Consider the following 250,055-nt stretch of genomic DNA (forward strand, 5'->3'; position numbering starts at 1 on the left):
GCCAACTTACAGTCTCCCAGAGTCCAACCTGAACAAGCGCCAGCATAAAAGAGCTGTGAAGCCAGTGTGAAGCATGCCATGCCTCATGAATCTCCCTCCAGTTACATTGTAATAAGGAGCTCCTCGATTACGATAGAAAGGCACTTACCATTGTGATGCTGCTCACGCAGTACTGGCGCTCCAGTTGACCTCAGTGTCGTTGCTGGATGTCGCATTTGGACAGGGTGGATTTGATCACGACGCCCTCCACGGCCAAATAGCCACCACTATTCACTGTCTGGACTCAGACACGCAGAATGGAGACTTGGGTGAGGTGAAGGTCTGCTGGTGCATGAGGAGCTGCACCCCAGCACGAGTCAGTGCCTTCAAGCGAGGAGGAGGAGACGTGGGTGAAGTAGCAGACCCCACGGCTGTGAATGCTGAGTCTTTGAGTATATTCAAGGCTGAGATCGATAGATTTTTGGACTCTAGGGGAATCAAGGGATATGGAGATCAGGCGGGAAAGTGGAGTTGAGGTCGATGATCAGCCATGATCTCATTGAATGGCGGAGCAGGCTCGAGGGGCCGAATGGCCTACTCCTCCTCCTATTTCTTATGTTCTTAGGAGGGGGCAGGGAGCACCGGTCAGGAAATCGTGGGCCCACTGCTCCCGACAATTAAATTGATGGAACATCAGGCACTGCAGACGCGCGATCTCCCGCCCAGCCGCCCCTTGCGATACCGTCCCGCACTCCACGGTGCGCTGCTCTCACTAGTGCTTTCGGTTACTTCCACTCTCCGACACCACAAATGAGTCTGGTTATTCAGCAGTTTGATTTTTATTGATCAGTAAACTAGAAGCAACATGGAGTACTAAACAAAATCAGAATGTGAAGAAGCAGACCGGAGTTATACTCACAGTTAAAACATCTGTAGGAATCTTGGTGCCAAGAAAATGGGTATTTTTCCAGCCCGCGTCCTACGGTGGAACCAGGCCATTGTCAGACATGCCAGATGCCCAGTGCAGTTTTCAGTTCCCACCTATACTAGATCTGAAACATTACCCTGTCTTTTCTCTTTACAAACGCGCTGCCTGAAAGGGTGGTGAAGCAGATTCAGTAGCAACTTTCAAAAAGGAATTGGATAAATACTTGAAAAGGAAAAATATGCAGGGCTATGGGAAAAGAGCAGGGGTAGTGGGGCTAATTGGACAGCACTTTCAAAGAGCCGGCACAGACAGGATGGGCCGAATGGCCTTCTTCTGTGCTGTGTGATTCGATGAAATGCTGAAGTTCCTTGCTGTGCATTTTCTGATTTACAATTTTATTTCTCAATTTGTCGATGCAGTGACAGAGACGGAGGCTTAGCCTGCTATTGGTGTACACGTTGAGGTAATGCATAATGTACAGGTCCTCTGTGCTTCGTGGAAACTCTTCCCGAACTTTCTGACTCACTCGGGTAGAAATTACCATTGGTGACACGAGGCGCCGAACGCCTACTGTGATTTGCACGACATTCCCGATGAGTTAAAGCCGCCCTTAAAACGAAGGACCCACGAAAGCTGTATGAACGTGTGAAGGATCTGACCCTAACATCGCCAGCACCAACCTGTAGCCTATTTTCTTGGCTCATCTCGAATTCCCTGCAGAATTCCACCTGACATAACAAAGCCTCTGGATAACACCAAGTCATCGTGTCAAGGGCTTTCAGGTATTTCTGAGACATGTGATGAGAAGCTACACAGAGGAAAATAGCAAATCGAGGTCTGATACTGAGACTTCCTTCACACAAAGAGCGGTCGATTCACGGAACAGACTCCAGGATGGAGCAATGTAGCCTAAAACACTCCAATCATTTATATTAAAAACAAATTGGCTTCTGCAATGGAGAGGGTGGGGGTGGCGGGGGGGGACTTTGGGTTTATCGGGATGGGTGAATTAAGATGGGCCGAACGGCCTCCCTCATCTGTAATTATCTTGTGAGCTGCTGGCCAGGCCAAGATTGGGTAATTAATTCAGCACAGATTGGCAGTCGAGCCTGGCCCCCTTCTAGTCTGTATCGGGTAATGCAACACCTTCTAATGCATTTGTGCTCACTGGGTCAATTACAGTCACGCAAAGTTTAATAATGCAGCACAATAAAGATTTCCTTCATTAAGATCCTGAAACATTTTCTGAGTCAACTGGCAGTCAAGTGTAAAAAAAAATACTCAAGTTATCTTGGCAAAACTATTTCTGCCCTGATTAACCAAGAGGTTTGTTAGGCCTGGGCATTTATATATTTTTTTCAATTCCACGGGCTTGTTGAGTGTTCTACTTCAATGCCGGGAGTTTTTAGTTTCCTGGGCCTCATAGGAATGACCTTCAGAGGCTGGAAGTGGCCATTTTACTTTCGGTGCACTACTTTGTGAAGCAAGGCAAAGGGGACATTAGAGAGACGAGAACCTCACAGTGGGAAAGGCCCAGCACCAATACAGGTGATTTTCTCCCCATCAAACTTGAAGGCATTGACTCTTGCTCGGGGATGACTCCGCGGATCTCGGCTGCCCCCTGCTCCCTCATCCACGTGATCGTCCTTCATGTGGTGAACCCTGACCTTTGGCGATAGTGTGAAACGGGCCAGATCGCATCAGCCGCCCGTTATACCTCTCCCGATTTTCTTTTCTGCCGAAGGGGATGGACAATCGGGAGAGGCAGCCAATCCGCTATCACTTAAAATGACCTCTACAGCTTGATTCCAGGGATGAGGGATTTCAGTTACGTGGATAGACTGGAGAAGCTGGGGTTGTTCTCCTTGGAGCAGAGAAGGTTGAGAAGAGATTTGATAGAGGTGTTCAAAATCATGAGGGGTCCAGACAGAGTAGATCGAGAGAACCAGAGGACACAGATTCAAGGTGATTGGCAAAAGAGCCAAAGGCGACATGAGGAAAAACTTTTTTACGCAGCGAGTGGTTCGGATCTGGAATGCACTGCCTGAGAGGGTGGTGGAGGCTGACTCAATCGTGGCTTTCAAAAGGGAGTTGGATAAGCACCTGAAGGAATAGAAATGTGCAGGGTTACGGGGAAAGGGCGGGGGAGTGGGATGAGTCGAAGTGCTCTTGCAGAGAGCTGGCACGGGCTCGACGGGCCGAATGGCCTCCTTCAGTGCTGTAACCATGCTATGATTCTATGATTCTGTTGTGGGCTATCGGTGCAGGAAAGGCAGCACAGATGATGCTGATCTGGTCCTCACCTGAGCTCCACACAAGAGATCAGAAGCTGGAGTCTGGGTTTTCTTTATCCTCTCTACCATCGGAGCCGCTGCCCCAACTGATAGAGGCTAACCCTGCGCCAATCCTGGAATCAATCCTGGGCCTCTGTGCTGCAACAAGTAACACCGCTACCCACGAGGCCATTGGGAGGGGTGGGGGGGAGCCCGTTCAGTAGGGTTGCCAACTCTGATTGGACGTATTCCTGGAGGTTTTATCACATGACTTCCCTCCTCCAACTGCCCGGCCCAGTCAAACAGCCCTTTACCCCCTCATCTCCAATATTTTTATAATAACAAGAATATTCAAAGAAAATTGAAAAAAAAAATCACAATTATAGGGGCCGAGGATTTTTTTCTCTCCCAGGTTTGCTCACGGCAGTGTCCCGGAGATTAATCTTCAATTCCCGGAGACTCCAGGGCCAATCCTGGAGGGTTGGCGACCCCTACCATTCAGTCATTCATGTAGACACTGAATTTTTTTATCTTCTTCTTGAACAAAATAATATTTTGCCACCATTATTCTATCAAAATACCTATCAGGAGAGAGTGAACCGGCTGGGGACTCTTTTCTCTAGAAAAGAGAAAACTGAGGGGTGACCTGATAGAGGTCTTTAAGATTATAAAAAGGTTTGAGAGGTTGGACGTAGAGAAGATGCTTCCACTTGCAGACGAGACCAGAGCTAGAGGCCATAAATATAAGATAGTCACTAATAAATCCAATAGGAAATTCAGGAGAAACATCTTTACTCAGAGAAGGTGAGAATGTGGAACTCGCTACCACAGGGAGTGGTTGAGACGAATAGCTTTGAAGCAATTAAGGGGAAGCTGGATAAACACATGAGGGAGAAAGGAATAGAAGGTTATATTGATGGGGTGAGATGAAGAAGGGTGAGAGGTGGCTCGTGTGGAGCATAAACACCGGCACAGACCTGTTGGGCCGAATGGCCTGTTTCTGTGCTGTCAATACTTTGTATTCCTCCTTCATAAGATCCCAATTATTTCCTCAGCTACCGAAAGTAAAAATGCCGTCCTCTGCAGTTGTCCACCTGGGAGAGGCCGAGTTACTTGGCTGGTGTTCACTAGGGATGTGGTACCAGCAGCACTACACAGCATGCAATTGCATTTCATAATTGTCTTTAAGACATTTCAAGAAATAAAAGAGTTTTTTAAAAGACAAGAGTAAATCGAACTAGGTAAGGAAAACTGCCAAGCCTTAACTTAGGCCCAGATCAGGGCTGCACGTCTTGGAGGCTCCCTGTTGCCCTGGTAACAGACGCCCCAGTCCAATGAACACTCAGCGTTTGCTCGATATAACCCCATGTGAGGAACAGGGCAGAACATCCAATAATATAGAAAATAACTGGTGCAATTGATGACAGACTCATTTTTTAATCTCTCTTTGCGGGTACGTTTCTTGATGCAGGTCTCGTTCCGTGAGTATCTTTCAGAATGAAGATGGGCACCGTGACCTTCAACACAAACCTGCTGGATGTGAAGATAATGGAAGTTAGACAGAGTTCAACCAGTGATTTGTGTTCCAGTTTCCTCCCCTCCTATCTTCAAAGCGTGGACTCATGCTGGGGTATAACTGCCCTCTAGTACCTCACCCTAATGTGTGACCACAGTGGGAGTTGGCAGGCTACTTAACCATAAAGGCATCATGGTTGGGCTTGATCCTGGCAACAGATCCCAGCCTGATCCTGCTCTTGCCCAAAATCCTTACATTGCACGCACATGCACACACCCACATACACACACATACACACACTTATACTTACACACACTCACATACACACACATATACCTGCACACACTCACATACACACACATATACCTACACACCCACATACACACACATATACCTACACACACCCACATATACCTGCACACACCCACATAAGCCCACTTATACCTGCGCACACCCACATGCACAGACACATATACCTGCACACACCCACATACACACACATATACCTACACACACCCACATACACAGACACATATACCTGCACACACCCACACACTTTCCACCAGGAGTTGCTTTAGCCCAGTAGAGACCAGCTGACTCAACACAGACTGGGGATGGAATTTGGGCCCTTCTGGTACCACCCTCTCCCCCACCCCCTCACCAGCTCCTTTTCTGAGAGCATTGTCTCCTTGCTTGGGAACAGTTCCACAGGTGCCAGTTACCCTCCAATTCCTGCTCACATGGCCTTGCTTCCTGTGAGCCTAGACAGTGAGCATTGCCAGGCCACGGGTGGGGGAGCGGTAGTGGTTTTTGTAAATTAAACACATGGGGCAGCCGCCGTAATACATGGGCTCCAGTACCACTCACCCCCCGATCTGGCTGACTGCGCCCCCTACTCTTATTGAATATATAAATACCAGTTGGGGAGTTGGAGGTGCTGTCAGTCAGATAGGGGGTTGAGAAGACTACCCCCCAAGTGTACGAGTATCACACTTTTTCATTTCACTCACCAGTCATACCCTTGGCCCTTAATTAGTGCAAAATCAGGGTCTGGTCATGTCCAAAATATTTATATATTGAATATATAAATACAAATTGGGATCTCACCCTGCCCCTAGCGGGCGTGGGCCCAAGCTACAAACCACAGCCTAATTTGATGTTAATTAAGGGACAAGCGTATGACTGGTGGGTGAAATGGAAAAGTGTGGCTCTGGCACACTTGGTGCTGCTCTTCTGAAATTTGGGGACGGAGGTAAATTTGTCGGGTGCTTGACTCTGCATCGAACCAGCACAGCACCTGGCCTGGCAATGCTTTCAGTGCTGACTCTTGGTGCCTGAGATGGGAACGTGATCCATCTCCCAGCGCTAACAGCCCTCACCGCGATGAGCACAACATTCACTGATCACAAAGGCACGAAAGTCACTCCACAAACTGCACGCACCACTTTCAAAAATGTCCATGGTCGGCGCTTCTAGCTGAAGTGGAGTTTTTGAAGCCTCGATGAATCCGAGCAGGGCAGATATTTCAGCCTCCAAGTGGCTGACCGTTTGTTCTAGATTCTGAGGTAAGCCAGAGAGGGAGAAAAAAAAGCAAAATCAATCATAACTCATCTAGTAAAAGAAAGAACTTGCATTTCACGACCTCTGGACGTCCCAAAGAATTTTACAGCCAATGAAATACTTTTGAAATGTAGTCACTGTTGTAATGTAGGAAATGCAGCAGCCAATTGGCACACAGCAAATTCCTACACATAGCAATGAGATAATGACCAGATAATAAAAATAGAAATGGCAGGCATAGATAGGGCCCATATGGGTTCCCATAGCAACACCTTTTATTTGAAGGAAGTGAGTGGAGTCAAAGGAGAAGTGGGATACATGAAAAATTCTTCATTCCAGTCCGACTTAGGTCCCCTCCTTCACCTCTTTCTCCAGTATATTGATGACTATCGGTGCTGTTTCCTGCTCTCGCCTTGAACTGGAAAATTTCATTTTCTCTGCTTCCAATTTCCACCCTCCCCCCCCCCACCTCGCCTTCACATGGTCCATCTCAGCTCTTCCCTTCCCTTCCTCAACTTCTCTATCTCCATTTCTGGGGCTAGGCTATCGACCAATAAGCCCACTGACTCCCACAGCTACCGTGATTACACTTCCTCCCACTCTGCCTCCTGTAAGGACTTTATTCCATTCTCCCAGTGTGATGAAATATGCCATTCATCAGGCACTGTATTCCCTGTGTTTAGTTTAGTTTCAGTTTCATTTCCTTACCTGTATTGTATTGTGTGTAGGGCTCCACCCATACCTGGCCCCTACTTAAGCAAGCCCCAGCGTGTCTCACAGCAGTACAGCAGATCTCTGGATGAGAGACACTTCTCCAATGTGTATTACTTTCTGAGTTAATAAAAGCCTTGCTTTGCTCCGTTAACGTCGAGTCTCGGATTCATTGAGGCACATCACCCAGTTTCTCCGTCTCCGCCGCGTCTGTTCTGACGATGTCACCTTCCATACCAGTGCTTCCGATATGTCTTCCTTTTTCCTCAACCGAGGATTCCCCATCACCCGTGGTTGACAGCCCTCGACTGTATCTGTCCCATTTCCTGCACTTCTGGTCTCACCCCTTCCCCTCCATCTCAGAACCACAATAGGTTTCCTCTTGTCCTCTTCAATCACCCCCAACACCCCCTCCTAACGGCACCTTCCCGTGCAAGCACAGGAGATGCAACGCCTGCCCTTTTACTTCCTCCCTTCCCACCATCCAGGACTCCAAACACTCCTTCCAGGTGAAACAGCGATTTACTTGTACTTCTTTCAATTTAGTATATTGTATTCGCTGCTCACGGTGCGGTCTCCTCTACACTGGGGAGACTAAACGCAGATTGGGTGACCGCTTTGCGGAATGCTTCCATTCAGTCCGCAAGTGAGACCCCGAGCTTCCGGTCGCTTGCCATTTTAATTCTCCGCCCCACTCCAACTCTGACCTCTCTGTTTTCGGCCTCCTACGCTGTTCTAATGAAGCTCAGCGTAAGCTCGAGGAACAACACCTCATCTTTCGATTAGGCACTTTACAACCTTCCAGACTCAACATTTAGTTCAACAATTTCAGATCATAATCACTGCCCCCATTTTGTCAGACAGCAGCTGTTGGTAATGGCCCAGAAATTCAGGTTGGGGGCTTCCCGCGGGTGTAAGCCCCCGACCTGCACTTACCTTGCGCGCCGGCCGTTGAGCTGTGGGCCCGCGTGGAATTCCGATCCGGGGCCTGGTCCAGCTGCCGGCGCGCAGTGCTCGTGAATCCCAGGGGCGCAGTTAGTTCGATGCATCCCCTGGGATCACGTGGGCCATGGGGAGCCAATCGGAGCAGGGAATGCTCCATTCATAAGATTGACAGGAAGAGCTGTCAAAACTTATAAATACTATGGCCCCAAAATAGCACTAAATCTTCAAATAATTTTTTTTTTTAATCTCATTTTTTAAATAAACTATGAATTACATTAAATAGCTATTTTAAACAATAATTTAAATTTTTGAAAAAAATTATTTTATTTTCTAACAGGGCTAAAAATAAACTTACCTTGCTTTAAAGTATTTAAAAATAAATAACCTGTGGAAAAAATGTTTTAATTTTAATTAATTCACCACTTACCTTGTAAAAAGCAGGCCTTACGACTGCTTTTTAAATGTCTAACTTCTGCAGCCTTACCCTCCCGGGAAAACCTGTAAAAAAAAACTAAGTTTGATGCACACGCGCAGCCCCTCCCGCGCACGCGTTCGACCTCTGAACCCCTGCTTTCAGGGGAACGGAAGTGCCGGTTTCCCACGCATGCGCAGTGCATGCAGGAAACCGGCACTTCCATTGGGTCTACGGGTGAGTACCCCGTGCGGACTCACCCGTGGAGACCCGAAGTTCTGGGCCATTGGTTCTGCTATTGTCATTTACACCTCCTCTAGACCCATCTTTTTTGTCCCATTAACATCTCCTTTTGTCTCACACCATCATCCATTTTGTGATTCAGTCTCTCCTGCCTTCCACCCTATCACAGACCTTCCCTTTTGTTCTTTCCTCCTCTCCCTGCCTCTGTACTTGCTTAAAGCCTGTTGCGTCTGTAACTTTTACCAGTTCTGATGAAAGATCATCGAACTGAAACGTTAACTCGCTTTCTCTCTCCACAGATGCCACCTGACCTGCTGAGTATTTTCAGCATTTTCTGTTTTTATTTCAGACGTCCAGCATCCGCAGTATTTTGCTTTTCTGTTTTTAGATCATCTGTTTTTAGTGATGCTAGTTGAGGAAATATTGGCCAGGACACCGGAGAGAACTCCCCTGCTCTTCTTTGAGTGCCATGGGATCTTTTACATTCACCTGAGAGGCCAGATGGGACCTCGGTTTAACATCTCATCCGAAAGACAGTGCAGCACTCCCTCAGTACTGCACAGAAGCACCAGCCTGGATTCCGTGCTCAAGTCTCTGGAGTGGGACTTAAACCCACAGCCTTCTGACTCAGAGGCAAGAGTGCTGCCCACTGAGCCACAGCTGACATCAAATAGCCCCGTCTGAAGTGTTAACCTGTCTCCTCTTTCAGACGCTGATTGACCGGCTGTGTATTTCCACCATGTTATGCTTTTAGTTCAGTTTTTCTTCATTGGGGATTGCGACATGTCTGTTTGCTTATCTAAAGGCTGAAACCATCTGTGGAAAGGGTTAGATGAAGAGGGGTAGGAGGAGGCTTATATGGACCAGTTGGGCCAAATGGCCTGTTTCCGCACTGTAAATTTTATGTAATTCTATGTAATCATCCATTATGGATTCTTTTATGCATGCTGCAGTGTGTACCATCTACAAGATGCACCGGCACACCGTAGCTGCACTGTAGCAACTCGCCAAGGCTTCTTCGACAGCACCTCCCAAACCCGCAACCTCTACCACCTAGAAGGACAAGGGCAGCAGGCGCATGGGAACACCACCACCTCCAGGTTCCCCTCCAAGTCACACAACATCCTGACTTGGAAGTACATCGCCGATCCTTCATCATCGCTGGGTCAAAATCCTGGAACTCCCTCCCTAACAGCACTGTGGGAGTACCTTCACCACACGGACTGCAGCGGTTCAAGAAGGCGGCTCACCACCACCTTCTCGAGGGCAATTAGGGATGGGCAATAAATGCTTGCCAGCGACGCCCACATCCCATAAAAAACTAATTAAAAAAAAAAGCCTCAAACACATCACACATCGAGGTAAGGCTCACGGCTCTCTCACTTGAGGGCTCACCCTTGTCCTTTTAGAGGCGGATGACATTTGACTTAGAAGTATATCGCCGATCCTTCATCGTCGCTGGGTCAAAATCCTACCTAACAGCACTGTGGGAGTACCTTCAACACACGGACTGCAACGGTTCAGGAAGGCTGCTCACCACCACCTTCTCAAGGGCAACTAGGGATGGGCAATAAATGCTGACCTTGCCAGCGATGCCCACATCCTGCAAATGAATGAAAAAAAATATTGTAACCAGTGTTGCTACACTCAACACACTTTGTTACCTTTTCTACAACATCCAACCGCTTGTGGAGTGCCTTGTCATGTTCACACCAGTCTGTGTCATCCTTCTGAGGATCCGTACCTAGAACAAGCAGTGTCACCAGTGAATCAATAGCGTCTCTTTTCTCCCCCATTCATCCTCTCTCTGACACATTCGTTCTGCCCCTTTCCAGCAATACAGGTAGTAAATGAACGTTTACTGGTAGCAGATGTAACTGAAAAAAAACCGTTACCATAAGTGAAAGCGAATCGTTTAAAATTCATTAGAACCTTGCTCTGGCGCTGTATTCCGAGTGATCGGGGAATTGCCATTATTATTACATCATTGCCTGAGCAACGGGAATTGACAAACGGCCAGTCAGCCTATCGTTGCTGGTGGGGAAATTTTTAAATAAGCCGGGACAAAATGAATCAGCACTTGGAAAAATATGACTTAATAAATGAAAGCCAGCATGGATTTGTTAAAGGCAAATTGAGCTTGACTAACTTGATTGAGTTATTTGATGAAGTAACAGAGCGGGTTGATGAGGGTAGTGTGGTTGATGTTGTGCATTTGGACTTTCAAAAGCCGTTCGATAAAGCACTGCACAATTAACTTGTTAGCAAAATTGAAGCCCATGGGATTAAAGGGACAGTGGCTGCTTGGATGCATAATTGGCTAAGGGACAGAAAGCAGAGTTGTGGTGAACGGTTGTTTTTCAGACAGGAGGGAAGTGTGCAGCGGTGCCCGAGAGGGGTCGGTATTGGAACCACTGCTCTTTTTGATGTATATTAATGACCTGGACTTGGGTATACAGGGCATAATTTCAAAGTTTGCAGATGACATGAAACTCGGAAATGTGGTAAGCAGTGAGGAGGATAGTAACAGACTTCAGGAGGACATAGACAGACTGGTGAAATAGGCAGACACTTGGCAGATGAAATTTAATGCAGAGAAGTGTGAGTTGATTCATTTTGGTAGGAAGAATGAGGAGAGGCAAAATAAACTAAATGGTACAATTTTAAAGTGGGTGCAGGAACAGGGAAACCTGGGGGTGTAACGTATACAAGTTTTTGAAGGTGGAAGGACAAGTTGAGAAGGCTGTTAAAAAGGGATGCGGGATCCTTGGCTTTATAAGCAGAGCCATAGAGTACAAAAGCCAGGAAGTTATGCTAAACCTTTATAAAACACTGGTTAGGCCCCAGCTGGAGTATTGTGGCCAATTCTGGGGAAAATATGGCTTAATAAATGAAAGCCAATTCTGGGCACCACACTTTAGGAAAGATGTCAAGGGTGCAGAGGAGATTTACTAGAATGGTACCAGGGATGAAAGACTTCAGTTATGTGGAGAGGCTGGAGAAACTGGGGTTGTTCTCCCTAGAGCAAAGAAGGTTCAGGGTTAGATTTGATAGAGTTGTTCAAAATCATGAACGGTTTTGATAGAGTAATTAAGCAGAAACTGTTTCCAGTGGCAGAAAGGTCAGTAAACAGAGGACACAGATTTAAGATAATTGGCAAAAGAATCAGAGGCGAGACGAGGAAAACATGCTTCACGCAGCGAGTTGTTGTGATCTGGAATGCGTTGCCTGAAAGGGAGGTGGAAGCAGATTCAATATTGGGCCCAGAAATTCGGGTCAGAGGCTTCCCGCGGGTGCAAGCCCCCGACCTGTACTTACCTAGCGCGCCGGCCGTTGAGCTGTGGGCCCGCGTGGGATTCCGATCCTGGGCCTCCTCCAACTGCCGGCGCGCAGTGCTTGCGTATCCCAGGGACACAGTTAGTTCGAAGCGTCCCCTGGGATCACATGGGCCATGGAGAGCCAATGGTAGCAGGGAAATGCCCATTCATAAATTTGACAGGAAGAGCTGTCAAAACTATAAATACTATAAGCCCCAAAACATAACTAAAACTTCAAATAATTTTTTTTTTAAATCACATTTTTAAAAATAACTTTCAATTACATAAAATAACTATTTTAAACAATAATTTAAAATTTTGAAAAGATTAATTACATTTTCTAACGGGGCTAAAAATAAACTTACCTTTCTTTAAAGTATTTTAAAATAATAAACCTGTGGAAAAAATGTTTTAATTTTAATTAATTCACCACTTACCTTGTTAAAAGCAGGCCTTGCGTCTGCTTTTTAAAAGCGTAGCTGCTGGAGACTTACCCTCCCGGAGAAACCTGGGAAAAAAACCGGAAGTTCCAGGCGTACGCACTGCCTCTCCGGCGTACGTGTTCGACCTCTGAACCCCTTCCTTTAAGGGAATGGAAGTTCCGGTTTCCCGCGCATGTGCAGTGCATGCACGAAACCGGCACTTTCGTTGGGCCTACGGGTGAGTACCCAACGCGTACTCACCCGTGGAGGCCCGAATTTCTGGGCAAATAACTTTCAAAAAGGAATTGGTAAAATAATTGAAGGGAATAAATTTGCAGGGCTATGGGGAAAGAACAGGGGTGTGGGACTAATTGGATTGGTCTTTCAAAGAACCGGCACATCATGATGGGCTGAATGGCCTCCTTCCGTGCTGTGTCATTCTATGATTCTATTATTCTATGGTTGCATTATTATCTTAACAATGGGAACTAGCTGATTATTATCTATTTGCCGTAACAAGTGGAAATACACAGTGACATGAATCAGTCATTCATGAAAGAAAGACTTATGAAATAATACTGAGTGGCCTACGGGTGGCGCTGTCTAGGGAGAGTATAAATACTCGGGCATGGGCCCAGCTTGCGCAGGACATTCTTAACAGGAACTAGTGAAGGACACAACTAGACCTCCATGTTGTAAAACAGTTGATTAAAGCTTTGTTTAATGCTTAGACCAAGTGCCTAGTAGTTTTCTTATGTCACACAGTCTCTTGTGTTGTGGGTCCTGCGTTACTCAATCATGGTTACACACGCAAAGATGTTGCTGAGGTGTCCAGACTGTACCTGAATGATAACCTCTACAGGCCTCACTACGGAAAGTCTTATAAAAACTGAGGTATTGAGTTTCTGAATTCCAATTTGGGGAATAAGCAAAAAAAAAATTCCTAAAGCACTTGGACCCTAGGAGACCCACACTGTGCCAGCGATCCCAATACAGTGATGTACCCCCCTAGAAGTACCAGCGACAAAACTGCAAAGTGACTTTTGAAAACGTACAGATGTCATTTCCTGATTTAATGCTTTTTAAAGCGCTAAAAATCTTGGCCCAGAATTTGCGGTCAGCGGCGAAGCAAAGGTGTTCGTCGCTAGCCCCGAAGAAAGCTGCCCACAGAGATCTCGCGATCTCTGTGGCGAGAAGTTTGCCTTTTCCAACGCGTAAGAGACTGCAGCGCTCTATAATGGGAAATCCCTACCGCGAGCTGCTGTGACATCAATGAGCTGTCTAAGCAGCCAATCACAATGCAGAATTCTTGCAAACAGGGAGCCAGGAAGTGAAGAAGCTGCTTTTATTTGGACTTTAAAACAATGTTACAGCGAGCAAAACAAAGATTGGGGCTCTCACATGGGGAAAAGGTAAACCTGAAATAATTATGAACAAACTTTAAAAAAAATTAATACTTTTTTTTAAACTTTCTTAAAAACTTTAATTTTTATAGTAACGGAGAAATCTGACAGTCCACAAAATTAAAATGAGTCTTTCAGGGCCATAACCTTTGTTTAGCAGTCAATACGCTGTTAAAACCCCAGTTACACCCAATCCAAAAGGGTCTAACATTTAATGGGGTATTTAACAGCGATATCCCCGCAGAAAAGCCCAAGTTCTCATCAGTTTCACTGATTACTCTGATTGCCGGCTGTGGGGCCACAGCGCAGCCAGTGTCGGAGCAGTGAATAACTGGCCACAACCTCAGGATTTCCATAGTAACAACAGAAAACGCTGGAAAAACTCAGCAGGCCAGGCAACATCCGTGGAGAGAGAAACAGAGTCAACGCTTCAGGTCGAAGGCCCTTCGTCAGGACTGAGAAAAAACACAGGAAATGAAACAGATTAAAAAGCAAGTTTGGGGGCTGGGAAATAGGGGGAGGGGGTGAAAGAACAAAAGGGAAGGACTGTGGGAGGTGAAGAGACATTAAGAGATATTCAAGGCGAGACGAGATGGTAATAGGACAGGTAAAGAGACAAAGGATGGCTCTAGATGAAGTGTGAAATGCACTGGCAGAGTGAGAGACAGTTGCCATGTGGGAGAGAGAAAAAAAAGGAAAAGGCACAAACCAAAAGTGTGGATAAAAATATATAAAAATATGATCAGGGCCGAGGTTATGATCTGAAATTGTTGAACTCGATATTGAGTCCGGAAGGGATGAAAGACCTTCCCTTTTGTTCTTTCATCCCCTCCCCCATTTCCCAGCCCCCAAACATGCTTTTTAATCTGTTTCATTTCCTGCTTTTTTCTCAGTTCTGACGAAGGGTCTTCGACCTGAAACGTTGTCTCTGTTTCTCTCTCCACGGATGTTGCCTGGCCTGCTGAGCTTTTCCAGCGTTTTCTGTTGTTATTTCGGACTTCCAGCATCCACAGTATTTTGCTATCATCTCAGGATTTCCATGTTCAGATGCGCTACATCCTGAAGTTGCGGTCAGTTTCAAAGGGGTAATAACAGCGAATGCTGTTAGCTCACCGTTATTACCCACCACAAATTCCGGACGCTTTACTCTTTCCGAGATGTCCCGGTTTCTCAGTGGGTAAATTCACTTGGTATGGTACTGAACCAGGGAAATCCCAATCTGGATCTCTGTCAGGCAGAACAATGATGTCTAATTTGGCTTTTAAATCTAAATTCATGAGGTTTAAAAGAAACATATGCATATTAATATCAGTTTTAAGTGATGACCTTTGGACAAGCCAGGAAGAAGGTCCCAGGTTCAGTGCTATGCACCAGTCTTAACGCCAGAGGGCTCTCTCCACCACAGTAAGCACAGTGGCTTCTCCACCAGATCCGAACATCAGGAATGCTCAAAATACAAACGACAGAACGAGCAAGAGTCATAAATCTCCTGCACGCACTCAGACTCCGTCTGAGATACCATTAAAATGAAGTTATATAATAATGGCACTATAGTGTAACAAGAACAATGTAATCAGATAGACTTTGCAATGAGGAGCATGTTACAAATGGGGGAACGTTATAATGATTGAATGTAATAAGGAATAAATAATAGAAGTATGTTGTGATGAGGAGTTAGTTGTGATGATGATTACAATTGAATCCAATATTATTGCGGGTGTTATAATGAGCATGTAGTGTAACAAAAATAAGTTATAATGAGGGGGAGATGTAATGATTGCATATTGCAGTGATGTTACATTACAATTAAGGTGGTGTAACAGGGACCACATTGTAATGAATATGGAATGTAATGAAGGTTCAGGATTCGGAAACTGGGGTTGATGTCTGCCATCGGGCAGTCCTGGGCCCAACTGGGGATCTAAGATTTTCTGTTTCTCGTCCGTCAGTTCTGAAACATGTTTAGAGACTTGGCTGCTGTCTCCTATTAACCTGTCCTGATGTACATTGCGGACTGAGACTACTGTCTCCCATTGTAATTCCTGGGGCATATTGAGGAACTGCGGACACTCTCTCTCATAGTCATCCCTGGGGCACATTGGGACTGAGGACACTCTCTCTCATTCATCCTAGGGCACATTGAGGAACTGGGGGCACGGTCTCCCATAGTCATTCCTGGGGCATATTGAAGAACTGGGGGCACGGTCTCCCATAGTCATTCCTGGGGCATATTGAGGAACTGGGGGCACGGTCTCCCATAGTCACTCCTGGGGCATATTGAAGAACTGAGGACACTCTCTCTCATAGTCATCCCTGGGCACATTGAGAAGCTGGGGACATGGTCTCCCATAGTCATCCTGGGGCATATTGAGGAACTGGGGGCACGGTCTCCCATAGTCATCCCTGGGCACATTGAGGAACTGGGAACACTGTCTCCCATAGTCATCCCTGGGGCACATTGAGGAACTGGGAACACTGTCTCTCATTGTCATTCCTGGGGCATATTGAGGAACTGGGAACACTGTCTCCCATAGTCATCCCTGGGGCACATTGAGGAACTGGGAACACTGTCTCCCATTGTCATTCCTGGGGCATATTGAGGAACTGGGAACACTGTCTCCTATAGTCATCCCTGGGCACATTGGGACTGAGGACACTCTCTCCCATAGTTATCCTGGGGCACATTGAGGAACTGGGGACACTGTGTCTCATAGTCATCCCTGGGCACATTGAGGAACTGGGGACATGGTCTCCCATAGTCATCCTGAGGCACATTGCCTCCGCAAGATCCTGCAAATCCATTGGCAGGATAGGCGCACCAACATCAGTGTTCTTGCTCAGGCCAACGTCCCCAGCATTGAAGCTTTGACCACGCTCGATCAGCTCCGATGGACGGGTCACATTGTCCACATGCCCGATACAAGACTCCCAAAACAAGCGCTCTACTCAGAGCTCCGGCACGGCAAGAGAGCCCCAGGTGGGCAGAGGAAACGCTTCAAGGACACCCTCAAAGCCTCCTTGAAAAAGTGTAACATCCCCATTGACACCTGGGAATCCCTAGCCCAAGACCGCACAAAGTGGAGGAGAAGCATCCGGGAAGGCGCCGAACACCTCGAGTCTCTTCGCCGGGAGTAAGCGGAAGCCAAGCGCAGGCAGTGCAAGGAGCGCACGTCAACCCAAGCATCCCATCCACCCGCCCCTTCAACCACCGTCTGCCCCACCTGTGACAGAGACTGTAGGTCCCGCATTGGACTCATCAGTCACCTGCAAACTCATTTTTAATGTGGAAGCAAGTCATCCTCGGTTCCGAGGGACTGCCCAAGAAGGAGAAGAGGGGGCACATTGAGGAACTTGGAACACTGTCTCCCAAAGTCATCCTGGGGCACATTGAGGAACTGGGAACACTGTCTCCCATAGTCATCCCTGGGGCACATTGAGGAACTGGGAACACTGTCTCCCAAAGTCATCCTGGGGCACATTGAGGAACTGGGAACACTGTCTCCCATAGTCATCCCTGGGGCACATTGAGGAACTGGGAACACTGTCTCCCAAAGTCATCATGGGGCACATTGAGGAACTGAGGACACTGTCTCCCATAGTCATCCTGGGGCACATTGAGGAACTGAGGACACTCTCCCATAGTCATCCTGGGGCACATTGAGGAACGGAGGACACTCTCTCTCATTCATCCTGGGGCACATTGAGGAACTGGGGACACTCTCTCATAGTCATCCTAGGGCACATTGAGGAACTGAGGACACTCTCTCTCATTCATCCTGGGGCACATTGAGGAACTGGGGACACTCTCTCTCATTCATCCTGGGGCACATTGAGGAACTGAGGACACTCTCTCTCATTCATCCTGGGGCACATTGAGGAACTGGGGACACTCTCTCATAGTCATCCTGGGGCACATTGAGGAACTGAGGACACTCTCTCTCATTCATCCTAGGGCACATTGAGGAACTGGGGACACTGTCTCTCAGTCATCCTGGGGCATATTGAGGAACTGAGGACACTCTCTCTCATAGTCATCCCTGGGGCACATTGAGGAACTGTTTGGTAGCTTTGGAGCTTTGAATATATCCTCCGGTAGTGGATGGGGAGAGTGTGGAGAAACTCTGGACTCTCCAGACAGGGATTCACTCTGGTGATTTATCCACTACCCCCACAACTCGCTCTCCTTTATACAAAATCTGTTTTCTTTCTGTTATTTTCCTTTTTTTCTTTAGATTTATTTTATTGCACATTCTTTCTTTCAGCCAAACACATTTCTCTCCCAATGTTTTGAACTTTCTGCTGCTTGTATCTCTCACCATTTCCAGAACTATGCCTTTCCATTTCTTCCGCTAAATCAATTGAAGTATTTTAAAATGTTTGTTTATTCCTCATTACACCCAGAGATTTAAGCCAACAAAAAATGAAGTAATTTCACCAAAAAAAAAAGGAGAGAGGAAGGACTGTGGAAAGCGAAGAGCTTTGGAAAAACAAATCATGTTTACCTCAACACGCGGTTGGTTAGATAAATAAATCGCAAACTGCGAGAAACACTTAAAAAGCCGAATAATCGCCAAGTGAAGCGGTGACTCCAGTGACCATCACCTACCGGCCGGGGTCGGACCCAAGAGCAGCAAGATCCCAGCCAGAGCCCACACACCCCACATGTTGTGAGATAAACGCCGTTCGCTGGGTCTTTCTTCTTGTCGCCAGGATCCTAGCCTTTCACGATGGACCTGGCAGGGAGAGAGAGGAAAGAAGTTGTGCTGGATACCCTCCAGATTCCAGCTTCAAACTGCGCCCTTCCGTTTGAATTGCAGGCTGTGGCAGTGTCAAGCATTAACCACTCCCTCTCTGGGATTGGTCTGTGGCTTATTCACTCCTCACAGTTTTTGTTTTGATTGTAACAGTTCTGGAAACTTGCTAATAGCTCAAGTGAGACTTGAAATGTTGTTTTTTGACCAGGCAGGTGTTTGACTAAGGGACCCCATGGGTAGAGTTGTGGGGGCTGGGGAGGGGGGGGGCAATCATTTTTATTTTCACGCTTGGGCGGTAAAGCCACTCCAGAGACTTGAGCACAAAAATCCAGGCTGACGCTCCAGTGCAGTGCTGAGGGAGTGCTGCACTGTCGGAGGCGCCGTCTTTCGGATGAGACGTTAAACTGAGGCCCCGTCTGCTCTCTCAGGTGGACATAAAAGATCCCACGGTGCTATTTTGAAGACCAGCAGGCGAGGTGTCCTGGACAATATTTCTTCTTCTTCTTAGGCAGTCCCTTGGAACCGAGGATGACTTGCTTCCACATTAAAAATGAGTTCTCAGGTGACTGATGAGCCCAATGCGGGACCTACAGTCTCTGTCACAGGTGGGGCAGACGGTGGTTGAAGGGGCGGGTGGGTGGGGTGCTTGGGTTGACGTGCGCTCCTTCCGCTGTTTGTGCTTGGCTTCCGCTTGCTCCCGGCGAAGAGACTCGAGGTGTTCGGCGCCTTCTCGAATGCTTCTCCTCCACTTTGTGCGGTCTTGGGCCGGGGATTCCCAGGTGTTGGTGGGGATGTTACACTTTTTCAAGGAGGCTTTGAGGGTGTCCTTGAAGCATTTCCTCTGCCCACCTGGGGCTCTCTTGCCGTGCCGGAGCTCCGAGTAGAGCGCTTGTTTTGGGAGTCTCGTATCGGGCATGCGGACAATGTGACCCGTCCATCGGAGCTGATTGAGCGTGGTCAAAGCTTCGATGCTGGGGATGTTGGCCTGAGCGAGAACACTGATGTTGGTGCGCCTATCCTGCCAATGGATTTGCAGGATCTTGCGGAGGCAGCGTTGGTGGTACCTCTCCAGTGCTTTGAGGTGCCTGCTGTACATGGTCCATGTCTCTGAGGCATACAGGAGGGCGGGTATCACTGCTGCTCTGTAGACCATGAGCTTAGTGCCGGGTTTGAGGTCCTGGTCTTCAAACACTCTCTTCCTCAGGTGACCGAAGGCTGCACTGGCACACTGAAGGTGGTGTTGGACTTTGTCGTCAACGTCTGCCCTTGTTGACAGTAGGCTCCCGAGGTATGGAAAGTGGTCCACGTTGTCCAAGGCCTTATCATGGAATTTGATCATCGGGGGGCAGTACTGTGTGGCGGGGGCAGGTTGGTAGAGGACCTTTGTCTTACGGATGTTTAGTGTAAGGCCCATGCTCTCGTATGCTTCAGTGAAGGTGTTAACGATGGTTTGGAGTTCGACCTCTGAGTGTGCGCAGATGCAAGCGTCGTCTGCATACTGTAATTCGACGACAGAGGAAGGGGTGACCTTGGACCTGGACTGGAGGTGACGGAGGTTGAACCGTTTCCCGTTTGTTCTGTAAATTAGCTCCACTCCAGCGGGGAGCTTACTGAGGGTGAGATGGAGCATTGCAGCAAGGAAGATCGAGAAGAGCATTGGTGCGATGACACAGCCTTGCTTGACCCTAGTCCGTACATGAATTGGGTCTGTGGTGGAACCATTGGTCAGGATCACGGCTTGCATGTCGTCGTGAAGCAGGCGGAGGATGGCGACAAACTTTTGAGGGCAGCCGAATTTGAGGAGGACACTCCATAATCCCTCACTGTTGACAGCGTCAAAGGCCTTTGTGAGGTCAAAGAAGGTTATGTACAGCGGTTGGTGCTGTTCCCTGCATTTCGCTTGTAATTGGCGCGCGGTGAAGATCATGTCCATTATGCCCCTTAGGCGGTGGTCTGTCCAGCAGTCGTCAGCTCCTGTCATGGCGCGGGTGATGCGGACGTCCTTGCGGTCCCTCACTCAGACGATGACGTAGTCCAGCAGATGCCAGTGCTTGGAGCGAGGGTGTTGCCATGAAGCTTTGTACTTGTCTCTCTGACGGAACAAGGTGTTGGTTATGACAAGGCCATGTTCTAAGCATTTCGTTAGGAGGAGGGCACCGTTGGAGTTGGCTTTCGCTACCCCTCAATTTATCCCTCAATCGACATCACAAAAAATAGTTTATCCAGTCATGATCTCATTGTTGTTTTTGGGAGCTTGCTGTGCGCAAATTGGCTGTTGTGTTTCCTACATTACAACAGTGACGCCACTTCAAAAGTGCTTCATTGGCTGTAAAACGCTTTGGGATATCCCGAGATCGTGAAAAGCGCTCCAGAAATGCAAGTTCTTTTTTCTTTCTAAGCTGTTCCAATGGATCCATTACCCCTTCTAGAACTCGCCCAATTTTCATTAACGGAAGTGAAAGGCAGGTGGGTTCTATAATGGGTGCGTGTGGTGATTATTTTTGTTTTGTAAGAAGCATTATAATTGGTTGCCTGTTTCCTGCCTTGCGAGATATGCTGTAAACTCATTGGTAGTTGATGTCATGTGATTTGTGGTGGCCATCTTAAATTCAGTTCTCTACAGCCTTGGTTGGGACTGGGTGTTGAAGATGTGCTGCTGGGTTTTTAAGGTTAATAAAGCCTAGATTTAGAAAGGCAAATCTACTCTTTATTTCAGTGGGCAATCGCTGTCCCGGTTCACCACTCAAGCACTGAGGGTGAAAATGACTTTCTCTGTTTTCCTGCACACACTCTCTCCATAGGGGCATATCCCACTTACCTAAGCCCAGAGACCATAGTCATGGTAGCAAAAATACTGCGGATGGTGGAAATCCGAAATAACAACAGAAAATGCTGATAAAACTCAGCAGGCCAGGCAACATTCGTGGAGAGAGAAATAGAGTCAACGTTTCAGGTTGAAACCCTTCGTCAGGACTGAGAGAAAACACAGGAAATGAAACAGATTAAAAGGCCAGTTTGGGGGCTGGGAAATGGGGATGAGAGAACAAAAGAGAAGTGAAGAGACATTAAGAGGTATTCAAAACCAGACGAGATGGTGACAGGACTAGTGGAGACAAAAGACGGCTCTAGATGAGGTGTGAAATGTGCTGGCAGAGTGAGAGACAGAGACCATAGTCATGGATTGGCAACAGCAAGGCTTAGGGACCTTGGTGATGTGCAGGGGTGCTGGTGGAATTACAGAGCACAGGTAAGATTATCACCGCTTGTTGCAAGGCCATATGGAGCCAGTTGGGAAGCATTATTTTTTTGGTTGCCTGCGCGGTCCCCTTAATGGGCTGCACGGGCCATTCAAAATTCCGCCCACTCTATTTAAGAACCGGCCCACCGGCTGCGCAGGACAGTCAGAGTTTAAAGGGAACGTCGCACGGCACTATTTCGAAGAGGAGCAGGGGGGAGTTCTCCCCGGTGTCCTGGGACCGATATTTATCCCTCAATCAACATCGCTAAAACTGATTATCTGGTCATTTATCACATTGCTGTTTGTGGGAGCTTGCTGTGCACAAATTGGCTGCCGCGTTTCCTACATTACAACAGTGACTACACTTCAAAAAGTACTTCATTTGGCTGTAAAGCGCTCTGGGACGCCCTGAGGACGTGAAAGGTGCTATAGAAACGTAAGTCCTTCTGCTATTAACCAGAACTAAAAAAAGTTCAACTTGATTATGAATAAAAACAGGCTATTTTCACCTTGCAGAATGCATTTGTGAGATAATTGATGAGTGGAGTGGATTAACATAGCCGCAAGCAGGTGATTTAACTTGCTGCGTGATAACGGAACAAAAGGCCACGAGCATGCAGCACCCCTCGGGCAAGACTAGAGACTGGTTAACTCCTTTAAACAAGAAACGTTTAAAAATCGGGATTCAAGGTTGCTCGTGGTTCCCGCTTCTTTGTTCGTTTCCGTGCAGAAAAGAACCGAAACAATTTTAAAATTGTGTTCCGAGCAGCAGTTACATCGAATATACAGCACAGGAACCGGCCGTTCGGCCCAACCAGTCCATGCCGGTTGACTAAAAGGTGTTAGCTTCCGAGGACAGCCCCATGCTGAGAGTTCCCCAGTACCTGGGATCTTCCTACTCTGTATGGCCCAGTACTAATGTTCCCTCTCATTTTTTTTTCTCCGTGCGCGGTCCCTTTAACTGCGCAGTATCTTTTCCAGCGGCAGCAGCTGGTGAGCGGCCTGGGATCGTGGGATCTCCCGATCGATGCGCGGCAGCGCGCCCGCGCACCTTAGGGTGAACGTTGTTCAGTACCTGGGAACTTATAGAAGGGCTTCAATCTGAATCATCGACTTTTGTTCTCCCCATAGATGGTGAACATTTCCAGCGTTTCCTGATTCTGTTTTGGATTTCCAGAATCTGCAGTATTTGGCGTTTTGTCTTCACTGAGTTGTGATTCCATAGACAGACAAATGGCAATTAATATGCGAGATGGGAAGTTGCTTCATTCAGACACCAAACAATGGGCACTTCATCAGAAACAGTGGGTCATTCAGGAAGACGGTAGCGGAGTGGTTATGTTACTGGATCAGTAATCCTAGGCTAAAAACAGAAAATGCTGGAAATACTCAGCAGGTCAGGCAGCATCTGTGGAGATGGATCAGGTTTTTAAGCAAATGTTCCATCTCCAGCTTTTTCCAGTCCTGACGAAGGGTCATCGACCTGAAACGTTAACTCTGTTTCTCTCTCCACAGATGCTGCCTGACCAGCTGAGTATTTGCATCATTTTCTGTTTTTATTTCAGATTTCAAGCATCCGCAGTATTTTGCTTTTGTATTAGTGAGTAATCCTAGACGCTGGGTTCATAATCCCACTCCAGAGAGTTGAGCACATAGTTCAGTTTGGCACTTCAGAGCAGTACTGAGGGACTGCTAAGCTGTTGGAGGTGTCGTCTTTCGGATGAGACGTTAAACCGAACTCGTCTGCCCTCTCAGGTGGACGTAAAAGATCTCGTGACCCTATTTGAAAAAGACCAGGGAGTTCTCCCTGATGTCCTGGCCAACATTTATCCCGCAAACCTGATCCTATCCTGATATCCACATACACTTTTCAACAGGGTCATTGATTCGCAATCAGGAGCAGGAATCCTGACTGATTTTCACTTTGCTGATCTGGGGTCACTGGGGACATTGTAACCCTTTCCCCAAACACTGAGGACATTGTAACACTTTCCCCAAACACGGAGGACATTGTAACCCCTTTCCCCAAACACTGAGGACATTGTAACCCCTTTCCCCAAACACTGGAGGACATTGTAACCCCTTTCCCCAAACACTGAGGACATTGTAACCCCTTTCCCCCAAACACTGAGAACATTGTAACCCCTTTCCCCAAGCACTGAGGACATTGTAACCCCTTTCCCCCAAGCACTGAGGACATTGTAACCCCTTTCCCCCAAACACTGAGAACAATGTAACCCCTTTCCCCAAACACTGAGGACATTGTAACCCCTTTCCCCAAAGACTGAGGACATTGTAAACCCTTTCCCCAAACACTGAGGACATTGTAACCCCTTTCCCCAAAGACTGAGGACATTGTAACCCCTTTCCCCAAACACTGAGGACATTGTAACCCCTTTCCCCAAAGACTGAGGACATTGTAAACCCTTTCCCCAAACACTGAGGACATTGTAACCCCTTTCCCCAAAGACTGAGGACATTGTAACCCCTTTCCACAAGCACTGAGGACATTGTAACCCCTTTCCCCCAAGCACTGAGGACATTGTAACCCTTTCCCCCAAACACTGAGGACATTGTAACCCCTTTCCCCAAACACTGAGGACATTGTAACCCCTTTCCCCAAACACTGAGAACATTGTAACCCCTTTCCCCAAACACTGAGGACATTGTAACCCCTTTCCCCCAAACACTGAGGACATTGTAACCCCTTTCCCCAAACACTGGAGGACATTGTAACCCCTTTCCCCAAACACTGAGGACATTGTAGCCATTTCCCCCAAACACTGGAGGACATTGTAACCCCTTTCCCCAAACACTGAGGACATTGTAGCCATTTCCCCCAAACACTGAGAACATTGTAACCCCTTTCCCCAAACACTGAGGACATTGTAACCCCTTTCCCCAAACACTGAGAACATTGTAACCCCTTTCCCCAAACACTGGAGGACATTGTAACCCCTTTCCCCAAACACTGAGGACATTGTAGCCATTTCCCCCAAACACTGAGAACATTGTAACCCCTTTCCCCAAGCACTGAGGACATTGTAACCCCTTTCCACAAGCACTGAGGACATTGTAGCCCTTTCCCCCAAACACTGAGGACATTGTAACACCTTTCCCCAAACACTGAGGACATTGTAACCCCTTTCCCCAAACACTGAGAACATTGTAACCCCTTTCCCCAAACACTGAGGACATTGTAACCCCTTTCCCCCAAACACTGAGGACATTGTAACCCCTTTCCCCAAACACTGGAGGACATTGTAACCCCTTTCCCCAAACACTGAGGACATTGTAGCCATTTCCCCCAAACACTGGAGGACATTGTAACCCCTTTCCCCAAACACTGAGGACATTGTAGCCATTTCCCCCAAACACTGAGAACATTGTAACCCCTTTCCCCAAACACTGAGGACATTGTAACCCCTTTCCCCAAACACTGAGAACATTGTAGCCATTTCCCCCAAACACTGAGAACATTGTAACCCCTTTCCCCAAGCACTGAGGACATTGTAACCCCTTTCCACAAGCACTGAGGACATTGTAACCCCTTTCCCCCAAGCACTGAGGACATTGTAACCCCTTTCCCCAAACACTGAGGACATTGTAGCCCTTTCCCCCAAACACTGAGGACATTGTAACCCCTTTCCTCCAAACACTGAGGACATTGTAAACCCTTTCCCCAAACACTGAGGACATTGTAACCCCTTTCCCCCAAACACTGAGAACATTGTAACCCCTTTACCCAAACACTGAGGACATTGTAACCCCTTTCCCCAAACACTGAGGACATTGTAACCCCTTTCCTCCAAACACTGAGGACATTGTAAACCCTTTCCCCAAACACTGAGGACATTGTAACCCCTTTCCCCCAAACACTGAGAACATTGTAACCCCTTTACCCAAACACTGAGGACATTGTAACCCCTTTCCCCAAACACTGAGGACATTGTAACCTCTTTCGCCCAAACACTGAGGACATTGTAACCCCTTTCCCCAAACACTGTGGACATTGTAACCACTTTCCCCCAAACACTGAAGACATTGTAACCCCTTGCCCCCAAACACTGAGGACATTGTAACCTCTTTCCCCCAAACACTGAGGACATTGTAACCCCTTTCCCCAAACACTGCGGACATTGTAACCACTTTCCCCAAACACTGCGGACATTGTAACCCCTTTCCCCCAAACACTGAGGACATTGTAACCCCTTTCCCCAAACACTGAGGACATTGTAACTCCTTTCCCCAAACACTGAGGACATTGTAACCCCTTTCCCCAAACACTGAGGACATTGTAACCCCTTTCCCCAAACACTGCAGACATTGTAACCCCTTTCCCCCAAACACTGAGGACATTGTAACCCCTTGCCCCAAACACTGAGGACATTGTAACCCCTTTCCCCAAACACTGAGGACATTGTAACCCCTTTCCCGAAACACTGAGGACATTGTAACCCCTTTCCCCAAACACTGAGGACATTGTAACCCCTTTCCCCAAACACTGAGAACATTGTAACCCCTTTCCCCAAACACTGAGGACGTTGTAACCCCTTTCCCCCAAACACTGAGGACATTGTAACCCATTTCCCTGAAACACTGAGGACATTGTAACCCCTTTCCCTGAAACACTGAGGACATTGTAACCCCTTTCCCCAAACACTGAGGACATTGTAACCCCTTTCCCCAAACACTGAGGACGTTGTAACCCCTTTCCCCCAAACACTGAGGACATTGTAACCCCTTTCCCTGAAACACTGAGGACATTGTAACCCCTTTCCCTGAAACACTGAGGACATTGTAACCCCTTTCCCTGAAACACTGAGGACATTGTAACCCCTTTCCCCAAACACTGCGGACATTGTAACACCTTTCCCCAAACACTGAGGACATTGTAACCCCTTTCCCCAAACACTGAGGACATTGTAACCCCTTTCCCCCAAACACTGAGGACATTGTAACCCCTTTCCCCAAACACTGGAGGACATTGTAACCCCTTTCCCCCAAACACTGAGGACATTGTAACCCCTTACCCCCAAACACTGAGGACATTGTAACCCCTTTCCCTGAAACACTGAGGACATTGTAACCCCTTTCCCCAAACACTGAGGACATTGTAACCCCTTTCCCTGAAACACTGAGGACATTGTAATCCCTTTCCCCAAACACTGAGGACATTGTAACCCCTTTCCCCCAAAGACTGAGGACATTGTAAACCCTTTCCCCAACACTGCAGACATTGTAACCCCTTTCCCCAAACACTGAGGACATTGTAACCCCTTTCCGCCAAACACTGAGGACATTGTAACCCCTTTCCCCAAACAGAGGATATTGTAACCCGTTTCCCCCAAACACTGAGAACATTGCAAACCATTTCCCCAAACACTGAGGACATTGTAACCCCTTTCCCCCAAACACTGAGGACATTGTAACCCCTTTCCCCAAACACTGCGGACATTGTAACCCCTTTACCCAAACACTGAGAACATTGTAACCCCTTTCCCCAAACACTGCGGACATTGTAACCGCTTTCCCCAAACACTGAGGACATTGTAACCCCTTTCCCCAAACACTGAGGACATTGTAACCCCTTTCCCCCAAACACTGAGGACATTGTAACCCCTTTCCCCCAAACACTGAGGACATTGTAACCCCTTTCCCCAAACACTGAGAACATTGTAACCCCTTTCCCCAAACACTGAGGACATTGTAACCCCTTTCCCCCAAACACTGAGGACATTGTAACCCATTTCCCCCAAACACTGAGGACATTGTAACCCCTTTCCCCCAAACACTGAAGACATTGTAACCCCTTCCCCCAAACACTGAGGACATTGTAACCCCTTTCCCCAAACATTGAGGACATTGTAACCCCTTTCCCCCAAACACTGAGGACATTGTAACCCCTTTCCCCAAACACTGCGGACATTGTAACCCCTTTACCCAAACACTGAGAACATTGTAACCCCTTTCCCCAAACACTGTGGACATTGTAACCCCTTTCCCCAAACACTGAGGACATTGTAACCCCTTTCCCCCAAACACTGAGGACATTGTAACCCCTTGCCCCCAAACACTGAGGACATTGTAACCCCTTTCCCCAAACACTGAGAACATTGTAACCCCTTTCCCCAAACACTGAGGACATTGTAACCCCTTTCCCCCAAACACTGAGGACATTGTAACCCCTTTCCCCCAAACACTGAGGACATTGTAACCCCTTTCCCCAAACACTGAGGACATTGTAACCCCTTTCCCCAAACACTGCGGACATTGTAACCCCTTTCCCCCAAACACTGAGGACATTGTAACCCCTTGCCCCCAAACACTGAGGACATTGTAACCCCTTTCCCCAAACACTGCAGACATTGTAACCCCTTTCCCCCAAACACTGAGGACATTGTAACCCCTTTCCCCAAACACTGAGGACATTGTAACACCTTCCCCCCAAACACTGAGGACATTGTAACCCCTTTCCCCCAAACACTGAGGACATTGTAACCCCTTTCCCCAAACACTGAGGACATTGTAACCCCTTTACCCCAAACACTGAGGACATTGTAACCCCTTTCCCCAAACACTGAGGACATTGTAAATCCTTCCCCTCTCACCCACTACCTTGCCCAAGACCGTACACTAGATGGTTTATCCACTGAGTCACTGGGACGTCCCAAGGATCAGAATTTAAAAAAATATCTCACATTTTATTGATTCTAAGGTACTCTGCTGTGGGGTAAGCAGAGTGCAGATATAAACGGAAATGTTGGCACTGCTTCTTCAAAAATCTCTAAAGCTTTAATAGTGCCGCTCAGTAAGGACGTCAGTCGGAACTAATCTTAGCATTTCCTAAATTGACAGAGACAGCTTGGCAGGAGAAATAATCCCTTTAAATAGCGGCAGCAGCAGTCTCACCCTCAGTAGTTGCTGATTGAACAAGGAGAACGGTTCATCTCAGGAAAAGTTGACGGTGTTGAACTTGGAATTCGACTCAAGTGCAACTCTTTGTTTTCTTTTATAAACCACTTTAAGAGAACAAGGTTATTCTAATGTCGGGGTCTTCTGCTGTGTGATATCGCTGGTGTCCACATCTCCTAGGAAATCATGAATCTTGCTGCCCAGTTTCTGTTTTCGAAGTCCATGAGCAACAAAACTCCCGAGAAGGGCTCTTCAGAAGACGAGGAATATGATCCCTTTTGGATAAGGTTGGGTTGAACTTGTTGTCTTTAGGAAAAGCCTGCATTTCAAAGTCCTTTTCTGCCCCTCAGAACTTGTGGTTTGTAGGGAGTAGCATCATGTTGCGGCCAGAAGTTCATGGCTTGTGCCAGGCTGGATCCGTCTTGGGTCCCCCTCCTTCTCGTCCTCCTTCTCCTCATCCTCCTTCACCTTCTCACTATGGTATTGTTGGAGTCCTGCTTCGCCTCTTTATTTTTGCTGTTGGCCTTTTATTTAGGTAATTATTCTGATCGTTTGAAATGATTTGACAAGAACTCCAGTGGTTGAAGGGTCCAGAACAAGAGGACATAGATATAAGATTGAATGAAAAGGATTTAGCACAGAGAGCCAGGGAACCTTCTTACACAAAGGGTTGTGAGGCTGTGGAATGCACTACTAGAGTTAATGATTGAAGTTGGTACCGTGTTAATTTATAGGTTAGATAGGTACTTAAAGGGATATGGGAACAGGGCGGGTGCAGGGGATCAGGACTACTTCTCATGTGGTGGGTAAACACCAACATGGACTGGTTGGGCTGAATGTCCTATTGTCTTGCTGTAATCTCTATGTAATTCCAGGCAGCTTTCAAAATCTCTTCATGGGGACCAACACGTTCCTTCTGACCGTCAATAATTTTGACTGGGGCTTGACTGGCCCTTACAGGCTGTAACGGGACTTCTTGTTGGAGCGTGCAAGTGTTTGCGGCCGGCTGAGAGGCTGCAGAGGTTTGTAGTAATGATGGGTGCGTAGTAACAAGAGGATTGCAACGCGAATTGTGAGGTAATTCTGCAGGGTTGTCAGAACAAGAAAATGAAAATGAACCACAAATTCTGGTTTTCAGTTCAGACCTCCTGCATTTACAGTTTTCTTTCTCACCTTTCCCTTTCTGTGGGCCTCTCTAACGTCTTTTCATCCTCTTAACTATTCTTATCTTCTGTTGTTCTTTCAATGCCTATTCATTTGCTTCATTGAAATAACCTTTTCTACTATCTAACAGTTTTCTATTAAGCAATTTTTAGGACATTCGACCCATTAATTCTCTTGTGTTATTTCCTTCTCTCCCTTTTTACTCTACATTACTAAAATCTTTGCTTACCTCTTAGCCTTCGGTTCTGTTGAAAGATTTACACCCAAAATATTAACCTGTCTTTTCCCTTTACAAACAATGACTGACGTGCTCTGTAGTCCCAGCAGATTGTGCTTCTTATCATAACCAGAGTTTTGTAATAGAATTTTAGCAAGCATTCTCAGGCGGGAGATGGATGGAGATAATGGTCATTTGCCGAATTTCTCCATGAATCCCGCCGATCTCTCGCCCAAGTTACCGCAGGAGATTGGAAGAAACCCACAGGCATTCAGGGCTAGAGACCTTTGTAATAGTAAAGCGTGACAGGTTTCATACTGGTAGGTTCTGATGCAGGGTCATCGAGCTGAAACGTTAACTCTGTTTCTCTCTCCACAGATGCTGCCTGACCTGCTGAGTGTTTCCAGCATTTTCTGTTTTTATTTCAGATTTCCAGCATCCGCAGTATTTATACTGACAGGATTGTGGCTTATAATATCAAATCATTAATATCATTCCCAGCCTGAGCAGTCACCAGACCCACACACCCCAGGGCCGAACTGCTGTCTGAAGTAGCGATATTAAATGATGCTGAGTGAAATATTTTGCACCCAGTGCTGTTTCTTTGGTGGGGGCAGGAAGAGGGGGTAGTGTGCCGGGGAGGAGGGCCCTGTTTTGAATTACGCTTTAACTTAACAATTACTATAACTGATTTCTATAGAATCTTACAGCACACAAGGAGGCCATTCAGCCCATCAAGCCTGTGCCGGCTCATTGAAAGAGCTCTCCAATTAGTCCCACTCCCCTGCTCTTTCCCCCTAGCCCTGCAACATTCAAGTATTAATCCAATTTGCTTTTGAAAGCTACTATTGAATCTGCTTCCACCACCCTTTCAGACAATGCATTCCAGATCACAACAACTGGTATGTAAAAAAATTCTCCTCATCTCTCCGTTCTATCTTCTCGCCTCCACCAATGCTCCTTCTAATATTTTTAGGGGTGTGCGGCCCCTTTAACAGGCTGCGTGGCCCATTCAAATTCCTGCGCCTGCATGGTTTTTCCGTTTAAAAGCCGGTGAGCCGGCTGCGCGGGGGCCTCCAGACCGCTGTGCAGCCGCGGGGGCCACTCAGCTCGACGGGGACGTTGGTCTCCGCCCGCCAGGGCTGTCTGGAGCAGGGCTTGGACGTTTCACCTTCTGACCCAGAGGTGGGAATGCTACCTGATGTAAAAAGACTACGAAGCACTTGGTTTGAGTATAAAACAAGGCTTTAATCAACTGTTTCACAACCATGAGATTTCTAGTTACATCACTAGTTCCTGGTTACAGAAACATCCTGAGCAAGCTGGGCCCACGCCCGTGTAGTTATACTCCTCGGACGGCGCCACCAGCTGGCCGCCCAGTGTTACTTCATTAGTCATGATAAGATTCATGACACTACCATTGAGCCAAAGGCGCACTACCAACCCTCAGTATGAACATCTTCTACATAGCATCTCCCACCAACTCTTCATTACCTACTTAACTAGTGATGTATATGGAGCTGGGTGGTGGGAGGATAATTCATTCATACATGAGATCAGGTTAGCTCTTAAGCGACTTCCATTTTGTGAATAGTGTCAAATGTGTCTTTAATTATTCGTTACTTCCTCTGTCCTATGCTCAACTGCTCCTAATTGGCTTTGTTTATTTCCAGCTTTGTTGAGCGCGTCTGTGGAGACAAGTAGGTTCTTACAGCGATTAATCTGCTTATTTTATTCAAACACATTAAAGGTCAAGTGACAAGGTTGGCTGTTTTCATCGACTTAACTTCCCCTCGCCCCCTCCACTGCCTCTTCTGCTCGATGTACCTCATAATTGGCTTCCAAACATCACCGGGGATGATTTGCCGTCAACACTACTTGTGGTGACATTGGGAGTACATTTGCAAAGATTTCCTATGGCCCGGGTTCCTGGCAAAATTAGTCAGAAGATAGCAGATTTAAGCCCCACTCCACAGACTTGAGCAGGCTGCTACTCCAGTGCAGTACTGAGGGAGTGCTGCGCTGTCGGAGGTGCCGTCTTTTATGTGAAGTGTTACACCAAGCCCATTCAGATTGACATAAAAGATCCCATGGCACTATTTGAAGAAGAGCAGGGAGTTCTCCTGGTGACCTGGGCAATATTTATTCCTCAACCAACATCAATGTAATAGATTACCTGGCCATTATCACATTGCTGTTTCTGGGATCTTGCTGTGTGTGATTTGGTTGCCACATTTGCCTACAAAACAGCGGCCACATTTCAAAAGCACTCCATTTTGAAGCGCTTTGGGACAACCCGGGGACATGATAGGCACTAAATATAAATGCAACCTCTTGCTTTTTCGTTCACATTTGTGGCGCTTCCACACATAGCCGCGGAGCAATGCTTCCCTCCGCACCATCTCAGGAACAGGCTCTTCACCCCCGAGTGGGCAATTAAGTATTGCTGTTAAAATGGGAAACCTTGTGACCTGATCTGGATAGGATTGCAGTGAGTTACACCAAGACGGTGATACATCGAGAATGTGCACGGTGTGACTGAAGTAGAGCATGAGTTGGTGGGGACTAACTGCACAGCACAGAGTATGAATATGCATGGATTGTTTTAATTGGTTCAAACTGTGAATACGTACATTCAAGGCAGAGTTACTCACTCTCACAGTTTGTTGAGTGCCACTCTCTGGGCGAAAAATCGAGTCGTCCAGAAAAATTAGCGCCCCCCGCGAAGGAAATTGAGTGGTAGCGCCCCAAGAGGGAAGCGGGGCGTTACTGGAAGCACCCCATCTCCCTCTTGGGGCGCTGTGAGGGAATATCGCAGCGCTATGTGCCGCAGCGCCACACTCTGCGGCACGTCGCGCCGTGGTACTGCAGGCCTTCCTCCCCTTCTTAAAGGGGAGGTGCCTTGCGCAGCACGACTTGGGGCCCAGCTGGGCCCCCGGTGATCGGGAGTGCCAGCAAAAGAGCCTGGCACTCAAGAGAAGTGCTGGGCTCATGGAGTGCAGCGGGCACTCCGCGGTGGGGGCGGGTCAGGAGGCCAGGAACGGGAGCGGAGGCAGGTGCTGGCAGGCGGCCAGCAACAAAAATGGACGCCCGGCACCTCTCATTTAAATAGCGCCTCCCCGGCCGCAGGTAGGCCCCCCTAACCCCTTTGGACATAGCGTCCGGTGGTAAGTCAGGGAACACTTTGGAAGATTGCGGTTGGGGCGCGAGCAGGGCGCTGAATTTCGCAGGAGGCGTTGGCCGCGCCGCGCCCAGGCGCAAAGCAACCGAATTTTTCCCCCTCTATCTCTCCGTGATATATATATATCCTGACTCTAGCCCAGGGACACATGCAGCAGGTCTTCTGAGGATGAGGTACGAAGGAGGGAGGCAATAAATGGTACCCGGGGCTGCATTATTTATTTATTTAATTTTAAAAATTACTTCACGGGATGTGGGCTTCGCTGGCAAGGCCAGCATTTATTGCCCATCCCTAATTGCCTTTGAGAAGGTGGTGGTGCGGCACCTTCTTGAACCCCTGCAATCCATGTGGTGAAGGTGCTCCCAAGGTGCTGTTCAGGTGGGAGTTCCAGGAATTTGGCCCAGCGACGATGAAGGAACAGCGATATATTTCCATGTCAGGATGGTGTGTGACTTGGAGGTGGTGGTGTTCCCATGCGCCTGCTGCCCTTGTCCTTCTAGGTGGTAGAGGTCGCGGGTTTGGGAGGTGCTGTCGAAGAAGCCTTGGTGAGTTGCTGCAGTGCAGCTACGGTGTGCCGGTGGTGGAGGGAGTGAATGTTCAAGGTGGTGGATGAGGTGCCAATCAAGCGGGCTGCTTGGTCCTGGATGGTGTCGAGCTTCTTGAGTCTTGTTGGAGCTGCACTCAGGCAGGTAAGTGGAGAGCATTCCATCACACTCCTGACTTGTGCCTTGTAGGTGGTGAAAAGGTGAGTCACTTGCCGCAGAATACCCAGCCTCTGATCTGCCCTTGTAGCCACAGTGTTTATGTGACTGGTCCAGTTAAGTTTCTGGTCAATGGTGACCCCCAGAATGTTGATGGGTGGGGGATTCGGCGATGGTAATGCCGTTGAATGTCAAGGGACGGTGGTTAGACTCTCTCTTGCTGGAGATAGTCATTGCCTGGCATTTGTGTGGTGCGAATGTTAACTGCCACTTATCAGCCCAAGCCTGGATATTGTCCAGGTCTTGCTGCATGCGGGCACGGACTGCTTCATTATCTGAGGAATAGTGAATGGAACTGAGCACTTTTTTCTCAGTGTACAAACTTTAACCCTTTGCAGAGCTGGTTTAGTGTCTAGGTTACTACATCTTGTCCATTCTGCCACCTTATCTCTTATGGTACAGATCAGTCACGGTCTAACCGCTTGGCGGAACAGACTCAGGGCCTACTCCTGTTCCTATGGAGTTTGCTTCAGGATTTGGGAACTATTCATAGTGGGCGCACCAGCCTGCAATAAGATGGCTGCACCAATCATGCATCATTATGGCACAAATCTGTCTTTGAATCCATGCTGTAGGGTCGCTATAAACCTGTCAGCCTGCAAGTCCCTGTAGAGTACAAGTGGACTCACATCAGTCTCCTATTCAGTCACATTTCCTGCTGTAGGTATTGGGAAATTTCTCAATAATGTGGTCTTCTTCTTATCGTGTCTACGGACAGTCTACACATAGCCCAGCCAGAACTGGACACATTTTTGCGCCTTGTTGTTGAATTCGGCAAGATCTGCAACAGTGCAGGGTTCCTCCAACGATGGGCATTGCAGGAGATGTTGCATAGTCTGTGCCTCGGTTCCACATTCACAAGTTGTCGGGCTGGTTGAATATCCCCATTTGCTTAGTGACACCTTTGAGCAACCTACACCGGTCCTAAGTCTATTAAGGCACTTCCAGGTTGCCCAGTTGCAATTAGCTCCTGGGGGAAGGCTTTCATCAAGTAAAATTTCCATCGCTGGGGGTTGTTCAAGACTGGCGAGCCAGTCTTTCCACAAGGCGATGCGGGCTTCAGATGAGGTTGATTGTAATGGAACAACACTGTTCATGAAGATCTTCCTTGACTTTAGGCGGCTGGGTGTAGGTGTATGACAATGCAGAGGGTGCCTCTCATCTGATGTTTGATGGAGTCGCTCTTTCTTGCTGGCTACCGTTCTTCTTATATCAGGGGGAGCGATACCCGCCAGGATATATAGGCTGTTGGTGTTTGTTGGTTTTAAGCAACCTGTGATAAATCGGCAGCTTGCATTCAGAACGGCATCCATCTTCTTGGCATGAGTAGACCTTTCCCATGCAGGGCAGGCGTATTCGGCAGTGGAATAGCAAAGAGCAAGTGCACTGGTTCGCAATGTTTTCGGGCTTGTTCCCCATCTTGTGTTAGTGAGCTTATTCAGGATGTTGTTTCGTACGCTCACTTTTGCCTTTGTCTTCTCGATGTGGTTCTTGAAGGTGAGGCATCGGTCAAGGGTGACTCCTAAGTAGATAGGGTGCTCGCAAACTCTTTATTGTCACTGGAGAAAGGCCGACATGAAACACAACCCCAGTATTGTGAGGACAATCTCATTTGCTCCAAATTTTCATCAAATTAATTTCAATGCAGCAAACCAGAAGATTGTATTTTTTTTCACCCGCCAATTTCTTTTGTCAGTTTCTCCTTTTCTTTCCTCCCCTGACTCCTTGGGGACCTAATTTCCTTGGTAGTTCCGTTGGACTCCATTCGTAAAAAGATTGTGACCTTAAGTTGGGGCAATTGCGGTTGGCCTGGCAGGAGGCGGAGCCTCTGCTGGCTCTTCAACAAGGCCAGCCACTTTCGGAGAGGGAGGGCCTGGGACAGTGACTCCATGCACTGGGACTCCCCATTTCCCCAGCCCAGAAGAGACCCAACATGAGTGGAGCGTGGTGTGTTTAGTGAGGCGAAGTCTCCAGTAGGGCAGAAGTGGGCCCCACTGTGGTGGGGGGGAGGCGGTGGGGGTGATGCAGTAACCCAGACCATGGAAGTGTCCTGGACCCCTGACAGGTAATTCTCTTCAATACTTTGGGATCAGCGCCTTTAAACAGGGGCTATGGCGGGAGTGCATGGCGTCTCTGGGGCAGAGGGGGACTGGGCACCCCACCCACCACCCGCCCAATGGTAAAACCAGGTGATGGCGTTTCTGGCAGCATTGGGCAGGTGAGTGTTGAAGATGTGCCCGCACTGGTGCGTACACCCACCGGCCCATGTAAATATGATGCCCTCCCACTGACCCTGCAGACCACGGATTTATAGCCATCAGTCACTCACTGCTACCTTGCAGAGTAGCAATGCAGGTGTGAGCACAATAGTGAGATTCCATTAAAGCTATTCTACACTCACTGGGGGTCTTCAGCGTCCACCCCAGTCCTGTCCTCACCATGTGGCCACTTGCTGCTGAATAATGATCAGGCACGGCAACCCTGGCAGATCCCTCCCCCTCTCCCCCCCCCCCCCAGCACCCCTCCCATTAACCTGGCCGACATCCGCAAGTTAGCACTGACAGAGGATCAAGCCGGCACAGACAAGATGGGCCGAATGGCCTCCTTCTGCGCTGTCAATTTCTATGATTCTATGAAGCCAGGGACCTTTCCTGACCTGAAGGCACTGGAATTCCCTCCCTAAACCTCTCCGCCTCACTACCTCTCTTTCCTCCTTTAAGATTCTCCTTAAAACCTAGTTCTTTGGCCAAGCTTTTGGTCACCTGCCCTAATTTCTCCTTATGTGGCTCGGTGTCAAATCTTTTGTCTGATAATAACCCTGTGAAGGGCTTTGGGACCTTTTACTACATTAAAGGCACTATATAAATGCAAGTTGTTGTTGTTGTATGGCTCAGCTACCCACTCGTTAAACTCACTGAGGCATCGGGCGAGCACTAGAAGTAATTGTAAGCAATCGTTCAATCCGACTTTTGATTTGTGGGAGGGTGGTGAATTTTTTTTTATTATTCATTCTCAGCATGTGGGCGTCGCTGGCAAGGCCAGTATTTATTGCCCGTTCCTGATTTTTTTTAAATTTGTTTATGGGATTTGGGCGTCGCTGGCAATGCCAGCATTTATTGCCCGTCCCTAATTGTCCTTGAGAAGGTGGTGGTGAGCCGCTGCCTTGAACCGCTGCAGTCCGTGTGGTGAAGGTGCTCCCACAGTGCTGTTAGGGAGGGAGTTCCAGGATTTTGACCCAGTGAGGATGAAGGATCGGTGATATACTTCCAAGTCAGGATGGTGTGTGACTTGGAGGGGAACTTGGAGGTGGTGCTGTTCCCATGCGCCTGCTGCCCTTGTCCTTCTAGGTGGTAGATGGTACTATTGTCACACTTTCACATTGGAACTTCTGGGGAAAGAAAGCCCAGCGTTAACATCCAACACCAACATATCTTTGCTTGTATTTTGTACAGTGGCGAGGAAGGAGCTCAGCGGAGGCACCAACGTCCGCCTGTGAGCGGTGATTCCCGTCATCACAGCAATGGGCCGATCGTGAACGGATGCCCAGCGCTTCGGCAGAGGGCTATAAACCCAGAAAGGCTCAAGGATTTTGGGGAGGATGAATACCTGGGCAATGATGTAAAGACTTGGGAAATGACAGTGACGGGCCACTCGCAGACGCTGCTCTGCGATGCCCCAGACTTGACAGAACGCAAAACCCGCAGGACCTCTGAAACCGGCGGCGGCCAAGTCCGATTTGAGGACATCAGTGCAGCTGCCTTTAAAATCCAGAATGGAGTTCAGAAAACCCCCTGCACGGTACGTTGCTGGGTTATCTTTTCAGTGTTTTTTGTGAATTTCGTGCTTGCATTGATGTGGGCTGCAGCCTAAGGCTGGCACTTGGCGTCTCCATACCCTGGCAGAGTTTGCAACTGTTCTGACACCATGCCCAGCAGAGCCACGGCACAACATCAGGGCACCCCCTCCCGTTCCCCCGTCAACATCAAGCGCTTTCAAGTCAGATGTAGCATGGGTTAGATTGCACAGGAAAACTCCCCTCACTCCACTTCAGCAATGGGACTCAGCCCCTCGCTCAGAAAAGCCCTCCCCACTGCACCAGTGTGCCATTTCCCCATTCCCCACATGAACCATAGTGGCTTTTCTTGACAAGAACTCTGCGTTCCTCCAATTCTGGCCTCTGTTATGTTCATAAATAAATAGACGTTTTCATTATGAACAGCTAGCTTGAGCTAGTCATTTATTCAGCCATGTGGACTAGTGTACAGGCATCCATCTTGACTACTGCCTTGTGGGTAGTCCCTTACTAAACATACAGCTCCACCTAGTGTACCATTCTAGAATGACATGTTACTGATCATTACAGCCTCTTGCGTATCCCCTGCTTCCGACGGCCCACCATTGGCAGCCGCGCCTTCAGCCGTCTCGGCCCTAAGCTCTGGAATTCCCTCCCTAAACCTCTCCGCTTCTCCACCTTGCTCTCCTCCTTTAAGACGCTCGGTAAACTTACCGCTGTGACCAAGTTTCTGGTCACCTTCCCTAACGTCTCCTTCTCCCATGAAGGGCCTTGGGACCTTTGACTACATTCTTTGTGCTATATAAATGCAAGTTGTTGTTGAGTGAGATTAGTGACAAATTGGGACAGTGTTGTGCTGAGGACCCATGACAAGGACAAGTGATTTGAGACTTACTGCCTCTGAGATTTTTGTTAGTGCAAAGTTGTAGTTCTTGGGCCACAAAGACAGAGTAAGTGTAGAGATTTCTAGGATTTGTTATGGGACGTCACACCAGATCAGTTGCCCTACCTGAGGCCACTGGGGAACTGGATTGAGATTGTCCAAACCCATTTCATATCAGAGCCTTAGAGCTAGCAGGCTTCCAACATCCAAGGAGAGCACATACAAGTTGGCCAGAAAAAGCAATAATCCTGAGGATTGGGAGCAATTTAGGATTCAACAAAGGAGGACAAAGGGATTAATTAAGAAAGGGAAAATAGAATATGAGAGTAAGCTTGCAGGGAACATAAAAACTGACTGTAAAAGCTTTTATAGATATGTGAAGAGAAAAAGATTGGTGAAGTCAAGCGTAGGTCCCTTGCAGTCAGAATCGGGGGAATTTATAATGGGGAGCAAAGAAATGGCAGACCAACTAAATACATATTTTGGTTCTGTCTTCACAAAGGAGGACGCAAATAACTTCCCAGAAATACCACGGAACATAGGGTCTGATGAAAGGGTGGAACTGAAAGAAATCAGTATTTGTAGGGAAATGGTGTTAGGAAAATTGATGGGACTGAAGGCCGATAAATCCCCGGGGCCTGATAATCTACATCCCAGGGTACTTAAGGAAGTGGCTCTGGAAATAGTAGATGCATTGCTGGTCATCTTCCAGAACTCGATAGACTCTGGAACAGTACCCATGGATTGGAGGGTAGCTAATGTTACCCCACTATTCAAAAAAGGTGGCAGAGAAAAAGCGGGGAATTATAGACCGGTAAGCCTGACATCGGTAGTGGGGAAAATGCTAGAGTCTATTATAAAAGATGTAATAGCAGAGCACTTGGAAAGCAGTGACAGGATCGGACAAAGTCAACATGGATTTACAAAAGGTAAATCATGCTTGACTAATCTACTGGAATTTTTTGAGGATGTAACTGGTAAAATAGATAAGGGAGAACCAGTGGATGTGGTGTATTTGGACTTTCAGAAGGCTTTCGATAAGGTCCCGCATAAGAGGTTAGCATGCAAAATTAAGGCACATGGGATTGGGGGCAAGGTATTGACTTGGATAGAGAACTGGTTGGCGGACAGAAAGCAAAGAGTTGGAATAAACGGGTCATTTTCCAAGTGGCAGGCAGTGACTAGTGGGGTACCGCAAGGATCGGTCCTAGGACCCCAGCTGTTCACAATATATATTAATGATCTGGACGAGGGAATTGGATGTAATATCTCCAAATTTGCAGATGACACAAAGCTGGGTGGGAGGGTATGCTGTGAGGAGGATGTTGTGAAACTCCAGTACGATTTGGACAAGTTGGGTGATTGGGCAGAAACATGGCAAATGCACTATAATGTGGATAAATGTGAGGTTATCCACTTTGGTGGCAAAAACAGGAAGGCAGATTATTATTTGAATGGCAAAAGATTGGGAGAAGGGGAAGTGCAAAGAGACCTGGGTGTTCTTGTGCACCAGTCACTGAAGGTAAGCATGCAGGTGCAGCAGGGGGTTAAGAAGGCAAATGGTATGTTGGCCTTCGTAGCAAGAGGGTTCGAGTACAAGAACAAGGATGTCTTGCTGCAGTTGTACAGGGCCTTGGTGAGACCGCACCTTGAGTATTGTGTGCAGTTTTGGTCACCTTACCTGAGGAAGGACGTTCTTGCCATGGAGGGAGTGCAGTGAAGATTCACCAGGCTGATACCTGGGATGGCAGGAATGACGTACGAGGAGAGATTGTGTCAATTGGGCTTATACTCACTGGAGTTTAGAAGATTGAGAGGGGATCTCATCGAAACCTATAAAATTCTGTCAGGTCTGGACAGACTAGATGTTTCTGATGGCCGGGGAGTCCAGAACCAGGGGTCATAGTCTAAGGATAAGGGGTAAGCCATTTAGGACAGAGATGAGGAGGAATTTCTCCACCCAGAGAGTGGTGAACCTGTGGAATTCTCTACCACAGAAGGCAGTAGAGGCCAATTCATTAAATATATTCAAGAAGGAGTTGGATATATTTCTTAAGGCTAAAGGGATCAAGGGATATGGGGAGAAGGCAGGGACAGGGTACTGAATTTGGATGATCAGCCATGATCTCATTGAATGGCGGAGCAGGCTCGAAGGGCCGAATGGCCTACTCCTGCTCCTATCTTCTATGTTTCTATGTTTCTACATCAGTCTGAGCTAAGTTTGAACCCTGACCCCAGAGTTCAATGGTCAGTGTCTAGCCACTGCAATATTTTGATAGATTAATGTCGACTCTGTATGTTGGAATCGCCTTCCCTAATGCATGGTTTACTGGTAGTTTAACATGTTGTTTCTTTAAACCTCTCCCCCCCCCCCCTAATTCTCCCATGCTTCGGCCCTGATTTTACTAATGGAGGCGGGTTGAGGGCGGGTCCACTGCTCAGAGGCTTTCCGACCCGCTCCTGGCTGCCGCCTCCCAGAACTTATTATTTTCGCTTGATTGGCCTTGTTACGGTATTATATAGAAAGGGGAGTTGACAGCATCTGTTCTGAACAAAATTTAATGAATGAAATTGCTGGTCATATTATTCCAGAAAGATATTTATGAATTTTTTATATATCAATTTATTATCTGACTATGAAATGAAAAAGATGCCAGATTTGCTCCAATCAATGGCTTAGTGATATTAATGCGTTTTCCTCTTAAAGGTGCTGGCTGCTGCAGGAACGGCAGCCCCAATAACTAAGGCTCACCCAGGTTCAATGAGGGCTCTCTCCATGCTCTTGTTGAGGGAGTTAGAGGACGTCAGGAGCTCCTCTTCCCTGGAAACGGAAGGAGGAGGCCTCCTCAGCAAACCAAGGCAGCTTGGTTGCAAATTGCTGAGGAGGTGAGCTCGAGGTCTGTGTGCAGACGCACATGGGTTCAGTGTGGAAAAAGGTTTTATGATCTGCTGAGATCACCTAAAGTGTGGCCTGTGTTCTGGAAATGGCAGTTCAAGAGTGAGGGCTCAGGGTGATTTCCATGTAAAATGTTGGTGGTGACACTGAGCGCAAACCATTGTTTATTGGACAGATGTTGCCTGGGGCTTTGAGGATGTCGGACTTATTTTCATCTCCATGTGCCAGCCACCGCGTAAGATTATGCGAATCTGGCATGAATGAGTGCGTCCCTTGCCTGACGGCCAGCAATGTGGTCGCCTGCTGCTGGATTGGCCACATCTGGCCCCGCAAGGCGTCACTCCCCGTCCTCTTCACCGTCCTCTTCATCTTCCTCTTCATCTTCCTCCAAGGAGGCTGTGTGCTGAGCCACCTGTCCATCCGGCAGCACGAAGCCGCGCTGCTCTTCCTCCGAATCTGACGACCAGGATGAGAGGATGTAAATGGTTCCCATCCCGTTGTTATAGATTACAGTTGAGGGAAGAAGCTTGCAAGCGCACACTCAAAGTGGCCTGAAATTATTCCCAATCAGTTCAAACAGCAGATGTGTGTCGGCTTGACCAGTCACAAGGTCAGTAGATTTGCAAAATCTTATCCCAAACCTCCAACAAAGTTGTTGCCTTTGAATGTCAGCCATGTTACAGGAGCGCTTTTAAAGTCTGCACCAATAATGACTGCAGATCATGTCCTCCACCAACTCGTCTCCTTGCAGCTGGACTGTTTCTGACACGACGGGAAACAGGAGCCAGAGGCACGGAAATGGGAAACCTTTGTCAAAATAGGATTATCAAGGCAGTTAACAGGGTCCTAACTGCCTTAACTACCTGTCCCACCGGTTGCCGTCGGGTCAGTTTGGGAGCAGCTGAACAGACACTCACGAAAATCGCGTGGGGCGGGATGGAGGCGGGCTGGGTGTCTGAAGCCATTTTTTCCGATTTTAGCAGCTGACACGCCTCCAAATCCGCCTCCTCGGGGCTGTTAAAATCGAGCCCTAAGAGTTTTGTTTTCTACTTCTTGTTGTGAATCTTTGCTCTCCTTGAGGTAAGATGTGATCTCCTGGATTGGTTTCTATCGCCTGAGAGGGTCGGAGAGGAATTTTCCAATATTTTTTCCCTTATTGGCCCTGGTTTTTTCTCTGCCTCCAGCAGCAGGAGATTTTATGGTTGCGAGGGAGGGTGGGAGGTAGATGAGTTGGGAGAGAAGACGTGTTTAGCCACAATGGTCCGGCTGGCATAGTGTGGGGCAGGCGTGATGGACCAGCTGACCTTTTCCTGCCCGTCAATCTTGTATCTTTGTATGTAAGGGGAATAGCAATTCCGGGGAACCTAATACCACCTTCGTAACAACAGGTGCCGGCACTTCCAAAGTAGTTTGTTGACTGTAAAGCACTTTGGGTCCTCCTGATTTAAATGCAAGTTAATTCTCTTTCCACTTTCAGCACCCATTGTCAGCATCAAGTACTCCCACATTAGAAAAAAGTATCTGCTGCAGCCTACTCGACAACCGTCTGCCTTTGCACAGACACTCAAGTGTTCTTGACCCTGTCCGCATTCATGGTCCAAATCAGCAATGACCAGGCCTGAGTTCCTAACTGCTGCTACTCCAATTGTGACTCCCTCGAGATCCAGAAATTTTTGCTCACAGTGTACCGTACTGTCCATCACTGTCAGAGCCCCAGCAGGGAGGAGCTCAGGAGCATTTTTTTATATTCGTTCATGGGATGTGGGCGTCGCTGGCAAGGCCAGCATTTATTGCCCATCCCTAATTGCCCTTCAGAAGGTGGTGGTGAGCCACCTTCTTGAACCGCTGCAGTCCTTGTGGTGAAGGTACTCCCACAGTGCTGTTAAGGAGGGAGTTCCGGATTTTGACCCAGCGACGATGAAGGAATGGCGATATACTTCCAAGTCAGGATGGTGTGTGACTTGGAGGGGAACTTGGAGGTGGTGGTGTTCCCATGCGCCTGCTGCCCTTGTCCTTCTAGGTGGTAGAGATCGCGGGTTTGGAAGGTGCTGTCGAAGAAGCCTTGGCGAGTTGCTGCAGTGCATCTTGTAGATGGTACACACTGCAGCCATGGTGCGCCGATGGTGGAGGGAATGAATGTTTAAGGTGGTGGATGGGGTGCCAATCAGGCGGGCTGCTTTGTCCTGGATGGTGTCGAGCTTCTTGAGTGTTGTTGGAGCTGCACTCACCCAGGCAAGTGGAGAGCAGGAGAAGGAGGTAGCAATGATCTTGGGGATGAGGGGGGTGGGTGGGTGGGGGAGAGTTTATTTTACCCTAGAGACCTTCCAGGGACCTGTTGGGGACTTCTCAGGGGTCAGTCTCTTTGCATGTTTGCTCCTTGTTAGTCATTCTTGTCCATTACACTTTTTTTTACAGAAAGAAAGAACTTGTATTTATATAGCACCTTTTCTGACTTCAGGACGTTCCACAGCCATTGAAGTACCTTTTGAAATGTAGTCACTGCTGTAATGTAGGAAATGTGACAGCCAATATGCGCACAGCAAGCTCCCACAAATGGCAATGAGATAAATGACCTGTTAATCTGCTTTAGGTCTTGGTTGAGGGATAATTATTGGAGAAGCCACCCAGGGAACAGCCCTGCTCTCTTTTGAATGCTGCCATGGGATCTTTATACATCCACCTGAGAGGGCAGGTAGAGCCTCAGTTCAAGATCTCACCCGAAAGACAGCACCTCCGACAGTGCGGCACTCCCTCAGTACTGCACCAAAATGTAACCATAGATGCGGAAGTCTCTGGAGTGGGATCTGAACCCACGACCTTCTAACTCACAGGCGAGAGTGCTACCACTGAGTCAAGCTTGACACTAAGAACCCAGCATTATTTCTGCTGCTGTATAACTCATGGTCTAGGATGCAATTCTCAGGCTCCCAGCAATGCTTGCTAACATTTTGATGAATGTTTACAATTTGTCGGCAAAGAGACTGATGGGACCAAAACCAACGATCATCAACCTCGGGTACTTAGCAAATATGTTCCGTTCTTTTTTCCCAGTACTCCAGGCTCTCCAAGCAGTACGGGATGGATATTTACTTGAAGAAGGAATATCTGCACTACACTGGCAGTGTGAAAGAGCGAGGGGTGTGGTACCTGTTGACATCACTATCGCAGGTATGGAACGTCAGATTCGCCATCTCAGCTAATTGTCTATCCTCCTTCCTAATATAAAGGCAACACAGCACTGCAAATGGCGGAAATCTCAAATGGGAACAGAAAACGTTGGGAATACACAGCAGACCATTCAGCATCTGTGAAGAGAAAAGAGTTAATGGTCCGTAATTTCCAATAGGAGGCTTCCTGCGTGCGGAGGCCTCCTAGCGGAAAAAAATCTACGCACTTCCCTGAGGGCTCCCGAGGTCCGGACACTTCCGATCCTGGACCTCTCCACAGTCGAAATGCGCAGGGCCCACGTATCCCAGGGGCGCAGGCGGTTCGCAAGCGTCCCTGGATCACGTGGGCCAGGCCAGCCAATAGGAGAAGCGAATCTCCCTTCATTCTGTTGACAGATAGACCTGTCAAAAGTATGAATGGGGATCACCCCAAAGAGACATCAAAACATTAAATACATTTTTAAAAAGCCATCACACTTTTTAAATGAGTTCAAATGACATTAAATTAAATATTTTAAACAAAAATTTAATTAAAAAAAATAATTACAGTTTTTTACAGGGTTAAAAATAAACTTACCTTTTTTAAAAGTATTTTTAAATTATAAATGAGTGAAAAAAAATGTTTTAAAACTTTTTTAAACTCTTATGCTGGTAAAAGCAGGCCTTACGTGTGCTTTTACCAGGCGTAAGATTTCTAAGGGTTTTCTGCAGGCGGAGGTTCTGTAGAAAGCGGAACTCTCCCCCCGCAGAGGCCCTTCTCCAGGGCAGGCGTCCGATCTGTCCAGAGCATTCTTGACAGATCGGAAATGCCGGTTTTCAGCACATGCGCTTGGCATGCCTGAAACCGGCATTTCCGATGTCCCTATGGGTGTGTACACAGCGCATACACACCCGTAGGCATCGGGAAATACGGGCCATTGTATTGGGTGTAGTGTCGACCTTTCATCAGAACTGAACTGAAAGATAAGCAGGTTGGTTTAGTAAAGTTGGAAAAAAATAGAGGGGGAAAGATGGGGGGGAACAACACCGAGCCACAGAGAGGGCTTAATAGGTTAAATGACCTGCAAACTGCTTAATAGAAAACTATTATATAAAGATAACAGTTTTCTACTCAACACATGTTAACAGTGGGACCAATGCACTGTGAATATTCTGTTCATGTGAGTTGCAAATGGCCAACTTGCAAGATCTTCCAGGGTCAGTGCTCTATTTAAAGTGAGCCCCTGTCGTGACTTGGTCCGTGTACTCGGAGCTTGCCAATGGGAGAACATAAGAAATAGGAGCAGGGGTCGGCCATTCAGCCCCTCGAGCCTGCTCCGCCATTCAATAAGATCATGGCTGATCTGATCTTGGCTTCAACTCTACTTTCTCACCCGCTCCCCGTAACCCTTGACTCCACTGTAGCTCAAAAATCTGTCTATCTCCGCCTCGAATATATTCAATGACTCCGTCTCCACAGCTCTCTGAGGTAGAGAAAGTTTCACAACCCTCTGAGAAAAAATTCCTCCTCATCTCCGTTTTAAATGGGCGACCCCTTATCCTGAAACTATGCCCCCTAGTTCTAGATTTCCCCACGAGGGGAAACATCCTCCCTGCATCCACCCTGTCAAGCCCCCTCAGAATCTTATATGTTTCAATCAGATCACCTCTCATTCTTCTAAACTCCAATGAGCATAGGCCCAACCTGCTCAACCTTTCTTCATAAGACAACCCCTTCATCTCAGGAGGGGGCGGGAGTAGAATATCTGACGCACCAGCAGTTCCTAAAGGGCTACAGCCGGGCTTCAAAGTGACGCGGCAACTTAACAGTAAGTGGTTATCTGCGGGGATGGAAATCGTTGGCAGCCCTTTCGCGGGCAAATAAAAGCGGCTGGCAAAACCCGTGGGTTGTTGGAGCAGGAAAAAGGGTCTATGGACAAGTGGTGAGGTGGCCCAGCACCTGAACTCTCTGATGTTTGGTTCAGTGGAGGTGCCGCTGCAGGATGTGGCCGCGAAGGGGATTGCTCCATTTGGCACCCCAGAGCGTTCTCCTGGTGGGGTTCAGTGCTGCGTACATCGCAGGCAGGGTCTGGAGCAGGTGTGGAAGAAGGTGGCACACCTGGGCCAGGCTGCCCGGGTGCAACTGCATAACAGGGCCACATACCAGACAGATGGCACAAATGTGCATGTCGCAAAGTGTTCCCTGTCCAGCAGGTGGCAAGGATCCCATAAGTTTATTCCTTTGCAACCGGATAAGTAGACTTCAGGTCGCAGTAAAGCTTTCTTATGTTTCCCATGGAATCGGAGCAGGGAAGGATGTGAGGGGGACAGTGTTTAATCCATAGCCCACTCTGCCTCCCTATCATAGCGATTTCATTCCACCCGTTTAGATTGGTTTTGAGCACAGAGGTGGGAGGGCACTAGATTTAGGTAATTACTAATCACATGGGGGGGGGAAGAGCGCGGGGGGGGGTGGGACTAATTGGACAGCTCTTTCAAAGAGCCGGCACAGGCATGATGGGCCGAATGGCCGCCTTCTGAGCTGTATGATTCTGTGAACTGACCCGTTTCATTTTGCAGGAACAGCAGAGAAAGGGTGTGATCCTGGCAGCGGACAACAGCTTCTCCATGGCCGTGGCTCACCATGCCACGGAGCTCCACATACCTGTGTTCGTTATCGTTTCCACCAACACCTCACCAGGCAGGGTGAAAATGTGCCGTGAGTACGGCGCCATGGTGATTACCTACGGAAGCAACGTGAAGGATTCCCGGAGCCACGCAAAAAAACTGGCCAGTGAGAACGGTTACCTCTACCTGCAAGAGTGAGTTGCTAAATTGCCGTTATTTACAGACTTGAGGGAACCATGGTAACCAAACTCAGACTTTCTCAAAGTGTTGGAAGGGGCAAATCAACCGCTTGACAACGGAATTCTCTGCAAAGTTTTCTTTGATGCCACGTTAGGGAGACATCTTTTAACACATCACTGAAAGTGAATGTGCAGGTGCAGCAAGCCATTAGGAAGGCAAATGGTTTGCTGGCCTTCATTACAAGACAATTTGAGTACAGGAGTAAAGAAGTCTTACTGCAATTATATAGGGCCCTGGTGAGACCACACCTGGAGTACTGTGTACAATTTTGGTCTCCTTACCTAAGGAAGGATATACTTGCCATAGAGGGAGTGCAACGAAGGTTCATGAGATTGATTCCTGGGATGGCAGGACTGTTGTATGAGAAGAGATTGAGTAAACTAGACCTGTATTCTCTTGAATTCAGAAGAATGAGAGGGGATTTCATTGAAGCATACAAAATTATTACAGGGCTTGATAGGGTGGATGCTGGGAGAATGTTTCTCTTGGCTGGGGAGCCTAGAACCAGGGGCCACAGCCTCAGGATAAAGGGTAGGCCATTCAGGACTGAGATGAGAAGACATTTCTTCACACAGAGGGTGGTGAATCTTTGGAATTCTCTACCCCAGAGGGCTGTGGAGGCTCAGTCATTGGGTATATTCAAAACAGAAGTCGATAGATTTCTGACTCGTAAGGGCATCAAGGGATATGGCGATAGGGGCGGTGAATGGAGTTGAGGCAGAAGATCAGCCATGATCTCATTGAATGGCGGAGCAGGCTCGAAGGGCCGAATGGCCTACTCCTGCTCCTATTTCTTATGTTCTTATGTTCTAACACAGGCTTTTATTATTGAGAAGTGTGTGGGAGAGGGATGTCATGGTGGAGATAGGGAATTCTCCTTTTGCAGTGCTTTCTGGATAGGAGACCCGATCGAGGTCTTTGCAATTATGAAGCGGTTCGATAGGGTGCACGTGGAGAATTTGACATTTTTTTCCACATGTGGGTACATCCAGAACAAGGGGCAATAAATATGAGATAGCCACTCACAGATCGAATAAACAACATAGGAGGAAATTCCTTACACAGAGTGGTGAGAATGTGGAACTTGCTGCCACCAGGAGTGGTTGAAGTAGAGGGCACCAAGGGATTTAAGGGGAGGCTTGATGCAAATATGAGGGAGAAGGGAATAGAGGGTTATGAGGGAAAGGTGGGAACAGGTAATTAGATTGTGAGGAGGCGCCTGGAGAGTATAAATACCAGCATAGACCAGTTGGGCCGAATGGCCTGTTTCTGTGCTGTAGATTCTATGGGGGAAACATTTGGTTGCTTTGCGTAAAATTCAGTTTATTATATATTGTGGGAGACTACAGTCTCCCGCGTAAAGAAATAGGCAACACAGCGAGCTACAAGAAATAGGTCTTTACTCCAACTCTCACAATACAGTACTGAATTCGTAAAGCCCGCGAGCCTGTGATGACTCACGGATTGGTCACCTGCTGGAACCTGATTGGTTTTCCTTCTCTCAGCAGCAGGCAAGTCTGAACATGCCTTATTCCTCTCAGCTTGCAACTGTCTTGCGGGGGGAGGGGAATACAGCAGTTAAAAGGGGATTATAAAGGTTTATCTACATACACACAGTGTTTCCCCAACGCCACAATATAATAAAATATAATTTTACCCGCTCGTGCCCCGGTCGCGATCTTTGGTAGCGCCCCCTGACTTACCGCCGGACGCTATGTCCGATGGGGTCAGGGGGGCCTACCTGCGGCCGGGGCGGCGCTAATTAAAGGCGAGGTGCCGGGCGGCCATTTTTGTTGCTGACCGCCTGCCAGCACCTGCCCCCGTTGCCGTCCCTGGCCTCCTAAACAGCCCCCCCACGGAGTGCCAGCTGCGCTCCATGAGCCCGGCACTTCTTTTGAGTGCCTGGCTCTTTTGCGCTTGGCGCTGTGGCATGTAGTGCCGTGATATTCCCTCGCAGCACCCCAAGAGGGAGGCAGGGTGCTTCCAGTAGTGCCCCACTTCCCTCCTGGGGCGCTACCATTCAATTTCGGCTACGGGGAGGCATTCATTTTTTCGGGAGCTAAAAGTAGCGCCCCGGCGAAGTTAGCGCCCCACAGGGGGCGCGACTCAATTTTTCCCCCCCAATGTCATTCAATGTAGGATGTCATCGTTTATGCTCTTGTGCCACAATGTGCAATATGGGTTGGTAAATTCGCCAGTGGGTATAGTTACTGAGCCTCACAGGTCAGGAATGTTCCGAGCCTCGGTCATTGGTGAGGTCCTTCATCCATCGCCAGGACATATGGGAAAGTCACGGGTGCATATGATTTTCCCAAAGGGGACACAGGTTCGACCTGGCAAAAGGCAAATAGACAAACCAGGCCAGGAAATTCTTCTGCACACAGAGAGTGATCAACACATGGATTAGACTTCCAGGTAGAGTAGTGGGGACAAAAATCATTCGAAATGAAGGGGTCTACTGTAGTTATGAGTTATTGAGGTTATCTGGTCATGGGTCTAATGTAGTTATGAGTTATCGCAGTTATCTGGTAACTGGTCTTCTGTAGTTATGAGTTATCGGGGTTATCTGGTAACTAGTCTTCTGTAGTTATGAGTTATCGGGGTTATCTGGTAATGGGTGTACTGTAGTTATGAGTTATCATGGTTATCTGGTAATGGGTGTACTGTAGTTATGAGTTATCACAGTTATCTGGTAACGGGTGTACTGTAGTTATGAGTTATCAGGGTTATCTGGTAACGGGTGTACTGTAGTTATGAGTTATCGGGGTTATCTGGTAACAGGTCTACTGTAGTTATGAGTTATCGGGGTTATCTGGTAACAGGTCTACTGTAGTTATGAATTATCACTGTTATCTGGTAATGGGTCTATTGTAGTTATGAGTTATCACGGTTATCTGGTAATGGGTCTACTGTAGTTATGAGTTATCGCGGTTATCTGGTAACGGGTGTACTGTAGTTATGAGTTATCAGGGTTATCTGGAGAAACAGTGGAATGTTGGCCATGTGGCAGCTCTGGCAGATGTGACCGTGTTGTGTATCTTTCTGACAGGGAGGACAGTGCCCTTTACTTGGCCGGACTGGGAACCATGGGGCTGGAGGTTTACGAGCAGGTAAACAAGCTGGATGCCGTGATCCTGCCAGCGGGAGGAGAGTGCAATCTCCTGGCAGGGGCCGCAGCCCCCATCAAACACCTCAACCCGGGCATCACTGTTATTGTAAGTTCAAGCGGATTGGCACCTCGCCACTGAATTCAAGAGCGGAGCTTGGCAGGAACTTAACACAACCTTGAAAATCTATTTTTGGAGCGGGGGTGGCTGGGAGGTGATGGCTGAATTTTGAGCTAATCAATGCAAAGAGTTTCAGAGTTGCAGGGGTTGGAATTAGAGATGGACGTTGACGCAAAACAGAGGAATTTGCATCGGTCACTCGTATTCCACCCCGCTCAATGTTCAGTTCCGTTCATTTCAATAGAACTGACTATCCCGAGTGTCCTTTAACGGGCAGCAAATAGAGTTCAGCCTGTTTTGCGTTCCCCTCAATCTCCAATTCTACCCCCTCAGAGTGCAACACTTTTCACCAATTTTATCAATCAGTGTCAGCATCAACTGGTCAGGTCTAGCACAGTCAGCTAAGGGCAAATCACCTCTTAACTTTTCCTCAATGCTGGTCTCTAAGCCCAAGCTCAGGACAGCAGATCTGCGTAACAGTTCCATCTGCTGCACCAGCCAAGTTTGTAACAAATTCGGGACAGGTTTGTGCTATGCGTTCACACACTAGGAATTAGGAAGAGAATGCCCAAACCCATTTTATGTAGGACTGACACAGCTGGCAGAGAGAGAGGAGCCCTTCACTCCATCAGTCTGGCTTGGATTTAGATGTCAAACTCCAGAGATGAAAGGTGAGGGTAATTAACTGTGTCAAATACTCAAGCAACGACTGACGCACATTAATCCTGTATTGACTAATTCAACAAGTGGTCATGAGGGCGATTTTAATCTTCATATAGATTGGACAAATCAAATTGGCAAGGGTAGCCTTGAGGACGAGTTCATAGAGTGTATTCAGGATGGTTTCTTAGAGCAATACGTTGTGGAACCAACCAGGGAGCAGGCTATTTTAGATCTGGTAATGTGTAATGAGACAGGTTTAATTAATGATCTCATAGTAAAGGATCCTCTAGGGAAGAGTGATCATAGCATGATAGAATTTCAAATTCAGTTTGAGGGTGAGACGCTTGGGTCTGAAACTAGTGTCCTAAACTTAAATAAAGGCAATTACAAAAGTATGAAGACAGAGTTGGCTCAAGTGGACTGGGAAAATAGACTAAAGGGTAAGACGGTAGATAAGCAGTGGCAGATATTTAAGGAGATATTTCTTAACTCTCAGCAAAGGTTTATTCCAGTGAGAAAGAAAGACTCTACGAGAAGGATGAACCATCCGTGGCTAATTAAGGAAGTTAAGGATGGTATCAAATTGAAAGAAAAGGCATACAATGTTGCGAAGATTAGTGGTAGGCCAGAGGATTGGGAAATTTTTAGAAACCAGCAAAGGATGACTAAAAAAATAATAAAGAGGGAGAAGATAGATTATGAAAGTAAACTAGCAAAAAATATAAAAACAGACAGTAAGGACTTCTATAGGTATATAACAAGGGAGAGAGTAGCTAGAGTAAATGTTGGTCCCTTAGAGGATGAGACTGGGGAATTAATAATGGGAAACAGGGAAATGGCAGAGACTTTGAACAAATATTTTGTATTGGTCTTCATGGTAGATGACACTAAAAGCATCCCAATAATAATTGATAATCAAGGGGCTATAGGGAGGGAGGAACTTAAAACAATGACTATCACTAGAGAAAAAGTACTAGGAAAACTAATGGGACTAAAGGCTGACAAGTCCCCTGGACCTGATGGCCTACATCCTAGGGTCTTAAAAGAAGTGGCTGCAGAGATAGTGGATACATTGGTTGTAATCTACCAAAATTCCCTGGATTCTGGAGAGGTCCCAGCGGATTTGAAAACTGCAAATATAACGCCCCTATTGAAGAAAGGAGGGAGGCAGAAAGCAGGAAACTATAGGCCAGTTAGCCTAACATCTGTCATTGGGAAGATGCTGGAATCCATTATTAAGGAAGTAATAGCAGGACATTTAGAAAATCATAATACAATCAAGCAGAGTCAACATGGTTTTATGAAAGGGAAATTGCTTTTGACAAATTTACTAGAGTTCTTTAGGGATGTAACAAGCAGGGTAGATAAAGGGGAACCAGTAGATGTAGTGTATTTGGATTTCCAGAAGGCATTCGATAAGGTGCCACATTAAAGGTCACTGCATAAGATAAAAGCTCACTGGGCTGGGGGTAATATATTAGCATGGATAGAGAATTGGCTAACTAACAGAAAACAAAGAGTCGGTATACATGGGTCATTTTCAGGTTGGCAAACTGTAACCAGTGGGGTGCCACAGGGATCAGTGCCAGGGCCTCAACTATTTACAATCTATATTAATGACTTGGATGAAGGGATCATGTGTACTGTAGCCAAATTTGCTGATGATACAAAGATAGGTGGGAAAGCAAGTTGTGAGGAGGACACAGAGTCTGCAAAGGGATATAGATAGGTTCAGTGAGTGGGCAAAAATTTGGCAGATGGAGTATAACGTGGGAAAATGTGGGGGTATTCACTTTGATTAAATGGAGAGAGACTACAAAATGCTGCGGTACAGAGGGATCTGGGTGTCCTCGTACATGAAACACAAAAAGTTAGCATGCAGGTAAAGCAAGTAATTAGGAAGGCAAATGGAATGTTGGCCTTTATTGCAAGGGGGATAGAGTATAAAAGTAGGGAAGTCTTGCTACAACTGTACACCTGGAGTACTGCGTACAGTTTTGGTCTCCTTATTTAAAGAGGGATATACTTGCATTGGAGGCAGTTCAGAGAAGGTTCACGAGATTAATTCCGGAGATGAAGGGGTTGTCTTATGAGGAAAGGTTGAGCAGGTTGGGCCTATACTCATTGGAGTTTAGAAGAATGAGAGGTGATCTTATTGAAACATACAAGACTCTGAGGGGGCACAACAAGGTGGATGCAGGGAGGATGTTTCCCCTCGTGGGGGAATCTAGAACTAGGGGCCATAGATTCAGAATAAGGGGTCGCCCATTTAAAACGGAGATGAGGAGAAATTTCTTCTCTCAGAGGATCGTGAATCTTTGGAATTCTCTACCCCAGAGAGCTGTGGAGACGGAGTCATTCAATATATTCAAGGCGGAGATAGACAGATATTTGAGCTGCAGGGGAGTCAAGGGTTATGGGGAGCGGGCGGGAAAGTAGAGTTGAGGCCAAGACCAGATCAGCCATGATCTTATTGAATGGTGGGGCAGGCTCGAGGGGCCGAATGGCCGACTCCTGCTCCTATTTCTTATGTTCTTATAGGACAAAGGTCTCATACAGTAACTGTCAGCCTATTTTTGGTGCCGTAAGATTGGCCGAGCTTTTCCAACCGTACTGCCCAGGGTAGCCCCTAATTAAACGTCTATGGACACTGGGTAATGACATGATTGAGCTCTGCTATCATGGTCCCATGGTTAGAGAATTGGATCGTGCTGTGCCCATTTTACAGGCGCCTAAGGGCCTAATGCTCGTTATATGGGTAAAGGCTCCTCCATAGTCATCCAGGGTGTGCCTGAAACAGGCGTTAGCCGCTTTACATATACAAATAGGGGGGCCTGATGCCTGTTTGAGGCACCCTTTAATAATTTGGATTGCCCATGACCACAGGATGGGCCATGCCCACTGCGGTCAGTTCCTTCAGGCACTGAGCAACCAAATCAGCGTTCCTTAAAGGGACCGCCCTTTTGGGCTGCTATCAGAAAGGCAAGTTTTCATTTTTTTACTTACCTTATTCTGGAGGCGGGAGGAGCGGGAGTGCCTCTCCCAGCCCCGCGTTAAATCCGCGGACAGCTGGTCGGCCACCCCTCGCCCCCCACCGCCTGCCCCCCCCAAACCCCTCTGGACAATCGGGTCCCTCCGCCCTGGATTAGATTATGAGGAGAGATTACATAAACCGGGCTTGTATTCCCTGGAATATAGAAGGTTAAAGTGGTGATTTGATTGAGTTTTTTGGGGATTTTGAAAGGAATTGAGAGGGTAGATGGAGAGAAACGCTAGTGGGGGAGCAATGTTCCCATTTGGCCGCGCAGGTCACTTGCCGGTTTCTCAACAGAGAAACAGCGCCTGCGCGGAAGTTTGAATGGGCCACGCAGCCCCTTAAAGGGACCGCGCATCCAAAAAAAAGAATTGGAGGGAATATTGTGGGGACAACGAGACATAACCTTAAAAATCAGAGCCAGGCCATTCAGGAGAGAAGTTAGGGAAGACATCTTCATGCAAAGGGTGGAAGATGTGTGGAACTCGTTCACAAAAAGTAGTAGATTCTAGTTGAATTAATAATTTAAAATCTGAGATTGATTGATTTTCGCTAGTCAAGGCTATTAAAGGATACGGAGCCAAGGCGGGTCGGTGAAGGTCAGCCATGATCTCATTGAATGGTGGAACAGACTCGAGGGGCTGAATGGCCTGCTCCTGTATCTATGTTCCTAACCTGACCAAAAGCCGATCGTCTTGGTGCCTCCCGGGTCGGCGAGCTGCCTCTGGGGCCTGCAGCTCACTGGTAATAAACAAACGAGGCCGGCAGACCAATTTCCCGTGGTCCTGCCAATGGCCTGCTGAGTTGCACACCGAGTGCACATCCAGATCGCACCCCCGACTTATGGAGAATGGCCCGTCGAGAGGGCGCTGGGTAGCTGAGGCAGGGAAAGTGAAAAACATTGGAGGTAATAAGCATAAAGCAAATGTCTTTGCTAATGAGCAATCAGAGCAGTGAAAATAATTAGAAAGGACATCACATGGAGGGAACACTGCATATTTATCGGGGTTCTATCCGATGCCTCTTCTTTCTAGTGCCTGTGTGTTTGTTGAGTCTAATCTCTGCCACTGACACCTGGTTGTGTCTTTCTTACTCACAGGGTGTCGAGCCTGAGTGTTATCCAACACTGCAACAAGCCCTCAAGGTGGGCCACCCTCCAGGGGACTCGGCCTATGCCAACCACAGATTCTATGGAGGTAAATGGTTGCGGAAAATGACTGAGAGCCAAACTGTGCAATGGGTCCTTCCCCTCAATTAGTCATAGATAGGAATACATAGGGGTTACAACATGGAAACAGGCCATTCGGCTCAACCAGGCTGTGTTCGGGTTTACCCTCCACACGTGCAAATAGTCCTGACCACATTTACCCGCTCTGTTCCCATATCCCTTCATTCCTTTTTTCCTTCGTCCACCTGTCCAATCTAATCTTGGCATAGTTTCTGCCTCAACCACTGAACCTGGGAGTGAATTCCACTCATAACTCTCTGTGTAAGGAAGTATCTTCTGCCCTCTGACCTCTGCCCTTTAGTCATGCGTTCTGGGAACAGCTGCAACAGCTTCCTAATTTTGCTTTTCAAGTGTGGGTAAAGCCGCACAATTCAAGCTATTTAATTGGTCTGAGCTGAGGGAGTCTCCAGAAGTTTATCTTTATGAAGCCCACTGAATTGGCTGGTGGAAGATGAGGCTCCCAGGTGGCTGGGACATGAACATGTCTCGCCATGAAAGGCAAACAACATAGGCAGCGCAATGTAGGGTGGAAAGTTCAATAGTAATCTGGAGTTTTGCTCAACCTGCCTATTGGGAGGGGCAGTGAGAACCTTTCCTCGGGAGGTTTAATGCGTAAGGTACTGTCTACGATAGAGAGCTTCGAACTTGTTTGAGAAGTAGCTTCCATTTGTGAATTGACTGAATCAACAACCCCAACCTGAAATTTTTGATGGATGTAATGTTAAATATTCCTTCATTTCTGCATGTATGGGATGCCTTGCAAATGTTTGGATTCAGTGTTTACCATCGCTGATAATACCAGCCCAAGCCCCATGTTTGTGCAGGTAGCGGGGGATTGTCCTACGAGGAGAGATTGAGTAGACTAGGTCTATATTCTCTAGAGTTTAGTACAGTAGAATGAGAGGTGATCTCATTGAAGCATACAAAATTCTTACAGGGCTCGACAGGGTAGATGCAGGGAGGATGTTTCCCCTAGCTGGGGAATCTAGAACCAGGGGTCACAGTCTCAGAATAAGGGGTCAGCCATTTAGGACTGAGATGAGGAGAAATTTCTTCACTTAGAGGGTGGTGAATCTTTGGAATTCTCTACCCCAGAGGGCTGTGGAGGCTCAGTCATTGGGTATATTCAAGACAGAGATCGATAGAATTTTTGAATATTAAGAGAATCAAGGGATATGGGGTTGTGCAGGAAAGTGGAGATGAGGCAGAAGATCAGCCATGATCTCATTGAATGGCGGAGCAGGCTCGAAGGGCTAAATAGCCAATCCTGCTCCTATTTCTTATGTTCTTACATTCTTAACACTAACAACTTGATTAAAAGGTAATGTTCTTGAGGTTGCCTGGGATCAAATCCCTTATCTCCACCATTAATGGAATAGGTTCATAAGATGATTAAGGGAATAGATTGTGTTTGAGTAGACAGTTTGTTTCAACCAAATAGGTTAGGGAGGACCAGGGATCAAAATCTCCAGTTGTGTAAGGGCAGAACTCGGTTGGCTGTCAGGAGGGGGTTCTATTCCCGGAGAGTAGTTGACCTCTGGAACAGGCTGCTGGCTCGTGCGGTGAATGCTGATTCGTTGAATTCCTTCCAGCGAGAGCTGGACCTGTCTCTGGATGGGGTGGCGATCACCTCGTACAAGAGTTAGCTACTTTGTCATTAATCAGGGCCAGAGTGGTCTTCTGGATTAGTTTTGATCGCCGAAGAGAGTCGGAGAGGAATTTTCCAGATTTTTCCTCCCTAATTGGCCTGGGTTTTATCTGGGTTTTTTTGGCCTCTCTCTGGAGATTACATGGGTGGGGTGGGGAGTGTTTATATTTTTTATTCACCGCTTGAAAAATAAACAGTGACACGACTGCCCCCTGTAGTAGACAACAGTTAGTGCCTCCAAACTCGTGACTTGTGCATTAACAGTTCAAACCTGTCCCTTTATTTCACAGAATTGGTCAACTCCTCTTTTGGCAGTAATGCCTTTCAGATGACCAAGAAACTAATAGATAAGATCGTCACCGTTAAGTAAGTACTTTTTTTTCATAGCGATATTCTTTATATGGTTCATGAGTTTAGAAAAAGATGTCCAGTTACTGCCATAATATACCATCTCATTACAACACCCAGTATACCCCATAGTGCCACACCAATTACACCCGCTAACTGGCATACTCAATATGCTCACTTTATTGGCACAACCAATATACCCCATTACTGTCAAACCCATGTACCCATTAATTGACAAAGCCAATATATCCCATTATTACTACACTGAATGTGTCTATTCAACAACAACTTGTATTTATATAGAGCCTTTAACATAGTAAAACGCCCCAAGGCGCTTCACAGGAGTATTTTAAGACAAAAAATTTGACACTGAGCCACATAAGGAGAAATTAGGGCAGGTGACCAAAAACTTGGTCAAAGAGGTAGGTTTTAAGCAGCGTCTTAAAGGAGGAAAGAGAGGTAGCGAGGCAGAGAGGTTTAGGCAGGGAATTCCAGAGCTTAGGGCCCAGGCAACAGAAGGCACGGCCACCAAAGGTTGAGCGACTATAATCAGGGATGCGCAAGAGGGCAGAATTAGAAGAGCGCAGATATCTCGGGGGGGCTGTGGGGCTGAAGGAGATTACAGAGATAGGGAGGGGCGAGGCCATGGAGGGATTTGAAAACAAGGATGAGAATTTTGAAATCGAGGCGCTGCTTAACCGGGAGCCAATGTAGGTCAGTGAGCACATGGGAGATGGGTGAACGGGACTTGGTAGAATATTCAATACACATCCTTACCAGCATACCAGTTACACCCCTCAATTGATGTACCTAATGTATTCTTTATTGGCACACCCAGTAAAGTCCATTGCTGCAATCTCCAATATACTGTAACGAATTAGCCACACGCTAGCGGGGCTGGGGTTATTTGTCTCTGGCCAGTCAGAAGCCCCTGAGCTGCTCCAGGGACCCCCTTGCGGTTTCGAAGCGCTCCCCTATTCCTGAGTTCTGACCCCTGGACTTATTCGGTGGCGATGTAGACAGAAAACAACGTGACTCATGGTTTGGGTGCAAAACAGACCAGTATTTATTGAAAACAAAAGAAAGAAAAATCAATATGGCTCTTATGCTTGGTACAACACTTTTGCTTAAACACAGTACACTTAGTGTCCACTAGAGGGCTCCCTGCTCAGTGCAACACTACTTTATACATGCAGCACACTCAGTGTCCACTAGAGCGCTCCCTGCTCAGTGCAACACTACTTTATTTTAAATACAGTACTTTAATATAGACTTTTTAAAAATAGCTACACAGCGTTCACCACAGCACTTTGGCTTGATGCAACACCCCTTTTAATACAGTTTTACATACAGTACTTTAAAACAGCTACTCCTTTTTAATATAGTTTTAAATACCGAATTCAATGTTCACTATAGCACTTCTCTGCTAGGTGCAACACTGTCTTGCTTAAATGGGGAGGAGAAATGGACACAACAAAGGAAATCGACTAAAATCACAATTCTACCGAAATTCCCACTTTACTCCCACCCCATACCTATTCTAAATTGCCTTGTGGAAGGCCAGAAAAATATATGCTCACCACTGGAAATGCCTGCTCCGTGTCCTGCGAACTTAGATCTTCACTGCCCCGAAGTGAAAAACACCTCAGTGTTTTAAAAGTAAACTGCTGGTGTTTCGCTTCTACAGGCAGACTCCCACACTGTAGAGGGACACGGAGGCGAGGCCAGAGAGAGAGAGAGATGCTTCTGGGAAGCTATCTTTTATACACCCATTTGGGGCCCGCCCAGATCCGGATGTTTCTGGGCTAAAACAAAAGGGATCCAACTGCCCCATTGTCCAGTAATGGGTTTGAATGTGTTCTCCCATTCATTTAAACGGTTTCTCCTCAGTTTGGATGTGTCCACTTGATATACAAACAAATGCTACTAGCATTCAATTTCTTTGTAAACAAAGCATTGTCCTGTGGTCATCTGGAACCACAATTGATTGACAGTCTTGAGTGCTTAGCAAACAAAGTTCCTTTGTTCATGCTGGCAGTTTCAAGCACTTGATCTTAGAGTCAACATTGTAGAACGTTCTGTAAACAGGCATCGATTGTCCTGCTGCAGGGCGGGGGGAAACTCCCCTTTGACAGATTTGACTGCCATTGAACCTTTCTTCACAGACACAGAAAGCTGTTTTCCAAGTCCTTTGTCTTCGGCCATGCGGTGTGACGGCCATTTTTGATCCCTGGAATCTTTTAAAGTCACATCACCCAGGGAGTCTTTAATCAAAGAAATTAATCTTCGGAGCTGTAAATTATTGTGAATTCTTACAATACCCCTTAATTGATGGACCATGTGCAATCCCTTACTGCCAAACACTTTTAAAAGGCGGGAGAAAATAAATCTTTCCCAGTTGAAGCCAAGTTGGAAGCAGACCCAAACAGAATGATGCAAAAGAATAGGGGACAGAATTAAAGAGCAGTGATGGCACGTTGAGACTGGACAGGGCAGCTCTAACAGCTCAGTACATCGATATAGTGCCTGACATGTGATACTGAGCCATACAGACAAAGAAAGACCCCTATTTAATCACTGGTCTGTGCGGTGTGAACTGACCTCGGCCAGGACTGCAGTTGTGCCTCAATATCCTAGGGCTAGAGAGGGGGAAAACAACCAGCCAGTGTTACGGCTCCTTATTTCTATCCAGTTGCAAAGTGAGGGCATGTGGATGTTAGTCGAGGGCAGGATTGGTCTTGGCTGCGATGGTTAAATACCCTGTTGATGCTCACTGTCAAACCTCGTAGATAATTTTTCGGATTGAAGTTGCATTTATATTGCGCCTTTCACGAACTCAGGACCAATGCTCCCCCTCATTTTTTTATGGATGCGTAGCCACTTTAAGGGGCTGCGCAGCCCATTCACAGTTCATGCGCGAAACTTACCATTGAAAAAGCCGGTCCCGGGCTACGCGGGACCAGCAGAGAGCTGCGCAGCTTAGAAGGAACGTTGCTCAGGACACCCTGAACCACTTTACAGCCAGTGAAATACTTCCATAGTCACTGTTGTAATGTAGGAAACGCAGCAGCCAACTTGTGCACAGCAAGCTCCCACAAACAGCAATGAAAGGAATGACCAGATAATCTGTGTTATAAATCTCATCATTATAAAGAAACTACTTATGAAATAACGCTGGATGGCCAGCTGGTGGCGCCGTCCAAGGAGTATAAATACTTGGGCGTGGGCCCAGCTTGCCCAGGGACATTTTGTAAGACAAGGAACTAGTGAAGTACAACTAGACCTCCATGTTCTGAAACAAGTTGATTAAAGCCTTGCTTTATACTCAAACCAAGTGTGTAGTGAGTTTAATTACGTCAATCTGTTTTGGTGATGTTGGTTGAGGGATAAATATTGTCCAGGGCACTGGGAGAACTCCCCTGCCCTTCTTCGAAATATGGCCATGGGATCTTTTACGTCCACCTGAGAGGGCAGACGGAGCCTCGGCTTAACGTCTCATCCGACAGACGATAAAGAATGGCCACGTTGGCTAAGTACCAGAGGGCAGCTGCACCTGTGGGACTGTAATCCAGAAATGAGGAAGTACCTCGGGGAGAGGAGGGGAGAAAATGAGAGGAAATTGGAGGAGGCGAGAAATAAAAGAGCTGAGAGTTGTCTCATTAAAGCCACACAACGACTGCCCTCCTCCTCGCCCTGTGTATAATAAGGTGTCTCTGTACCTCAGGGAGGAGGACATCCTGCTCTCCATCCTTCGCCTCATGGAGTACGAGAGGGCTACAGTGGACGCCGAGGGAGCTATAGGCCTCGCTGCTGTGATTGCCGGGAAGCTACCAGAACTCAAAGGCAAACGGTAAGAGTTTCCTCTGTTCAGCCAGTGCTGCATATTACACATTGCGATTGAATGTTTTTCTAAGACCAGATAAAATTTCTGAATGCCTGCCAGAGAATCCAACCCAGGTCTCCTGCATAACTTTACCCAACATAATCATAGAATCATAGAATGATATAGCACAGACGGAGGCCATTCGGCCCATCCTGCCTGTGCCAGCTCTTTGGTAGAGCGATCCAACTAGTCCCACTCTCCTGCTCCTGCCCCATAGACCTGCAATTCTTTTCCTTTTCATGTACAGTATATATGCAATTATCTTTGAAAGAGAGGGGACCTGCTCCCTTGATGATCCTGCTGTTAAAGTTGGCACATTACAGAGCCAAATAGACCAGAAGGTCGTAGCCACGATTCTGATCTCAGCCAGTTTGGCATCTGTAGTTTTTTTTTGAAGGGTCTTTCTTAACTTAACCCATTTGGTGTTTTTATCTTGAGTGGCAAGCTCCCGCTTGTTCCACTGTGACTCAGTCACCACAGTGTCTGAGACACAGACTGGGTCTGGGCCAGTGTGGGACAAATGTTGCAAAGGAGCAGGACTGCAATTGGGTCAGAAGGAAGCCGAGGCGGAGTCAGGCAGGCGTGCAGCAGAGACGAGGAAATGTATGAAATGCAATTAATAAGAGCAGGGAGATGGAGAGAGGGAGATGGAGAGAGGGAGATGGAGGATCTGAGAGATGGAGAGAGGGAGATGGAGGAGATGGGGAGAGAGGAGCTGAGAGAGAGGAGATGGGGGGGAGAGAGAGGAGCTGAGAGAGAGAGAGATGGGGAGAGAGAGGAGCTGAGAGAGAGGGAGATGGGGAGAGAGAGGAGCTGAGAGAGAGGAGATGGGGGGGAGAGAGAGGAGCTGAGAGAGAGGGAGATGGGGAGAGAGAGGAGCTGAGAGAGAGAGATGGGGAGAGAGAGGAGCTGAGAGAGGGAGATGGGGAGAGAGAGGAGCTGAGAGAGGGAGATGGGGAGAGAGAGGAGCTGAGAGAGGGAGATGGGGAGAGAGAGGAGCTGAGAGAGAGAGATGGAGAGAGAGGAGCTGAGAGAGAGAGAGATGGAGAGAGGAGCTGAGAGAGGGAGATGGGGAGAGAGAGGAGCTGAGAGAGAGAGATGGAGAGAGAGGAGCTGAGAGAGAGAGATGGAGAGAGAGGAGCTGAGAGAGAGAGATGGAGAGAGAGGAGCTGAGAGAGAGAGATAGAGAGAGGAGCTGAGAGGGAGAGATGGAGAGAGGGGACTTAGGAGGGATGAGGAACCAAAGAAGGGCAAAATTAAAAACCTAATGAATTTTTATGGTTGTCTAGTTTATGTTGGATGTTTTGGGAAAAGTTTTCTTCGACCCTGTGTCACCAGCGAAGCTCCGTATGGGGGTGAGGCTCATCAGAAAATCACGGACACAGAGCTTCTGATTCGATGTGTGTAAGAGTGCGTGTGTGTGTGTGTGTACGAGTGTGTGTACGAGTGTGTGTGTGTGTGTACGAGTGTGTGTGTGTGTACGTGTGTGTGTACGAGTGTGTGTGTGTATGAGTGTGTGTGTGTGTACGAGTGTGTGTGTGTGTGTACGAGTGTGTGTGTGTGTGTACGAGTGTGTGTGTGTACGAGTGTGTGTGTGTGCGTGTGTGTGTGTGTGCGTGTGTGTGTGTGTGTGTGTGTGTGTACGAGTGTGTGTGTGTGTGTGTGTACGAGTGTGTGTGTGTGTACGAGTGTGTGTGTGTACGAGTGTGTGTGTGTACGAGTGTGTGTGTGTGTGAGTGTGTGTGTGTGTGTACGAGTGTGTGTGTGTGTGTGTGTGTACGAGTGTGTGTGTGTACGAGTGTGTGTGTGTGTAAGAGTGTAAGTGTGTGTAAGAGAGTGTGTGTGTGTGTGTGTAAAAGTGTGTGTGCTTGTAAAAGTGTGTGTGCTTGTAAAAGAGTGTGTGTGCGTGTAAGAGTGTGCGTGTAAGAGTGTGTGTGTGTGTAAGAGTGTGCGTGTAAGAGCGTGTGTGTAAGTGGTGGAGAGGTATTTATTGTTTCTAATTGTGAGGGACTTTGATGCTGGGAATCAAAGAATTTTCTGTTTGGTTCCCAGCCAATACTGGTATAAAAGTGCTCCTGGGTAACAAACCACATGGGTACGATACAGAGAAGCAGTATTGCCAACCCCACTGTCTCATAAATCAGGAGACAAACTCATAAAATCATGAGGCTTGGTATAGAAATCACGAGTTGCTATTTTTTTCCCGACCCGACCCCTCGCTGACCTTTGCTCCCAGACAGGACGTGCATTTGGCCGTCACTAACCGATTACTGACGTAAGAACATAAGAAATAGGAGCAGGAGTAGGGGGATCAGTGGTCCCACAGGCCGGCCTCGCTCTGCTTTTAACTGTTACTCTTCCCGGAACACCTCCAGTCGTACAACCCTCAGAGTTATCTGCGCTCCTCCAATGCGGGCCTCTTGCGCATCCCCGATTTTAATCTACGCTATTCACCTCAACTACTCCCTGTGGCAGCGAGTTCCTCATTCTCACCACTCTCTGGGTAAAGAAGTTTCTCCTGAATTCCCCATTGGATTTAATCGTGATGGCTGTGCCTTCAGCTGCCAAGGCCCTAGGCTCTGGAATTCCCTCCCTAAACCTCTCCGCCTCTCTACCTCTCCTCCTTTAAGACGCTCCTTAAAACCTACCTCTTTGACAAAGCTTCTGTCCTAATATCTCCTTATGTGGCTCAGTGTCAAATTTTGCTTGATAACGCTCCTGTGAAGCGCCTTGGGACGTTTTACTACGCTATCTAAATACAAGTTGTTGCTGTTGTTGTACGCTGCCTGATGTAATAAAACTCACTACGCATTTGGTTTGAGCGTAAAGCAAGGCTTTAATCAACTTGTTTCAGAACATGGAGGTCTAGTTGTACTTCACTAGTTCCTTGTCTTTACAAAATGTCCCTGGCAAGCTGGGGCCAACGCCCGAGTATTTATACTCCTTGGACGGCGCCACCAGCTGGCCGTCCAGTGTTATTTCATAGGTAGTTTCTCGATGATGAGATTTATGACACTGCCCACTGATCGAAATACATGGCTAACCTACTGTCAGATATCTCCAGCTACCAAACTAGTTGCTACACTCCTGGTTCCCCTCATTCCCTGAAAATATCAGTCAATGGCAAAGTTTCCACCGAACAGCTTTACTGTACAAGCTTCGGGAATCTCAGTTACATTGTCAACTACTTTTTTTAATATCAATCGCCGTATTTTATTTTCTGCGGTTTTATCCCGAGATTTAGGCGTTCCATTGCGAGTGATGCTTTATTTCACTCCGAAATCGCGTCGCTCGCGATGGGTTCGCGAGAGTTGGCAATACTGGAGAAGGTCCCAACTCTGCCCCGCCAAGCACACTCTGGCCGGGTTACATGCAAAGCAAAGCCTATCTTCATGTGTAACCCTAAACAGTGAGTGTGAGCAGGGTCTTGAACCACAGAGGAGCCAATCCCGTGACACCCACACGCACGGTGTTGGGGGGGGGGGGAGGGTTGTCACTGGATTGCTGGGACACGATCTGATGTATTTCCCTCTTGCTTAGCCCAGGGACACTGAGACTAATAGTAGCACCCCCCACTGCGGCCCCACCTTGGCACAGACCAGGGGGGAGAAATTAAATGAGTAGCGCCACCTGTTAGCGCCTAAAGAGGCAGTCAGTGGCTGTAGCGCCACTGGCTGCGCCTCCCGCGATATTCAGCAGGGGTGCTAATGGTGGCGTTAGCCTTTTGCGCTGCGCCGCCACCGATGACTTCATCGGTGTGCGCAGCGCCCCATTCGCGCCCCGATCACAATATTTGGTAGCGAACGCCGCTGTAGCGCCGTTCGCTACCCGCGCCCGGTTCACGGGGCCTTGCTGCGCCGGCAGAGGTGCAAGTTAAGGTGGAGGTGCGGGGCGGCCGCTTTTTCGGCGGCCGCCTGCCAGCACCTCCGTCCCCAGCCTCCTGGTCCCCCCCCACCGCGGCATTGCTGGCTGTTTCCCGAGAGCCCGGCACTTCTCCTTGGTGCCGGGCTCTTTTGCCGGCACTCGCGATCGGGGTTCACGCTGCTGCAGGCCCCTCCCCCTTAACAGTGGGAGGAAGGCCTGCAGTACCGCAGCGTGCCGTGCCGCAGCGTGTGGCGCTGCGGCACGTAGCGCTGTGAAATTCACTTTCAGCGCCCTAAGAGGGACGCGGAGCGCCTCGAGCTGCGCCCCATCTCCCTCTAGGGGCACTTCAACTGAATTTGCGGCGATCGCTAATGCGGCGATCGCGGCGCAAATTCCAGCGCCCAGGCGAACTTTGCGCCGCTTGAGCGCCTCAGGCCAATTTCTAGGCCCTGGAGTCCAAACCCCCGACACCTTCGCACCAATAGGTTGATCAATGCTTTGGCTACAGAAAGAAAGATCCCTGAATATGCAGCCATTTGTACCTAGATATACATAGAAGCTGAACACGGAGAAAGGCCATTCGGCCCAACCAGTCCGTGTTGGTGTTTACCCTCCACATGAGCAAATAGTTTTAAACTCATTTACCCGCCCTGTTCCCAAAGCCCTTCATTCCCTTTACCTTCATCCAGCTATCCAATCTAATCTTCAATCCTGACCTCAACCACTAACCCTGGAAGTGAATCCCACAGCCTCACAACTCCCCGTGTGAAGACATTTCTCCCGCCCTCTGTTCTACATCCCTTGCAAATTTGTTCTTGACCCATCACCTACTGGAAACAGTTTGCTTCTATCTACCCGTCCTTTCATTATTTTAAACGCTTCTGACACATCGCCCCATAATCTGTGGTTGTCCTAATGAAAAAAGCCCCAATTTTCAAGTCTTTCTTCATATTTGTATTTCCTTATATCAGGCAGCGTCCTAGTGAATCTGCATTGTACCCTCGCTAAAGCCTCAATATCCTTCTTATAGTGTAGAGCCCAATACGGCACACAGTACTCTAACTGAGACCTTATTCTGTGGGGAATCCAAAACTAGGGATCATAAACATAAGATAGTCACTAATAAATCCAATAGTCACTAATAAATCCAATAAGGAATTCAGGAGAACCTTCTTTATCCAGCGAGTGGTGAGGATGTGGAACTCGCTATCACCTGGTGTAGGTGCGGTGAATAGCATAGATGCATTTAAGAGCATAAGAACATAAGAAATAGGAGCAGGAGTCGGCCATTTGGCCCTTCGAGCCTGCTCCGCCATTCAATGAGATCATGGCTCAACTCCATTCACCGGCCCTATCGCCATATCCCTTGATGCCCTTACTAGTCAGAAATCTATCGACTTCTGTTTTGAATATACCCAATGACTGAGCCTCCACAGCCCTCTGGGGTGGAGAATTCCAAAGATTCACCACCCTCTGTGTGAAGAAATTTCTTCTCATCTCAGTCCTGAATGGCCTACCCTTTATCCTGAGGCTGTGGCCCCTGGTTCTAGACTCCCCAGCCAAGGGAAACATTCGCCCAGCATCCACCCTATCAAGCCCTGTAATAATTTTGTATGCTTCAATGAGATCCCCTCTCATTTTTCTGAATTCAAGAGAATACAGGCCTAGTTTACTCAATCTCTTCTCATACGACAGTCTCGCCATCCCAGGAATTCCAAAATCTATCGATCTCTGTCTTGAATATACTCAACGACTGAGCCTCCACAGCCCTCTGGGGTAGAGAATTCCAAAGATTCACCACCCTCTGAGTGAAGACATTTCTCCTCATCTCAGTACTAAATGGCCGACCCCTTATTCTGAGACTGTGACCCCTGGTTCTAGACTCCCCAGCCAGGGGAAACATCCTCCCTGCATCTACCCTGTCAAGCCCTGGAAGATTTTGTATGTTTCAATGAGATCACCTCTCATTCTTTTAAACTCTAGAGAATATAGGCCTAGTCTACTCAATCTGTCCTCATAGGAAAATCCCCCCATCCCAGGAATCAGTCTGGTGAACCTTCGTTGCACTCCCTCTATGGCAAGTATATCCTTCCTTAGGTAAGGAGACCAAAACTGTACACAATACTCCAGGTGTGGTCTCACCAGGGCCCTATATAATTACAGTGAGACGTCTTTACTCTTATACTCAAATCCTCTTGTAATAAAGGCCAACATACCATTTGCTTTCCTAATTGCTTGCTGTACCTGCATGTTAACTTTCAGTGATTAGTGTACAAGGACACTCAGGTCCCTCTGAACACCAACATTTCCCAATCTCTCACCATTTAAAAAATACTCTGATTCTCTGTTTTTCCTACAAAAGTGGATAACTTCACATTTCTCCACCTTATATTCCATTTGCCATGTTCTTGCCCACTCACTTAGCCTGTCTATATCCCCTTGAAGCTTCCTTGCATCCTCCTCACAACTTACATTCCCACCCAGCTTTGTATCATCAGCAAACTTGGATATATTACTTGCGGTCCCCTCATCCAATCAATGATGTAGATTGTGAATAGCTGAGGCCAAAGCACTGATCCTTGTGGTACCCCACTAGTTACAGCCTGTCAACTCGAAAATGACCTATTTATTCCTACTCTGTTTTCTGTCCGTTAACCAATCCTCAATCCATACTAGTATATTACCCCCAAGCCCATGAGGCCTAATTTTGTTTAATAACCTCTTGTGTGGCACATAGAAACATAGAAACATAGAAGATAGGAGCAGGAGTAGGCCATTCGGCCCTTCGAGCCTGCTCCGCCATTCAATGAGATCATGGCTGATCATCCAAATTCAGTACCCTGTCCCTGCCTTCTCCCCATATCCCTTGATCCCTTTAGCCTTAAGAAATATATCCAACTCTTTCTTGAATATATTTAATGAACTGGCCTCCACCGCCCTCTGTGGCAGAGAATTCCACAGGTTCACCACTCTCTGGGTGAAGAAATTCCTCCTCATTTCAGTCCTAAATGTCCTACCCCTTATCCTTAGACTATGACCCCTGGTTCTGGACTCATCGACCATCAGGAACATCCTTCCAGCATCTAGTCTGTCCAGGCCTGACAGAATTTTATAGGTTTCGATGAGATCCCCTCTCAATCTTCTAAACTCCAGTGAGTATAAGCCCAATCGACACAATCTCTCCTCATATGTCATTCCTGCCATCCCAGGTATCAGCCTGGTGAATCTTCGCTGCACTCCTTCTATGGCAAGAACGTCCTTCCTCAGATAAGGCGACCAAAACTGCACACAATACTCAAGGTGTGGTCTCACCAAGGCCCTGTACAACTGTAGCAAGACATCCTTGTTCCTGTACTCGAACCCTCTTGCTACGAAGGCCAACATACCATTTGCCTTCTTAACCGCCTGCTGCACCTGCATGCTTACCTTCAGCGACTGGGGCACAAGAACACCCAGGTCTCTTTGCACTTCCCCTTCTCCCAATCTATTGCCATTCAAATAATAATCTGCCTTCCTGTTTTTGCCACCAAAGTGGATAACCTCACATTTATCCACATTATAGTGCATTTGCCATGTTTCTGCCCAATCTCCTAACCTGTCCAAATCGTACTGGAGTTTCATGACATCCTCCTCACAGCATACCCTCCCACCCAGCTTTGTGTCGTCTGCAAATTTGGAGATATTACATCCAATTCCCTCGTCCAGATCATTAATATATATTGTGAACAGCTGGGGTCCTAGGACCGATCCTTGCAGTACCCCACTAGTCACTGCCTGCCACTCAGAAAACGACCCGTTTATTCCAACTCTTTGCTTTCTGTCCGCCAACCATTTCTCTATCCAAATCAATACCTTGCCCCCAATCCCATGTGCCTTAATTTTGCACGCTAATCTCTTATGCGGGACCTTATCGAAAGCCTTCTGAAAGTCCAAATACACCACATCCACTGGTTCTCCCTTATCTATTTTACCAGTTACATCCTCAAAAATTCCAGTAGATTAGTCAAGCATGATTTACCTTTTGTAAATCCATGTTGACTTTGTCCGATCCTGTCATTGCTTTCCAAGTGCTCTGCTATTACATCTTTTATAATGGACTCTAGCATTTTCCCCACTACCGATGTCAGGCTTACCGGTCTATAATTCCCCGCTTTTTCTCTGCCACCTTTTTTGAATAGTGGGATAACATTAGTTACCCTCCAATCCATGGGTACGGTTCCAGAGTCTATTGAATTTTGGAAGATGACCAGCAATGCATCAACTATTTCTAGGGCCACTTCCTTAAGTACCCTGGGATGTAGATTATCAGGCCCTGGGGATTTATCGGCCTTCAGTCCCATCAATTTTCCTAACACCATTTCCCTACAAATACTGATTTCTTTCAGTTCCACCCTTTCATCAGACCCTATGTTCCGCGGTATTTCTGGGAGGTTATTTGTGTCCTCCTTTGTGAAGACAGAACCAAAATATGTATTTAGTTGGTCTGCCATTTCTTTGTTCCCCATTATAAATTCCCCCGATTCTGACTGCAAGGGACCTACGCTTGACTTCACCAATCTTTTTCTCTTCACATATCTATAAAAGCTTTTACAGTCAGTTTTTATGTTCCCTGCAAGCTTACTCTCATATTCTATTTTCCCTTTCCCTTATCGAATGCCTTCTGAAAATCCAAATACACCACATCCACTGGTTCCCCCTCAGCTATTCTGCTAGTTACAACCTCAAAAAACTCTAACAGGTTTGTCAAACACGATTTCCCTTTCATAAATCCGTGTTGACTCTGCCCAATCCTATTATTATTTTCTAAGTGCCCTGTTACCTCGTCCTTAATCATAGATTCTAGCATTTTCCCTACTACTGTTGTCAGGCTAACTGGTCTGTCGTTCCCCGTTTTCTCTCTCCCTCCTTTCTTAAATAGTGGGGTTACCTTTGCTACCTTCCAATCTGCGGGAACCGTTCTAGAATCTACGGAATTTTGGAAAATGACAACCAATGCATTAAGGGGAAGCTAGATAAGTACATGAGGGAGAAAGGAATAGAATGGGATGCTGATAGGGTGAGATGAAATAAGATGGGAGGGGGCTTATTTGGAGCATAAACACTGGCATAGACTGAATGGCCTGTTTGGGTGCTGTAAATTCTATGTAATTCTTATTAAGGTTTTATATAGGCTCATCATTACCTCTTGGCTTTTATATTCTATACCTCGTGATAAAACCTAGAATTTCATTTTTTTTTACAGCCTTATCAAACTGCGGTGCTGCCATAATGTCCTGTGAACTTGTAACCCTAATCCCTCTGCTCTTCCCCAGCACCGAGTCTACTTCCATTCAGATTATAATTATGACTGTTACTTTTTTCTACCACCTCCCACTTAAGTTATCTTCAGATGTTAGGACGGTGCTTTTGGAAAATACTGTGCGTTTAACAAAGCAGCTGGATTTAATTGGATGACTCAGGGAAGAGCGAGAAATTTGTAATTTCCTTTCTGTGAGTGCAGATACCATTTCCTTCCATTACACTTGACCCTAGGTGCTGAGATCAAGATTGACAAAAACAATACGGTCACTAACACAGACACAGAACAGCTAATACAACCTGACACTGCTACTAACACAGACTCACGTCAATAGATGTCTGAGGTTACAGCATTTATGGTTCAATGGGCTCTCAGTTGGGTTTCTATTGTGCAATGCACTGCCACCCCTTCAGTATCCTCTGTCTAGAATTTAAATTGTGAAGAGTTTAACATCTTCTGAGATCTCTAGAGTTTGTACCTAAATGTTTTTGTCTTCTTTGCAAGTGTCTGGTCCTCCAGGGAGATGTTTGTTTCTCCAGAGAGTCTGACATTAGTTGTTAATTGACTGCCTCACTGTCAATGCCAGGGTCAGAGTTATGACCTTTTGCATACTAGACTTCCCTCTGTGCTGTGATCAGCAGAACATTAGACTCTTTTCAGTGTCAGGGTCGTTGATGTGACCTGTAGGAGACTGTCCTCTCTTCACCACTAGGGGCAGCACTGTGACCATTGGAAGAATGTCCTCTCTTCACCACTAGGGGCAGCACTGTGACCAATAGGAGACTGGCCTCTCTTCACCACTAGGGGCAGCACTGTGACCAATAGGAGACTGGCCTCTCTTCACCACTAGGGGCAGCACTGTGACCAATAGGAGACTGGCCTCTCTTCACCACTAGGGGCAGCACTGTGACCAATAGGAGACTGGCCCCTCTTCACCACTAGGGGCAGCACTGTAACCATTGGAAGAATGTCCTCTCTTCACCACTAGGGGCAGCACTGTGACCAATAGGAGACTGGCCCCTCTTCACCACTAGGGGCAGCACTGTGACCAATAGGAAACTGGCCTCTCTTCACCACTAGGGGCAGCACTGTGACCAATAGGAGACTGGCCTCTCTTCACCACTAGGGGCAGCACTGTGACCAATAGGAGACTGGCCTCTCTTCACCACTAGGGGCAGCACTGTGACCAATAGGAGACTGGCCTCTCTTCACCACTAGGGGCAGCACTGTGACCAGTGGGAGACTGGCCTCTCTTTGCCACTAGGGGCAGCACTGTGACCAATAGGAAACTGGCCTCTCTTCACCACTAGGGGCAGCACTGTGACCAATAGGAAACTGGCCTCTTCACCACTAGCGGCAGCACTGTGACCAATAGGAGACTGGCCTCTCTTCACCACTCGGGGCAGCACTGTGACCAGTGGGAGATTGGACTAACAGATTAGTTTCTTATTTCTCCCCAGTTTACTCTAGTTTTATTTGTCCCATTCCTCTCTCCAGTCATCCACCACAGATTGCTTCAATCAACATTGATTGACCAGTACCACTGTAAAGTGATATCTTGCCAACTCATTGCAGGATGTTTTGCCTGGACTCTGGCCTCCCTCAGGAAATCCAACAAATGCAGCCAGCTACAGGAGAGCCATCGGCAGACTTTGTGCCCGTCTGGTTGGGATTTATGGATTCTGACAGCTTAAGCTTCAGGGTCGACCTGTTTGACCCAGTTGTTTGCTGACTGTTCACTGGTTCTCTCTTCCAGAGTGGCCATTGCTCTGTGCAGCGGGAATCTGGACGTTCCACTGCTGCGTCAGTGTCTGGATAGGGCCCTGGTCCTGGACAACAAGCTGTGTAAGTTCTCCATTCAGATGACCGACTGCACTGGAGATGTCGTAAAACTACTCGAGATACTTGCTCGCGAAGAAGCACGGTGAGTACAGAGAAAGCCCCAGAACGATTTTTATAACCGTGGTTAGTTTTTATGTTTTATCATTATTTATTGGGTCGTCAACCCTCCAAGATTGCCCTGGAGTCTTCCAGGAATTGAAGACTGACCTCCTGGACACTGCTGCGAGTAACCCAGGAGAAAATTCATAGGGGCAATTAAAAAACTGCTTGTGATTTAAAAAGAAAATTGAACATTTATTAGTTATAAAACTATTGGAGAGGGGGGGAAAAAAAGTTTGACTAATAGTCAAGCGTCATCCATCGGGTATTTAGGATAACAACAGAAAATGCTGGAAAAACTCAGCAGGCCAGGCAACATCCGTGGAGAGAAATTAAAAGTCGACGTTTCGGGTCGAAACCCTTTTTCAAAACTGGAAAGGAAATGAAATAGATCGAAGGCAGGGCTGCGATAGAACAAAAGAAGTAAAGAGACATTAAGAGGTATTCAAAACCAGACGAGATGGTAATAGGACAAGTGGAGACAAAAGACGGCTGAGATTAGGTGTGAAGTGTACTGGCAGGATGAGAGACAGCTGCCATGTGGGAGAGAGGGAAAAAAGGAAAGGTGGGGGGGGTGGAGGGAAGACCCAAAACAAAGGGGTGGAAAAAAATATAAGTAAAAATGTAATAGGGGCCGAGGTTATGATCTGAAATTGTTGAACTCGATATTGAGTCCGGAAGGCTGCAAAGTGCCTAATCAGATGAGGTGCTGTTCCTCGAGCTTACGTTGAGCTTCGGTGGAACAATGCAAGAGGCCGAGGGTATTTAAGAGCCTGTTTGCCTTCCAATCGGTGTGGGAAGGCGGTGCGCTGCAAGGATGGGCGTGTCAGGCGACCAATAGCGGGAGTGTGGGGGCGGGGTGGTTGGCGGCCGGAGGTCATGTGATCAAACCTCCAGGAACACGTCCAACCAGAGCTGGCGACCCTAGGGTACAATAGTTTATTGGTCGTGTTACTGGTACTCGAGAGGCCTGGACTAAAAGTCCAGAGAATATGGGGGCGATTTTGCCAGCCCTGGGGAGGCGGGTATGGAGGTGGGACTGCCGGGGAAATGGCAGAATTTGGGGGCGGGTGCCCGACCTGCCTCCAACCCGCCTCCATGCCATTTGCCAGGAGACGGGTAGCCGTCCGGCGCCGGGTCCCGTCTCCTTGGAGGCGGGAAGGGATTAAAGCCTATTAACTGCCTGTTAACAGGTAGTTAACAGGCAAAAATAGGATTATCCCCTTTTTGCCCACACAAGTGCGGGCTTCCCGAAGGCTCCGAAACCCGCCAGGGTCACCGAGGCGAGTAGTGGGTCTGCGGGGATCGGAGGGGTCCAAAAGTGTGCTGTGGAGGTGAGTGATGGGTGCAAGTGTGGAGAGGTGAGTATCTGAGGTAAGTGCAATGTGTTAGAAAAAGTTTACTTACCCTTGTATCTTCCTGCAGGCTTCAGTCGGTGGGGATGCGGAGAGTCTCGCATCTCCGCGGCAGAGATGACAGATGGCCGCTGCATTCTCCAATGCAACAACCATCTCATTTCTGCTAAAGAAAGAAGTTTGATGAGGTCTTGAATTCAAGACCTCATCAAACTACAGAGAATGTCACAGAGCTGTCAAACGATGACAATTCATCTGTCAAAAATTTTTGACAGATGAAACGTCATATGTTGACGTTCTCTGTAACCGGCTTTCCCTTAATTGGTTTGCTGAGCCGCTGGGCGGGCTTAACAAGGTCAATCAAGGGAAAATAGCGTGGGTTGGCCAGAAGTTGATGCAGGCGGGACTGAAACTCGACAAGTGGGAGTCCCGCCTCCAAAAGCTCCCCATTGGCAAAATCACCCCCCATGAGTTCAAATCCCACCATGGGCACTGAATTGAATTCAGTTTTTATTAAAGACCTGGAAATAAAAAGCCTGGTGTCAGTAAAAGTGACCATAAAGTTGTCGGATTGTCATATAAACCCAACTGGGTTCACTAATGTCCTTTAGGGAAGGAAACTTGCCGTCCTTACCCAGCCTGGCCTGTTCGTGACTCCAGTCCCACACCCAACATGGTTGACTCTTAACTGCCTTCTGGTCGCCTAGCAAGACATTCAGTTCTCAGGGCAACTAGGGAATGGGAAATAAATGCCAGCCTTGCCAGTGACACCCACATCCCGAGAACGAATTTACAAAAATAAATTCATTGGAATTTAATGGAATTTTAAAGGCAAGATCTGAATGGCCCCCTTGCTGATGTCTGTGATGGTCATACAGACCGCGAAGGTCCCAGGTTCGATCTGCGGTCTGTGCTGATGTCTCCTGGGCTAGTTCAGGGAAGAATAATCCAGGGTTCCTAGCTAATCAGCGAGCCTTCATGGAAAGTGCATGTGTATGGATGCCGGGGAGGGTATGGTTAAGGTTCAACTGTACCGCCCCCCCCCCACAGCCAAATAGCATGCCAACACTCACTGTGCAGTCCCACATCTGAAGAGAAGACACAACAGAGATACTGAGGGGTAGATTTTCATAAAGCTGTCGGGAAGGAGGCGGGACTTCAACTTTTGGGTTTTAGTCCCGCCTACATCGACGTCCGGCCAATCCGCACGATTTTCCCTTGATTGACCTTGTTAAGCCCGCCCAGCGGGCTCAGCAGGCCAATTAAGGACCACCCGGCAACAGGTGACGTCAGAGACTGAAATTTCATCTGTCAAGAGTTCTTGACAGATGAAATATCAGTGTTTCACAGCTGTTTGAAGCTGTCAAACACTGACAGTCTGACTTCTAACCTGAGTCCTTCTACACAGACTCAGTTAGAACTGTCACCGGCAATGAAAGCTGAAGGCTGTCACTTTTGACAGCTCGCAGCCATTTTGCTTTCAGTGCCGGCTGAGTGATGGACTCCTGACGCCTAGAGGAAGGAAGGCTATTAAGGTAAGTACAGGTAATTTAAACTTCTTTACACACTTTAGACACACCAAACACACTTACCTTTGCACTTATGCACCCATCACTCACCTGAGCACTGACATCACGACCCCTCCAAGTCCTTCAACCCGACGGCCCGCCTGCTCTAACCTGGCGTGGTTTGGAGCCGTCGGAATCCCACACGAAACCCCTCAAAATAGGGATTAGGCTAAAAACTGCCTGTTAACTACCTGTTAACAGGCAGTTAATTGGCACTAATCCCTTCCCGCCTCGGGTCGGCAGGTCCCAGTGCGGGGCGGGTACCCGCCTCCTGTGAAACTTACGTGGAGGCGGGTTTTGGGCGGGATGGTGTCGGGACTCCCGAATTTGGGATTTTGCCCCCCCCCCACACGCCTGAAACCCCGCCTGACGGCTCCAGGAAAATCTACCCCTGAATGTCTGCCAGTGCACCAAATCTATAGCCAGTAGAAGTAGAGAGAAAAATTAAAGAAGTTTTTTTATATGTAAAATATAAAAACAACTTGCATTTATATAGCCCCTTTACCATAGCAAAACGTCTCAAGACGCTTAATAAGAGCATTATCAATAAAAAAAAATTGACACCGAGCCACAGAAGGAGATATTAGGGCAGGTGACCCAAAGCTTATCAAAAGTTAGGCTTTAAGGAGCTTCTTAAAGGAGAAGAGGCGGAGAGGTTTAGGGAGAGAATTCCAGAGCTTGGGGCCCAGGCAGCTGAAAGCACGGCCACCAATGGTGGAGCGATTAAAATCGGGGATGCGCAAGAGGCCTGAATTGGAGGAGCGCAGAGATCTCGGAGGGTTATAGGGGTGGAGGAGGTTACAGAGATAGGGAGCGGCGAGGCCATGGAGGGATTTGAAATCAAAGAGGAGGATTTTAAAATTGAGGTGTTGTCGGACTGGGAGCCAATGTCGGTCAGTGAGCACAGGGGTGATGGGTGAACGAGACTTGGAGCGAGTTAAGATGTGGGCAGCAGAGTTTTGGATGAGCACAAGTTTATGTAGTGTACACATATACAGCTATCTATTATATATATATGGTGTGGAGATGCCGGAGTTGGACTGGGGTGGACAAATGTAAGAAGTCACACGACACCAGGTTATAGTCCAACAGCTTTATTTGAAATCACAAGCTTTCGGAGTGCTGCTCCTTCTTCAGGTGAAGTGGAGAAATGCATAAAGACACAGCTTATATAGTCAGAGAATCATGTCAGATGTTTACAGGTAACCTTTCCAACTGCCATTTATCACACCTCGGCAGAGAGATAATCACAGCAGTCAAAGGTGTGAATGGTGTCCAAACAGGTCAGTCAGGGAAACATTACATCAAAGAACAATGAGGTGGGGTCACAAGGGGTCATATTATATATATAAACCGGTATGTCTGTCTGTCTGTCTCTCTGTCTGTCTGTCCGGCTATACAATCAAAAGTTATAGAGCATACCTACACATATGTTATATCAAAAGAAAGCTTATCATTAGGGGACTCTCGTAGGTGTATTTACTTTTTCGTCAGAGAAAAATTGTTAGGACAGTATACAAAAAAGTTTCAAAAATCCACTCATTAGCGGTTCACCAATCCTACCTGTCATTAGCGTTGACTGACGTGCTGCTTGACCAATCCTACAGTTCACTCACCTGATGGTTGACCAATCAGTGTGTCACAGGCGGGTCCTAATCCTCCAGTCTCCCTAAACTTCGCCGCCATTTTTTCCATCCCCACAGGGACAGCAGCAGCAAAAGAAACCCCCACATTGCGGCTCCCGATCCCGCCCCCGCCCCCGCCCCGCCGGAGCAGCAGGTAAGTTGGGCTCACTCGGGCCGTGCCTCGCAACCACTTGGCCCGACACACACACTGGTCAGGGGAGCAGCAGCGGCCGGCCGTCAGCCGCGCGATCCGCGGGGGACCTCAGCTCGGGTCCGTCTTGGCCCTCAAGCGCTAGGCCCCGCACGGCCGGTATCACAAAGGCACCCGACCTCAGTCGCTAGGCAGGGAGAGGGGAGGGAGGGGGAGGGGAGGGAGGGAGAGGACAGCACAGGGAGAGGGAGAGAGAGGGGGGACAGACAGGGGCAGGGAGACCGCGCGGCCCAAAATTGCCCTGGCAACGCCAGGCACCCCTTATATATACAGTGATACCTGGTCCTACAGACCTTTGCAAACGACAGACAACTGTAAAATAGGCACGCTTCAATGACAGTCCCAAATATTTTACATTATACAGTACTCTGAAACAACGGCATGTGCAGATTCCGGTCTACAGACAGTCTTCAATGTACCAAACTCTATTTACCTGGTGTATTTTACAACTTTAAAACATGGGACACAGGCCCCTTTAAAGCTTTTCACGAGCGATGTCACTGGTGGCTAATTACAAGGGGCTGATTGCAATTACGTTTCCCTGTGTCTGACGACCATGAAATGTTTTCAGTCAATTTCAGGAAAGATTTGAGAAAATAGCTGCTAAACCCCAGCGTAAATCACTGGACCAATGATGACTATCTACGTACAGCATGGCTAAAATTACACACAGTATAAGGACCATTTGCAAAAAAAGACATCTGATGCCCGTTCCCTAGGTGTCTATAATTCACACGTTTCACTATATTATATATATTCGGCACTCCAAGTGAGCCTTTTTCTTAATATGAGCCACCTGGTCTAATCACATTTCGCTGCTTGCCCCCAATACTTTTTAACATTCCTTTTTTTTCCAACTACTTATTTCCTTTAAAAAAGATTTATGGACTCTGACTGTTGTTTTTGCTGCCTTTCCTTCACCCTTTTTTTTTTCTCTCTCTCTTTCCTCAGGGTGTTGGATGTTATTCAGGAGCGGTTATTTGTCACCTCCGATATCTCCAGCATTAAGGTAAGAAATAATTGAAAGTTGAAGTCAAGTTAGTTCAGTATTTTGCTGTTATCTGTCATCCGCTGCTGAAACCTTCATCCATGCCTTTGTTACCTCTAGACTTGACTATTCCAATGCACTCATAGAATCATAGAATAGTACAGCACAGGAGGAGGCCATTTGGCCCATCGAGTCTGTGACGGCTCTTTCAAAGAGCAATCCAGTTAGTCCCACTCCCCCACTCTTTCCCCATATCACGGCAATGCTTTCTCCTTCAAGTATTGATCCAATTCCCTTTGGAAGGCTGCTATTGAATCTGTATCCACCGCCCTATCCGGCAGTGCATTCCAAATCCTAACCACTCGCTGCGTAAAAAAGTTTTTCCTCCTGTCGCCTCTGGTTCTGTTGTCGATCACATTAAATCTGTGTCCTCTGGTTACCGACCCTTCAGCCATTGGGAACAGTTTCTCCTTATTTACTCTGTCTAAACCCTTGAGAGGAACAGGGGCAGAGAGAGAGGAAACAGTGACAAAGGGGAGAAAGACAGGGGGAGAGACAAAGAGAGGGAGAGACAAAGAGAGAAGGGAGAGTGAGAAAGAGCTGGTCTCCCACATTCTACCCTACGTAAACTTGAGGTCTTCCAAAACTCGGCTGCCTGTGTCCTAACTCGCACCAAGTCCCGATCGCCCATCACCCCTGTGCTCGCTGACCTACACTGGCTCCCGGTTAAGCAACGTCTCGATTTCAAAATTCTCATCCTTGTAAATAGGAAGGAGCAGGCAAGGGAAGCAAATTTGTAAGGGCTTCAGAAACTGAAAATCTGTCGCTCGCTTTTTAGCAGGAAAGCTAGCTTGGGACTAAATTCCATATTTTTTTTTAAGCTGGCTCTGGGATGGTAGGCCAAAGAGACCGGTGTCAGAAAATACGTAAATGTAAAATAATTTATATATAAAATAAGCTTGAGGAAGGAGGAAAAGAAAACAAATATTAAAAAAAAAATCTGACAGCCTTAGAGAGGAAGAAAAAATAAAGTCAGAACTTAAACTTAACTGCAGTTTCACCTAGCATTAGGGGGACTGAAAGGTTAAGTGTATATATAGTAATCCACAGCCATGACAATATTGTGACACAGGAAGTGAGTATAACAAACAGGAAGTACATGCCAGCTGCGATACCTTTAACATTTATAGAGTCATAGATTTACACAGCACAGAAAGAGGCCCATCGTGTCCGCGCCGGCCATCAAGCCCTAGCCTTAAAGCTAAAGGGATCAAGGGATATGGGGAGAAAGCAGGGACAGGGTACTGAGTTTGGATGATCAGCCATGATCTCATTGAATGGCGGAGCAGGCTTGAGGGGCCGAATGGCCTACTCCTGCTCCTATCTTCTATGCTTCTATTGTTTTCAAATCCCTCCGTGGCCTCGCCCCTCCCTATCTCTGTAATCTCCTTCAGCCCCACAACCCCCCCCCCGAGATATCTGCGCTCCTCAAATTCTACCCTCTTGAGCATCCCTGATTATAATCGCTCCACCATTGGTGGCCGTGCCTTCTGTTGCCGAGGCCCTAAGCTCTGGAATTCCCTGCCTAAACCTCTCCGCCTCGCGACCTCTTTTTCCTCCTTTAAGACGCTCCTTAAAACCTACCTCTTTGACCAAGCTTTTGATCATCAGCCCTAATTTCTTATGTGGCTCGGTGTCAATTTTTTGCCTTATAATACTCCTGTGAAGCGCCTTGGGATGTTTTACTACATTAAAGGCACTATATAAATACAAGTTGTTGTTGTTGTTAAATGTAATTTCATTAATAGTTACCAACTGGGAGAGTGCAGTGAATTGTGGGGCTTGGATTCAAATTCAGCACAGAATGGAAAGAATGAATGGTCTCCCTCATTGGGCACTGGGTAGCATACATGCATCATCCATTCACCCCCCAGGACCTAGCGAATTCCAGCCTGAGGAAACCTCTATGGGGTAAAGACTCAGTCAAGTACCAACGGAATGAGTTGGAACCAAGTTAGTTGGAGATTGAGAGACCACTTTGGGCACCAGATGTGTTGGATTGTCGTAAACCCTTCATTTATTTGATACACAACATCCTAATAAATCAAGTCAGGACAGAAATGCATGTATGTTATACAGACCCCAGCATCTGCAACATTTGACCCCTTGTGACCCCACCTCATTGTTCTTTGATGTAATGTTTTCCTGACTGACCTGTTTGGACACCATTCACACCTTTGATTGCTGTGATTATCTCTCTGCCGAGGTGTGATAAAGGGCAGTTAGAAAGATTACCTGTAATCATCTGGCAGTGTTCTCTGACTATATATGCTGTGCCTATATGTATCTCTTCACTTCACCTGACGAAGGAGCAGCGCTCCGAAAGCTTGTGATTTCAAATAAAGCTGTTGGACTATAACCTGGTGTTGTGCGACTTCTCACATTTGTCCACCCCAGTCCAACACCGGCATCTCCACATCATGTATGTTATAATATGCAGGCAATTGTTCAGTGTTTGTTAGCTAAGGGTATCAAGGGATATGGAGCTAAGGCAGGCGGATGGAGTTGAGGTACAGATCAGCCATGATCTAATTGAATGGCGGAGCAGGCTTCAGGGGCTGAATGACCTCCTCCTGTTCCTATGTGCTAAGGGTGCCACCAAGGAAACAAGGACAATTTGGAAGGCCTGTCAGCATGAATCTAGCTCAGACAGAGTTGATGGATGTTGTTTCTACGAAGGCCATTAATTAAAGAGTTCAGGCAGTTGATTCCTACCAGCTCTGGATACATGGTCACAGCACCATGGACGTCAGCCTTCAACAATTGCTGAGAAATCTCACTCGCTCGTGTCACATGCAGGGAAGTGTGGGGCTGGGGGTGATGGGAAGGGCTAATACACACTCTTGTGCATCTCCCCATTTCTTCACCCTAGCATTGGAGGCCGTGCATTCAGCTGCCGAGGCCCCGCACTCTGGGATTCCCTCCCTAAACCTCTCTACTTCTCCACCTGCCTCTCCTCCTTTAAGACCCCCCTTGAAGCCCACCTCTTTGGCCAAGCTTTTGGTCGCCCTTCCTAACAGCTCCTTCAGCTCAGTCTCCATTTTTTTTTTGCCTCCGTGATCCACCTTCGAAAGTATATCTACGTTAGAGGTGCTGTATAAATGCAAATTGTTGCTGCACAGGGGAAATTTTGCGCTGCATTTCACCCGTGCTATATTGACTTGGGAATGCTTGAACAGGCAGTTCAGGGGGAAATTTAGCCAGCAATGATCCCACCCTGCATGTGACCTGGGACTGTGTGATGCCATCACTGGTAATGCAGTCCTGGCACTGGGGGTGAGCGGCCTGAGCTGCATCCCACAAGGCTGACCTTAGAGTGGGACATCAATTTAGTGCCGTTCAAGGCAAACCTTTAAGAGCCATTTCAATGCAATATCCCAGGCCTCTGGCGAGCATTGACCACCCACACAGTGTCCACACTGACCCCCCCCCCCACACACAGTGTCCGCATTGACCCGCCCCCCCACACACAGTGTCCACACTGACCCCCCCCACACTGTCCACACTGACCCCCCCCACACAGTGTCCATACTGACCGCCCCCCACAGTGTCCGCACTGACCCCCCCCACACACAGTGTCCACACTGACCCGCCCCCCACACACAGTGTCCACACTGACCCCCCCCACACACAGTGTCCACACTGACCCCCCCCACACACAGTGTCCACACTGACCCCCCCCCACACACAGTGTCCACACTGACCCCCCCCCACACAGTGTCCACACTGACCCCCCCCACACAGTGTCCACACTGACCCCCCCCACACAGTGTCCATACTGACCGCCCCCACACACAGTGTCCACACTGACCCCCCCCACACACAGTGTCCACACTGACCCCCCCCACACTGTGTCCATACTGACCGCCCCCCACAGTGTCCGCACTGACCCCCCCACACACAGTGTCCATACTGACCGCCCCCCACACACAGTGTCCACACTGACCCCCCCCACACACAGTGTCCGCATTGACCCCCCCACACACAGTGTCCACACTGACCCCCCCACACACAGTGTCCACACTGACCCCCCCACACAGTGTCCGCACTGACCCCCCCACACACAGTGTCCACACTGACGCCCCACACAGTGTCCACACTGACCCCCCCACACAGTGTCCACACTGACCCCCCCCACAGTGTCCACACTGACCCCCCCACACACAGTGTCCACACTGACCCCCCCACACACAGTGTCCACACTGACCCCCCCACACACAGTGTCCACACTGACCCCCCCCATACACAGTGTCCACACTGACCCCCCCACACACAGTGTCCACACTGACCCCCCCCATACACAGTGTCCACACTGACCCCCCCCACACACAGTGTCCACACTGACCCCCCCACACAGTGTCCGCACTGACCCCCCCACACACAGTGTCCACACTGACCCCCCCCACACAGTGTCCACACTGACCCCCCCACACACAGTGTCCGCATTGATCCGCCCCCACACAGTGTCCGCATTGATCCGCCCCCACACACAGTGTCCGCATTGACCCACCCACCACACAGTGTCCACACTGACCCCCCCCACACACAGTGTCCACACTGACCCCCCCCACACAGTGTCCGCACTGACCCCCCCCCACACACACTGTCCACACTGACCCCCCCCCACACAGTGTCCACACTGACCTCCCCCCCCCCCTCCATAAAGTGTCCACACTGACCGCCCCACTCTCTGCTAAGCTTTACTTGGGGCTGTTGCCTTATTGCTGGATAAGCCCCAAGTCGGAACACCAAGATCTGTTAGAATCAGCAACTTGAGATTTCAGCGGATGAATGAGGAGAAGGATTTAAACCTTACCATCGACCCTCGAAGCTCTGCGGTTGACACCTGTGCGGCACAGCGTGGACACTGCTGCTGTTGTACATCTCATGGGACTGGCAGAGGCCTAGCACCAATGATCATGACCTGCCCTCCCAGTTTGAGAATATTGCGTAGCATAGTTCAGCCTGAGGACAGGAAAGGAAATTATTTAGGTAAATATTCTGCGAATAGTTCCCAAAAGAAAAATAAACATATTCATCGCAGACTGGGAACCTTTCCCCAATCAAACTCCAGGATGAAATAATTTGAAATGTTCAAAAGCAATTCTCAAAGGCTGATTCATTCAACTCAGTCACGATGCTATTTTGGTCAGCCCAGCAGTACGAAATTTGCCAAGAGGGTTATGAGAAGGCCAACTAACTATGAATTGACTCCCTGTTTGATATATAAGCACAACTGTTGCTTAAAGGAAACGGTGCAAAAATATTGTTGGCCTGTTCCAGGGTTGGTACAAACACCACCAGACGATGGAGTCTCAGGAGGAAATCTCCCAGACCAGTCTGGGTTTGGTAGAGTCTGGTCTGCTCGGCCTAGATCCTCCACAAGACTTTACATCTGCCGGTTGTTTACCTGCTAACTCCATATATAATCTGACGGAGTGTAATCTGCCCCTCAGTAACTGGACACACTAAGTTCACGTTCTCACAGATGAGTCATGTTTCCCACCTCTGTGATTTCACTAAACGTGAGGAGGCTTACGGCCAAAGCAAGCATTCCCATCTCTCCCCAGAGCTTAAATCAGATATTAGGGGCAGGGCTTCCTGCTGCACGAGCTGGGTGTTCCTGAACTCTGGAATCTCTGTGCCATATAATGTTCAAAAATTCGGCAATCAAAAAAAAAAATCACTGTTAAACCCGAAAACCTGAACAAAGCCAAAAATACACAGCAGGACCATCAGCCTCTGAAACGAGCTAAACTCGGCTAACGTTCTGGGTATGGGCCCTTCGGGTGGATGTAGAAGATTCCAGGGCACTATTTCGAAGAGGAGCAGAGGATTTCTCCCCAGTGTCCTGGCCAATGTTTATCCCTCAACCAACATCACTAAAACAGATTATCTGGTCATTATTTCATTGTTGCTTGTGGGAGCTTGCGGTGCGTAAATTGGCTGCCACATTTCCTACAGTGACTACACTTCAAAAGTACTTCATTGGCTGTAAAGCGCTTTGGGACTGTAGTGTATGTACCTTTAAGAGAGAACTACTTTTACAGCTCCTGTATACTGTAGTACCGGCAGTGACCACACCTGTATATAAGCCTTGAGCATGCCTCTGTACCCCAGTCTCGAGACTACCCTACTCCAGTAAACACCTGTTGACTGTTAAGTTACAGCATCCGTGTGGTTATTGAAAAACATCATACTCTCAGAATCACGGATCTAACAGGGACGTCCTGCAGTCGTGAAAGGCGCTATATAAATGCAAGTCTTTCTTTTTGAATGACCTGAGTACTGTATTCTGTCACCTTTGTTGGGCGGTTGTCTCAGCTGGGAGTGACACAAACTTGAAAGAAACAACTTATAGCCAAACCCTAAAGAGACCATATCAGTTCATGTCATGAATAGTTCTACACTGGAGTTCCAGTAAAAAGTGTCATTGTATTCCGACCATCTGGGGGAGCGGCGTTAGTACAATTGTAGGCTCCTTCAGATTAGTTCCCCATTCCATGTGAACAATGAGATCAGAGCAGATGGACAGGGATGATGGATAACAGATGGTGTTCATGGTGGTTCTTTGTACCAGCACATCAGTCCTACCAGAGCAATGGTTAAATAACAAGAATAGGGGCCTTACCACTGGCAGGGCAGAGTGGCGTCTGTGATGAGCGATTATCCCCATGCTAATGTGGGAATGCAGAGCTAATGGATTAGCTCCATGTTCCGAACTAGTGACAGTGTGTGACTGGCTGTATCATTCACAATCTGAGACACTCACAGTGCTACTGGCAGGGCCGATCATAGACTAACACACTCACTTAGCCAATCATACACTAACCCACTCATTTTCGTTGTAGGTATAGTCACAGGAATAATCAACTGGCTAGTACGTCAGTAAAATCTCACCAGCTGTATTTGTGCTGTTTTTGAACCATGTAATGCTGCAGTTTTGCAACACCCAGAGGGCTGGATGTGGAGTGTTTCCCATCAGGCTGACCAGGATTTGGCCGCCTCTCAATCACCCTGTAACAGCACACAGCACTGGAACATTCTCACATCGTGATTAGCTGTTCGCATCTGGAGTCGGAATGATCCACAGCTGCCGTGCCAGTATTACGTCTGCAGCCGGCCCCCATTCACTTAAATCGACCCCAGGAAAGTAAATCACTTCTCTGAGTCTTTGCCGTCGCCATTTTGAGTCTCCTGCAGGTTCTTTGAGGTGCTATTACCTTACTCAACTCTTACCAGGAGAATGTCACAGCACATTCAACTAGTGTTACTGAGGGGGTTGTGAACTCGTGTACTGCCTGTTACTGGTGGGGCAGTGTGTTGTAACAGTCCCCTTGGATTGTATAAACATCCCAGTGAGAGTATGGGAAATGTGAGCTCATCCACTTTTTTTTAATTCATTGATGGGATGTGGGCGTCGCTGGCTAGGCCTGCATTTAGTGCCCATCCCTAATTGCCCTTGAGAAGATGGTGGTGAGCCGCCTTCTTGAACCGCTGCAGTCCATATGGTGTAGGTACACCCACAATGCTGTGAGGAAGGGACTTCCAGGATTTTGGCCCAGCGACAGTGAAGGAACGGCGATACAGGTCCAAGTCAGGATGGTGTGTGGCTTGGAGGGGAACTTGTAGGTGGTGATGTTCCCATGCGTCTGCTGCCCTTGTCCTTCTAAGTGGTAGAGGTCGCGGGTTTGGAAGGTGCTGTTGAAGGAGTTTTGGCGAGTTGCTGCAGTGCATCTTGTAGATGGTACACACTGCAGCCACAGTGCGCCGGTGGTGGAGGGAGTGAATGTTGAAGGTGGTGGATGGAGTGCCAATCAAGCAGGCTGCTTTATCCTGAATGGTGTCGAGCTTCTTGAGTGTTGTTGGAGCTGCACTCATCCAGGCAAGTGGAGAGTATTCCATCACACTCCTGACTTGTGCCTTGTAGATGGTGGAAAGGCTTTGGGGAGTCAGGAGGTGAGACACTCGCCGCAGAATACCTAGCCTCTGACCTGCTCTTGTAGCCTAAGAGAGACAGATCAGAGTATTTTCTAAATGGTGAGAAGCTGGGAACTGTGGAAGAGCTGAGAGATTTAGGGGTCCATGTACAGACATCATTGAATCTAGTGGACAGGTGCAAACATTAATTAAAAAGGCTAATCAAGGGGGCTGGAATACAAAGGGCTGGAAGTTATGCTACAGTTATATAAAACTCTGGTTAGACCCCATCTGGACCACTGCGCTCAATTCTGGGCCCCGCACCTCAGGAAGGATATATTGACCTTGGAGTGGGTGCAGTACAGATTCACCAGAATGATACCGGGGCTAAAAGGGTTAAGTTATGAGGACAGGCTGCATAGACTAGGCTTGTATTCCCTTGAGTATAGAAGATTAAGGGGTGATATAATAGAAGTGTTTAAGATGATTAAAGGATTTGATAGGACAGATAGAGAAACTATTTCTTCTGGTGGGGGGAGTCCAGAACAAGGGGGCAGAACCTTAAAATTAGAGCCAGGCCGTTCAGGGGTGATGTCAGGAAGCACTTCTTCACACAAAGGGCAGTGGGAATCTGGAACTCTCTCCCTTAAAAAGCTGTTGAGGCTGGGGGGGTCAATTGAAAAATTCAGACTGAGATCGATAGATTTTTTTAGGTAAGGATATTAAGGGATATGGACCCAAGGCGGATAGATGGAGTTAAGATACAGATCAACCATGATCTACTTGAATGGTGGAACATGCTCGAGGGGCTGAATGGCCTCCTCCTGTTCCAATGCTCCTAATATGCTGAAGACGAACATGCGTAGACATCTTGAGAGTTCCAGACGTTAATGTCAAGGCCAATTTAATGGCTTAAGCTCTGATGTGCCAACATATCTGAGCAGCTTACTGTGATCCTCCCATAGCTCACTCTCTAACATTCAGTAAGTCAGTTATGTAACATTCCAAGATATTTTGAGTACAACGGTAATACAGTTGGATACTTTCTTGGGAAGGTGCCACTCCAGGATACTACTTGATCCACGAGCAGGAGATAAGCTTTGCAATTCAAGTCTCTGCATCATATTATTGTCTTTGTTCAGCATGCTAACCTCTAAGAGGCTCAATGGATCATTATTATTCATGTTCATCCAAATATGTATTCTATAAGACTTTTGGTGGTTTTCAAAGCAACCCCCTCTATCTGGTGCAGCAGATGCCATTTTCCTGTGAACTTGTAGCCAGGGTTCTCATAGTTAATGTTAAGACTGGATTTCAGATCCCTAGTCAGTGCTGTGTTAGCTGATCTCAGGTAGTGTGGCAGTACTACAGGTATTACCAATAGGCTGCAGTACCTCTGAGATCGGAAGGGTAAATCAGACAAGGTCCCCACGCCGACCACAGTGCTCCTGCTGGAAGCACACGTCAGTGGACTTTGGATGATATCAGTATCAGACTTAGGGGGAAAAATTCAGTTGTTTGCGCCTCCCGTTAGTGCCTTAAGAGGGCACTAATGGGGCGCAAAGTAACTAGCGCCCAGGCGCGGCGATGTTTGCGCCGTTCGCGAAATTAACTAGACATTTTGCGGCAGCGCTAAACACTACCGCCACAATCTCCTGCGCCGGCAGATCGTGACGTCAGTCGAGTGCGCAATGTCACGGTAGCGCCCTGGACCGCATATTGAGTGGCGCCCCCTGCCTTACTGCCTGCCGCTAGCAACGACAGGTTGAGGGGAGCGTTTTGCAGTCAGAAAGGGATTAGGGGAGCGCTATTTAAAGGCGACCGCTTCCTGCCTCTTTTTGTTGGTGACATTTTTGCAGCACGCATTCTGAGAGAGAGAGAGACTTCTGGAGAGATTCAACGCTGTGTGAAGGAGTTTTGGGTACTGAGCAACACTTTGCAGGTTCATTTTGATATGCCCTTCCTTGCTTCGCCAGCGCTCTGAGGTAGCGCCTCGCTCCTCAGCCTTTGCGCCTTAAGACAGGTGTGAAGCGCCTGATTTAGCGCTCCAATCACCTCCAGGGGTGATAAAAGCCAAGTTTGCCGTCGGAGGCGATAATTAGCGCCAGGCGCTAAACTTTGCGCACGGCCGATAATGGCGCCCCAAACGGAGCGATACTGAATTTTTCCCCCTTAGAAACACGGGAACTACCCCTCGAGCCTGATCCGCCATTCGGTTAGATCATGGCTGATCTGTACCTCAACTCCATTCACCCGCCTTTGCTCCCTATCCCTTAATACTAACAAAAAATCTTTATTGACTGTGAGAGAGTCCACGGTCGAATTGCATGCCAGCGGACATTGTCAAGGTTCCCACATGAACAATGATCGCTTAGAAAAGGTATTCAGTACACACATAGAGGTGAGGGGAGGATACTGGAGAGAAACAAAAAGAGTAAGTTCAGCCATTTTTATTGGGCAGAACAGATACCCACACCAAGACAGTTGGTCTTTTTTACCACCATGAGGGAAGATGGGCACCATAGTCCCTGCATGGCCTCGCCCCTCCCTACCTCTGTAACCTCCTCCAGCCCTGCAACCCTCCGAGATCTCTGTGCCCTGTGTCTCCACAGTCAGCCGTGGCTCAGTGGGTAGCACCCTCGCCTCTGGGTCAGAAGGTCGTGGGTTCAAGTCCACTCCAGAGACTTGAGCACAAAAATCTAGGCTGACACTCCAGTGCAGCGCTGAGGGAGTGCTACACTGTCAGAGGTGCCACCTTTCGGATGAGACGTTAAACCGAGGCCCTGGCTGCTCTCTCAGGTGGACATAAAAGATCTCGTGGCACTATTTTGAAGAAGAGCAGGGGAGTTATCCCCAATATTTATCCCTCAATCAACATCACTAAAAACAGATTATCTGGTCATTGTCACATTGCTGTTTGTGGGAGCTTGCTGTGCGCAAATTGGCGGCAGCGTTTTCCTACATTACAGCAGTGACTGCTCTTCAAAAGTACTTTATTTGTCCATAAGGCGCTTTGGGACATCCTGAGGTTCTGAAAGGCACTGTATAAATACAAGTTCTTTCTTAAATAACAACAGAACATGCTGGAAACACTCAGCAGGTCAGGCAGCATCGAGGAGAGAGAAACAGAGTCAATGTTTCGAGTCGGGGACCCTTCGTCAGAACTGGAAAAGGTTGGAGAAGAGGTTAGAGAAACTCTGTTTCTCTCTCTCCTCGATGCTGCCTGACCTGCTGAGTGTTTCCAACATTTTCTGTTGTTATTTCAGATTTCCAGCATCCGCAGTATTTTGCTATTGTACAAGTTGTTTCTTGCTTTATTCCACAGTCAAAAAAACTGACAGAACACTCCGTATGATGAGAGGCACTCAGTACAATCAGTATAACTTCTGCCTGCGTACTGCTGTGAAAATAAGCAACATACGAGCACAAGCCCACTGCGGTCAGCGGTCTAACGCAACTTAAAAGCACAGTCTCTCTGTGCCCTGTCCTATCACCCAGGCCTGCGAGTCACTCCCTTCTGCTGCCCTGCAGTCTCATGGTGTCTAGGGTTCTGATTTTTTTAAAGCCTCTGTGACAGGAATCGCAACTGGCTCCCAACACAAGAGTGCGGTGCGTCTTTCTGAATAACCAGAGGCGGCTAACAGATTGTCCATCGCTTGGGTCTCTTGAGAGAGAGCTTCCTCCCTCACATTGTCATCACCCATCGCCTGCCTGCTGAGCCTCAACTCAGCCTGGGAAAGAATCCCAAATCATGACCAGAGACCCGGCAAAGAACCTCAGTGTCCCCCATCTGATAAAATATATCAGCGTTGCCACTCTCGCTCGCTTGCCCAGGAACTATGCATGTGTGTGTGTGGTGGGGGGGGGCTTTGGGTGAGGACAGGATAAGGCTTGGCTATGATGCCCCTCACAGTTGGATAGTCTGCTGGTCTTGACCATCTCGACTCACACATGAAGAATAGCCATGTGAGTGAGAGCAAGTGGAACCATGTCAAAGTTTGAGTGAACACCTTTAGGAAGGGAGGTGAGCAGAATGGAAGGGGGGGTGGAGTGCCCCTTGCGCATCCCCCATTTCCTTCGCTCCACTGCAGCAACTCGCCAAGGCTTCTCCGACAGCACCTCCCAACCCCGCAACCTTCCACCTAGAAGGACAAGGGCAGCAGGCGCATGGGAACACCACCACCTCCAAGTCACACACCATCCTGACTTAGAAGTATATCACCGATCCTTCATCATTGCTGGGTCAAAATCCTGGAACTCCCTCCCTAACAGCACTGTGGGAGTACCTTCACCACACGGACTGCAGCGGTTCAAGAAGGCGGCTCACCACCACCTTCTCAAGGGCAACTAGGGATGGGCAATAAATACTGGCCTTGCCAGCGATGCCCTGATCCCATAAACAAATTTAAAAAAAACATTGGTGGCCGTGCCTTCAGCCGTCTAGGCCCTAAACTCTGAAATTCCCTCCCTAAATTTCTCCGCCTCTGTCTCCTCCTTTAAGATGCTCCTTAAAACCCACCTCTTTGACCAATCTTTTTTGGTCACACCTTTCCGAATATCTCCTTATGTGGCTCGGTGTTAAATTTTTTGTCCAATTACCCTCCTGTGAAACGCCTTGGGACATGTTCTGTGTTAAAGACGCTATGGTTGTTGTTGTTGGCTGATGTCACGGCCCACGTTGATTGTTTTTTTTTCAGGTCACCTGTGTTATTGAGGTCCGTGATAGAACACAAGCGCTACAGCTGCAGAGGACCCTGAGCGAGCGCTACGCCACATTCACCTGGCTGGAACGGTGAGAAGTCCGAAGACTGGAGCAGATAAAGAAAAGCGGGTTTCACTGGAGCAGTACAGGCGGAGAACAACATGAGGCGCATGTTACATTTTGCACATAGTTTAGGCAGACGGTATAAGGCTGTCACGTGGCCAGTCACCTGCGGCGAGTTGTTCAAGGTGGTGCCATCAAGTCAACCGTGGCTCAGTGGGCAGCACTCCTACCCCTGAGTCAGAAGGCTGTGGAAGTCCCATGCCAGAGACTTGAGCATAAAATTCGGGTTGACACTCCAGTGCAGTACTGAGGGAGTGCTGCACTGTCAGAGGTGCTATCTTTTGGTATGAGACATTAAACTGAGGCCCCGTCTGCCCTTTCAGGTGGATGTAAAAGATCAAATGTCACAATTCTGAAGAAGAGCATGGGAGTTCTCTGTGTCCTGGCCAATTTTTATCCCATTATCTCATTTCTGCTTTTGGGACTTTAACTGGGAACACATATCGGAATATTGGACAGAATAATCACAGGCTGGGAACACATAACGGAATATTGGGCAGAAGAATCACAGGCTGGGAACACATATCGGAATTTTGGGCAGAAGAATCACACACTGGGAACACATATCGGAATATTGGGCATAAGAATCACACACTGGGAACACATATCGGAATATTGGGCATAAGAATCACACACTGGGAACACATATCGGAATAGTGGGCAGAATAATCACAGGCTGGGAACACATAACGGAATATTGGGCAGAAGAATCACAGGCTGGGAACACATATCGGAATATTGGGCATAAGAATCACACACTGGGAACACATATTGGAATATTGGGCACAGAGCGTGTATAGGACAGAGCAAAGTACACCTGACTGTTGGATAAACAGACGACACCAATCAAATACTTTCCTGCACTTCATGGCTACAGAATTGTAAAAACATTGCCAACGTCACAGTCAATGGGGATAATTGTAACTCCGGGCGATGGTGTGAAATGGGCGAGTTAGCCGCCAATCGTACATCACGTTTTATTTTCCTTTCTCTTGAAGTCAACGGAAGGGAAAATCCGGCGAGATGTAAACTGGCCGGCTAATTCGCCCATTTCACACCATCGCCCGGAGTTACAATTACCCCCGATTGCTTTCAAAAGATCACTTCCACACGGAGGAGGGGCAGAGAGAGAGAGAATCCCACGGCACAGAATCGACACGTTTCCAAACACTGGGTTTATGGTTTTGTTGCCCACGGAGGAAGTCTTACGATGGATCAGGCTCGCAGCTACTTCACGTCAAAGTGACTCGTCGCTCATTCGCGATGAGATTTTAATGTTAAAAAGGATGTAAGCCCCCACCCCCCCCCCCCCCAAAATACTGCAGAAGCTGGAAATGTGAAACAAAAACAGAAAACGCCGGCAGCCTCTGCAAAAAAAGGGAAAATATTAATGTTTGTGGTCTAATTGTTTGAAAGAAAGAATGAACTTCCATTTACATAGCGTCTTTCCCAACCTCAGGACGTCCAAAAGTGCTTTAAAACCAATGAAGCACTTTCGAAGTGTAGTCACTGCTCTACTGTGGGAAACGCAGCAGCCAATTTGTGCACAGCAAGCTCCCACAAACAGCAATGAGATAATGACCCGATAATTTGTTTTAGTGATGCTGGTTGAGGGACACTGGGGAGAACTTCCCTGCTCTTCTTCAAAGTGAGATCTTTTACGCCCACCTGAGAGAGCAGACCAGGGCCTCAGTTCAACATCTCATCTGAAAGACGGCACCTCCGACAGTACAGCACTCCCTCAGTCCTACGCTAGAGTGTCAGCCTGGATAAAGTCTCTGGAGCGAGATTTGAACCCACAACCTTCATGAGTCAGAAAGGCACGCGTGCTAACACTGAACCACGGCTAACACCTCAGAAATGCCGAGGGCTTCCTGATAGATGGTTGTTCCTGAAAGGTTGATATTTTTCCTTTCTTTCCAGAGGCTGCCGGACCAGCTGAGTGTTTCCAGCATTTCTGTTTTTTTGCTTTTCTCTCCTATGCAGGCTGTCACCATAAGGCTCCGGCCAGGTAGATTCTCAGGTCATTTGTATTGAGGTTGAAGCCCAGGCTGTGTCCTTCAGCATTTGTAGTAGGCCCTGAATCCTGCACGATTAACAACTAGCAGTGCTGATGACATCACTAGCATTTCCTGTTTAAAGAAAAACTATCTAACAGATTAGTGGAAACATAAAATTAAAAACAGACCTTCCAACCTTGAGGGAACTTTAACAAGTATAAACCCCGGCCAAGCGCAGAATGTGGAGCCAAATTGGCTTGGGATCCAGGGACTGCTTTGGGCCTCCAGAAGTTTTGGGTTGTCACAAATCCTTTTTTTTTGTACAAAATAAGCCAGTAAGCTAAGTGATGAAATAAGTTCATGTATATTAAAAGACTCGAGTAATTGTTTAGAAAGGAAGGTGAGTTGGAATGGTCTGTGAAAACGCTTTCATTAACCGAAGGGTCACTCATTGGTGAGAGGCTCTCTCTTCCAAGCGTTCAAAGTAGCCAGAAAACTGAGCAAGTGATATGGTTTAATGTCTGACTGCGAGAGGTCACAATGTGGGTCAAAAACAGGCACAGCAGGGGCACCCAACTAGGGTGGCCAACTCTGATTGGACGTATTCCTTGCGGTTTCATCGTATGACCCCACCCCCCCCCAACTGCCCCGCCCCCACGCTCCCACTATTGGTCGCTCTCTCGTTCCCACGACGATTGGAAACAGACTCTTCGTTACCCAATTGGATGATTCCTGACTGTCAATCAAACAGCCTTCCCCACCCCCATCGCCAATATTTTAATAACGAATAAATAAAAGTGTTCAAAGAAATTTTTTTTTAAACGCTAATTCTTTTATTGCCCTGTGATTTTTCTCCCTGGGTTTGCTGGTGGCGGTATCCTGGGGATTAATCTTCTGGCCAATCCTGGCGGGTTGTTGGCCCTGTCACCAACTGGTAGTCCATTAGTGGACACGGACCCACCATCTTATCAAATCGCAATGAAGATCCCTGTAGTTCTAACTTTATAGTTGGACCACATGAACCAATTTATGATTATAGCTCTAGAATTTCATTTTTACTAGAATTGTGATTTTTTTTTGTTTTTGTTTAATTAAGTGGCCCATACATGTCACCAATTTTTACACTGATAAAATATAGAGCTTTTTCCCCCAACTTGTTAGCAACAATTTCTGAAATAACGAACAAGCAATGTCTGCAATCTGTATAAAAGTTGCACCATTGTAGCTTAGGGGAGGCCAGGAGGCCGTAGTCACATTCTAGAATGTTCCAGACTGCAGGGCCCCTCTTATTCGGCCATCTTGGAGGCTGCACTGATGACTGCAGTATGTTTTAGTTCAAAGGCCATCATTCGCAAAGCTCCATTAGCCTGAATACCGAAGACCTGTTGGACAGGCCCTGACTGCACATCCTAGACAAATTAGGCTCCTTGAGGCCTCGGTGGGTAAACGCATATCCTGGTGGCGGTATCCTGGGGCGGTACCAGCGTGGTACGGAGTCACACAGAACTGGAAAGGCTTTCAATCTGGATCTGTGCTGAGTCAGGTGGGGCAGTGCAGTTGGCCCCCGGGGTAGAGAGGGGAAACTTAGTGAAGACTCCTACTCTTGATTGCTATCCAGTGCCCCATGCAGGTAGGTGCGTGCACATGTGGGCGTTGGGTGGGGACCACAGTGTTCGTTGAGTGGAGGCAGAACCCCTGTCCTCTTAAACACAGCGCGATGTTCTGGAGCAAGGCAGTCTACGAATTTGTCTTCATGGGCCCCGTATAAAGTGTTAGATCCATGACCCCATTCATTTGTATAAATATCACAAGTTCCTGATTCCAACAAATCTTGGTGTTCAGATTTAGGATTTTCCACCAATGAGGCAGCAGCACAAGGAACAGCCCTTTCCAAACCTTCAGACCCACAAAATAAAGAAACACATAAGCGCACACGGGACTGAGTTGCCTGGGATTCGAGGGCTGGAACGGGTCCAGGAGCTGCACGTGGCTCTAGGCCCATAGGTTGAACACCTCTGTTCTAAAGTACAATCTATTAGAAGCCAGTTGTTGCGTGTCTGAAGAGAGAAGGTTTCAATTCTAAAGGATTATGTTTCATTATGTAAAGGCGACTACGACCTGTACATTTGACTGTGTAACTCCAACTGATACTGTACTAAATAATAAATGTCTGCACTGAATGCAAATCAGGCTTGGCTTCTTGTGTCTTGGGGCTTGGATTCCTGTGTGGACCAGACTGGCGGTCTGGGGTCTTCTCTTCGGGATGTGGAGATCCTGTGTGGAATGCTCTACTTCACTACCTCTTCTCTCAACCCCTCCACGGTGTCTAAATTGTCAGACTGCTTGCCCGACATACAGCTCTGGATGAGCAAAGATTTTCTCCAATTAAATATTGGGAAGACCGAAGCCATTGTTTTCAGTCCCCGCCACAAACTCCGTTCCCTAGCCACTGACTCCATCCCTCTCCCTAACATCTGTCTGAGGCTGAACCACACTGTTCACAACCTTGGTGTCATATTTGACCCTGAAATGAGCTTCTGACCACATATCCGCAGCATAACAAAGACCGCCTACTTCCACCTCAGTAACTACGCCCGTCTCCGCCCTTGCCTCACCTCATTCACTGCTGAAACCCTCATCCATGCCTTTGTTACCTCTAGACTTGACTATTCCAACATACTCCTGGCTGCCCGTGTCCTAACTCCCACCAAGTCCCGTTCACCCATCACCCCTGTGCTCGCTGACCTACATTGGCTCCCGGTTAAGCAGCGCCTCGTTTACAAAATTCTCATCCTTGTTTTTAAATCCCTCCATGGCCTCACCCCTCCCTATCTCTGTAATCTCCTCCAGCCCCACAGCCCCCCCGAGATATCTGCGCTCCTCTAATTCTGGCCTCTTGAGCATCCCTGATTATAATCGCTCCACCATTGGCGGCCGTGCCTTCTGTTGTCTAGGCCCTAAGCTCTGGAATTCCCTGCCTAAACCTCTCCGCCTCTTTACCTCTCTTTCCTCCTTTAAGGCGCTCCTTAAAACCTACCTCTTTGACCAAGCTTTTGGTCACCTGCCCTAATTTCTCCTTATGTTGCTCGGTGTCAAATTTTTTGTCTTAAAATAATCCTGTGCAGCGCCTTGGGACGTTTTACTACGTTAAAGGCGCTATATAAATACAAGTTGTTGTTGTTGTTTTGGGCCGTCTTGATCTGGTCCCTCCTGGGCTTGAGCCCACAGAGCATGATTTCCCATTGTTAATGTCTTGTGAACTGAACACTCAGACTTTCCCCCATTCAAGGTATAATTATTATTTTTACTGTTTTTACCAAAATGCACTACTTCACTTTTATTGACAATCATTTCCATCTGCCACTTTTTTGCCCGTTCCACCATCTTATCAATATCCCCTTGCAGGTTGCCCTTGGTCCTCAGAATTAAATACGAGACCTCATATTTTAGTATTGTCTTCAGATTTGGACGCCATTCCCTCTAGCCCTGGATCCAAATCATTGATGCACACAGAAAACAGAAGTGGTCCCATAACAGACCCCTATGGGACACTGTCACCCACCTCCAATCACTTTGAGAATCCACCCTTAAGATTGCAATAGCCTCCTGCGTGGGACCTTGTCAAAGGCTTTCTGAAACTCCCTGTACACCACATCCGCCACATTTCCCCCTCCACCCTATCTGTCACCTCCTCAAAGAACTCCACCAGGTTTGTCAAGCATGACCTTCCTCTCTGAAATGGCTGCTTCTGTTTAATTTCTCTTCATCTAGTAGTTGATTCATCTTTAAAGATTCCAAAATTTTCCTACTACAGATGTTAAACTAATTGGCCTCTGATTACCCAGGTGAACTCTAACTCCCATTTTGAAAATGGCTATTACATTAGCGACTCTCCCGTTCCCCGGCACACAGCCACTTTCACATCCCTTAGGATCCTTGGAGGTATCCCATCAGGTCCTGGCACTTTGTCATCCTTAAGCCTAACTAACTTCCCTAATACTTTCCTTTAATTTATTATACTGTCTCTCATCTCACTTATAACCAATTTAGTATTTACCTCCTCCCCAGTATCCTTCTCCTTGTAAACATTTGGTAAGAAATTAGTGCTTGAAGTTTGGAGCCTTGTTTGGCAGCCTGCAGAATAAAAACCATCTACAAACATAAGAACATACGAACAATGATGGACAGATAAAGACCTTGTGGTCCATTGAGCCTGGCCTGCACAATCGCGATACCTTGTGTATCACAATATATACTCTCTCCACCTCACCCAAAACCATGTGATCTCCTGAGAGAGGCAAAAAAATGAAAAAACCCAGGCCAATTTGGGGGAAAAAATCCAGGAAATTCCTCTCTGACCCATCTAGGCGATCGCAACTAGTCCAGGAGCTCACTCTGCCCCTGAATTCCCTGCAGTGCCTACCTTCTGCAAGAGGTGATCTCCACCCCAGCCAGAAACAGGTCCAGCTCTCACTTGAAGGCTCTTCTTCCTGGACTCAGTACGGTCCAAAATCATTTTGCAGGTTGAGCATGGCCTACCGCCCTGATCCAGCCAGAGTCATCCCTCTCCATGTCAGAAGATGTGGGCGAGGCTGTGATTCCTTCTTGAGATCATGGCTGTAACACGCAGCAGCGCCACAAGAGTTAGTACTTAAACCAGACACCTCTCCTTCTGCTTGGCAACATGACTTCTGTCGCAAGCTGACCTTCAGATTCCCAAGTCTCTGCAGAATACCAATAGCAAAGCTTTACACACTGCATCTTCCTGCGGAACACCAATACATCCCGAAAACCCAGACCATCCACAATCTTCACACCAGTACATCCCAAATACCCTAATCTTCAGTCCAAAACGTCCTAAAAACCCAGACTGCCTCTAATCTACACACATTATATAATCACTATTTCTTGATATACCTCATCCTCTCTTGTCTTTTGCTATCCTGCACTATGGGCCCTCCAGCAAAGACTCTCATAACTCATCACTAACTCCCCAACCAGCAGGAAAGGTCTTTCCCTATTCACCTCATCAAAACCTCTACTAACAAAAATTTTTGGCAGCAACATAAACATCTATTCATCAATTTAAAAAAAAATGTACCCAGAAAAGATGTGTTATAGCTCCCTCAATGTCTCAGCTGGTTAATGCATTGACTAGTTCAGCTAAGCAGGCTTTATTACCCAGTCTGTTGCGAGCTGGCAGGGGTGGCAGTGGGAATGTATAATTGACCGTGGTTGGGGATGTGGAAAATCAGCCAGGGGTTCCCCGTCCTGACCGCTATTCAGTGACCTCTTACTCGAAGTGCGCTTGTGTGGGTATCAGGAGAGAGAGCAGGATCGAGCTCAGAGGCTGTGCTATTCTCCCAATGAATGAGATGCTCTCACGGGTCGCAATGCACCAAGATAATGTTGCAGTCCATTCTGTGAACACAATTCCCTTACTTGTGTGCATTTTGCTGCTGTTTGATGTGATGTCAGTTGTCAACATGCTGCACTTTAGCATGGTGTATTTTTCATTGACGTCAGCAGTTTGTGGAAATGCAAAGATAGGATACTAGCACAGTAGAGCACACAATTATAATTTGAGCAAGAGATAATGATTTAACGTAATACAGTACATCTCCCAGATTGGAAGAGAAGTAGACCACACTTGGAGTACTGTGCACAGTTCTAGTCTCTATATCATAAAAAGGATATGGGGCACTGGAGAACGTGCAAAAAAGATTCACAAGGATACCAGAACTGAGAGGTTACAATTATCAGGAAAGGCTGAACAGGCTGGGGCTCTTTTCTCCAGAAAAGATAAGGCTGAGGGTTGACCTGATAGAGGTCTTTAAAATTATGAAGGGGTTTGATAAGGTAGACATAGAGAAGATGTTTGCACTTGTGGCAGAGTCCAATACTAGGGGCCATAAATATAAGATTATCTGAATGGCAATAGATTGGGAGAAGGGGAAGTGCAACGAGACCTGGGTGTCCTTGTGCACCAGTCGCTGAAGGTAAGCATGCAGGTGCAGCAGGCGGTTAAGAAGGCAAATGGTATGTTGGCCTTCGTAGCAAGGGGGTTTGAGTACAGGAACAAGGATGTCTTGCTGCAGTTGTACAAGGCCTTGGTGAGACCACACCTTGAGTATTGTGTGCAGTTTTGGTAGCCCTATCTGAGGAAGGATGTTCTTGCCATGGAGGGGGTGCAGCGAAGATTCACCAGGCTGATACCTGGGATGGCAGGAATGACGTACGAGGAGAGATTGGGTCGATTGGGCTTGTACTCACTGGAGTTTAGAAGAATGAGAGGGGATCTCATTGAAACTTATAAAATTCTGTCAGGACTAGACAGATTAGATGCAGGAAGGATGTTCCCGATGGCCGGGGAGTCCAGAACCAGGGGTCACAGTCTAAGGATAAGGGGTAAGCCATTTAGGACTGAGATGAGGAGGAATTTCTTCACCCAGAGAGTGGTGAACCTGTGGAATTCTCTACCACAGAGGGCAGTGGAGGCCAGTTCATTAAATATATTCAAGAAGGAGTTGGATATATTTCTTAAGGCTAAAGGGATCAAGGGATATGGCGAGAAGGCAGAAACAGGGTGCTGAATTTGGATGATCAGCCATGATCTCGTTGAATGGCGGAGCAGGCTCGAGGGGCCGAATGGCCTACTCTTGCTCCTATCTTCTATGTTTCTATGTTTCTAAGATAGTCAATAATAAATCCAAAAGGGAATTCAGGAGAAACGTCTTTACCCAGAGAGTGGTGAGAATGTGGAACTCGCTGCCACAGGGAGTAGTTGAGGTGATTAGCATAGATGCATTTAAGGGGAAGCTGGAAAAGCACATGAGGAAGAAAGGAATAGAAGGATATGCTGATGGGGTTAGTGAAGCGGGGTGGGAGGAGGCTCGTGTGGAGCATAAACACCGGCATGGAACATTTGGGCCGAATGGCCTGTTTGGGTGCTGTAAATTCTATGTAATTCTTATTAAGGTTTTATATAAGCTCATCATTACCTCTTGGCTTTTATATTCTATACCGTGATAAAACCTAGAATTTTGTTTGCTTTTTTTTACAGCCTTATGAAACTGCGGTGCTGCCTTAATGTCCTGTGGACCAGTAACCCAAATCCCTCTGTTCTTCTCCAGCACCGTTCAGATCATAATTAGGACTTACTTTTTCTACCAAAACGCACCACCTCCCACTTATAGAGGAAACTTTGATCTCAGGGTTCGGTTTGAACTCAGGCCCCAGTGATGAAAGAACAATGTCCAGCCCACTGGACCACCTCGTCCCCACTGGAGAACATTTGGACAATGTGATAATAATTTGTCAGAAACCAGATGCATTTTTGGAACACTATAGAAACATAGAAGATAGGAGCAGGAGTAGGCCATTCGGCCCCTCGAGCCTGCTCCGCCATTCAATGAGATCATGGTTGATCATCCAAATTCAGTACCCCGTTCCTGCCTTCTCCCCATATCCCTTGATCCCTTTAGCCTTAAGAAATATATCCAACTCTTTCTTGAATATATTTAATGAATTGGCCTCCACTGCCTTCTGTGGTAGAGAATTCCACAGGTTCATCACTCTCTGGGTGAAGAAATTCCTCCTCATCTCTGTCCTAAATGGCTTACCCCTTATCCTTAGACTATGACCCTAGTTCTGGACTCCCCGGCCATCGGGAACATCCTTCCTGCATCTAGTCTGTCCAGGCCTGACAGAATTTTATAGGTTTCGATGAGATCCCCTCTCAATCTTCTAAACTCCAGTGAGTACAAGCCCAATCGACCCAATCTCTCCTCATACGTCATTCCTGCCATCCCAGGTATTAGCCTGGTGAATCTTCGCTGCACTCCTTCCATGGCAAGAACATCCTTCCTCAGATAAGGCGACCAAAACTGCACACAATACTCAAGGTGCAGTCTCACCAAGGCCCTGTACAACTGCAGCAAGACTGCAATAGAAGGATGAGATCGCAATAGAAGGAAAGTAAGATTTTGGGTAATAACCAACTGATTGAGGCCTCTGAGGGGCTGGAGAGTAATTTTTGACAGAGGATGGGCTTTGAGGAGTGGTGTATACATCAATAAATTCAATTCCAGGCCAGACGACATGGCAGCCTCTGATCCCAAGGCAACCTAGCAATTTGTCTCTTTGGTGGACTATGTTGGCTTTCTGGCTCCCCACAGCTCTTCCAAAACCTCCGGTCTAGAGGGTAAGAAAAGGTCTAAGAAGAAATGTACTTGGTCGGGGAGCATTGTGGTCAGTTATATCACTTATGCATGGTGTCTCCTAGGGCCTTTGTGCAGATCATCCCAAAGTCTGGTCAACTTGCCATCATCATTCATAGGGCTGTGGGTGGACTTCAACATAGCCCAATTGTGGTCAGGTCTGATCATGGGTGTAACTCTTTTCTTTCACTACAACTCAACTCAGTGCCCTTGGAGCAGGGAGGAGAACAATAGTCAAGCAGGGTTCCCGCTCATGATTGTTATTCAAATACCATAACTGAAAAAAATACGTGGCTGTTGAATGAAGGCCAGTTCAGGCTTGGCTGGGATACTGGAGAGCTACATGTACTTGTGGGCCCCATTCCACAGAATGAGTCACCACTTAAAAGGAGGAAAAGGAGGAAATGAGGAGCGCTCTATAATAACCGGAGGTGCAATGTCAGTCTTGGTTCAGTTGGTAGCACGCTGGCCTCTAGGTCTAGAAGGTCGTGGGTTCATAGCCCCACTCCAGAGACTTGAGCACATAATCTAAGCTGACACTTCAGTGCAGTACTGAGGGAGTGCTGCATTGTTGGAGGTGCTGTCTTTCAGATGAGATGTTAAATCAAGGCCTTGCCCTCTCAGGTGGATGTAAAAGATCCCATGGCACTATTCAAAGAAGAGCAGGGGGTGGGGTTCTCAATATGTATTCCTCAACCAAAATCACTGAAAGACATTATCTGGTCATTATCTTATTGCAAATTGGCAGCTGCATTTCCTACATTACTACACTTCAAAAGTATTTAATTGGCTGTGAAGTGCGATTGGGCTGTCGTGAAAGGCATTATATAAATGCAAGTCCTATTTTTCAGTGTTAGTTGGCATTTGGGCAGTTTGTGTGAAATGTAGAGAATTCTTAAACTGAGATTCCTTTTCCCCTGAGAGATGATTACTGCTGGACTGACAGGAAGAGATAAACAGGAATGCTGTAGAGAAACTGGGCCAAAAACCGCCTGAGAACATCGTCACAACCGTCCTTTGCCCATTGTGATCTGTAAAGGGAAATGAGTCAAAGAAAAGCTTTAATCTGTCTGTACAAGGGAACTGGTTTCTGACTTTTCTCCTTCGGCAGGGGTGGAGGGCGGATGACGTCGAGAATGAGAATTTTAAATTTGAAGTTTCGGGAGCGCCAACGAAAGGTCAGAGTTTACATGGATGATGAGCATATTGTGGGTGGAGCCTCACCTGACGTCAGTAGACTCAGTGTGGAACCCGATTTAAATGATTATTCTATTTAAATGAGGCCGGTGCACGCTAGCAGTGTGGCTTCATTTTTGGCTCCAAGTTACACACCAGAAAATCCTGTGAGCTATAAATCGGCATTGCAAGGTTTGGCGACTGATTTTCCAAGCGTGCCAACAGGGCCTCTAGCACTTCCAGAAAAGCAGGGGTTAATCTATTCACTGGCACACCATGCAGCAGTGCCTTGCTGCAAGAACAGCAATCCATTTTGAAAATCTCACCCAGCCACAACCACGGCACAAATCAGTGAACAGCCTTAGATACCAATATCCCAGAATTACTTGTGGTCAAGGAGTCACCAAAAAAGTCTTAAAACACTTATGTATTAACAGCCTTAATGTGAAGTATCTGGAGATGGAACTCATCTTCAATAGCGTAGTTACAAATGGTAGCTTACATTCCTTTTGGGAGGAGGCTCGTGTGGAGCATAAACATCGGCACAGACCTATTGGGCCGAATGGCCTGTCGGTGCTGTACATTCTCTGTAAATGTGTGTAACTATGTAACATGTACAGACTGCCTATAAGTGCAATATCGACAGATTGAATCACCTTCACCGAATCCCATAATAATCTGCCAAGCAAGCAAACTCGTACCCTCCAACCCCAGCCTTTTACTGAAACAGGTCTCTCTTTTCTCCCCTTGTGGTCACCAGAGGTTCCCCCTCTTACTTTTGACAGTGGGCGCGCTTTTCAAACTCCACAAGCTGTTGTTTATAATTCTTCCCACCTCCCTGACAGTGTCAGCTGTGGCTCAGTTGGTCGTACACTTGCCTTTGAGTCAGAAGGTTGTGGGTTCAAGTCCCCCTCCAGGGACTTGAGCAGATAAAGCTAGGCTAACACTCCAGTGCAGTGTCTGAGGGAGTGACAGTGCTGCCTTTCAGATGAGACGTTAAACCGAGGCTCCGTCTGCTCTCTCAGGTGGATGTAAAAGATCCCATAGCACTATTGAGCAGGGGAGTTCTCCCCGGTGTCCTGGCCAATATTTATCCCTCAACCAACATAACAAAAACAGATCATCTATCTAGTCATTAGCACATTGCTGTTTGTGGGAGCTTGCTGTGCGCAAATTGGCTGCCACGTTTTGTACATTACAACAGTGACTCCACTTCAAAAGTACTTCGTTGGCTGTAAAGCGCTATATAAATGCAACTCTTTTTTTTTCCCTTTACAAACTGGGATCCCTGGTAACTGAGTATTCCTACACTGTCGCCAGTAACTCTGCTTGATTTGGACAGGTTGGGTGATTGGGCAGATGTATGGCAGATGCAATATAATGTGGATAAATGCGAGGTTATCCACTTTGGTGGCAAAAACAGGAAGGTAGATTATTATCTGAACGGCAATAGATTGGGAGAAGGGGAAGTGCAACGAGACCTGGGTGTCCTTGTGCACCAGTCGCTGAAGGTAAGCATGCAGGTGCAGCAGGTGGTTAAGAAGGCAAATGGTATGTTGGCCTTCGTAGCGAGAGGATTCGAGCACAGGAACAAGGATGTCTTGCTGCAGTTGTACAGGGTCTTGGTGAGAACACACCTTGAGTATTGTGTGCAGTTTTGGTCGCCTTATCTAAGGATGTTCTTGCCATGGAGGGAGTGCAACGAAGATTCACCAGACTGATACCTGGGATGGCAGGATTGACATATGAGGAGAGATTGGGTCGATTGGGCTTATACTCGCTGGAGTTTAGAAGAATGAGAGGGGATCTCATTGAAACTTATAAAATTCTAACAGACTAGATACAGGAACGATGTTCCCGATGGCGGGGGAGTCCAGAACCAAGGGTCACAGTCTAAAGATAAGGGGTAAGCCATTTTGGACAGAGATGAGGAGGAATTTCTTCACCCAGAGAGTGGTGAACCTGTGGAATTCTCTACCACAGAAGGCAGTTGAGGCCAATTCATTAAATATATTCAAGAAGGAGTTAAACATATTTCTTAAGGCTAAAGGGATCAAGGTGTATGGGGAGAAGGCAGGGACAGGGTACTGAATTTGGATGATCAGCCATGATCTCATTGAATGGCGGAGCAGGCTCGAGGGGCCGAATGGCCTACTCCTGCTCCTATCTTCTATGTTTCTATGTTTCTAAATGAAGTTATAATCTGCTGGCATGGTGCCAGTTCAAGTTGCTTCTTTCCTTTTCCAATAACTCCCGATTCCTTTCTGACCTAGTCCATCAGGGGCCCAGCAGCCCAGCTCTCGCTCCCTAGCCATGGGCAGTGAAGGGATACGACTTCCAAGTTAAAAAAAAAGTTCTTCGCCTCAAAGAACTGATTCTCACGGTTCGATTTTCAGGCGACCTCTGCGGTCCCATTGGCATGTTAGGGTTGCAGCTGGACTGTGGAGAGCAAGGGGTTGGGCTGCACTCGGTGGGTGGGTGTTTTTAAGCACTAAAAATAACAGGGGACTTCAGATTAGGCCCCCTCCCTCAGGGGAAGTGTAAAACATTCCTAAAATGTGGTCCCACATCTAAAGCTCTGCCAGTAATTGGCCAAGTTCACACATCCATCCTGCTTCACTGGGAGAGCTACACAGCAGTTAAGGAGTCTATTAAGTGTCAGCTTGGCTCAGTTAGTAACAAACACTCTTACTTGAGTCCTAATGTCGTGGGTTCAAGAAGTCTGGGCTGAAACTTCAGTGCAGTACTGAGGGAGAAATGTTAAATGAAACACATTGAGCAGTAACTGTAACTTCTAGCCTATGCTGCTCTTTTGAGCCGATCAAAAGGTTTATTTTCTCGAAAGATCATTACATTGCAATCATTTATAAAACATTAAAGTGCGCAAAAAATATGCAGGAACAGGCACGAGGAGCTGAATTCTGTGCTCTCAGATTGACATGACCGAGTACCTCCAGTCCAGGATTTACAATCTATGATATACTCTTATCGATTATTATTGTCACTCCGCACATTTCTCGGTGCCCTGACGCAGTTGGTGTGGACTCTCGCCCAGTTTCTGCACAGCAACACGTGCATAAACAAACTGGAAACAGCTTTCCAAATGTCTGAAGATAACCAGGCACAGCAACTTACAAAGGATCAACACAGCAGGTAAAATCTTAAATATAGGAATCAGTCTAATGGTTTTCAAATGAAGTGAAACTCATTAGCACGCCAATCCCACTCCCTATTTTGTCTCCAAACGATGGCAGTCCTGCAAGTGAAGGGACAAAAATGCTTAAACAAAACCCGGAATGTGCTCACACCAGGGAACATCCTCCTCAACTAGTTTTGGAGAAAATAAATCTTCACATAAGACAACGTGCCCCAGAACAATTCCTTTGAGGAAAATAACGTTTTTTTTTAAAGCTGCAATTTAGCAGCTGATATATATAAATAAATATAAAAATATATATATAAATATATATATTTTTAAGATGAGCTGATGGTTTCTGAGGGTCACAGGGCATGTTTACTTTGCATCTGACCTCAGCAGAAGTTATATATATATTTATTTTAATTTATAAATATATATATAAAAATATATAAATATATATAAAAATATATCACTTCTGCTGAGGTCAAATGCAAAATAAACATGCCCTGTGACCCTCAGAAACCATCAGCTCATCTTAAAAATTTCTGCCTGAAATTTGTGTACGAGCATAGGAAAAGCCTGCCCTGCACCATGCCAGCCAGACCATCATGGTTAAACACTTCTTTCCCCCCACCCCTTATCTTCCACCCATCCCCGAAGCCTCTCCTAGGAGAGGCAAAAAAAACCCCAGGGCCAATAAAGGAAAAAAAACTCTGGGAAATTCCTCTCTGACCCCCTCAGGCGATCAAAACCAGTGCAGGAGATCACACGGACCAAGTGTGCAACCAACAGTTGATCAAAGTAATGTGGCGGAGCTACCAAGAGACCCAGGGCAATTAGTAATCATCCCTTTAACTACCGTGTAGTGCAGCTGTGGACTGCACCTTTAAACTGTATGTACTTTCTTGCATTTCTGCGTGATGACGTCATGACGCCGTTCACGTAACCATCAGTTGGCGCGGAGAACGTGATGACGTCAGCTTCCAGGACTTTGCAGCAGTCTTTGAGGTGCTGGGAGGCTGCACAGAGCTATGTACATCTTCTCCTGTAATGTTACCAGTTAAGTTGTTTGTCTAATAAATTTTGTTATTTTGTTCTACTGAGTCGAACTTCATTATTCGGATAGGAACCTCCGTTCCTACAGTAACATCTAATTGATTGGTTCTAACAATTTTTCAATCCCGTCTCCCAACTGATTCAAGTGGTCCATATTAATAACCAATCCCACTGGGGAAAAAAGCTGATCTTTCTTCTGAAATACTGATTTCAGGTTAAAAAGCCGACAGTTGCCAGGTGTGTGCACGAGCCTGACTTGGTGGAAATGTTGGCAGATAGGGTTGGAAGGTGTCCTCTATGCAACATCCACAGAATCTAAAGCTGTAAATAGCCCGTGGAAGACAGGCCATACTCTGCCATGGTAGACTATGGTAGACAGGTGGAACAGATTTGTTTGAGTTTGATTCCACTAATCATGATTCCACTAATCATAGAATGGTTACAGCACAGAAGGAGGCCATTCAGCCAGTCAAGCCCGTGCCGGCTCTCTGCAAGAGCACTTCAGCTAGTCCCACTCCCCCGCCCTTTCCCCGTAGCCCTGCAAATTTTTTCCCCTCAGGTACTTCTCCAATTCCCTTTTGAAAGCCACGATTGAATCTGCCTCCACCACCCTTTCAGGCAGTGCATTCCAGATCCTAACCACTCATTGCCTAAAAAAAAGTTTTTCCTCATGTCACCTTTGGTTTTTCTGCCAATCAGTGTCAAAGAGTGGCTCGGTAGCCCCACTACTGACCGAGCTGGCCGAGTCCTGAAGGACATAACTGCCAGTCTGGGCCTGCGACAGGTGGTGAGAGAACCAACACGAGGGAAAAACCTACTTGACCTCATCCTCGCCAATCTACCTGTCGCAGATGCATCTGTCCATGACAGTATTGGTAGCAGTGACCACCGCACAGTACTTGTGGAGATGAAGTCCCATTTTCACACTGAGGACACCCTCCATTGTGTTTTGTGGTGCTACCACTGTGCTAAATGGGATAGATTCAGAACAGATCTAGCAGCTTAAAACTGGGCATCCATGAGGCACTGTGGGCCAGCATAAAAAGGTTGTTCCTCATGTCGCCTTTGGTTCTTTTGCCAATCACCTTTAAAATGTGTCCTCTGGTTCTCGACCCTTCCGCCAATGGGAACAGTTTCTCTCTACTCTGTTTAGACCCCTCATGATTTTGAACACCTCGATCAAATCTCCTCTCAATCTTCTCTGCTCTAAGGAGAAAAACCGCAGCTTCTCCAGTCTATCCACGTAACTGAAGTCCCTCATCCCTGGAATCATTCTCGTAAATCTTTTCTGCACCCTCTCCAAGGCCTTCACATCCTTCCTAAAGTGCGGTGCCCAGAACTGGACACAATACTCCAGTTGAGGCCGAACCAGTTTTATAAAAGAAGTTCATTATAAATTCCTTGCTTTTGTACTCAATGCCTCTATTTATGAAGCCCAGGATCCCGTATGCTTTTTTAACCGCTTTCTCAACCTGCCCTGCCACCTTCAACGAATAAGTCTCTCTGTTCATGCACCCCATTTAGGATTGTACCCTTTAGTTTATATTGCCTCTCCTCGTTCTTCCTACCAAAGTGTATCACTTCGCACTTTTCTGCATTAAATTTCATCTGCCACGTGTCCACCCATTCCACCAGCCTGTCTGTGTCTTCTTGAAGTCTATCACTGTCCTCCTCACTGTTCACTGTACTTCCAAGTTTTGTGTCACCTGCAAATTTGAAATTGTGCCCTGTACAATAGAAGACGGTTAAATGCAAAGAGTTCAGTCGTCATCAATAGCTGCAGGCACAAGTCTGGTAGACAGAGCAGCTTTGGCTTTCCCACTGCTGCATAAACTTGGTTTGTATTCCCTCAAGTTTAGAAAGGTTATGGGGTGATCTGATTATAAAAAGTGATTCGTTAGGGTAGATACTGAGAAATCATTTCCTCTGATAGGGGAATCCAGAGGGACCAATCTTAAAATTAGAGCCAGGCCATTCAGGAATGAAATCAGGAAGCATCTGCCTCACACAAAGGGTAGTGGAAATCGCTCCTCCAAAAGGCTGTGGAGGCTGGGAGGGTCGACTGAAATTTTCAAGACTGAGGTCGATAAGATTTTTATTGGGAAAAGATATCATGGGATATGCAGCAAAGGCGGGTGAATGGAGTTGAGGTACAGATCAGCCACGATCTAATCGAATGGTGGAGCAGGCTCCAGGGGCTGAATGGCCTGCTCCTGTTCCTAATATTACACCAGCACTAGTTCATTCACTTTAAATGGATAACCATCAGCGTTACGATCTGAAATCCTAGGCTGGCATCAGCAATGATGTGGTGTGTGAGAGAACGGCAGAGTTTGCATTTAAAATTCACCCAGAGCACCAGTCTGTCAGTCAGGTTACTTGAATAAATATCAAAAGTATTAAAATAAAGCACTTTTATTAAATGCAATGGTTACCAGGTTAAAAGGGAACTAATCATTTTGCAGTCACTTTAAAAAAAAATCAATTTGATTACCAGTCAGTCACATACTATGGGAAAAAGGCTATTCCTGTTAAACAGTGAACGTCCATAATCCCGCTAATCATTTATAAAACATAATCCTGCTAATCATTTATAAAACATAATCCTGCTAATCATTTATAAAACATAATCCTGCTAATGAGATCAGATTCCCTGTTTCCAAGCCGCACTTTTCATGATTCTGCCAGAGGCCCATTTATTTACTTAAAAAAGGGAGAAACTTCGAGCCATAGGTGGCCACAGCGCTGAAATGGTTCCTTCTTTTTAAGATGAGGAATGTGCCTCTTTTGTGTCTTCACTTTCCCTTCTGCTCTGGTTTGTAAGACAACAGGTGCCAGAGGGAGGCGATGCCAAACAAGAGTGTCTGAAATGCCCACTTGAGTCGTACGCTTATGTTTGTAATCCCTTTGTCACTGTGTGGGTTAAGCGAGAAAAGGCAAGATTAGTGTATAGCACAGCAGCGACAGGCTTGCACCCCAGCCCCCCCCCCAAACCCCCAATCAATGAGACTCAGTCTTACTACTTCTGACATCCTAGAACACAAGAACATAAGAATTAGGAGCAGGAGTAACCCCTCGAGCCTGCTCCGCCATCCAATAAGTTTATGCATGACTGGTCTTCGATCAACTCCAATTTCCCGCCCGATCTCCATATCCCTCGATTCCCCTAGAGTCCAAAAATCTCTCTAAGCCTTGAATATACTCAATGATTCAGCCATTTGGGGTAGAGAATTCCAAAGATTTGCAACCCTCCGAGTGAAGAAATTCCTCCTCATCTCAGACTTAAATGGTCGACTCCTTATCCTGAGACTGTGCCCCCGAGTTCTAGACTCTCCAGCCAGGGGAAACAGCCTCTCAACATCTACCCTGTCAATCCCCCCTCAGAATCTTATATGTTTCAATGAGATCACCTTTTATTCTGTCAGCTGTGGCTCAGTTAGTAGCACACTCGCTGCTGGGGCAGAAGGTTGTGGGTTCAAGTCCCACTCCAGGGACTTGAGCACATGAAGCTAGGCTGACACTCCAGTGCAGTGCTGAGGGAGTGCCGTCTTTCGGATGAGATGTTAAATTGAAGCCCCATCTGGTCTCTCAGATGGATGTAAAAGATCTATTTCGAAGAAGAGCAGGGGAGTTATCCCCGGTGTCCTGGCCAATATTTATCCCTCAACCAACATAACAAAAACAGATTATCTGGTCATTGTTTGTAGGACCTTGCTGTGTGCAAATTGGCTGCCACGATTCCCACATTACAACAGTGACTCCACTTCAAAAGTACTTCATTGGCTGTCAAGCGCTTTGTGACGTCCAGCGGTCTTGAAAGGCGCTATATAAATGCAAGTCTTTCTTTCTTTAAACTCCAGAGAGTATAGGCCCAATCTACTCAATCTCTCCTGATAGGACAACCCAGGGATCAATCTAGTGAACCTTTGCTGCCCCACCTCTATGGCAAGTATATCTTTCCTCAGATAAGGAGACCAAAACTGTACACAGTAGATCTCTGTTGGCATTGCTCACAGCGAGTCCCTGGTTACACGGCTATAAGGGGGTTGCTAGGGTGTGTTGACATAAAAGGATTTGGAAAGAAGTTTGTAGGAGTTTTCCTCAGAGACAATAAACTATATATTTTGTGACTGATTGTTGTAAAATAATAAGTGTTTCCCTTACCCATTGCAGGTACACTAATAAATCTGATCAGCACATATACCACAATTAATAAATAAACCTGCAGGTCTTACAAGGGAAGATGAAATTCTTTACTTAATGGGTTCACGCTCCCATCTGTTTAGTACATTTATTTTAAACATAGTGAAGGCCAAAAAATTTAAACGTATTAAATTAATTTGTATTTTTCTTCCTTTACCAAATGCCGCTGCAACAGAACGCAGCATTTCCAAAAGATTCTGCTTAAATAAACAGATTAGGCGGAGGCCTAAAACAGGCCTGTCCCGCCTTCATCTTTGGAGCTTCTCTGCTCCCACTAAATTGCCCCGCTGCAGCACTGCGAGGACTCCCCTTGTAGGCAGTGGAGGTCTCCCACTTGCTGGCCGGGAGCCCACCCTGCATGGCCTCCGACCAGCCATGGCTCAGTGGGTAGCGCCCTCGCCTCGGAGTCAGAAGGTTGCGGGTTCAAATCCCCCCCTCCAGAGAGTTGAGCCCGTAATCCAGGCTGACACTCCCAGTGCAGTGCCGAGGGAGCGCACCACTGTCGGAGGTGCCGTCTTTCGGATGAGACGTTAAACCGAGGCCCCGTCTGCCCTCGCAAGTGAACGTAAAAGAGCCCAAAGAAGAGCAGGGGAGTTCTCCCCGGAGTCCTGGCCAACATTTGTCCCTCAACCAGCCTCACTAAAATAGATTATGTGGTCATTTAACTCATTGCTGTTTGTGTGATCTTGCTGTGTGCAAATTGGTTGCTGCGTTTCCTACATTACAACAGTGCCTACACTTCACAAATACTCTATTGGCTATGAAGCGCTTTGGAATGTCATGAGGATGCGAGAGGCGCTATATAAATGGAAGTTCTTTCTTTGGACGGAGAGCTGGGAGACAGCCAACATTGTAACACCGGCCGTTATGTGCTATTGAAACCCTACTGACCACACTGTGCTCATCTCTATTGTGGGCTTATTATCAGGAGGCAGGTTGCTCGTATGTGCGGTCAGGTTTGAAAGATCACCTTTATCAAGCACTATGCACAGCAGAGTTTTGCAAAGAGCCAGAGCAGAAATCTCTGTAATGATAATGTCTTCAAATATTTACTTTAACACAGTCTACCCTGGAGCACTGCCATCAAAATATAATCCAGCCAGGATTCATTTCTCTTTCTACAGACTGATGTTTCGGAACCATGGTTCTTTGAACATTATGGTTGAATTACTCACCCAAAGAGTTTTCTTGGAAGAGACTACCGGCTCGAAGTTCATCCATGCGTTATATTCAGCCCATGGGAAAAGTAGGCCACAGCCTGCAGTTGTTTGCAGACTGGATGTCATTCTTGGAGGGATTGCTAGCTGTCAGAGCACTGGCCTCAGCTCAAGTGAGTCCCCTTCAATGGAAAACTTTAACTAGCTCACTGTTCGGCTCATGCATCAAGCTCTCCACCTTGAAGCAGGGCCAGACTAGTCATGCCAAGTAGGAGCTCCCTCCCTCCTCCTCCTCCTCCTCTAGTGGGCGGAACATGGAATTTCCATGAAGGAATCAAGGATTAAACTAGAGTATTCTTCAGGTGAAAGAGAGCAAGGATATTTTTGTATAGAACAAAACATGTTATACGCTAGCACTGTGTGAACAGTGATTAAATCAGGGCTGTAGATACAAAAATATTTTGCATTTATGTGGTGCCTTTAACGTGGTACAACGTCCAAAGGCGCTTCACGAAAGCGTCAACAACATTTGGCACCAAGCTGCATAAGGAGACATAAGGACAGGTGACCAAAAGCTTGGTCAGAGGTAGGTTTTAAGGAGCGCCTTAAAAGGAGAGAGAGAGGTTGATAGGCTGAGAGGTGGAGAGGTTTAGGGAGGGAATTCCAGAGCTTAGGGCCTAGGCAGCTGAAGGCATGGCCGTCAATGGTGGAGCGATTAAAATCGAGGATGCGCAAGAGGCCAGAATTGGAGGAATGCAGAGATCTCGAAGGGCTGTGGTGCTGGAGGAGGTCACAGGGATAGGGAAGGGGGAGGCCATGGAGGTATTTGAAAACAAGGATGAGTTATAGAGTCATAACGGCACAAAAGGAGGCCATTCGGCCCATCAAGTCCACGCCGGCTCTCTGCAGAGCGATCCAGTCAGTCCCATTCCCCCGCTCTATCCCCGTAGCCCTGCAAGTTTATTTCCCTCAAGTTCCCATCCAGTCTCCCCTTGAAAACATTGAGTGTCTCCGCTTCCACCACTTCTGTCGGCAGCGAATTCCAGGTCCTCACCACTCGCTGTGTAAAAAAGTTTTTCCTCACATCCCCCCTGTATCTCTTGCCCAAGACCTTAAATCTGTGTCCCCTAGTCCTTGTACTATCAACTAGTGGGAACAGCCTTTCCCCGTCTAGCCTATCCAAACTCGTCATAATCTTGTACACCTCTATCAAATCACCCTGCAACCTCCTTTGCTCTAATGAAAACAAATCCAGCTTCTCCAACCTGTCCTTGTAGCTGAGATCCCCCATCCCCGGAACCATTCTGGTAAATCTCCTCTGCACCCTCTCAAGGGCCTTCACATCCTTCCTAAAGTGTGGTGACCAGAACTGGACGCAATACTCCAGTTATGAGAATTTTAAAATTGAGGCGTTGCTGGAACCTCTGTAGGTCAGCGAGCACAGGGGTGACGGGTGAACGGGACTTGGTGCGAGTTAGGATACGAGCAGCAAAGTTTTGGATGAGCTAAAGTTCATGTAGGGTGGAAAACGGGAGACCAGCCAGGAGTGTGTTGGAATAGTCAAGTCTAGAGGGAACAAAGGCAGGGATGAGGGTTTCAGCACCGGATGAGCTGAGTCAGGGGCAGAGTCGGGCGATGTTACGAAGGTGGAAGTAGGCGGTCTTAGTGATGGTGCTGATATGTGGTCGGAAGCTCATCTCGGGGTCAAATACAACACCAAGTTTGCGAACAGTCTGGTTCAGCCTCAGACCGTTGCCAGGAAGAGGGATGGAGTCGGTGGCGAGGGAACAGAGTTTGTGGCGAGGACTGAAGACAATGGCTTCAGTCTTCCCAATATTTAGTTGGAGCAAATTTCTTGGAGTTACACTGAACCCCATCCGTACACTGTGTTAAATGGGGTTCTAGATACACTAGTGGTTCAAACATTTCTCTCTGGGGGAACCCTCTGTTCTAATTCCCAAAACACAGTGCCAACTATTCAATAGAAAACAGTATCATTGCAGAAAATAATTTTCAAACCAAGTCCTTGAACTCCCTCGGGGGTCAGTGAAGGGATCCCTTGGGGAGGGGAAGGGATCCCTCGGGGGTCAGGGAAGGGATCCTTCGGGGGTCAGGGAAGGGATCCCTCGGGGATCTGTGAAGGGATCGCTCGGGGGGTCTGTGAAGGGATCCCTCGGCGGTTGTCGAAGGGATCCCTCGGAGGGGGGTCGGTGAATGGATATTGACCCCCCCCGAGGGGTCCCTTCACAGAGCCCCCGAGGGATCCCTTCACAGACCCCCCGAGGGCTCCCTTCACAGACCCCCGAGGGATCCCTTCACAGACCCCCGAGGGATCCCTTCACAGACCCCCGAGGGATCCCTTCACAGACCCCCGAGGGATCCCTTCACAGGTCCCCGAGGGATCCCTTCACAGATCCCCGAGGGATCCCTTCACCGACCTCCCGAGGGATCCCTTCCCTGACCGCCAAGGGATCCCTTCCCTGACCCCCGAGGGAGTTCAAGGACTTGGTTTGAAACCTATGGGTTACACCGATTCCCACCACTTGAATGTTATTCTGCTATTTTTCTCCCCCTTTGTGTTCTCCTACTGGGGTACAGTTCCAGGGGTGTCATTCACCCTCCAGTACCTCAACCGAGGGCCGTTCTTCATGTGTGAAACGGAGTAGCAGGTGGCTATTTTACCATGAAAGGCGTCACAGCCAAGTCCCATCCTGTCCTCACTCAATCTCCATGCGCACAGGCGTCACACACGCGCACAGGCGTCACACACACACACACACACACACACACACACACACACACAGGCGTCACACACACACACACACACACACACACACACACAGGCGTCACACACACACACACAGGCGTCTCACACACACACACACACACAGGCGTCACACACACACACACACAGGCGTCACGCGCACACACACAGGCGTCACGCGCACACACACAGGCGTCACGCGCACACACACAGGCGTCACGCGCACACACACAGGCGTCACACGCACACACACAGGCGTCACACGCACACACACAGGCGTCACACGCACACACAGGCGTCACACACACAGGCGTCACACACACAGGCGTCACACACACACAGGCGTCACACACACACAGGCGTCACACACACACAGGCGTCACACACACACAGGCGTCACACACACACAGGCGTCACACACACACAGGCGTCACACACACACAGGCGTCACACACACACAGGCGTCACACACACACAGGCGTCACACACACACAGGCGTCACACACACACAGGCGTCACACACACACAGGCGTCACACACACACAGGCGTCACACACACACAGGCGTCACACACACACAGGCGTCACACACACACAGGCGTCACACACACACAGGCGTCACACACACACAGGCGTCACACACACACAGGCGTCACACACACACAGGCGTCACACACACACAGGCGTCACACACACACAGGCGTCACACACACACAGGCGTCACACACACACAGGCGTCACACACACACAGGCGTCACACACACACAGGCGTCACACACACACAGGCGTCACACACACACAGGCGTCACACACACACAGGCGTCACACACACACAGGCGTCACACACACACAGGCGTCACACACACACAGGCGTCACACACACACAGGCGTCACACACACACAGGCGTCACACACACACAGGCGTCACACACACACAGGCGTCACACACACACAGGCGTCACACACACACAGGCGTCACACACACACAGGCGTCACACACACACAGGCGTCACACACACACAGGCGTCACACACACACAGGCGTCACACACACACAGGCGTCACACACACACAGGCGTCACACACACACAGGCGTCACACACACACAGGCGTCACACACACACAGGCGTCACACACACACAGGCGTCACACACACACAGGCGTCACACACACACAGGCGTCACACACACACAGGCGTCACACACACACAGGCGTCACACACACACAGGCGTCACACACACACAGGCGTCACACACACACAGGCGTCACACACACACAGGCGTCACACACACACAGGCGTCACACACACACAGGCGTCACACACACACAGGCGTCACACACACACAGGCGTCACACACACACACACAGGCGTCACACACACACACACAGGCGTCACACACACACACACAGGCGTCACACACACACACAGGCGTCACACACACACACAGGCGTCACACACACACACAGGCGTCACACACACACACAGGCGTCACACACACACACAGGCGTCACACACACACACACAGGCGTCACACACACACACACAGGCGTCACACACACACACAGGCGTCACACACACACACACAGGCGTCACACACACACACACAGGTGTCACACACACACACACAGGCGTCACACACACACACACAGGCGTCACACACACACACACAGGCGTCACACACACACACACAGGCGTCTCACACACACACAGGCGTCACACACACACACAGGCGTCACACACACACACAGGCGTCACACACACACACAGGCCACACACACACACACAGGCGTCTCACACACACACAGGCGTCTCACACACACACAGGCGTCTCACACACACACACAGGCGTCACACACACACACACAGGCGTCACACACACACACACAGGCGTCACACACACACACACACAGGCGTCACACACACACACACACAGGCGTCACACACACACACACAGGCATCACACACACACACACACAGGCGTCTCACACACACACACAGGCGTCACACACACACACACAGGCGTCACACACACACACAGGCGTCACACACACACACACAGGCGTCTCACACACACACACAGGCGTCACACACACACACACAGGCGTCACACACACACAGGCGTCACACACACACAGGCGTCACACACACACAGGCGTCACACACACACACAGGCATCACACACACACACAGGCGTCTCACACACACACACAGGCGTCACACACACACACACACAGGCGTCACACACACACACACACAGGCGTCACACACACACACACACAGGCGTCACACACACACACACACAGGCGTCACACACACACACACACAGGCGTCACACACACACACACACAGGCGTCACACACACACACACACAGGCGTCACACACACACACACACAGGCGTCTCACACACACACACAGGCGTCACACACACACACACAGGCGTCACACACACACACACAGGCGTCACACACACACACACAGGCGTCACACACACACACACAGGCGTCACACACACACACACAGGCGTCACACACACACACACAGGCGTCACACACACACACACAGGCGTCACACACACACACACAGGCGTCACACACACACACACAGGCGTCACACACACACACACAGGCGTCACACACACACACACAGGCGTCACACACACACACACAGGCGTCACACACACACACACAGGCGTCACACACACACACACAGGCGTCACACACACACACACAGGCGTCACACACACACACACAGGCGTCACACACACACACACAGGCGTCACACACACACACAGGCGTCACACACACACACAGGCGTCACACACACACACAGGCGTCACACACACACACAGGCGTCACACACACACACAGGCGTCACACACACACACAGGCGTCACACACACACACAGGCGTCACACACACACACAGGCGTCACACACACACACAGGCGTCACACACACACACAGGCGTCACACACACACACAGGCGTCACACACACACACAGGCGTCACACACACACACAGGCGTCACACACACACACATACAGGCGTCTCACACACACACACAGGCGTCACACACACACACAGGCGTCACACACACACACAGGCGTCACACACACACACAGGCGTCACACACACACACACAGGCGTCTCACACACACACACAGGCGTCACACACACACACACAGGCGTCACACACACACACACAGGCGTCACACACACACACACACACACACAGGCGTCACACACACACACACAGGCGTCACACACACACACACACAGGCGTCACACACACACACACACACTTCCAGCAATTGTCCCTGGACAGTGATCAGGAGCAGGAAACCAGGCCGATATCCCCCTCCCTAACCCAGGAACACCCGGGTCCACTGTGGCACACCCACTGCTGCCCCAGGGACAACTATTGGCCAGGGCACCGGAGAGAACTCCCCTGCTCGTCTTCAAAATATTGAATCATGTGATCTTTTACGTCCACCTGAGGGGGCAGATTTGGTTTAACGTCTCGTCCGAAAGACGGCACCTCCGACAGTGCAGCACTCCCTCAGTACTGCACTGGGGTGTCAGCCTAGATTCTGTGCTCTGGAGTGGGGTTTGAACCCACGGCCTTCTGACACAGAGACAAGAAGGACATTAGCGAACCAGTTGGATTTTTACAGACAACCCGTCAGCTTTTCACCGTCATTTTTTCGGGCGCCAACCCACAAATTACCAGATTTATTAAATTCAACTGCACAAGTAGCCATGGTGGGATTTGAACTCCCGACCTCTGGGTTGCTGGTCCAGTACCAAAACCATCGTCAGAAAATTCAGTGCATCGGCCAGAGCCCGTTACAGTGCCCAGTGCACAAAGTTCACTCGCACCGGTGAATTTGCGACAAGGTAAGAGTATAATTTTTTTAATCTGATTTGCAAATCGTAACAAGAGAAAACTTGGGAAAAGTGCCCTTTCCCACAGCCAAAAACAGTGAAGGGAAAAGTCCCAGAAATCCTGGTCATTGTTGACCCTGTCCCACGCACCACCTGCTGGCTGAACGTTACTCCTGCAGGAGGCCCAAGCGAGCCCCACTCGACCCAAATCATCAATGTCGCTGGAGTTTTTGAGGTTAGTGGGCGGATTATTCCCGATTTTATATTTATTTTAATTTCTCTGCATCACATTTACAGAGCTACACTGCCGCTCCACGTATCTGGCTTAACCACCTACGTGTAAAATCCTAGTTGTTGCTCTACACCCGCCACACGAAGTAGAACACCACCTCTCCATTCTTTTCTGAAATAAAATCGGTGGTTCTACTATTTGAGAAGAAAGAATTTGCATTTCTATAGCGCCTTTCACGACCTTGGAATGTCCCAAAGCGCTTTACAACCAATAGAGTATTTTTGCATTATAAATACTGTTGTAATGTAGGAAACGCAGCAACCAATGTTCCCGGCTTCACCTGCAGGTACAGTACCTCACCTGCGCCAGTGAGTATCGGAATATTTAGGCTGTAAACTACTTTTTTCCCTGGTTTTTGTTCGGTAAGGGCATCAAGGGCTATGGAGCGAAGGTGGGTGAAGATTACTGAGGTACAGATCAGCCATGATCTAATTGAATGGTGGAACAGGTTCGAGGGGCTGAATGGCCTACTCCTGTTCCTATGTACCCACATGGAGCTGAATGGCTTACTCCTGTTCCTATGTACCCACATGGGGCTGAATGGCTTACTCCTGTTCCTATGTACCCACATGGGGCTGAATGGCCTACTCCTGTTTCTATGTACCCACATGGGGCTGAATGGCCTACACCTGTTCCTATGTACCCACATGGGGCTGAATGGCCTACTCCTGTTTCTATGTACCCACATGGGGCTGAATGGCCTACTCCTGTTCCTATGTACCCACATGGGGCTGAATGGCCTACTCCTGTTTCTATGTACCCACATGGGGCTGAATGGCCTACTCCTGTTCCTATGTACCCACTGTGGTAAACCACTGTTTGTATTCCACTGTGTACATGCCTGTACATGCCTCGGCTGACTCCTCCCACAAATCCAGGTATAAAGGTGACTGCTCCACAGCCCCTTTGTATTCTGGACCGGTCGACCACTCGAGGCACACCTTCATTCTCTTGTTAATAAAAGCCTGTTAATTACTCGCTTAATCTCAGTCTTTTGAGTTATTGATAGCGCATCAATTTTATTAACAAGATTTTTATAATGGAGAAGATCCTCACACCAGCATGCCTGGACTTAGATCATCGGGAGGCGGACTCATCCACCAAGTTTACTCACTGGCTTAGGTGTTTCGAAAAATTCCTGACCGCCTCCGCTGCAATCAAATCGGACGAGGACAAACTGGATGTCCTGACCTCCAAAGTGAACCACCGAGTGTACTCGTCATCCAGGACGCGACCTCGTATGCGGATGCTATCAAGCTCCTCAAGGACCAGTACACGCGCCCAGTGAACGAGGTGTACGCTAGGCACCTCCTGGGGAGTCGTAAACAACAACATGGGGAAATCGACCGAGGAATACCTTCAGGCACTGTCTGTGCTTGGCCGGGCCTGTGGTTGTAAGGATGTAAAGGCCGCCGTGTACACAGAGGAACTTATCCGGGACGCTTTTGTAGCGGGCCACAGGTCCAATTACACCCGACAGCGACTGCTGGAGCAGAGTGACCTCGATCTCAACAAGGCCTCTGAACTCGCACTATCATTAGACGCAGCCTACCGGGGCATGGATGCCTACTCCTCTGCACCGTGGACGCCGCGGGGAACGACAGCCTGGGACACGGTAGGACCGTCTCATAGCGCCGTGCCACCCCAGCCACATCCCAGCAACGGCCCAACTACCGCAGCAGTGTCCCAAGGCCAGACAGCAGTGCCCCAAGGCCAGAAATGCTACTTCTGTGGCCAGGCCAAACACCCCAGAGCGCACTGCCCAGCGAAAAATGCGATCTGCTCGGGCTGCGGGAAGAAGGGACACTACGCCAGCGTCTGCAGAGCCAAAGCCACTCCGAACCCCAGCAGCGCCGCGTGTGGGCCATGCGGGCCGCCATCTTGGGCCTCCCCAGCCATGTGCGAACCACCGGAACAGCAGCCATTTTGGACTCCTCCAGCCACATGGGGATCATGGATGCCGCCATCTTGGACGACAGCCGGGACAAAACAGGCCCCCAACACCGCCTCATCTGATACCCGCAGCGACACACCAACCCCTACGCTGGCCTCCGTTACACTGGACCAAGCGAGACCGCACCAGCTGGCCAGTTCCACAATGGACATTAAGGTAAATGGTCACGAAACAATCTGCCTTTTTGACTCTGGGAGCACGGAGAGCTTCATCCACCCCGACACGGTGTGGCGTTGCTCTCTCCCAGTCCTGCCTGCACACCAGCGGATTTCTATGGCCTCCGAGTCCCAGTCGGCGGACATTGGCGGCTACTGCGTGGTGACACTCGTAGTAGACGGGACTGTGTACGATAATTTTAAACTTCTGGTCCTGCCCGACCTCTGCGCTGCCGTTCTACTGGGGTTAGATTTTCAGTGCCACCTTAAAAGTGTTACGATGGCGTACGGTGGACCCCTCCCCCCACTCACAGTCCGCAGCCAGCAGCTTCCAAATTGCCCGCCGCGCACCAGGTGCAACCTCTCCACACTCAGAGTCACCCCCCCCCCCCACTGTTTGCTAACCTCACCCCCGACTGTAAGCCCATCGCCACAAAGAGCAGGCGATACAGCGCCGGGGACAGGGTTTTCATTAAAACCGAAGTGGAGCGGCTCCTGAAGGAAGGGATTATTGAGGGCAGCACCAGCCCCTGGCGAGCCCAGGTTGTGGTCGTTAAGACCGGCGAGAAGCAGCGCCTGGTCATCGACTACAGCCAGACAATAAATCGCTACACCCTGCTGGAAGCTTACCCACTCCCCCGCATAGCTGATATGGTCAACCAGATCGCGCAGTACCGCGTCTTCTCGACCATTGACCTGAAATCAGCGTACCACCAGCTCCCTATCCGCCCTGAGGACCGCCAGTATACTGCCTTTGAGGCAAACGGCCGCCTCTATCACTTCCTTAGGGTTCCCTTTGGCGTCACCAACGGGGTCTCCGTCTTCCAAAGGGAGATGGACCGGATGGTCGATCAAAATGCGTTGCAGGCCACTTTCCCATATCTGGACAATGTGACCATCTGCGGCCATGACTTGCAGGACCATGGCGCAAACCTCGAAAAATTCCTCTGCACCGCCAAACTCCTCAACCTGACGTATAACAAGGAGAAGTGCATATTCCGCACAACCCGCCTCGCCATCCTTGGCTGTGTTGTGGAACACGGAGTCATCGGCCCCGACCCCGACCGGATGCGTCCCCTTATGGAATTCCCACTGCCCCAAGGCCCTGAAGAGGTGCCTAGGGTTTTTCTCTTATTACGCCCAGTGGGTCCCCTACTATGCGGACAAGGCCCGTCCGCTGATCAAGTCCACCTCTTTTCCCGTGACGGCAGAGGCCCGCTTAGCCTTCCACCGTATCAAGGAAGACATTGCCAAAGCCACCATGCACGCAGTGGACGAATCCATCCCCTTCCAGGTGGAAAGCGACCCGTCCGACTTTGCCCTGGCCGCTACCCTCAATCAGGCGGGGAGACCCGTGGCCTTCTTTTCACAAACCCTCCAGGGCCCGGAGACCAGACACTCCGCTGTTGAGAAGGAGGCCCAGGCTATTGTGGAGGCTGTGCGTCATTGGAGGCACTACCTGGCCGGAAAACAATTTACCCTGCTCACTGACCAGCGTTCAGTTGCTTTCATGTTTAACAACAAGCAGAGGGGCAAAATCAAAAACAACAAGATCTTGAAGTGGAGAATCGAACTTTCCACCTATAATTACGAGATCTTGTACCGGCCCGGGAAGCTCAATGAACCCCCGGATGCTCTATCACGTGGCACCTGCGCCAGCACGCAGATCGATAGACTGCGAGCCCTCCACAATGACCTCTGCCACCCGGGGGTCACCAGGTTCTTCCACTTCATCAAGGCCCGCAACCTGCCTTACTCCATTGAGGAGGTCAGGACCATGACCAGGAACTGCCAAGTCTGCACTGAGTGCAAACCGCACTTTTACAGACCAGACAGGGCTCACCTGATAAAAGCCACTCGCCCCTTCGAGCGCCTGAGCGTTGATTTTAAAGGGCCTCTCCCCTCCTCCGACCGCAATGTGTACTTCCTCAATATTATTGATGAGTACTCCCGTTTCCCGTTCGCCATCCCCTGCCCGGACATGACCAGTGCCACGGTCATTAAATGTCTGAACGACCTCTTCACCCTGTTCGGTTTCCCCAGCTATATCCATAGCGACCGGGGCTCATCGTTTATGTGCGACGAACTCCGTCAGTACCTGCTAGCTAGGGGTATTGCCACAAGCAGGACCACCAGTTACAACCCCCGGGGGAACGGACAGGTGGAAAGAGAGAATGCGACAGTTTGGAAGGCCGCCCTGCTAGCCTTAAAGTCTAGGGGCCTTCCGACCTCCCGCTGGCAGGATGTGCTCCCTGATGCGCTCCACTCTATTCGGTCACTGCTCTGCACTGCCACTAACGCCACCCCTCATGAGAAAATGTTTGTCTTCCCAAGGAAGTCCACATCGGGGACATCGCTACCGCCATGGCTGACGTCCCCAGGGCCGGTCCTACTGAGAAGACACGTGAGGACCCATAAAACGGACCCCCTGGTTGAGAGGGTCGACCTCCTCCACGCCAACCCCCAGTATGCTTACATTGCGTACCCGGACGGGCGGGAGGACACAGTCTCCATAAGAGACCTCGCACCCTCAGGGGCCGCAGTAACCCACCACCACCCCCCCCCCACGATCCGATATCCAGCCCCAGCAGACGGCAGGCCTGGGCCCCGCGACCCGCTCGACATCTACGAGGACTACACACCAGTGCCCCAGCCTACGCGGGACTCGACGCCGGAAGCTTCACTACCCCTGCCGTCGCCACGTCGATCACAGCAGCAGACAAGACCTCCGGAGAGACTCCAATACACTAACTTTTAATACACTTCACCCCGCCGGACTCAATTTTAAACAAGGGGTGAATGTGGTAAACCACTGTTTGTATTCCACTGTGTACATGCCTGTACATGCCTCGGCTGACTCCTCCCATGAATCCAGGTATAAAGGTGACTGCTCCACAGCCCCTTTGTATTCTGGACCGGTCGACCACTCGAGGCACACCTTCATTCTCTTGTTAATAAAAGCCTGTTGATTACTCGCTTAATCTCAGTCTTTTGAGTTATTGATAGCGCATCACCCACATGGGGCTGAATGGCCTACTCCTGTTTCTATGTACCCACATGGGGCTGAATGGCTTACTCCTGTTCCTATATATCCTCAAGGGGCTGGATGGCCTACTCCTGTTCCTACATATCCTTGAGGGACTGAATGGCCTACTCCTCTTCCTGTGTATCCTCGAGGGGCTGAATGGCCTACTCCTGTTCCTCTGTATCCTTGAGGGACTGAATGGCCTACTCCTGTTCCTATGTATCCTCGAGGGGCTGAATGGGCAATTTCCTCAAGTGCATTGACGTGGACACTCACTCACTCAGCGGAGTTGCTGCCCCGAGATTCCACCTATGGCCAACACTCAAGTTCAAGCGCGAGGGGTAGCGCCTGGGAGATCCAGGCGCACGTGCCCCGCAGAGTGATGGGAAATGGGCCCGCACTCCTCATCCTCCGTATGTCACAATCCCAGAGAACAGTTGTGGGGTTCTGCAAAGGGGACAGAGGGAACGTCAGCCCAGAGATGCTTGTACAGGCTTTCTGGTGACCATGTTGCAATGGGCAGTACCACTGTTCAGCAGCAGGTCCAGTTGTCCCATTCACTGGGGCAAGAAACCACGCTGAAAGCAAAGGGACTCTGGGAACTGGGACCAAATGCAGCCCAATTTAATGGGGGACACAATTCTCCTCTGTGCCCATGGCATAAGATTCCCACGTGAAACAGGTTTGAAAAGAAAGACAGACAGACTTAACATAAGAAATAGGAGCAGGAGTAGGCCAATCGGCCCCTCGAGCCTGCTCCACCATTCAATAAGATCATGGCTGATCTGATCCTAACCTCAAATCTTCTATCACTGTGCATCCACCCGAACCCATGTGATCTCCCGGGAGAGGCGAAAAACCAGATAAAGACCCAATGGCCAATTTGGGAGAAAAAAATCTGGGAAATTCCTCTCTGACCCATCTAGGCGATCGAAATTCTTCCAGGAGATCACTCTGTCCCTATATCTTCTACAGTACTTACCTTCTGTAAAAGCGATCTCCACCCCAGCCAGGAACAGGAATAAAACCATCTCCTGAAATCTAACACAGGCCCCTGGGCCCACTCCACTACCCACAGGGCCATGACCATTCCGAACCTAGACTCATGTCCAATTTCCTGCCCGCTCCCCGTAACCCTTAATTCCCTTTACTTCTAGGAAACTATCTATTTCTGTTTTAAATTTATTTAATGATGTAGCTTCCACAGCTTTCTGGGGCAGCAAATTCCACAAACCTACCACCCTCTGAGTGAAGAAGTTTCTCCTCATCTCAGTTTTGAAAGAGCAGCCCCTTATTTTAAGATTATGCCCCCTAGTTCTAGTTTCACCCATCATTGGGAATATCCTCACCGCATCCACCCGATCAAGCCCCTTCACAATCTTATATGTTTCAATAAGATCGCCTCTCATTCTTCTGAACTCCAATGAGTAGAGTCCCAATCTACTCAACCTCTCCTCATATGACCACCCCCTCATCCCCGGGATTAACGAGTGAACCTTCTTTGTACTGACTCGAGAGCAAGTATGTCTTTTCTTAAGTATGGACACCAAAACTGTATGCAGTATTCCAGGTGCGGTCTCACCAATACCTTGTACAACTGCAGCAATACCTCCCTGTTTTTATATTCCATCCCCCTAGCAATAAAAGCCAACATTCCATTGGCCTTCTTGATCACTTGCTGCACCTGCATACTAACTTTTTGAGTTTCGTGCACCAGGACCCCCAGATCCCTTTGTACTACAGTACTTTCCAGTTTCTTGCCATTAAGGTAATAACTTGCTCTATGATTTTTCCTGCCAAAGTGCATAACCTCACACTTTCCAGTATTGTATTCCATCTGCCAAATCTCTGCCCACTTACTTAGCCTGTCTATGTCCCTTTGCAGGTTTTTTATGTCCTCCTCACTCACTACTTTCCGTCCCATCTTTGTATCATCTGCAAACTTTGATATGTTACACTCGGTCCCCTCCTCCAAATCGTTAACATAGATTGTAAAGAGTTGGGGACCCAGCACTGACCCCTGCGGAACACCACTAGTTACTGGTTGCCAATTTGAGAACGAACCATTTATCCCAACTCTCTGCTTTCTGTTAGAGAGCCAATCCTCCACCCACGCCAGAATATTACCCCCAATCCCGTGATTTTTTATCTTGAGCAATAATCTTTTGTGTGGCACCTTGTCAAATGCCTTTTGGAAGTCTAAATATACTACGTCCACTGGTTCCCCTTTATCCACCCTGTATGTTACTTCCTCAAAAAACTCCAGCAAATTTGTCAAACATGACTTCCCCTTCATGAAACCATGCTGAGTTTGTCCTATTAAATTATGTTTATCCAAATGTCCCGTTACTGTCTCCTTAATAATGGACTCTAACATTTTACCAACCACAGATGTTAGGCTAACAGGTCTATAGTTTCCAGCCTTCTGCCTACTACCCTTTTTAAATAAGGGTGTTACATTAGCAGTTTTCCAATCTGCCAGGACCTTTGCTGAGTCCAGTGAGTTTTGGAAAATTATTACCAATGCATCCACAATCCCTATCGCTACTTCCCTCAAGACCCTAGGATGCAAGCCATCAGGTCCAGGGGATTTATCCGCCTTGAGTCCCATTATTTTACCAAGTACCACTTCCTTAGTGGTTTTAATCGTATTTAGTTCCTCCCCCCCTAGAGCCCCCTGTTTGTCCAGTGTTGGGATATTCTTAGTGTCCTCTACTGTAAAGACTGATACAAAATAATTGTTCAGTGTTTTTGCCATCTCCATGTTTCCCACCATTAATTTCCCGGTCTCATCCTCTAAGGGACCAACATTTACTTTAGCCACCTTTTTTCTTTTTATATAACTATAGAAACTTTTACTGTCTGTTTTTATATTTTTTGCTAATTTACTTTCATAATCTATCTTCCCTTTCTTAATCAATCTTTTAGTTATTTTTTGCTGTCTTTTAAAGACTTCCCAATCTTCCATCCTCCCACTAGATTTGGCTACCTTATATGCCCTTGTTTTTAGTCGGATACTATCCTTAATTACTTTACTTAGCCACGGATGGCTATCTTTTCTTTTACACCCTTTTTCCCTCAGTGGAATATATATTTTTTGGAAGTTGTAAAATAACTCCTTAAATGTACACCACTGATCATGTACCGTCTTACCCTTTAATCTATTTTCCCAGTCCACTCTAATCAATTCCGCTCTCATACCTTCATAGTCTCCTTTATTCAAGCTCAGCACGCTTGTTTGAGATCCAACCTTCTCACCCTCTAATTGAATATGGAACTCAACCATGTTATGGTCACTCATTCCAAGGGGATCCTTTACAAGGACATTTTTTATTAATCCTGTCTCATTACACAGGACGGGCAGCACGGTGGCATAGTGGTTAGCACTGTTGCCTCACAGCACCAGGGACCCGAGTTCGAATCCAGTCTCGGGTGACTGTCTGTGTGGAGTTTGCACATTCTCCCCGTGTTTGCGTGGGTTTCCTCCGGGTGCTCCGGTTTCTTCCCACAGTCCAAAGATGTGCAGGTTAGGATGATTGGCTATGATAAATTGACCCTTAGTGTTAGGGGGATTAAATACGTAGGGTTACGGGGATCGGGTGGGATATGTGTCGGTGCAGGCTCGATGGGCCGAAATGGCCTCTATCTGCACTGTGGGGTTTCTGTGATCTGTGAGGACCAAATCTAAGGTTGCTTGCCCCCTGGTCGGTTCAGTTACATACTGCTCAAGAAACCCATCCCTAATACACTCAATGAACTCATCCTCAAGGCTGCTCTGCCCAATTTGATTTGTCCAGTTAATATGATAATTAAAATCCCCCATAATTATAGCTGTTCCCTTATTACAAGCCTCAACTATTTCCTGATTAATACTCCGTCCAACAGAGTTGCAACTGTTCAGAGGCCTATAGACTACACCCACTAGTGTTTTTTTCCCCTTATTATTCCTTATCTCCACCCAAACTGTTTCACTATCCTGCTCCTTTGACCCAATATCATTTCTCTGTATTATAGTGATTCCTTCCTTTATTAACATAGCCACCCCACCTCCTCTCCCTTCCTGCCTGTCCTTCCTGATTGTTAAATAACCTGGTATGTTTAATTCCCAGTCATGGTCACCCTGCAGCCATGTTTCTGTAATGGCCACAAGATCATACCCATATGTCGTTATTTGTGCCGTTAACTCATTCATTTTGTTACGAATGCTACGTGCATTCAGATAAAGAACTTTCAAATATGTTTTGTAACATTTAGTTCCTGTTTTTTCCCTTTTTAGTACTTTACTTTTTGCTCCATACCTTCTGTCCCTTCCTGACACATTCTGTTTTTTAATTCCCCCACTGCTACCTAAGTCTATGACCTTCTCTGTTGTCATTTCTATTATTTGCTCTCTAGAAACCTCCCCCCCACTAATTAGTTTAAAGCCCTCTCTACAGCCCTAGTTATATGATTCGCCAGGACTCTAGTCCCAGCACTGGCCAAGTGGAGTCCGTCCAAACGGAACAGCTTCCTCCTGTCCCAGTATTGGTGCCAGTGTCCCAAGAAGCAAAACCCATTTCTCCCACACCAGTCTTTGAGCCACGCATTTAACTCTTTAATTTTATTTATCCTAGCCATATTCGCTCGTGGCTCAGGTAATAACCCAGAGATTATTACCCTTGAGGTTCTGTTTTTTAATTTGACCCCTAGCTGCTCATACTCCTTTAACAGAACCGTCTTCCTTGTCCTATCTACGTCGTTTGTACCAACATGGACCACGACAACTGGATCATCCCCCTCCCACTCCAAGTTTCTTTCCAGCCCAGAAGAGATGTCCTTAACCCTCGCACCGGGCAGGCAACACAGCCTTCGGGGCTCCCGCTCTTGACTGCAGAGAACCCTATCTATCCCCCTAATGATACTATCCCCTACCACTACAACATTTCTTTTTACTCCCTCCACTTGAATGGCCCCCTGTACCACGGTGCTGTGGCCAGGTTGCTCATCCTCCCTGCAGTCCCCGCTCCCGCCCTCACAGGGAGTAAGAACCTCGATCCTGCTGGACAAGAACAAGGGCTGTGTCTCCTTCAACACTACATCCTGGATCCCTGTACCTTCCTCACTCATAGTCACATCGTCCTGTCCCTGACCACGGACTACATCTGCAGTAATTAACTTCATAGGTGTGACCATCTCCAGGAACTTCTCCCCCTCCCTGATGTGTCGCAGTGTCTGAAGCTCGGTCTCAAGCTCCATAACATAGAACTTGAGTTCCTCTAGCAGCAAACACTTGTCGCAGATGTAATCACCGTGAGCCTCAATGGGGACCACCGGCTCCCACATCTCGCAACAGTAACACATCACCTGCTCCATTCTATATAATTAATTAAATTTCTTATTATTAGTTATGAAGACCCTGCCCGGATATAGATGATAATGTCACACCACTATTCAAAGGACTTGCCAACTTAAAGGTATAAAAAAGAGAAGGAAGAAAACCAACCAACCAGCTGATCACCAACCTCCTCCTTGAATACTGCCTGTGGGGCCTGTTTGGTTGACTCGTCTCGCTGCTCCACCTCCGCAGTGTTGTCCAAGCCTGGGAGTGGGGAACAAAACAGAGCAAAAAACACACCCCCACCTCCCACTTATCCGAACTCTCCCACTTAGCAAAACTCCAGCACCACTCAATGCACAAGGCACTCTGTGCACTGCACTAGCCCCTCCTCTTTTATACCCAGATTCTACTTCCGGTTTAAACTGCCCAAGAGTTTAAAAAACCGTTAAAAAATTAAACTTACTTCAAATAATTGACTTCTTAACACACTAAAATTCACAAAATACACTTAAATGATTTTTCTCCCACTTAGCAAAACTCCAGCACCACTCAATGCACAAGACACTTGCATTTATATAGCGCCTTTCATGACCACCGGACGTCCCAAAGCACTTTACAGCCAATGAAATACTATTTTGAGGTGTAGTCACTGTTATAATGTAGGAAACACGGCAGCCAATTTGCACACAGCAAGCTCCTACAAACAGCAAAGTGATAATGACCAGATAATCTGTTTTAGCGAAGTGGATTGAGGGATAAATATTGGCCAGGACACCAGGAATAACTCCCCTGTTCTTCTTCGAAATAGTGCCGTGGGATCTTTTACGTTCACCTGAGAAAGCAGACGGGGCCTCGGTTTAACATCTCATCTGAAACATGGCATCTCCGACAGTGCAGCACTCCCTCAGTACTGCACTGTGTCAGCCTGGATTTTTGTGCTCAAGTCCCTGGAGTGAGACTTGAACCCACAATCTGCTGACTCAGAGGCGGGGGTGCTCCCAACTGAGCCACTGGCTGACACTGGTTTGTCAGTCACAGTCCGCAGCATAAAACTGTCTCCAATGCACAAATTGGCAATCTCGTTCAGAACGGTCACAGGATGGCTGGTGTGGGAGCTGGAAAAGTTACACACTGGGGCCGTAAGGGGATTGCTCTTCCGAGAATGGGGCAGACACGAGGGAGCTTGACTCTGCATATTATACCTGGTCCGCGAGTGCTGGCTGCTGATACCGTGGGCCTAAAATGGAAAGCGTTCCATTCTAAAGTGTTTATCCCTCCGCTATACAAGCACCAAATTCACACCCAACAGACAGAATGGCAAAGCAAGGTTAACCAGAAGATATAGAACAGCCTCACCTGCAGAGTTTGATGCTGTACAGGGCCTCAGCAAGATGGATAGCCCAGGCCAACCAGTACCTGCAAAAGATTGGAATAAACACACACACACTAACTTTATCTGAAACAACAACAAGACGATGCGATTAAGAATTGCAACTCAAGAAGCTCGACACCATCCAGAACAAAGCAGCCCGCTTGATTGGCACCCCATCCACCACCTTAAACATTCACTCCCTCCACCACCGGCGTACCGTGGCTGCAGTGTGCACCATCTACAAGATGCACTGCAGCAACTCGCCAAGGCTTCTTCGACAGCACCTCCCGAACCCGCGACCTCATCCACCTAGAAGGACAAGGGCAGCAGGGGCATGGGAACACCACCACCTCCAAGTTCCCCATCAAGTCACACACCAACCTGACTTAGAAATATATCGGCCGTTCCTTCATCGTCGCTGGGTCAAAATCCTGCAACTCCCTCCCTAACAGCACTGTGGGAGCACCTTCAGCACATGGACTGCAGCGGTTCAAGAAGGCGGCTCACCACCACCTTCTCGAGGGCAATTAGGAATGGGCAATAAATGCTGGCCTTGGCCGTTCCCACATGCCGAGATTTTCTTTTAAAAAGGTGACAGCTCGCAAGCAATAGCAGTGTCTCACCATGGGAGAAATGTCCGGAGGGGGGTGGTGGGGGGGGGGGGGGGGGGGGGGGTGTCTGTGTGATTGTGATTCCAGGAAAAAAAGGCACAGGAGTATCCAAGTTCTTGCACTCGTGAGCCGCATAGGTCCATGGGGCATTGGGGACGGGGGAGGGGGGAGCGACATTGAAATTTCAATCCTTGTTCCTATTAATTCCCATGTAACTCAGGTTGTTGATCACTAATGTCCCTTTAGGGCAGAAAACTCTGATGGACACCATGGGAATCAAGGGAGATGGGGATAGTGCGGGAAAGTGGAGTTGAGGTCGAAGATCAGCCATGATCTCATTGAATGGCAGAGCAGGCTCGAAGGGCCGGATGGCTGACTCCTGCTCCTATTTCTTATCCCAATAGATGTCTTGGTGATCTGATTCAGGGATTTCTCCACCAATGAGCAACAGTTCCAAGAGCAGCCCCTTTCCCAGTCTCCAGTTCCACAAGATTCAAACATGTCAGAGCAGCGAGCAAGAGATATAAACACAAATAGAATGGAGGGACCCAGGCTTCAAGGGCCAGGCCGTCAGGGTTCGGGGGGGGTGGGGGGCACAGCGCGCACCCATGCCTTACCAGATGTACAAGTTGGGGTAATAGTTGTCCACCAGGTACTTGGAGAAGCTGCCCAAGGGTCCCAGGCTCTTGTACGGTACGCTCCGCGGCCAAAACATCAGCAGCTGGAGAGAAGAACAACACAGGCTTTGCAGAGGAACGAATAAACAAACTAATAAATCCAATCGGGAATTCTGGAGGAACTTCTCTACCCAGAGAGTGGTGAGAGTGTGGAACTCGCTACCACAGGGAGTGATTGAGATGAATAGCAGAGATACATTTAAGGGGAAGCTAGATAAACACATGAGGGAGAAAGGAATAGAAGGAAATGCTGAAATTGAGAGATGAAGCCAAGTGAGAGGAGGCTCGTGTGGAGCAGAAACACCAACATGGACCAGTTGGGCTGAATGGCCCGGTTCTGTGCTCTAAGTTCCGAGTAAGATCATTTCCTATTTTACACAAATACAACCAACAACTACGGGGGCACTTTTCCACCGACACAGCTACTCCGCGCAACTTGAGTCACTTTTTGCACAAAAAAATGATTAAATTATCCAAACATTCGAATGAAGCACCCCACATCCGCTCCCGTCTCTTATTCCGATTGCCTCTTCCGGTGGCCGATCTTGCTCGTGGCGCATGTTTAAAGGTTGGACTTCGCCACATTCACACAGGCTCAGATTTGGGTGTTCATCGGCTGGGCCGCGGCTCAGCCCCTGCCCGCCCTGACCATTCCTGCCCGCTCGCGGCTCGCCCCTGCCCACCCTGGACCATTCCTGCCCGCTCGCGGCTCGCCCCTGCCCACCCTGGACCATTCCTGCCCGCTCGCGGCTCAGCCCCTGCCCGCCCTGACCATTCCTGTCCGCCCCGGCCCATTCCTGCCCGCTCGCGGCGCGCCCCTGCCCGCCCGCGGCTCGCCCCTGCCCACCCTGGACCATTCCTGCCCGCTTGCGGCTCGCCCCTGCCCGCCCTGATCATTCCTGCCCACCCTGGACCATTCCTGCCCGCTCGCGGCTCGCCCTTGCCCGCCCTGATCATTCCTGCCCACCCTGGACCATTCCTGCCCGCTTGCGGCTCGCCCCTGCCCGCCCTGATCATTCCTGCCCACCCTGGACCATTCCTGCCCGCTCGCGGCTCGCCCTTGCCCGCCCTGATCATTCCTGCCCACCCTGGGCCATTCTTGCCCGCTCGCGGCTCGCCCCTGCCCGCCCTGATCATTCCTGCCCGTCCTGACCATTCCTGTCTGCCCCGGCCCATTCCTGCCCGCTCACAGCTCGCCCCTGTCCGCCCCGGCCCATTCCTGCCTGCTCGCAGCTCGCCCCTGCCCGCCCTGACCATTCCTGCCCACTCGCGGCTCGCCCCTGCCCGCCCTGATCATTCCTGCCCACCCTGGACCATTCCTGCCTGCTCGCGGCTCAGCCTCTGCCCGCCCTGACCATTCCTGCCCACTCACGGCTTGCCCCTGCCTATTCCTGCCCGCTTGTGGCTCGCCCTTGCTCACTTACAAAAGAGAATCCGGTGTCCGCACCAGAAACCACACACAAAAATTTGGTCTCAGCTCCCCTTTGTATTAAGAAGTGGGGTGGGAGAAGTAAAACAGCCAGAATATCACTCCTGAGCCCTATCCAGCAAACCTCACCGTGGAAAATGCATGGATAGCAGGCTGAGGTCAGGATTCAACCAGGCCACGATGCACCCCACAGCTGAATAGCCCTCCGTTACTCTCTGCATTGGTCGACTGACGATTCACCAGTTGCATGAGGAATGGGGAACAGGGCTGGGGGTCCCCAGTGGAGCTCTAACCCCTGCAACAGTCACTGCCTCAGAAGATGGGGCAGGGGTGGGGCGGGGGGAGTAAGGAAAGTTCATGCAAAGCCTCGGCTATTCGCTCCCCACATCCCCACTCCGACCCCTCTCCCATTCATTGGGGGGGGGCGGGGGAAACACCCCCATTGGGGCTGGGTCTTCCGCCCACCTCTTGCACACTCTGTGGACCCCAGCCATATTTCTGGCCCTGAGGTCACTTACCCATGGGAGATCCAGGCACACCCTGAGGAGTGTTGCCAGTATTGGAGGCAGGCACTTGCCTCAGCAGAGAAAGAGAGGATTGCAAGTTATTTTTTTTTTGAGCCTGCAAAATTCCCATTTTGCGGATGGGGCCCATGCACAGCCTAGATTGCGCAGACAGGCCCCTCTGCAACTTCCTACCCTCTGCTCCATAGAGTGCAGGAACCGAACCGCTGCCCCATCGAAGAGAGCAAATGTGGGTTAACAGCCAGTCAGATGCATTTCCAAACAGACTTACAGTGTAATACCCAAAGGATACAGTGATGACAACCATCCAGAAGAGACTGGTCCTCCTGAAGTATGCACCGGAGACTGTACCAGGCATTCTTCCGACAGAATCCTCACCAACAGCTCCCTGCCAAACAGCTGCTGAATGTCGCAATGTTGGGGGGGGATCAAAGGTCACTGCTTCAATTTCACTTCCTGTCTGACTCAAGAGCTTCTTAAAGCTAGACTGTCCCAGTCCCGAAGGACATTAAGATCTGCAGCCAGAAATGACAAACGGTTCTGCTGCAGCAAAGGAATGTTAGCTGGCCTGTCCTAATAAAGTCTTTCAATGCAGCTTAACCAGACCTTCGAAGTAGGATAGCAAAATACTGCAGATGCTGGAAGTCCGAAATAACAACAGAAAATGCTGGACAAACTCAGCAGGCCAGGCAACATCCGTGGAGAGAAAATAGAGTCAACGTTTCAGGTCGATGACCCTTTGTCTTGACATTTTCTGTTGTTACTTCGAAGTAGGCCTCATTTTGAAGGGCTTTCCCCAAATTCCTAACCTGGACTGAGAAGCGGGGCCTGGGAGCGGAGCTCGAGGTGGGGCTGGGACAGGGGCAAGGTGAGGGTGCTCTTTTAGTGCGATCAATAAGCAAAAAACTGTAACTTAACAAAAATACATCAAATGAAACTTAACAAATTAAATTAAAATTTGGTTTCCGGGGTTGATGATGCACTCCGGACCCTGAGGCAAGGTGAGGGTGAAGCCAGGGCAGGGCTTAGTGGGGTGGGGGGCAAATTATTTCAATGATTGTGTGGCATCAACTGGTACAGGGAGTAGAATTATTTCAGTGCAGTCTGTCTCACGTCTCCTTGCTGCAGTTTAGACACAATTCAATTCAATTCAATTTTATTTGTCACGGTGGCATAGTGGTCAGCACTGTTGCCTCACAGCGCCAGGGACCCGGGTTCGAATCCGGCCTCGGGTGACTGTCTGTGTGGAGTTTGCACATTCTCCTCATGTTTGCGTGGGTTTCCTCCGGGTGCTCCGGTTTCCTCCCACAGTCCAAAGATGTGCAGGTTAGGTTGATTGGCTATGATAAATTGACCCTTAGTGTTAGGGGGATTAAATACGTGGGGATAGGGTGGGATATGTGTAGGGGTTACGGGGATTGGGTGGGATATGTGTCAGTGCAGGCTCGGTGGGCCGAAATGGCCTCTATCTGCACTGTGGGGTTTCTGTGATTCTGTGATATGCAGCAGACGTGTGTACTGCACAATGAAATGTTGATTTTTACGAGTCCTCCCAACATTGGAATAAATATGGCATAACAATGATAAAAATACTAATAGAAATACTAATAGAAAGACAGTAATAATAAATAAAACAACAGTAATAAATAATAATAAATTAATCGTTCATGAGTCTTATGGCCTGGGGGTAGAAGCTGTTTCAAAACCTGTTGGTACGAGACCGTATGCTTCGGTATCTCTTACCGGACGGGAGCAGGGCGAAGAGGTTGTGGCTGGGGTGACTCGCGTCTTTAATGATTCTCAGGGCCTTCCCCCGGCACCTCTCGGGGTAGATATCCTGCACAGCAGGTAGTTTAATTCCTATAGTGTGTTGTGCAGCTTTGTCTTGGCTGGCAGTGCAAAATGGGCAGCACCGCATCGACGCCCCGCTCGATATTGAAGTCCATGGAGCTGAAAATCGGACGGGGTGGGGCGGTTTGTGGTGGGGGCCCGGGAGCACGTGGAAATGTGGAAATTCACACGCTGTGGAGTTTACAGCGTGCATCTGACATCTACAACAAGAGGCCGCATGACCAGGGACGTCTGATCTCTGACCCCGGGAGGGTCCGATCCCCAACCCCAGGGGGTGGGGAATTTTCACATGGGGAGAGGGTGGGATTGGGTGCGGTGTGGGGGGGGGGAGTTTAAATGGCCAAAGTATGAAAGCTGGCTCCAACCCACAGACTTCCGGCTTTTACTGAGGCGGGACAAGGGGCGGCCAGCCAATCCGCTCCCAGGAGGCGGGATGCTATTTTCAATATGTTAATGAGGCTGGCAGCCTCGGATTTAACCTGATTTGCATGTTTAACTGTGGCCGGTCGGGTCTTCCAGGGATGATGTTGTTTTAATCTAGTTTTTATTCTACCTTCATTTCGTCACTGACTAGCATGGGATGTAGAAATTCTGGAGACGGGATTACTTCTGTTGCCACAGGGATGAGGAGTTGTTTGGGAAGCAGGACAGTTAAGGAAAAAAATGGATTTTTTGGGAATCGGTGCGTGTATGTTGGGGTGAGGGGTATCATTTCTCAACAGTTGTGAACCATACGAACATACAAAAGAGCAGGAAAAGACCAGTTGGCCCATCAAGCCTGCCCCACATGCACAATGCCTCAAGACTCGACACTTCCTACCCCTCCTCAGGTATGAAACCTCCTGGGAGAGGGGGGGGGAAACCACCTAGGGCCAATAAGAGATAAAAACCTGGGAAATTCCTCTCCGGTGACCTCAGGCAGTCCAGGAGATCACAGTGACCATGCGTACATCATCTGTTAATCCACTTACATAGAAACATAGAAACATAGAAGATAGGAGCAGGAGTAGGCCATTCGGCCCTTCGAGCCTGCTCCGCCATTCAATGAGATCATGGCTGATCATCCAAATTCAGTACCCTGTCCCTGCCTTCTCCCCATATCCCTTGATCCCTTTAGCCTTAAGAAATATATCCAACTCCTTCTTGAATATATTTAAAGACTTGGCCTCAACCGCCTTCTGTGGTAGAGAATTCCACAGGTTCACCACTCTCTGGGTGAAGAAATTCTTCCTCATCTCTGTCCTAAATGGCTTACCCCTTATCCTTAGACTATGACCCCTGGTTCTGGACTCTCCGACCATCGGGAATATTCTACCTGCATCTAGTTTGTCCAGACCTGTCAGAATTTTATAAGTTTCGATGAGATCCCCTCTCATTCTTCTAAACTCCAGTGAGTATAAGCCCAATCGACCCAATCTCTCCTCATATCTTCTATATGATCCAGTCACTGCCCAGCCATGAACTATTCGAGCTCCCTCTTGGGTAGATTGGGCCTATACTCTCTGGAGTTTAGAAGAATGAGAGGTGATCTCATCGAAACAAATAAGATTCTGAGGGGGATTGACAGGGTAGATGCTGAGAGGTTGTTTCCCCCTGGCTGGAGAGTCTAGAACTCAGGGGCATAGTCTCAGGATAAGGGGTCGGCCATTTCAGACTGAGATGAGGAGAAATTTCTTCACTCAGAGGTTTGTGAATCTTTGGAAGTCTCTGCCCCAGAGGGCTGTGAATGCTGAGTCTTTGAGTATATTCAAGGCTGAGATCGAGAGATTTTTGTACTCTAGGGGAATCAAGGGATATGGAGATCGGGCAGGAAAGTGGAGTTGAGGTCAAAGGTCAGCCATGATCTTATTGAATGGTGGAGCAGGCTCAAAATGCCATATGGCCGACTCCTGATCTTAATTCTTATGACCTTAAGGTACAGAGAGTCGGAACATACCGCACCAGCCGGCAACGCATTTCCAGAGGCTCACTACTCTCTGGGAAAAGAAGAACCGCCCAATATTCAGTCTATTCCTACTTCTGCGTAGTTTACATGCCTGTCCCCGGTCCTCCCCAATCTGTCAAAGAGAAATAATCTATCAATTGGCACGCAATCCAGCCTTTTCATTATTTGATAGACCTCTATCAGGTCACCTCTACGTAAACACTCCCCTAAATTAAATAACCCAGCTCTTTAAACCTATCTGAGTTACTAAGGTTCTCATTGAAACTTATAACATTCTAACAGGACTAGACAGACTAGATGCAGGAAGGATGTTCCCGATGGCGGGGGAGTCCAGAACCAGGGGTCACAGTCTAAGGATAAGGGGTAAGTCATTTAGGACTGAGACGAGGAGGAATTTCTTCACCCAGAGAGTGGTGAACCTGTGGAATTCTGTACCACAGAAGGCAGTTGAGGCCAATTCATTAAATATATTCAAGAAGGAGTCAGATATATTTCTTAAGGCTAAAGGGATCAAGGGATATGGGGAGAAAGCAGGGACAGGGTACTGAATTTGGATGATCAGCCATGATCGCATTAAATGGCGGAGCAGCCTCGAGGGGCCGAATGGCCTACTCCTGCTCCTATCTTCTATGTTTCTATATTTCTAAGTTTAAATATTGCAGCTTTAATGATAAAACCTTAATGGGTAAATTTGTTGAGGCTCCACTCCCAGTGGAGAGCTTTGCTCAACAGGAGCGTGGGTCAGAGAATCGGATGCGGCGATCGATGTGGCAGTTTCCCGGTGCCCCTGATTTTCCGATGATTAATTTCGATGACCGGAAACTCAAGGGTACTGTGAATCTCCACACCCAATTCTCCAATCTGCGCTGCTGTTAAGTGAGGCTTCGTGCTGGGCGGAGAACCTCACAGCAATTGTCAAACCTTAATTAAGCAGAAATGTAAGGTCCAGTTTTAGGACTAATGCACAGTCCTTCTATTCATTCTGAATAACTTCGCTGAAAATCTGAGTACTTCTGGCCCAGCGCCTTGTTCTCTGGCGACTGTGAGATTCTCGGCACCAGCCCACTGAAGTCCTTTCTGAACAGATGTATTAAGTCTTTGCACCAAATGACATGTTTTAGCCACCAGTATAACAGAAAAAAATAAGAAAAGAAATGCCATTCAGCTTCTCAGGATTTTTTTCTGTAGGAAGCAAACTGCCTAAATGCATAAACATGAACAAAGGAACACAAAACTTGTGAGTGGGAGATTTCCAAAACTCTTTATTCTCCTCTCTCTAAAGAGTCATACAGTTTCACAGGCACTGGTATCTCTAATATCTTAACTAAGTGGCCATTCTGCATGTTGTGAGCCTGTGGATCAATGCCAGCAACCTAATTGTGTCTTTATTCACATCTACACCAGTACAGTTTCTTAGTAGGGGGTCACTTGGTGGTAAATAAAAGACTTGCATTTCTACAGCGCCTTTCACGATCTCAGGACATCCCAAAGCGCTTTACAGCCAATGAAGTACTTTTTGAAGTGTAGTCACTGTTGTAATGTAGGAAACGCGGCAGCCAATTGCGCACAGCAAGATTCCACAAAGAGCAATGTGATAATGAGCAGATAATCTGTTTTCGTGATGTTGATTGAGGGATAAACATTGGCCAGGACACCGGGGAGAACTCCCCTGCTCTTCTTCAAAATAGTGCCATGGGCTCTGTTACGTCCACCTGAGAGAGCAGACGGGGCCTTGGTTTAATGTCTCATCTGAAAGACGGCACCTCTGACAGTGCAGCGCTCCACTGGAGTGTCAGGCTAGATTTTTGTGCTCAAGTCTCTGGAGTGGGATTTAAACCCACAACCTTCTGACTCAGAGTGAGAATGCTACCCACTGAGCCATGGCTGACAACCATGATAATAATAATGGCAACTGCAAGCATTTATATAGCGCCTTTAACTTCCCAGAGGCGTATTCAAATAACAATCGGAATTAGGAACATTGGCTGATTTTTTCCCCCTTAACAAGGTGCTGAGGCCAATTATATTGCTCACAATTGCCAGCTTTGTTTAGTTAGGTGTCTAGGTCAGAAGGTTGTGGGTTTGAGCCTCACTCCAGTATAAGCTGACACTCCAGCTCGGTACTGAATGAATGGTAAGTTGTTGGAGGGGCTATCCTTTAGATAAAATGTTATGGCAAGACCCAATCTGGTGTTCTGGGTGGAGGTTAAAGATTCCATAGCCTGTTTGAAGAAGAGGAGGTGTCAGCCTTAGCTTAGCTGTAGTACTCGCATCTCTGAGTCAACAAAGGCTGTTGGTTCAAGCCCCACTCCAGGGATTTGAGCTCATAATCTAGGCTGACAATTCAGCTAATGCTGATACAGTTCACCTACTATTCTATAGATATGTGAAGAGAAAAAGATTGGTGAAGTCAAGCGTAGGTCCCTTGCAGTCAGAATCAGGGGAATTTATAATGGGGAACAAAGAAATGGCAGACCAATTAAATACATCCTTTGGTTCTGTCTTCACAAAGGAGGACACAAATAATCTCCCAGAGATGTCGGGGAACATAGGGTCTAATGAGAGGGAGGAACTGAACGCAATCAGTATGGTTGTTAGGGAAATGGTGTTAGGGAAATTGATGGGATTGAAGGCCGATAAATCCCCAGGGCCTGATAATCTACATCCTAGGGTACTTAAGGAAGTGGCCCTAGAAATAGTTGGTCATCTTCCAAAATTCTATAGATTCTGGAACAGTTCCCATGGATTGGAGGGTAGCTAATGTTACCCCACTATTCAAAAAAGGTGGTAGAGAGAAAACGGGGAATTATAGACCGGTAAGCCTGACATCGGTAGTGGGGAAAATGCTAGAGTCCATTAGAAAAGATGTACTAGCAGAGCACTTGGAAAACAGTGACAGGATCGGACAAAGTCAACATGGATTTACAAAAGGTAAATCGTGCTTGACTAATCTACTGGAATTTTTTGAGGATGTAACTGGTAGAATAGATAAGGGAGAACCAGTGGATGTGGTGTATTTGGACTTTGAGAAGGCTTTCGATAAGGTCCCGCATAAGAGATTAGCGTGCAAAGTTAAGGCACATGGGATTGGGGGCAAGGTACTGACTTGGATAGAGAACTGGTTGGCAGACAGGAAGCAAAGAGTTGGAATAAACGGGACTTTTTCCGAGTGGCAGGCAGTGACTAGTGGGGTACCGCAGGGATCGGTCCTAGGACCCCAGCTATTCACAATATATATTAATGATCTAGATGAGGGAACTAGATGTAATATCACCAAGTTTGCAAATGACACAAAGCTGGGTGGGCGTGTGTGCTGTGAGGAGGATGCCAAGAAACTCCAGTATGATTTGGACAGGTTGGGTGATTGGGCAGATGCATGGCAGATGCAGTATAATGTGGATAAATGCAAGGTTATCCACTTGGGTGGCAAAAACAGGAAGACAGATTATTATCTGAATGGCAATAGATTGGGAGAAGGGGAAGTGCAATGAGACTTTGGTGGCCTTGTGCACCAGTCGCTGAAGGTAAGCATGCAGGTGCAGCAGGCGGTTAAGAAGGCAAATGGTATGTTGGCCTTCGTAGCGAGAGGATTCGAGTACAGGAACAAGGATGTGTTGCTGCAGTTGTACAGGGCCTTGGTGAGACCGCACCTTGAGTATTGTGTGCAGTTTTGGTCACCTTATCTGAGGAATGATGTTCTTGCCAATGAGGGAGTGCAGCGAAGATTCACCAGACTGATACCTGGGATGGCAGGAATGACGTATGAGGAGAGATTGGGTCGATTGGGCTTATACTCGCTGGAGTTTAGAAGAATGAGAGGGGATCTTATTGAAACTTATAAAATTCTAACAGGACTAGACAGACTAGATGCAGGAAGGATGTTCCCGATGGCGGGGGAGTCCAGAACCAGGGGTCACAGTCTAAGGATAAGGGGTAAGCCATTTAGGACAGAGATGAGGAGGAATTTCTTCACCCAGAGAATGGTGAACCTGTGGAATTCTGTACCACAGAAGGCAGTTGAGGCCAATTCATTAAATATATTCAAGAAGGAATTGGATATATTTCTTAAGGCTAAAGGGATCAAGGGATATGGGGAGAAGGCAGGGACAGGGTATTGAGTTTGGATGATCAGCCATGATCTCATTGAATGGCGGAGTAGGCTCGAGGGGCCGAATGGCCTACTCCTGCTCCTATCTTCTATGTTTCTATGTTTCTACATGATAACAGTGACTGCAGTTCAAGTGCTTTGAAAAGTGTACAGCCCTCAATAAATGCACATCTGGTTGAGGTTGCTGGTTGAAGTCAGCTAAGTCAATAAAAACCAGGGATTGAACGTGGGTGAGATCGTAATAGTCAATATAACTCAGTAATACAGCACACAGTAGTTCTACCCATATCCCTTGGTACCCTCACCTAATAAAAAATCTAGCACTCTCAGTCTTGAAAGTTTCAATTGACCTAGCCTCACATGGGGAGTGAGTTCCTGATTCCCACTACCCTTAGTCTGAAAAAGTGCTTGCTGATTTCATTAGGTAAGATTGTGACAAAGTTTTCTTTTTTTTATTGGTACATGGGATGTGAGCGTCGCTGGCAATGGCAGCATTTATTGCGCATCCGTAGTTGCCCTTGAGAAGGTGGTGGTGAGCCACCTTCTTGAACCGCTGCAGTCCGTGTGGTGAGGGTACTCCCACAGTGCTGTCAGGGAGGGAGTTCCAGGATTTTGACCCAGGGCGATGAAGGAACGGCCGATATATTTCTAAGTCAGGATGGTGTGTGACTTGGAGGGGAACTTGGAGGTGGTGGTGTTCCCATTTACAGGTGCTGTATATTTTCAGCATTTTCCAGCACTTGCAGTTTTTGGTTTTCTCCGCCGTTTCTTCCGGTGCAATGGCGGCAGTACGTGATCACCGATGACGTCATGGGGAATAGCCGCTATCTGCTGCACGGCCGGAAGCACGGGGGTGGGGCCAGCGCGGGAGGGGCGGGGTCAGTGCGGACCGCGCGGGGCCGGGGCCGGTGCGCGGGCGGGGCCAGTGTGGGAGGGGCGGGGCCAGTGCGGACTGCGCGGGGGGCGGGGCCGGTGCGCGGGCGGGGCCTGTGTGGGAGGGGCGGGGCCAGTGCGGTCTGCCCGGGGGGCGGGGCCGGTGCGCGGGTGAGGGCGGGGCCTGTGTGGGAGGGGCGGGGCCAGAGCGCGGGTGAGGGCGGGGCCTGTTGTTGTGGTGACGGCGGCCTGGCGCCAGGCGGGCTCAGTCTGGAGGTCGGGCCGGGGATCGGAGCCGCTGCAGGGTGAGTGCTGACCCGGAGTGCCAGGCCCTGTGCCCCGGGGATTCTCCTCGCTAGATTGACGGCGGAGGGGGAGACCCCCGGGGGAGGGGGGCAGTCAGTGACTTGTCTAGGAGAAGCTTGTGGAGTAGTTCTCACCTGATGCACACTCACCTGTACATGGGCACTCACCGAGATCAGCAACAACAAGACTCATTGCAATCTCCTGGCAGGAGGGTCTCTAACCAGAGGATACGGATTTAAGATAATTGACAAAAGAACCGGGAGGAGATGGGGAATTTTTCTGGAATGCGCTGCCTGTAAGGGTGAGGGAAGCAGATTCAATAGTAACTTTCAAAAGGGAATCTTTTTTTGTTCGTTCCTGGGATGCGGGCATCGCTGGCAAGGCCAGCATTTATTGCCCATCCCTAATTGCCCACGATCAATCCCTGGTCTTTACTGAACCGCTGCAGTCCGTGTGGTGAAGGTACTCCCACCATGCTGTTAGGGAGGGAGTTCAGGATTTTGACCCAGCGACGATGAAGGATCGGCGATAAACTTCCAAGTCAGCAGCCTTGGCGAGTTGCTGCAGTGCATCTTGTAGATGGTACACACTGCAGCGACGGTACGCCGGTGGTGGAGGGAGTGAATGTTTAAGGTGGTGGATGGGGTGCCAATCAAGCAGGCTGCTTTGTCCTGGATGGTGTCGAGCTTCTTGAGTGTTGTTGGAGCTGCACTCATCCAGGCAGAGAGTATTCCATCACACTCCTTACTTGTGCCTTGTAGATGGTGGAAAGGCTTTGGGGAGTCAGGAGGTGAGACACTCGCTGCAGAATACCCAGCCTCTGACCTGCTCTTGTAGTCACGGTATTTATGTGGCTGGTCCAGTTAAGTTTCTGGTCTGGGAATTGGACATATCCTTGAAAAAGAAAAATTTGCAGGGCTATGAGGAAAGAGCAGGGGAGTAGGACTAACTGGATAGCACTTTCAAAGAGCTGGCACAGGCATGATGAGCTGAATGGTCCCCTTTCTGAGCTGTATGATTTTATGAAATCAGTAAACTGGATTTTATATTGCGGAGATGGATGTATAAACACAAATGATAATCTTGTAAGTGGGGCTGGGCATGCCTGTCATTTACAGAGGCGGTGTTTAATACATGACTGGGGTTCCTCATCTAATTATTAAAGCCAGTTTGGCTGTTCTTCATGTATGAGCCCTGATGGTTAGTTTCAGCATGCTATTCATCCATAGAGGAATTGGAAGCTAAACTGATCCCCGCTAAACCATGCTGAGCCTTCATCCAGTTCCTGAGTCTGATAGGCACTCAAGTTACATGGAGAAGCTGGTAATGTTTACAGTGGAGAAGAGAAGGCTCAGGAGTGATCTTATAGAAGGAATCAAGATCTTAAAGGCTATAGACGAGAGAGATATCAATACGTTTAACGTTGCCACAGATTCTACACCAAGGGGGCATAGCCTCAAACCTGAGACGGAAGTTGAAAAGTCAGTTTAGATTTCACGACTTCATGCTGAGCGTGGTGAATGCATGGAATACACCAGCAAGGGGCTACTGAGAGCTGATTGTGTCAGCAAATTCAAGAGTAAGCTGGATAAGTACCTGGAGAAAAAAACTGATGGGACGGGATATGTTATTTCCTAGATACTGGAACTGGCCAAATGGACACAACAACAACAACACCTTGAATTTATATAGCGCCTTTAACATAGTAAAACATCCCAAGGCGCTTCACAGAAGTGTTATAAAACAGAATTTGACACCGAGCCACATAAGGAGAAATTAGGCAGATGACCAAAAGCTTGGTCAAAGAGGTAGGTTTTAAGGAGCGTCTTAAAGGAGGAAAGAGAGGTTTAGGGAGGGAATACCACTGCTCAGGCCTTGGCAGCTGACGGCACGGCCACCAATGGTTAAGCGATTAAAATTGAGGATCCTCAATAGGCCAGAATTAGAGGAGCTCAGATATTTTGGGGGGGGGGCGGGCGGTTGTGGGACTGGAGGAGATTACAGCGATAGGGAGGGACAATGATATGGAGGAATTTGAAAACAAGGATGAGTATTTTAAAAATCGAGGCGTTGCTTAACCGGGAGCCAATGTGGGTCAGCGAGCACAGGGGTGATGGGTGAACGGGACTTGGTGCGAGTTAGGACACGGGCAGCCGAGTTTTGGATTAAGTCAAGTTTACAGAGGGTAGAATGTGGGAGGCCAGCCAGGAGTGCGTTGGAATAGTCAAGTCTAGAGGTAACAAAGGCATGGATGAAGGTTTCAGCAGCGGATGAGCTGAGGCAGGGGTGGAGTTACGGAGGTGGAAGTAGGCAGTCTTGGCTATGGTGCGGATATACAGTCGGAAGCTCATTTAAGTGTCATAAAAGACCCAGGGGTCTTTTCCAGTCTTACATATTAGTATGGTCCTATTAAATATACACAAATGGCACAATAAAATTACATCAACCTGGAATTATTTATATATTGCAATTGTGTTTAAAAAGAAAATTCAGTCTGTATATGTCTGTTTCTAGCAATCTGATCAGTGGACCAGGTGACTAATGTATTATCCGAGACCTGGTCAGATGGGAGTACTCTGCTGCCCTCTTATATTCCCATTTAAGAAGTTCAGCCAAAAGTAAGAATCTGAAACATTAACAGGATAGGAACTACTGAGTAGCTGGCATAGGATTGAATTTACTGTATAATCAGACTTTAATCTGATTGATTTATCTCCAATGAATCAAAGCATTAAAATTGAGCATTTGAGATTTTTTTTAAATTCATTCACGGGATGTGGAGGTCGCTGGCAAGGCCAGCATTTATTGCCCATCCCTGATTGCCTTTGAGAAGGTGGTGGTGAGCCGCCGCCTTGAATTGCTACATAAGAACATAAGAAATAGGAGCAGGAGTAGGCCAATCGGCCCCTCGAGCCTGCTCCACCATTCAATAAGATCATGGCTGATCTGATCCTAACCTCAAATCTTCTATCACTCTCCATCCCACCCGAACCCATGTGATCTCCCGGGAGAGGCGAAAAACCAGATAAAAAACCCAATGGCCAATTTGGGAGAAAAAATCTGGGAAATTCCTCTCCGACCCATCTAGGCGATCGAAACTCTTCCAGGAGATCACTCTGTCCCTATATTTTCTACAGTACTTACCTTCTGTAAAGGCGCTCTCCACCCCAGCCAGGAACAGGAATAAAACAATCTCCTGAAATCTAACACAGAATTAACCCAGGGGTCTTTTCCAGTCTTACATATTACTATGGTCCTATTAAATATACACAAATGGTGTGTGATGAAAGTACTCCCACAGTGACTTTGTTGTAGCGGTTTGGTACAACCGAGTGGCTTGCTAGGCCAGTTCAGAGGGCAGTTAAGAGTCAACCACATTGCTGTGGGTCTGGAATCACATATAAGCCAGGCCAGGTAAGGACAGCAGATTTCTTTCCCTAAAGGACATTAGTGAACCAGATGGGTTTTTACAATAATCCGATAGTTTCATGGTCACCATTACTGATACTAGCTTTTTTTTAAATTCTAGACTTATTTATTTAACTGAATTTAAATTCCCCAGCTGTCGTGGGATTTGAACTCACGTCTCTGGATCATTAATCCAGGCCTCTGGATTACTAGCCCAGTGACATAACCACCATGGTTCCGTCTCCTTATCAAGATTCTTCAACCATGGATCTGTAGTCAAAATGGACTCTGGCTTCACGCTCCCTCCCAGGCCTCAGCCCTCCTCGCCCCCTATCTGAAGCTCACGTTTTCTCTCGAGCCTGTCCCCCTCCTCCATTTTTCTCTGGGCCATAGATGGGGGAAAGTGAAGTGTCCCATGTTCCGTATGGTGCACAGCTTGTCGTGTTACAGCAGCAGCTGTCGGACGAGAGATGGACAGACAGACAGAGAGAAACCCAGTCAGTCCTCTGCTCCCAGTTTTTGTCACCCACGAGTGTTGCTGCAGCTCCCAATTGCGGCTCAGGCCTGACTGCGACAAAGACCGTCCGACTCTGGGTAGAGATCCATCTCGGCCCAGGGCCCAGCCCCCTGCCACTGGCTTCCATCTTGACAATGAGATCATTTCTGCAGCTGTCACAAGGTGCAAGCCCATTGACTGGCTTCAGGCCTCTAGGATGTGAAGAGAGAGAGAAGGAAACCTACAGACGAGAGAGGAGGCAGAGAAAAGGGGAAGAAACGTTAGAAACAGTGACAATGAAGGAAAGCATGAGAAGTATTTAGAAAGTGACAGACTGAGGACAAAGCACTAGTGGAACACGAGTAGAGAGACGCACTAATTATATTTATCGGAGCAATGCCATGGGAGATCAACTAATATCAGTTCACCGAATAAAAAGGATGATATTCACCTGTGTCTCTTGGGCAGACGGCTTATTGGCCCATAGTAACCATGTGACAGTTAATGGCTAATCAATTGGTCACCTGGATAACAAGGGGCCAATCGATCGTGAGCACCGCCCTCCCTCCCTCTCACTCCTGCCTGGCCCTGCTCCTTCTCCAGGGCTACACTCACTCAGGGTTCTGGCCCACTAGTACTTTCCATGACAAACTCCTTCACCGATGTTTGAACGTAGAACCTCAGAGGTCTAATGCTGAGTTTGATTTCTTTTTTGTGGGGTGGGGGTGTAGATAGGGGCAGGGGCATTCTGTGCACCTCTCACCTTGCCCCACTCTTCTAGTCCTAAGCCTTGATGTCATCAAAGTCTGCTGCCCCTGCTCAGGATGATTCTACGTTCTGACTCCTTCTATCTCGCAGGCCAGCTCTTCCCCCAGCATAGCCTTCCCTGTCCAGGTTAACCCCACCCCAGGTCGACACCCATTGGTGCCAATAGTGAAGGCCGACGGCAAAGTACAGGAAACTCTTTTTTTATCCGGCACCGACGGGACCGGCGTGGTGCCAGTTTATCAAAAAGTCAGGAATTACAGAGAGGTATAGTAAAAGGTACGGGAGCCCTGTACACAGCAACAGATCCAGGCTTCCCTGTTGCTTAGCAACAGGTGCCGGCACCCCGGCCACAAGATCCAGGCGTCCCTGTTGCTTAGCAACATGTGCAGCAACTCCGGCCACAGACCAAGCGTCCCTGTTGCTTAGCAACAAGTGCAGGAACCCCGGTTACACAGCCACAGATCCAGGAACGGCCACTAATATGAAGTAAAACTTAACTGAACCTACTCCTGAATTTTGCCGGTTAACAGAGATTTCCGGTTATTTAGGTGCCGGTAAATCGAGAGTTTCCTGTACCAGGAAGAACTTGACTTTTGAGAGAAGGTTAGACTTTGGTGGTCCCAGTAGCTCTAAATATGGTGTGCAGTAGGCATCAGGGAATGAGTTGACAGCTGTAAGTTGATCGTAGGGTTCAGATGTCTATCAACCACTTGGTCTTTGTGTTCACAGTTCAAGACATCTGAGCTTCTTGACTGAATTCTAACTTTATACCCAATTTGTACAGTGAATTTTAAATGTAACAACATTCTTGGCATCAGACTGTTTACACATCATGATTTTTATTTCTGTGTGACATTTAAATATAATGCCATGGGGGAGAAATTCACTATCGCCCCATTCGGGGCGCTAAATTTTGAAAACTGGAAAAATTAGTGCCGGAGACTAATGATTCTCAGCTTTCGGTAAATTCAGTGTTAGTGCTCCAGGAAGGAAGGGGAGTGCGAAATCAAGCGCAACCACTTCCCTTCTGGAGCGCTAGACCAAGCTGGGGGGGGGCGTTAGAGGTGCAGCGCTGCACAATGACCACTGCAGCGCTGCCGGGATCCGAGGGCTCCTTCCCTCCCTTAAAGGGAAGGGCCATCGCTGCAGGCTCTGCATTTGAACGTTCTCCATGGTCGCCGACAGCAGCCGGGATCCTCGACGATCAGCCCCAAGCACTCTAACAGAGCGCAGGGCTGATCAATCGCGCCATTAAAAATTTTTCAAAATGCACCCTAAAGGAAGGAAACACATTTCCACTGACGACCAGCAGCCTTACCTTTAATTTGCGCTCCCGATGTGTCCGGCCTCCCGAACAACGCCTCCTGTCGTTGTCGGTGTTATCGGCCGGCGGTGCTGCAGGGGTCGGAACTGAATTTCGGGTCCGGGGGTGCTGCGCAGCCGCATGATGTCACGATCAGGGGTTACTGCCGCCGCAAACCGCCAGGCGAATTTCGCGGACGGCGGTACTATCGCTGCGCCCGGATGGTAAGTCGTTAGCGCCCCATTATCGCCCCCCGGAGGCACTAACAGGAGGCGCAAAGGAGGTGAATTTCCAGCCCATAACATTTTAATGAACCGTAAAAAATTTTATCCAAAATTTAGCATCAGGTTGTTAGGGAAGGACATGAGAACCGGCATTAAAATGTGGCATCGTTCTGTTGTTTCACGCTAAGTCTGTCTTTTCCATTTCAGTGTGATTCCCTTGACGTGCCTTGTTTCTGTAGGTGGGACCTTGCTATACTACATCTGTTGGTACCATGGCATTGGAGAAAATTATCCACGACTCGCTGGCCCAGTTTGTTCACTTGCACATCCCCGATGCTGATCTTAGGTGGGTGAAAAATTAAAGGAAAGGAAAGAACTTGCATTTCTATAGCGCCTTTCACAACCTCAGGACATCCCAAAATGCATTACAGCCAATAAAGTACTTTTGGAGCGTAGTCACTGTTGTAATGTCGGAAAGGCAGCAGCCAATTTGGGCACGGCAAGCTCCCACAAACAGCAATGTGATAATGACCAGATCGTCTGGTTTAGGTGTTGTTTGAGGGATAAATATTGGCCAGGACTCCTGCTCTTTTTTGAATAGTGCCGTGGGATCTTTTACGTCCACCTGAGAGGGCAGACAGAGAGAGCAGACGGGGCCTCGGTTTAACGTCTCATCCGAAAGACGGCACCTCCGACAGTGCAGCACTCCCTCAGCACTGCGCTGGGAGTGTCACCCTAGATTTTGTGCTCAAGTCTCTGGAGTGGGACTTGAACCCACAACCTTCGGAGGCGAGGGTGCTACCAACTGAACTGGTGACAACTTTCACACAATCAAGCTCCTGGAACCACCTGAAAGCAGGACAGGTATCTGCTGGATTAGACTGATCCACCAACATACCTAAACATACTCCTGGATCCATTTATGTAATTCATATATCTGCAGTATGTATCCCTGTCTGTTCTTTTTCTATCTCTTTCTCTTGGTTGGAGGGTGGGGGGGGAAGGGCGGCGTGCGTGGTTTATGCATGGGCAAGTTCACAGAAAGTGTCCTTAGTTGAGCTTCTCGGATGTGCTCAAACTTGAGACATGTAGGTCCTTTGATGGCAGATCAGTTGTACAGCTGTATAGTTTTGAGACTGTTTTCAGCTGGTCCAGGACAGGATGTGATGTAAGAAAACTACTAGGCACTTGGCCTAAGCGTTAAACAAAGCTTTAATCAACTGTTTTACAACATGGAGGTCTAGTTGTGTCCTTCACTAGTTCTTGTTAATAATGTCCTGCACAAGCTGGGCCCATGCCCGAGTATTTATACTCTCCCTGGACAGCGCCACCCGCAGGCCACTCAGTGTTATTTCATAAGTCTTTCTTTCATGAATGACTGATTCATGTCAGGATGTCTGGTCTGAATCATTCATTTCTCGTTGGGAATACGATTTATATATTAAATGCATAGATTACAACCTCATGGTGGGTTAAAGAAAAAACAGAATTTGCATTTAACACAGTGCCTTTCACGATCCCAAATCTTCTGAGTGCCTCACATCCAATGAAGTACATTTGAAGTGTAGTCACTGCTGTACTGTGGGGAAACATGGCAGCCAATGTGCGCACAGCAAGCTCCCACAAACAGCAATGAGAATGGCCAGATCATCTGTTTTTTGGTGGTGTTAGCCAGGACACTACAAAAACTGCCCTGCTCTTCTTCGAAACGCGCCATGGTTTTTTTTTTAACATCCACCTGAGAGAGCAGATGGGACCTCGATTTAATGTCTCATCTGAAAGACGGCACCTCCGACAGTGCAGCACTCCCTCAGCACTACACGGGAGCGTCAGCCTGGAATATGTGCTCAGGTCCTCAAGTGGAGCTTGAACCCATGACCTTGTGACTCGGGTCAGAGTGCTCGCACTGAGCCAAGGCTGACACCCTGGCTAAATGGGGTCCAGTTTCACCCTGTGACCAATGTCCCTGTAAAGCTGCGCAGCCATGCAGCGGTCTGGAGATCCTGCGCAGGCTGCTCTCCGGCTTTACAATGGTAATAACCACGCATGCGCAGAACATTGTATGGGCTGCACAGCCAGTTAAAGGGTCTGCGCACGCAAACAAAATGACAGGGAACATTGCCTGTGAACATTTGATGGTCAGTGTTTGCTGGTTTAGCTAATTGCAGTTGAACAGCAAATAGGATGCTATAATTGGCCTTAATGGCCCGGGGATCCGAGGGGAAGTTGTTTCTGATGGCTGTCCAGTGAACCTCTGTTGCAGAGTGCATGAGTGTGCACTTTGAGCAAGGGCAGGAAAGGTCACTGCTGTGATGCCCTCCAGGTTTGAATAGTTTGCCAATACTCATTTTCTAGGAAGGATTTTTTAAAACTATGAGCAAGTGTAAAAAGTAATTTCACTCCATGTTCGTGTAAGGGAACAGATGGCTGTTAGTTGCTTTTTTAAGCACTGCATAAAAACACAGGATCAAGTTAGCGTCTTAAACACATCAGACAGTTGTACTTTATTTCAAGCAATCAGTAATTACAATATCCGGAAATCTCTCTTAACCGGCAAAATTCAGGAGTAGGTTCAGCTAAGTTTTACTATATATTAGTGGCCGTGTAACCGGGGTTCCTGGATCTGTGGCGGTGTAACCAGGACTCCTGCACAAGTGCCGTGTAACCGGGGCTCCTGCACCTGTGGCCGTGTACGGGGCTCTCGTACCTTGGTAAGTGTACCTCGCTGTAATCCGGACTTTTTGATCAACCGGCACCACGCCGGTCCCGTCGGTGCCGGATAAAAAAGAGTTTCCTGTAATCTAAATATAATTATAATAATATAATTACAATATAACATTTAAAATTATCATCCTTGTTTTCAAATCCCTCCATGGCCTCGCCCCTCCCTACCTCTGTAATCTCCTCCAGCCCCACAACACCCTGAGATATCTGTGCTCTTCTAATTCCGGCCCCTTGAGCATCCCTGATTATAATCGCTCAACCATCGGTGGCTGTGCCTTCAGCTGCCTCGGCCCGAAGCTTTGGAATTCCCTCCCTAAACCTCTCCATCTCTCTTTCCTTCTTTAAGACGCTCCTTAAGATCGACCTCATTAACCAAGCTTTTGGTCATCTGCCCTAATATCTTATGTGGCTCGGTGTCAAATTTTGTTTGATAACGCTCCTGTGCAGCGCCTTGGGATGTTTTACTACGTTAAAGTGCTATATAAATGCAAGTTGTTGTTGTATAATCAAGTTGAAGATGTTCAAATGATCTGACAGCCTGGCTAAGAAAGAGACTGGTGAAGCAATACAGTCAGGTTACTGGAAAATACCTTGCACGCTCAATTATCCACGGTGATTTACACACTATGTATTGGGACTGCGCCTTGCACTGTGGAGGAACAATCCTGCTGACATTGTGTTTTTGCCCCTACAGTGTGATGGACGAGGTGATTCTCTCCTACATCACCGGTGTGCTGGAGGAACTTGGATCTCCAGACTCGTCTGAAGAGAACTTTGATGTGGAAATGTTTGTGGAAATGTTGGAGGCTTACATCCCAGGCTTTGCAGAGATAAACAGGTGGGGAATTTCTTGCACTTGCAAGTAGTTGGGTAGCGTGCTAAATTCCTGGAGTTTGTGAGGAATCCTGTAGAACCTACAGTGTTATTAATGATTGGGGTAAACAATTGATTCGTCTAACATTTGATACAAAAGATTTAGGGAAGAAAGCTTTACTGTCCCCGTTAATTTATTGACATTCGGAATATTTTGTTCTTTCCCAATTTGCTCACTTCTCCTCTCTTGAAGGTGCAGGCTCCAGCTCACTACAGTTCCCTGTCAGCCGTGGTGCAGTGGGTAGCAACCTCGTCTCTGAGTCAGAAGGTTGTGGGTGCAAGTCCCACTCCAGAGACTTGAGCACAAAATCCAGGCTGACACTCCAGTGCTGCACTATCAGAGGTTGCTGGCTTTCAGATGAGACATTAAACCGAGGCGCCGTCTGCCCTCTCAGGTGGACGTAAAAGATCCCACGGCATTATTTCGAAAAAGAGCAGGGGAGTTCTCCCCAGTGTCCTGGCCAATATTTATCCCACCACCAACCTTGGCTGTAAAGCGCTTTGAGAACGTGCTGAGGTCGTGAAATGCAAGTTCTTTCTCTCTTTCTGGAAATGACGGCTCACCCAAGTGGTCATTCTTCATACGTAGGCAGCTCGTGTTGGCATCTATTCGACCTTGGAGGGTGCCACAGCCAAACTCAGCCACAGGCGTGCACTTTCCAACGGGCCACTGGATAGTAATGAAGACTGGGACTAATTTATTTTTCCCCTCCATTGTCCGCGGGTTAGATCACTTAACTCAGCACAAACCAGGGATGAAACCTTTGACCTTCTGGTCTGTTTACCTCCGTACCCGATCAGGCAGTGCCTTTATCCACCAAGCCATCAGGGGAGTATTAAGAATGTGTAGTACTTGCCTCGGAGTCAGAAAGCTCAGGTTAGACCAATATCGAAAAAGGACACCAAGTCGGAACCAGCAGATTATAAGCCCATTAGCTTGAGTTCAGTTATACGCAAGCTGCGAGAAGGGATCATTAGAGATACTCTATATGACCACCTGGACAGGGAAGGTGTTATTGGAGACTCTCAACATGGTTTCTGAAAAAGAAGGTCATGTCTTACGAACCTGGTGGAATTATTTGTGGAAATTACTAGGGTGGTGGATGATGTTAGCCCGGTCGACATGATATACCTGGATTTTCAAAAAGCTTTTGCCAAGATGCCACACAGTAGGGTACTTTATGAGAGAGAGCCCTGCGGGATTGGAGGAAAGATCTTGGGTTGATTAAGGAATTGGTTACTGTCTTGCAGTCAGAAGACTGTTATTAATGGTGGTGGCTCTGTGTGTGGTGTCCAGTAAGGATCAGTGTTTGAATCATTGCTCCTCACAATTTATTAATGAGCGGATTGAAGGTGTCAGGGGAACTGCCCACACGTTCGGGAATGATACAAAGATTTCTGTGAGCGTGAGAACGTTGGATGAGAAAAAACAACTACAATCAGATCCAGATGTGATGGGAGAATCTGGCAGATGACATTTAATATAGATAAATGTAATGTTTTGCACATGTGCAGGTCCAACACCAAGCATGTATGCACCATGCTGGGCGCCAAACTGAAGTCTGTTGAGTGGGAAGGAGACTTGGGTGTTACAGTACATGAGTTTCTAAAGATTCACAACCAGTGCTGTGGGGCTATAGCAAAAGCAAACAGAGTATTGGGATGCAATAGCAAAATACTGCGGATGTTGGAAATCTGAAATAACAACAGAAAATGCTGGAAACACTCAGCAGGCCAGGCAGCATCTGTGGAGAGAGAAACAGAGTTAACGTTTCAGGTCTGGGACCCTTCATCAGAACTGGAAAAAGCTGGAGATGTAACAGATATTAAGCAGGTGCAGAGACGGGGGGTGGTGGTGGAGCGGGGGGGGAGGAAGGAATTTAAGGAATATACTGTGCTGAGGTAAGAGGCAGGAAAGATAAAATGTTGCAAATGGGGATGGCAAAATCATACAGCATGAAAATTGGGGGCAGGGGTCACAGTCTGAAATTGTTGAACTCAATGTTGAGTCCAGAAGGTTGTAAAGTGCTTAATCGAAAGATGAGGTGCTGTTCCTCGAGCTTACGTTGAGCTTCGTTGGAACAATGTAAGAGGCCGAGGACAGAGAGATCAGAGTGGGAGTGAAGCGGAGAATTAAAATGACAGGCGACTGGAAGCTCAGGGTCACCCTTACAGACTGAACGGAGGTGTTCCGCAAAGCGGTCGCCCAATCTGCGTTTGGTCTCCCCAATGTAGAGGAGACCGCATCGTGAGCAGCGAATACAGTATACTAGATTGCAAGAAGTACAAGTAAATCGCTGTTTCACCTGGAAGGGGTGTTTGGGGCCCTGGACAGTGGGAAGGGAGGAGGTAAAAGGGCATGTGTTGCATCTCCTGCGCTTGCACGGGAAGGTGCCGGGCGAAGGGGAAGAGCTGTTGGGGGTGAGTGAGGAGTGGACCAGGGTGTTGCGGAGGGAGCAGTCCCTTCGGAATGCTGAAAGGGGAGGTGAGGGGAAGATGCATTTGGTGGTGGGATCACGTTGGAGGTGACGGAAATGGCGGAGGATGATCCGTTGAATGTGGAGGCTGGTGGGGTGAAAGGTGAGGACAAGGGGAACCCTATTGTGGTTCTGGGAGGAAGGGGAAGGGGTGAGAGCAGAAGTGCGGGAAATGGAACGGACACAGTCAAGGGCCATGTCAACCACAGTAGAGGGGAATCCTCGGTTGAGGAAAAAGGAAGACATGTCGGAAGCACTGGTATGCAAGGTGGCATCGTTAGAACAGAAGTGGTGGAGATGGAGAAACTGGGAGAATGGAATAGAGTCCTTGCAGGAAGCGGGGTGGGAGGAAGTGTAGTCCAGGTAGCTGTGGGAGTCAGTGGGCTTGTAGTGGATGTTTGTCGATAGCCGATTGCCAGAAATGGAGACAGAGAAGTCAAGGAAGGGAAGAGAAGAGTCGGAGATGGACCATGTGAAGGTGAGGGAAGGGTGGAAATTGGAAGTAAAGTGAATTAACTTTTCTAGTTTAGGGCGAGAGCAGGAAACGGCACCGATACAGTCATCGATGTACCGGAAGAAGAGGTGAGGGAGGGGACCTGAGTAGGACTGGAACAAAGAATGTTCCACATATCCCATGAAAAGGCAGGCATAGCTAGGGCCCATGTGGGTTCCCATAGCAACACCTTTAATTTGGAGGAAGTGAGTGGAGTCAGAGGAGAAGTTGTTCAATGTGAGAACAAGTTCAGCCAGGCGGAGAAGGGTGGTGGTGGATGGGAACTGGTTGGGCCTCTGTTCAAGGAAGAAGCGGAGCGCCCTCAGGCCATCCTGGTGGGGGATGGAAGTGTAGAGGGATTGGACGTCCACAGTGAAAAGGAGACGGTTGGGGCCAGGAAACTGGAAACTGTTAAAGTGGCGGAGGGTGTCGGAAGAGTCGCGAATGTAGGTGGGAAGAGACTGGACAAGGGGAGTGTGGTAAACCACTGTCATACCTGTCTGTGTCTGTATGTGTATTCCACTAGGTACAGGTCTGGACATGCCTCGGCTGACTCCTCCCACTATTCCAGGTATATAAGTGACTACCTCCCAGTCCCTTAGTATTCTGGACGGGTCGACCACTCGAGACAAGACCTTCATTCTTTAGTTAATAAAAGCCTGATTGTTACTCGCTCAACTTCAGTCTTTTGAGTAATTGATGGCGCATCAATTTTATTAACTAAATTTTTTATAATGGAGAAGATCCTCACACCAGCATGCCTGGACCTGGACAGTCGGGAAGCGGACGCTTCCACCAAGTTTGCTCACTGGCTCACGTGCTTCGAGACATTCCTGACTGCCTCCACTGCGGTCGAAACGGATGCGGACAAACTGTCTGTCCTGTTCTCCAAGGTGAACCACCGAGTGTACTCAGTCATCCGGGATGCGACCTCGTACACAGCCGCCCTCCAGCTCCTCAAGACCCAGTACACGCGCCCTGTGAACGAAGTATACGCTAGGCACCTTCTGGGGAGTCGCAAGCAACAACCTGGGGAATCGACAGAGGAATACCTCCAAGCACTGTCCGTGCTTGGCCGGGCCTGTGGGTGTAAGGCGGTAACGCCCACTAAGTACACGGAGGAACTGATCCGGGATGCCTTCGTAGCGGGCCACAGGTCCAACTACACCAGACAGCGACTGCTGGAGCAGAGTGACCTCACCCTCGACAAAGCCTCCGACATCGCACTAACGCTGGACGCAGCCTTCCGGGGCATGGATGCCTACTCCTCTGCACCGTGGACGCCGCGGGGAACGACAACCTGGGACACGGTAGGACAGCCCCATAGCACCGTGCCACCCCAGCCACAGCCCAACAACGGCCCAACTACCGCAGCAGTGTCCCAAAGCCAGACAGCAGTATCCCAAGGCCAGAAATGCTACTTCTGTGGCCAGGCCAAACACCCCAGAGCGCGCTGCCCGGCGAAGAATGCAACCTGCTCGGGCTGCGGGAAAAAGGGACACTACGCCAGCGTCTGCAAGGCCAAAGCCACCCCGAACGCCAGCAGCGCCGCGTGTGGGCCGTGCGAGCCGCCATCTTGGGCCTCCCCAGCCATGTGCGAACCACCGCAGCAGCAGCCATCTTGGACGACTCCAGCCACATGGGAATCATGGGCGCCGCCATCTTGGACACCAGCCGGGACGCAGCAGACCGCCAACCCCCCCCCATCTGATACTCGCAGCGACACACCGACCCCTACGCTGGCCTCTGTGACGCTGGACCAAACGAGACCGCACCAGCTAGCTCGGTCCAAAATGGACGTTAAGGTAAACGGCCATGCAATAAACTGCCTTTTTGACTCCGGGAGCACAGAGAGCTTCATCCACCCCGACACGGTGCGGCGTTGCTCTCTCCCAGTCCTGCCTGCGCACCAGCGGATTTCTATGGCCTCCGAGTCCCAGTCAGCGGACATTGGCGGCTACTGCGTGGTGACACTAGTAGTAGACGGGACTGTGTTCAATAATTTTAAACTCCTGGTCCTGCCCGACCTCTGCGCTGCCGTTCTACTGGGGTTGGATTTCCAGTGCCACCTCAAAAGCGTTACGATGGCGTACGGTGGCCCCCTCCCCCCACTCACAGTCCGCAGCCAGCAGCCTCCAAATTGCCCGCCGCGCACTAGATGCAACCTCTCCACACTCAGAGTCCCACCCCCCCCACTGTTTGCTAACCTCACCCCCGACTGTAAGCCCATCGCCACAAAGAGCAGGCGATACAGTGCCGGGGACAGGGTTTTCATCAAAACCGAAGTGGAACGGCTCCTGAAGGAGGGGATTATTGAGGGCAGCTCCAGCCCCTGGCGAGCCCAGGTTGTGGTCGTTAAGACCGGCGAGAAACAACGCCTGGTCATCGACTACAGCCAAACAATAAACCGCTACACCCTGCTGGACGCCTACCCACTCCCCCGCATAGCTGACATGGTCAACCAGATCGCGCAGTACCGCGTCTTTTCGACCATTGACCTGAAATCAGCGTACCACCAGCTCCCCATCAGCCCTGAAGACCGCCAGTATACTGCTTTTGAGGCAAACGGCCGCCTCTATCACTTCCTTAGGGTTCCCTTCGGCGTTACCAACGGGGTCTCCGTCTTCCAAAGGGAGATGGACCGGATGGTCGATCAAAACGAGCTGCAGGCCACTTTCCCTTACCTAGATAATGTGACCATCTGCGGCCATGACTTGCAGGACCATGACGCAAACCTCGAGAAATTCCTCCGCACCGCCCAACTCCTGAACCTGACATATAACAAGGAGAAGTGCATATTCCGCACAGACCGCCTCGCCATCCTTGGCTGTGTTGTAGAACACGGGGTCATCGGTCCCGACCCGGACCGGATGCGTCCCCTTATGGAACTCCCACTGCCCCACTGCCTAAAAGCTCTGAAGAGGTGCCTAGGGTTTTTTTCCTACTACGCTCAGTGGGTCCCCTACTATGCAGACAAAGCCCGTCCGCTGATCAAGTCCACCTCTTTTCCCGTGACGGCAGAGGCCCGCTTAGCCTTCCACCGTATCAAGGAAGACATTGCCAAAGCCACCATGCACGCAGTGGACGAATCCATCCCCTTCCAGGTGGAAAGCGATGCGTCCGACTTCGCTCTGGCCGCCACCCTTAATCAGGCGGGGAGACCTGTGGCATTCTTCTCACGAACCCTCCAGGGCCCGGAGACCAGACACTCCGCGGTCGAGAAGGAGGCCCAGGCTATCGTGGAGGCTGTGCGTCATTGGAGGCACTACCTGGCCGGAAAACGATTTACCCTGCTCACTGACCAGCGTTCAGTTGCTTTTATGTTCAACAACAAGCAGAGGGGCAAAATCAAAAATGACAAGATCTTGAGGTGGAGAATCGAACTTTCCACCTACAATTACGAGATCTTGTACCGGCCTGGGAAGCTCAATGAACCCCCAGATGCCCTATCGCGTGGCACCTGCGCCAGCGCGCAGATCGATAGGCTGAGGGCCCTCCACAATGACCTCTGCCACCCGGGGGTCACCAGGTTCTTCCACTTCATCAAGGCCCGCAACCTGCCTTACTCCATTGAGGAGGTCAGGACCATGACCAAGAACTGCCAAGTCTGCGCTGAGTGCAAACCGCACTTTTATAGACCAGACAGAGCCCACCTGATAAAAGCCACTCGCCCTTTCGAACGCCTGAGCGTCGATTTTAAAGGGCCTCTCCCCTCCTCCGACCGCAATGTGTACTTCCTCAACATCATTGACGAGTACTCCCGGTTCCCGTTCGCTATCCCCTGCCCGGACATGACCAGTGCCACGGTCATTAAATGTCTGAACAGCCTCTTCACCCTGTTCGGTTTCCCCAGCTATATCCATAGCGACCGGGGCTCATCGTTTATGAGCGACGAACTCCGCCAGTACCTGCTCGCTAGGGGTATAGCCACAAGCAGGACCACCAGTTACAACCCCCGGGGGAACGGACAGGTGGAAAGAGAGAATGCAACTGTTTGGAAGGCTGCCCTACTAGCCTTAAAGTCTAGGGGCCTTCCGACCTCCCGCTGGCAGGAGGTGCTCCCCGATGCGCTCCACTCGATTCGGTCACTTCTCTGCACTGCCACCAATGCCACCCCTCACGAGAAAATGTTTGTCTTCCCAAGGAAGTCCACATCGGGGACATCGTTACCGCCATGGCTGATGTCCCCAGGGCCGGTACTACTGAGAAGACACGTGAGGGCCAATAAAACGGACCCCCTGGTCGAGAGGGTCGACCTCCTCCACGCCAACCCCCAGTACGCTTACATTGCGTACCCGGACGGGCGGGAGGACACAGTCTCCATACGAGACCTCGCACCCTCGGGGACCGCTGTAACCCACTACCCATTACCACCCCCCCCCACGACCCGATATCCAACCCCAGCAGCCGGCTCGCCTTGGACCGTCACCCATGAGGACTACACTCCAGGGCCCCAGCCTACACGGGACGCGACGCCGGAAGCTCCACCACCCCTGCCGTCGCCACGTCGATCACAGCGGCAGACAAGACCTCCGGAGAGACTCCAATACACGAACTTTTAAATACACTTCACCCCGCCGGACTCATTTTTAAACAAGGGGTGAATGTGGTAAACCACTGTCATACCTGTCTGTGTCTGTATGTGTATTCCACTAGGTACAGGTCTGGACATGCCTCGGCTGACTCCTCCCACTATTCCAGGTATATAAGTGACTACCTCCCAGTCCCTTAGTATTCTGGACGGGTCGACCACTCGAGACAAGACCTTCATTCTTTAGTTAATAAAAGCCTGATTGTTACTCGCTCAACTTCAGTCTTTTGAGTAATTGATGGCGCATCAGGGAGAAAAAATAGAGTCGAGATAGGAAGAGATAAGTTCCGTGGGGCAAGAACAGGCTGAAACGATGGGTCTACCAGGGCAGTCCTGTTTGTGGATCTTGGGAAGGAGGTAGAAGCGGGCTCTGCGGGTTTGGGGGACTATGAGGTTGGCGGCCACGGAGGGAAGATCTCCAGAGGAGATGAGGTCAGTGACAGTCTTGGAAACAATGGCTTGATGTTTGCTAGTGGGGTCATGGTCCAGGCTGAGGTAGGAGGAGGTGTCGGAGAGTTGGCGTTCAGCTTCTGCACGGTAGAGGTCGGTTCGCCAAACAACAAAAGCACCACCCTTGTCAGCAGGTTTAATGATAATGTTAGGGTTAGAGTATTGGGATGTTCTGCTAGGATGATCTAGTATACAACTGAAAGCATTCTGCTGTCCCTGTGATGATGTTAGCCCGGTAAACATGATATACCTGGATTTTCAAAAAGTTTTTTGCCAAGATGCCACACAGTAGGGTACTTTATGAGAGAGAGCCCTGTGGGATTGGAGGAAAGATCTTGGGATGAATAAGGAATTGGTTACTGTCTTGTAGGCAGAAGACTGTTATTAATGGTGGTGGTTCTGTGTGGTTAGGCCTCACCTAGAATAATGTGTCCAATTTTAGTCCTTTCACAGTGGGTGAACATGGAAACATACAAGCAATGATGGACAGGTAAAGAGCCTCTGATCCATCCAGCCTGTCCCGCACAATCGCGATACCTGGTGTATCACAACATGTACACTCCACCCCACCCGCAACCATGGGATCTCCTGGGAGAGGCAAAAAAAAACCCAGGGGGAAAATATCTGGGAAATTCTTCTCCGACCCTTCTAGGCGATCAAAACTAGTCCAGGAGCTCACTCTGGCCCTGAATTCGCTGCAGTGCCTCCCTTCTGTAAGAGGTGATCTCCGCCCCAGCCAGAAACAGGTCCAGCTCTCGCTTGAAGGAATTCTGCAAATCAGCATCTACCGCATGAGCCGACAGCCTGTTCCAGAGTGGTATAGAGGCCCTGGGAAAGGATGAGAATGCTTATGGTTGTTCACAGCATGTAATTTCCCTAGAACCAACCAGGATTGGCCAAGTGTGTGAAGGATGCAGAATGATGAGGAATAATTTCAGATTGATCATGCTCATTCATTGTATGCGGATTCAGTGTATTCCCCTGAGTCCTCCTAATGCAGGAGAGCAGCCAGTACTGTCTCCTTGTAACGATGGGAGATTTGCCATTATATTTTTGTGACGGTCTTTTGTCCCTCTCGCCCTCCTTTTCAACACAGATCAACGGGCGACACGTTAGTTCCTGATCTCCCAGTGAGGCTGGTTGCTACCCGACCAGGAGAAGGGGAGAGTGAGCTACTCTTGTGCACCTGTTACTGGTGGTTTATTCAGTGGCATTAATCTGTGCCTAGGAATCAGTCACCCGCACAGCGATCAAACCTGCAACCTTGCTGGTCTGTGGAGCTCATCCATTCAGATGATAAATTTGATAATTGAGGTTAGTAAAAGAAGGATCAGTACTTTTGTTAACCGATAGCAGATTGAAAAGGACCTTTTTTTATTTTACAGCGTCACTATCTGTGAGATGATGTTTGATTTGGCCGCACGTCTGATCGAAGCTCGTAGCAAAGGTAAGACCCGAGCACGGTGGCATAGTGGTTAGCACTGTTGCCTCACAGCGCCAGGGACCCGGGTTCGAATCCGGCCTCGGGTGACTGTCTGTGTGGAGTTTGCACATTCTCCCCGTGTTTGCATGGGTTTCCTCCGGGTGCTACGGTTTCCTCCCACAGTCCAAAGATGTGCGAGTTAGGTTGATTGGCTATGATTAAAAAAAAAATTGACCCTTAGTGTTAGGGGGATTAAATACGTGGGGTTACGGGGATAGGGTGGGATATGTGTTGGTGTAGGGGTTACGGGGATCGGGTGGGATATGTGTCGGTGCAGGCTCGATGGGCCGAAATGGCCTCTATCTGCACTGTGAGGTTTCTGTGATTCTGTGATTCTGTGACTGTGCCGAATGGGGCTGCTGCAGAAACATCGCAGTACGAGCTAAACCGAGCAGGCCAGAAGGTCCTTGGGGTTCAATCCCAGAGCTGTGCTGAGTTGCCTCATCTCGACCAGGGCAGTAGTTCTGGGTGCTGCAGTTGGCATCAATGCCTCTGGGCCAGAGAACGGGAAACATTATTCTGGGTTCCCGTTCCTAATCACTACCCAGTGACCCTGCAAGGGCAGGTGTCCGTCTGTCTGTCTGTGTGTCTGTGCCCGCTCGCGTGTCTGTGTGCACCCACGAGGTGAGTGGGGGAGAGAGACAAACAGAAATGCTGTGGTAAATGTCAGTGGTTTATATGCGGGGGCGTAAACACCAACAGTAATTACTCAAAGCTGCAATTTTACCCATGGCCATCAATCATGTTTATGGTCTCTTTTATCACTTGTGTGCATTCCTATGGAAGTGAGAATATGGTGACATTTAAAATAAATGCATTCCCAGTGTCGACAGGAATGAAAGGAATGTTTATGAAGTCTAACGTGGGAGTGTTCAAAAGGCTGCATTTTATCTCTATTACTCATAATTTCACTAGCAGTCTTGTAGGTTATCAATTAAGTTCTGGGTGACATAAATTCTGCAATATTCAAATGACCAATTTTACATAAAAATGTGGGTTTAAACCCAGCAGTGATTTATGTGTGAAAATTGTAACAGACTGACCGTAAAGGGGTTTTGTATACAATGGATACTATTTTACACTGGAAAATGGGCGCCAGAACAGACTTCAGACCCCGAACCTTCAAGGAACTAAAACAGAACATTGGGTCATTTATCTCATTGTTTGTGGGACCTTGTGCACAAATTGGCTGCCACATTTGCCTACAAAACAACCAGAGTCAGCACCTGAACCCCAATACAGAGCAGGCAGTTCCATTTTCCACAAACCGTCCTCTCCTGTGAGGGCAGTTCTGAACTCGTGGTATGTCTGCCGGCAACGCACAACTTTGTGTGAAGTGACCACTCACTATCTACAGCGAATATTGATTTTCTGAGGCTCGATTCCAGATCCTTTTTTTTAATCGGGCGAGAGGAAGCAGAGGTGATGAAGTATAAAGGCACTGCTAATAACAACCACTCTTAACATCATTGCAGCCAGGATCAAACCTGAGACTTTCACATGAATCCCTGTCCCTCTACTTTGTGATCTATTCAAATCCAAAGTACTCCTGGCTGGTATTTATTCAGTAACGTCCCTTATAGTGTCTGCAGTATCACAGGTTGTCCACCTTCTCTATCGCTAGGGAGTGGTGTGTCGTGTGGGACATGAAGATAAAGGAAAGAGAGCAGCCTGTACAAAGTTAAAGGCCAAGGAGAAATTAGACTGTTCTTTTGGTAGCAAAAGGTGTTAGAGATGGTCAAGATAGTGTATTGGTTCTAGTAACCCAGAGTTCGAATCCCATCATGGCAAGTTGTTAAATGGGATTCCATAAACTTGGTCATTTGTGGATTGGTACTAGGGGGAAAAAAGTGACCATGAAATCTGTCATTAAAAACCCAACTCACTCACTAACGTCCTTCAGAGAAGGGAACCTGCCACCACTGCCCAGTCTGGCCTACATGTGACTCCAGTCTCGCACCACATGATTGACTCTTAAAGCCCTTGGAAGTGGCCTAGTTGTAAAAGAATGAAAGAAAGACGTGCATTTATATAGCGCCTTTCACGACCACTGGGCGTCCCAAAGTGCTTTACAGTCAATGAAGTATAGTCACTGTTGCAATGTAGGAAACGCAGCAGCCAATTTGTGCACAGCAAGGTCCCACAAACAGTAATGTGATAATGACCAGAAAATCTGTTTTTGTTATGTTGATTTGAGGGTTAAATATTGGCCAGGACACCGGGGATAACGCCCCTGCTCGTCTTCAAAATAGTGCCATCTTTTACGTCCACCTGAGAGAGCAGACGTCTCATCTGAAAGACAGCACCTCCGACAGTGTAGCACTCCCTCAGCACTGCACCAGAGTGTCAGCCTAGATTTTTGTGCTTAAGTCTCTGGAGTGGGACTTGAACCCACAACTTTCTGACTCAAAGGTGATGGTGCTACCAACTGAGCCACTGGCTACAGTCGCTACCACACCAACCACCTTCCCTGGGTAACTGGGGTGGACAATCAGTGTGGAACTTGCCAGTGTCGCCCACATCCTGAGAACAAAGTTTGAAATCAGGCATTGGAGTACCTCCGCTCTGTTGCGGAGTGAAGGCAGGTGTTCAGAGAGACGCTGGGACAACCTGAGAGCAGGTGGGTCGTCTGCAGCTACAGGTAGCACAGGGGAATGGGAAAAGATGTCTTTAACCACTCTCAGAAGAACAGTCTGTATTTAAAACACCAGAGTGTGAAGGAAATTCCAAGGCTGTTGTTAGTTTGGGCATAATGACAGTAAGTCATCCTCATCCACTCGCATCTCAGGAGAAATAAAAATTAAAAATACGCAGAAATCTGAAACAAATCGAGCTGAAAGTACATAGCACAGTCACCATCCGACAGAGAGAGACTGTTCAACACTTTGGGTGAGACCCTTCATCAGAACATCATTGGAACTGGGTGCAGTACATCACTTGATCAATATGCAGATTCCAGATTCGGGGCTTATACAATCGCTGCCTCAGTATTGTGCTGAGAAATAGTGTCTTATTTTATAATAACGACTAAACTCGCACTGAGTGTAAGACTATAATGTGGATAAATGTGAGGTTATCCACTTTGGTGGCAAAAACAGGAAGGCAGATTATTATTTGAATGGCAATAGATTGGGAGAAGGGGAAGTGCAACGAGACCTGGGTGTTCTTGTACACCAGTCGCTGAAGGTAAGCATGCAGGTGCAGCAGGCGGTTAAGAAGGCAAATGGTATGTTGGCCTTTGTAGTGAGAGGGTTCGAGTACAGGAACAAGGATGTCTTGCTACAGTTGTACAGGGCCTTGGTGAGACCGCACCTTGAGTATTGTGTGCAGTTTTGGTCACCTTACCTGAGGAAGGACGTTCTTGCCATGGAAGGAGTGCAGCGAAGATTCACCAGGCTGATACCTGGGATGGCAGGAATGACGTATGAGGAGAGATTGTGTCGATTGGGCTTATACTCACTGGAGTTTAGAAGATTGAGAGGGGATCTCATCGAAACCTATAAAATTCTGTCAGGTCTGGACAGACTCGATGCAGGAAGGATGTTTCGGATGGCCGGGGAGTCCAGAACCAGGGGTCATAGTCTAAGGATAAGGGGTAAGCCATTTAGGACTGAAATGAGGAGGAATTTCTTCACCCAGAGAGTGGTGAACCTGTGGAATTCTCTGCCACAGAGGGCGGTGGAGGCCAGTTCATTAAATATATTCAAGAAAGAGTTGGATATATTTCTTGAGGCTAAAGGGATCAAGGGATATGGGGAGAAAGCAGGGACAGGGTACTGAATTTGGATGATCAGCCATGATCTCATTGAATGGCGGAGCAGGCTCGAAGGGCCGAATGGCCTACTCCTGCTCCTATCTTCTATGTTTCTATGTTTCTAAACTCGCACTGAGTGTAAGACTTGTAGATTTACGTTGAATACGTTTATTGATTTATTTTTTTAAAAGATTATCTGATTTGCTGGTCTTCAGTGATCTTCCTTATCGTCTTACATAGTATTTACAGCACAGAAACAGGCCATTCGGCCCAACAGGTTTATGCTCCACACGAGCTTCCTCCCACCCTTCTTCATCTAACCCCATCAACATATCCTTCTATTCCTTTCTCTCTCATGTGTTTATCTAGATTCCCCTTAAATGCATCTATGCTATTCACCTCAACTACTACATAAGGTAGCGAGTTCCACATTCTAACCACTCTCTGGGTAAAGAAGTTTCTCCTGAATTCCCTAATGAATTTATTAGTGACTATCTTATATTTATGGCTCCTAGTTCTGGTCTCCCCTGCAAGTGGAAACATCTTCTCTACATATACCCTATCAAACCCTGTCATAATCTCTCCTGAGCCTTCTCTTTTCTAGATAGGAGAGCCCCAGCCTGTTCAATGTTTTCTCACAGGTATAACCTCTCAGTTCTGGTATCATTCTAGTAAATCCTTTTTGCACTTTCTCCAGTGCCTCCTAAACCCTTTTTATAATACGGAGATCAGAACTGTTTACAGTACAAGTGTGGTCTAACCTATTACGATAGCAAAATACTGCGGATGCTGGAAGATCCACAAACAGGACTGCCCTGGTAGACCCATCGTTTCAGCCTGTTCTTACCCCACGGAACTTATCTCTTCCTATCTCGACTCTTATCTTTTCTCCCCTTGTCCAGTCTCTTCCTACCTACACCTGCGACGCTTCTGACGCCCTCCGCCACTTTAACAGTTTCCAGTTTCCTGGCCCCAACCGCCTCCTTTTCACCATGGACGTACAATCCCTCTACACCTCCATCCCCCACCAGGATGGCCTGAGGGCGCTCCGCTTCTTCCTTGAACAGAGGCCCAACCAGTCCCCATCCACCACCACCTTATAGATTGGGCTAACCAAATTAGGAACAATACTGTGGAGGAGGAATTCCTGGAGTGTATACGGGATGGTTTCCTGGACCAATATGTCGAGGAACCAACTAGAGATCAGGCCATCTTAGACTGGGTATTATGTAATGAGAAAGGATTAATTAGCAATCTTGTTGTGCGAGGCCCCTTGGGTCGGAGCGATCATAATATGATAGAATTCTTCATTAAGATGGAGAGTGAAATAGTTGACTCGGAGACTAGGGTCCTGAATTTAAATAAAGGAGACTACGATGGTATGAGGTGCGAGTTGGGTAGGATTGATTGGGGAATGTCACTCAAAGGGCTGACGGTGGATGGGCAATGGCAAACATTCAAAGATCGCATGGATGAACTACAGAATTTGCTCATCCCAGTTTGGCATAAAAATAAAACAAAAAAGGTGACTCAACCATGGCTAACAAGGGAAATTAGGGATAGCATAAGATCCAAGGAGAGGACATATAAATTGGCCAGAAAAAGCAGTAAACCTGAGGATTGGGAGCAGTTTAGGATCCAACAAAGGAGGACAAAGGGATGAATAAAGGGGGGGGGGGAAATAGAGTATGAGAGTAAGCTTGCAGGGAACATAAAAACTGACTGTAAAAGCTTTTATAGATATGTGAAGAGAAAAAGATTGGTGAAGTCAAGCGTAGGTCCCTTGCAGTCAGAATCAGGGGAATTTATAATGGGGAACAAAGAAATGGCAGACCAATTAAATACATACTTTGGTTCTGTCTTCACAAAGGAGGACACAAATAACCTCCCAAAGATGTCGGGGAACATAGGGTCTAATGAAAGGGAGGAACTGATAGAAATCAGTATTTGTAGGGAAATGGTGGTAGGGAAATTGATGGGATTGAGGGCCGACACATCCCCAGGGCCTGATAATCTACATCCTAGGGTACTTAAGGAAGTGGCCCTAGAAATAGTAGATGCATTGCTGGTCATCTTCCAAAATTTGATAGACTCTGGAACAGTACCCATGGATTGGCGGGTAGCTAATGTTACCCCACTGTTCAAAAAGGGTGGTAGAGAGAAAACGGCGAATTACAGACCGGTAAGCCTGACATCGGTAGTGGGGAAAATGCTAGAGTCCATTATAAAGATGTAATAGCAGAGCACTTGGAAAGCAGTGACAGGATCGGACAAAGTCAACATGGATTTACAAAAGGTAAATCGTGCTTGACTAAGCTACTGGAATTTTTTGAGGATGTAACTGGTAAAATAGATAAGGGAGAACCAGTGGATGTGGTGTATTTGGATTTTCAAAAGGCTTTCGATAAGGTCCTGCATAAGAGATTAGCGTGTAAAATTAAGGCACATGGGATTGAGGGCAAGGTATTGACTTGGATAGAGAACTAGTTGGCAGACAGAAAGCAAAGAGTTGGAATAAACAGCTCTTTTTCCGAGTGGCAGGCAGTGACTAATGTGGTACCGCAGGGATCGGTCCTTGGACCCCAGCTATTCACAATATATATTAATGATCTGGACGAGGGAACTAGATGTAATATCTCTAAGTTTGCAGACGACACAAAGCTGGGTGGGCGTGTGTGCTGTGAGGAGGATGCCGAGAAACTCCAGTATGATTTGGACAAGTTGGGTGATTGGGCAGAAGCATGGCAGATGCAATATAACGTGGATAAATGCGAGGTTATCCACTTTAGTGTCAAAAACAGGAAGGCAGATTATTATCTGAATGGCAATAGATTAGGAGAAGGGGAAGTGCAATGAGACCTGGGCGTCCTTGTGCACCAGTCGCTGTAAGTAAGCATGCAGGTGCAGCAGGCGGTTAAGAAGGCAAATGGCATGTTGGCCTTCGTAGCGAGAGGGTTTGAGTACAGGAACAAGGATGTCTTGCTGCAGTTGTACAGGGCCTTGGTGAGACCACATCTTGAGTATTGTGTGCAGTTTTGGTCGCCTTATCTGAGGAAGGATGTTCTTGCCATGGAAGGAGTGCAGCGAAGATTCACCAGGCTGTTACCTGGGATGGCAGGAATGACGTATGAGGAGAGATTGGGTCGATTGGGCTTGTACTCGCTGGAGTTTAGAAGAATGAGAGGGGATCTCATCGAAACTTATAAAATTCTAACAGGACTAGACAGACTAGATGTAGGAAGGATGTTCCCGATGGTCGGGGAGTCCAGAACCAGGGGTCACAGTCTAAGGATAAGGGGTAAGCCATTTAGGACAGAGATGAGGAGGAATTTCTTCACCCAGAGAGTGGTGAACCTGTGGAATTCTCTGCCAAAGAAGGCAGTAGAGGCCAATTCATTAAATATATTCAAGAAGGAGTTGGATATATTTCTTAAGGCTAAAGGGATCAAGGGATATGGAGAGAAGGCAGGGACAGGGTACTGAATTTGGATGATCAGCCATGATCTCATTGAATGGCGGAGCAGGCTCGAGGGGCCGAATGGCCTACTCCTGCTCCTATCTTCTATGTTTCTATGTTACCCTCCTCCGCCTGGCTGAACTTGTTCTCACATTGAACAACTTCTCCTTTGACTCCACTCATTTCCTCCAAATTAAAGGAGTTGCTATGGGTACCCGCATGGGTCCTAGCTATGCCTGCCTTTTCGTGGGATATGTGGAACACTATTTCTTCCAGTCCTACTTGGGACCCCTCCCTCACCTCTTATTCCGGTACATTAATGACTGTATTGATGCCATTTCCTGCTCTCGCCCTGAACTAGACAAATTCATTCACTTTGCCTCCAATTTCCACCCTTCCCTCACCTTCACATGGTCCATCTCTTCCCTTCCCTTCCTCGACTTCTCCATCTCCATCTCTGGGGATAGGTTAGTGACCAACATTCACTACAAGCCCATTGGCTCCCACAGCTACCTGGACTACACTTCCTCCCACCCCGCCTCCTGTAAGGACTCTATTCCATTCTCCCAGTTTCTCCATCTCCGCCGCATCTGCTCCGACGATGCCACCTTCCACGCCAGTGCTTCCGACATGTCTTCCTTTTTCCTCAACCGAGGATTTCCCTCTACCGTGGTTGACACGGCCCTCGACCGTGTCCGTTCTATCCCCCGCACTTCAGCCCTCACCCCTGCCCCTCCCTCCCGGAACCATGATAGGGTTCCCCTTGTCCTCACCTTTCACCCCACCAGCCTCCACATTCAACGGATCATCCTCCGCCATTTCCGCCACCTCCAACGTGATCCCATCACCAAACGCATCTTCCCCTCCCCTCCCCTTTCAGCATTCCATAGGGACCGCTCCCTCCGAGACACCCTAGTCCACTCCTCTATCACCCCCAGCACCCCTTCCCCTTTGCCCGGCACCTTCCCGTGCAAGCGCAGGAGATGCAACACCTGCCCTTATACCTCCCCCCTTCCCACTGTCCAGGGCCCCAAACACCCCTTCCAGGTGAAACAGCGATTTACTTGTACTTCTTGCAATCTAGTATACTGTATTCGCTGCTCACGATGTGGTCTCCTCTACATTGGGGAGACCAAACGCAGATTGGGTGACCGCTTTGCGGAACACCTCCGTTCAGTCCGTAAGGGTGACCCTGAGCTTCTGGTGGCCTGTCATTTTAATTCACCGCTCCATTCCCACTCGGACCTCACCGTCCTTGGCCTCTTGTATTGTTCCACGGAAGCTCAATGTAAACTCGAGGAACAGCACCTCATCTTCCGATTAGGCACTTTACAGCCTTCCGGACTCAATATCGAGTTCAACAATTTCAGATCATAACCTCGGCCCCTATTACATTTTTATATATTTTTATCCACACCTTTGTTTTGTGCCCTTCCCCCTTTCTTTCTCTCCCACATGGCAGCTGTCTCTCATTCTGCCAGCGCATTTCACACCTCATCTAGAGCCGTCTTTTGTCTCCACTAGTCCGATCACCATCTCGTCTGGTTTTGAATACCTCTTAATGTCTCTTCACTTCTCTTTTGTTCTCTCATCCCCATTTCCCAGCCCCCAAACTGGCCTTTTAATCTGTTTCATTTCCTGTGTTTTTTCTCAGTCCTGACGAAGGGTTTTGACCTGAAACGTTGACTCTATTTCTCTCTCCACGGATGTTGCCTGGCCTGCTGAGTATTTCCAGCATTTTCTGTTGTTATTGTGGTCTAACCTATGTTCAGCATAGAAAATCCTTCCTCTTCTTCAAATAGTGCCACAGGATCTTTAACATCCACCAGAACCTGCAGGCAAGAGAGCTACCAACGGAGCCAAGCGGACAATTACATTTTACGTTTGCAGGATGATGTACCTGTTTAATGAAAGGAGCTTTGTACCATGTAACGTACAGCGGATTATTCTGCTGCTAAGCTGCAAGCGTGTTTAACTAGGTAGCCCACATCTGTAACAAAGTGGGACATCGTACAGTATTAGTCTCCCATCTCCCCATCAGCTCTGCTCCATTGCACATACCGTCCCTGCTCCCCCCTTTCTGCCTCTCCAAAAAACAACATTATGGCCTTCGACCTCAGAGATTCTGCAGCACCCAATTTAAAATGCCAGGCCCGTTCCCCTGGCTCAGTCCTCCTCGCCAGTCATGCTCCCTCACATTCTCAGCTCTGACCAGTCACTCTCCCTCACATTCTCAGCTCTGACCAGTCACGCTCCCCCACATTCTCAGCTCTGACCAGCCACGCTCCCTCACATTCTCAGCTCTGACCAGTCACTCTCCCCCACGTTCTCAGCTCTGACCAGTCACTCTCCCTCACATTCTCAGCTCTGACCAGTCACTCTCCCTCACATTCTCGGCTCTGACCAGTCACACTCCCCCACATTCTCAGCTCTGACCAGTCACTCTCCCTCACATTCTCAGCTCTGACCAGTCACTCTCCCTCACATTCTCAGCTCTGACCAGTCACTCTCCCTCACATTCTCAGCTCTGACCAGTCACTCTCCCTCACATTCTCAGCTCTGACCAGTCACGCTCCCTCACATTCTCAGCTCTGACCAGTCACTCTCCCCCACGTTCTCAGCTCTGACCAGTCACTCTCCCTCACATTCTCAGCTCTGACCAGTCACACTCCCTCACATTCTCAGCTCTGGCCAGTCACACTCCCCCACATTCTCAGCTCTGACCAGTCACACTCCCCCACATTCTCAGCTCTGACCAGTCACTCTCCCTCACATTCTCAGCTCTGACCAGTCACTCTCCCTCACATTCTCGGCTCTGACCAGTCACACTCCCCCACATTCTCAGCTCTGACCAGTCACTCTCCCTCACATTCTCAGCTCTGACCTCCTGTCCAGTCACTCTCCCTCACATTCTCAGCTCTGACCAGTCACTCTCCCTCACATTCTCAGCTCTGACCAGTCACGCTCCCTCACATTCTCAGCTCTGACCAGTCACGCTCCCCCACATTCTCAGCTCTGACCAGTCACTCTCCCTCACATTCTCAGCTCTGACCAGTCACTCTCCCTCACATTCTCGGCTCTGACCAATCACGCTCCCTCACATTCTCAGCTCTGACCAGCCACGCTCCCTCACATTCTCAGCTCTGACCAGCCACGCTCCCTCACATTCTCAGCTCTGACCAGCCACGCTCCCTCACATTCTCAGCTCTGACCAGCCACGCTCCCTCACATTCTCAGCTCTGACCAGCCACGCTCCCTCACATTCTCAGCTCTGACCAGCCACGCTCCCTCATATTCTCAGCTCTGACCAGCCACGCTCCCTCATATTCTCGGCTCTGACCAGCCACGCTCCCTCACATTCTCAGCTCTGACCAGCCACGCTCCCTCACATTCTCAGCTCTGACCAGCCACGCTCCCTCATATTCTCAGCTCTGACCAGCCACGCTCCCTCATATTCTCGGCTCTGACCAGCCACGCTCCCTCACATTCTCAGCTCTGACCAGCCACGCTCCCTCATATTCTCAGCTCTGACCAGCCACGCTCCCTCACATTCTCAGCTCTGACCAGCCACGCTCCCTCACATTCTCAGCTCTGACCAGCCACGCTCCCTCACATTCTCAGCTCTGACCAGCCACGCTCCCTCATATTCTCAGCTCTGACCAGCCACGCTCCCTCACATTCTCAGCTCTGACCAGCCACGCTCCCTCACATTCTCAGCTCTGACCAGCCACGCTCCCTCACATTCTCAGCTCTGACCAGCCACGCTCCCTCACATTCTCAGCTCTGACCAGCCACGCTCCCTCATATTCTCAGCTCTGACCAGCCACGCTCCCTCATATTCTCAGCTCTGACCAGCCATGCTCCCTCATATTCTCAGCTCTGACCAGCCACGCTCCCTCATATTCTCAGCTCTGACCAGCCACGCTCCCTCATATTCTCAGCTCTGACCAGCCACGCTCCCTCATATTCTCAGCTCTGACCTCCTGGCCAGTCCTGTTTCTGTAGGTTCCCGGCTCTGATCTCCTAGCTGCCCCAGTTCTTGGCTCTCGTGTCCTAGCAGATCCAGGCCACAGGTTGTGCAGAGAGAGAGAGAGAGAGAGAGTGGCTCCTGGGAATTGTAGGCCAAATCACAGACACAATTCCAAGGGCCTGGAGCAGATCTATGGGAGGCCGGGGCCGGAACTCGAGCTCAGGATGTTTCTGTGCGTGAAGCGGAGCAAGTTGATGGGATTTGGCCATTTTAATGATTTGGTTGTAAATTATTTCATTTTCTTTCACTTTATGATGTTGGAAATGTTTATTCTGTGCGTGCTACATATTCAGGTCAGCCGCAGAAACTTCTTGGGTTAATTAATTTCAGTCGCTGCCGTAAGTGATCCCATGCAATGTTCCCGCTAAGCTGCGTGGTCATGCAGCGATCTGGTGGTCCCGCGCATGCCACTCACCAGCTTTTCAATGAGAATAACCGCCCATGCGCAAAACATTGAATGGGCTGTGCAGCCAGTTAAAGGGTCCGCACACTAAAAAAATTACAGGGAACATAGATCCCATGTCCTTTTATGTTCGAGTTGATGCACACGACCTAATATTTACTTATATTTACTTACGTAACTGAGGGAATATCAACAATACATCCTTTGACCTAAAATTAAATACTGTGGGGGAGAAATTCGGTTGTTAGCGCCACCGATTAATGCCTAAAGAGGCCGAGAAGTGGGGCGCTAGCCAATTTCCAGGCGGGCGCAAGGCGCCTATCGCCTCGCCCCATATTGAGCATGCATTTAGCGCCGGCGCTAAATCTTAGTGCCCGCTCATGGGCGCAGGCTGATTATGACGTCATTTGAGTGTGTAACGCCTTTTGGGCGCCCCAGACCGGAAATTCAGTGGCGCCCCCCTCTGTAGCGCCTGGCGCTAATAGTGACAGCTTACCTGGACCTTACCAAGTCACTCTCGGGCTGGAGGAGCATTATTTAAAGGGGACTGGTGTGGTTTAAAAGCGGCAGCCATTTTTGGAGCACAACTTCCTCGAGAGCTACAAAGAGTTGCTGAGCTGCACACTGAGAGCCATTTGACCACTGAGCCAGCGCAGACAGATGATCTTCAGCCTTCTGACCATCACCTTGCTGTTGGTGAGCCTTGACAATGGGGAACCTTCCTGTGGGCACTTATTATGGGGGCTGCATTGGAGGGGAACGTCCTGCTGCTGAATCATCTGGAAAGGGCACTGAGACGCTGGGAGAGGGGGGCGGGCATGGCCAGACGGAGGAGGGCCAACAGACGTCGCCACAGCAGACCTTACACTGGCAGGGTTTTCCGACAGCAGCTTTCCTACATGAACATGCCGGAGGAGCAGTATGTCAGAAGGCTGCGATTTAGAAAGGAGGTGGTGACTGAGCTGTGCCAGCTGCTTCAGCCAGATCTGCAGCCTCAGATAAGGTGCAGGACATCTCTGTCGGTGGCTGAGAAGATGCCTGCTGGCCTGAACTTCTACGCGAGCGGCTCTTCTCAGGCTGCGCGTCAGAGGCTGATCAGAAGTAGCTTCTAGGCCCCTCTCACGGAATGCTTACTGCCATTCCAAGAACAGGAATGGAACCGGTCTGATACCCCCAAGCCTGTGAAGGGCAAGATGCATGTAAATAGCAGGCACGGCCATTGTAAATGAAGAAAGTGTTTCATTACACAAAATGTGGTTCCTTCAAACATGAGAAAGCTATGGCAACAGAAAGCAAAACTAATACACTGACACATAACTGCCTCTCACACCCGGGAGACTGTCCAAAACATAAATCACATTCCGACCATCTTCCTTGGCCTTGATTCCACTGCGCCAACCAAAGCATCCAATGCCCCATCAGTGAGGCGTTCCGCCCTCTGCCTCACCCTTTCCATGTCTTGCTAGGCTGGTGCGCCACAGGTAGGCTCCCACCGCTTTGAAGGCCTACAAGGCAGTGAGTGTGTCTGGTGATGCCAATTGACCTGCCCCTTTAAGAGCTGGCCGGCGCCAGTGTGTCTCAGGGAAAGTGATTATTGACAGCACCCTCGCTGCGCCCCGCCGCCGCGAAATTGGGTTGCGCCGCCGGGTTAGCGCCTTAGGAGTAGTGTGCAGCGCCTGATTTAGCGCCGCAATCACCTTTAGGGGCGCTGCAACCCAATATCGCGCGAGGTGGCGCTAAATTGCGCCTGGCGCTAAACTTTGCGCATCGCCAGGACTAGCGCCCCAAACGCGGCTATACCGAATTTCTAGGCCTGTGTTTTTAGCACAAGTCCTCAATAGATGGCAGGAATGTTTTAATTATTAGAAAGGAAATGAAAATACAGAGCAAGTTATGGCTGGACTCACTCAATTTGATCAGTGCAGCTTAATAATACAAAATAATGTGCATGCTATACTTTCCCACATCAGTGGGTTGCCTTTCTTTGACTTAAGCAAAATAAAATTCTAACTTCTAAGGTATCATCCATAGCTCAGTGGGTAGCACTCTCGCCTCTGAGTCAGAGTGGGTTCAAGTCCCACTCCAGAGATTTGAGCACAAAATCTAGGCTGACACTTCAGTGCAGTACTGAGGGAGTGCTGCACTGTCAGAGGTGCTGTTTTCCAGATGAGCTGTTGAACCGAGGCCCCGAGTGCCCTCTTGGGTGGATTTAAAAGATCCCATGGCACAATATTTATCGCTCAACCGACATCACTAAAAGAAAAAAACATTATCTGATCATTATCACATTGCTGTTTGTGGGACCTTGCTATGCACAAATTGTCTCCTGCATTTCCTACATTACAACAGTGACGACACTTCAAAAGTACTTCATTGGCTGTAAAACACCTTGGGACATCCTGAGGTTGTGAAAGGCACTATATAAATGCAAGTATTTTTACCGTCCGGTATGCTAACCTTCTGAGACTATCAAAGCCCCGTGCTAGCAGCTGTTTCAAAACCTAAGTGTTTCTGTCCTAACTCTTTTCCCCTCACAACTAGAAGGGAAGGATTATACCATAAAACCCCTGCCAAGCACCTGGGGCCAGGGACCTTCCAACATAATGGGTGAGATGTTTATTGATTACTGAGACAGGCTAACAAATTGCTTATTGTTTTCAGTCTTTGGGGAAACAAATTAAATGCCTTTCTCATTAGCAATTTAACCACCGTCTGTCTCCGTACTTTATTACATTTGTGTGAATAAACTTCAGTTTAAAACCACAACATTTAAATGTAACTCCTTTATGACTCCTTTCTGTGGTTAAAGAGTCCAAAAATCCTGAAAATTAACGGGTCATCCCCAGGGCAACACCGATGTCAAGATGGCTTTGAAAATCTGTTTTGGAGCGATTTTATTGGTTGGCTTTGCCACACTTGCTGGTTAGTGATTGGTAGTTTTACTGCCTGTTGTATTTAAGGCATTCAGTATAGTCAGTAAGGTGCCAGTGTGAGGGAGCGTACAGGGGTGACTGAATCATAGAATGGTTACAGCACGGAAGGAGGCCATTCGACCCGTCGAGCCTGTGCCAGCTCTCTGCGAGAGCACTTCAGCTAGTCCCACTCCCCGCCCTTTCCCTGTAGCCCTCAATTTCTTTTCCTTCAGATACTTATCCAATTCCCTTTTGAAAGCTGTGATGAAATCTGCCTCCACCACCCTTTCAGACAGTGCATTCCAGATCCTAGCCCCTCGCTGCGTAGAAAGGTTGTTCCTCATGTTGCCTTTGGTTCTTCTGCCAGGTCACCTTGAATCTGTCTCCTCTGGTTCTCGACCCTTCCGCCAATGGGAACAGTTTCTCTCTATCTATCCTGTCCAGACCCCTCATGATTTTGAACAGCTCTATCAAATCTCTTCTCATCCTTCTCTGCTGTAAGGAGAACAACCCCAGCTTCTCCGGTCTGTCCACGTAACTGAAGTCCCTCATCCCTGGAATCATTCTCGTAAATCTTGTCTGCACTCTCTCTAAGGCCTTCACATCCTTCCTAAAGACTGATACTAGTTCACGCCCTACCTATACGTGCAAGAGAGAAGGCTTAAATATATAGATGGGTAGGTGGATGCTGCCATCTCATTGCACCTTTTTTTTGTGTCTTCACAGAAAATGTTCCTCCCCCCGTGGCCTCTCAAGACACCAAGTCCTCTTCGAAGGAGCAGGCAAGCGGCCAGGAGGAGAAGGAATCAACGGAGCCAGAAAGCATTTCAGTGGCAGGGGAGGGAGCCACCGCAAAGGTAGGCTGCATTACAGATTGTAAAGGGAGCGGGCTATATTGATCCAGGCCAATTGCTCCCGCTGGTAAGGGCTTCAAATACCAGGGAGCTTACATTTAACATTAGTAAATTGGGAGTGTGAAGGGAAGTCTGATGGGGCTTTTATACCCAAAGGGTAACAGCTGCAGAATAAGGAAGCCACTGAAACAGACAGTATTGGTTGCTTTCCAACCAATCACATCAGAAATGACACGATAGGCACAGTTCTGGGATCTGATGAGTTGAACAAAACAGACAGCAGTTCCAGCCCGCCTCTGATGGAGAACATGAGTCTATTGCCCTTTGCTCACCCTGCAAGATTAAAAATATCCAGCATTTCACATGACATCAACAGCGTCCCTGGCTTATAAATAAACTATGGAAAACACCCCACTACATCAGAAGTGTTTGTGTCTCATGTATAACTTGAATAATATAACCCATAGGGGAGAGGACCAGCAGATCTTTTTTACAGGATCTTATGCCAAGATGCTCCTAATTATAATTAACTGTAGGTGGTTCAAGAGGGATGCAGATCTTGCCGATAACAGCAAAGATGGTGTAAACTTTGCCTGAAAGCACTTCAAGGGGAGGTGTCCCTCTGATTTTCCAGACTCTCTGGGGTCGATTTTCATTAAGCTGTCGGGAAGGAGGCGGGACTACAACTTTCGGGTTTTAGTCCCGCCTACATCGACGTTCGGCCAATCCACGTGATTTTCCCTTGATTGACCTTGTTGAGCCCGCCCAGCGGGCTCAGCAGGCCAATTAAGGGCCACCTGGCAACAGGTGACGTCACAGACTGAAATTTCATCTGTCAGGGCGTCCTGACAGATGAAATATCAGTGTCTCACAGCTGTTTGAAGCTGTCAAACACTGACAGTCTGACTTCTAACCTGAGTCCTTCTACACAGACTCAGTTAGAACTCTCAGCAGCACTCAAAGCTGAAGGCTGTCACTTTTGACAGATCGCAGCCATTCAGCTTTCAGTGCCGGCTGAGTGATGGGCTCCCGACGCCTAGAGGAAGAAAGGCTGTTAAGGTAAGTACAGGTAATTTAAACTTCTTTAGACACTTCAAACACACTTACCTTTGCACTCATGCACCCATCACTCACCTGAACACCGACATCGCGACCCCTCCAAGTCCTTCAACCCGACGGCCCGCCTGCTCTAACCTGGCGTGGTTTGGAGCCGTCGGGAATCCCACAGGACACCCCTCAAAATAGGGATTAGGCTAAAAACTGCCCGTTAACTACCTGTTAACAGGCAGTTAATTGGCACTAATCCCTTCCTGCCTTGGGTCAGCGGGTCCCAGTGCGGGGCGGGTACCCGCCTCCTTTGAAACTTGCGTGGAGGCGGGATGGTGTCGGGACCCCCGAATTCGGGATTTCCCCCCCCCCCCAACACGCCTGAAACCCCGCCCGACGGCTCCAGGAAAATCGACCCCTCTATCTTGCCTTATCCATGGTATGTGCACACTATCTGAAGAATGATGACTGCAACACTCCTTTACACCTCAGTTTATGGTTGTGGGATTTCGGTCAGTAACAACGTGGGGCTGACTTCCTTGTGCTGTGATTAATGCCAGCATTGGGAGAATGAAACCCACCGCAACTGATCCCCGTAACCAGATCCTAGGATTCAAGCACGTTTTGTAACGGGCAAAATAAGCATCTCCTTCGGAGCAGGTTCCATAAGCTGCTCGTATGCATTTCATGTGAGAGCCTGGCCAGGTGACTGCTAGCAGCCTATTCAAGCGTGGGGGGCACCCCACCTGAGCCCAATCCTCACCTTATGTTCACACGCGCGCTCTTCCAACCAGAGTCACTGGTTCGTAATCTGGAAAAGACAATCTGGTCATTTTTATTTCTCTCTTCCTCGGGGTTTGATGGAACTGATAGGGGAGGAGGGAAAACGCACGTCAGAAAAATATGTGTGCGTGTATGTATCCTAGAAGTACTGCATTTTTAAAATTGCAGCCTCAAAATATGTTTTTTAATATAAAGAATACTACTGTATTTTTTGGCACTATATGGCGATGTTGCACTGGATGGAACCATAAGACAAGTTAATTTTATGGTGCAATAGCTCCGACTGCTGGTAAAGTGGTGTTGAAGCATTACAACAACAACTTGTATTTATATAGCACCTTTAACTTAGTAAAACGCCCTAAGGCGCTTCACAGGAACATTGCCAAACAAAATTTGACACCAAGCCACACAAGGCGATATTAGGACAGGCTTGGTCAAAGAGGTAGATTTTAAGGAGCATCTTAAAGGAGGAAAGAGAGAGGGTTTAGGGAGGGAATTCCAGAGCTTAGGGCCTAGGCAGCTGAAGGCACGGCCACCAATGGTGGAGCGATTAAAACCGGGGATTCTCAAGAGGTCAGAATTGGAGGAGTGCAGATATCTCGGAGGGTTGTAGGGCTGGGGAAGCATACAGAGATAGGGAGGGGTGAGGCCATGGAAGGATTTGAAATCAAGGATGAGAATGTTAAAATCGAGGCTTTGCTCAACCGGGAGCCAATGTAGGTCAGCGAGCACAGGAGTGATGGGTGAACGGGACTTGGTGCGAGTTAGGACACGGGCAGCCAAGTTTTGGATGAGCTCAAGTTTTCAGAGTGTAGAATGTGGGAGGCCAGCCAGGAGTGCGTTGGAATAGTCAAGTCTAGAGGTAACAAAGGCATGGATGAGGGTTTCAGCAGCAGATGAGCTGAGGCAAGGGCAGAGTCAGGCGATATTACGGCGGTGGAAATAGGCGGTCTTAGTTATGCCGCGGATATGTGATCAAAAGCACATCTCGGGGTCAAATACAACACCAAGGTTGCGAAGTCTGGTTGAGCCTCAGACAGTTGCCAGGGAGAGGGATGGAGTTGGTGTCTAGGGAAAGGAGTTTGTGGCGGGGACCAAAGACAAGAACATAAGAAATGGGAGCAGGAGTCGGCCATTTGGCCCTTCGAGCCTGCTCTACCATTCAATAAGATCATGGCTGATCTTCTACCTCATCTCCACTTTCCTGCACTATCCCCATATCCCTTGATTCCCTGAATAACCAAAAATCTGTCGATCTCTGTCTTGAATATACTCAACGACTGAGCCTCCACAGCCCTCTGGGGTAGAGAATTCCAAAGATTCACCACCCTCTGAGTGAAGAAATTTCTCCTCATCTCAGTCCTAAATGGCCGACCCCTTATTCTGAGACTGTGACCCCTGGTTCTAGACTCCCCAGCCAGGGGAAACATCCTCCCTGCATCTACCCTGTCAAGCCTTGTAAGATTTTGTATGTTTCAATGAGATCACCTCTCATTCTTCTAAACTCTGGAGAATATAGGCCTAGTCTACTCAATCTCTCCTCATAGGACAATCCCCCCATCCCAGGAACCAGTCTGGTGAACCTTCGTTGCACTCCCTCTATGGCAAGTATATCCTTCCTTAGGTAAGGAGACCAAAACTGTGCACAATACTCCGCCTGGATTATGTGCTCAGCTTCTGCAGTGGGGCTTTAGCCCACGACCTTCTGACGTTTCTGAAGGTGTCCTTTAGGTTACCTAGCTTCTCTATAAGAAGTGTGGCGACAAGACAATGGTTTCGGTCTTCCCGATATTTAGTTGGAGGAAATTTCTGCTCAGCCAGTACAGGATGTCGGACAAGCAGTTGGACAAGAGTACGTTTTTTTTTACACTCCTGCCCCATAAAAGCAAACAAATATATGTGGGATTTGTGTGTTTTTTCTCATCCCTGGAAACTACTGTAGCTGTCCCAGGCTGTAATAAGCTCATATGCAGAAATACATAGAACAAACGGCAGTGACATTGTTATGTAAACTGGAATTGAATCCCTTGGTGCTAAGAGTTAAGTTTTGAGTTGAATGACCAGTTAATCTATTTCCGGTTGATACTTGGCTTAGGAAGAGCAGGGGATTAAAGTAAATTGAAGTTAAATACTCTAAAGAATGAAAATGTTAATATTGATCCTGAAGAAATTGCCATTTATTTTCTTCTTTTTAATTTGATCTCTTATTCATTCAGTTATTTTTGCTGGGCTGTTAATAAATTTGTGTGAATTCCCTTGCGATATTCAATCTGGACTCTTGACCGAGAATATGTACAGGTAGCCCAATCCCAGGCTTCATCCAGCGCTGCCTTTGTTGGCCAGGATACTTGGAGAACTCCCTGCTCTTCGAATCATGCCGCGGGATCTTTTACGTCAACAGGCAGACAAGGCCTCGGTTTAAAACCTCATCAGAAAGACGGCAAGTGTCCGCCTGGATTATGTGCTCAGCTTCTGCAGTGGGGCTTGAGCCCATGACCTTCTGACCGTGTCCTTTAGATTACCTAGCTTCTCTAAGAAGGGTGGCGCTAAGAAAAAGCTAATCGGCCAATGCAGCTCACTCTTAGCCAAGTCCTTTTCTCAGAAGCAAATCTGACCTTTTTTGTTGTTGTCGGTATTTAATGATTTTTCGAGGAATGTCTTGGACAACTATTCCTGAGCTCCCGGTTGGGAATTCCTCTGGATCTAACATTCCCGTCCTTTGCTACTTTTGTGTTGTTTTTAGGAAGGCTGTGCCGAGGTGGAGGATGGGGTCCAGCTGCTTGTCGAGATGTTTCCATCCTGCAGTGTATCGGTCATGCACCATGTTCTGTCTGTGGCTAAAGGCAACTTGGATTACGCCGTGCAGTTAATAATGGAGGGGGCTGTGGAACGACTTGACACTGCGACTCCGCAGGTATTTCCATCAGGCGTATGAGCGGGAGATCGAGTCAATCAAATGTCTGCACTGGTGCTGATGGAACATGTGCAAAGTTGAGCTAACAATTCGGTCGTTATTCCTATAATTGTTACAGTGTAGGTATTTGGGTTCACCAATTGTAGGTGTTGGACGAATGCCTATCAAATAATCGAGGTCGACTCCAGGAGAACAATCAAATAGTTCTTTGATGCAAGAATAATCGAATTCCAACAGCTGGCTGAGATCGGTACAGGAGAGCCATTAAGTAGGTCTTAACCAGACGGAGACACCACGAGCACTGACTGGGCAGTCCCGTGGATTGCGTGATGACGTCATCACGTTTTCCGGCGCTTGGGCAGACATGTGAATTGCGTGATGACGTCATCGCGTTTTCCCGCGCTTGGGTAGTCACGTGACTCACGACGTGACGTCATCGCGCTTACCCGGCACACGGCACTGCAGCCGGCCGTTGCGGTCAAAGTCGCGGGAGCGGGAGGCTGAGCTGGGCCGGCGATTGTCGCGGGAGGCCGAGCTGGGCCGGCTCATGTTTACCCGCGTCATCGCGTTCGCCCGCGCTCCCAAAGGGGGAACGCCCCGCACAGGCAAACCGTACACACACATCACTACGTTAAAGGGAATTATGTACGGTAAGTAAGGGACACTCGATGGTACCGCTACAACAGTGCTTTAAACTGGAAATGGTCCTACCCAAATGCACATTTGATAATGGCACATCTACAGTGCATTACTGAGGGAGTAAAGTGCTGTACTGTCGGAGGTATTGTCCTCCAGATGAGACGTTAAATCGAGGTCCCCTCTGGCCTCTCAGGTGGATGTAAAATATCCCATGGCACTATTTCAAAGAAGAACAGGGAAGTTCTCTCGGTGTCCTGATCAACACTTATCTTTCAACCAACATCTAAAACAGATTATTTCAGGGGCCTTGCTGTGCACAAATTGGCTGCCACATTTGTGTACATAATAACAGTGCTCCTCAAAAGTTAATTGATTGTAAAGCACTTTGGGCCGTCAGGGGGATGTGAAAGGCACTATATAAATGTAAGCTCGCCCTTTCCAAGTCCCACAAATGTAGGCATCAGCGTGCGATTATCTGACCGTGCTCTCTGACACTCTTCTTAGCATCTGAAATTAAACTTTGGCAAGGGTAGGTTAATGTTGCAATGGCTTTTTATAGAAAGGCAGAATTCAAAGCAGCTTCCTTTGTCCTGTCACCAAACTCCCCACAACAAGCTCCAGAAACCCAGCACTCCCTGGTTATGTAGCCCAACCTCCCCATTGGTTGGTCTGTCTCCAGTCCGCTTGCAGACACAGTACTGTACTAATGCCTTGTGATGTTACACAACCCAAGCCTGCTGGTACTGTACATTCGTGTTGTCTACTTTGTCCCAGTCTGTCACGTGTATTGGGAATCTACTCTCCACCTTTAGTTCACCTTCATTAAAGGAAGGCACTATGGTCGAGAAATGCTATGTTGTAAATTGCTACTGCTCCTCTCTCCCATTCCCCAGTTTGAGGAATGTACCCCTATAGGGAGCCTCTATTGGATCCAAGCCCCGCATTAACACTTAAACCTACCATGGACCATATTGTGTAACAAAGAAATAATATAATTCCCATTCACAAGATTTAAGAAAGCCCATTAAATCCTTATCCCCACCGTACCTTTTTCCGACCTTATCAGAGCCACTGTCCAGTTTTGCAGCCAAGAGAACGTCCTCTGTACTGATGTGAATGTAATGCCAACACAAGTGAAATTAAACAATGGAAAACAAATGGCTCCAACTACTGGGCACTGCATTTTCCACAGCTCAACATTTAGTTGAGAATTTATTTTTCCAATATATTTTAAACAAATGTCTTTCATTTAGGGAAGGAAACATGCTGTCCTTACCCAGTCCCACACCAATGTGGTTGACTCTGAACTGCCCTGTGAAATGGCCTAGCAAGCCCCTCAGTTATATCAAACCGCTACCACCGGTTCAAGGCGGCGGCAAAACAGGACAAGCTGTTAGAGCGATCAACCCCACATCGGTGACTTCAACAAGTTTAATAGTAAAAGTATGGCCTGTACATTGGTGGCAGTTTAGAGGCCCTTACAAGTAGATTTTATGGGGATCTGAGAATTTTACACTCTGAACATCAGGGAAGAGATCCAAGTGTAGTGTGTACTCTCTCTCCTCTGAGTGAGTGTGTTACACACTTTCCTATTCCATAAGTTATAACAGGATAAATTAACTCCAGGAGTGTAACACTCCTGAGAAGAGATGCAGGAATTAAAGTACTTGCACAAAAGAAATTCATACTTTTTTTAAAATTCATTCTCGGGATTCTTGGGTGTCGCTGGCAAAACTGGCATTTATTGCCCATCCCTAGTTGCCCTGAGAACGTGGTGGTGGGCCTTCTTCTTGAACCGGTGGTAGCAGTTTGATATAACTGAGGGGCTTGCTAGGCCATTTCACAGGGCAGTTCAGAGTCGACCATGTTGGTGTGGGTCTGGAGTCACATTTAGGCCAGACTGGGTAAGGACGGCATGTTTCCTTCCCTAAAGGACATCAGTGAACCAATGGATTTTTACGACAATCCGACAGCTTCATGGTCACTTTTTACCGGTCCCACCTTTTTATTTCCAAAGTTTTAAAATTTTTTAACTGCCCTGTTGGGATTTGAGCTCATGGTCTCTGAATTATTAGTCCTGGTCACTGGATTACTTGTCCAGTAACTTATAAGACAGTTATGAGAGAGGGTAATGAGATAGGTGGGCACTGAGAAGGAAAGTTTTAGATAAGTTGGTATCAGCAGGCAGTTTGCAAATACGTCACCACCTACATACAGTGCCAGTCTGTGCTGCCCACAGAGGGAGGAACGACAGACTAAAAGAAATGTGTTGTAAGATTTTAAAACACTTTAAAACCAATGTTTTTTTTTTCTTCTGGTGCATATGCCAGTGACCAGGCCTCGATAATTGCAGCATTTTCTGTTTGTAGTTTAGTGTTCTGCTTGTAGTTTAGTGTTCTGCTTGTAGTTTAGTGTTCTGTTTGCAGTTTAGTGTTCTGTTTGCAGTTTAGTGTTCTGTTTGTAGTTTAGTGTTTGTAGTTTAGTGTTCTGCTTGTAGTTTAGTATTCTGCTGTAGTTTAGTGTTCTGTTTGTAGTTTAGTGTTCTGTTTGTAGTTTAGTGTTTGTAGTTTAGTGTTCTGCTTGTAGTTTAGTGTTCTGCTTGTAGTTTAGTGTTCTGTTTGTAGTTTAGTGTTTGTAGTTTAGTGTTCTGTTTGTAGTTTAGTGTTGTTTGTAGTTTAGTGTTCTGCTTGTAGTTTAGTGTTTGTAGTTTAGTGTTCTGCTTGTAGTTTAGTGTTCTGTTTGTAGTTTAGTGTTTGTATTTTAGTGTTCTGCTTGTAGTTTAGTGTTTGTAGTTTAGTGTTCTGCTTGTAGTTTAGTGTTCTGCTTGTAGTTTAGTGTTTGTAGTTTAGTGTTCTGTTTGTAGTTTAGTGTTCTGTTTGTAGTGTTCTGTTTGTAGTATTCTGCTTGTAGTTTAGTGTTCTGCTTGTAGTTTAGCGTTTGTAGTTTAGTGTTCTGCTTGTAGTTTAGTGTTCTGCTTGTAGTTTTGTGTTTGTAGTTTAGTGTTCTGTTTGTAGTTTAGTGTTCTGTTTGTAGTGTTCTGTTTGTAGTTTAGTATTCTGCTTGTAGTTTAGTGTTCTGCTTATAGTTTAGTGTTCTGTTTGTAGTTTAGTGTTTGTAGTTTAGTGTTCTGCTTGTAGTTTAGTGTTCTGCTTGTAGTTTAGTGTTCTGCTTGTAGTTTAGTGTTTGTAGTTTAGTGTTCTGTTTGTAGTTTAGTGTTTGTCGTTTAGTGTTCTGTTTGTAGTTTAGTGTTCTGTTTGTAGTTGAGTGTTTGTAGTTTAGTGTTCTGCTTGTAGTTTAGTGTTCTGTTTGTAGTTTAGTGTTTGTAGTTTAGTGTTTGTAGTTTAGTGTTTGTAGTTTAGTGTTCTGTTTGTAGTTTAGTGTTTGTAGTTTAGTGTTCTGTTTGTAGTTTAGTGTTTGTAGTTTAGTGTTCTGTTTGTAGTTTAGTGTTTGTAGTTTAGTGTTCTGTTTGTAGTTTAGTGTTTGTAGTTTAGTGTTTGTAGTTTAGTGTTCTGTTTGTAGTTTAGTGTTCTGTTTGTAGTTTAGTGTTTGTAGTTTAGTGTTCTGTTTGTAGTTTAGTGTTTGTAGTTTAGTGTTCTGTTTGTAGTTTAGTGTTTGTAGTTTAGTGTTCTGTTTGTAGTTTAGTGTTTGTAGTTTAGTGTTCTGCTTGTAGTTTAGTGTTCTGTTTGTAGTTTAGTGTTCTGTTTGTAGTTTAGTGTTTGTAGTTTAGTGTTCTGCTTGTAGTTTAGTGTTTGTAGTTTAGTGTTCTGTTTGTAGTTTAGTGTTTGTAGTTTAATGTTTGTAGTTTAGTGTTGTTTGTAGTTTAATGTTGTTTGTAGTTTAGTGTTTGTAGTTTAGTGTTTGTAGTTTAGTGTTGTTTGTAATTTAGTGTTTGTAGTTTAGTGTTTGTAGTTTAGTGTTCTGCTTGTATTTAGTGTTTGTAGTTTAGTGTTTGTAGTTTAGTGTTCTGCTTGTAGTTTAGTGTTCTGTTTGTAGTTTAGTGTTCTGTTTGTAGTTTAGTATTTGTAGTTTAGTGTTGTGTTTGTAGTTTAGTGTTCTGTTTGTAGTTTAGTGTTTGTAGTTTAGTGTTTGTAGTTTAGTGTTGTTTGTAGTTTAGTGTTTGTAGTTTAGTGTTGTTTGTAGTTTAGTGTTTGTAGTTTAATGTTTGTAGTTTAGTGTTGTTTGTAGTTTAATGTTTGTAGTTTAGTGTTTGTAGTTTAGTGTTTGTAGTTTAGTGTTTGTAGTTTAGTGTTTGTAGTTTAGTGTTGTTTGTAGTTTAGTGTTTGTAGTTTAGTGTTCTGTTTATGAATTTTTGTGCTCATCAAAAGGCTGGAAGTGGAACATTTAACGGACTCTGATCTCTCCTCGTGAGAGATCTGTGGTTGTGTCTCTCTTCCCCCTTCTTCTTGTGTTCCATTCTTGGTATTCTCTCCCCGTATGAATGCACTACCCTTCCCCACTCTTATACTCAGTGCCAGCATCAAGAGCTCTTCTTAAGTACAGCATGAGCTCGATAGAGGATGAAGCTGCCTCTACTCCATCCCATCGCAAACACCTAAATCAGATGCGGAGCAAGTCGCAGGCAGTGTCGTTTCCTCAACATGATTCTGACCAGTACTCCTAGGTCACGTGTACTACTCTCTCGCTTCAAGCACTTCTTGATAAAGTATAAAGTAGGTCAGATGGATAATTACATTCTATCTGCAGTGTCCTAACAACATGCCCCAAAATCAGACAGGTATGCTCTTCTGCACCAAACTGTCTTTCGGATGAGACATTAAACCGAGGCCCCGTCTGCTCTCTGAGGTGGACGTAAAAGATCCCATGGCATTATTTCGAAGAAGAGCAGGGGAGTTTCTCCCGTGTCCTGGCCAATATTTATCCCTCACATTGCCGTTTGTGGAAGCTTGCTGTGCAAAAATTGGCTGCCGCAGTTCCTACCTTACAACAGTGACTACACTTCAAAAGTACGATAGCAAAATACTGCGGATGCTGGAAATCCGAAATAACAACAGAAAATGCTGGAAAAACTCAGCAGGCCAGGCAACATCCGTGGAGAGAGAAACAGAGACAACGTTTCTGGTCGAAACCCTTCGTCAGGACTGATGAAGGGTCTTCGACCTGAAACGTTGACACTTCAAAAGTACTTCATTGGCTGTAAAGCACTTTGGGATATCCTGAGCTCATGAAAGGCGCTATAGAAATGCAAGTCTCTCTTTTTTATCTCATTTATTTGGATTGAATCTAAACTCGTGTCCCAGACTTGAGGTCAGTGTTCAGATCCTGTGTATTTCTTAATACAGCGATGTCTGTGCTCTGGCATAAAACCAATCCAACTGGCTGGTCCTACCTTGTGCACAGGGGTACAGAACCTGTCTTCCCCGCCCCACCCCACATGTCACACTCTGCTCGCACACCCATCCCGAGTGATGTGAATCTCTTCGATTGCACTCAGTAGGTTGCTGATGGGCAGCTTCCTGGAACTAGGTAATCCAGGTGGCGGGAATCGCCGACCCCAATCCATGACCTGCGAGGAGTCGGTGGCAGCAGTGGCGGATACAAATCCGGCCAATTCCAAAAGAACAGCAAAATCAAGGAGTGACGTCACAGGACTGCAGGTAGGTGATTGGTGGGTGAGTATTAGCATTTTATTCTCTCCAACTTAACTAGATAAACTAATGAATATAACTATAAATAATCGTGTGAATAAAGACTTTAACTAAGAGAGCGAGAGAAGCGGCTTTTAAAGGTAGGCCCGACTTTTAAGTCTTAAGTTTATTTCTGTAAGTTAGTTAATAGTCGAATAAATAGAGGCATGGCTGGGCACCTCAGTCCTGTGGAATGCACATCTTGTGCCATGTGGGAACTCCAGGACGCTTCCCGTGTCCTGGACAACAATGTGTGCAGGAGGTGTTGTCAGCTGGAGGAGCTCAAGCTCCGGGTTTCGGAGCTTCAGCAGCAGCTGGCGTCACTGTGGTGCAATTTTGAAGCTGAGATGCAGGAGGTGGTCACCCCGCAGTGTAAGAGTGTGCAGGCAGAGAGGGAATGGGTGACCGTCAGACAGACAAGGAGGACCAGACAGGGAGTGCAGGAGTCCCCGGAGTGCATCTCGCTTTCCAATCAGTATTCTGGTGAGGCCGATGGTTCCTCTGGAGAGTACAGCCAGAGCCAAGTCCACGGCACCATGGGTGGCTCAGCTGTAAGGGGGGGGGGTGGGGGGAGGAAGGTTGGGAAGGCAATAGTGGTAGGGGATTCGATAGTTAGGGGAACAGACAGGCGTTTCTTTGGCAACAGACATGATTCCAGGATGGTATGTTGCCCCCCCTGGTGCCAGGGTCAAGGATATCACTGAGCGACTGCAGAACATTCTGAGGGGTGAGGGTGAACAGCCAGAGGTTGTGGTCCATATTGGTACCAATGACATAGGTAGAAAAAGGGATGAGGTCCTGCAGGCAGATTTTAGGGAGCTAGGAGAGAGATTAAAAAGCAGGACCTCAAAGGTAGTAATCTCTGGATTATTCCCTGTGCCACGAGTTAGTGAGTATAGAAATAGATGAATAGAGCAGATGAATGCGTGGCTGGAGAGATGGTGTAGGAGGGAGGGCTTCAGATTCCTGGGACATTGGGACCTGTTCTCGGGGAGGTGGGACCTGTACAGGCCGGACGGGTTGCACCTCAACAGAGCCGGAACCAATTTCCTCACGGTGTTGGGGGGTGGGTTGCTAGTGCTGTTGGGGAGGGTTTAAACTAATTTGGCAAGGGGATGGGCACCAGGATTAGAAAGGAGAAACAAAATGCACAAAGGATGGGGAAAGACAGATAGCACTAGAGTAAGAAATAGTGCGGTATTAGGTGGGATCACATTAATGGAGAATACAAGAAGGTCTAAGACAGGTTTACAGTGCATGTGTGTAAATGCACGAAGCGTGGTAAATAAGGTTGGTGAGCTGCAGGCGCAAATAGCCACATGGCAATATGATGTCGTGGCGATAACAGAGACCTGGCTCAAAAAAGGGCAGGATTGGGTTTAAAATATTCTTGCATATAAGGTGTTCAGGAAAGATAGGGAAGGAAAGAGAGAAGGTGGGGTGGCAGTATTGGTTAAGGCGAATGTTACAGTGCTGGAGAGAGAGGATGTCCTGGAGGGGTCAAGGACAGAATCTATTTGGTTAGAATTAAGAAATAATAGAGGTGCCATTACACTACTAGGTGTATTCTATAGACCACCAACTAGTGGGAAAGATATAGAGGAGCAAATTTGCAGGGAAATTACAGGGAGGTGCAAGAACTATAGAGTAGTAATAATGGGGGACTTCAATTATCCTAATATAGACTGGGATAGTAATAGTGTAAAGGGCAGAGTTGAGGAAGAATTTCCGAAGTGTGTTCAGGAGAACTTTCTTGATCAGTACATTTCCGGTCCAATGAGGAAGGAGACATTGCTGGACCTGGTTCTGGGGAATGAGGTGGGTCGAGTGGAGCAAGTGTCAGTAGGGGAACATTTAGGGAACATTGATCATAGTATCATAAGGTTTAGATTAACTATGGAAAAGGACAGGGAGCAATCTAGAGTAAAAATACTTAATTGGAGGAAGGCAAATTTCAGTGGGTTGAGAACAGATCTGGCTCGGGTAAATTGGAATCAAAGATTGGCAGGCAAAACTGTAATCGAACAATGGGCTGCCTTTAAATAGGAGATGGTTCAGGTACAGTTGAGGTACATTCCCACGATGGGGAAAGGTAGGGCAACCAAAGTCAGAGCTTCCTGGATGACGAAAGAGATAGAGAGTAAGATGAAGCAGAAAAAGTATGACAGATGTCAGGTTGAGAATACAAGTGAGAATCAGGCTGAATATAGAAAGTTCAGTGGGGGAGTGAAAAAGAAAATAAGAGGGGCAAAGAGAGAGTATGAGAATAGATTGGTAGTGATATACCTATCAATTCCTCCAATAAAAGGCGAAGAGTTACGAAGGTGACTAAAGGTTTTTATTGACTAAATAACAGAGCCCACTCTCGTGGGTGATCCGATCCAAGCAGGAGGAATACCAGCCAGTCGCTCACCTTTATACCTGGCCTGGTGGGTGGAGCCAAGGCGGAGTCGGCAGTGGTCATCCCAGGTATAGCAGTGTGGCAAGAGGCGACCTCGTACCGTGATACAATAGTGGTCAGTGATACAGTTATAACGAACAGTGGTGAACAGTGCTAACTACTAACAGTGATACGATAGTGAACGTGGTTTACCACATTCACCCCTTGTTTAGAATTAAGTCCGGCGGGGTGAAGTGTACTACCAATTCTGGTAGGTCAGTCTGTCCGGAGGCTTCGTAAGCCTCTCCGATCGCCGCAGCGGTGGTGTTGCCTTATCCGGTGCTGGTGCCTTATCCGGTGTTGATGCTGGTGTTTGCGTGGTCGGCGAGGGCTCGTGGGGTTCCGGCATGCCGTCTACCTGGACTGAGGTTGGGGGGGGTGGTGGCGGTGTTTCCGGATCGGCTGAGGGTGCGAGGTCTCGTAGGGAGACAGTGTCCTCCCGCCCGTCTGGGTACGCCACGTAGGCGTACTGGGGGTTGGCGTGCAGGAGGTTCACCCTCTCGACCAGGGGGTCCGTTTTATGGGTCCTCACGTGTTTCCGCAGCCAGACCGGCCCCGGGGCGGTCAGCCAGGTTGGTAGAGTGGTTCCCGTAGTCGACTTCCTGGGGAAAACGAACATTCGTTCATGGGGGGTGGTGTTAGTGGCCGTGCAAAGTAATGACCGGATGGAGTGCAGCGCTGTCGGGAGGACTTCTTGCCAGCGGGAGGTTGGGAGGCCCTTAGACTTTAAGGCTAAGAGGACGGCCTTCCATACCGTCGCGTTCTCTCTTTCCACCTGACCGTTACCTCTGGGGTTGTAGCTGGTGGTCCTGCTTGCTGCAATACCTCTCTCTAGGAGGAATTGCCGGAGTTCCTCGCTCATGAAGGAGGAGCCCCGGTCGCTGTGTATATAGTTCGGGAACCCGAACAAGGCGAAGAGGGCATTCAGGCACTTAATGACCGTGCTACTGGTCATGTCGGGGCAGGGGAAGGCAAAGGGGAAACGGGAGTACTCATCAACGATGTTGAGGAAGTACACATTACGGTCAGAGGACGGGAGGGGCCCCTTAAAGTCGATGCTCAGGCGCTCGAAGGGGCGGGTGGCCTTGATCAGGCTTGCTCGGTCCGGCCTATAGAAGTGCGGTTTGCACTCCGCACAGGTCTGGCAGTTCCTGGTCATGGTCCTGACCTCCTCGATGGAGTAGGTCAGGTTGCGGGCCTTAATGAAATGGTAGAGTCTGGTGACTCCGGGGTGGCAGAGCTGGTCGTGGAGGGTCTGAAGCCTATCGATATGCGCGCTGGCGCATGTCATTCGTGAAAGGGCATCAGGGGATTCGTTCAGCTTGCCTGGCCGGTACAAGATCTCATAATCGTAGGTGGAGAGCTCGATTCTCCATCTCAAAATCTTGTCATTCTTGATTTTGCCCTTCAGCTTGTTATTAAACATGAAAGCCACCGAACGCTGGTCGGTGAGGAGGGTAAATCGTTTGCCTGCCAGGTAGTGCCTCCAGCGCCGTACTGCCTCCACGATCGCCTGGGCCTCTTTCTCGACCGACGAATGTCGGATCTCGGGGCCCTGTAGGGTCCTTGAGAAGAAGGCCACTGGCCTCCCCTCCTGGTTTAGGGTGGCGGCTAAGGCGAAGTCGGATGCGTCGCTCTCCACCTGAAAGGGGATGGACTCGTCCACTGCGTGCATCGTGGCCTTGGCTATGTCTCCCTTAATGAGGGAGAAGGCCGCGCACGCCTCCTCCGTGAGGGGGAAGGAAGTGGCTTTCAGGAGGGGTCTGGCTTTGTCCGCGTAATTGGGTACCCATTGGGCATAGTAGGCGAAAAGCCCCAGGGTTCTCCTAAGTGCTTTAGGGCAGTGGGGGAGGGGTAGCTCCATGAGGGGGCGCATTCTTTCTGGGTCGGGGCCGATGATTCCGTTCTCCACTACGCAGCCGAGGATGGCAAGGCGCGTGGTGTTAAACACGCATTTCTCCTTATTGTAGGTGAGGTTCAGCCGTTGGGCCGTACGGAGGAATTTCTCCAGATTCGCGTCATGTTCCTGCCGGTCGCGGCCGCAGATAGTGACGTTATCTAGGTAGGGGAATGTAGCCTGCAGTTCGTTCTGGTCAACCATCTGGTCCATCTCCCTTTGGAAGACCGAGACCCCATTAGTGACACCGAAGGGGACCCTAAGGAAGTGGTATAGGCGCCCATTCGCCTCGAAGGCGGTATACTGGCGGTCCTCAGGGTGGATAGGGAGTTGGTGGTAGGCCGACTTCAGGTCGATGGTCGAGAATACTTTATACTGTGCAATCTGATTGACCATGTCAGATATGCGGGGGAGGGGGTATGCGTCCAGCTGGGTATATCTGTTTATGGTCTGGCTGTAGTCGATGACCAGGCGGTTTTTATCGCCGGTCTTTACGACTACGACCTGGGCACGCCAGGGGCTGCTGCTCCCCTCGATAATGCCCTCTTTCAGGAGGCGCCGCACCTCAGAGCTAATGAAGGCTCTGTCCCCGGCGCTATACCGCCTGCTTTTGGTAGCGACGGGTTTGCAGTCAGGGGTAAGGTTAGCAAACAGAGAGGGTGGCGGGACCTTGAGGGTGGAGAGACTGCAGGTGTTACGCGGTGGGCGGTTTAACGTTTGCTGGTTGTTGACTGTGAGTGGGGGGAGGGGTCCACCGTATGCTAGGGTTACGCTTTGGAGGTGGGATTGGAAGTCCAGCCCTAGTAGGACGGCAGCGCAGAGATGGGGGAGGACGAGGAGTTTAAAGTTTTTATACTCCGTGCCCTTAACCGACAGGGTCACGACACAGTAGCCGCTGATGTCCGTGGCGTGGGACCTCGATGCCATCGAGATTCGGCTGCGCGTTGGTAGGACAGAGAGGGAGTAGTGGCTCACCGTGTCTGGGTGGATGAAGCTCTCCGTGCTTCCGCTGTCAAACAGGCAGGTCGTGGCGTGGCCGTTCACTTTGATGTCCATCATTGACTTGGACAGATGGTGCGGGCGGGCTTGGTCCAGGGTGACGGAAGCTAGTGTGTAGCTGAGCGAGTCGTTGTCATCTGCGGGCGAGGCGGTCGGGCGTGGTGAGTAAAATGGCGTCTCCCACGAGGTAGGGCCCCATGAGGCACTATTGGGGTCGGTTGCCTTAATCAAAGATGGCCGCCCCCATGACTCATGTGTGGGGATGCTGGCCTCAGTTGCCCTAAACAAAGATGGCCGCCCCCATGACTCATGTGTGGGGATGCTGGCCTCAGTTGCCCTAAACGAAGATGGCCGCCCCCATAGTTCGCATGCGGCACTGCTGGCCTCTGAGGATCCGCTCCTGCAGGCCTTGGAGAAGTGGCCTTTCTTCAGGCAGGTTTTACATATGGAGTTCTTGGCTGGGCAGCGCGACCTCGGGTGCTTCTCCTGGCCACAAAAAAAACAGCCGGCGGCCCGATCGCGGATGCCCGATGTCAGGGCCGGTGCCGGGGGTGGCGGGGCCGGTCGGGTCCGGGACGCCGACGCAGAGGTAGGTCCCGGGGGCGGCGCTGGGAAGGGTGCTGTGGTAGGGGTCGGGCCCGAGTCCCAGGGTCGCGAGCAGTACCTGGTGAATGCTTCCTGATCTTGGTGGGCCACTTCCAGGGAGATAGCGAGGGCTTCAGCTTTTTCCATGCTGAGGTCTTTAGCTTCCAGCAGTCTTTGCCGTGAGTACTCGGACCGTAGGCCTTTCAGGAATGCGTCGCGGATATTATCTTCAGTATTTTCGGCTGCCGACACCGATTTAAAGTCACAGTTCCTGGCGAGTGCATATAGCGCCTGTGAGAATTCGGCTACTGATTCTCCTGGCTGTTGTGGCCGTGATCTTAGGAGGTGCCTAGCGTACATGTAGTTTACCGGGGTCCGGTACTTCTGTTTCAGCAGGTTGATGGCGGTCTCGTAGGTAGTCATGTCCTCGATGAGAGTGTATACTCTCGGGCTCAGTTGTGCCTGCAGGACACTTAGTTTGGATGCCTGAGGGACGCTGGATTCTCTCAGGTATGATTCGAAGCAGACCAGCCAGTGTTTAAAGTCTGCGGCTGAGTTTGCTGCTCGTGGGTTCAGGTCCAGGTACGGCGGTCTGAGGGCTCGCAGCCAAGCTGGCTGGTGTGGCTGTGCTCCTGGGAGCTGCGCTGGTGGCTCCTCCGCCGGTTGTGACTCGTTGTCGGACATCATTAAATTTAGTCAATAAAATTGATATACCTATCAATTCCTCCAATAAAAGGCGAAGAGTTACGAAGGTGACTAAAGGTTTTTATTGACTAAATAACAGAGCCCACTCTCGTGGGTGATCCGATCCAAGCAGGAGGAATACCAGCCAGTCGCTCACCTTTATACCTGGCCTGGTGGGTGGAGCCAAGGCGGAGTCGGCAGTGGTCATCCCAGGTATAGCAGTGTGGCAAGAGGCGACCTCGTACCGTGATACAATAGTGGTCAGTGATACAGTTATAACGAACAGTGGTGAACAGTGCTAACTACTAACAGTGATACGATAGTGAACGTGGTTTACCACAGGTAGCTAACATAAAAGGGAATTCAAAAGTCTTCTATAGGCATATAAATAATAAACGGGTAGTAAGAGGAGGGGTGGGGCCAATTAGGGACCAAAAAGGAGACCTACGCATGGAGGCAGAGGGCATGGCTGAGGTACTAAATGAGTACTTTGCATCTGTCTTCACCAAGGAAGAAGATGCTGCCAAAGTCATAGTGAAAGAGGAGGTAGTGGAGATACTGGATGAGATAAAAATTGACTAAGAGGAGGCACTAGAAAGGCTGTCTGAACTTAAACTTGATGAGTCACCAGGACCGGATGGGATACATCCTAGGATGCTGAGGGAGGTTAAGGAGGAAATCGCGGAGGTACTCGCCATAATCTTCCAATCCTCCTTGGAGACGGGGGTGGTGCCAGAGGACTGGAGAATTGCAAATGTTACACCCTTGTTCAAAAAAGGGTGTAAGGATAAACCCATAACTATAGGCCAGTCAGTTTAACCTTGGTAGTGGGAAAGCTATTAGAAACGATAACCAGGGACAAAGTTAACAGTCACTTGAACAAGTGTGAATTAATTAAGGAAAGCCAGCATAGATTTGTTAAAGGCAAATCATGTTTAACTAACTTGATCGAGTTTTTTGATGAGGTAACAGAGAGGGTTGATGAGGGCAATGCGGTTGATGTGGTGTATATGGACTTCTAAAAGACATTTGATAAAGTGCCACATAATAGGCTTGCCAGCAAAGTTGAAGCCCATGGAATAAAAGAGACAGTTTTTCGGACTGGAGGAAGGTATACAGTGGTGTTCCCCAGGGGTCAGTACTAGGACCACTTCTTTTCTTGCTATATATTAATGACTTGGACTTGGGAGTACAGGGCACAATTACAAAATTTGCAGATGACACAAAACTTGGAAGTATAGTGAACAGTGAGGAGGATAGTGATAGTCAAGAAGACATAGACAGGCTGGTGAAATGGACGACATGTGGCAGATGAAATTTAACACAGAAAAGTGCGAAGTGATACATTTTGGTAGGAAGAACGAGTAGAGGCAATATAAACTAAAGGATACAATCCTAAAGTGGTTGCATGAACAGAGAGACCTGGGGATATATGTGCACAAATCGTTGAAGGTGGCAGGGCAGGTTGAGAAAGCAGTTAAAAAAGCATACGGGATACTGGGCTTCATAAATAGAGGCATAGAGTACAAAAGCAAGGAAGTTATGATGAACCTTTATAAAATACTGCTTCGGCCTCAACTGGAATATTGTGTCCAATTCTGGGCACCGCACTTTAGGAAGGATGTGAAGCCTTCGAGAGGGTGCAGAAAAGATTCACAAGAATGCCAGGGATGAGGGACTTCAGTTACATGAATAGACTGGAGAAGTTGGGGTTGTTCTCCTTAGAGCAGAGAAGGTTGAGAGGAGATTTTATAGAAGTGTTCAAAACCATGAGGGATCTAGACAGAGTAGATAGAGAGAAACTGTTCCCATTGGTGGAAGGGTCGAGAACCAGAGGACACAGATTCAAGGTGATTGGCAAAAGAACCAAAGGCGACACGAGGAAAAACTTTTTTAGGCAGCGAGTGGTTAGGATCCGTAATGCACTGCCTGAGGGTGGTGGAGGCAGACTCAATCGTGGCTTTCAAAGGGAATTGAATAAGTACCTGAAGGAAAAAAACTTGCAGGGCTACGGGGAAAGGGCGGGGGAGTGGGACTAGCTGAAGTGCTCTTGCAGAGAGCCTGCACAGGCTCGACGGGCCAAATGGCCTCCTTCTGTGCTGTAACCATTCTATGATTCTATGATCAGTGGTTCGTTCTGGCCCTGGTTAAGCCAACAGTCAATGTAAAAATATATATTGAGCAGCGAGATGGTAAAGTACAGTGCTACACACAGCAGGTTCTGTGTTGCTTTATTTCCATTCACCTGTACTATACTTTGCGTTTTATTTTTTAGGAAACTCGTCCAAAAACAGATAAGATCAAAGCAAGCATCTTGGAGAAGTGAGTAAGTCCAAGGACAGCTTAAGAGGCATTTATTTGGGCGGGGCGGGAGAAGGAAGGGGTGATTGTATAACTCGTGGCCAATCACATTTCCGTAGCGCTCCTGGTGTACAGGAAGACGTCTCAAAACAATTTACAGGCCTGAGGGAAAACATTTATGCCAAGCAGGAGTGAAAAAGAACAAAGTTTGTGGGGCGTGAAGTACAAAGGCACAGTGAGAAAGGTTTGTAAGGAACCTGTTATAAACAGGAGGGAGATGTTGAGGGAGTTCCGGAAGACGGAGATACAGTGGCTGAAAGGTCAGGCACCGTTGGTGGACCGGAGAACAAGTAGTAACCTGGTGTAGGAGGATGGTGCGGGCTAGAGGAGGTCACCAAGGTTGGGTGGGGTGAGGCCATGGATTTATTTGCAGGCCAGAATCTGGAAGTCAGTTTGTTGGGACACAGCGAGCCCATGCAGCTTAGTGAGGATGAGGTTGTGGATAGGGCTGTGTAACGCTGCGTTTTCAATGAGTTGTAGATGGAGGGGAGCAGTGGCTGGGAGAATAACAGAACCTCGGTGTGTGTGGATTTGCGGTTTGGGGGCAAGACGGAGGCAAAGAAAGGTTCCAGAGGTGGGCACAAGCGATCTGGGAAGGAAGCTCAGATGGCCAGCGTTAAGCTGGAGGAAGTTTTGGCTCGTCCAAGCCTTAACATTGGGCAGGCAGTCGGAAACAGGAGACGGCATTAATGGAGGAGGTGGTTGTAATGTATGTAATGTATATATACCTTAAGGGAGAGAACTACTTTTTACAGCTCCTGTATACTGTAGTACCGGCAGTGACCACACCTGTATATAAACCCTGAGTAGTGATCTGTACAGTTAGTTCTAGAGTAACCCTCATTCAGTAAACACCTGTTGAATCGTTCCCTGCAGTCTGTTGTCTGATTATTGAAGGACACAACATTAAGATACACGGATCTAACAGTGGCGATGAGCAAGTTCGAACCTACCTGCAACTCTGCATCACCTCCCAGGGATTCGCTCCTGGAGAACAGTGGAAGAAGGTCGAGTCCAGAAGCACGGGCATCGACCACGGGCAACCGCCCAGTCATCCAGCGGAGATTTGAGCATCGCAGGGGAGGCTGTCGAGAGCCAGGCTTGGCTTTCCAGTCACGGTGGTCCAGCGAAACGGGCTGGCAACAGGTACTGCGCAGACCCTTCCCGGACAGCGACGGGCTAGAGCCCGACCGAGCGGCACAGAAAAAGGCCGAGCAGCGTCAACGGGGGAGAGAGAGAGGGCAGAGCGCACAGGGCGCAGCCGGTGTTCAAGACTGAGCGGCGTCAACGGGGGAGAGAGGCAAGAGAGAGCAGAGCGCAGCCGGTGTTCAAGGGCCGAGCAGCGTCAACGGGGGAGAGAGGCGCGCAGGAAAACGCGAGGCGCTGCCATTGCCACGAGGACCGCAGAGAGCGGCGTTGGCAGCAGCGCAGGAGCAGCGCATGAAACCCACAGGGCGTCGCCATTTGCCACGAGGACCGCCGAGAGCGGCGTTGGCAGCAGCGCGGGAGACGCCATTTTAAGCCGCAGCGGGGAAGAAAGGAAAGCGCGGGAGACGCCATTTTAAGCCAGTCTAACCACACCCAAAAATGCCGAAGAGTGGCAGGATCACAGCGTTCGACAATGAAGTCGAAGATTGGACGACATATGTCGAACGCATAGAAGTATACTGCAAGGCGAATGAAGTGCCAGATGACAAGAAAGCGCTGGTATTGTTGAATTCAATGGGTGCAAAAACGTATGGCTTACTACGAAACCTAGTAACCCCAGAGAAGCCAGTAGAAAAGGATTTTGAAAACACAGTGTCAATCCTACAGGACCACTTAAACCCCACACCGCTGCTGATAGCAGAAAGATTTAAGTTTCACAAAAGGAACCAGCATAAAGATGAAAGTAATGCTGAGTATTTAACGGAACTGCGCAAGCTATCGAAACACTGCCAGTTTGGAACGGGACTAGCAGATACTTTAAGGGACAAGTTTGTGTGTGGGCTTCAAAGTGAAGGAACCCAGAAACGGCTTCTATCAGAAAAGGATCTTACGCTGGACAAGGCTTTCAGCATTGCAGTATCACACGAAGCAGCAGCACGGGGCGCTGCAGAAATACAACGGAGACCGCAAGAATATGGCACAAATGAAATGTCATACGGAACAGTGAAGTGCTATCGCTGCGGCAGAACAACACACGACCATAATGATTGCTGGTTCAAGGACAAATTGTGCAGACAGTGTGGAAAAGTAGGACACATAGCAAGAGTCTGCAGGTCAGGAAAGAAAACCAGCAGCAAGAAATCTCCACAGGAGAAGTACAAGAAGGTACATAAGGTGACGGAGAGTAGTTCAGACGAACAGAAGAGTGATACAGACTCCGGAAGCAAGGAGCTGGGTTGTCTGAAACTACAAAATGTGATCAAAACGGAGGATCACCAAACTATCTGGGTCACGCTCAAGATAGCAGGAGTCCAAGTGAAAATGGAATTGGACACAGGATCAGCCCTAACAGTCATAAACCGAAGGGACTACAAGCGGCTATTCTCACATATACCCTTGAGAGATACAAAGATTGTCTTGAAGACGTACACGGGGCAAAAAGTCTACCCCAAAGGAAAAATAAGGGTGAACATTGTATATAACGGCAAGGAAACACCAAAAATGGACCTATATGTATTGCCAGATGGAGGACCACCACTACTAGGACGTGAATGGATCCGGAAGATACAGCTAGATTGGCATTCCATACAGGCACTGACTGTGGCTGACAAAAAGGATGACGACGTCACACCTGGGCAACTGTCAAAGATCCTAACTGACGCGAAAGAAGTGTTCCAGCAAGGACTCGGAACACTAAAAGGGCATGACAGCGATGATTAAAATTGAAGAAAACGCAAGCCCAAAATTTTTGAAGGCCAGACCGGTACCTTATGCGATCCGCCCAGCCGTCGAAGCAGAGCTGGAGAGTCTGGAATGTTCAGGTGTACTGTCCAGGGTAGACTGGAGCGAGTGGGCTACACCCATCGTCCCTGTGATGAAAAAGTCGTTGAGCAGCACGCCTGGGGAACCAAGGAAGGTTCGCATCTGTGGGGACTTCAAGGTAACAGTGAACCCGGTCCTTCACACCGTACAATATCCACTTCCGTGGATTGAAGATATTGTCGCCTCGCTATCTGGAGGGAAACGCTTCACTAAGATTGATCTGGCCCAGGCGTATCTGCAAATGGAGGTAGAAGAAGCATCAAAAAAATACCTCACAATCAACACCCATAAAGGTCTCTACCAATACAACCGGCTGGTATTCGGGGTAGCATCAGCTCCGGCTATTTGGCAGAGGGCAATGGAACAAGTCCTGCAAGGGATCCCAGGGACCCAGTGTTATTTGGATGACATCCTAGTCACGGGCGAAAATGACAGTGATCACCTTGCCAACCTGGAGCAGGTGCTCACTAGATTGCAGGAATATGGGCTCCGAGCTAACCGCCCCAAATGCGAGTTTTTTAGAAAACAGATCTCGTATTGTGGCCACGTTATCAATAAAGAGGGGTTACATAAGTCCCCAGAGAAGATTGAGGCAGTAGTCAAGGCTCCAGCACTGGAAAATGTGTCACAACTGAGGTCGTTCCTCGGGCTGGTAAACTACTACCATAAGTTCTTGCCAAATTTGTCTACAATACTACACCCACTGAACACCCTACTGCAAACTGGGGTGCCATGGAAGTGGAGTGACGAATGTAGATGAGCTTTCCAGAAGAGCAAAACACTAATCACATCGAAAGAGGTATTGGCCCATTACAGCCCAGCATTACCAATTCGGTTGGCATGTGATGCGTCACCCTACGGCATTGGAGCGGTGCTGTCGCACAAATTCTCGGACGGCTCAGAGAGGCCAATAGCCTTTGCGTCACGATCACTAACCTCAGCCGAGCGTAACTACGCCCAGATTGACAGGGAGGCCCTCAGCCTAGTGTGGGGAGTGAAAAAGTTCAATCACTATCTGCACGGGCAGAAGTTCACCTTGCTGACTGACCACCAACCACTTGTCTCCATCTTTAATCCAAAGAAGGGCGTTCCGGGGATGACTGCGCAACGGCTACAAAGATGGTCCCTTTTTCTAGGGGCGCACCAATATGAAATCGAGTATAAGGGCACGAAACAGCATGGAAACGCTGATGGGCTATCACGCCTGCCACTGCCTACTGCGGAGGAAGCACCAGCAGTGGATCCTGTCGAAATATTTCATTCGACTATAATTGAATGCTTGCCGGTAACTAACGCTGGTATAGAGAAGGAGACCCGAAATGACCTGACACTGTCTCGGGTATATGATTTGACGGTGAAGGGATGGCCAGCACATGGCAACTCACTGTTGCCAGCATTCTCATCCAGAAGAGAACAGCTGTCAGTATGCCAGGGGACCTTGATGTGTGGATCCCGAGTGGTAATTCCACCCAAGTTAAGGGAGAGAGTGCTCAATGAGCTTCACGAAGGTCATCTGGGAGGGGTGAAAATGAAAAGCCTTATGTGTGGTGGCTGGGGATCAATCAGCAAATCGAGGACCTGACACAGAGCTGCTCAGGGTGCCAGAAGGTCCAAAATGCACCACCACATGCCCCTCTACACCCATGGGAGTGGCCCTCATCTCCATGGCAACGGGTGCATATTGATTTTGCTGGTTCATTCATGGACTCAATGTTTTTAATAGCCGTGGATGCGCACTCGAAATGGCCCGAGGTGATCAAAATGTCCTCCACCACCACGGAGAAAACTATTGCAGTCCTATGGACCATTTTTGCCAGGAACGGCTTGCCAGAGCAGATTTGCTCTGATAACGGACCACAGTTTGTGTCCGAAGAGTTTCGAAGATTTATGAAAAGGAATGGGGTAAGGCATTACACATCCGCCCCGTATCATCCAGCCACAAATGGATTGGCTGAGAGGTTCGTACAAACCTTTAAAAAAGCAGTAAAGGCCATGTGCGATGACGACATTCCACTGCAGCATAAGGTGGACAATTTCCTGTTAGCCTACAGAAATGCGACACATGCAGTCACCAACCAGGCCCCGGCCATGATGTTCTTTAACCGAAGGTTGAGATCTCGTCTGGATTTGCTCAGACCAAATGTACGAAGAGATGTTGAGAGTAAGCAATTCCAGCACATCAATGAGAAGCCGACAAGGAGCTTCAATGTAGGGCAACCAGTCTTGGCCCGCGACTACCGAACAGAGAAATGGCAACCAGGAACGATATGCACACGGCAGGGGCCACTAATGTACACAGTGGATGTTGGGGAGAACATTGTGAGATGCCATGCTGACCAGAACCTAGAGTCACAGGAACGAGTCAACCCCATGTCTCGGCCATACGTACCTGGTGAGGAACCCGACGTACAGGTCGCATCTACCTCAGAAACAATAGCATTGGAAGCTGATGAATCAACTGACGACAGGGTGCTAGAATCGCCTCCGCACCAAGAGCGAGACACTCGGGAAAGGCGTTATCCAGAAAGAATCAGGAAGCCTCCCCAGAGACTGAATATATAAATGGACTATTTTCATATAACACTGTACATTAAAAATGTTAATTGTTAAATGAGTATTATGGTACTGTTAATCTAAAAGGGGAGGAATTGTAATGTATGTAATGTATATATACCTTAAGGGAGAGAACTACTTTTTACAGCTCCTGTATACTGTAGTACCGGCAGTGACCACACCTGTCTATAAACCCTGAGTAGTGATCTGTATAGCAGTTCTAGAGTAACCCTCATTAAGTAAACACCTGTTGAATCGTTCCCTGCAGTCTGTTGTCTGATTATTGAAGGACACAACATTAAGATACACGGATCTAACAGTGGTGAGCTAAAGGCAGGCTTTGGCAGCCTGCATCATGGAGCCATATAAATAAATAGAATTGTATCGAGTCCTGTCCTCCTAAAATAACTTCCGTGATAGCTCGGTCAATAGTTCCAGGTTTGACCTGCAGTCTGTGTTTTAACTAATCCAACCTGGTTTTACTGCAGATGGTCCCAGTAGCGCCCTGGGTTAGATTCTTGCTCCTGATCGCCATCCAGTGACCCCTGCTGGAAGTGCGCTTTGTGCAAGAATGGCAGCCGGCTTGGTTATGATGCACCCTGTGGAGAATAATATGCTGACGCTCCGCTGTCTGGGTTTACGTGTGAGGAATGCCTACACGGGCAAAGTACCAGAGGGTGAGCTGCGCCCATGGAGCTGTAGTTCAGCAAGGAGTTAGTGCCTTCAGGATGGGAAGTGAAGGGAGAAAGAAAATTAGTGGAAAAACCGGTAAATGGTGGTGGGGGGAAAAAAACTATTGTGTTTTAATTCTTCAATTTAAACTTCTGCGAGTTCATGGCAGCAAGTGGGCTGACGTACAGCGCACGCTCACAGCGACAATTCCCCACATGGTGAGTTTCCACTCAGACCCATGTCATCGGATAGAGCGGAGCCTCAGCCTTGTGGCACAGGGACAATGGGAATGTCAAAGTTTGCGTCAGCCGGGGAGCCCAGTACATTGTAGGCCGAGGCCTAGGGGCCTTGACCTTTTGTACGATACACAGACACGAGGCTCATCAATCAATCATAACTCGGGCCTCCTTGACAACCCTCATCCCCTTCCGTGGCATTAAGTACACGAGCAAAATATGTTTGAGATTAAAACTTTATAATTTGTCAGTTAGGGGGAATGAAGCCCTGGGCAAAATGGCCTTTTTTCTCATTCCGGATCGTCGCAAGAAATGAGGAAGGCCATTCAGCCCCCTCAGTTCATCCGTCCATACAGACTCTGCGGTTTGTCCTGTGTCACCGCGTCTAATTGTTTCTTAAACGGTTCTAGGGTTTGTAACTCCTGTACCCTACCCTGAAATCCATCTGTGGATCACCCTGCATGAAGAGGAACTTCCTAACTCGATGCTAAAATTACCTTTTCCTTATTTGAACAGCTACAATACAGAGCAGGTCCAACAGCATCTGTTTTATAAAAAAAAATTTAAAAAAATAAGAGCATTTCAGTGAAGACCCTTTGTCAGAACTGATGAAGGAATTCTGACCAGGGGTCCATTGCACACCCGAACCATTAAGCTGTCCTGATGCCATCGAAGCTGCTGTGTATTTCCAGCATTTTTATATTTCAGATTTTCTAATCCTTTTAATTAAAGGAGATGAGTTTGCAGGAATAAAATGGACGTTTCCACACGTCTGAACTTGTTTCTAAAGGAAATTTAAAACAAAAAGATACGTCTCCAAGTGAATCGACTGCAGCAATCCAATCTCAGGACTTGCACACATACACACTAACGCGCTCAAACTTTACTCCTGCAGTTTAATGTCTGAACCCCATTGATGGAGTTGTCTCGAAAATCAGAGATCTTTTTAATCCTTTAAAAATTAGTTTTATATTTCTAACAACTTAATCAGGCATTTGACGTGGGAAATGTTACTTCATTTAGTTATGTAAGTACGTATTATCCTAAAATTCAAATGCCCTGGCTAGCCTGCTAGAGTAGCCTCTGCACAGACTCGGATATTCTTCCTGTTTAAAATGTGCTTTTTTTAATATATGTTATTTCAGATATATGATGGTGGATAATGAGGAGGATGTCAAAACTCACAAGCCTATTGCACCCAAAGAGGTAAGAAGTTATCTGGAATATAAATCGGAGCAGAGGCTGTCTTGGATCAGCTAAGTGATGGAAGGTGTCGTCGACAGTGCTATCAAGCAGCACTTACTCACCAATAACCTGCTCACTGATGCCCAGTTTGGGTTCCGCCAAGACCACTCAGCTCCCGACCTCATTACAGCCTTGGTCCAAACATGGACAAAGGAGCTGAATTCCAGAGGTGAGGTGAGAGTAACTGCCCTTGACATCAAGGCAGCATTTGACCGAGTGTGGCATCAAGGAGCCCTAGTAAAACTGAAGTCAATGGGAATCGGGGGGGAAACGCTCCACTGGCTGGAGTCATACCTAGCACAAAGGAAGATGGTTGTGGCGGTTGAAGGACATCGCTGCAGGAGTTCCTCAGGGCAGTGTCCTAGGCCCAAACATCATCAGCTGCTTCATCAATGACCTTCCCTCCAACATAAGGTCAGAAATGGGGATGCTCGCTGATGACTGCACAGTGTTCAGTGCCATTCACAGCTCCTCAGATAATGAAGCAATCTATGCCTGCATGCAACAAGACCTGGACGACGTTCAGGTTTGGGCTGGTAAGTGGCAGGTAACATTCGTGCCAGGCAATGACTATCTCCAACAAGCAAGAGTCTAACCACCTCCCCTTGACATTAAACGGTATTACCATCGCCGAATCCCCCACCATCAACATCCTGGGGGTCACCATTGACCAGAAACTTAACTGGACCAGCCACATAAATACTGTGGCAACAAGAGCAGGTCAGAGGCTAGGTATTCTGTGGCGAGTGTCTCCCTCCTGACTCCCCAAAGCCTTTCCACCATCTACAAGACACAAGTCAGGAGTGTGATGGAATACTCTCCACTTGCCTGGATGAGTACAGCTCCAACAACACTCAAGAAGCTCGACACCATCCAAGACAAAGCAGCCCGCTTGATTGGCACCCCCTCCACCACTGGCGTACCGTGGCTGCAGTGTACCATCTGCAAGATGCACTGCAGCAACTCACCGAGGATCCTTCGGCAGCACCTCCCAAACCCGCGACCTTTTCCACCTAGAAGGACAAGGGCAGCAGGCACATGGGAACACCACCACCTCAAAGTTCCCCTCCAAGTCACACACCATCCTGACTTAGAAGTATATCGCCGATCCTTCATCGTTGCTGGGTCAAAATCCTGGAACTCCATCCCTAACAGCACTGTGGGAGTACCTTCACACGGACTGCAGTGGTTCAAGAAGGCGGCTCACCACCATCTTCTCAAGGACTATTAGGGATGGGCAATAAATGCTGGCCTTGCCAGCGACGCCCACATCCCATAAACAAATTTTAAAAAAGAACTTAACTGGCACCACTGTCCACGCCGAGCTTCACTCGCTCCCTCTCGCCCACCACATGCATCTTAAAATCCCTCTATGGCCTCACTCCACCTTCCTGCTGTAATCCTCGCCAGCCGTGTCCCAGCTGCAGCCCAACTCTGCCTCTTCTATTCAGCAATCCACCCAGCAGAGCCTTCAACCACAACACACTAGCACTGTGCAATTCTTATGGATATTAATAAAATCTTAAGGAGGCCATTTGGCCCATCATGCCTGTGCTGGCTCTTTGGACGAGCTCTCCAATTAGTCCCACTCCCCCTGCCCTTTCCCCATAGCCCTGCAAATTTTTCTTTTTCAAATATATATCCAGTTCCCTTTTAAAAGTTACTATTGAATCTGTTTCCACCACTTTTTCAGGCAGTGCGTTCCAGATCAGAACAACTCGCTGTTTTATAAAGGGGAGAGTGTTAGTACCACAAATGAAGTTTTGTTACAATTGTTGATGTCTCTTTTTCTCCATCACTGAATAAGTAGGGAAGTTGTTTAAAAGTGAGCCAGTTGCTGGTTGTTATGATAAAGGCCAGGCTTTGAGCTGTTACAATTCAGAATCCCTCTTTGTCTCTTTTCAGGGCTATGGGGAAAGAACAGGGAGTGGGACTAAGAGCTCTTTCAGAGATGGCTCAGGCACGATGGGCCGAGTGTTCTCCTCCTTCTCTGCTATAAGATTCGATTTTCATTCCACTGCTTATGAGCGATCCTTTCCAGTGCCGTTTGGGTCTCATTGGCTCGTTGTGTGCCTTTTATTTCTCTGTTGTATTTGTCCCCAGCGAGTATTTTCCTAGTCCCTCCCATTCAGTCTGTAAGAATTTCCCTGGAACCACTGCAGTATTGCACCAGATGACTCACTTTGCTGAACGGAAGAATAAAAGTGCAGATGGCCCTCCAAAGAGTATCAGTGCAGGTGCCTGTGGTCTTGTGACCAGACCCCTCGAGAGTAGCCTGCCCGACACTAACGTAGGAACCCAGCCCTCATAGGGATTATGAAAATTGAAAACGGGGCATTTTTTTTAACGAAAAACATTGGGGAAAGTTTAAAATGGGAAATGTTGTGTATGCATGTTAAACCTCAGCTTGTAGGTAATAATTGGGGCTGGCCTGGATAATAATGAATGCAGGGCATGGCAAAATCTAACAGAGTGATGGGCCTTTGAATGAAAATGTGGATGAAGATGTACAGAAAAGGAGCTCTATAGGCGAGCTGAACTATAAGCTGGTTGTGTTGCCCATTTTGGAAAGCTTTATTTTTATAACTGGATAACTTAAGAGAAACTAGATGGTGACTGGCAACATTTGCAAAAATATTTTGAACGATTTGGTCGTTGTCTGGGTAGCTTTTATGGACTGCCCGTGTTTGATTTGAAGCTGTGTGAATTTCAGGATTGATTTTCGTTCCTGCTTGCTATTTGCTGATGGGTATGTTGGCTACCTGTTTAGTTACGATTTGTTGCCCTGGCTCAATTTTCATGTGCATAAATCAGGCGTAAGTGTGACAGAAATTTGCCTATGAGACAGCATAATGCTCAAAGTGTGATAGACCCTAAGGATCTCGGGCAACAAATGACACACTGTTCACCCAATTAATCTCAATTCAATTAACGTTCTTCACCCATTCAACCTCATTCACCTGCGTTCCAAGTACAGTAATAAGTTTCCTATCCAGGCTAATGGCCCAATTTCCCCAGAACGGGCAGTTAAAGCGTATGGGATACTTGGCTTTGTAAACAAGGAAGTTATACTAAACCTTTACAAATCTCTGGTTAGGCCTCAGCTGGAGTAGTGTGTATATTTCTGGGCACCACACTTTAGGAAGGATGTCAAGGCCTTGGAAAGGGTAGAGAGGAGGATTACCAGGATGATACCAGGGATGAGGGACTTCAGTTACGTGGAGCAATTGGAAAAGCTGGGACGACGGGCACAGGCACACCAGGCTGAATGGCCTCCTTCTGTGCTGTACAGTCCAAACAACTGGCCACTTTTTTTTTTTTGAGGGGGTGGAGAGGAGAGACAGAGAAGGGAGAGCTGCTTAGCCTCTTTACTGGCTCACTGGTTGATATATGTACACAAAGCAACCGCTCTGCCTCTACCCGTACTCCTTCCATAGGCCAGAATCAAGTGAGGACTAACACACACATTGGGCAGATGACTAAGCAGCTGCAGCAATAGGAAATGGACCTTTTGGAGAGCTAAGTCTACTTCCTGGGGCCAATCCCCATCTGCTGTCCTATTTAGTTGAGGATATTGATTTTTCACCAGACCTGCAGGAAGAGCTAAGCGAGCTGCTCTGCTGGAGCAAGGGTCGCTGGCTGAGCAAAGTTTTCAAGCCCTGGATAGCTTCAATCAGCAGATCTTCGGGTCATCCTGGGGATTGTTCATTTAAGAGCCTGGCAGCATAGTGAGTGCTGCTTCCACTAGGAAGAAATAGCTTTCATTTGAGAATTTAATCCCCCCCACAAAAAATATTGGGAGAGTGGGTGCAGCTGGTGCGAAACATCAGCATTTTGAACTCCCATTCTGATAAAGGTGAAGATAGGCAGCCTTCTGCTGATAACACAGCAGGGGGAGACCTGGGAAATGGCACAGGACTCGCTCCATGATCAAGATTCCGAGATGATGGCTGTTCCTGCTGGTCTGCAGAGGTTGACATTCCACATATGCTTAATCTGACATGTTCATACTGTGGCCTGTGTGTCAGATATAACCTGCCCTGGTCGGGCTCTCGTCCATTCCACCCAGTGAGAAATCTGGAGTTCATGCTGATGGTGATTGTATTCTATCCTTAGCTCGTCTGATACTACAGTATGCCTTACCCAAGCCTTTGATAAGCACCCCTGACTGCACCAATATGAATTTTCCATTTCCCACTCGGTTCAGACTTCCAATTAGTATTACAGGAAACTTTCTGTTATCCAGCATGGACGGGACCGACGTGGTGCCGGTTCATCAACAATTCCGGATAACCGAACGCTATAGTAAAAGATACGGAGTGAGCTCCGTATAAAGCAACAAACCCTGTTGCTTAGCTTCAGAACAATCGGCACAAGTTGCAAGCGTCTCTGTAGTTTAGCAACAGCTGCAGCTACACCCTTGCACAGCAACAAATGGAGTAAAAAAAAGGTAATAAAAGTTACCTGAACCGACTCCTGAATTTTGCCAGTTAACCGACATTTCCGGTTATTTAGGGGCCGGTTAATCGAAAGTTTCCTGTATGTTCTGTGCAGTTTTGGTTTAGACTTGCACCCACTTAAAATGATCTAATTTCTCTAAGGACCCTTGCAGTCAGCAAAGAGACCTTCATCTCCTCAATCTGGACTGAATTCAAACTTGGACAGTGGTCCAATCCACTGAATAGTGCAGTCTCCTTCTAATTGTGATGTGAAAGTTATATTTTATTACCAGGAGTTACCTGCAGTGTTGTAAAGCTTTCTCCTAGCCTGCAGTTAGTAACAGTCGATTATTTCACAATCTGCTGGACTTGTACCCAATGTCTATTTTTCCAAATCCAAATTTTATTCAGCTAAACAAATTTTAGTCTTTGCTGGTCCATCCCAGATTCCACAACACTTGTCGATACAAACACTGAAGATGGTGGGGTAGCACTGTCCATTGAGGAGCTTGATGACTTCCTTGGCAGGAGGCCTAGTTTGATGAGGAAGGGTAGAAAAGCAGACACTGGGCATAAGTGGGATTCATTACCAACCCAGCCAGGTTGAAGATTCACCTCTGCCCCACCAAGCACACTCCTTAGTCATGCCAGCTTGGGTTAACAACAACTTGTATTTATATAGCACCTTTAACGTAGTAAAATGTCCCAAGGCGCTTCACAGGAGCGTTATCAAACAAAATTTGACACCGAGCCACGAGGAGAAATTAGGGCAGATGATCAAAAGCTTGGTTTTAAGGAGCATCTTAAAGGAAGAGAAGTAGAGAGACGGAGAGATTTCGTAACGCTGGATCTAGTCTTAACCCCCGATTCAGTAGTAACTCCTGCCTCAGAACAACACCGCAATTTCACCGGTGTAAATTTTTCATTGCCTACTATTGGTAGACATTGGGTGGTAGTAAACGGGCACCATCAGACTGATTTATGATTGATAGAACTGTGTCCTCTGCTTCCTACCAGGCTCCCAAGAAGCTTATTCGATACATAGATAACCGGGTGGTGAGCACAAAGGGTGAACGGTACACTGAAGTGAAGAAAACTGAAAGTGAGGAGATGAAGAAAACTTACGTCAATCTTAAACCGGCCAGAAAATATAAATTCCACTGAGATGCTGAGTGCTTCATGGGTTAATCCTCGGATCCAGCATTGGCTAGCTTTGATTCCCTATCTCCTGCATCCAACAGAGCTCGCAGATAAATGCAAACCTTTCCTTCATGAACTAGGGGGTGGGGTAGGAGAGTGCAAAGCACGGGTTCATCCCCTTTCTAAGATGAAGAGGTCTACTATGCTCAAAACACTGCAAGAAACCATCATTTGAATGCTGGTTCCCTGGTTGAAATCCCAGCAGTTATTTTTTTCATTATACATTGTTGCCTTGTAGCACTGAGGTGCTGCGTCCGTGGATTCTGCACCTGGTAGCATCCAAAACGCAGTAACATTGTACAGCTAAATTCACTGACGCGCTATGCTTCAGAGCAGCATTACTGTATCTAAATGTGCCCTTGATGTTAATACTTCAGTAATCTGTGTAACTTAACACCCCCCACATAGTGTTAAATAAATGTAAAGCATTTTACTGTCGTGAGCTTGAACTGTAAGCGAGTGTATTTAAAAAAAAAAAAAAAAAAAATTCTGTCTTCCTCGATGCCAACACGCTGGGACACGTCTCCGGCCCGCTTAGTGTGGCTGATGTTTTTCAGTGTGCGTCTAGTGGAGATACTGAACACACTCCACCCGCCTGCCTCACCCCTTGCGCCAATTGGGGGGGGAGGGGATATCTTAAGGGAAGCTAGTCATTTTATAAAGATGCTTCGAGTTGAAACTGTGCGCGCGGATGGTCACTTCCAGCTTCCTTTGACAGGTCGGTACAAACGGGGTTGTTGGAGGAGCTAAAGACACTTCAAACTGGATTTTTACTTTACATTGAGGAGAGCTGCTTTACTAGTGTTTTCCTTTAATAGTGTACGTACTACACCGAGTGGCATTGTCTAGTCATTTTTAATTGTTTTATATTAATAGATCTAAAATTAGGTTTCTGTTACCAGACGTATAACAGTCAGTGAAATGCTAGCAAGGAAGTTCTGAACACATTGGTAGCCTCACAGATGTTGTTGCACAAACTGTTAAATCTTCCTCAGTAAATGTGGCTGAACTGGCTCCAGAGCTGCTCCTAACGAGCTGGAATTTGGTTAATGCATGCTATTTACATGGCACTTAAAAACAAAAATGATGTGGTTATGATGGTGTGTAATGATTGAAAACCTCACCACAATGACAGGAGCAAAGTGCAGATCACCAAACTTCAGGGGATAACTGAAGACCTGAGACATTGGCCTAGAAATTCGGTGGGCTGCGCCACCAGTTAGCGCCCAAAGAGGGCACTTAGTGGGTTTAGCGCCACTGGCCACGCCTCCTGCGAAATTTAGTGGGGTGCTAATGGCGGCGTTAGCCTGTAGCGCTGCACCGCCACTGATGATGTCATCGGTGTGCGCAGCGCCCCGCTACCGCCCCAATCGCGATATTGGGTCGTGCCCCCCGCTGTAATGCCGATCGCAATTTGCGACCGGTTCAGGGGGGCCTACCTGCGGCGGTAGTGGCGCTAATTAAAGGGGAGGTGCGGGGCGGCCATTTTTTTTGCTGGCCGCCTGCCAGCACCTCGCTCCGCCCCCCCCCGGGCAGTGCCGGCTGTGTCCCAAGAGCCTGGCACTTCTCCTCGGTGCCGGGCTCTTTTGACGGCACTCGCGATCTCTGATCGCACTGGTGCAGGCCCCTCCCCTTTAAGAATGGGAGGAAGGCCTGCAGTACCGCAGCGCGCCATGCCACAGCATGTGGCGCTGCGGCACGTTGCGCTGGGATATTCAGTTGCAGCGCCCCAAGAGGGATGCGGGGCGCCTCGAGCAGCGCCCCGCTTCCGTTTGTGGCGCTGAAACTGAATTTCCGGCTGGCGCAAGCGGCTCCGTCCGGAGCGGTAATTCCGGCGCCCAGGCGAGCTTGGCGCCCCGAATTTCTAGGCCATTGTCTTTGAATAAAAAACATGGTGATTTATATTTAATCACTGTATCTGCCTGTGAAAGATTATAGCAAACTGTAAAGTAAATTAAGCTTTTCTGCCTTTGTACTAATCCACTCCCTGTTGTTTATGGTGCATAATATTGTGTCCTGTGAAGCTATGGTTTACAGTTAGTAAATGTGCTGTGTTGCTTTTGAACAATAAAATGGGTTTTGATAGTTTTGCTATCAGTTGCAGATCAGTTCTTGCTGCCAGAAATATTTAAAGTCCTTCAGGGTTCCACGCGACCTGGTCTGTCCAACACATCACTCCAGGCTATCTGTTGACTCAATGGCCTAGCAAGCCACTCTGTTGTACAAACAATCGGCAGAAAGATACCCAGCACCACCACGTGGCCTCAGCATTATCACCACATCAGAGAACAAAAAATGACAGGAAGTGGTTAAGCGTCACTTAATTATTCAAATTTTTAAAAAGAATGAATTTTATACAGCACCTTTCACTTCCTCAGCATTTCCCAAAGTGATTCATAACCACTACATTTATTTTGAATTACAGTCTTTTATTATGTAGCCAAATGCAGCAGCCAATATGTGCACATCAAGGTTCCATAAACTACTGCATTTCTTCTTTCTTTTTCCCCTGTATGCAGTCAAATCTCCTGTGGTGCTAGCGGTTTGATGTTTACTGCATTCCTCCAAGAAGTATTCACCCTCCCCGGTATTAAAAATTGAAAACCGGTTAGCAAGTGCCACTGGCTTGGGGGATTCCTGCACCATCTGTGTCTTCCTGCTACAGTCTGGTCACCCACTCACTCACCTTCTGTAGGCGTGGGGCTCACCGGCTGTGCTGGATCTCTGGAACGCTGTGTGGCCCCGCAGCTTAAAGGGAACATTGGATTGGACCCACAACCTTGAGTCAAGAGGCTAACAATAGAGACAAATCAAACCAGAAGAACAAATCATTTTCTGTGTTTTAGTACTAAAGTATCTGTACAAATAATATGTTAGGCTAGGGATATTCATATCAAAACCACTGCATGGGCCACATATACACCTGTCAATCAGAGGCCAGTCTTCCAGAGAGGGCACAGAGGAGATTTACTAGAATGGTACCAGTGATGAGGGACTTTACTGATGAGAACAGACTAGAAAAACTGGGATTGCTATCCTTCGAGCAGAGAAGGTTAAGGGGAGATTTAATAGAGGTGTTCAAAATTATGAGGGGTTTTCCTAGAGTAAATGAGAAACTATTTCCACTGGCAGGATTATTGGTAACCAGAGGACACCAATTTAAGATAATTAGCCAAAGAACCAGCGGGGTGATTAAGAGGAATGTTTTAAAGCCGTGAGTTATGATCTGGAATGCACTGCCTGAAAGGGTAGTGGAAACAGATTCAATGTAACTTTCGAAAGGGAATTGGATAAATGCTTGAAAAGGAAAACTTTGCAGGGCTATGGGGAAAGAGCGGGACTAATTCGATGGCTCTTTCAAAGGCACAAATGGGCCAAATGGCTACCTTTTGTGCTGTGTGATTCTATGAGGATGTTTAAAAGAGCTAATATCAAAATTAGCCTCACAAGCCCAAAGAATAAATGAATTTGCCGGAGCTCATGAGCTGCTTGGTGCCGTGTCTGGGCCACTCCTGAGCAAAGCCAATGTTGGGAGTGCAGTGCGCAGTTTTGGGCACCCCATTATGGAAACAACGTTGGCCCATCGAAGAAAGTACAATGTAGATTTAGTAGGATACTACCAGGGTTCAGTTATTACAGCGGTTTTCAAATAGAGCAGGGAAGGTTAAGGGGAAGCCGAGTGGTGTTCCAAGTTTTAAAAGGGTAAATAGTGAAAGATTATTTCCAGTGGTTGGTGAATTTAAGATTAATACTCAAAGTATAAAGGGGAGGTCAAAAGAATTTTTATCTATGAAAAGGTACAGAGAATGCATTGGTGCAAGTGGCTCATCTCTCAGTTTGAACCCTGATATCATCAGGCCTGTTGACAATGGGGCAGGGGGACCTCTAGCTGGCTGAGGCTGAATGCCAACTCTTTGACCTCCCTCTGGACCATGACCCCACTACCAAAATTATTGCCCGAGTTATTAACAATTGCATCTCTTTTGGGGATCTTCCAGCTCCAACCTCGGATCTCCAGCCAGGCACAGCTCATTTCTACCTTCACTCCAAGATACAAAAATCAGGACGGTTTTGGTAGACCAATTGTTTTAGCTTGCTCCTGTCCCAATTTCCTCTTATCTTGACTCTCTCCCCACCCCATGTCTAGTCTCTACCCACCTACATCTGTGACTCCTCTGCCACTTTAATGATTTCAGATTCTCCAGCCCCAATCATCTTTTCACTGTGGACATCCAGTCCCTCTACACCTCCAGCACTCACTAGGGCAGCCTGTGGGCCCTCCACTTCTTCCTTGAACAGCGGCCCAACCATTCCCCTCTGCCACCACCCTCTTCATCCTAGCTGAACTTCCCACCTTGAACAACCTCTCTTTTAACACACATCCTCCAGATAAAATATGCTGTTTTGGGAACCTGTCTTTATGCAGGATATATTGAACACACTTTGTTCCAGTCCCACTCTGGCCTCCTCCCTGACCTCCTCTTCCATTGCTTTTGTCATTGTGTTGATATTCTTGAGAATTTAATTAACTAGACTTCCAATTGCCACCCATCCTTCACCTTCACAAGGTCCATATCTTTTCTCTCTGTTGATGTGCTTTACACAGACTTCTATTACAAGCCCACTGACTGCCACAGCTAACTGGATTATTCCCCTACTTTCTGTAAAGACTCCATCTCTGTTGCCTCTACCTTCCAAACCAGAGTGTCTGAAACGTCCTATTTCCTTAGATGTATCTGAATAATGGCTGCAACACTTCACCTCTTAAATGGAATAAAAGAAACAAAGACTTGCATTTATATAGCGCCTTTCATGACCACCGGACGTCCCAAAGTGCTTTACAGCCAATGAAGTACTTTTTGAAGTGTAGTCACTGTTGTAATGTAGGAAATGTGGCAGCCAATTTGCGCACAGCAAGCTCACAAATAAATAAAAATAAACCTGGGACCTTTCAGATCAGTATGGCCGACAGGACAGTTGATTCACCATTAACATTAATGCTTTCACAGTTCTGTTTGGGTAAACGCAAGCAGTACTCTGCCTTACCCCCAGCAGTGTAACGTGGCTACCCTCATCACTTCACAGTATCAAAACCCATCTAAAAAGGGACATAGCCCCAGTGATTCTCCATGTTGGCGACCCAGGCTGAAACCTATGCATGGGCAGGCTGTCGGTTACTGGTCTCGACTCATTCCAGTATCACGCTGAGTGACGAGTGATTGTAATGTCGTTACTGCAAGTTTGACAAAGGATTAGCAGTTCACTGCTGAAATATTATACCATCTACTTTAATCTAAGTTTACATAACCACCATAAGTGTTGAGTGCGTGTGTGTCGGGGGGGGGGGGGGGGGGGACGAGGAACTAGTTTACCAGAATAGTTCTGTTCAGATCTGGAGGTTGATATATGGAGCAAAGCCCACAACATCCTGCAGAAGGACCAGTGCCCGCTGGAGGGGCGGCTGTACGTCAATGTCCACTCCCTTCTTGCGCAAAGCTTCTAAGCTCCCTTCATTGATGTTATGACAGTGGTTCACTTTCAGTGAGTGGAGTTTCGTGCAATATTCTGCAACCGTCCTGGAAAACACAATGAGTTGGAACACCTTTTTAATACAAGTCACGCCCACAACATATGAATTAACACAAAAAAAAAATAAAGACTTGCATTTATACAGCGCCTTTCATGACCACCGGTCATCCCAAAGCACTTTACAGCCAATTAATTACTTTTTGAAGTGTAGTCACTGTTGTAATGTAGGAAATGCGGCAGCCAATTTGCGCACAGCAAGCTCCCACAAACTGCAATGTGATAATGACCAGATCAGGGTTTGGATAAGGTAGACAAGAGAAAGGCTGTTCCCGTTAGCTGATGGTTCAAGGGCTAGGGGACACAGATTTAAGGTTTTGGGCAAGAGATACAGGGGGGATGTGAGGAAAAACTTTGTTACGCAGCGAGTGGTAATGACCTGAAACTTGCTGCCGACGAGGGTGGTGGAAATGGAGACGATCAATGATTTCAAAAGGAAATTGGATAGGCACTTGAGGGAAATAAACGTGCAGGGCTACGGGGATAGAGCGGGGGAATGGGACTGACTGGATTGCTCTACAGAGAGCCGGCATGGACTCGATGGACCGAATGGTCTCCTTCTGTGCCGTAATGACTCTATGAGATCATCTGTTTTAGTGATGTTGGTTGAGGGATAAATACTGACCAGGACACCGGGGAGAACTCCCCTGCTCTTCAAATAGTGCCCTGGGATCTTTTACGTCCACCTGAGAGAGCAGACGGTTTAACGTCTCATCTGAAAGACGGCACCTCCGACAGTGCTGCACTCCCTCAGCACTGCACTGGAGTGTCAGCCTAGATTTTTGTGCTCATGTCTCGAGTGGGACTTGAACCCACAACCTTCTGACTCAGAGGCGAGGGTGCTACCCACTGAGCCACGGCTGACAGCTAAGAGTAAACTATTAAAGAAAAGGACTTCCAATTAGAAAGTGCTTCACGCCCATTGAAGTACTTTTGAAATGTAGTCACTTTTGTAATGTAGGGAAATAGGAAAAGTATCATCCACATCTAAACACTGTTCATTTGCAAACTTGTTACGATTGAGTAACTGTCCTATTATTGAACATACTCCGAACGTTGAATAAATGTCATGAGAAAACTTTTGCCTCGTCTTAATTTAAGCAGAAACAGGGTCTGAGGTATTCTTATTCCCCTTGCCCCTAAAAGCAATGACTCGTGATGGAATACAATTCCAGAGAAGCTGGAATCCCAAAGACGGGAAGCATTGTAGTCGGGCCCGGTCCTGCCCAGGAGCAGTTCCCAGCAGGAGTTATTGGTTAACCTTCAGCAACACTGGCTGCTTTTTGTTTCTCTTTCCCGACACTGAAGCCAATTGTTGCGCCCCAGTACCATCCTGGCTGCCACCATCAGCACTGGCACCTTCCTGCTCCATGTGCCTCAGTACCACGTGACATGCTACATTCATCCTGAGTTTCATTTTTTTTTAAACTAAATTTAGTTCGAGAAAATAAATAATGCAGTTTTCATACTTTTTAAAAATTCATAGGTTGTGGGCGTCGCTGGCAAGGCCAGCATTTATTGCCCATCCCTAGTTGCCCTTGAAAAGGAGCTGCTTTCTTGAACCGCTACAGTGTTTTGTAGCAGACACGGAATGGCTTGCTTCAGAGTCAACCACGTTGCTGTGGGTCTGGAGTCATATATAGGCCAGACCGGGTAAGGGCGGCAGATTTCCTTTTCTATTTTAGGACAATCTGGTCACCATTACTGATACTAGCTTTTTTTATCCCAGATTTATTGAACTGAATTTAAATTCCCCAGCTGTCGTGGTGAGATCTGAACTCACGTCTCCCGATCATTAGTCCAGGCCTCTGGATGACTAGTCCAGTAATATTACCACCGTGCGACCGTATTCACTGGTTATCCCCAGTTACCCCGAGAAGGGAGTGGTTTGGTACAACGGAGTGCTTCGCTCGGCCACTTTAGAGGGCGGTTAAGGGTCAACCACGCCGGTGTGGGACTGGAGTCACATATAGGCCAGACCGGGTAAGGAAAGATTTCCTTCCCTAAAAGACATTAGTGAAGGAGTTGGGTTTTTATGATAATCCGACAGCTTCACAGTCACTTTTTACTGATAACCAGCTTTTTATTTTCAGATTGTTTTTAACTGGATTCAAACTGCCATGGTGGGATGTGAACTCACGTTCTATGGATTATGAATCCAGGCCTCTAGATTACTACTCAACAATTGTCCCTACCACAATTACTTTGCGGACCTTCAACAGTTTAGGAGGGACACGTTAAAAAAAATGCCTGGAATATTTGACCGCAGTGGGGCTTGGTCTTTACCTCATACATTCGTTCCTGAGGCGGAGACAGCCAGTCAGATCCAGGTGTTCCAGCTCAGTGCACTGTTTCGCCACCTCCTGCACTGAGCTATCGCTGAGGTTCGCGTTGACCGCCAGAGACAGCGACTTGATCTTTGGACACTTCCGGGCCAGGTAGCAGATGGCGTCGTCGTTCAGCTGCTTGCAGGCGGTCAGGTCGACCGACGTCAGCAGGCAGCAGCGATCCGCCAGGCTCCGCAGGGAGAGGGGATCCACCCAGTCGCACTGCCTGAGAGAAAGGTGCTGCAGGTTGGGGCAGCACAGCGACAAGGCCACCAGCGACCGCCTGCTCAGACCTCGGCAGCCTGTGATGTCAACCTTCTCCAAGTGGTGATTTTGGCCAATCACCGGCAAGAGCTCACTGTCCGTCAGCCAATCAGAGCAGCTGTGGACGATCAGGCGGTGCAGCACCGTGTTGTCTTTCAGTATTTTGCAGAACGCGTGCTGAGGGATGGCAGCCCCGACCTGAACTCAAACCAGAGAGAAAAAGAAAGAAACCAGTAATGATTATTTCCAATGCTCTTTTATTTCTCTCCTCCCCATCTCCATGCACCATTCCAAGCTGGCCCAAGCTCCTCCAGTGAGCCGCTGGTTGCCCAAGGTGACTTACATAGAATGTACAGCCCAGAAACAGGCCATTCGGCCCAACTGGTCCGTGCTGGTGTTTATGCTCCACACGAGCCTCCTCCCGCCCTATCAGCATATCCTTCTATTCCTTTCTCCTTCATGTGATTATGCAGCTTTCCCCCCAACGGCCAAAGATCCCCTCCCCGCGGTTCGCCAGATCCGGGAGTTGCAGTACGGAGGAAGTTCAGGACCTCTGACGCTGTGTTGGCACCATGGGAAGTCCGCAGTTGGCAGCCTTTTTATATGCACCCAGTGCTGACCATCTGCTCCCGCTTGTGACGAGCTGTGTTAACCCGAGACTCCAGTGTTGCCTCGATAAGGCTGCAATCCCACCATGCAAGAAATTAAACAGACCAGCGAGTGCCAGCTTTTCAGCGTACACCTTTCCTGCGATCTGTTATTTCTATTCCTTCTTCTCCGATTCTTTCAGCCTCTGCACTCCAACACTGCCATTTGTAGTTACTGAGGGAACACATCTGTACACTGTGCTGGAGCTAGGCAGCAGGTTGGTCTGGATACTGACTGTTCCTCCACACTCACCCGGTCCATGCGGTCCCGCAGCCAGCATGAGGGACAGTCAGGAACACGGGCTATTCTCCCACAGTAATCCCCAGCTCGTAGGTATTGATGGAACACTAATGTTCTCCAGCAGGGGGAGGGTGAAACAGTGTGCCTGGCAAAACTCTTCTCGCTCGTCCCAAACCCAAAAGCAAACCCTAATACAGAGGCAATCCCTCAACCTAACAGAGGTGAACACGCACCGTGAGAATGCTAACTCTAACTCCATAACTCTAATCAACTGGAGGACTAAAACTATCACCAGGCATATACCATTTCTTCAAGTGACAATACCCTGTCCTTTCCAAGTAGCACTGCCCCGATTATAAAGAACATAAGACGTAGGAGCAGGAGTCGGCCATTTGGCCCCTCGAGCCTGCTCCGCCATTCAATAAGATCATGGCTGATCTGATCTTGGCCTCAACTCCACTTCCCTGCCCGCTCCCCATAACCCTCGACTCCCTTACCGTTCAAAAATCTATCTATCTCCACCTTAAATATATTCACTGACCCAGCCTCCACAGCTCTCTGGGGAAGAGAATTCTAAAGATTCACCACCCTCAGAGAGAAGAAATTCCTCCTCATTTCCGATTTAAAAAGGCGACCCCTTATTCTGAAATTATGCCCCCTAGTTCTAGATTCCCCCACAAGGGGGGGGACATCCTCTCTGCCTCTACCCTGTCAAGCCCCCTCAGAATCTTACATGTTTCAATAAGATCACCTCTCATTTTTCTAAATTCCAATGAGTATCGGCCCAACCTTTCTTCATAAGACAACCCCTTCATCTCCGGAATCAACCTCGTGAACCTTCTCTGAACTGCCTCCAATGCAAGTATATCCTATATAATCACAGAATCTTACAGCACAGGGAGTCTATTCGAACCATTGTGCCCGTGCCAGCTCTTTGAAAGAGCTCTCCAATAGTTCCACCCCTCTGCTCTTTCTCCATAGCCCTGCAAATATTTCCGTTTCAAGTTTATATCCAATTCCCTTTTGAAAGTTACGGCTGAATAGGCTTCCACCGCCCTTTCAGGCAGCGCATTCCAGATCAATAACGAGAGCTGGTCACAAAGTCAGCTTCCCTAGATAGAGTGGATAGGAAGGACCTATTTCCCTTGGCAGAGAGATCAATAACCAGGAGCATAGATTTAAAGTAATTGATAGAAGGATTAGAGGGGAGTTGAGGAGAACTTTTTTCACCCAGAGGGTGGTGGTGGAACTCACTGCCTGAAAGGGTGATAGAGGCAGAGACCCCTCATCGCATTTAAAAAGTACTTGGATATAAAAGTACTTACAAACCATCCTGACTTGGAAATATATCGGCTGTTCCTTCATCGTCGCTGGGTCAAAATCCTGGAACTCCCTCCCTGACAGCACTTTGTGAGAGCACCTTCACCACACAGACTGCAGCGGTTCAAGGCGGCGGCTCACCACCACCTTCTCGAGGGCAATTAGGGATGGGCAATAAATGCTGACCTTTCCAGCGACGCCCACATCCCGTGAACGAGTATTTTTAAAAATGCACTTGAAGTGCCGTAACCTGCAAGGCTACGGACCAAGAGCTGGAAAGTGGGATTAGGTTGGACCCCACTTGACTCTAATTTCTCTCCACGGATGTTGCCTGACCTGCCGAGTTTTTCCAGCATTTTCTGTTGTTATTTTAGGTTGGATCGCTCTTTGTCGGCCGACACAGACAAGATGGGCCAAATGGCCTCCCTTCTGTGCTGTAAATTTCTATGGTTCTATGATTCCCAGCCTAGTGCCCCCATCACTGCTGAAGGAGGATTCATGGGCGGTGATGGAGGCACAATGTCCTTGGCTGCACTGGCGTGTTACCTGCGAGCTGTCCAGAGTGTGGCAGTTTGACAGGTAGACCTGGATCAAGGTGTGGAACTGTTTGCTGACCCGCTGCAGGCAGACCAGCTGGTGCAGCGGGAGGTGGCACAGGACGTGGGGCACCAGGACATCCTCCCAGGGCAGCTCCAGCAGCTGGCACCTACGGTGAAAAGAAAGAGAACGTTAAGAATGAAACAGACACTGCAACGGCCAGACCGAGGCCTGCGTTCCCGGCTGGAATCCAATCAAGAAAGAACTTGCGTTTATAAACAGCGCCTTGCATGTCCTCAGGACATCCCAAAGCTCTTCGCAGCCACTGAATTGGTTCCCTGAAGTCCAGTCATGACAGCCAAAATTACACACAGCAAGATCCCACAAACAGTGATGAGACGAGTGACCAGTTAACCTGTTTTGAGTGGTGTTGGGGTTGCGCGAGGAAGACGGCCAAGACACTGGGAAAACTCCCAGCGCCTCCTCGAATAGTGCCGTGGGATGTCTGAACAGGCACACAGTGCCTCGGTTTATCATCGCAGCCCAAAATAGGTCAAGGGCTTCGGGTGATTTATATGTAAAATAAAGAATGTCTGACAAAGATTGGAATCTAAGCAACGGTTTTGTACAATTGTTTTCTAATTTTATATACAATACAAGAACAACTGAACTTGTTTAGTCCAACCTGCAGAACCTTTCTCCATCTCCCCCTCACTTCATTAGCCTCAATAATCCCAGCGGAGCTACTGCTCCCTCCTTTCCCAAGGCACTGATTGATATAACTGCACACTCACCAGCAGCCCTCATGTACCCTGCCCCATTCTTCATGCGAGCGTCGAGTGCGTCATCAGGCTAATCAACCATGGCAGGTGTCACAGCTTTGCCTACAATTGGCCTCAGGGGCCCTGGGTTGGGGAGGGTGGGGTTTCCACTCCTGATGCCTGTCCAGTCAGAAGGGCGCCAATTGCCGGTGATGCCCTCTAATTGAATAGTGTGCCAGCACTCGCTGCCCAGACTCGCCCAGGAATGGCTCACAGTGACCTGGACGCTCAATTCTCACCATCTCCCCGCCCCAGTGCATGGAGGCTGTGGTCTTCTTCTCAGTCAGCTCACAATGGCGCTCTTCATCCCTCTCCTCACCCCCACCCGCGCCCCCATTCAGGCTGGAGCTCAGTTCCCTTCCTGAATACTCACAGTCACCCTGCCTCCTATCTGCTGCTGCTCTGGGGCATTGAACCTCACCGATTCTTGATCCCACAAAACTGCCCACCATAGTCCACAACTCCGTTCAATCCCCGAGCAGAAACAGGGAGTAGTGAGGAGCTGAGCTGGGATTGGACCTGAGCGGTGGGGAGGGGAGCGGCGGCGGGGCCTGGAACCATAACAAGGACAGTAAACACAATACTAACTGCAATTAGCAAGTGTAAGGTCGCAACTGGAGTCCTCAGCTGGATATGATGGTGATGTCACACCCAGTTATAAAATACATTTCACAACAAACTTACTTTACTAACTGTGATGTATATCACATGGTTTGGGACAATCATGCTCAGTTCACTCTGGCCTAATAAAGTAAGCACACGGACTAGCAACTCATCCTGTCTCTGTCCTTCATTTGTTCTACCCACATATATTACATTTTGGCGACAGGAATGGGATCCCAAAGCCATTTTTAGGGATCATGGAAGGACACAGTGTTCAACCTTCGAGTGGAAAAGTTTACGGTGAATTTGTGACACCGAAACTGAATTTTTGCGATGTTTTACCGTTTATGCTAATGCAGAATTGTCTGTGCTTTGCCTTCGCGTGTATGTATACACAGCAACAGCGGCGTTGATTCTCACAGGTACACAGGTAGCGGCTGAGTCACCGTTCAACGGGATCGGGACAATCATGGCCGCGTCTACAGGATCCATCGGAAGCCTCGACCTGTATGACCGAGCTCGCGAACCATTCAGTTCTTACATTGAGTGGATGGAGATGTTTTTTTTAAGGCCAATAACATTATTGAGACTGAAGGTGCAGATGAGAATGTTCAAGCTCAAAATAAAGTGATTTGTGAACAGAAAAAAAGCAATTTTTCTAACAGAGATCGGGCCAGATGTCTACGGACTCTGACAAACCTACTTGCGCCAGGGAAAATGAAGGATGCGTCATTTGAAGACATTGTCAAGAAACTCGAGGACCATTTCGACCCAAAGCCGTTATAACTCTGCTATTTCTAAGTTTGGTACAGAAACCAAAAACAAAGTGAAACCATCAGGGAGTACATTGTAGCTCTTAAGAACCTGTCTCTGCAGGGCAACTGCAGCACATTTTTGGATCGTGCATTGCGAGATAAGTTTGTGTGTGGACTGGTGGATGAGCGCACAGTCCAAGTTACTGAACACTCCAAACCTAAACACAAAATAAAAACAGAAAATGCTGGAAATACTCAGGTCAGGCAGCAACTCTCCCTACAGATGCTGCCTGACCTGCTGAGTATTTCCAGCATTTTCTGTTTTTATTTCAGATTTCCAGCATCCGCAGTATTTTGCTTTTGTACTCCGAACCTAACGTTTGGCATAGCATGCAAAATTGCCCGATCTATGGAGATGGCGTCTCCGAATGCGAGGGAGCTCCGTCCAACTCAAGTGACGAGTGCAGCTGAGGTCTACAGTCAGAAAGCCACCGCCAAACCTAAAGCTGTGAGACCGAGTCAACAGCATGTCGGTGAGAGCAGTTCAGTGAATTGCTTTCACTGCAATGGAAATCACTCACCACAGTCCTGCCGATACAGAAATGTGAAGTGTTTTCGCTGCCAGAAGCAAGGCCATATTTCAACAGCTTGCAGAGCTAGATCGAAAGCAGGAAGTACAAACCTTTCTAGTGGCAATGCAAAGCAGTGACAACAAAAGGGAGGAATTTCCAATACTGAAGTGAACACACCTGATGTTGAAGAACTAGGCATCTACAGTATCTATGCCACTAGTGGCAACACAAGCAGTCATGAGAAAGACTTCCATACAAAACTTTTGATCAATGAGCAATATATTGATATGTGTATCGACACGGCGGCGGACTGCTCTAGCATGAATAAGGACATGAGAAGTTCAATTAAATACCACTTACAAAGAATACGGTAGAGTTAAAAACCTACTCCGGAGAAATCCTAGAGATATGTGGACAAATGGAATGTACAGTAAAGCTGCCTATTACTGTAGCGAGTGACAACAACAGGCCAACCCTCATGGGCAAAGACTGATTGAGAAAGTTAAAACTAGACTGGAAAAACATCTTCAGTGTAGGTGCTTCAAAGAAGCGAGTTGACACAATGCTGAACAAGTACGAAAGCATGTTCACAGACAGATATGAGGGCATCACTGGGTATGACGCACATATCCGCATCAAGTCCAACGCGAAGCCTGTCTATTGTAAGGCAAGGCTGGTCCCCTATGCGTTGAAAAGTCAGGTGGAGGAAGAGCTAGCGAAGCTCAGAGAGAATGGAGTGCGAGTAAAAACTGACCAAAGTGAATGGGCTAGCCCGATTGTGGTCGTGCCCAAAGCAGACAAAACTGTTCGCTTGTGCGGTGACTACAAAGTTACTATCAGCCAAGCAGTTGACGATGAGCAGTACCCGTTACCTACATCACAGGATTTGTATGCAGCACTCTCTGGGTCAAAGGTTTTCTCCAAGCTTGACCTGTTACACGCTTATGCTCAGCTGAATGTTGACAAAGAGAGTCAACAGTATCTCACCATCAACACACACAAGGGACTGGACTCATACACCAAGCTACCGTATGGAGTAAAGTCCTGCCTCAAAATCCTCCAGGCTACGATGGGTAAGATTTTACAAGGAACTCCAAATTGCTTATGTAATCAAGACAATGTGCTGATCGCAACAAGCAGCGAGGAAGAAAATCTAGAAGTGTTAGATTTAGTGCTTCAAAGGTTGCATGTCCACAACGTCAAATTGAAAAGGAGAAAATGTGCTTTTGTGCAGCCCGAGGTTGTGTACCTTGGTCTGAAAGTTGATGCAAATGGCTTGCAACCAGTGAAGGAAAAGGTTGATGCTGTCATCAATGCTCCAAAGCCACAGAATGTGTCTGAGTTAAGATCTTTCCTTGGAATGGTCCAGTACTACACACGTTTCTTACCTGAGTTAGCGACCATGTTAGCTCCAATGTACGAACTCAAGAAAGATGTCCAGTGGAAGTGGACGAAAGTGCAACAGGAAGCTTACGACGCTTGTAAGAGAAGTCTCTCTAGTGATGCTCTACCTGTGCACTACGACACAGAGCGTGAGCTTAACTTAGCGTGTGATGCTTCTAGCTATGGTGTGGGAGCTGTCATAAGCCACGTAAGGATGGCGGCCAAGAGAACCCAATCGTGTTCACATCGCAAACCCTCAGAAAGGGCAAAAGAAACTACTTGCAAATTGAAAAGGAAGCACTCGCCATAGTGTTTGGAATCAAGAAATTCCAACAGTTCCTGATCAGAAAGTCTACCCTGATAACCGATCACAAACTGCCGACAGGATTAGAGGAGAATGGCGCCACATCAGAGAGTTTTCCAGCAATCTTGAGTCCTGCAACATTATAAATGTTCTTCCCACAAGTCCTTAAGCTGCCACTTTGGTTGTAACATGAACATTTAACAGTTTTAAAAATATATAAACACTACAAAAGAGAAAAGATAAGAGATGAGGACACAAACGGTTCAAGGACCTACTGTAACAAAATATGATCAACGGCAGCGAGAGACTTCAGCATGAGGAGAGACCAGAGAAACAGAGGCACTTTTCATTACAGCAGGATGGCTAAGAGAAGTACTGAAGATTGGGAAGTTTTGATAAAGTAAATTGAGAAAAACTATTTCCACTGGTCACTGAGTGGGTAACTAGAGGACGTAAATTTAAGATCACCAAAAGAACAAATGGAGGGGTTAGGAGAATTTTTTTTAAACACAGAAGGCAACATGGGTCGTCCCACCAGAAACAGTGTCGCAGGAGAATCCAGAATGGCCTTTAAAAGGAAAGACGAGAAATATTTGAAAAATAAAAATGTAGAAGGATATGCGGAATGGGATTAAGGGAAATTGCTCCTTTAGCTACATGACTTGTAACACCAGATAGAATCCGGTGTCATCACAACATCATTCTCACCATGGAACAGACAGAGATGGTCTACTGTAAAATGCCTTTACTTGGAGTTCACTTGACAGCAAGAGCTTAAACCCAGACATGCAAGTGCATATATACATCAGCCTGGTTTGTAAGATCATCTGAAGTTGGCACTTGGTTATGGACTGGACCATGCAGATTTTTGAACAGACTATCTGGAAGGGACTAGGGGGGGGAAAAGAAAAGGGATGGGACGACAGGGGGCGGAGGGCTGAACGGGACGACAGTGGGGGGGGGGGGGGAATACGGGATGGGGGGGGGGGGGGGAAGAAGGCTGGACAGGGGGCGGACCCCCCCCCCCCCCGGGGGGAGAAGAAATGGGGACCCCCAGGAGGAAGGGACGGAGGGGGCTGAAGAGAGAAACCACAAGGCTTGGAGAACGAGACCAGAGGGGACGGGGGAGGAGCTGACCTCCCCCCCCCCCCCCAGGGGGGGGAAGGAGGGTTGGGATGGGGACCCCCAGGAGGAAGGGACGAAGTAGGAACCCCCAGGGGGATGGGATGGGATGGGATGGGATCCCCAGTAATGACAACTCCACCGTCTCATAAGTCAGGAGACAAACTCTTAAAAAATCATGAGGTTTGGTAAGAAATCATGAGTTGCTATTTTTTGGTTTATAAACCTCATTATATGACATCTCCCTGCTCTTCCTGGAGAGGGATTAACCTCGGTGGTTCCTGTCATACCAATTAGCAAATTGCAACAACAAGTGTTCCGATTGACCCTGGGCTATATTTCCAGATATTTGCATATAAAGTCACTTCAGTTAACTGGGTGTGTGGGCTTAACTACAGGAATGACTTTTGTCACTGGACTCAAGAAAACCATGTGGTGCAGCCTAAAAACTTGAACACCCTCCTCTTTCCTGTCCCCCTATCTGTCTATCAGTCTCCCTCCCTCCCCCTGGCCTCTGGTCTCGCTCTCCAATCCCTCTGGTTTCTCTCTTCAATCCCCCTCCTTCCATTCCCTCTCCCTCACATCTCTCAATCGCTCTCCCCTGTCTGTCTTTTTTCCACTACCTCTCAGTTTCTTTCTCTCATCTGTCTCCACCCTTCCTCTTTTCCCTGTATCTCACTATCTCTTGCCCTCAGTGTCTTCTACTCTTTCTACCTGCCTGGTCTCTCTCTCTTCCTCCCCCAGTCTCTCCAGAGTTCTCGTCCACTCTCTCTCTCTCTCTACCCCCTTCTCTGCATCAACCTTCCCCCACCTTTCTCTGTAACCCCATCTCTCTCTCTCTCTCTCTCTCTCTGTACCTCCATCTCTCTACGTCACTCTTCCCCAATCTCTCTCTCGACCTCCAACTTTCTCCCATTCCTCTCTCTGTCCATCTACCTGCCACTCTCCAGCATTCTCCTCCACCCACCCAAGTCTCACCCACATCAGATCGCACTCGCTGACTCTGCCGAATCGTGCGCGTGCACAGGTGAATAGCGCGATGCAGCGCATTCTGGCAAATGCAGGTCTCGTCGAGATGGACTTACACGGCTCCGGATGGTGTTACGAAGAGAATGGAACTACATCTGCCAGCCTGCCCAGTGAATTGGATTTCTCTGCATAGTGTGTGGCAGAGCACGCAAAATCGGTTTGCTCAGCGTGTCAACAATATTGCAGACAAAGTTTAAAATGGTATGTTTTCTCAGGTGGATCACAAGATGGGCTGAATTTGCATTAAAAATCACGTGTCTCACGATTAAATCGTGAGTTGGCTTAACTGGGACTCTGGGGAGGAAGGGACGGGAACCCCTGGGGGGGGGGGGGGATGGGATTGGGACCGGAGGGAGAGGGGAAGGGTTGAAGGCTTGGGTTGGGATGAGGATCCCGGGGGGGGAGGGGAGAGAGGGGATGGGGACTCGGAGGGGGGAGGGGACTCGGATCCCGGGGGGGTGGGTGGGGAAGAGAGGGGATGGGGACTCGGAGGGGGGAGGGGATGAGGATCCGGGGGGGGGAGAGAGGGGATGAGGATCCGGGGGGGGGAGAGAGGGGATGGGGGCTCGGAGGGGGGAGGGGATGGGGGCTCGGAGGGGGGAGGGGATGGGGACTCGGAGGGGGGAGGGGAGATGAGCTGAGGGGGGCAGTGGACAGCGAATATAATGGATGCATTTAAGGGGAGGCTGGATAAACATATGAGGGAGCAGGGAATAGAGGGTTTATGCTGATAGATTTAGATGAGGAAAGACGGGAGGAGACTCGAGTGGAGCATAAATGCCGCCATGGACTGGCTGGGCCGAATGGCCTGTCTCTGCGCCGTATATCCTGTGTAATTCTATTGTAGTTTAACGCTAAGAGGATCCGCCCAGCCTCAGCCGGACCCGCCCACGGCTCCTCACCTGCTGCTCTCACCTGTCTCCATGACACTCACCCTCTTCACTTCCGCCTGGTGCCGCCGCCTCTCCCGTCCGCCCGGGGGACGCGGTGTCACCGCCTTCACCTTCCCCCCCCCCCCGCTCCCACCGGCCGGCACGCCCCCTGCCGACTCCCCGAGCGCACCGCACCTGGTGGATCAAGCGCTGCTGCACAGACTCGGTATAATCTCCCCCCTTTGGTGCAAAGTGAAGGCTGCACAGGTTTGAGAAAAATATGATGTGAAAAATGGGCCAAAACAGTGTCAACTTTTGGGTGGCGCTATCATCAGCAGATATGCACGTTATTACAATATATCAGTTTAAAAAGTTAGTTTCAGTGATTCAACCAACATTTCAATCCACCAACATCAGCAAAGACAGATTGCTCTTTGTGGGAGCTTGCTGTGCGCAAATTGGCTGTCGCATTTACGACATTTCAAAAGGACTTCATTGGCTGTAGTCCCAAAAAAACAGGTCGCAGCTGAGAACGCCCCTGCTCCTCTTCAAAATAGTGCCATGGGATCTTTTACCTGAGAGAGCAGACGGGCCTCGGTTTAACAGCACCTCCAACAGTGCAGCGTTCCCTCAGTACTGCACTGGAGTGTCAGCCTGGGTTATGTGCTCAAAGTCTGGGACTGGAACTACACAACCTTCTAACTCAGTCGGCAAGAGAGCAACAGCTGACACCTTAATAGTTAGAAGTTATTGTGTTTAAGTGAAAGGGTTAATCAATGTTGGGACAGAGGGGAAGCACAGTGAATGAGTCAAATGAATGTCAGCTGAAAGCTGATATGCTGAACGGGCAGTAGAGAATGCCAAAGGCAGCAGTTTCTATGAACAAAGAGCTGGACTTTTCTGGGACATTGACATTGATGGTTCCTTTCAGACACACAGAGGTGTACCATAGGCTGCGGACTCAGCGAGATTCACTTACACAAGTTTGCAAATCATCGAATTCCAGGCTTATTCCCTCAAACTGCAAATCCTGACAGTGGCAACATGAATAGCTTCAAAGGGCAGGGACAAGTTTTGAAAAGGAAGATTAAAAAAAAAAGATGAATTGGTTTAAAAACCCCTCAGCAGTTTATCGATGTGCTCCCAGTATCCATAGAAAGAAAGACTTGTATTTATACAGTGCCTTTCACGACCACCGGACGTCCCAAAGCGCTTTACAGCCAATGAAGTACTTTTGGAGTGTAGTCACTGTTGTAATGTGGGAAATGCGGCAGCCAATTTGCGCACAGCAAGCTCCCACAAACAGCAATGTGATAATGACCAGATAATCTGTTTTTGATATGTTGATTGAGGGATAAATATTGACCAGGACACAGGGATAACTCCCCTGCTCTTCTTTGAAATAATGCCATGGGAGCTTTTGTGTCCACCTGAGAGAGCAGACGGGGCCTCAGTTTAACATCTCATCCAAAAGATGGCACCTCCGACAGTGCAGCACTCCCTCAGTACTGCACTGGAGTGTCAGCCTAGATTTTTGTGCTCGAGTCTCCAGAATGGAATTTGAACTCACAACCTTCTGAGTCAGAGGCGAGGGTGCTGCCCACTGAGCCACAGCTGACCACGAGGAAAGCAGTTGTCTGGAGTTTTGGCTGTTACAGTACTTTTCCCATAAAGAGAAGTGTTGTGGGGGCAGTGGGCTGTTGCCCGAAGCCTGTACATCCACTGTGTATAAGCCATTTCCCTATTTTTTAATGGTTGACTTTGAGTTAAAATAAATAAGCTCAAAGTCACTCTGTGGTGGACAGAAAATTCCCAACCCCTCCTGAGGGAGCTGAGCCCTTGCAGGGATCAATTATTGGCAACTCTCTGCTGCCTCAGCCAAGTAGCCATTACTCATTGTGAGCCAGTGAATGTCTGCAGGCTACTTGACCATGGGTCAGGGGCCTCCTCCGCCTGCAATCTTGTCCTCACATCATGTCCCTGACAACAAGGTTCGTGCACGAGATGAATGGCCACCCTAATCTTTATCTGCATCCCTCGAGAATGCTACATTGCTGAATCTGCTGTCCTTTGGATGGCACCCTGTCGCGATGGGTGTTAAAGATCCCATGACATTATTTGAGGAAGAGCAGAGAGTTCTGCTGCCTTGGCCATCTCTACTCCCTCCAGCAGCCCCACCAAAACCAAATTGGCTGGCCATTCATCTCCTTGCAAATCATGGGATGATGCTGTGCGCAATACGACCCTCCTGCTACACTTACCTACCTAACAACAGTGTCTTCATTTCAAAGTAATTAATTGGACGTGACGGGGTTTGGGACATTTCTGAGATGTGATAGAAACAGAGAAGATAGGAGCAGGAGTAGGCCATTCGGCCCCTCGAGCCTGCTCCGCCATTCAATGCAATCATGGCTGATCATCCAAATTCAGCACCCTGTCCCTGCTTTCTCCCCATAACCCTTGATCCCTTTAGCCTTAAGAAATATATCTAACTCCTTCTTGAATATATTTAATGAATTGGCCTCAACTGTCTTCTGTGGTAGAGAATTCCACAGGTTCACCACTCTCTGGGTGAAGAAATTCCTCCTCATCTCAGTCCTAAGGTGCTATGGAAATGCGAGTGTCTCTCCTTGAATTTTTCTCTCTCTCTTATCACTCGTTCTCTTCCTGATTCACAGGAATAAAACATTTCTGTACATGGTCCAAAGATTATTCACTGAAATGCACACACCAGGACAGAGTGATGAGTGTACAGGAAGCTCAGACAATCGCAGTACAATAGCAGATCTATGGAGGTGCTGAGGTAGAAATAATCAGCGACTACTGAATGCTGGTGAACTGGGGGGGGGTGGTGCACTGGGAGGGTGGGGGGGGTGGGGGGGAGGGAGCGAGAGCCAGACAGGCAGGATAAGCTAACGAGTTGTTCTTGCTGCTGCTGATGTCTCTGTCGGACTGCTCCCTGCCACTCTCTGCCTGGGAAGCTCCAGCTACTTCTGTGTATGATTTTACAGTTCAGACACTCGATGGATCCCTCCTGTCTCTGCAACAGTACCAGGGAAAGATTCTGCTGGTCACCAATGTGGCCACATTTTGAGGGTCAACGATACCACAGGTAAAGAGCCTCTCTGTTGTTCGGTGTCAAGGATGATTCTGTACTTCAATGGAATGTTTCATCAGAACAAAATGAAACCAGGTTTAGGGAATAAAACTACGTTCTGAGGTATTCAAGTTATACCCGGTGTCCTAGTCAATATTTATCCACCCCAATCGACATCTAAAACAGATTATCTGGTCATTATCACATTGCTGTTTGTGGGATCTTGCTGTGTGCAAATTGGCTGCTGCGTTTCCTACATTACAACAGTGACCACACATCAGAAGTACTTCATTGGCTGTAAAGCACTTTGGGATGTCCGGTGGTCATGAAAGGCACTATATAAATGCAAGTCTTTCTTTCTTTACTTCTCAAATTCTGCTTCAAAATATTCAGCACTAAAAGAATGTTCCAGCCTGCAAAGTAGTACATAGCTGAGTGATAAATGGATGAGTGATACGTGGATGAATAATACCGCTAGATTTAGTACTATTATGGCACCAACACAATAGTTTTGGTGCATTTCTTCTGAATGGGACTGAACATGTGACTTGACCTAGCTCCAATTTCCCTGATTATATTTCTGTTGCTTTCTTTTCAACAGTATCACAAACTCAATGCACTAATGGATAAACTCTCCCAAACCTCATTCACTGTTTTGGGTTTCCCCTGTAACCAGTTTGGACAACAGGATCCAGGTGAGAAGGAATATTCATTCATAAATTGTAGGGTGCAGTAAATTGATATGACAACACTAGTTGCAGGTATCTACTAGTAAAATTGCCAATGACACTGCCAACACTTAGTTGATGAATATGAGCTTTTATACATGTTCAAGCTGGCGACAGAGTTACAAGAAAGTTTTAAGAACGTAAGAATTAGGAGCAGGAGTGGGCCACATGGCCCCTCAAGCCTGCTCCGCCATTCAATAAGATCATGGCTGATCTTCGACCTCAACTCCACTTTCCTGCCCAATCTCCATGTTCCTTGATTCCCCGAGAGTCCAAAAATCTAACGATCTCAGCCTTGAATATACTCAATGATGTGCCTCAATAAATCCGAGACTCAATGTTAGCGGAACAAAACGAGGCTTTTATTAACTTAGAAAGTAACACACAGTGGAGGGGTGTCTCCCATCCAGAAGCCTGCTGTACTGGATGTGAGACACGCTGGGCCTGCTTACATAGGGGCCAGGTATGGGCGGAGCCCTACACACAATACAATACAAGGTGAGGAAACGGAACTGAGGTAAGGGAAATGAAACTGAAACGAAACCACAGTCACAGGCACAATCACACACAGAGAATACAGATGAGTGATGAATGGCATATTTCATCACACTCAACGACTCAGCATCCACAGCCCTCTGGAGGAGAGAATTCCAAAGATTCACAACCCCGAGTGAAGAAATTCCTCCTCCTCGCAGTCTTAAATGGCTGAGCCCTTATCCTGAGACTGTGATCCCCTAGTTCTGTAACTTCCTCCAAAACACCACCAAAGTGACCAGAGCCTGCAACCATATTGTGACTGTTAACATAGGGAAATTGAATGGTAAATGCTGACACAAAAGCATAACCAAAAATCGTAACAATAGGAAGTAAAGTTTCAGAACAGGAAGTATACATAGGGAGCAATATTCCCTCTAATTTCTTTTTGTACGAGGTCCCTTCAAATTTGCTGCCCGGTATCTCTTTCAGCTGCAACAGCTGGTGAGCAGCTTGTGTGGGACCTCCGGATTGATGCGCGGCCCCGCACCATAGGGAGAATGTTGATTGGTAGTGTAGTGGGTTTGTTACTGGACTAACAATCCAGAGAACGAGAGTTTTGTCCCACCATGGCAGTTTGAGCATTTGAATTAAGTTTTTAAAAAGCTGGCATCAGTAAAAGTGACCACAAAGCTGTCGGATTTTCATAAAAACCCAACTGGTTCACTAATGTCCTTTGGGGAAGGAAACCTTACCCGGTCTGGTCTATATGTGACTCCAGTCCCACACCAACGTGGTTTACTCTTAACTGCTCTCTGAAATGACCTAGCAAGTCACTCAGCTGTATCAAAACCACTCTCAGTGGTCCAAGTAGGCGGCCCACCATCTTCTCAGAGCAACAAGGGGTGGGCAATAAATGCCAGCCTTGCCAGCAACGCCCACATCCCAACAATGAATTAAAAAAGGAAGTGTGCGCGCTACACAGCTTCAGGAAGGTGAGGATGTTACTGCTAGGGAGACAGGTAGCGGGGACTTAGGAGTGGTTGAGAAGGAGGTCCCGCAGACACTGGTCCTGTCCAACAGGTACGATGTACTCGCTACCTGTGAGGACAAGGAGAAAGACTGCGGGGAGGACAGCCACAATGCAGACCAAGGCACTGTGGCTCATAAGGCTGTCCAAGGGGGGGGGAAGAGCAGAATAGAAATGTGGTAGTGATAGGGGATTCTATAATTAGGGGGATAGATAGCCTCCTCTGGCAGCCATGAATGAGAATCCTGAAGGGTGTGTTGCCTATGTGGTGGTGTCAGGCTAAGGGATATCTCGAGGCGGCTGGAGAGGAATTTGGAAAGGGAGGGGGTAAATCCAGTTGTTGTGGTCCATGCCGGAACAAACAACATAGGTAGGAACAGGGAGGTCCTGCTGAAGAAGTACCAGGAGTTAAGAGCTAAATTAAAAAGCAGGACCTTGAGGTTAATAATCTGGATTATTGCCCAAGCCACATGCAAATTGGCATAGAAGCAATCAGATCAGGAGAATTAACACGTGGCTAAAGGACTGGTGTGCAACAGAGGGGTTCCTTTTCATGGGACACTGGCACCAGTACTGGGACAGGAAGGAAGTGTACCGATGGGATGAGTTCCACCTGAACCGGGATGGGACCCGTGTCCTAGTGGGAAGGGTAAATAGGGAGGTGGCAAATGCTTTAAACTAGTAAGATGGGAGGAGGGATCTACAAGAAATGAAACCAGCCTAAATATAAACAAAACAGGAAAGGAGAGCATAGGAAAGAGTAAAGTAAGGGAGCACATTGATGGCCGGGGAATAAATAGAATAATAGAGCAGGAGAGTAAAAAGATGGTTAAAAATAAAGTGAAAGGAACTGCTATTAAAAATGAGTTAAACTATCTGTACAGCAATGCACACAGTGTCCCTAATAAAACAGGAGAGCTGGAGGCAATCATACGTTGTGAGGAACTAGACATAGTAGGGATTACTGAGACATGGCTACAGAAAAATTAGGACTGGGAAATCTAAACATTGCAGGGTATAACATATTTAGAAAAGCTAGAGAAGGAAAAAGGGGAGGTGAAGTAGCTGTACTTATTAGGGATAACATAATGGTAGTAGAAAAAAGTGCTGCAGCTATCAGCAAGACAGAAACAGAATCCATGTGGATAAAGATAAAAGACAATAAAGGATCAATCACATGAATAGGGGTAGTCTACAGACCACCTAATAGTGGAAGGGAGGTGGAGGAAGAAATATGTAAACAAATTAGGGAAATGAGTAAAAAACATAGAATAATAATCATGGGGGATTTCAACTGTCCCGATATTAATTGGACAGAAGAGGTAGGTAAAGGGGATAAGGGAATGGAGTTCCTACAATGTGTACAGGACTCCTTTCTAACCCAATATGGAAAAAGCCCAACAAGGGAGGATTCGCTATTAGATCTAGTAATGGGGAATGAACCAAAGCAGATAAGAGAAGTAAAAGTAGGGGAACATCTAGGCAATAGTGACCATAATATAATACGCTTTAAGATAATAATTGAGAAGGACATAAGTATGATGAAGACTAGGATAATAGATTGGAGAAAAGCTGATTTTGAGGGGCTGAGAATAGAACTTGGGAAAATAAAATGGACAACAATATTGGCAAACAATGACTTAGAACATCAATGGGAAACATTTAAAATGGTGTTCAGCAGAGTCCAGGAAAAATATATTCTGCAAAAAAACAAGAACAAGCTAAACACTGATGAGGCACCATGGATAAATAAAGCCATAAGGGAAAAACTGAGGGTAAGGAAAGAGGCATACATTAAGTACATGGACAGCAGGGGAGAGCATGATAAGGGAGAATACGAAGAGATTAGGAGAGAAGTCAAAAAAATTAGGAAGGCAAAGAGGAACTATGAAATTAAATTATCAAGGAACATAAAACAAAATAGTAAAATATTTTATACGCACATAAATAAAAAAAGGAAGGTCGGGATGGGAAGAGGGATGAACAGGATAATACCACAGGCAAGGATAGAGAGATGGCAGAAATATTAAATAATTATTTTGCTTTACTATTTACCAGGGAGATAGAACAGGTGGACATGACATTGGATCATGTGATTAGTAATTAAATAAATGCATTTAAAATAAAAAGAGGAGATATATTAAATAAACTAATCAAACTCAAAGAGGAAAAAAATCCTGGTCCGGATGGATTACATCCGCGCATTTTAAAAGAATCTAGGGAAGAGATAGCAGAGGCATTACTACACATATTTAATAATTCATTAAAAAAAGGTGTAGTGCCAGAGGACTGGTGGATAGTTAATGTAATACCTATATTTAAGAAGGGAGAGAGAACATGTCCAGGGAACTATAGACCAGTCAGCTTAACAACAGTGGTAGGAAAAATAATGGAATCCCTATTAAAGGAGAAAATAGAAGAACATCTAGAAACCAAAAATATAATAATAAATAGTCAGCATGGATTTCAAAAGGGAAAGTCTTGCTTGATCAACCTCATTGAATTTTTTGAAGAGGTAACAGAGAGAGTTGATAAGGGTAATGCAGTAGATGTAATTTATCTAGATTTTCAAAAGGCCTTCGATAAGGTACCACATAATAGACTAATGAATAAGGTCAGATAATGTGGAGTCAGGGGACAAGTAGCAGAATGGATAGCAAGCTGGCTTCAAGACAGAAAGCAGAGAATAGGGATAAAGGGTAACTATTCACAGTGGCCGAAGGTAGGTAGTGGTGTTCTACAAGAATCAGTGCTGGGACCACTGTTGTTCACAATTTATATTAACAATTTAGACTTTGAAATCAAAAACACAATTTCTAAATTTGCGGATGGCACCTGTCAATACTGAGGAGGACTGCAACAAATTACAGGAGGACATTAATAAACTTGTATAATGCACATATAATTGGCAAATAAATTTTAACACAGATAAATGTGAGGTATTACATTTTGGTAGGAAGAATAGGGAGGTCATATATTACTTGGAAGGGGCGAGTCTGGGTGGGGTAGAGGAACAAAGGGATCTGGGAGTACAAATACACAAATCACTGAAAGTAGCGACACAGGTTAACAAGGCCATAAAAAAGCAAACCAGGCACTAGGGTTTATTTCTTGAGGGATAGAATTGAAAAGTAGTGAAGTTATGCTAAACCTGTATCGAACCTTGGTTAGACCACACTTGGAGTACTGCGTACAGTTCTGGTTGGCATATTATAAAAGGGATATAGAGGCATTGGAGAGGGTGCAGGGAAGATTTACATGGATGATACCAGAAATGCGAGGGTATACCAATCAGGAAAGGATGAACAGGCTGGGGCTGTTTTCACTTGAAAAAAGGCTGAGGGGTGACCTAATAGAGGTCTTTAACATTCTGAAAGGCTTTGATAGAGTAGATACAGAGAGAGTGTTTCCATTTGTGGGGAAGAGCATAACTAGAGGCCATCAATATAAGATAGTCACCAAGAAATCAAATCGGGAATTCAGAAGAAACTTCTTTACCCAGAGAGTGGTGAGAATGTGGAACTCGCTACCACAGGGAGTAGTTGAGGCAAATAGTATAGTGTAGGAACGTGGGTTCCTAACTAAAAGACTGAGTTCTACTCAGGCAATCAAACAAAACGAACTTTAATGAAACAAACAGGCTTTAACAAGAAACTGCAGGATAACATCGAATGTAGGTCTGCTCTCTCTGGAGGCTCCACGAGGACTGCCCCTGCAGTCCCGTGGCTGACGTCATGACGTCATCACGTTTTCCCGCCAGTAGGGAATCACGTGATGAACGGCATGACGTCATCACGTTTTAGCTGCGCTGTTAAAGTAACCACACTCTGTACAGTTAAACAGCATAAATAAAGATACAGACTCAGGCTGTAGCTAACATGTTGTTAAAGGAATTATATACAAACGATCTGAGTCCTTTGGTGGCTCCGCCACAATAGATGCATTTAAGGGGAGGCTAGATATGCGTATGAGGGAGAAGGGAATCGAGGGTTATGCTGATAGATTTAGATGAGGAAAGACGGGAGGAGGCTCGAGTGGAGCATAAACACCGGCATGGGCTGGTTGGGCCGAATGGCCTGTTTCTGTGCCGTATATCCTCTGTAATCCTATGTAATAATATTTAGATATATAGTATTGAAAACAGTATTTAGCATGCAAGTACATCACACACTTGCAGTCACACCCCAAACATCACAATGTGTTACAGATGCAATACAATCTTAAATAGCTGGGTGCTTCTCACCTGCAGCCTGAAACTGACAAGAACATTCTAATCTGCAATGTTTCCGAACCAACCAACAATTAAACTCTGAGTGACCTGAGTTTGCTTAACAATTGGTCTCTTAGTCTTAAAGGGATACATCTCCACCTTAGCAGAATAATACATTGCGCATAACATTTTTGTCCTTATAATGAGCAAACTGGTAGCAGGAGACTCTCTGAGCACTCGATGTAAATACTGCAGACCCCAGACCAGTACCGAAGTCACATTTCAGCTTGTTACTCTGAAGTGTCTCGTGCTTTTTATAAATCAATCACTTACTTTTAACACATTATTATCTTATCAGCCATTGAGGTCTTTGCGGTGAGCTTTTCATGCAAGTATGTTACACTTAAAGCATCATCTCTGTGCTCATACCTGTGCTGAAACATTTCTTTTAGAGGAAGACCATGAAACTCTGAATGTTCTCAAGTTTGTCCGTCCAGGGGGGGAGTTTGTTCCTAAATTCCCCATATTTGGCAAGATTGAAGTGAATGGTGAAAAAGAACACTCTCTCTACACATTTCTGAAGGTCAGTGTCATTGAGCATTCGTGCTATACATTACTGATCGCCATTGTCGCGTTGTTTATGGTCAGTGACATGTTACTGATGATCAGCCTCTCTGAGCATAGGAACATAGGAACAGGAGTAGGCCATTTTAGCCCCTCGAGCCTGTTCCCCCATTCAACGGGATCATGGTTGATCTGCAACCTAACTCCATATACCAGCCTTTTCTCCGTATCTCTTAATAACTTTGGTTAACAAAAATCTATCAATCTCAGATTTAAAATTAACAATTGATCTAGCAGAAGAGAGTTCCAAACTTCTACCACTCTGTGTGTGTAGAAATGTTTCCTAATTTCACTCCTGAAAGGTTTAGCTCTAATTTTTAGACTATGCCCCCTAGTCCTAGACTCCCCAACCAGCAGAAGTAGTTTCTCTCTATGTACCTTAGCTGTTCCCCTTATATGCTCTATACATGTTAAAACATACAAAATGGTGGGCAGGAAAAGACCAGCTGATCCATCAAGCCTGCCCCACACTTCTGATGCCTGAAGGATCATAACTAGACACTTCTTACCCCGCTATTTTCCCAACCCCAGCGGCCATGTAATCTCCTGGGAGAGGCAAAAAAAAAAACAGAAAATGAAACACAGAGGCAAAAAGGGAGTTTTCTCAATTCACCTAGGTGATGGTCATTGTCATGTTACAGATAATTGGTGACATGTTATTGATGGTCAAGGGTCACATGCTGGTCAGTGTTATGAATGATCAGTGTCCCTCTCTCTGAGTGTTCTGTCTGCATGTTGCTCTCGCTGTGTCTCTACTCACTCTCCACACATACTGTTGAGCAAGGGTGGCAGAAAAGAGGAACGTCACTCTCTAATCTCACTCCATTGGTAGCTAGCCCATGGTCTTCTCTCAGTATCGCCACCTAGTGTGTGAGATCATGCATGCATGTGCTACTGCTATGCTATGGCACAGCACATCGGTACACCAACATGGCACGACGCCAACCCGTCTTCAGACTTTTCCTTTTGCAATCGAGCATCGTACACAAGCTCCCCGTTGAAGATGTAGTGTGGGCCATGATCCCACACTAATTTACAGCATTGCGCCAACATTCCTTTCAAATGAATTCCATGTAATTCCGACCTAGTCCTAATTCATTACCCACAAACACTTTACAAAACACAATAAAGCAAAGTGTGGCTCCCTTCCTCCATGGCTCAGTGGGTAATACTCTCGCCTGAGTTAGAAGGTTCTGGGTTCAAGTCTGACTCCAGAGACTTGAGCTCAAAATCTCTGCTGACACTCCAGTGCAGTTCTGAGGGAGTGCTGCACTGTTGGAGGTGCCGTCTTTCAGATGAGACATTATAATGAGGCCCTGTATGCCCTCTCGGGTGGACATAAAAGATCCCATGGCACTATTTCAAAGAAGAGCAGCGGAGTTCTCCCCAGTGTCCTGGCCAATATTTATCCCTCAATCAACATCACAAACAGATTATCTGGTCATTATGTGGGACCTTGCTGTGCACAAATTGGCTGCCGCGTTTCCTACATTACAACAGTGACTACACTTTTAAAGTGCTACAACAGTGACTACACTTTTAAAGTGCTTTATTGGCTGTAAACCACTTGGGGATATCCTGAGGTCGTGAAAGGCGCTATATAAATGCAAGTTCTGTCTTTCTTTCTTACAGGATTCCTGCCCCTTTGTGAACCCCTTCATTGGTGACCTGACAAGGTTGCATTGGTCACCCTTGAAAGTGAGTGATATTCGCTGGAACTTTGAGAAGTTCTTGGTTGATGCCGATGGACAACCATATAAAAGGTAAAGCACGCGTTAGTGTAAACGGACAACTGAGGTGCTTTACGCTTATGCTACAACCGGTGAAGTAGCAGAGATAAGCCAAGGCACACCTCACATCTGAAGGTCTTTGAACTCCACTTGAACGCTTTTAACTCTTCCGTAAAATGAAAAAAAAAATTGTAAATTTATCAGAAGCTCAGTTGTTCAATGGGCAAACGCCTTGTAGAACCAGTACTGAGTCAAGCAGAACAGGAATGTTGCACATTCGATTCCTGAGCTGTGCTGAGTCATCTGATTTCAGTGCTAGCAATAAACTGGCCCCAGTTTCCTGAAACTACAGAAGGAAAAAAAAAATCAGCCAGGTCTACTGCTCAGGGTCACTGTACAGTGGTGCACCTGGGTGCATCAATGACACTTCAGTGCAGTGCTGAGGGAGGGCTGCACCTACGGAGGTGTCATCTTTCGGATGAGATGTTAAACGCCCTCTCAGGTGGACGTAAAAGATCCCATGGCATTATTTTGAAGATGAGCAGGGGAGTTCTCCCCGGTGTCCTGGGCCAATATTCATCCTTCAACCAACATCACTAAAACATATTATTTGGTCTCTTTTAACCGGCACCTAAATATCCGGAAACCTCTCTTAACCGGCAAAATTCAGGAGTAGGTTCAGGTAAGTTTTACTATATATTAGTGGCCGTGTAACCGGGGTTCCTGGATCTGTGGCCGTGTAACCGGGGTTCCTGGATCTGTGGCCGTGCAACAGGGACTCCTGGATCTGTGGCCGTGTAACCGGGGCTCCTGCACCTGTGGCCGTGTACAGGGCTCTCGTACCTTGGTAAGTATACCTCTCTGTAATCCGGACTTTTTGATCAACCGGCACCACGTCGGTGCCGGATAAAAAAAGAGTTTCCTGTATCTCATTGCTGCTTGTGGAATCTTGCTGTGCGTAAATTGGCTGCCTCGTTTTCTGCATTACAACAGTGACTACACTTTAAAAGTACTTAATTGGCTATAAAGCACATTGGGACATCCTGAGGTCGTGAAAGGCGCTGTAGAAATGCAAGTTCTTTTTATGTGGATGTCAGTTAAGAAAACGGGGTCGGTCTCAACTGTTGAATACTCTGTCTCCACTCACCATCTAGATTCATATCTGAAGAATGGCCACTTGGGTGGAGCCAGATACCAGCATGAATCACCACGGGGAGATATAAATGAGTCTCTCATTGTTGGAAAGTTGTATGAAATGGGCCAGTCTTACCTTTATTGCTGGTTGTCTCATTTTCCCTTGTTCCTTCATTATTCAAGTCGCTTACTTTTGATTACATTGTGATACAGGAGTAGGCCATTCAGCCCCTTGAGCCTGTTCCGCCATTATATTAGATCGTGGCTGATCTGTATCTTAACAACTCCATTTACCAGCCTTGTTTCCATATTCCTTGATACCCTTAGCCAACAAAAATCTAGCAATCTCAGTTTTGAATATTTCAATTGACCTCCAGCCTCAACAGCTTTTTTTGGGGGGAGAGGGGGGGGGGGGGGTCGAGAGGTGCAGATTTCCACTACCCTTTGTGTGAAGAAGTGCTTCCCGACATCACCCCTTGAACGGCCTGGCTCTAATTTTAAGGTTATGCCCCCTTGGTCTGGACTCCCAAAGTTACCAGTCACCTGTTTGATCTCTGTTTGTAGGTACGACCTTGGTACACCGTTCGATATTATTGAGGACGATATTTCAACCCTGCAACATCTGAAGGGCTGAGTTCGGATTATGGAAAGAAGGAACTTCTCGATTGAAAGGAGCGGTTTGTGAGCGGAAACTTGTTTGCTGGCTGGAGACGGGATGAAGGACGTTGAGGAAAGTACTGAATCAGTAGCTCAACTGTTCTGATCGGGGTGGGGGGGGGGGGGGGAAAACACTCTGGCTTTAGTGTATTCAACCAGGATGTGCTGCCTCACCAGTCTCCAGGAAGCTCTCTGACACAATAAAAAGCATTAAAAAAAAAGACAAGACCTTCTTTTGAGCGAATGTGAGAAAAATTAAGATTGCTCAGAATTTCAAGCATCAGGTGTGCAATATGTCCGTCTTATGCTGATTGGCCCTGGACTCAGGAGGGAGCAAGAAAATCTTCCAGCTTTCCCCCTTCCTGACCATTATCCAGTGACTGATACAAAGTGCGTACATGTGGACATTGAGTGAGAACAGGATCAGGCTCCATTGCGATGCCCCCATGGATAAATGGACATTTGTGTAAGGTACCAGAGTTGTGAAACTGTTCCCCAGCAAGAGAGGAAGTATTCTGTTTTAATAATTGCCTCGTGCTGCCACCCTCAAGGGTGTAGGTCTCTCCTGCAGCTTGTCACATGTACCCAGCTGTTGAGTGAGTTGTCCCATCGATGTTCAGGCACACCATTTACACAGGGCAGGGGTTCGACCAGTGATATGTCAACCACTTATTCTTTGACCCAGTAACATGATTCCCACCTGTAAGAGTTTTCCCCAACACTGACTGCCACCAGTGGGAACATAGGAACAGGAGGCCATTCTGCGCCTTGAGCGTGTTCTGCCATTCAATCAGATCGTGGCTGGTCTATACCTCAACTCCATTTGCCCACCTTTGCTCCATATCCCTTGATACACTTACCCAACAAAAATCTATCGACACTCAATCGTGAAAGCTCCAACTGATCCCCAGCCTTTTGGGTGAGAATTCCAGATTTCCACTACCCTTTGTGTGACAAGGTGCTTCTTGATTTCACGCCTGAATGGTAGATCAACAAACAGCAGCAACTTACATTTAAACGGTGCCTTTAACGTAAGGATGCCCAGCCGCAAAAGGAAGAATCAGGAGGGATGACTGAGAGCTTGGTTAAAGAGGTAGTTTTTCTGACGGTTTTTAAAATGGTGGCGAGGCAGAGGTTTAGAGAATGACACACATCGATAGATTCCTTCAGGGCTTTGCCTTACTCTATCTATGCAACACCTCAAACCTTGGATCCTCTCAGGCTCTCTTCAAAACTCTGACTGGCCTTTTGTGCATCTTTCCCCTCCCACTCCACCTCGGCCCTACTCTCTGAGCTTGCTCCGTAAACCCATCTGCCTCTTCGCTTCTCTCTTCCTTGAAAAGCTTCTTCAAAAGCCATCTTTATTGACCAAGCTTTCAGTCAACCTCTCCTTCCATGGCCCGGTGGTCATTTCCCAGACTATTTCTATTTGGGAAATGTTGGATTAGGCTCGGCTGTGCTCCACATCGTGTTGCCAACCCTCCAGGATTATCCTGGAGTCTCCAGGAATTGAAGATTAATCTTCAGGACATTGCTGCGAGCAACCCAGGAGAAAAATGATAGGGACATTAAAAAACATTGCGTGTGATTATTTTTTTCATTTTCTTTGAACATTTATTAGTTTTTTTTAAACATTGGAGATGGGCTAAAAAGGCTGTTTGACTGACAGTCAAGCGTCATCCAATCGGGTAATTAAGAGCCTGTTTGCTTTCCAATTGGCTGTGGGAAGGTGGTGCGTTGCGAGGATGGACATGTCAGGCAACCAATGGCAGGAGCGTGGGGGCGGGACGGTTGGAGTAACCTCTAGGAATACATCCAACCAGAGTTGGCAACCCTCTCTCCACAGCCAAATAGGCTGTTTAACACACACACATGAAAAATGGTCACTTTGGTCAGATCATAGCTATCCAGAGAACTGCCTGCCTGCCTGGATAAATGAACAGACTGAGGGAAAGAGTAAAAGAGAGATAACTAGAAGAGAAACTGGAAACAAAACCCGCAATCAGTGCCATTTTATTAAGAACCATTCCAATGAATGGGAATTAGACCCATGAACACTGTTGGAGTGAAGGGACACACTGAAACAACCCATAACACACACAGTACATTGGAGTACAGTCGCTCCCCCTGCCCTGCTCTGATTTGGGTGAGCTGCTGTTTTGTGGGGGGGGGGGAAAGAAGAGGGGAGAAGACGAGGTCTGACAGCTGCAGTCTTGAGCTGTAAGCATAACATTCGCAGAACTGTACGTGAGATAGAACTGGACATGCAGTTTGAAGAGCTTTCTCTGGTGAAGCACTGCACTGAACAACTGGCAGATTCCAGAGTGAGATATCAGGAGAGACAGTTTTGTAAATCATTCTAAATGTGGCCAAATATGAGAAACACATCACACAGGAAAACCTTATTTATGCAAATTTACTTCAAGTTCTGTTTTAGCCAAACTTTTTTTTCATAGCTTTGGGTGCATTTTGTCCTCATTAACAACAACTTGTATTTATATAGTGCCTTTAACATAGTAAAACATCCCAAGGCGCTTCACAGGTGTGTTACCAGACAAAAAGGGAATAGAGGGTTATGCTGATAGATTTAGATGAGGAAAGACAGGAGGAGGCTCGTGTGGAGCATAAACGCCGGCATGGACTGTTTGGGCTGAATGGCCTGTTTCTGTGCCGTATATCCTATGTAAAAATTGACACCAAGCCACATAAGGAGACTTTAGGACAGATGACCAAAAGCTTGGTCAAAGAGGTAGGTTTTAAGGAGCATCTTAAAGGAGAGGTTTAGGGAAGGAATTCCAGAGCTTAGGGCCTAGACAGCTGAAGGCACAGGCGCCAATGGTGGAGCGATTAAAATCAGGGATCCACAAGGGGCCAGAATTGGAGGAGCGCAGAGGCCTCTGAGGGTTGTAGGGCTAAAGGAGGTTACAGAGATAGGGAGGGGTGAGGCCATGGAGCGATTTGAAAACAAGGGTGAGAATTTTTAAATCGAGGCATTGCTGGACCAGGAGCCAATGGAGGTCAGCGAGCACAGGGATGATGGGTGAACGAGACTTGGTGCGAGTTAGGATACAGGCAACAGAATTTTGGCAGCGAGAGGTTACTGAGCAACGGTAAACTTGAAGCTTTTTTCTCTGCTGTCCGTACTGTTAGAGGAGAGGTTAGATGCAGAGTAAAACTCTTTCTACATGACACCCATCAAAGACCTTCCAGGTCAGGTGCAGCACAGGGTCTAATGCAGGGTAAATATCACTCTCTGCTGCCCGAATATGTCCTCAGCCAATACCCTCAACCAACATCACCAAAACAGATTATCTGGCCATTATTACATTGCTGCTTGTGGAAGCTTGCGGAGTGCAAATTGGCTGCCGCGTTTCCTACATTACAACAGTGACTACACTTCAAGAAGTACTTCATTGGTTGTGATACGTTTGGGATGTCCTGAGGTCGTGAAAGGTGTGATAGAAATCCAAGTTCTTTATTTTTCTTTCTTTTAACATCAATGAAGTTGCAGTAGAAAAGTTCTACACGGGATTAGCTACTGCTGAGGAACACATGCAAGGGTTGGCTCTAATTTTGTTGTGCTTTCGCCCTTGCCCTTTGACTCCTCGGCTTTGGATTCACCATTGTGAACATTCTGTTTTGCAGGATCAAAGACAGAAATGCGGTTGGTGAAACCAGCAGTCCTGGTGTTACCAGGGATACATGCGATATAACTGTATTAACCAGTTTACAACACAAAATACAATTACAATGCAAGAGGCCATTTGGCCCTTCGCACCTGTGCTGGATCTAGAGCCGTGTACTCATAGTCCATTTCCCTGCCCTTTCTCCATACAGAGTGAGTATTGACACTATTGTGTCAGCCAATGAGTTGGAGGCAGGGGCGGGACTTACAGCAGTCTATTTTACAGCAGTCTATTTATTCAGCAAACAGAGTCTATTTAAAGAGAGTCTGAGAAAGGAGTCTCCCGATAAAGGCAGGATTATTTCTCCAGCAAAATGCCATGAGTGGAGGATAGTTGCATAATACATATCAGAGTGACTGCTGCCAACGACCGGAAGCTGTGTTGGTTTAAGTATTAATGTATAATAATTTCATGTGGGAAGGGGTGCGGAGATTTACTTGTTCGGAGTGTGAGCTCCGTGTGAAGCGAAAGGAGAAAATGATTAAAAATGGACGTTTGCTGAGTTTTGCTGGTGCAGATTTTCTTTTCCGGACGTGGCTCTGTTTGGTAGTAGCAATGCTGCCGACCCGCTTGGTGCAAAAGCGGGGCCTGTAGGTTCTTGTTTGGGGCTCAAGGCCTACACCGGGTGTTTACCAAGCCTCCCCACTGGGTCCATTGCTCGCCTGCGCCCCGCCGCCTTCTTCCCGCTCCGGAATCTTCTTTCCGCCTTCCATCTCCCGACTGGCAGTACTGCGTATCCGCAGGACCCACCCCTCGCGCCGAGCCTTCCCTGCGCACCAGGCCCCTGCAGTATTTATAGGGCCTATTCTATCGCTGCCAATATAAGATACTGAGGGAGCTCGACAAGGTAGATACAGAGAGGATGTTTCCCCTCGTGGAGAAATCTAGAACTCGGGGGCAGAGTTTCAGAATAAAGGGTCGCCCTTTTAGAACTGAGATGAGGAGGAATCTCTTCTCTCAGAGGGTCGTAAATCTGTGGAATTCTCTACCCCAGAGAGCCGTGGAGGCTGGGTCATTAAATACATTTAAGCTGGAGATAGACAGATTTTTGCAAGATAAGGGAGTGAAGGGTTATGGGGAGTGGGCAGGGAAGTGGCTTTGAGCCCAAGATCAGCCATGATCTTATTGAATGGCAGAGTAGGCTGGAGGGGCCAAGTGGCCTATTCCTGTTCCTATTTCTTATGTTCAATACAAATATAGTGCGTAAAATCAATCCCAGTCACTTACAGCAGTGTGGTCTCCAGGAGTGATTGACGGGGAAATTACCCAATCATCTCCATTCTGGCTGGGAATTAAGATGTCACTATAGTCTGTTGCATTCTTATACAATTCCCTTTATATGATCTTATTGTCTCAACCTCAATAGCCACTTGTAGTAAAGCATTCCATATTCTAATAACCTCGGTAATGAAATGTCTTCCAACTTCCCCATCGATCTTCCGGTGATTATCGTCAGTCAATGCCCCTTTGTTGCTGATTCACCAATCTTTCGCCATTTACTCGTTTCTAATTTTGAAACCCTCGATTCGATCCCCCTTTAACCTTCGCCGTTCCAGCCCCTCATCACAACGGTCATCATTCTGGTGACCCGTCACTGTACCCTGTCTGTAGCTCTAATATCTGTCATACAGCAGGAAGATTGTCTAAAAATTGAGATTATTAGTTAGCTGGCATAATCAGATAAATGCTTCCAGTTTACTGCCCAAAAAAACATCCATTTAAGAAACGGGACTTGCAAAACAGTGCATTGGGAGTAAGGTAAATCAATCAAAAAGATGAAAAACAGACAAACATTTAACTAATTGTACCTCAGGAAATTGGTTACAAAGGAAAAAAACTCAGGCTATTTGATTCCTGCTGGGATTGAATGTTAAATTTGTTTTTGGTGCAGCGAAATATAAATATCTACAGAATGGTTCGCTCCGATCAGAGATTTAGGTCTATGGCAACTAGCAGCAGTTCTGAAAATGAATAAGGATGGTGTTACTTTAAAAGACTATTCCAGAGTTTGTCTTAACTCAATAGGTTAGTCTATCTTCAAAACAGTCGTTAAAGGTTTTCTAGTAGTGCAAACATTGCAATGCTGCAACATTTCCTTTAACTCTTCTCTACTGTGGGGAATGATCGATGTTAGGGTAAGCCCTTGGGTATCTCTTGGTCGTTCTTTGTGTGGCATCCTGGATGGTGAGTTTCAACAGGTTATTCAACAGACTGTTGAGACCAAGGCTAAACACACTCACCAGCAGGGATCACTGGCTGGCGATTAGAATGGGAGCCCTGGGTGATTCGAACATTCCCTACACTTAAGTGGCCAACTTAGCTCCTTTGCTGCGATCAGTTGACTCAGCACAAGGATCGAACTGGCGGCCTTCCTGGTCACGTCACACAATATATTTACCCACTGAGCCATTCAGGGAACCCATTTTACAAAGTGCTCAGGTGAAAGGGCATCGGCACAAGTGCTTGTGCGCCAGCCGTGGCTCAGTGGGCAGCACCCTCACCGGAGTCAGAAGGTTGTGGGTTCAAGTCCCACTCCAGGGACTTGAGCACAACAATCTAGGCTGACACTCCCAGTGCGGTACTGAGGGAGTGCTGCACTGTTGGGAGGCGCCATCTTTCGGATGAGACGTTAAACCGAGGCCTCGTCTGCTCTCTCAGGTGGATGTAAACGATCCTATGGCACTATTTTGAAGAGCAAGGGAGTTATCCCCAGTGTCTTGGCCAATATTTATCCCTCAGTCAACATAACTGAAACAGATTATCTGGTCATTATCACATTGCTGTTTGTGGGAGCTTGCTGTGCGCAAATTGGCTGCCGTGTTTTCTTACATTACAACAGTGACTACACTTCAAAAAGTACTTCGTTGGCTGTAAAGCACTTTGGGACGACTGGTTGTCATGAAAGGCACTATATAAATGCAAGTCTGTCTTTCTTTCTAAACAAGAGGGGAAGAGTATCTCACAGGCCTCCCTACTTCCAACCTCACCTCCATTGTTACTGATGCGCGACTTCAGTAAAAGCCACAGGATGCGGATGTTTATTTA

The 250,055-nt window shown here is 47.9% G+C and overlaps 6 protein-coding genes across 14 annotated transcripts; 3 read left to right on the forward strand and 3 right to left on the reverse strand.

Moving 5' to 3' along the window:
• Nucleotides 1–799: 799 nt before the first annotated feature.
• LOC147098502 (placenta-specific protein 9-like) lies at nt 800–18,533 on the reverse strand. 2 transcript variants are annotated; one of them, XM_085970282.1, is made up of 4 exons: nt 18,316–18,533; nt 10,232–10,311; nt 6,139–6,256; nt 800–4,713 (listed from the first exon to the last, which is right to left on the reverse strand). In XM_085970282.1, exons 1-4 carry the CDS (start codon nt 18,371–18,373, stop codon nt 4,700–4,702), a joined length of 270 nt encoding a protein of 89 aa, XP_085826408.1. In that variant the 5' UTR covers nt 18,374–18,533; the 3' UTR covers nt 800–4,699. The 2 variants fall into 2 exon arrangements, with proteins under 2 accessions (XP_085826408.1, XP_085826409.1); XM_085970283.1 differs by having other exon boundaries at nt 800–4,710; nt 18,316–18,532.
• Nucleotides 18,534–28,610: 10,077 nt separating this feature from the next.
• Nucleotides 28,611–95,398, forward strand: LOC147098503 (uncharacterized). 5 transcript variants are annotated; one of them, XM_085970286.1, is made up of 12 exons: nt 28,611–28,903; nt 31,671–31,697; nt 37,392–37,737; nt 44,563–44,679; nt 47,238–47,479; nt 50,575–50,740; nt 55,549–55,645; nt 57,616–57,691; nt 61,398–61,523; nt 72,476–72,643; nt 78,371–78,428; nt 91,085–95,398. In XM_085970286.1, exons 1-12 carry the CDS (start codon nt 28,803–28,805, stop codon nt 91,181–91,183), a joined length of 1,623 nt encoding a protein of 540 aa, XP_085826412.1. In that variant the 5' UTR covers nt 28,611–28,802; the 3' UTR covers nt 91,184–95,398. The 5 variants fall into 5 exon arrangements, with proteins under 5 accessions (XP_085826412.1, XP_085826414.1, XP_085826410.1 ...); XM_085970284.1 differs by having other exon boundaries at nt 28,810–29,151; XM_085970288.1 differs by lacking the exon at nt 31,671–31,697.
• Nucleotides 95,399–109,201: 13,803 nt separating this feature from the next.
• On the reverse strand, nt 109,202–134,588 carry tmem254 (transmembrane protein 254). The gene is made up of 4 exons (XM_085970290.1): nt 134,437–134,588; nt 132,153–132,256; nt 130,909–130,968; nt 109,202–109,715 (listed from the first exon to the last, which is right to left on the reverse strand). Exons 1-4 carry the CDS (start codon nt 134,521–134,523, stop codon nt 109,598–109,600), a joined length of 369 nt encoding a protein of 122 aa, XP_085826416.1. The 5' UTR covers nt 134,524–134,588; the 3' UTR covers nt 109,202–109,597.
• Nucleotides 134,589–143,148: 8,560 nt separating this feature from the next.
• Nucleotides 143,149–213,349, forward strand: cuedc2 (CUE domain containing 2). Of its 2 annotated transcripts, none has more exons than XR_015074187.1 (9): nt 143,149–143,247; nt 149,687–149,793; nt 152,866–153,009; nt 162,441–162,502; nt 177,821–177,951; nt 182,522–182,692; nt 197,857–197,903; nt 205,519–206,154; nt 211,075–211,164. XR_015074187.1 is itself a non-coding variant. In XM_085970294.1 (9 exons), exons 2-9 carry the CDS (start codon nt 149,720–149,722, stop codon nt 211,219–211,221), a joined length of 837 nt encoding a protein of 278 aa, XP_085826420.1. In that variant the 5' UTR covers nt 143,150–143,247; nt 149,687–149,719; the 3' UTR covers nt 211,222–213,349. The 2 variants fall into 2 exon arrangements, 1 of the variants encoding a protein (XP_085826420.1); XM_085970294.1 differs by having other exon boundaries at nt 143,150–143,247; nt 205,519–205,579; nt 211,075–213,349.
• fbxl15 (F-box and leucine-rich repeat protein 15) lies at nt 146,311–229,773 on the reverse strand. 3 transcript variants are annotated; one of them, XM_085970292.1, is made up of 5 exons: nt 229,671–229,773; nt 222,189–222,348; nt 219,130–219,632; nt 216,630–216,833; nt 146,311–147,393 (listed from the first exon to the last, which is right to left on the reverse strand). In XM_085970292.1, exons 1-4 carry the CDS (start codon nt 229,691–229,693, stop codon nt 216,644–216,646), a joined length of 876 nt encoding a protein of 291 aa, XP_085826418.1. In that variant the 5' UTR covers nt 229,694–229,773; the 3' UTR covers nt 146,311–147,393; nt 216,630–216,643. The 3 variants fall into 3 exon arrangements, with proteins under 3 accessions (XP_085826418.1, XP_085826419.1, XP_085826417.1); XM_085970293.1 differs by lacking the exon at nt 146,311–147,393 and adding an exon at nt 151,943–152,248; XM_085970291.1 differs by lacking the exon at nt 146,311–147,393 and having other exon boundaries at nt 213,632–216,833.
• Nucleotides 229,774–233,339: 3,566 nt separating this feature from the next.
• gpx9 (glutathione peroxidase 9) lies at nt 233,340–243,422 on the forward strand. Its single transcript, XM_085970295.1, has 4 exons — nt 233,340–233,432; nt 239,632–239,762; nt 241,436–241,566; nt 243,232–243,422. The coding sequence occupies exons 1-4, from the start codon at nt 233,360–233,362 to the stop codon at nt 243,299–243,301; spliced, it is 405 nt and encodes a 134-aa protein (XP_085826421.1). The 5' UTR covers nt 233,340–233,359; the 3' UTR covers nt 243,302–243,422.
• Nucleotides 243,423–250,055: the final 6,633 nt, after the last annotated feature.

This window comes from Somniosus microcephalus, chromosome 29 (genome assembly GCF_052327205.1).
Source record: "Somniosus microcephalus isolate GS21.2 chromosome 29, FLI_Smic_1.0, whole genome shotgun sequence".
Classification (NCBI taxonomy): domain Eukaryota; kingdom Metazoa; phylum Chordata; class Chondrichthyes; order Squaliformes; family Somniosidae; genus Somniosus; species Somniosus microcephalus.

Excerpts from the sequence above, each read along its gene's own strand:
- tmem254 (XM_085970290.1), bottom strand. The coding sequence starts at position 134,523 with ATGCCTGGTACAGTCTCCGGTGCATACTTCAGGAGGACCAGTCTCTTC. Across the intron at positions 132,257-134,436 it reads TATCCTTTGGGTATTACACT|CTGCTGATGTTTTGGCCGCG; the intron begins GTAAGTCTGTTT and ends TCTTCTCTCCAG. Across the intron at positions 130,969-132,152 it reads TACCCCAACTTGTACATCTG|GTACTGGTTGGCCTGGGCTA; the intron begins GTAAGGCATGGG and ends AATCTTTTGCAG.
- gpx9 (XM_085970295.1), top strand. The coding sequence starts at position 233,360 with ATGGATAAACTCTCCCAAACCTCATTCACTGTTTTGGGTTTCCCCTGT. Across the intron at positions 233,433-239,631 it reads GTTTGGACAACAGGATCCAG|AGGAAGACCATGAAACTCTG; the intron begins GTGAGAAGGAAT and ends CATTTCTTTTAG. Across the intron at positions 239,763-241,435 it reads CTCTCTACACATTTCTGAAG|GATTCCTGCCCCTTTGTGAA; the intron begins GTCAGTGTCATT and ends TCTTTCTTACAG.
- fbxl15 (XM_085970292.1), bottom strand. The coding sequence starts at position 229,693 with ATGGAGACAGGTGAGAGCAGCAG. Across the intron at positions 222,349-229,670 it reads GAGACAGGTGAGAGCAGCAG|GTGCCAGCTGCTGGAGCTGC; the intron begins GTGAGGAGCCGT and ends TTTTCACCGTAG. Across the intron at positions 216,834-219,129 it reads CTCAGGAACGAATGTATGAG|GACGGTTGCAGAATATTGCA; the intron begins GTAAAGACCAAG and ends TGTGTTTTCCAG.
- cuedc2 (XM_085970294.1), top strand. The coding sequence starts at position 149,720 with ATGGCATTGGAGAAAATTATCCACGACTCGCTGGCCCAGTTTGTTCAC. Across the intron at positions 182,693-197,856 it reads TTGACACTGCGACTCCGCAG|GAAACTCGTCCAAAAACAGA; the intron begins GTATTTCCATCA and ends TTTATTTTTTAG. Across the intron at positions 205,580-211,074 it reads AGCCTATTGCACCCAAAGAG|GCTCCCAAGAAGCTTATTCG; the intron begins GTAAGAAGTTAT and ends GCTTCCTACCAG.
- LOC147098503 (XM_085970284.1), top strand. The coding sequence starts at position 28,994 with ATGTTGCGGCCAGAAGTTCATGGCTTGTGCCAGGCTGGATCCGTCTTG. Across the intron at positions 31,698-37,391 it reads GAGCGCGTCTGTGGAGACAA|TGGCGAGGAAGGAGCTCAGC; the intron begins GTAGGTTCTTAC and ends TATTTTGTACAG. Across the intron at positions 55,646-57,615 it reads CAACCACAGATTCTATGGAG|AATTGGTCAACTCCTCTTTT; the intron begins GTAAATGGTTGC and ends TTTATTTCACAG.
- LOC147098502 (XM_085970282.1), bottom strand. The coding sequence starts at position 18,373 with ATGTGGGGTGTGTGGGCTCTGGCTGGGATCTTGCTGCTCTTGGGTCCG. Across the intron at positions 10,312-18,315 it reads CTTGGGTCCGACCCCGGCCG|GTACGGATCCTCAGAAGGAT; the intron begins GTAGGTGATGGT and ends TGCTTGTTCTAG. Across the intron at positions 6,257-10,231 it reads GGTTGGATGTTGTAGAAAAG|AATCTAGAACAAACGGTCAG; the intron begins GTAACAAAGTGT and ends GGCTTACCTCAG.